General features: G+C 39.9%; 6 protein-coding genes and 1 long non-coding RNA gene across 13 annotated transcripts in view; 3 read left to right on the top strand and 4 right to left on the bottom strand.

Moving 5' to 3' along the window:
* The window catches only part of Pgant2 (polypeptide N-acetylgalactosaminyltransferase 2), a 200193-nt gene extending 119738 nt beyond the window's left edge, over positions 1–80455 (bottom strand). Inside the window, exon 1 of the mRNA XM_069116479.1 lies at positions 80155–80455. Within this exon, the coding sequence (XP_068972580.1) occupies positions 80155–80244 (90 nt within the window). The 5' untranslated portion in view covers positions 80245–80455. The remainder of the gene's footprint in view (positions 1–80154) is intronic.
* Positions 80456–82223: 1768 nt separating this feature from the next.
* Cubn (Cubilin) lies at positions 82224–100380 on the top strand. The gene is made up of 52 exons (XM_069117609.1): positions 82224–82379; positions 82483–82612; positions 82701–82886; positions 82987–83028; positions 83112–83252; positions 83332–83435; positions 83529–83676; positions 83758–84000; positions 84142–84454; positions 84519–84838; positions 84930–85286; positions 85358–85511; positions 85590–85771; positions 85859–86522; positions 86924–87146; positions 87221–87538; positions 87629–87789; positions 87880–88212; positions 88437–88930; positions 89010–89402; positions 89480–89753; positions 90219–90452; positions 91051–91556; positions 91958–92171; positions 92230–92595; positions 92673–92866; positions 92945–93096; positions 93181–93369; positions 93461–93642; positions 93766–93978; positions 94063–94209; positions 94270–94345; positions 94412–94520; positions 94588–94747; positions 94829–95056; positions 95290–95363; positions 95440–95669; positions 95942–96142; positions 96225–96360; positions 96583–96919; positions 96999–97184; positions 97309–97465; positions 97542–97719; positions 97825–98067; positions 98136–98298; positions 98370–98584; positions 98660–98737; positions 98858–98922; positions 99000–99240; positions 99322–99484; positions 99701–99951; positions 100047–100380. Exons 1-52 carry the CDS (start codon positions 82312–82314, stop codon positions 100158–100160), a joined length of 11250 nt encoding a protein of 3749 aa, XP_068973710.1. The 5' UTR covers positions 82224–82311; the 3' UTR covers positions 100161–100380.
* LOC138182076 (DNA ligase 1) lies at positions 100192–101813 on the bottom strand. The gene is made up of 3 exons (XM_069117618.1): positions 101671–101813; positions 101454–101585; positions 100192–101280 (listed from the first exon to the last, which is right to left on the bottom strand). The coding sequence occupies exons 1-3, from the start codon at positions 101673–101675 to the stop codon at positions 100560–100562; spliced, it is 858 nt and encodes a 285-aa protein (XP_068973719.1). The 5' UTR covers positions 101676–101813; the 3' UTR covers positions 100192–100559.
* Positions 101814–102280: 467 nt separating this feature from the next.
* LOC138182077 (uncharacterized) lies at positions 102281–103760 on the top strand. Its single transcript, XR_011173688.1, has 2 exons — positions 102281–102520; positions 103053–103760. It is a non-coding gene; the product is annotated as an uncharacterized LOC138182077 (long non-coding RNA).
* LOC138182073 (sialin) lies at positions 103293–119709 on the bottom strand. 5 transcript variants are annotated; one of them, XM_069117612.1, is made up of 12 exons: positions 119687–119709; positions 112120–112188; positions 111501–111559; positions 111109–111320; positions 109389–109625; positions 109156–109240; positions 106813–107033; positions 106429–106578; positions 106220–106352; positions 105979–106134; positions 105814–105899; positions 103293–105521 (listed from the first exon to the last, which is right to left on the bottom strand). In XM_069117612.1, exons 2-12 carry the CDS (start codon positions 112161–112163, stop codon positions 105297–105299), a joined length of 1608 nt encoding a protein of 535 aa, XP_068973713.1. In that variant the 5' UTR covers positions 112164–112188; positions 119687–119709; the 3' UTR covers positions 103293–105296. The 5 variants fall into 5 exon arrangements, with proteins under 5 accessions (XP_068973713.1, XP_068973711.1, XP_068973712.1 ...); XM_069117610.1 differs by lacking the exon at positions 119687–119709 and adding an exon at positions 118009–118230; XM_069117611.1 differs by lacking the exon at positions 119687–119709 and adding an exon at positions 114824–115324.
* On the top strand, positions 118450–122808 carry LOC138182075 (UBX domain-containing protein 11). 2 transcript variants are annotated; one of them, XM_069117615.1, is made up of 12 exons: positions 118450–118555; positions 119115–119531; positions 119697–119850; positions 119937–120030; positions 120341–120477; positions 120548–120688; positions 120776–120849; positions 120926–121046; positions 121689–121856; positions 121924–122144; positions 122218–122526; positions 122676–122779. In XM_069117615.1, the coding sequence occupies exons 2-11, from the start codon at positions 119455–119457 to the stop codon at positions 122459–122461; spliced, it is 1431 nt and encodes a 476-aa protein (XP_068973716.1). In that variant the 5' UTR covers positions 118450–118555; positions 119115–119454; the 3' UTR covers positions 122462–122526; positions 122676–122779. The 2 variants fall into 2 exon arrangements, with proteins under 2 accessions (XP_068973716.1, XP_068973717.1); XM_069117616.1 differs by lacking the exons at positions 118450–118555; positions 121924–122144; positions 122218–122526 and having other exon boundaries at positions 118946–119531; positions 122676–122808.
* Positions 122809–132097: 9289 nt separating this feature from the next.
* On the bottom strand, positions 132098–284383 carry LOC138181531 (glutamate receptor ionotropic, kainate 2). Of its 2 annotated transcripts, XM_069116379.1 has the most exons (21): positions 283337–284383; positions 275325–275608; positions 205544–205705; positions 196603–196854; positions 191573–191748; positions 186332–186385; positions 181997–182161; positions 179482–179634; positions 156202–156405; positions 155095–155298; positions 153115–153219; positions 152345–152602; positions 150763–150942; positions 149584–149721; positions 145665–145862; positions 143533–143758; positions 142095–142259; positions 137570–137670; positions 136214–136421; positions 132554–132842; positions 132098–132236 (listed from the first exon to the last, which is right to left on the bottom strand). In XM_069116379.1, exons 2-21 carry the CDS (start codon positions 275395–275397, stop codon positions 132230–132232), a joined length of 3318 nt encoding a protein of 1105 aa, XP_068972480.1. In that variant the 5' UTR covers positions 275398–275608; positions 283337–284383; the 3' UTR covers positions 132098–132229. The 2 variants fall into 2 exon arrangements, with proteins under 2 accessions (XP_068972480.1, XP_068972479.1); XM_069116378.1 differs by lacking the exons at positions 149584–149721; positions 150763–150942 and having other exon boundaries at positions 283337–284382.
* Between the last annotated feature and the right edge of the window lie 3975 nt (positions 284384–288358).

The raw sequence follows: 288358 nt of genomic DNA, 5'->3' as shown, positions 1-288358 counted from the left end.
ACTAACTCAGCAAACACTTCAAACTAGTTTAAACTTGGTCTTACCACCTTGGAACAAGGAGAGACTACCATCTGTTAGAAATAGTTAATGGAAGAATCATTGTAATATTTCGAGGCTAATGAAAATTTTACTCTTGCGCCAGTTATTGGAGGAATCATAATCGAAGAATTTTTCACGGACTAATATTTCGGTGCATTTGGCGCCCAACGAGTCGCAACCTCGAAGCTACCGCTAATTAATGCGATTTTCACCGCGCCAGCAACTTCTTCGACCCACTGACATTAATCAGTGCTAAATTGGACGATACCGGGCGATGCCGGGTACAGACGCGCGATAAATAATAATTATAACTTGTCCGGGAGTTTGCTAATTAGTTAGAAAAGCACTTACCGCTGCGAGCCGCGACACACGAAGAACGTCGCGAACGAAGGATGGAATCGTCTGCTTCTCGCAATTATTCGCGTCACGCGTTCGTCTCCGAGTTAAACACTGGTCCTCGCTGTTTCAACCTTCGTTCCGATTCGTCTTTGGTGTCTGTCGCTTGCGCAGTTTCTGTCGCGATTCGAAAATTCAGGGACGTCGTCAAAAATTTCCAAGTTTCAAGCGGATGCATACGAAGAAATTCATAGTGGTTCTCCAATAGTAAGTCTGTGTGTTTCTCAGGTACATATGTATACTTGAAACACTGATATTATTCTTATCGAAATAGTCCGTGTAAGATTTCAAACCAAAACTTTCAAATTCCATATGAAAATGTTTGATAAATCTTTGAACTCAGCCAGATGATTATGATGAGTCTTTAACATACATAAATTAACTTCTATTTTTACATATAACGCTTCAACATATGAATTCTGTAGGATTAGTAGAATCCTCTTTTATCTTCGATTCATCAAATCTAAGTCCAATTCATGGAATCCCATTCATGGAAAGTCATCACCAGTCACTAACTAACCATTCAGTTCTATGCTGTGGACAGCGTGTATTTGTTACGTCGGCCAACTCTCTACCTACACCAGGCCACACACCGCGGGCATGATGGTAGTAGCCAGATGTCTTCTGATCCTTACTACGTACCCTCAATAGTCTCTTAGTACCCTCCATAAATCTCAAGAATTTTCTAGTTAAGGTCCTTCAGATCGAACAAATATTCTTTCACTGAATTGTTTTCTAAGTTTATTGTCCCACCACGGGTTGACACGGGAAAGTTGCCTTTTCTCACGTACGAGGCGCCTCCCACTAGCAACTTTATCTCAAGGGCGGTTAGCATTCTTCCTCACCCACCACCATAGCAAATAACCAATTAACAACGAAGCCTATTTTCCTCACTCTCCTAGCCATAATTGTCATCAACAAATCCGATGATCCCGTGCGCTAGACACACTTATCCTTAGCTTTCCTCCGCCACAACATCGTCACCGAACTTCACTGATTTTCCATTTTTCAAACAGTCAACACGTCCTTTTGACCGGGTTTCCACCCTTAGATCAGTCACTTACTTAACTTATACAATACGCACCAGCGTAACTATCTTCTTTACAAAGTTGTTGGAATAAACTATGATTTATAACTTGTTATATCAGTGTCATATTTAATTATCGGTCATTTCGTAGCGTCGATTATCGTAACGGGAATTTACGAAAGAAAAATAGGAGGACTACGGGTGCCGGGATTCGAACCCGGGGTCCCGAACGTTCGTAATCTAAGGCGCTAACCACTGCGCTACCGTCGTCCGGTAGAAGTTAGTGTCGAGTGGCGGTATTTGTTGTCGAGTGCCACTACAATCGTATACTCAATCTTTGCTTCCTATCCAATACTTTCGTGACTTGCAAATTGCGTAATAAATTTAAAGACAGGCAGATTTATCTATCCAAAGCTTTATATCTTCGTCATGGAAATGAGAAGCAAGATGACGATTAGAAATGCTCAACAGTATAGCAGAATCTTAAAAAGATCAAGCTAGGCAGGAAACAATTACGACAGTCTCGAAGGTATGGATCTGATGTTAATTTCGAGGAGAAGACTGTTTATGCAGTCGGGCACAAAGAAACTAATTCAAAGTGTAACTCCAGTCGGAGGAGCAAAAAGGCTTTTCGTCCTTGAAAAGGATGAGTTAATTTTTTTGAACGAAGCCATCGAATTCTCGTTGCTCGAAAGTGTAGATTTATACATTTAAAGACACGGCGAGTAAAAGAATCGACGAGGGGATCATCGGTCCGGGATTGCAGGTCGTATCTCTCTAGCTTCCTGCGCGGTTGCATTAAGCAATGAAACTATCCAGACACGATGAGGGAAATTTTTTCTTCTTACACCCTGAAACTCGTCGCCGCATCAAAGTCGATTTTCTAGTGGTTACCGAGAGTGGCCTAAGTTTGTAATATCTAACTTCGGAAATTTCTAAGGATCTCGTAAAACGTAGCACGTGGTGAATATGGGGGAGAAAAGTTACACTGGAAAGCAGCTTCCGAATAGAAGTACTTGGTAAAATTTCTCGTATGGATACTGATATAAGATGCCCGAAAGTTTGAGTCGTCTGAGATACAAAATGGTTGACTATAGCGGTAAATTGTCGAGTCAGAGTCGTCCGTGTCAGACTATGAAACTTGGAAATTTTTCGACTACGAAACTTCGAAATTTTACGAAGTTACTATCTATCGACTTTAACGAGTCAACGTTGGTACCATGGGTTACAACACGATTGCCTGTTCTGTAATATTTTACTTCTACTCACATTATATATGTAATATATCTCCATAATTATTATCCTACAAATGTTTAATACCAAACGAATCGAAGTTTCTTTCTTCCCAATAAAATTTAATATTAATTCAATAATCATGCACATCCGTCTCTAATAATTATTTTCAGCAGGTTGTGCAATTAATGGAAGTAGTCGAGCAGGAGATAAATATTAGCATTCAATTCATCGCTGCATCGATCTTCCTCGTCGCGTTATCTCATTCAGAAATCGATAATCGTCTATCGACTAAATTAAGCATTCCATCTCCTCCAAAGATGATTGAAACGCGACGTAGCTAACACGTACACCCTCAATGTGCCGTTTTTACGCACCCTTTTTCTATTAAGACCCTTTCTCTTCTGTTCTTTCGACTGCTTTCCAGCCCGTCATGCCTTCGTCCCCCTATCCATAGTCTGCAGATAGAATTCATTTCATTCTCCATAGTAGCAGCATCTCGAAAGCGATCGAGGATTTCCGCGGGATTATTGGTTCATGAACCACCCTCTTTTCCCCTTCTTTACCTCGATCGGACCAGACGATACCTTTTTATCGGGAAAGTCGCATCCAGCCGATGGTCTGGCTCAGATGGAACCTAATCAGTAGGCATTACGTTGCATCGGCGTCTTAACAATTTTCGATAAGATTTACTTTGACTTTAATGGGGTCACGCTGCACGCTACAATGTCGAACAATGAGAGTATCTTGATGAAACTTATTGGTGGTTTTAATGCTAAATAATTTGGAATTGATCTTATCCTTGTTTTCTTTCTCAATTTGTTCATCTTCTTTTCCTTTGGTGATTTCCTTTAATTATCTTAATCAAAGAAGGGAATATTAGTATACTTCAATAAGTTTCATGAGATGTTGTCGATAACGAATAAACATCAAATCTAAATCGCGTAAAATTTCATATTATATTTCCGAGCTTCTTAAATTTTAACGTTGTAATTTTGTATGTTCCATCTCGTTATTTAAAAATTCTCAAACTTTTTCAAATATTCAAAATTTCTCAACTTTAAACTTTCCAGTATATTATATTCTTGAAACGTCATCGTCGTGTGAATCCAACATTTATCGCCACTTCATCAGTTCTACCGACATTACAGTAAGTAGTAGTTACACTAAGTGCAAACCTCTCATTTATCAGAAGCTTGATCTATTTTGCACGAATAACTACGTTAGGTAACATATAGTATACAAGTAACATAGCGCGCATGAGATTTAGCCGAGAAGATGTTAGGTAGTACAAATGTCCTCGACAATTCATTGTGAATTCGTGACGAAATATCGTCTATAATAATCACACCAGCCACCAGATATGATCTGTCGGTAGATTATAGTGATTTTCATACTTTAACGCGTTCTAACCAGACACGAGTCACGCTGGCCGCGATATCTGTTTGAAAGTGAAATGCGAATCACGACTTTCGCGCGGAAAATGGAACGCGAGACGTTGCTTATGTAAAGTGTGCAATTTCCTCTCATCGTTTCACAGACGAATCAAACATGTCGCAAAAGTTGAGGTAGTTTATTCCAATCGTTAAATAGTGAGACTGACGCAAGATGAAATTTGTCAGATTGCTGACCAAATTACAATCAGCTACTTGAACCTCTTTGATAAATGTGAGACATGAAAATTCTTGTAAATGGATCTTTACAAAGTTAATTGACCATTTCCGTCCCTACCAATTCCTGATTTTTCTCATCATTCAATTCTAATCATGTAATGTAACTGATCAGATCCTTGGTCATGATAAATCAATGAACACTACTATACTATAATCGTATATTTGGAAACAAATAGTTTCTTGGTAAGCTTCAATCCATAACAGTCATTCTGCTATCACATTCCATTTACCTCCACTTTCTCTCTCAAAAGTGGTTCCTCGGTCCAAACCAAACTCGGTCCAAGTGAATCCAAACCAAAAAAAAAAAAAAAAAAAAAAACAATTTTCGATAGCTCGTACACAAAAATGTCGAACTAATTTACAGTCACCGCTACCGTGTTCAACCCTTGCCTTGCACCTTTCAACATCGATATCAGTCGCAAGGCAATAAATTCGCCGCTAAACAAATTCCATTCCGTTTCGTTGGCCGCGAATAGAGACCAATCGTTGGTTAGACCGGTCGAAAGCGCGATGGAATTTTCCAAAGCGGTGAGAAGTGCAGAGAAATCGAAATAAATTCGCGGACAAACAAGACCTCGTCAAAGGGAGGAGTCTTTCGTGGTGACGAGAAATTGCCGAAAAAAGAAAAAAAGAGAAAAAAAAGAGAACGTTCTCGTACGCGAGGGTGACGCGAAAAGAATATATCGACGATCCCCTTTCTCGAAAAGCGAAGCGTACAAAGAGGCCTGTGGAACGCGGAGAGGCTGTATCCAGGCTGGTGAAATTTTCGGGACGCACCAGGCGAAACAAAACCATAGCCCCGTCGGCTGTGCTCCGTTCGCGTTCTCCGCGCGACCGTAACGCGGCACAGAACCCGGTGTAATTGCCTGGCTGGGAACAAAAGGCTGGTCGCGCAGGTGAAAAATATACGACAGAATGGAAAAACTGGCGCGTCTCCAATTCGTGGCTCGATACGGAATTTCCTGCACAACCTCTCTTGTACTCATTTCTCTATGCGCGCCCGTGTAACGAGATGGGTGTTTCTGGTCTCCTCGAGCGACGTGCACCTTTTGCTTTGTGCTATTTTACTTCTCGAGGGCTGCAAATACCCGTGTTGAGGCGACAAGACGTTGATTGGAATTACCTTTGTACACGATTCTTCTTCTCATACATATAAAAGCATCGGTATTGGTGGATTTATGGATCGAAACGTCATTCTCTTAATATTTTTAGAGTCCTAAGACTTTTGGGGTCACAATCACACTGTTACACTTGTCAGTCTTATCGATAATATAGCTACGTTTAATACCGTTTAACGGTATGGGGTGTAAATCATGTCCAAGAGGAAAAGATTTCCAACTTTTCGTTGACATTGCAGTTCTATCAGCGATAGAAGGACACACGGATGCGTCGCCAACAGTGCTACGTATAGCAATGTTAATTGTTCCGTAATCTTCGTAAACTATGATTACAGTAAATACATGTGTTTTGACAAGATACATATCTAAAAATCGAAATGTATATACCCAGGCACATTAGAATTTTTTTTATTCTTTTGATCTCTAATCTTCTATTTGTCGATCGTCACGATGCAAATCGGAAATCAAGGATTATTTAAACTTTCTCTATACGGTTCATTCGGTTCACCTGGAAACCATCTTTGCCTGTGGGCGATAGGGAAATATAGGAGGTGGTGAACCGAACAAAGGGGAAACCAGTACGGTGTGGACGGTGACGTATTATATCTGTCGGTGCAAAAGTCGTGGCAACAAAGCGAGCTGGGAAGCTCGCGTAATTGCCACACGCAACAAAGCCATCGGTGATGGTATTGGCGCGTTTCCAGCATCGATGTTTCCACGGTGTTGCGGTGACAAGACGCCGTGAAGCGTGCGCAGGCGTGCGTAATTACGCGAAGAGAACCGACATTGCGATTGGTCCAGGTCCGCGTTTTGTTTGCACGGCTTTCAACTGTCGTATAGATCCCCGTATTAACTAGCGCGTTGCATACGATCGCTATTAAGCACATAAATAATATCAGCTGCAGGTAAACAGCACGATTGCACCGTCGATGATTAATGAATTACTGCGTGAACCTGTATTCATGGAGTCACTTACTGTTACGTTGATCACCCGGGAAATTTCGTCTGACATAGTTTAATGGGCTCACCTGCAAACAACCAAGTTTAGGTTAATATCGATTGCTGTTTGAGTAGTTTGGAGATGTTTGGTTTAGACATGTTTAGAAAGTGGATTATTATATTTCATAAAATAATGATATATTAATGGACTAAAATATATTGATATAACAAAATATTGGATATTCCTTCAAAATATTGGAAATACCTTCTGTTTCAGGAATGATTGCATGATCTGATGATTCTGACTGAGCTTGACTCTGTACCAACTTACGCATTCTTCACAACTATTTATTTTTGCATAAATACCTTTTCAACCAATTTCTAAGACATTTTTAAGAAAATATTCAGTTGATTCAAATACTCTTTTTCCATATTTCTAATAACCTACACGAAACACTATTTTCTCTTTATTTTTACCTAACCTAAATGCTCTCGCACTCACCTCATACCAATTCTATAATTGACACAATAATTTTATTAAACTTTTTTATTAAATCCTTAAGAATGTTCCAACAAATTTTCATATACAAATTAGTCTTAATTCTTTCCAGTTACAAATATAAACTTTGACTCTCGAATCCCCAAATCTATCAATAAGGACTCTTAACCTCAGAAACAGGTCTAGATTTCTGACGCCAGCTTGTTCATCATAAAACCAAGATTCATCGTCGCGACATCAAGGTAAACCCGCTCAGACTGCAGCGACGCCGAAAGGACAAGGAATCGAAGCGCAGCGACGACGAAGAAGAATGACGACGGCTAAAGCCACGGAGGATAAGACGGTCGAGGGTGGCGTGTAAATTCGGCCGGCGGTGGTGCAGAGTCAGTCCCTCTTCGATTAATCGTCGCCTCCATCTGAACAGAGCCTTCAGGAGCAACGTTCAACCAACAGATCCCCCTTGACGCGTTTTGCGATTGGGACGTCTCCGTCGGATCACACGTTAAACCTACCTAATCCACCCTTTCTTCCCTGGACCGGGGGTGGATATATGTATATACGCGCACTGTCGCGGCTCGCCCCGTAGAGAAATCTCCAGACAGCTCCTTGAAAGCCGGGGAATAGCCAATTCCACAAGCATACCGCGGCTTTATTCAAAAAACTCCGCTCCTGGCGGACTTATTTGTCGATGAGACTCGAGGGATGATTTAACGGGTTGCCGCAGGCTGCTTGGCTGACCGATACACTTGAATTTTTCTTCTTTCTTTTTGTGTCTTTTTATCAGTAAAAGAAGATTTTGAGGGTTCTAGTGTATTAGGAAGATTCTTGCCAGGGAGTAAAAAATTGAAAATAGGAATATCGAGTAGTCCAGTTGGAAGAAATATACTTTAGATTAATAGAAAAGCTGGTACTCTTTTAGTATTATTTTTGCTGCGAAACAGCTGCTATTCGAAACAGCTGAAATCATTCTTGTTTCATTTTGCACTTTTTTGTTTGTGCTAAGAAAAGATTTTGTTACCATAGGGGAAAAGATTAATGAACAACTGCTTGCTCTGGAAAATAGAGCTGCTGGAACTAATCTTCTCGGCTATTAAATTACAAATGTTGATCAGATATAAAACATTCCAGGTTCAGTAGCAGGCGTTTTCACGACCTAGCCTGAATGGCTAACACAAGGAACTTTTATTTAAACGAGTAACCTTGGTCAGAAGTAACGCAGTACTTCTGTCCTTGGTGTAAAAATCCTGGAAAGGAAAGTTTCACCTCCTAAATTCAGTGTCTCTAGGGTGTCATTTAATCGATCCAGGCGATGCATGTCTTGAACATACCCGAGCTCTTTTCGTGCAGTGACAGAAATAAATGTAAAAGTAACTAAATTTCCAGCTCAGAATTAAACGTTACGATTTCCTCCATAGAACGCCATGGTTCGAATTAAACGAATCTCGCTGAGAAATCGACGTTTACCTGTAAAACCGCCAAGCACTCTTAAAATTGTAGAATTTAGATTAAGAAGGGTAGAACTTGTATCACAAATGTGATTTCTTAAACAAATATTAGTCGTATTGCAGCGAAACCAGATTTGGAAGATATTATCGCAAGTGGATTAAATATAAAGTTGAAAATACAAGTGCAAATTGAAGGCAGCTGTAGTCAGTTGTCCCAGACCATCCTGCGCGACTCGGGGAATGCCAGGGAATACGATGGAACAGGGAAAATTCAAGGGTCCGCGTACCTCTCGCAAGAAAATCCGCTGAATTTTACATTCAAACCATGTGCTGAACTTCCGTCACGAAGTTGACTCGGAATATTCCACATTTCTAAAACCTTCTATCCACTTTCCTCCATACACACGATTCCATACGATACGAAACACTTTCTTTATATCTCGAGGAACAAGAAGGATCGACATGCTTTCGCTCGAACAACGTCCTCGAGTCAAACTTCATAAAAAAACTTATTCACCCTCGAAGGAATCGTCCGCGCGTCGAAAGAGGAAGAAGCGTAGTCCAACTGTCAAAAGGGATGGCAAAACTATGGTGAACTTGTCCCAAGAAGACTAATCTTCAGAAAATACCACGTAATCGATGGAGCGACCGGATAAAACGAATCGGAGTATTACCTCCACCCACGCTCTGTTCGTCGCGAGAGCGGAGCGTCGCCTCTTTCTTTCGACACTGCGGAAATCCGTCGTGGCGCGAACTAAACGAAGAGAACGAGAAAGTCTTTGCGTCTCGCAACTCGATCGGTCTAAAGGGAAGAAACACCGGACCGGCTAAGCCTCGGAAAATTGAGTGTGCGCCTCAGAGAGTCGCCGTGCGCCCCTTCAGCCACTTCACCCACAGCGCCATTCCACCCTTCCTCTCTCTCTCTCTCTCTCTCTCTCGCTCTCTCTCTCTCTCTCTCTTACGACCCTCCATAGTCAGAGTTTCCAACGCGAAAAGTCTTCGGAAAGTTTCGTTGCTAGCTGCGCTCAGTTTTCTCTGTTCAGTCGCGCTCGGGTTAAACGCTCTGGAAATGGACAAGTCGACTGCACTCATTGGGTACTAGGTCTGGTGCTGATTAAGAAACCGTTCGGCAACCTGGATGTTTGACTGGGGAACTTAACAGAGCTGCTTCGTCACTTTGTTGCTGGAGCTGCACCAGTATGGGTCTTGAGTTGTAAGGAATTATTGGATAGCTGAGGGTTGAGACGCTATTGGGGTGGTTTGCTTAGGAGTAGGATTTTTGGATTTTCTAGGTTCGATGGGAGATTTGGGGAAAATTGAGAGAGGGTATGAGTCTTTAGCTTTGTCCTTGGAAATACGATACTTATCCCTTGTCTATGTATTCAATGTGAAAGTGATATTAATGAAAAATATAAAAAATTTAGAAGATTTGAAAGTATAAAGTTTGTCTTTTATATATGAATTACCAGTGCATCTGAGAATCTCGAACAAAAGCTTGGGTGAACATGGGAAAAAGATAACGAACAAACGAGTTCGATTTCGATCGTTGTAGCATCATTTAACAGACTATGAAATTCGATTATAGCTTTAATCGCGTTATCGAGGCATGTACCCTTGGTGGCGCTACTACGTAAGAAAATGCGTCCACAGCGAGATATAAACGGCAGGATAAAGGATGCGGGGAATGTTGATGCGTCTCGACGTCGGATACTTCGCTTATTTTAAATTGATGCATGCTAATGTATTCACCACGAGTGCCGCGCTAATTATTCGCTATCTAGCGCGTTCGTGCGACGCTTCTGTGCGTCAGCACGAACGGGGACGGCGAAAAGAGGGAAAAAAGAGACGATGCTTACCTTTTTACCCGCTTTGAACGACTACAATATTTTCTCACGCACCTGTGTCACAGAAACTGTTCTCGAAGAATTTCCATCCAAAATTATTAAAAACAGATATGCAGACACTCGTAGCGATTGCAAATACAGAGGAAATAATAATCCTCCCCTGTCAAGACAAAGCCGTCATTATGGCAATCTCGCGGGGTCTCCACGGTATTTTATCGACGTGGTTCGATGCTGATGATGTAAGTTCACTTTGCACGCGAGCTGGAGCGATGTATCTTCATCAAGCACGCATGTAAATGAAAGGAGCTAAATGGAATTGCAAATGCTGTTAGATAAGGGATGCGTTGTTCTAATTCCACCGTTCTAAGAAACATCGCCCGACGACATCTTGCATTTCTAGATAGATATAGCACGTACGAAATCCGTTTGTTTGTCAAGGTTACCCACCCTACCACAACCGACGACATCTCGAATTCACGTTCAGCAACTCCTGCTCGAAGATGACTCAAACTTCATCAATTGCTCTCGTATCTCTTCTCTATCCTTGCCTCTCCCTCCCACGCTATTCCTCCATTAATTGTCTCCTTCATTTCCCACGAACGCTCTCGTTCGATACCGACGCGATGCCAACGAGATCCATCACTGCGAATCGTTTGATCTTTAGCCGATCAATCTTCCTCGAGGTCTTCCACGAAATGCGCCGACCGTCTGTACAAACATCCATTACAGCTATTTCGCTTGGCAATCCGTGATCCCCGGATAAAAGGTCCTCTCATTGCTCTCAGTCTTCGAAAGGGCTATAACTGCACTCGTCAAATGGGAAAGCCTCTGTACACAAGATCGAGGCGCACGAATAAACTCCTCCTGTACGTCCCAGTTTCTCCCGTAGGAGCAAAACTACTTTCACAAGCGGTCAAGCTTTGAGGTGTTACAGGGTAAGTCTTGTCTTACGGCTGGCGTTGAAACTTCCGATGGTCCTCCAAAGCAGTCCGACCAGGCACCGTTCCGTGTGTCGACTTGTGTTTCGATCCGACAACCAGTCACTTAAGCTTCTTATACGAAATTAGCGCTACTGCATGGGACGTGTGTGCAACCACTCTTCTTCTGTCATTCCTCTTCCATGTTAACTCTCGGTTTTATACTTTTCGAATTTTCGAACATATAACGCCTTTTGTCGGAATATCTCGATGTATCGTGTTGAATAATGGTCCATTAAGAATATAGGCAATTTTTCAGCTAAGTACTACTAAGGGGGCGACGTCGGACGAGGGATAATTAATCATAATATGGTAAAATTACTGTGTATATTTTAGTAAATATGCCTCATTTTTATCCATGTTATGGTTATTTTTCATGCATCTATATATTTAGAAAATCAAGCTAACTTTAAGCGTTCTGTAATCTATATTTTAGCGTTAAATACGTTTCTTCCGTCCATTAATGCACCTTCATCGTTGCAATACAGAATCATAGAAGGGTTTACTTCGAAATATCCAATGATGAGTTTTTGAATAATATAATTTCTATTCGATATACAATTTTACTCGACTATATCCTCAACTTGGATCAAATAAAAGGACATGTTATATAATATCTAGGTTAGATGCTCGAGTCAGCTTCCAGACAATCGAAGTACAAGTCATACGAGGAACAGGGAGCTTAAAGAAAGGAGATTCACATATATCGTAGACAGATCGACCAACTCGACGAACCGACACAAAGGAATCGGTTCTCGGATTTCGATTGGACAATTGAGCAGTGATCGCGCGTAATCCAGTCCAGTATCCCAGCGCAACCTGGGATCGTTTGGCCTTTTTAGAAAGTTAATGGCACGCAAAAGGAACGGGAGATCGTGCAGCATTAAGGTCGCTGCGCGATCGGCCCACTTTCGGACTCGACCGTTCTCCGAGAAGAGAAATCGACGTGCACGTTCCACTGCACACCATACAAACCGCGCGGAATGCTGGACGCGGCAACTTCTGGTCATCTAAACTTAGATTACTTTCGCGCAGCTTACGACACTCCGACTCCTCCGATACGGCCTGAAAAGATCACGCGAGGAAAGATCGTAAAAGCAGATGTTTTCCGTTATAGGAATATTTATTATGATCATTATGGGTTTCTTGAACAATTCTGAGATACATTCTGCGGAAAATTGAAATAGATTCGTTGTCAGGGTTTGTTATTAGTTTCAGGTAAAATGCAAGAGTCCTGGGATTCGATTCCAACGACATCGCAGAGAAAATAGCCAACAAAGTAATTGAGTACGTTCGTGACCATCGGCTTCCGGCTTTGCGAACGTGGTTACCATGATTACCATTTATTCGATCTTGTTGTAAAGAGCATACTTTACTTGTAAGATACTCGTTACACGGTATTTTTGATGCGTGCAGCCAGTGGATAGAACAAGCTTGAAATAAAATCGTTTCCGATAAACAGGTAACTCTGTAGACGCTTTGAAATGTAATCGCGTCGCTTAGCCGAGCTCCGGATTTTTAAATAATTATATCGTCGACCCTCGTCGCATCTAGAGTGCTTCCCAGAACTTCACTCCTTCTCCTTTTCTCTGCCACTCTCTTTTTCGCTCTTCACTCGGATTCATTAATTTAGCTTCTAATTTCCAAACTCTCTTGCCCTTTAACGAAGTCGTGATTTCGCGTCCTAATCCTCCACTTTGCCAACAAGTTTTCGCCTTTTTATCCGCTTGGTTTCACGCGTACAGGTGAGAACGAGGTTTCTTTTTTTCAGGAATGCATCGTGGTTCAGAGTCCGGATCGTATGCATTTCCGAGGTTAAACAAGGAGCAGAAAAACTGTGAGGAGAATTTCAAGCGAGAGAGAGATACAGAGAGTAGTGCACAATTGTTTCGTCAACGTGTTATGTTCCGCGTGCGAAGAAATTCGTGGCGCAACCGAAAACAAAGTCGGAAGTCCCTTGTATGAAATCCGTTGGAATCGCAAGGATTTCCGTACGAAACTCGGGAAAAACTGGAACTAAACGCTTTCAAAGCATCCTGAATGAAGTACAAGTCATCTCTCCGCACCTCATTATTCCAGTCCCGGCTTTTTTCAAAGTATCAAAGGACCCGCATGTCGAAAATTAACGAATGTATTATTCCATAATACTGTCTCTTACCGCACAAATCACGGACACACGGTGGTTGATGAAAGTATTCAAATTCTTACCATAGAAGATTCGTATACATATATTGAACGTGTTGTGTGTTACGCGCGCGTATATGTGAGTGAAATTTCAAACATTTAGAAATTTTATTAACGCTGTCACGAGGCTCGACTGTCATAATTATACTGGTCAAATTTAAAACCAATTTGAAAATGTACATAGAGAAGTTACGAGATACTTGCTGTAAACTTGTATATCCAGTAGAAGATTAGTATACTTATACTAAATATCTATCTAAATATCTGACGAAATTTCAAAGAGTTTCGTATAACACAGATATTCGAATACTTTCTCGCAAATTCCCGTTTCCCACCTACCGGTAGTAAAATCTCGCAATGTTTTCACGCATTTTCAATTTTCAGACACACAGCGACAGAAAATCGTCGCGATCGAGAATAATCGTTGAATTCTGTTAGTTGTCGTGCTGCAGATTCGTAGCACGGACGATCACCGGGGAACCAATCAGCGCTCCTTGGCCTCGCACCTCTTTCGTGAACGGCATTAACGAGAACTTGTCCTCGAAATGGGACCAGTTCCTTTACACGTGAACGCGTTACGCGTAAAGGAAAACCACTCGGAGCTTTTCAACAAGTTCCTTTTGCATTCGTAATGAACAGCATACGAGAAAGTTTAAATCCACTACGTTTCTCCGCCGTTTTTCCTTTTCTACTTAAGGCTACCGTCTTTTCATTTCAGAGACTTTTAAGGCTGCTCAACATTGATACTTCGACGTCAGATCTTTCAATTCGTTCGTGTTTACCAGCGCTTGTCCGATAACTGGTATCAACGTTAAAGGTCAGAACCCTTTCTTCGAGATGCTTCTGTAGGTACGAAGGTGTTTGTACGATTTACGTTTCCTGTAAAGGTTTCGCTTGCAAGTAGGATCATCAGGTACACCAAGTTTCGCAAATACCAGCATGCACTTTCAAAGTCTCCTCTCCTCAAAGGGTATTCGATGGATCAATGATTTGTAATAGTGATACAGATCCCTTCCACGGATGACAGAAGATGTCCAAACTTTGGTTAAACACTCAAAGACGCTAACAAGATAGCGAAATACTATTGAACTGTTCGGAACATTCGTAGCCAAAGTTGAGAAAGAGTTAAGTAGAATTAGACGTTTTGTCATTTATAACTTCAACAGCTTCCTCTTGAGAAGTAATTCGTCTTTTTCGATAATGAATTCCTTCGAAAAGCTTTTACCAATTTTTAGAGAATTTCATTTCTTTCCTGTGTCTTTCGATTGTTTTATTAAAAAAAAAAAAAAAAAAAAAAACACGACAAAATTACATTCCAGTTGAGATTCACAATTTCTCAGTTATATTAGATTCAACATAGCCTTACCGGAATTTATCCAAATAAGAATATTTGTTCGAATGTTTCATTAGTTGAGATACATAGAAATTTATAATACGAATTTTGTAGAGAACACGATGCGAATTCAAAGGGAAAGAATAACCAGAAAACTATTTCACCCAGACGGTCCACTTGAATTTTAATAATATCTAAAGTCGCGTGAAATTGCATCGTGTTAAAGCTTCATGAAACAGATGCAGCCAGAAAGACGAGCAGACTCTATCTTATGACTACGAGTTTACGTGCTTCTTGAGTTACACTGGGCGACCGAAAAGCCGGCTATAAGAGTTGGCATGCAAACGAACGAAACGCGCAAAATTGGCTACGCGACGTATGGAATTTTTATATTGCTAGCGATAAGCGCTTGGCTCTTCTAGAAATTTTCTTCAAATATCGTCACTGTTATTCCATTGTTTAGCAGAGTCTGTGCACGTTCTTGCAATTTTCTCTATTCCACCCATTCGAGATAAATACACCAATCACCGAATATTATTCTCAAATATTTTAACAGCAAACGTGTACCTATACTTCCACATTGCATCTTACATTTTTTAATTCAAATTCAGATTTAAGTTTTTCAATTAAAATTAAAATTTTTTTAATACAAATTCAAATTTTTTAATTCAAGCTCGACTGCTCAAATTTTATTAAGAGACGTTGAAATTTCTTAATGAATATGCAGATTTCGTGATTAACACGTTCCTATCCCATCTTATCATGCTTACGACCATTTATCACCTCGCCAATCTAGCACCTGAAAAGTAGTTATACAACTTATCCTGCCATTACTTGTCTCGTCAATGTTTCAATCCTCCTAGCAAAAACCGATAAATTTATCGAAGAAAAAATTAGAATTTCGTAAACGAGCCGCCGTAAGTCGAATGTCATCCGAAAGCCTGTATTTCATATCACGCGATTATGCTCTCTAATATTACGCTGCATTCTACAGTAAAAATCGCAATATTCTACTAAACATCTGCAATACTCGTTGCAACTATGTTGCTCTGTGTTTAATCGGTCTAGCCGGTCGAAGAATGAAATTCGCATAATTTCTCTTTTGTAGAATTACCCAGAGAATCTCGGAAATCAGCATACAGCGGCTAAAGGGATTAAGGTCTCTCTTGGTCAGACGCTAACTAACACGACACGCGGCTATACAAAATCAGTTTATGATGTAATTCCACGTTGCTGAGGTCATCATAGCCTCGTATCTTTAACTCACACACGGACGAAACCTGCAAATGGTGAATTCACCAAGAAACCATATGCCCGGTCGTTGGAAAATTTCATAACGAGAACTTTTCTATTTGCAACCGGACAATAACCAGCGCCAGTGAAGCGATCATGGCACACCAATTGTCGAACTTGCCTTCCAATGATACCGATTCCACCAGATGTTGCGCAAATTTTTCCTCCCATTCCGTGAGAAGTTTCAACGAGGAACTGTTGAATCCCTTTAGCAGGGACGTGATTCTTAGAAACGTTTCATACGCTGAGAAAACCAAAATAGGTCAAGGATGGCGTTCATTTAGAAGTAGAGAATCTGAATGTCTAGCCCGACCAATAGTCGAATAGCCAAGCTTCGTCGCGATTTCCCATTGAATTTTCGATTTCCATCCTTCGAGCTTGGACAATCTCTGTGGGAAACGGTTAATCGAGTTACCTTGGTGGTTTTCAATTCGCTTTAAAGGCTGACTCGTTTGTATAATCTTGCTCGGGAATTCGACTTCTCCTGCACCGTGGCTCAGGAAGTTTCTTAGGAAATGGACTCTTCAACTTTAAAGAAATCGATGAATTCTAATAAAATTCGATTTGATTCTACCCTATTTGAAAGGGATATCTGACTATCGTAGATTGAATTTCCTCTACAATAGAAGTTACAAGATACCTATTGACTGCACATATATTGATATTAATATGTTAATATCATTTATTTATTATTATCAACTATTTATTAATTAATATCAATTTATTAATTATATAACTGGAACGTGAAATAAAATTACACGTATAAAAGCACGAAGAGAAAAGATCAACTCGCACGAGAGATCGCGCAAGTGATTTTTACACAGTGTAAATAGTGGTCTTAAACATATTATTAGTACTACAAATAGTCTCATCATTAATTAACTGTTTAAATACTTACTCTGATAATTTCTGTGGAATGTATGCCTATAACAAATATTTTGTAATTTCTGTACATATTTCCAGATTTGTTTTAAACTACCAATACGATAAGGATAATCATGTCGGGCTACATTCTTAAATAAATAAATAGAACGACGATACAATAGTACGTTAGTCATAACCACAGATGTTGCGATTATTCTTTAATAATTTCGTGACACGAAGTTATCCAACTCTCTTAAAATAAATTAGAAAAACTTAACGATGAAAAAGTTATCTATTCTACAATTGATGCCGCGTTGTACTCTTTTTTTTTTTATTCGAGACGTCTGGCAGACGACACAACACGAAATTCCAATTAGACCCGACCATTAATCACTAGGCGGTTCTCCGAACCCTTTTCGAAATAATCCCCCAGAAAGCCCAACGTCTACCACCGTCAGAATTCCCCTAGCCTCGTCAGACGTCGCGGGTTCACGATTATCTCGAGATGCAGCGAAATAAGGAGTCCATTAAGCGATAAGTAAGGACAATGACTGTCAGCTACGAGGCGGACGACGACAGGACGTCGTTCCGCGACCTTCCTCCTCCGAGTTACCGAAGACCTCGTCTCCGGACGCGAGCAGAACACGCCATTATCGTTAAATCGCGGCGTTCTCTCGATGCGATAAGTGGTAACCGCAGCTTATGAGTCTCTGCTAAGAAAGATCGTTTCCATGTCGCAGCGGCCGTCGGTTTATCGGCCTAACGATTACCAGACGACACTTAGGCAGTGATAAATCGATATTTCGACCGCTCTCGCAATAGGAAAATGATCAGCTAGCAGGTTGGTCAAAAAAGCGGTTTTATACCAAAACGAAGGGTAAAGTATGGAAAATCCGAAACGTCGAATACGAATGGTTGTGAATTTTATTTAAACAGCGCGATTTGTACAAGGTTCCGATCATTTCTCTTTCCAATCGTGCTCTTGAAGACCTCGCACAATTTTTCTGTGTACTACTATCGTATCCACATTTCCATACGCATTTCTGTTTAATGATTCTTCCATTCGAAAACAATACGTCAACAAGAATTTACTGATCTTCTTCACGCAGTCCTAAAGAACGTATCATACACATTTTATGTACTGCACGATTTACGATACGATCTGACACACTTAAATATTTCAAATATTCTTCAGTGCCACTGTTTCAGAAACATCTGCGTCAAAGAACTACGACATTTTATTTGCCAACAAGTAAAATAAATTAGCTTTGCACACGTCGATCGCTCGAGTGTAACTAATTCCTACACGAGTTGAAACTTCGAGCCTCGAAGAGGGTGAGAGATCCTCGAGCAACTCTGCAAGTCACCTCGAAGCATCGCACCGCCCCGATATGAGCATGTACCAAGACCATCCTTGCATATTTCAACTGGTTAGTCGAATCTGTACAGGCAGCTAAACTTTAACGTGTCCCGTGCGAGCAAACACGCTCCTCGAATTTGGCTGCTGAACATTAAACGAGATGAATGTCAGGCTCTAATGCGATCGCGAGAAATTGGCCGGCAATTAAGTAAGCGGGATTTGGCTGACGTTTCGAGCCGATGATTTACCACAGATGGACTTTTATGTGGTTGTCGGACACGATTGTCCTCCGATGATCGAAACCACGAGCCGGAAGGAGCTCGTGGAGCTTATGAATAGAGCGATCGTCGTCTCCACTGGAAGCATCTATTCTATTCTCGAGATAAATGAAACGCTATTACCAGCTGGGCTTAGATCGTCGGCTGAAACTCGAATTTTGGAATGAAAGGATTATTTCTACGAGGTATTTCCACTATAATGTAATTCTCTATATAACATAAAGGGAAGTTGAAAATACAATGACGAATAAAAGTATTTCAAAGTGTTTCCTGTTTGACATCGTTTATGAATGTATGGCGCGTGTTACGTGAAACATTTTGAAATTTCATTAGCATTGTAACGAGGCACGACTGTCGTGATTACGTTGGTAAAGTTCGAAACAAATCTGAAGATATATGTAGAAATTATAACATATTTGACAGAAATGTATATTTCGCAGAGATCACGAAAGTATTTAAACCAAGTATTTATTCAAGTTTTATCAATATAATCATGGCAAGGGTGTCTCACGTAGTACTAATGAAATTTCAGAATCTTTTATATAATACATACAAATGTTGTATGGCAAGTGTCCAAATACTTTCACAAGCCGCAACCGTATATTAAAAAAGTCAAGTTTTATCGAGTTTCACTGAGTTTCACCACGGATAGAACGTTTCTAGTATGAAAGAAATATTTGTTAGAGTAGAGATCAAATGCACGAGAGAGTGAAACATTCTCGTTCGAAAAGTTTCCGTGACTTCTATCGATTTATCGAAATTTCTCCAGACGGACGACTATATATCGTTAAATACGCCGTTAACATGATCTCTATACAATTTATCAGAAGACCGCCGCTTTATCTTGCATCTGAATTGCGATAAGATATCGCCAACCAGGCACAACTTATTTTTCCTGTCGAGTTGCTACAGCCTGGAAGAAAATAACGAATACGTTCCACCACCCATTTTTCCGTTTCCTCTCTGCGGTCTTCCTTTCTTCCATTCTATCTTGCTTTTTCTCGCGACCCTGTCTCTCGGTGGTTGCCCGTGTCTATTCTCTTGATACTCGACCAAGAGCGTGCCAAAGAAGATTCAAGAGAATCTCGACGGTCTTACCGTTCTCACCTTGCCATTCTCTTCCAGAGCTGCAGGAAACGAGAAAAAGAAAAAGGAATGGGGAAGACAAAAAGAAAAATGTTTCGTGGTCTTTTGAGAAATATAGGCAAACAAAGAGGACCGAGACAAGACCTGCTTCCAAAATAACCAATTTTGATTTTTGTTTAGTATATCGGTTTTATTTATTTACGATAACACTGAATCTAATTTTCATGGTAATATGCTATTTGTATCGTAAAACACTGAAATATTCACAGCGTTTGACTTCGCCGTCTGACCGAGCGCTGGCTTATTCTACTGCGGCGTACGATCACGTGGCGAGCACTGTAGGTTATCTGCTCGTGTTAACTAGTCGAATATTATGTAACATTCGATTATTACGATAATTATTTCCGTATATACTAAGGATGCTCCACAAATGATCAATGATGTTGACACTTCTTGTAAAATAAGTCCACAGTTTCTCAAATCTTTTATACCTTTAACCCTGCTGCTTCGACTCGATCATGTTTTTCGCTCAATACAAAATGTGTTATACTTAACAGTAATATGAAAGAACAGTTTTTAAATTTTGCTCGATTCTTTTTCAAATTAGAAGCTTTTTTAATCATCGAAACGAGAACAAGACGTATAATAAAAATTTGAAGATCGTAACAAAGTCAAATAAGTAACTGAAAAATGTGTTCATTTCCTGTCGTCTAAAAGTCTGTTCCAGTTCCGTTCACGTAAACTTCGTAGACCAACAACCGAATACCACGACTGAGAGTTCATGCTCCGTCCCCGAAAAGTCGTTCCATATTTCAAGAACGCACCGGTGAATGTTAAAAATGGAGTGGAAACTGAGAGAAGAATATCGCGTCGTATCGGGCCGAAGAGCAACGGATGAAAGTTTCGCATAGTTGTTGGCGCGCGAAAGTCACGTACTCGAAGGCGTTTGTTTCGCGGCAACTTCGAATCGTGACAGGTCGGTGAACCGCGATTATAAATCAGTAGCAACTTCCGCGATGTCCGGCCAGACGCTGGAGCGTGCCTGTAGGACGAATATGCAATTCGACACGTGCAACCGGCGACGCACGTACGCAGCAGCCTGCTAACTGTTCTAAACAGCTCTCAAAGTGTGGCGATTCGCACGATCGTGTTATCTAATGGCCTGCTGCGTGAGCTGAACGCTAGATGCACGTCTAAGACGATCTAACCTGAATTGGGATTATTATTTATTCATTCATCTGTGTATTTCTTGCAGACAGAGATGCAATATACAAGAATTTTTTAATCACTTTTGCAACTGTATTTATGTAGTAGTTGATGTAGCTGGTCTTTTCCCAAGACCTTATATATACATCTTTTCTAACAATATGACTAACGATTTTGTGAAATTTCTGTTGGCTGGGTAAACGTTCTCTAGTCTGTGAAACGACACCGTGAGACAGCGAAGTCGTGAAGCTTTTGACATGCTGTACGCCGGAAACAGAGAGACATCGCTCGGAGAGGGATCATATTGCCTCGCTATACAGAGATTATAAACAAAACATGATCGTAGCGAAGGAGGATGTTCATGTGGATATCCGTGAAGTGTCTGTTGTTCATATTCTCTGTTCCTGCTCAACCCCCTATGGTTATATCGTAGAGATCCATACTTTAGAAGCTTCCCAAAGTCATACGCCCAAAACCTTGCTCGAGTAATGCTCTTTAAAATGGTGAAAATAGCATCAAACCCATGCAGCAGTTCTCGGAATTAGCCTGAACATAGAAACGCTCATTGGAAATTCTGCTCTATGGTATGTACAGAAATCGAATTAGAAGGTTAGTTTTGCCGTATCAAAATATAAAAAGAAATTTTCTTTCTTTCGCCAGATTATTAAGCAGAGAGTTTCCCGAGATTACAGAATTCTAAGTTGACCTCTTTCTCCAATTTTTAATATATATATATATATACATACAGTATATATATACGGATGTATACGGTATATACATACGGATTGCATCACTTGAAATTCTAGCTTATTCAATTTTGTGAACATGCAACTGTGACACGACAATTTTCAAACGGCGATTCGTGTCAATTTAATGGGACGTGCTTCGTTTGTTTAGTAGATAAATGTTGTTATTTCGACGACAAATAACACAGATTCAACGTAACCTATTTGCGAAGATATGATCTGTTTCAAATTGATGATGATGGTCGGTGTTGTGCTGTTTGTATGCTATGGTTCTATATTGGCGAGGGTGTGGTTGGAAATTAGTTTGGACTGGTTACTACGAGCTATTGAATTTTGTATGTCTGGGAATATATGATGTACTATTAGCGAATATGAATTTGTGTATCATACCACTACATAACGTATCGAAGATTGAAAAATTCGTTTTAAACATTTTCAAGCTAATCGTGGAATTTCCAAGATTTACAAAAGAATAATTTGCTCTTCGTGTATGGTAGTAGGCAATAGAAGACTCGTAATTCTGAATCAGGATTTCGATATCGACCGAAAAGAAGTGTAAGTCACTGGCCTAGAACATTCGTTCCCTTTTCTCTAAAGCGCCAAGGGACAGAGAGGAACTCGTACTTTATTGCGTCGCAAGACAGTCAGCCCCCAGAGTATACGACAAAGTGTAAACTCGCGTCTATCGTATATATTCTTAAAGGAAGCATGAATTTCAGGCCCTTAATTCACACAGCGAATGCATCTTTTGTCATCTCAAGAATTCCAACGATTCCAACTGTTATATTCCAAAGACAAACGTTACTCGGGAGAAAGAACTTTCGGAGAACCGGTGATCTCAAACTTACAAACACGGGATCGATAAATTACAGGGAACGAGGCATCGAAAATTGTTTAGAATTCGCGACGAAATTGGGCTAAAATGGTGTACAAGCAGGAACATCGAGTGTTTGCTCGTGTGGTATATTTGCATTCGCCTTGAACGGAAAGTCGATATCGCGGAAGTATTCTGCAAGGCGTTCGCGACGAATCTGAGGACTCGTGCAGAAAAAGAGAAGTGAAGATACGCGGAATGAAGGCATGGAGTCGAGTGCGAGTCAATTGGAAACGCTACACCACGCTGCTATATGATCGTCTCTTCCGATGAAGTGCCTCGCGTTTCCTCTCGTCCGTGAAATGCATAGAATATACTTGCACAACGCGCTGCAAGGTGTTCGGTTTCACGAAGTCTAATAAACGTCTTGGTAGAACGCGAACATTCGAGTTAATTAGCAATTTCTGTCTCTTGGTGCCTTCTTAGATGATTTATTCAGAGAATTATTTCAATTTCTTATAACATCGAATACCATTCGTGCCATGGTTCATAACACTAATTCGATAAAAGCAGGTTAAATTTCTAGAAAAGTTTAGTTTTAGTTCTAATTACAGCTTCACTTGCACCGCTCGGAAGTTACATTGATCTGCTCCATTAGTCAGAAGGGAAGAAAGATGATGATGTTACAAATATGATTTATTAAAATCTGCCTTGAAATGAACGATCAATTTATGCCATTTATTTCTGATCGATCGAGCATTTAAGGCGATAAATGTTAATCGTGGCTAGAAATTATCGAATACAAAAATTAATTATCGTATTTCAACAACGTGTCATTTAAGATATTTGTAGCGCGACGATATTTCACGAAAGTAAAACACCTTGAGACTCGAAAATCAATTTCTTGACTGTTCACATTTTCTACGCGAGCGCGCTAACATAATACACACAGCACCTTTGGCACTTAGATTACTGAGGAATTCACACTTTTATTCGAAAACAGCGAGGTTGCAGCAGATTTTTTTAAAAGATTTCTCTAACCGTTTCACATCATCATCAATTTCTTAATAACTTTGTACGAAGGATTTTAAAGGATGTTAAAACTGTCAACTTTATTGAAGAACAACTGAATCGACGAATATCTCCATTTCGATAACGCTCTCTAGGAATCATGTACAGGTAATACACTAAATAAGATATCGTCAAAGAGATTCTAAGAAAATCAAAGCGCGCCACAAATACTTTAATATGATGTCGCAGCAGGGACAAAGTAACACTGACTTACGTAACTAGTAAAAAAATCACAAGGCAAGAGATTGATTTCACGTAAGAAATAAAATATTCTTGATTCGCTGTGTACAGTGTTTCTTTGCGTAGAGTTCACAAAAGATGCAAAATATAAGCAATTTGACACCAGATATAGAATACCGCACAGAATTGGATCAAAAAGATAGCAGCTACAGTAAAGGGACATGACTGAAGACTTTGTCACGAGAATAACAGAATATCCTACAGAAAGAACCAGTAGACGGATCTACTAAATTTGTTGGTACTTTTGTCAGGTACAGTGTATCATTGTACAAGATTACATCATAAAAGTAGCAAATGCAGGAAAGGAATCTAACTCGAGAGTCTGCTATAAGAGGAACAGAATATTCTAAATAATAAACTACTAGAAGCATCTACTGAACTTATCTCCGCTGGTACTCTACTCTACAGAAACATAAAATCTTTACATTGAAATCTATATGAAATACATTGAAACAGAAGCTCAAATTAATGAACTGCCTGGACGCAATATGAGGGTGGCGCAAAGCTTAGCTCAGAAGTTGGAAGAAGTGCAAGAATTTAGACTAAATCTTCGAGTTCGAGGAAAAGGAGAGCGAAAACTTTCGCGAACAGCGTGGCATTGCATCATTCGTAGGCAGTTTGCTTACGAATATTGCATGCGCTGATGCAGTTCCGCGTTGGGAGAAGGAAGCCACGGCACCGTGCCAGAAAATCTGAGAACACGGGCCCGCGCAAGTCGAACTGGCGAAAGTCTGACGGGCAGAAAGCGATGCGATAAATAATTTATCGATCGGTGAACGTCGTACGATACTCCACCATCTCGTTAAATAATTTATCGAGCCGCGGCAAAAATCACTTCGCTTTGGCTGTCTCCTCTGTGCGAACTTCAACCTTTTATGAATATTCGGCCACTGCACTTACAGCATTCGACAATTTATGTCGACGTCTGCAGATATAATTCATTAATCCACTTTCAGATCACGAGATTTACTCGCCTTCGACTATTTAACACTGGCGATAAAGTAATAGGTTTCTTAGTAAAAAGTTTCTTTCGTTTTGTAAGGAAATAATAGATGCGCGACATTTTTCGTTTTATATTATTTTATTGAATTATTCTATTGGAACAAAATGTATCATACATAATTCAATGAAACAATATGAAAGGAAAAGTGTTGTACATCTATTAATTTGTTACAAAACGAAAGAAACTTCCAGGATATCCTAATAGAATGCGAAAGCTTCCTTGTTAGGAATCATTCTCAAAGATTCTCCTACCCTACTGTTACTCTGCACTTTATCATTGCTTATCATTCTACCGATCTTGGTTTACTAAAGTTTAAAAAAAAAATCGTTTCTCGGTGGATCAAAGCGTTCAAATTCAAAGAAAAATTAAATTTGAATGTAGGTAGAGTATTGACACATATCCTTATTCTCCAATGAAACACTTTTTTTATCAGGTGCTACATTTCATTTCTCGCGGTACCAAATTCTTATAATCTTGAAAATATTACCAAATAACAAAAAATTTAATTTATTTCAACGTAATTAATTAATATGTAAATACTACAATAAATATAATGTTTTACCAATGACTTCTCGTATTCGCTGTAATAATTTCTCCGAACGACAATAACCTACGAAAATCGATCGAACTTTTAAAATCCAGCGACCATAAATCTAATGTGAGAGGCGAGCTGCGTCCAGTATCCAATTGGCCCCTGTAAAATTCGCGTACTCATCGGCGCGATCGTTTGCTCGCGATTATTTAGCTATAGCGGGGGAGGGACGGGTGGAGATTCGTTTTTTCATTGTCGAACACTGGGGACGTGAGGATGGGGCGGGGCGAGAGGGTGAGAGCCATCGACGCGTCGTGCCTCGAGAATTTATCGCTAATTAATTTCAATTCGACTGGAATTCCGCGGGACATGGCTTCGAAAACGAGCCGCTACCTCTCGTTAGAAACGATTGCTCGCTCGAGAGTAACGAGGAAAAAGAAGAGGCGGGTGAACACGAGTGAGATAACAAAGGAAGAGAAATGGCGCGAACGGAGTGTGGTGAGAGACAAGGACCAGATTCGAAACGCGGCTCAGGGTCCGGATTTCAAAGCTTGCAAAAACGATTATTAATATTTTATCCGTATAGTCAAATGATCGTGGTGAAAAAATAATTGCGGACAAGCGCCGTGTGTACCGGGTGTTCCATTTAGGCCGACTGTACCGGATGGCTCGTTTATTTCTCGCGCATGGGAAAACGATTTGCCGAAAAATTATGCGCTCGGTTTGGCAATCGTGGAATATTTAACGTCGGTTCAACGATTTTGTTTGTTCGCGGCCATTCGGCTGGGTCAAAGAGGTGTACACAGAGATGAGAGGGGAACAGGATACCGACCTAGGAGAACGGAAAACGGAGGGAGAAAATAAAAAAAAAGGAAGGAAAAAGGGAAAAGTGAGTCGAGTATTTGGGTCAACGTGGGCGATATTTGATAGAGGCGCGTATAATAATTGTCGAGATGAATTAAGCCTCGAATAGAAGAGGCGTCAACATGAAAGAAATTGATTGACGAACAGTTGACGCGCGATTGTGGGCTATCCGCGAAGAGTAACGAGTTTATATTACAGGATTTATCATCAATCAGGTATTGTATGTTCACAGAGAATCAATAAAAAATAAAAAGATGTGCTAACAAAGAAATAGAGACCGAAGTACGTATGATAGGAGTTTCATAGTATTGTTATTTGATTCAAGTATCTATCACAGCTTGTCTGTTATCGTGGCAATTAAGCGATTATTTCATTTTTTGCAGAAATCACTCTTGATAAAGTCTGTATTTTTCGCAAATTTTGTAAGCTACACTACCTACCCGTTTGGCTCTGACAGAAAATTTTACAACCAAACGGCTTATCGAACGTTTGCAGAACGAACTCCGTTCGAATTGTCGGCAGAAAAACGTCGACGGAGTACTAGCCGTTATTGAATTACAGATTTTCACAGTTGCCAATGGCGACTTACGCTTCACGGTCGTGCTTTTTTTCTTGCTTTCTTCGCATTTCGTCCACTACTCGACAACATTGTTGATGTTACACGATAAAACCGTGTGTTCCAACGATCGTTGAGCAGACATCGACGATAAATTTTCATGGGTATTTTGCGAATCCATGCCCGCCACTTTCTGTCATCACCTTCTGTTTGTTCTGCGCTACGGTATTGAGAGAATCGCCATTTTTTTTACTGTAAATTGAACCACCAGTTTTTATGCCATAATCCTTCCACCTTTTTCCAGCTTTTACATTGTTCATCCTTCTTTTCCTCTTACCTTTCATTTCTTCTAAAACGAACCATTCTAAGTCTGATGATAAATTCTTACTTGATCTTATCATCATCTTGACCTCGCTTCCTATTTGATCTTATCATTAATTTTATTCGATTGACGATAAAGAACTATTTTTCCTTCTTAGGTATGAGATATTTATCAATCTAGACAATCTGTATATTTAGAGTAACATACTTGAAAGAGAGCATATGCTTACAAAATTCCGACGTTTACGCGCACCAGTCGCAACACAAAAGGCAACAACATAAACTCTACGTAATAAACCGCGATCTCTCTCCCGAAAACGGCTTCCAGTTCCGCGATTGCGATTTAGGACGTTCAACAGCGTGTCATAAACCGCGCGCAGTCTCTGCTAATAGCAGCGGTCTTCGTCATTATTCTACCGCTGTTCAACAGGATGCGTCGTTCTTCGACACAATTTCAACGAACCATATTTTTTATCGTCTACCGGTTACGGAAGACGAATAAAGAAAACCAGGGAACGTTACTCCGGCTCTCGTGGATCGTTTCTATCTGACGCTTCTCACTCAACGAGGAAGTCTCAACGTTACGAAACGCGAAACAAGAAGCCGCTTGTTAAGTTGACCCATTGAAAGGATTAAACATCATTACCAAGTTCTTCTACATCGTTCGACCACAAAATAAAGGCACAGTAAAAGATCTCTCATAGTGAACATCCGAGCGATAACCCGGCTGGAAAATCTTTTCACCAACTTCCTCAGCGATTAACAATCACTAGCAACCGATCTATTTCCTGCTTCAGCAGCAGACGCTGTTCCATGGACATACGATACTATTCGATTGAGTAATTCTTTCTTGGAACCACCTTGAGATAGCAAAGTTGGAACTGTTGAGAATTTTGGATCTTAATAGCCGAAATAATGGTATAGGAACACTGAATTTACACTTAGAATTCATATTAGAATAGTTATATATTTATTTGACAAGCGATTCCAAAGATATTCATCGATACACACTTGCACGCGTCTCACCACTTTCTTCCATACCCGACTGTTAATCAACTGTACAGTTTACATTCATCTGTTTTCGTGACGCCGCGCACACACTTACTTCCACACACTGATATTCACATACAAATATTACTACTACGCAGCTAACCTAGTCTAGCACATAAAATTATACATATCTCAATAGGAACACATCGTATTTCAGAGTGTTATACTTTTCCATCGCGCATGATATGCTTGTGAAATTCTTTCATCATATTATATATGATGCCTGCCTATAGTCGATTCAACGAGACAGGTCAATAGATACAAACAAGTGCGCGTACTCGATGCATTGACAGAACAGAGCCAGCTCACAGTTTGTTCCGGAAAAACTGTTATTCGACTGGGCTAAAGGCCCTCGGCAGGCCCTTGACAGTCAATAACTGCAGCCGCAGTATCGATCACGTGAATATCGCGCGGTCATTTTATTTATACTTCCTGATTTGTCTTGTTGCAACGGCTATAATTTTCGAGAGGAGTTAGTAGTGATACAAACAACGAAGTTTGCAAATTTGATTTGTAATCGATAATTTTCTCCGATATAATGCATGGTGTCTCAGCTTTTTCGCGCCAAAAATTGTCGGTGTATTCTGTAGGTCAAGATAAGAGAAAGATGTCATTGGACGCGTTAACAAAATTACAACAAAAAGAACGTCATACGAAATGAGCAGCGACAAACGTGCTATGATATAAAGTACAAAGTATGAATAGATCAGGAATATTTACATCTGGTATTAGTCAAGAAGTATCATAATACTTCTACGATTCCAATTTCAACGAGGAATAAACGAGAACATCAAAGAGTAATAAATTCATTTTTTGCTGCTGGCAATTTTGCATTGACACGAATGGTAAACACTTTGAAACGAAGTTGTAGAAGTATGTATTATGACACCTTTTGATTACTATTAAAGTTCATTCAAAGATTCGAGATATCAGCTACAAACAAAATATTCACTTTCTGAGGCACATAAGTGAGACAGTAGATCTAATTATCGGTTCACACTTATTGTCAAACGCTAGTCGTTTGTTTACATCTGGGACGAATTTGTCAGTCTCCTAAATCCGTAGTCAGCTCGCATGGAAAGTGATAGTTATAATAATTAAGAAACACGACTACGCATCTCATTATAAATATTCCTGATCTGTTCATACTTTGTACTTTGGTAACGCACGTTCGTTGCTGCTCATTGCGTATGTCATTTCCTTGTTATAAATCTCTAACGCTTTCAATGAGACATGTTTATACGGTAGTTTTTTTTTATCTTGACCTATAAAATGTTTACCAAGTAATGGTAAGATAATGTTTACCAAGAAAAACTGGATCACCTTGTATATGCTTGTATAGTTACATAAATCAGAAGCTTGCTAAAATGCAATAATGTTGCTAAAGGCTGTAATAATATTAAAAAGTACGTAATTTTTATTCGAATATGTAGGATCTTTATTTATTAATTTATTTCAAATGGATTAAACAGGTGTTAGTTAAACAGGAAACGATGGTTGTTTAACGTGAACTAAACACAATAACGTACTATAATTTAGACAACTAAATAGTTAATTTGCAATTCTCGTCACCACGGTTCCAACGCTCTCTCTCTCTCTCTCTCTGTCTCTCTTTCTCACGCGAACCACACTCTCTCGACAACGCTAGAAACACTATCTCTACAACGCTAGCAACATTATCTCGATAACGCCAGCAACACTATCTCGACAACGCTAGTAACACTATCTCGACAACGCAATTCGCACTCCCTCACTTCTCGATTCACACTCTCTGACTTCTCAACACTGACTGTTGATTCGTCTTTCTCCCTTAGCATCCCTTTGTCATTTCTCTTAGCCCCACTGCGCACGTGTCCCGCAACCGCTCATGGTCAGGGTCACGCAGGCCTTTTCCGCGTAACTATTCGATTGAAGGACCGACGATACATTGTAAGGCCTGTCGGCACTTAGGCTTTCTCGCGACATTGTTTATGATTCGCTCGATATCTCTTAGACCTCTTGTCAACAATACTACAAATATAACTTCAAAATCGCTCAAGTTTCTAATACCTGATGTACGTTTCAGGCAAGCAACGATACACTTAACGCGACTATATCGAGCGGAACTATAACACGGAACTTCCGATAGAGCCGCGGGGTTAATAATTCCCTGAAAAATTCCTAACAATAATTCCATTCTTAACGTTCTTATTAATCGGCTCCCAGCCGCCTTATGCATAAAGATTATATGGACGAAAGCGGCCGGTAGCCTCGTAACTATGCAAAATAATGCGGAATTTAAAATTTTCCCTTCAGATTGCGGCTGGATGACGCGCGCGCCTGTATTTTACAAACCTGCCAGCACGACGGATACCAGGGAACAAAGTAGGGGATCGGGAAGCTCGATTTTTCGCGAAAACGAAAATTTCGATTCCGTCGATTCCTCGCAGCTCGACTCGTACGCATTCCGCTCGTTTGCATATTAAATTTTTCGATAATTCCCCTGGGGAACTTGCCTAGCCGCGAACCGCTCGAGCAATTAACGAGTCTACGCTAATTCTATCGCGTTGGTTCGAATATTCATACGCGTTCCTATGATAACTCCCTTTGAAATTTGCAGAAATATCTGGACAACGGAAATCTAAGTTTCGAGATCGTCTTCTAGAACTGATTGGTTTGTGCAAAGAGTTCCTAGCGTTTCTGATCGATCGATTTATATTATGCAACGAAAAGGAAAAAGCTGCCTAACAAATGCTGGTTTCGATTGAACGTCGAATATAGCAGTTAAAGAAAAAGTCTGACATTATTTAATAAAATATGCATCGCTTTCAGAAGGAAAGGAAAATCATCCTATGAGAATACGATATCTAAAATTTTTCTTAAGTTTTCTTATGAAGTTTTCGAACAATCTAATAATAGTGATTTACTCCAGTACCCGTGAAGTTAGATGTAACATTCACAAAGTGGAGGATTCCGTGGAGAATCAATTGAAAGGCAGGACAGACGAGTGTACACGCAATTCGAAAAGCGGCGGCAGCAACAAGTTGGTGCATTCTACAGGGAAGAATCGCCGTAAAAATACGTCCGCCCGGAACGTTCAATAGCGCCAGGTTAATGGACGAAGGAGACGATGGATGAAGACGCTATTTACTGGTCTGTCAACGGAGAAAACAGGGATTCGTCACGGCGACAATTTCTCCGGTGACTAGACGAATCTGTCTCCACTCGGTCAATAAAACCTGACTCAGCTTAACGAATAAGAAGACTAATAGCCGTCGCAGGCAGAAATGAGTTACTCCGCGAGCCAACCACGTTTATTGAAGATTCCGTCTCCGTGGAAGGTAATTCGTCTTCTTAACGACGACGCCGTTGAACCCGCCCGAGAAAGATTTCCGGAAAACCTAATCGATCCATTCGATCGATCGTACCATTCGCGTCGCCAGGTCTTAATGAAAATCCAACATCCATAAATTAGATGATCGTTTCCGACTTCGGTTCTCGTTACAGTTGGATTTAATTAATGCGCAACCTGTTTCCGATGGCGAGGATTTATCAAGTTTTTCTAGCGGAAAAAGTTCAAACGTTCTCTGATGATGGTGATAGAATTTGTTAGCCGTTGTGGTAGAATTGAGAATGAGGAGAAATCGGTAGATCGCGATTAAGGGTTGCAACAGTTTGCTCATTTTGAGGATAAAGTAATCTTCTGAAAATCGAAACTCTTGGTAAATGTACGATTGGTGGTGAAATCTATTTTGAAAATTTGTTCATATTAAAGATGACTAAGATATCAACAAATAAAAAATAGGAACGAGATAGATGAAACGGCGAAGATAATCAACTGAATTTGTAATTGGATATATTTCAAATAACTTTGAAGTATAAAATATAACACGATACGAAATAAGAAAATTTAAACTGATTTCCAAGATTATCACTCAAGGATTAATTCGAGCATTTGACTTACATGTAATAAAATTTCCAATAAATACAGAAACATACACCTAATCATATTAGATTACGAATATGTTGTATAAATTCCAGTTTACGCGTCATTTCGTGTTGAAATAAACTCGCAGCAAGTTCTTCAGAGTCGCGATGTACATCTATGTTCCGGAACAGGGCCAAGTTAAGTGGATTTTAATTCCCGTGGCGGAAGTAAACGTCAGCTCCAGCTGAGGCGGCGAAATCTCCGGGCAACTTGAACGTCGTCGAAACTTATCAGGACTCGGTAGCTGTTACGGAGAACCGGAAACACGCGAACCTGTTCGCAGTCACCTAATTGCCGAATGCACGCGAACCGGTTAATTTTCGCGACGTTACAACGTGAGATTCGCCGAAACAGTATTTTGGCAATTCTGTTTCGTCATGCGGAACTTGCTTAATTATTAGTAATTTCAACTTTTATCTCCCTCCCGATAATCATCTCGTAACGTGTATCAATAACTAAACAACATTCTTAGAAGAGCGAAAACTCACGGCGTGTGAACAACTAATGTTTGATTTGTTCATCTATTTTAATTTCTGCTTAAAATTTATTTAAAATTTATGTAATATTATGAAAGCATGGCTTGTATTATAATTGTATTATAAATAGATAGTATTACAGTATCGCGTGGCAATAATATTATTAATTAATAAAGTAATATTATTGGAATGAAAAGAATATAAATGTCAGGTTTCAAAGTTCTTTTCGAGTACAAAAGTGTGGAATTGATTGGATAAGCAGAGTGCCTTGAGTAATCCTGAAACACTCGCCCGGTTGCCAGGCGTCTGACCACAACCCGGCCATTCCACTGCGGCCGGTTAAAACTTGCCACGCTATATTTATACAAGAAGTTTGGAAATGCAGATCGATTACAGTGCAAATACTCATCGTTATAAAACAACAATCGATCCTTTGTCCAAACATCGGCTGTTATTCGTTTAGGGAAAACCCGCGAATCTATCAAAAATATTTATTCCTCTCAATTTATACAAGTTTTGACTGTATAATTAAATTTACAATAATTAGTCACATTCACATGAATCGTTCGAAGGCATTTATTTCATCCAACGTATTAAAAGCAATCGAGAGAAATTAACTAAACTTTTATCAGTTTTCGTCACCGAAGAGTCACAAAAATGGTCAAATGATCCAATTTACCCGACGGTGATGCACTTTAAGGAGGAAGTTCATGCGAAAAAGTCGCACGCATTTCCGAGTGGATAGGAAAGTTTATCATTGTCTGACGCAGAGATGCCAGCGGCAACTTTTAATTGGATTGCACACGCTGCTTTGCGCAAAGTATTGATTCACCGTGGTACACGCACTAGAGATCGAGGCAAAATGCATCGGAGTTTGTAACGTGGCGGAAGCTTAAGGATCCGGAACGTAAGCGGTGGTTACGAACTAGCTAATTTGTTGATATGACTCGATAATTTGGAGCTTGTTGTAATTTCCTTCCTCTTGGCTCAGATTCTGTGAGACAACGTAACTGTGTACCACGAGGATCGATCGTTTCTCGAAGAAAATACATTCGTTTAAAATGTTGTGTGAAATTGAGCGAAAAAATTTCAGACATCGGCTAATCAATCGAATTCCGTTCAAATTACCCTTCGATTTCCCTTTCGTGATCACTCGTCGACGCGGTGCGAAATGCAATTTCTCCTTTGAGCCACAACCACGTGAAACGCGTATTTGAAAATTACGTTTCCTCATTTGCATCGAAGAAGCTGAGGGAAAGGCCGAGTTCATACACACGAGCTGCGAGAATTCAACTCAATGGATTCGTTCGCTCCAAGACAACAAGAGTACGAAAGATAAAAGTATGGTCTATGAATTTATTCTCAGATTACAGATTTCCTATGCGGAAAATAGAAAATGTACAAGAGATGTACATAGTCGGTGTATCAGGCTATAACATGTTCTAGGCTGTAACAAAAACGTTGTGCTTTTCACAACAGGTGTAGGGAAACTTGATACATTATGAAAGACGATATTGCTACTATCGTTGAAGTTTCATGAGAAAGTTTGTTAATTATGCGAACCGTTCATTGTCGTGCTTTATATTTACGCCATCTTCTTAGAATCGTATTTGAAAAAACTTTAGTTTAATTAGGAGGAAGATACGATTTCTCGAACGCAAAAAAGAAAAAATGATTCGAACGAAGAAAACGAGAATCCAAATACCGCGATATCAAGGAAACAATATAATTGCGCGAATGCACGACATGCAGCTTGTATCAGTTACGGTTATTACCGTATGGCGTTATTACTTGCTATGCTATAACCACGCCAGTCGTTAAACTGGAGCGGCAACCAGAGGAAGTCGAACTTCTGTGTAACGGATACTTTGTATGTATATTCGTTTCCATCCGGCGGAACGAGCATGTCGCGATTCTACGTAGCCCACGCGTCGAAATATTTGTTAATTCCATGACACACATTCGTCAGAATGGACGTTTTTGCGTGACAAATGTCGACAGAATGTTGCGAACAGGTGGAAACCAACGAGAGGACGAACGAAGAAGGATCGTTTCACGGATTCGAGATCGTTGGATCGAACAGACGCGCGCTTGCCCACGTTAGAACCGTCGAGTCACAGCTTGGCGTTACTTCCACCGTGGAATGTTCGCTATTAGTCACCGGTAAATAAGTAATTTGACCAAAAAACGTTCGATAACCAGAGGTTGCAGCTGTCCGCCATTCCTCTCCGTCGGCTACAGACGGAGCCAGTTTGTTAACCTTCTATGATCTTTATTCTATAAAACATAGTTAGTCGATGATCGAGCGTCGTAGGAAGACTTTCGCGGTCCATTCAGTATAAAAAAATATCCCAAGTACATTATACGCGACTAAAATATGTATTTTTAATCGAACTTTCCGGGTAGAAGATATTCTTAAATTCTTCTAGTTGCAAATGTTCATATACAATTTAAAAAGAGATTATCCGATGAAAGATTCAAAACGAAGATCTACAAGCAAGAAAATATTCTAGATAGATTTATTTAAATTTTCGATCGTAAATTGAATTTCTCTTGCAACAGGACAATATTGTCTAGTTTTTCTCATAAATCGTCGTCGAAATTGAATTATTCAATAAAACCTTTAGAAATGGGAAAATCCACGGGAGAAAAGAAAAAAGATTGCAACGTTAAATTTCAAATTCTAGCAGAACCAGGATTTGCAGTTTTCACAACTATTCGGAAAACAACATTACGAAGCTCGATAATGCGCATAAAATTCAGTGCAAACAAAAACGATATAGGACGATATAGAAGTACCAGCAAGTCTGGCAAATGTGGCACGCCAGCCGGTTCTCTTTATAAACCGCGCATACATAGCGCGTATGCTTCGTCGATGCACATAACGTCGTATATGTGTTCTCTGCATCGGTCAGCCGGACGATGCACGGGCTCTGCCCAGTAAATACCCATTATGGAATAACTCACTCAATATTGCAGTTTACCGAGTGCCTTTACTACGGTCATTCTACGCTCGCCCTCAGAACACGTGTTCGAGCAGCTGCATTAGTTCCTAATGATCCGCGCCATGGTTCTCCATACGACACGACGCCCTGCATTCCCTGTATTTTTCACGTGTTCCATCAATCCTCTTGCTGATACGCAATTCGTGCAAGATTCTGTTGTTGAGAATTGTGGATCTCGATAGCCAAAATAATGGTATAGGAACACTAAATTTACACTTGGAATTAATATTAGAATAATTATATATTTATTTTATGGACGATTTCTAAGATATTCATCGATACACACTTGCACGCGTATACATACTCGACTGTTAACCGACTGAACCGTTTACATTCATCTGTTTTCGAGACGCCACGCACACACATATTTCCATACACTGATACTCACATACAAGTATCTCTACTACGCATCTAATCTAGTCCAGCACATAAAATTATATATATCTCAATATCTGTATTAAAGACGAATTCTGTAATAGAAACCTTCAATTCGAGAAGAAAATGGAAATAATTGCTTGGGAACATTCATCTCTGAATGGCGAGAAGTAAGGTAGATGTTTGAGTTAGAATCAATGAAACGATGAAAGATTGAAGAACAATTTAAGGTGAAATGTTTGAAAAGGAAAAGGTGAGTAAAATATTCCTCTGTAGAACGCAACAAAAGAATTACAGATTTCTTTCGTCCGCTAAATAACGTAACGAATACCTACTTTGCTTTAGACATCTCGTGTATTTTTGCATGTTACGTAGCATTCTGCGCGTACAAATTCCTCATACATGCGTAAATACATTCTCAGATTACGAGTATGTTTCATAATCTCCATTTTGCTATTTCATGTCAAGTCGAAACAATGAAAAAGTTCATGCGGAGCTTATGTAACATATTTTCAAATTTTCGTTTGGTCATAACTTTTTTTTTTTTTTTTTTTGAAGAGTGGATGAACGTGGGCAGCTCGCGGACAATCGAGTCTCACTTAAAAATGGATGAAATAGTCCATGAGCCGTTGATGTATAATTTTTAACATTTTCAGTTGGACGTAACTTTCTTTCGAAAGGAGTACAAACGGAAATTTTGGTCGGACAAATGTGGACAAATGGTAGGCAAACGAATTTTTGTAAAAACTCGCCACACCATGAAAGTGCCATTTCCAGCCAACTAGTAAAGTTAAAAAATCGAAGAAAAGTCCAAGGACAAAACGTTCGAAGGAAAAGATTTCTAAAGTCGGAAGTCGATCTTTCGTCGTTTTGTGCGATTTCAAACGGATACCAAAATCTGATCTCTTTTGTGGATGCAATGGATGTGGATGCAAACGGGACGATCATGTTTTCGGGGATATAGAAGGCGAAACTTCGATCGGCGTCGAAATGGGCAAGTTCGCGCGCCGCGTTGTCGCGGCTCGGCCGAAATAGTGGAGTGTAAAAGCAGTATAAAGTTTTCAAATACATCGGTAACCTCCCCTACATTCGAAAGTTCTCCGATATTTTCTGCCCGATTACGCTTTTGTATGGGACTGGAGAGTCAAGCTCTCTCGGCGGACAAACGCGAGCGCGTTCGAGAGGAATACAGACGACTCGTGAATTTGCCGATACGAGAGCAACGGCAAACTTCAATTTTTACCCCCAGGGATTCCGGCGATATTTTCACTGATTCACAGAAAAATCTACACGTACACGGTCGCGCTTTGATATATTGACCGCGTGCTTGCGCGCGAGAACTTGAAAATAAAAACTTGGACACACGATAGACAAACGATGGACAAACCACTGTTGCGGGAAAGCTGTTTGAAAATTTTAGAACAATATTTGCACTTTTCTTCCGGGTGCTCCTTGAAAGAGAAAATCGAATGACTAGAAAGTAGTTCCGTAACTTCAATAAAGATTTAACACAACATATGTTCTTCATTTAACCCTCTAACAATGTAGTTCGAGAAGAAATTGGAAGATTATAAATTGGAAGTTTGTAACCTGTAACTTGTAACTTGTTCGTTCAACAAAATTATTAGTTGATAAATTATTATACAAGAGGGACGAGAGATCATTATTTTCTAAATCGTTCGTTCTAAATTCTTCGTCATTTTCTAACACCGAAGGATTATTATTTATATAAAAATGGTCACAGAAGATCAACTAAAGAAAAAAAACGACTTTATATAGCAACTGCATTGAATAAAAAGACAAGTAATTATCTTCAATAAACGATATTAGATTTCTATGATATATGAGATCCTACAGTTGCTTTGCCTTTCCTCTCGATTCCATCATAGTTCGCCAGTTCGCACGCAAGATTAATTTTCACCCCTGAAAACAGTAGACGTAACCCAAATAACAGACAAACATCTACCCCAACGTCATCCATTGTCTGCCCACGATATCAACGACTTGGTTCATCATTCATCATGTGCGGCCAATGTTTCACTCGGTTCCTTCCACCCCTTCGTCGTCCCCTCTTTGCATGGGATCGATTATGTCTGGCTGACAGGTGCAATTAGCCGCAACGCGCTGGTTAGGAAGCGTGCGTGCTCGAAGCTGTGTTACCTGGTAAACAGTGGCGCGCACACGCGAACGTTCTAACGCTGATCGCAGAGGAATATCTATAGATGGACGGCAAACAAACACCGATAACGCGATTAAACACTCAACGCATACTGTGCATCGTTGGATCGTCTGGTTGAGACACTTTCTGACTGGCTACCACTTCGACCAACTGTATACACATATTTTCTTTCCAACTTTCTCGTCGTAAAGAAACAAACAAAACCTGGGCTTCGCTGACCTTCGACAATAAAATCGCGACAATAAAATGTTTCGGAAATGCGATTTCGCATAGAAACTTCATACAATCCATAATTGATTTCTAAGAAAGGTTTCTACCTATGCGATAATTTAGAAACGCGCCTAGTATGTGTTGTTGTACTGTTAAATTACATATTGTATTTTCGACCGTTCGCGGGGAGACGCGATCTCGAAAAACGGGAGTCGTAAATTCATGTTACGATTTGAATAAACCCTTATTTCGGTTCAGATAATAAGGGTGGTCGAATGAATATAACGCTGATATTAACAGGTTAATATATATTTTCAACAATCCAACAACTTCAAGTTGTGATACAGTGGTGCGTATGTGGAATGCTAAACTAAGAATGAGTATGATCTGAGACTCGTTTCGTGTTGGTGACTGTGATGATGTATCTTCTGTCGATTGACTGTCTTCGACTTGGCGATTCTGCTGACTTGACTTCTGACTCCTTCTGTTCCTCGAACTGTGTTTTAATTGTTACTGATGAGCTTTGACTGTTATCAAGACTTATGTTGACTAGAGATCAAGTGAAGTTCGGTCTCGTGTTATCACGGAGGAAAGCTCAGTGTGGGTGTGCCTTTTGAACTAAGCACGCGGATTCGTTGTTCACACTTTTCGTTGGAAAGTGAGGGAACGATCCACGATGCCCATTAGTTATAGCCAACGTTAATAAATGAAGATAGGAGGAAGAAGTCTCCTGCCAACGTGGCTGGTAGGTGTCATTGTTTATGGGAAAAATCTGCTTTTCCGTTAGACAAATATCCGCTTTCTCCGTAATTTGTAAGAACGTGCAATAAACCTAAGGACTGTTTTAAGGACCATCTATAAATCGAAAATACTTGCAGGATTAGAGATCAAGTTGAAAAGATTGAAAAGAAGACCGTAACACATATAACTTATCGACTACCAGTGTACTTATAGCGCATAATATCACTCCTTGTAAATTTCTGAACATTTCCAGCAGCGCAATAAAGTAATCAGCATTCGAGTTTCGGATCGGACAGATAAAAATAGAATGATCTTAGTAAATTATAGTTTGCATTGGTAATCAATTACACCCTTCTGAGGAGGAATTCATAATTCTTTAGACCCATCCCATCAGCCAGTAATATTCAAATGACGAACTCCACCGCGGTCCGCTCGCTTGTAATTTACTTTCCGATAATGAATCGATCGAAGGGTGACTGCCAGAGTTGGAAGGGTGCAAATGACGGTTTAACGAGCACCGATTTTCAAACTCCAAAGCGATACAGGCTCTCTCCTTGCCGGGGGAAATTGCAATTCCGAACTTTCCATTACCGGTTCCATCAAGCACATCGCTAACTCCATCTTTGACTACCTCTATACTTCCTATCCCTAAAGAGAAATTCCACAAACTCGTCGACGCGAATTTCTTCCTCGAGGAAAAGATTAAGAAATCGCTTTATCTCACGCAGCCACGAGAACAGAGCAAAACGGGATATCATGTCGACGATAGAAAAAGAGGAAAAGCGTCGACTGTGTCTGGCTGTCCCTGTCGGGGGAACGTTTTACGAGTTAGCCGATCCTGCCCATTTTTCAGCCGCGTTTCTCTCGCGTGTTTCTACAAGCAATCACGTTTAACGCTACTCTAGGGAAGACGATTAGATACGACCGTTACGGTTTCAATTCGTAGCCAGATCGAACCTACCTACCGGCCGACGACCTCTCCAGGGATGCTGGTAATTCTGCAGGAATCAACGACCATTGATTCGTGTTCCTCCGACAACGCGTCTGCAATGAATCTCGTTAGCCAGTCCAGGGTAAGCGTGACCGACAACGCCTTTCCACGGAAACCGTGCCTCGCTGAATCCTCAATGGAATTAACCGCCTAGCGATCTGCCTGAAAACTGCTCACCGTTCGCAACGCTCTAAGATAACGTCCACCTTGTTGCTTTTCGACGAGATTATAGCAGAATTTAGAGGATCAAGATGACAGAGAAAAAAAAATTGAAATTATGATCTATAGTTATTTTCAAAATCTTGTGGCATATAAATACGTTTAAGTGTCTTTTAATTGGAAGATATTTCCAAAAGATATGCGTTGAAATGCCATTTACTGAAACGAAATTTTAGAACGATGTATACTCGATTAGGTGAACTTCTATCGATTGGAATTCACTTATTTGTTATCATTAACTTCTATTATATGAATTTCCCTCGTGTGAATAGTTTGATTCAGCTAAATAGAGTTCTACTGTAATAAATATTATTATGAAAATAATCGTTCAACGGCCAATAACTTCTCACATATACTTTCTATTTCTCCGAAAAAAATGAGGGCAAAATGATTCCATTCTCGAAGAGATTAAAATAGTATATGTTACAACATTCAAAGGACGATAAATTCGGCCTATATTCAGTCGGCAAACCACATGCAATTTGTTTCCTTTTCATGCTTGTATTCGATTTTGGTGACGAACAAATAAATGTTCGTTCTCTAATAAACTATTCACCGGGAGCAACGAATACAGTGAGCATTCAGTATATCTGTGTTGTAACTTCATCAATTTTTCATCAACCAGAACGGGAACGCAGTTTCCAATTTTTCATTTTCACTATAAATTCCTAATGACTAAACATCACTGGGAGGATCACGTTTAAACCTGATGAGTTCCAATCTCTCAGTCGTTCCAAACTATTGAAACATTAATCGAACGTTTAATCTATATCGATTCATCGCTCCTCGATCGAGTTCTCAACGTTGAAAACTTCCCCCAGTTCTGGATATTGAAATAATAAATACTCTCATTGATAAGTTACCGGAGATACGCAAATTTTTCATTCCCCACTTCATTCTGTAATTATAACATATATTTACGTCAAGCAAACCAATCGTTTCGTAACTATGAACGATAATTTATAACCTCTGATAGCGAAAGGGTTAAAGACGTCGTTTGTTTCTCCGTCGTATCTGAATAAGAGATTGGAGCTGCAAAGACATTACTAATTTTTCACGAATTCTAAAATCGAATCAACGTTCAGATGACTTCGTCAATATGGCTTCTGAGCAATTCAAACAATACACGAGCGACGTATCAACGGAGAAGGAAAACTAAACGACGCCTAATCGGAGCACGCTTTTAAAGTTCGACGACTGACGATAAAAATCTTTACATTTCGCCTGGCAGTGGCGCCACTTAGACCGTAAGGTGCACCGATTCTTTTTCTTCCTTCCTTTCTTTCTCGCCCTTCTCCGTGCTCTACCCTTCTGACTCGCCCCTTTAAATGCGCGTTTCCCTCATAATATCATAACGAGGTCTGTGAAGCGGAGGAAGCTCGCTGGACCATCCTCCTCGTCGTCGTCTTTCCTCCTCGCCGAGAGGTCTGCAAAGTTTCTCGACGTTGCTTTCTTTTAAAAGCCTTAACGAGCCCGCGCTGAGTTCCGTGCCCCCTTGCTAACCAGAAACACCGGACTTTATTATTTGCACGCGCGAACGAACTCGTCCGCGTTTACAATTTTGTAGCAAAAGTGTCGGAGAATCTGAATGGGACGCTTTTCGGTGAACAGTCGCGTGTTTGACGATCGAAAACCTTCCACGACAAACGCGACACTGCTATTTATATAGGTATTGTAGTTTAAAAATTTACGGTTGAACGAAACACATTGAAATAATTATGAACCGTCACTGCTTCGTTATGAATTTATTAAAGACTTAATAATATTTTATTGTTTGTGAGCAATTTAAAAATGCACGAAGTACACATGGTATACGAAAATATACAAAATATACGAAATTCTTTATAATATTTAACGGGCGAAAAGATCTCAACTATTTCTTTGCATGTATTCATAATGATATGAATATGCAGAAACATCCTGTCTTTTGATAATTACTGACCGTTTATTATAGATCTGTGAAATTTTCAGTAAACCCACCCTTCATAAATTAACTCGCCTCTCTTCTCCGCCACACCCTTCATTTAATAAATTCCACGACTCTCGAATTTCACTAAAACCATAAGATTCGCCTATACAGCGCAACGCAGAAAGTTTGCGAATGAACTGCAGCATCGAGAGCGCCATTTCACGAGCAGAGAGATCTCGCGTAACATTTCCTTCACAGCTTTCACAGCAAAAAACGTTGGTACTTTAGGAAGCTCTTGGAGAGAAACAGAACAATTGTCCTCGAGCATGGCCCTCGTAGCGGGTGCCGTTTACGCCGGAAGTTAATGTCCAAGTCGAAGGAAGTATGACTCGGTTCCGTCGTAGTTTTCCCGCTAGTAGCTTGGCTGGGCTCGTACGCGCGCCACGGGCTACTCTGCGAGACAGAATAAATAATTGCTCAGCTGGAAGATCAAATAGATCAAGATGACGCACATAGTCGAGTACAGAGCAAAACGAAGAAGCTCGGATGTCACGATGACTGTTAACAAACTTCGCTAAGAGTGTTAACAAGGAACTCCTTAAATCGCGTACATGATTACAGGCAGATCGTGGTCGAAACATAATCGTCGAGAATTAACTTGGAAGAAGATTCTTCGATGTATCGCAGTGGATCATTTACGTTCCTGGATCAAAATAGCTGAAGACAGAAGACAGATTTAAAGTAATGTACAACAACCCTGAAGAGTCTAGTTTATAGAGAAAATAGCGAACGAAGTTTCCGAATCGAAGAACAAATATATTCATCAAAAAAGAATTATGCCACATGGTTGACGAAATACAATTCACTGTAGATATGTGTCCAGAATAGTTGGCGATCTAAGCATAAAACAATCGATTGCAACAGAGATGAACTCACAACGCTTGTATTGATTTTTATTGGACGTTTCTTCTCCTCGCCGTTAAAATTTCTTGTTTGAAATACCTTTCGCAACACACCTCGGAGGCACCTGTTTCGTTTTCCGATTAATTCAACAAGCTCATGAAACTTCAAACTCCATTACGGAACTTGCCGACTTGCCAATTTTAGGATTAATTTAACGATTAATTCCTCATATTCTCCTGACCAAGGGAACTTCTCCCTTCGTTTGCATATTGCAGGTCGGTTCGAGAGCCACTTCCGAACAGCTCGATGCGCCTGTGAATTTACGCCTGCGAGATGCCTGCTCGTATTTAACCGCCGAGGATATCGCAAGACCCGCCAACGTCCTGGCAAACAGCGTTAACGCCCCGTTAACATACAACAGCAGAATTTCACGCAGGCTATCTGGCGCAGCCGGCTTGGACCAGGCGAAACGAAAGTGACAAACGAGGCTATCGAGAGTGGCCGTCGAAATATATTCACCCCTTTGCTGTGTACACACGCAGCCTATGCGAATCTATGCGCGGCTCCGTGTAAATGCATAGTCCTTCGCGTATCTCGACCGACCCGCGACACGGTGAAACGAACACAAGGATAAAGAGAACGTGTGTATTAGCGTATACCTGTGGACTCGCGGAAGTGTAAGTACGGTTGGTCTAACGGATCGTATCGCTTTACAACAGTCCGAAATTATATCAAACGTGCTTAGTTTTCTTCGAAGAAACTGGATTAGTCTTTCGGATGTTGAAGATTCAAAGTAACTCGAAGTGAAATTTTGCCAGTTTGGCTTATAAATTTTCAATCTTTCGTCGTCGTAGCAAATGGCTTTTTATTAGAATAGTGTAGTATCGGGGAAAATCCCAATGGACTGCAGGTAAAAGGACGATAAAAGTGCTGACGGGCCGGGAAAGATGGGAAATCCCGATGGGCCATATACCTGTGGCCCTTTACGACATCGGGTAATTAAAAAGGATGTACTTGACCATGGGCCATCCACATCTGTGGAACACATGTTCCGTGTTAGTCATGTCGAAATCGTGGTATGAAAGGTAGCCGTTAGTCAGCTGCGACTAGTTGCAATAGCGAGGAAGCTGCGAGTAGTTGTAAGTTGCTGAGTCGTTATGAGTTGTTAATTGTAAGTTGTGAGTTGGATTTTGAATTATTAATTTAGTTATCTTAGTTATATCACATTACTGCATTATGTTCACGTTAAATAACCATCGTTTCCTGTTTAAATTATAATAAATAACTCTATAGAGATCACTAACCAGTGATTTCTACAATAGTAAATTCGTGTCATGGATTTCTGTGTTATTCGGAAGCTTTTGGTTTCAGTACCGTTCCCTTTTACTTCGGACACCAATAATCCATTCATTTTAGAATACCCAGGACTCCAGACACCAGACTTTTGAATCGATAAACTTTATGTCTCATTCGACAGATTACGATCTTTGCCTGTATAAGAAAGAGCAAAAGAATCTGTGTCTTAACCAGCAGAAGCCGGTCTCTGAATGTTTGAAAGATGATATTAAATCGGTTGAAGGCATTACAGTATTCAATGAAGCCGAGCGACCTCTTGGCACGTGTATTTCCCACGTACAGGTAAATATGTAAAGTACAGAAACGCTTGGCCCCGGAACGGTTCGCCTATGGTACACATTTTTCTCGGCGGCGCGTGACACGCTTGCAAGATGCCACCCGCCGGAGTTCGCGTCGGATTCACAGCCGATGTATACTTTAATCTTTTATTATGCGCATATTCGATGTATGTTTGCGCCCGGGAACGCTGACTTAAAATCGGTATTCCAAGTTGTTAGCATTTCTCCGGAAGGAACGACGATGTTATATACTTTATGAGCAAATCTATGTTGATCCCTCGTCTCTCCTATATTAATCCACTTTCCCTTACAATATCGAGTCACAACAGGATATGGATTAAGGATCAAATATAACGAAGTAGAATTTTAAGTTTTTAAATTATAATTTTTAATGAAAGATTATAAGACTATGGATTACGTGAAATATTTTAATATTTCGTTTCTATTGTTTGTTTAATATTTTTACACTTCACTTTACTATGAAAACTATTATAAATAATGTTTCTTTAGTCTCTCATTACTCACGATCAGCTACAGAATTACTATTTAACATTTCTGAAAAAAAATCTTGCTTTCATGAATTTAATTACCACAAGTAGCGTAACCAGTCTTAGGTCTCAAAATAAGGTGAATTCTTAAAAATGATGTTGCTAATTGTCATTTAGAATAACACGAAGTTAACCAGTAGGCTTCTGACAGACTCATAAATATTCACGAAGAAAATGATAAAATTCGTAAATCTCAAAACTGATACATCCTATTTACGAAGCCAAATCTATTTTTAATTCGCGTATTAGTATATGGTAAAAGGATTACCGAACGATTCTATTAACCTGTAATCAAATACACCGGAAACCGACTTTCTGCGAAACAGAAATCCCCACGGGGGAATAGATTAGCAGGGCTTCGAGATGGAGTATCCAAGAATCAGCAACAGATCAAGACCGATAGGAAAACGTACAAGTTTCATCCCATTACGAGCAACGAACTCTATATCGGAACTACTCGGAAAACCAATGATTTACGAGGAAGATAGGAATACGTTTTCCTCGATCCAGCAAGATCGATGTCGCGACGGAATCGTTCGTAAAAAAACAGAATCGATCGTATGGTGCAATCTGTGCCAAAGCAGCAAATGGAAGACGAATCTATAAAACTGGATGCTGAGAGAAAATGCAACATCGATGGAGCCATAAAGCTAACGTCAATGTTGCAATTCTCCCAGCGACAAGGAGCTATTTCCTCTTTCTACGTGGTCTCATCAGCGACCGATCGTTGGAAGAGACGGCCACGACCGAAAGAGAATTACTCTTTACTGGGGCAGAGACTATGACAATCTCGTAAAATCAGTTAACAAAACGCTGAGGTTATGTGTAATTGAATGTCGGGCAATTAAAGCGTCGAATGTTTCGCGTTTTTAATTGCAACGTAAAATTCGTTTGCAGAAACCTGGCCATGTGCAAACATTCGTGGATCGATTCGTTCACCTTGTTAGAATTTTTCGTTATAATTGTTTAGCAGTTAAACAATCCGCAACAAGAAGAGACGAGCTTTAACGAATAGAAAGAATGGGGACGAGAAATATTACGATAAATACAATATATGTAAGACAATACTAGTTTACCTTGTAAAGTGACGATTATAGTTAAAGTAAGAACACTATAATTTTCAAATGTGTATGTACTTCTTGTATGTACTACTTCCGATGACTTCTCGAACTGAACTACGCCCATGAGATTTGCAAACTTCCCCTCGTCTTTAATTACTCCAACAGAAATGAAAACGAGACTCAAGGTCTATGTGTAAGAAAATCGATGAATTAGTTCGTTCGCCGTATAACGTAAATGTAAAAACAGAGGCGAATCGCAAATAGCGGAACAGATTCGTGTTGGTTAAGATAATCCTAATCATTTCGTATGCCTGACGATCCGGCGTCATCAATCTCGTGGCAACGTCGTCATTAACGTGCATACACGCATCGGCCAGGGTATCGAATTGGTCGAACAATCGCTCAGCGACACGAACATCGCCGACTGTGTACACAGTCGATTAGCCGGATAGAGTTTGCCGTGAGTGATTAGAGTTAAACACACGTCTTTCATTCACAGTGCTAAAGGCGTTTCGTTTTACTACTATTAGCGCCGGTTTCACGCGCTGTCCCATTGCACTACCATTGTAGGCTACCGACGTGATAGTGGTGGTAACCAGCGGCGCACCTGGAAATGGCTTTATGAATGGACACCAGCGTAAATTTATCCTCGTGACCGGATAGTCACGCGACACTGTGCGACGTTCCGCGCTGTTTTGCCAGCGTATCGTTACGGTCTGATGGGGTACTCCGCCAGAACTAATCGTCCATGGATTTTTCTTTTCTATATTTACGTTTCGTTACATTTGGAATAAAAATATTGTACTGTCGCAGAATAATTTCACGGAGTAGCTGCATTTTGACTGCATATATAGAATCTTTTATAGAATTTTCGGAGACTTTTAAGAACAGGAAGATAATAATTTTTTTCTTAACAAACATAATACGCGCGCATATAGATATTGTTAAGATTACGTGTTTGCGAAAGGTTTCCATATATTCAAAAATGTTCTACTGTATTTTTCCAAATCTTGCTTTCATATTAAAGAAAACCAACCAAGATGTTAATATTAAGTTGTTTGAGAAATTCATAGCGGAATAATATATTCGTTGTTTCTTTCCATAACATTATTCCAGCTACAAGGTAGCTTCACGAGTACTTTATCTAAGAAAGAATCTTCAGATAGATATAATTGATTTCTTTCAAATCCTTATCGTATTCTCTTAAGCATTTCATCTATTTACTTTGCCCCATTTTTCACTAAATATAAGACAGTATGATTGACAAATAAGTTACGAATATTCCGAGCAACCAAATACATGATTACGTGATCCATAAAAATTCTTAACTTTTCCAAGTTCTTGAACAGACGACACTTCGTCTGTTTCCCAAACAATTCTACAAATTTAGACAACAATGCCACGCCGCAAAATGCAAGAAGGTGGACAAACGAATGAGGAATCGTTAATCTGTCGTGTGGTTACAAGCGAGCTGGTTGTGGTCGCGGAACACGAAACTACAAGTCGTCGCGGGGCAAAATCAATCGCGATTATTGGTGGCGCGATAACGAGGCGCGGCCGCAAAACACGCACGCCGCTTTGGGTTATCGCGTGTCCGCTATTACGTTTCCATTTGCGCGCGCGTGCGCGATTCTCGCTTTATGCCGCGCGAAATCATTTTAACGAGCCATTAAAGGGTTAGCGCCCCGTGTTCGCCACTCTTGTTCTACGGTCTTTAATTCTTGTCCAGGTTCGCATGAAAGCCACTGTATCTCGCGTTACAATACGGTAGCAGTCTGTTTTCTTAACGTGAGCGAATGCGAGAAACTATGGCGTAATAAATGGCATAAAAGTAGCGTTACCACGAAACGGAACGGTACACACAAATAAAAACGAAGAAAAATCAGAGAGAAAAAACATGGGACGTATAATATAATAATAAATTTTGTATCAAACTGGAAACGTATTTCAAAGATACGAAGAAATATAAAATGGCTATACAAAATGTTTCTTTAGCAATAATAAAGTATATTCTATGTTTGTTTAGCATTATAAAAGTGGCATGTCCGTTGAGGAAACTTTTGGAGTGTCTCTGATGGCTATGACAGTGGATTTTCTTCTTCTTTTTTATTTTGTCTTTTTTTTTTTTTTTTGTTGCAAGAATGTTTGAAATGCGGAAAATGAAGGAAGGGGTGCAAAACTGTCCCAGGCATGGTCTCTCGACGACGACTACGACAATCCTCGTCACGCAGAGTTTACCACTGATCTCGTTAAAACTTAAAGTCGACTGAAAGTAACCACGAAAGTAAATCCCAAATCGCCATCCGCCACGGGAATGAACGTGATGAATTTTTCGCTGAAACTTCATGGAAATACTTCACTGCGTCCGATTCTCATAGGAATACGAAATTGTTCCACGAATCTATCATGGTTCCAGGTCTATTCTTTAATCAAACAAAGTCTTTCAACAAAGAAAGAAAAGAAAAAAAGAAATATTGACAATGTAATATCCCACTCTGTCTAGAACAACTCGATCAATTTCACAAAGCTAATTTCCCCGACCATCGATCAAACGTAGCCCTCGTTTACGCCTAAAAATTCACGTTCCACGCAGATAAGCAGGGACACGCGATATACATATATAACAGCGAGCATTCTCGTTGACAAAACCAAACACGCGAGCAGAGAGGGTTGACGCGAAGATAACAGAGCACGAACAGACGGACGGACAGACAGGCAGATAGCGGACTCGAAGAAAAATAGCGACACGTCCCCGTAATACGGTCCCTGCGTCGATGTTCAACATGATCAATCGCCCACTTGCGTCGAGTAGAAAACGTGATCCAGGAACAATATTGCGGTGATGTTCCCTCTTTGAGCTAGCAATTTCCACTAGGCCCGACACGTCGTTTCTCATTCTTAACCCCTTCTCGATGCTCATCGTGCAATTCATCGCATCCCCCGTTCTCGTCTACCGTTTCGTCTTACCGTGAAAATGAGATCCTTACGAAAAATTGCCGAGATACTTGTCTGTGACTCGCGAAACAAGGGGACGAAGGAAAGAATTGGGGTAATTTCTGTTGCGTCGAGGAATTTCAACTCTCTGGCTGGCAATCTTTGGAAATTTCGACGTCTAGAAACGATTTCGGGTTATCTAAATGGTTGCAAGAGACATAGAGGTGTAGCAAAGGTTATCCGGATCATTCGAATTATCATAGTTTTAATCACATATCTTCGATACGGTTCTAAATTTCATATAATCGATAGCGTTATTCTGTAATGGCCTACCGAGTGGGAGATATTCGCGAATGACCGTTATTGGGCTAACCGAGATCGAGGACTGATCTTTATGTTTGCCGATGGTTCGACGCCGTTGTTGGAACATAACTCATCCCCTTCATAGAATCGTGCATCTCTGTGCATCCTCCTGTGGGTGTTTCCTTTCCCCAGAGTTGACGATCTGCCACTACTGTCACTCGATAATGCATTCAGCGTCTCGTCAATGGCAGCCAATCTGGCAATGTTCAGTCTCCCTTTCCGTATATCCATGTACATGTACATGAGGGCTTCGACGCGCCTATATAATCATTTATATGCGGACAAGACCAGCAGGAGTCACACCGTGTACGTGAATGGTCTGTTATTAATCATATCAGTCTAGACAGGTTGTAACGTTAAAATGGGGACGAGTACGGCGAACGTCAGTTTCGCGTTGTCGGTCGACCTATCATACCGTTCGAGGAGGGATCGTATTCTTTCTCGTCGTGATACGCCGTCTGTCGATAGCATGATCCTTTGGTTTTCTAAACGATCAAAGAAAATCGATATAACGTAACTTGATTCACGGAGGGAAAATAACATTGAAGCTCGACGTCTAGAGGACTTCTATTGAGCAGAGACGATAACCATCGGGCGAAGTTTCAAGATACAAGCGATAAAGTTCTACGTCGACGTGATGGGACCGCGAAGGAGGAAAACGAGACTCTGCTGTCACCCGATGAAGCTCGAAATTCCCACGAACGCAATTCACTTCAAGAGTTATTCCGAGTAAAAGCACCAAAGTCCATCTTTGTAGGGTGGTTGACCGTGGCGTGACGAGTTTTAAATTTCCCTTGTCGTTTTGCGGTTGGGTATCAGCTGGAGGGTCGTAATGTCGGCAAAAATCCAATATCGCATTCAATAAGCTGCCCTGTTCGAGAGATTCTAACCCGTACCGACACCACCCTCCAAAAGAGAGGTTCTGGGCGAATCCACCAGCATCTCCGACACCCCAGTGTACCACTTGATGACTACCCCACCCCTTAAACTAAGATTTTTTTCTCCTCTTTATTGACTCAGATCAGCTCCATCCCATCGATCGAAGCTCCCATCTATCGTATATCCGGCTCTCTCGACCTGATGGAATTCTCTACTCGGATTATATCGTGTATATATTCCAGAAGAATTTACGAAGAAGGCTTGAACGATGATAAGAGTGGTTGAGGACACTGTGTTCGACGATATATCGATACGATACATTGGATAGTCAGACAGTTTTGTATTTGAAAACGCGTTACGCTCGACAAGATTCATCGGGTAATTTAATTTAATTTTTAGAGGCTTCCATTATTCGCGTAGAATGTCGAAACGATGTTAATGTAAACTCTTCGACCAAACAATCGAATTTAAATCGTAAAAAGCTACATGGCCGATATAATAATGCGATGCTCGTGCAGACCACCCAATAACGTTTCACCGCGAACGATGTTAGCCGGTAATGAAAAATCGAAAACACGGACCGCATAATATTCCCGGGGAAAATTTCCCGGCGATTTCGGGTTCGAGGGGGCCGAATAATTTCGTGTGGCGCCAGGAATTTATTGAAAGCAATTTCCACCGGGACTCCGGGCACGAAAATTGAAAAAAAAGAGAGAACGGAGAAATCCACGCAAAATAAAAGAAAAATAAATAAAAGCGCCAACGCGAAATAACTGCACAATGAATTTACAACGGTTTATCGAACTCCCCGAAGCGACCGAAAGATTAATTCACTGCCGCGCGATAATTCGGCCGTGTGTACCGTTGATGCCAAAAGTATGCAACTATTAGGCAATTTGCACCCGCCATGGTATTCGCCGAACAAATTTACGATCGCGTGGATCAATCGACCGTGAATCAAACGACCCCGTATTTTACCGTTAACCGTTGTCCATGGAGGACACACGGGATGGGAAAATTTAAAGACCTTGTTGGCGATAACGACTGCAACCCTCTCGTCATACGAGTGAAAAGCGAGTATCGCTCGTTGCTTGTCCAACTAGTACCGGAATATTTCTAATGCGGCCGACGCTGGCCATATGTATTGTCCTGTGAAGCAGCAGTGTTTGCGCGTTTGCCGCAAGACAAGTAGTCGAAACTGTGATAAAACTTACGGAAGAAAGGAATGACGAGTTTTGCAGAAGAGCGTTGAAAACTAGGGAATAATTCTTTCTCCGAGAGGCTTTGTTTTCGAGATGTAAGTGGCGAGATGAAATGTACATTTCTCGAGCAGGGCTTGGTTTGCTGTACTATCAGCGTAGAAAATTTATGTGTTTCGCGGTTGTAAAGAGGCTGCCTATCTTAACGTTGGAAAGTTGCATAAAGAGTCTCCTGTTTTCTAGAAAAGAAAATGGATGTTTCGACCGTTCGCGGAGAGACGCGATCGCGAGATAGCACGTCAACGAGAGTCGTAAATTCCCGCTACGATTAAATAATCGACGCTACGAACTGATCAATTTCCTTATTTCTGTTACGACAATAGGGGTGCTTCAAATGAGATTACACTGACTTAACAGGTATAAATTAATGTTTATTCAAACAACTTCTTGACTAGGGAGTTATAATTAAGTTTCGATTGATAGCCAAAGTTACTATGTGTAGTACGCGACGTACGCTTAGACGATGAGGGTTCAAAAAATGCATAAAGACTGACTTTCTGTGAAGATGATGCTACGGAGGAAGCTTGCTGTGGGTGAATCTAATCTACAAGAAAGAGCTTTGTTAAGGACAAGGTTTCGTTGGGAGAGTGAGGGAAAGACTTCGCTGTCAATTGGTTCATTTTCTAGGTTGGTTGGTGAGGAAGGGTGCTAACCACCCCCGAGAGAGAGTTGCTAGTGGGAAGCATCATACGTGAGAAAACTTTCCTGTAGTAAACAATAAACCTTTAGAAAACGATTTAGTAAAGAGATGTTTGTTCGGTCTGAAGGACCTTAGCTAGAAGATTCTTGAGATTTGTGCAGTACGCAGTAAGGATGTACGGACATCTGGTTGCCATCCTGCCCGCGGTGTGTGGCCTGGTCTAGGTAGAGTGTTGCCAGACGTAACAATGGAAAAGGCGAAGAATGCGTTTTGTTCTGACGATCCTATCCTGTGCGTCATCTTCCAACCGGGAACCTTTTAAATTACAAGTCTCGTGACACTGAAGTATCCAGGGACGCAGGAAGCAACAGTTTTCGCAAGAGTGGTTACTAGAAGACAAGTGGAAGGATGCAACGGTATACCTAGCGCGTAATCATTGTATTTTTCGAAAGGAACGGTACTCGAAACTGCGGTTAGATTCGCGTGTTCCGTCACTCATAACTGTATCGTCTAATTCCTGTGATTGACTGCTCGCATGTGAAACGTGTCTTCCTTTCTTTGAGCGTTTGGCGAGCGAAGAAACAAGAAAAGGGGGAAGAAAAAGACCGATAAAAGAAGCGACGTACTGGTTACTCCACGCTCAGTCTGCTCGATGAAATCGATGTGATTCGATTTTCCCGCAGCGCGTGATTCTTCTCGCCTCGCCGGCTACGAATGGAGCTTTGTCGTATTTCACGCGACCTTCTCCCGTCTTCAGCTTCCGATATCAAGGGCATAAAAAACAAAAAAGACGTGGAATAAAGTTTTACGACGTGGCATGAAGGAGCTTTTGTGCTTCGTCTTTGCGTTGAACTCGCTGGAGGTGAGTCAGAACCGCTATTCGATCAATGAAAAATTAGGACTCGCGGAAACTTCCATTTTTTTTCACGATATATGATACAAGGCTTTTCAAGGCAAGAAAGAAGCAAAAGGTACGAATATATTGCCACGTAGAATTGCCTCATGAATAGTTGATAGACCAACGAGAAGCCGTAAGTTCGGTAACGAGCAATCCTGACGACCGGATGAATTCTTAATGACCCAGTATGTTCCAGGCAGCGGCACATATTATTTCGACGCGACTCTCTGAATTATGAAACTCGTTCATAAGCGCAATTACCAAATGGAGGACTCTCAATGAATTAATACTTCGCCACAGGCGACTTCATCAAACGCACATCGGTGTAACAGGTCGCGCGATGTCACTCTTCTATAGAATACACGTAAAATCATCAAATATACAGAAGCAACAAGGATGATAATTCGATGCAGATTTGTTGGTATTCCTGGAACGAGACGTTCGGGCACCTCGTGTAGGTACAAGGATGGACAGGAAAATTTAACGAGCGCAAAGTTCGGCAAACGCTGTTCGGTATCAACCTTAGTATCTTCTCGGTGCTGTTTCCAAGTGATCCTTTCAGCTTCTCGTGCCTCTGTATCGTGCGAATTTTCCCCGGAAGCAATCTCCGGGGCAAAAGCAGGGCAGTAAAAAAGCGAAACGTTTGTATTTTCCGGAGTAGCATACGTGATCCGCCATATAACGGTGCTCGTTTTGTGTCCGCGAGCTACGCGGTAGAATTTCCTGTTGCCTAGCCATTTTTACCAGACGACTCGAGCTGAGCCGATTCGGGCGAGGAACGACACGGTAATGGACAAAATTCAGCTGGCCGGGACGAAATAAGGCGATCACTATGCATTCGACGCCCATACTCCGTGCCTGGCAGCCAGTACCGTAGCTACCAATAAAAGGATCCCCTCTGGAGATTTCTCTTTATTTCGGCATCAGCGATCACTCGATGCTCGCTCGCTCGGAGAATCGTGCCAGGAGGCTGTCGAGTTGCTGCAGATGTCGTGGCTCGCTTCGAAGTCGCGATTTTCTCGAGCCGACTGACGCCCCGACGAAACGAAACGGTTCATCCCGAGCTCCGATATTGACCGCCTCGTACAGCGGCAGCACGTGCTCCCTTCTATACGGGTTTGTCGGGATCTTTTAATCTGGTGAACTGGCGAGCGGGAAACGATGAGCCAGGGAATTGTAATTTTAAACGTGTAGCGAGGAAATTGCTTCGTAGTTAGTATAATTAAAGAACCGATGTAAGGATCGTTGGATTTAATTGAAACACCTTCGAGGGAGATTATCGATCTCCCTTTAATGTGATCTATAGACCTCAGATTATTATCGATGTATTTTCGACCAATCGCGGGGAGACGCGATCGCGAGGAAACGCGTCAACGGGAGCCGTAAATTCCCGTTACGATTATAATAATCGACACCACGAACAGGTCGATCCCCTTATTTCTTTTGGGAAAATAGGGGTGATTGATGTGGTATAACACTGCGTTTAATAGGTTATAAATTCTATGTTTCCAACAACTTAGTACAAGAAAGAGTTATGCCGTTTCATACAATGTCGTAGACGAGTGTTTGACGGATGAAGACCCGATAGAGAGACACTGACTGTTCTGTCGTAGTAGAACAAGCCCTTTCCAGTTGAATGTAGTGATGTAGTAGGAACAGTCCGAGATGTTGATTGATCCGTCAGTGACTTGGCAGTTGTCAACTTGGTGCCGAAGTATTGACTGAACTAATGTCGTAGAAACAGTTGAGTTGACTCTCCTAGTGTCGTAGAAGAAGTGAAGTCCATTCTCGTGTTATTACGGAGGAAAGCTCGGTGTGGGTGTGCCTTTTGAACTAAGAACGCGGGTTCGTTGTTCACACTTTTAGTTAGGAAAGTGAGGGTAACGATGTCCATTTGTTATAGCCAAAGTTAATGAATGAAAGGAGCAGGAAGCCTCCTGCCAACGTGGGTGGTGGGTGTCATTGTTTATGGGAAAACCTGCTTTCCCGTTAGAAAAATATCCACTTTCTCCGTAATTTGTAAGAACGTGCAATAAACCTAAGGACTGATTTAAGAACCATCTATAAACCGAAAATACTTGCAGGATTAGAGATCAAGTTAAAAAGATTCTGTTTATGGTGATTCCTTGGGTTTGTTGAAGATCTGCATAACGGCACGCGGACCCTTGACGGTCAGACAATGAAGGACGTCGTAAGGTACTTTGAAAAATTCGTGTTTCATATTTTTCCGCTACTATTTCGAAACGAAAACGCAGGAATATAAAGCACGAATATCATTTCGATGGAAACGAGCGGTTCAATTTTGAATTGCACGCTGAGTTTCCAACGCAGTCTAGTTCCTATGAGATCCATTCGGAACAGAGCAGCGACAGAAACTCATTAGAAACGATAAGTGGTCGGTTTGGAGTCGTGCGAGATGAATTCTGCGGACAGATATATTCAAGCAGGTATGCACCGGGTCGTTGGTAATCGTTACTCCGTTAATTCAGGTTAGTCGACTGTAAGGGTCAGTCAGCTGCCTGTGAAAACGCATTAAGTTCGAGTCGGCAAATCCATTTTCCGCGCGTCGGTTTCCGCCGCGGCGCGGCGTGGCAAGCCACAACACCGACCAGCGCGAAACTAAACTGACCGAACGGTGTCGGGAAATAAACGTGCTACGCTACATAATGCTGTAAATAATACCACGGGCCGTTGGATTTTACAGACGATCGATTCCTCGATCCTTGCACACGAAACTTTTCGAATCGTGTTAATGATGTTACAATCTTAAAATCAGTTTGTTGTGCAAATTTCGCATAAATGGCGTAAACCAGATAACGATGTTTTCAACATATTGTAGGATCTTTACTACAATTAGTTTATTTACAATAAATGGATTAAACAGATGTAGATTAAACAGTTGTTGTTTAACGTGAACTAATCACAATAACGTATTAGAATTAAGACAACTAGATAGTTAATTTGCAACTCTCGTCACCACGGATCCAATGCTTTCTCTCTCTCTCTCTCTCTTTCTCACGTGGACCAGACTCTCTCGACAACACTAGCAACACTATCTCGACAACGCAATTCACACTCTCTGACTTCTCGACTTACATTCTTCGACTTCTCAACTCACACTCTCTGACTTCTCAACTGACACTGACTCTTAATTCGTCTTTGTCCCTTAGCATCCCTTTGTCTTTTCTCTTAGCTCCACAACGCACGTGTTCCGCAACCGCTCGTAGCCAGGGTCATGCAGGCCTTTTCCGCGAAACTATTCGATTGAAGGACCGACGATACATTGTTGAGCCTGTCGGCACTTCGGCTTTCTCGCGACATTGTTTATAGTTCGCCCGATATCTCTTAGGGCTTTCGTCCACGATACTACGATATGTATGTGCGTAAGCTTGAAAGTGAGATAATATGGCAAACTCTCGTTTCGACGTAGCAAATTTAATACTGTGTTTAAAACACTGCTGTGTATGTGCGAATTGAGCCTAATTATCTACATATATATATTGGCCACCGCGTAATTTTCGCAATTAACGAGTAATTATAATAACGTCCTTCAATTATAACATCCACAAAAGATAGAAATAATTTCAAACAATTATATAACTTGCACAAAATACGTGAAAGTAGGGAAATGTGTAATATAATTTAATATTTATTTGAAATGTACTGACGTTCGAAATAGAAGACTTTATGCAACAATGACCATAAGATATGTATCTCTAATATATCCATTTTGTTTGTTAGCAAAGCGGACATTTATATTTTTCAGGACATATCTTTTTCTCACTGATAAAAGATAGAAACAAATCCGTGGCTCTAATAAAGAATTGAAAAGACGTCACACACGATTCACCAAGAAAACTTAAAATTTAGTACACAAAAAATTAAATAAATTTCCACAAGCCAATCCTACATATTTCTCTAGCAAAATCTTAACATACAACTCTAACAAAACGAAGACGTTAAAACCGTGATTCAGCAGATTCAGCATCGTTCACTAAATATAACAATAAAAATAATAATCGAAAGATCTGTTTAGTCAACGGGGTCCGATCGTAGCGTCCAATTAAAGCAAGAACGAAATTGATCGGGTGTGATTAAACACGGAATGCGAACGCGATACGACGCAGCGGATCCATCATTTTTCAACCGACGAAAGGTAGCCGATGTCCAGCGGAAAAACCGCTTGACATAGCTGTTCCTCCGCGGTGTTTCCGTGCTGCGACAGCGCAACTCGAGCGCACGATAATTATCGTTGGTGAGCAGTTTCGAACGTCCAACAGAATCAATTAACCGGCCGCGGTGCCGGCCATTGCGATCGATCCGCGCGGACAGCGGAAAGATCGATTATATATCGCGTGTCGTGATCGCGTAATTAATGACGCGTAGCTGAACGATTAAAGCTCTCGCGGCCACCCGTGAATTGCGGATTTTCGAAACCTTGCTGAAACCGGTCCTGGTATCAGCTAGCTTATACGAAATTAGAATAATAGATTTTCACTGAAATATAATCGTGTGCATTGGCAACAAGAGCGGAATAAAGTTGAAGGATCACAGAAGAGAATTTTTCACATTGGAAATAGAAAAACAGACGGTCAAAACGATACGGATCTCGGATTGTTTGTTTCTGTAGTTAGTGGAAATATGTAAGAGCTTTTAGCAATATTAGTAGTAATTTTTCGAAAGAGGATCGGATACAAAGATACACTTCAACAATTTTTAAGTGGGAAATGATAAAGATTGACAGAACGGTACATAAGACGGAAACTCGTGCTTCCGTGTGTCCTCGATATTTGCATGCAATTACGACGATACAGTTCTCGAGGTTGGCTTCTTTCCACTCCCCTAACGTGACATTTTACTTTACGGTACCGAGTAACGGTTTAATAAGCTCCGTTCGCGCTTCTTTATGACTGACATAAAGTTTGCGCCAACATACTCTACGTCCGTTTCATAAAATGCACACGTAATTTTCCTGTACATCATACTAGGAATATAATATCGAAAATCTACCTTCTACTTGAAAATCTTGTACCGGTCACGTTTAAGCTTTTGTGCCACTTTCCAAAGATCGTGTAATTTATTGTGAAATTTTGGAAACTTTTCAGCTTTGTATACTGACTTAATCCTTGTACAAGTTGGATTATCGTTCTCGGGAAAATCACATTTAATTATCGCAAAGACATAAGAGTCTTCGCCTTATTGCATTTTGTTTTATGACGATACAGCCAAGTTTCGTATGTCCATGTGATAACTATGATAAAGATAGAATAACAATAGCAGCGTTTCATAATCCTTCTTTGAAACACAACCCAAATGCACCAAACGGCCAAATTTAGCTTCAGAGATCGAAATATTTTCTTCTTCTATCTTAAAACTCGAAATTCAGGTAGTCTTGCTTAACACGTGGAAGATTGAATCATCTTCAAAGCGATATGCAAATTATCCAGCGAGCGCGCAGAGCACACATCAATCCCTCGACTACGATTTCATAGACTCTTTCCTTTGCTTTGGTGTGTATTCGCGAAAGGGAATCGATCAAACGTAGCACCTCGGTTCTTTACGATTCAGTCCAACCTTCTTACCCCCTTGCAACCTTTACTCGAGAACGAAACGACTAGAGTTCAATTTCATGAAATCAAAGAATCTCCAACAAATTCGAGCAGTGTTGGAAAGCATCGAGTACTGCAGCGAACCTATCGGATCCGCATATAGAGGATAGCATTATCTCTACGTAGCAGATACGGATTTTCTCTCGACACCATCATTAATTCTGCCTTGAAAGGTATCTTGAAATACGCTGTATACTTTCAAAGTATCGATGTTGAAATTGAAGATAATTTGGCCAGATCGCGTGTAACATCGATGTTACACAATTTTCAATTTATTTCTAAATACATTACAGTTTATTTATGTTCTCAGTTTGCGTGTTTACATTCTCGATTCGCTTATTAGCAATAACACACGTAACAACTTATTACATACGTTTATTTGTATTCCCATATTTTGCATTTGGTTATTTATAGCAATTTATACCATTGTTTATTTTCATTTTCTGCGCTTTATATCGTGTGCCACAGATATACCATACCGTAATACCGAAAACATTAATAAATTTCTACTTTTCCATTTCACATTGTCATTACAATCAGATTATTCAATAAGATACGCATACAGCAGAGAAATAAAAATAAGACCACTTGTAAATAGACAAGTTAACGCACCACCGATCAAATATCCGATATCTTAAAAGCCTTAGCGGTTCTCTTGTGAAATCTAATCAAGTATGTTCGAGGTACTTTCGTTTATTTCAAGAGCTGCTCCCGAAGCTGTATTTTCAACGAGGCAATCAGGAAGCAGAGAGGATCTCCGAACGGTTCTTCGCGTTCTCGTTTCGCCCGGCCCCGATTGTGCGCGATTGAATTTCACGCGCGTGACCAGGTTACTGGGGCGTTAAATTCCCGCTCGTTCTCGCGATTAAACCAACCAAATCGATCCTAACACCGAATCGTCTAACGAGTACGGCAATCGTTTCTTCTTACGATTCCAGCTCGGGCCACGTTTCCAGTGGATATTTTAAACACAGTGACACAACGTTGGTCTATCGTATCCAGTCCGCATTTCCACGTAAATGCTGCGAGCAAACACGGCCCGAGTAGACTGCGGTTTCTCCGTGTTCGCATTCCTTGTTAACTTTGCTGTTTTCACTCGCACGATTCTATATACGCAACGGCAACTCGATCGATAGCCGTACGTTTAATTAAAGCGGCCGCGGCACTCGCGAATACGACACGTGAAATCTCGGGAAAAAGTGCCGAGCAGCCAATTGCCTCTGAAGCGTGGTGACTTCATCGATCATGCTCTCTGTAATTGCGAGATAAATAGATACCTCTCGACATTTTTCGACGCAACAGTTGAGGTTCGTTCGCTTCAACCATTTATAGCTGTTCAATTTCTGTACATCATAGATGTACTGTGGGATTCATTAGAAAGAAAGGCGCTTCATCTGTTTTATTGTTATTATCCATTCTGTCCATTCTTCATCTGTCCATTGTTATTATTACAAATTACAGAAATTTTTTGTTATTCGTAATATAAACTTGCAAGTGTAGTATCTTGAAGATACGTTGCTTTTGTATCGCGCTGTATTTCTTTTACGTGTTTCCTTTTACTTTCACTACGTTTTATCCGCTATAGTAATATAGGAGCGTTTTAGATTTTAGATGAAGGTCGAACCTATCCAGAATGCTTCGAAAGGCTAAACGAGCAGAACTATTTCAAGTAACGAAAATACACAACGTCTGCTGGAAGTGTGGCATCAACAATAGTAACAACTTCTTTTTGAAGAAGCAAAATTATATTACGCAAGCATAGGTGAAATATATGTGCCGAATTTATGCAAGAGGAATTCTATCGACTTATATGTAATTTAAACTGAAATAGATTTATAGTTCGGCCGGAAACTTTCGGCAGTAATTTATCATAATACACGGCAGTTAAGAACAGTTTCAAGTGGAGAGACAAACGCGTTTAAGTAGAGCTTCCTGCATCCTGAAGCCTCGTGACCCTGAAACAGCTCAGCTAAACGACCCTGAACCGGAACCGAGAATGAAAGTGATTCGGCGTTTCCAACCTTAAGTCGCGTTCCCGTCGACGTTCTCCGTTGCGCAATCGTGCCCGCGAAAGCACGCGAATAGAATATTCATGGACTAGCACGACGAGAGGAGGAACTACGACAGCTACCATGCAACGAGGATAAAGAAATGCGCCGGAGATGCTCGACGTTTCTTAGGTACCTAATCGTACTACGCGCTCCGAAACGTTCCAAGTTTCGCGGATATGAATATTTGAATATTAAAAATTTCGAGAATTTGAAAATTTCAATATTTCACATTGCACAGTTCGAACATTTGAAAATTTAAATATTTAGACATTTGAATATTTAACACATTTGGAACTCTAAATACATAAAAATTTGAGAGTTTGAAAAATTCCAACATCGGAAACATAAAATATGTTAATGTTCCTGAGTACTCGAGTAACCCAAGAAGGTTTCCTTTCCGCTAGTAATCAGACACACAAATCGCGATGTTCCGCGACGAAAGAAAGTGCCACAAGGAAATGTGGAAGCGACGAAAACAGTGGAAATCGCGTATGGTTCGATTGTTCACCGCGTCGGTATCTCACGTAATTGTTTTCACGCGTTCTACGCGGCGAGGAAAGTAAATCGGTATTCGCGTACCTTCGCCGCGACGTGACAACGTTTCACGAGAAACAAAGCGTCGTTAACGGCGGGGGAGTAGAAATCGTGGGAGATATCCATTGCCTTAATTAACTAGGAACTTACGTGACTACCGCCAAAACGCTATCTCGGCTGCGGCGAATGTTAGTACGAGCGTTTTCGAACATTCCGCCTTTTCAGTCTTTCGTTCGACCCGTTTCGCCAAGAAATAAAACGACGATGATACTATTTTCCGAGCACCAGTATTACTTCGTTACAACATTTCATTCGTAGCACTGTGCTAATTGCCACTGGTCTTGGTTCTTGATTACGATGAGTCGGTAACTTCTAAAGAGAGACAGAGAGAAAGAGAGAGGATTCTGAACGTTCGTCAGCTAATGGATTTACATTTACATTTTATCATCGCCGTCGGGAAAGTGACAAGTCGACAAATTTAAGTGTCTCCGAGTTACAAATTCCCAGCATTAAACGGATTACAGTTTTTTCTAAACAAACTTATACTCGTTTTCTTGGAACTCGATGACGCCAACGTTCAAGGTTACAAAAATTCATACTACCTCACCATCTCGGCAAAGCTGAAGAACCCTGCGGCCAAATAGGCGAAAAATTGCGCCACGATCTCGCGATTACTCCTCGCCATTAACGAGCACAGAAAAAGGAGTCACAAGAAATTCTAGGACAAAAACTGAGATCGGTTTGGAGCACCGCGGTTTCTTCCGGCCGGCGCAGTGCCGTTTCTCACGGCAGAAGAAAAGTGAATCGTCGTTGCGTAAAACGGGAGACTATGCGGCTGTTCCAGCGCGTCGCGATGAATTTCACGGCGAATAGAACGGCGTCTGGAGAAAGAGGAAAAGCGATGGCCGCGAAAGAAAAGTGACGCAAGATGAGACTGCGCTAGATCGAAGACGACTCGAGCAACTCACGAGCACTCTGGCTCGCGTTTCCTGTCGGTCGAACGCACCAGGAAATTGCACCGATTCCTTGTTTTGTTAACCATCGACTCGACAATGTCGCCAGATTCTCTTCTACCGAGCGAGAAACGAACTTAGATGCTCGCGAAGAGCGTCTCTGGCTTTTTATGTGTTGACGAGCATTGTGGAAATAGTATGAAAAAGAACATAAAAGATGAAACGAACGAATTAAATGAAGCCTTGAAATGTCAAAAGATTCGGCTTAGGTTTAATCGTATTTAATCGGTCGGGTAAATTAATATAATCGTATCATTTGTAACTGGCACAAAAGCACGCATGCATTTAAATCGTGCAATTCATATAGCTCGACTGCAATGAACAGGATATAGCGAAATAATGGGATTATCGTGTGACCATTGAACACTTATCGCGATGTAGTGTTTGGAAATTTCATAATCAAATTAAACGCGCGATTCCAACTCGTTCTTCCACTAAAATTCGGTTTGATATATTCGATATTCCAGGTTGCTCGTGCCATGTGAAATTACTTTAAATAAGAGGAATGACCAGGAGAAAGATTGGTAAAGATGGAGGATAGAAAGAAACGTGTGGAAATCACTTGTATCACGACGAAACAGTCATGCTGAACAGGCCGAAAATTAATTATAGCCCGGCAGCTGTGTAATGAGTAATTTTGTTCTAATTAAGGCAGACTATTCACGCGATGGATAAACGAGCCGCGGTGTTTAGCTTGCCATGCAAGGAACACGCGCAGAAGAGAAATGGACAATCGGATGTAATTAGTCTTCGATGAGATCTTTTTTCGACGCACCGTGATCCTTGATAGGCATGAATCAACCAATTATTCTTTCAAAATGAATCTCGCTTGTTTAACAATGAGTGCAATTATGAAGCGAACATATTTCGTAGTTTGCTTTTGAGAAGAACGGTCGCAATTGATTACACTTTTTCTCTCTCAGCTTACAGAATACGAAATAATATTTACATGATTGTCGTAAATAAATGTTTTAACGTCGCAATACGGTAATACATTAATTGGTAAATAAAATAAAATTTATGAAATATAAGCAGATACGTGAATATGTAACTTTTAAATCACACGTTGTTATAAAGTATCTGTTCATTTGTATTCATTTTAACGAAGTTCATGGAATGAAATTTTAAATTAATTTGACATCGATAAATTCTCGTTAGTACTCTGAAAAATTAATTGCCCCGAACAAACGACGAATCACAGTAACTGACGCCAATTACACGAACGCAGTTGAATTTCGGAGTGAAATCGAGTTGGCCCCTTGTTCGTTTAATGTTTCAACCTCCGAGGGGTGAAAAGCGAGCCCCTGTAAGCCGAGCGTAAAAAGACAGGCCGCCGGTGGATGCCATGATTTAGAGGACGTAGATGACACTTGTAAAGCGTGCATTGTTCCACCCTTTTTGTAGCCCTGCAGGTTCAGGGCAGCCGCGTGATACCGAGAACGCGTAGGGTGCATCCTATTTTGCAAATACCACGCTAACGATTGGAAATCAGTGAAACAGGGCCACGTACAGCATAGGCGAGTGATTTACCGTATCCTGTTGACGGGGCGATGCATCACCCAGCGGCGGAATATCTAACCGAATGGAACTGAATTTCCTTCGTTTGCGTAACTCGCAACTTGCACTATGTCGGAATTTTTAACGTAACTGTGACCGATCTCCGAAACTCGTTCGTGATACTCCTATTCCTTTTTCAAATTGCTTATTAATATTTCATTTCATAAGGCAAATAAAGAGTAAAATGAAATGATCAAATTAAATGAATTACATGTGGGAATAATATTAATTTCCTGCTGCAAAGATAAATGCTTGTCATAGGAATGTCTGCGGTTAACGGTGGAAAAATTAGCGGAAGCCTACGGTGACCGAACTTCCGAGCTAGCTTTAATTAAACAAAATTCGCCGCGACCAACTTCCAACCATTCGGCGTTCGTTCAAATTTTTAAATCGCCATAAAATTCCTGCTGGTCACCGTCGTAACGCGACTTGGTTTAATACTAGCATGAGATCATGCGCTGTAACGTTAAAAAGTACATGTCACGCCGCGTGTGTGTCATGAAAAAACACCTATGTTCCTGTTGCTCTTTAATTCATTAAAAAATACATTTGAGCAATGATTCGTGTCAGAGTAAAATTTTAACTACAGGAAATAATGGTCAGTCTATTCAGCTGAAATAGAAGAACAATAATTAGATGGGAAATAGAAAAAAATTGTCAAGTATGAACAATGCGACGAATGTTTTCGAACGTGAAAAAAATACGTAGAGAAGGTGGCAAGATAACAATCGTTCAATTTGCGAGATCGAATGTCGGCGTAAGCTGCATCGGGGGCCGGATAAAGGGGCTTTCCGTGGAAATATAGCGACTTTTTTTCGCGACGTAGTCGCACACCATCGACCGTGCACGCAGCCTGCACACACATACGCGACTCGGCTTAACAAAAGGGTAGCGCACGATAAATCTCGCCAGGCTACTGAGGGGGTTAAAAATTAACTCGGTTGATGCCGCAAACCCCCTGTATCCCGGTTATTTATCACGATCTACAGTTTATTGTTCCAAGAGAAATTCTTGGCAAAAGAAAATTCGTCCCTAAGAGTGACACGATTTGATATGGAATACGAATCGCATGCCAAAAACTAGAGAAGAAACCTTCGTTATTTTCCATCGTTACTTTACCTGCGTAAGAAGTTAACGGCGTATTAAACGCATTAAAAATAAATTTTAAATTCATCCGAAAGTTCCTATGATAATGGAAACACGAATAACGGTTAGACCAACGAAGTTTCATAAAATAAAAATGGGAAAAGTTCGTGATTAGAGCTTGAGCCATCCCCGGGTTTTATCGAATATCCCGCGGGAGGGAAGAAGAGCTAAACAAATAGCGGGAAGCAGGTCGGGGTAAATTCGGCTGTTTTGTTTTTCTTCGGGCCTTAGACTGCCGGGAGGAGAGATCCTATTTAATTGTGATTAACGTGCAACCGAGGAGGCTACAGCCGGTGAAATAAAATTAAAACAGATAAATACTGCGCACTGCGGTATTCGCCGCGTTCCCAGAGGTGGTTGCACACACGCCACCCCGTTCTCCCCACTTGAAACCACTCTGCTTACCTCCGAACAACCCCTTCCCACTGTGTATGTGTACGCGTCCCTTTTTAACCCTAGCTCTTCCTCCCTACGTTTCGCCTTTCTGTCGCGCCCGTTCGACTCCATGTACAATGACGAAAACCACTCCTCATATTTTCATGCGACGAAACACGCTCCTCCTCCTCGCTTCTAGTCGTCGTCGTCGTCGTCGGATTCGGAGTCGTAACCGCCAACAACGGTCACGCGAATGCCCAGAAAGCATTTCACCAAACAAAATATTTCCCTACGAGGATACCGCTAATGATACGGGTCCCAAAAAGTAAGGAGACGTGATATTAAATCTTCATAACCAGTCTGTTTTACATTCAAGATATCCTTTCGTTGCCATCTCCGTTATCGTGTTAATCGTGGAACAACAATGATGCACGGAGTCGAAGAAAAGCAATTAATGTTTTTACATCACCCATTTTTGCTCGATTAATGTGAGTGTTTTCTGCTCATTCGTCCCAGTGTCCTCGACAAAGGCTCTTTTATTAAAAACTTCTTGCAACTGCGAGCAAGGATGATCTTCTTATGACGGTTTAAAAACCACCGTGGCATATTGGTTATTTAAGCTCGTTTAAACTATCTGGATATTTCAACGCAACATCAAGCTGCTTACCCGATCAACTCAGAGTCGATCGATAGTTCCGAGTAACCTCGTAATTCCGTATACCTGGCTTCATCGGCCAACGAACGCTTTCACGAAAACATCGACAGCCGGAAAGGAACATCGTGTGCACAGGTCACCGGAGGATCGTTAAAAAATTTTAAGATCTCCCGCTGCCGTCCTAAAAGCCGTTCCAGAAACGGCTGTAACCAGCACGATTCCCCGACGAAGACCCAGTCCTCGAGACTGGAAAAACCTCAAACACGAGCTTGTTTACATTCCCATAAACGCGAAAATAGCGTTTTACGGCAGCCGGTGCACTCTGCTCTTTTGGGCAGAACACGAAGGCACACAATTCCGTGCAATTCTCGCTCGTGTTACTCGGGTCAATTACGTCGAAACCTTACCGCACACAATACCACTCGGCGAAAGCTGTAGGCTGGAACACACCGTGGGACAAATTATGTCAGGTATCGGGTACATTAGGAAGGCATTGTCGTGTGGCCGAACGACGTATCGAGTGTCCGTGTAACTAGTTCATTGTTGGACCCGAGGCTCGAATAAATCTTGACAATTAACCTCGTCGAATCGCTCCCTCTCGAATATCGAACGATTTATGAACAATCTTGAGCTCTCCGCCGTATAATTGCGAAATTAGACAGCAATTCGCGGAATTCAACAAGCATCAATTACAGCGAGGAACTAGCAAGAGGTAAAGTAGGTATTTCGAAACGTCTGGAATATATCCTCCGAGATCGTTTGCGGAAAAGTCGACGCGAATCCGCTTTGGTCGTATACTTCGACGGAATAATCATCTTTTACGGAACCATTTCGTTCCGCTATCATACTCGTATGACGAGTAACAAGCCGGTTAAGGCAGCAGGTAAGAGTTTGTAAAAACCGCTGGCGCGGAATTACAGAAAATTCAGCGCAAATACCTCGCCGGGAGAAAGCTTACGGGCATTTCACGAACCGAAACGAGTCGCATACGACGAGGCGCGTAAACTGAACGGCGCGGCGGCTCGCGCAACGGGAAAAGGGAAGGTTTCACGTCAACCGCGCGCCAGTGAACTCTTCGAAATACAATTTCCAAACTAATGGAACTGCGGTGTTTTCCATCGCTATCCAGTTCGTCGAGCGAAAACGCCGTCCATTGTCTTTCGTCTGAAAACCGAAAACTAGGAACGCCGCGAGGCGGCCGGCATTTGCATTCATTAATTACAGGGCTGAACATTTAAAGCTAGTCAAGTTAGATTTGGCTAGATATCCAGCCGGGTCTCCTCGAACGGTTCTGCTCACAGTCGAGCATAATTATGGATGCGAAAGTCGAAGACTCGAGGTTCGAAACGCACACTCTTGTTCGTAAATATTGAGACACCATACGCTTTCGATTATTATAATTTAAAGCTTAAACTATCAAGGAAACCGTTGATCGGCCAAGATTTTGCATTTGCGCAAGATAACGATGCAAGAATTCGTAAGGATAATTTCTATTAGTTACAACAGTAAGAGGAACATACGAGTAATGTACTAAAGATCATACACGTAAGCATCTACAATTCCCTATAACGTATCAGTAACCCAAATCACATTAAAAGAATTTTGTATGGAATAGATAAAAAAAGAGTGAAAGAAGCTCACCCATGTTACGTAGATAAGAAAAACAAAGAGTTGGATTATATTAGGTTGTCCGAAAAGTTTCTTTCGTTTCATAGGATAATAATAGATGAACAACAATTTCTGTTTTATATTACTTTACTGAATTAGGTATGATCCATTTCATTCTATTTCTATTATTATATTCGTGCATAATACAATAAACTGATATAAAACAAAAAATATTGTGCGTCTATCATTTCCTTATAAAACGAAAGAAACTTTTCGGACGACCTAACACATACACGATACAAACATACTCTATTAACTAACATGTCTTACAAACTGCGATGTGTTTCGTACAGCTATCGGCACAGGAATGCCAATAAAAACGAAAAACTAGCGGCTCTCTGCTACCGCTAATTGTCTCGAATAACTGTAACGTTCGTACAAGTATAATCTCAAAGCTTCTAACAGCCTACAATCTTAAACAGTTTTTTAATCATATTCAGTATGTGTACATATGTACGTACGTATATAGGAGAGGAAAGGAGAATGACGAGGGTCCTCCAATTGGTTCGGTCGAAAGTCTCCCCTCGGGGTTGTCGCAACGTTGACGAGAAACAGGAAAGAAAAAAGATGGGTCGCCGTCTTCCGAGCCTTGGGGGCTCTGATACAGCTCTGTATGGTTGCGCAAGTAACGATTCGCAAAACGAAAGAGCTGATTAACCGAATTACCGAATTCACGCGGATATTAGCGAATAAAGGAAAACGGATGAAAACGCGAAATTATATTTCCTTGGGTGGTGTTCCCTTTTTCCTCGCAGGTTCGTTTGCCGCGCTTCAGAAAAATGTTCGCCACGACCCACGTTAATTATATTTAATTAAACCCTCTTCATGCGTGATCGAACAAGAGCAGCATTTCAGGATCTCTTTTTTCTCTGGTTCTTTTCTTTTTCTTTCTTTTTTTTCATTTTTTTTTCATACAGAGAAAAGAACGATTTCGTTATAGTTGGAGCCGAATTCACGAGAGAACCGTTACACGTCGCCGGACAATTCCACGGGGGCGAATTAACGAGTGCCAGCTGATTCATACGTAGCCACGGAAGAATTAACGCTATTAACGAACGCCGCCAGCAGTCACGGCAGATGGCGAGGCCATGGCTAGAAAAGTACGATTAAACTGCGCGCCGTCGTGCACGCTGCCACCTTAATTAGTCCAGATTTTCCTTGGACTACGAAGAATACCGAAACCGCCCCGACCTTTCCTCTGTCCGACGACCTAATAAAATCCACGGCACGTTCATCCTCTTTCCGCGTAAGACTCTCCACACCGGGAACCAAGTTTTATTTTGCGGATCTGCTGAATTCGTCGAACCAATGAAAAGCGTAGATGAATCTTTGTCGTTGGCAGAACTTGCACACAGGTTAATATTCTCTCGTAGATAGCGAGTGAGAACCGTAGCTTCTATTTAAATCTGTCGTGAGTCACACAGTAGAATCCCTGTAATGACGATAGTAATAATATTCTGGTTAAAACAGCGCATTATTTCTAATGTGAATCAACCCCGTCATAAATCGAGAAGTACGGAAAAGTGATGATGTTACATACGCTATTTTTTAGAATTATCTTGGAATTTATGTAATGAAATTAAAAAATTACCCGAAAGTAGATTTGACGAGGTTAGTTTCTGAGAGGTTCATGTAACGAAATATTGATCAAAAAGGTGATATAAGGATGAGCATTTCTTATCCGTTAAAGAAATTCCACGAAGCTCAAAGGCTTTTCGTCTCATTTTGCACCGTCAGTCCAGGCGGACGAATCTATCAGATGCACTGTAAATGGAACAAAGGTCAAGTACCCCGGTGTTCCGGTTCTTTCTGATGGCCGCGGCGCAGTAAAACACGCGAGACTGATAATTGGCACCGATCTTACAGCCATGCAAATCACACGGGACTGATCCGCCTGGGAAACTGGATCAAACGTCGTGTTCTAGCACTGGTGGAACGCTATCTTATAATCAGAGAACGCTATGACCTCTGCCATGGAATCACAGAGAAACGGAACCGGTACTCATCGAGCGAAAAATAATTTAATTTTCACGAGATGATACATTTCCTGCTGAGGAATAGGAGAAGCTCGTCGAGTATTTTTCTTCGTTTTTATGCGGCGCCTTTGCCTTCCGTTTCCACGCGTAATCCTTTGCGAAAAAACGAGCAGCGAGTATAAAGAGCAAAGGCGCGAAACGGGGATCCGCGAACCCAATTTCCGTAACGTCGTGAGCAAACCCATTAAAAAACAACTCGACGACGGGCTCTATTCATCGGCGACGTTCCTGTCTGCACTGTTATTGAACCTTCGAACGAATCGCCAAAATTTCCGCTTGCGCGGCTTTATATCGCGGTTTATCGTTCCCCGGCGCGAGTTCATGGCGCACTTTGTACGTTTTGTAACTATGAAATTATGAATAAAATCTCGCGGAGAAATAAATGAAATACAGAGTACTCGATGATAACAGGGCATAATAATTTACCAACTATATAATAATATTAGCGAATTGACAAGTTACGAGAGGTTATAGACTTCTCTTTCAATTTTCGTCGAATAGAATAATCAGATTATTAGTAATTTAGGAACTATCATAAAGGCAACTATTATAGGTAGAAGAAAGTAAAACTTCACTAATAATACTTGTTTAAAATTGCGTAAGAGAGCTACAAGTAAGATACAGTCGAAGAAGACAAAGGAAACAACAAGACGTGGTAAGTCTATTTCCAATTTTCTATCATCCGTATAACTAACATGAAATAGTTAAAAAGAGAAATAATCCGATAAATTCGAAAATATAAGACTTTTGAAAATGGCTACGAACAATAAAGTTGTTGTATCGCTCCAAATTTAAGAGGTCGACGTACATCTTTGTGAAAGAACAAGACAAAGACCAAAGCTCCAACAAATCAACGCAGAATTTCTAATTACCAGGAAAACTAATCAGCCATTCGTTTCAGATATCGAGAGGGTTCGCCAATAAACTGACGCGTGATCCCTGAGCCGGAGCATGTTGAAATCGGCCGCGTGCCGGCAGATTCTACGCGGAAAATCCTATTTCGACGGCGCGGCGATTCCCGATGAACGAACGCGAGCAATTTCATCAGGCTCGTGTCTCGGCTGGGTACGCGTATACGTGTCGGCCGTAGCGCGTTAGTCCGACATTGTTCAGGCAGAAATGCACAGCTTCGTGTAAACACACGTGCGATGTATGCACACGCGTCTACAGGCCAGCTATTACTTATTACCAAGCCAGGTCAAGATATTAATCACAGTTATCCTTGGGAAGTCAGCGCTCCGTGTCTGAACGTTTTGCATAAAGCGAAACGAAACACACCGGAACGGATGTTTAAGGAAGGTGAAATGGAAACAGGAATTCGTTCAGCTTTAGAGAATTATGCGCGTTTATCGCGAATGTAGGAGAAAATTGGACTCGGAGAAAGTTTTGCTGGAACACGAATGAAATTATTTTTTTCAGTCGTTCTAATTTCTCATACGAGTCACTGTTTCAAATAAACAGGCGCATGAAAATATTCGAATACTCGTAGAAACTTTTTACGAATATATTACGTATGTCATATGAAACATACAAGTTTTATAGGCGTATAAATTTTCCATGTTAAATGTCCTTGTAAATTGAATAATATTCAACAACGCTTTGTAAATTTTCTTGTTCTTATAAGTAGACTAAATATCATCAATAAAATACGTGAATATTCCAACGATACGGAATGTGATATCTGTTTAACGTCGCGTTTCAACTATTTTAGAGTTCAAAGATGATCGTTGTCGGAGATAAAAAGCATTCATCCTGGACACATTACGCTTCATCTCGCGGTCGTACATATCTCCGGAAGCATTCACCCGGCAGTAGATGTACTTGCGAGCACGCGGAAATTAAAGCGCGTAAAAACGTGTACGAGCGTGGAGAGGTGAAAAAGCGGCTCATGGTTCATTTGCGACGACGAGGAGATGAGTTGACGTGCGACATTACAGTCTCGTAACCGCATTGTAATTCCAACAATTCGCGTCGCGATTGCAACCCGGCTCGCTATATTATTCCGTCTCCGGAAAGATTCTGCTGCTTTTAGGATTGTTATCGTGTAAATTGCGTCCTGCGCACCAGTAAAACCCACGAAAATAACCCACTATGCGTCGAATGTAGTTTGTCAATCGTCAGCAAATTTCCTTGCCAGATAAAAATTCGCTGTTGAAACTTGGAACGCGGACGATCGTGTGGAACAAATAGTTGGATACTGACCGAATATTCTCGCCAGGGTAAAAAGTATTCGTGAGACGCGGCGCTGAACGAAAGGGCAAGTCGAGGACCGATAGAAGCAACGCTAAGTAAAAGCAAGAGGCTGCGCGCTACATGCATATGCAAATTCGCGTGACGTCGAGGATAACCGTCTTGGTTTCCTCCTGGCCGGGGGACCCGGATCGAGACCATAGCCGTCGATTAAATATTTACACGGAACGGTCGACCAAGTACATAAGTACCAGCCCAGAGCGCGATCGAGATTAATTTTGAACGTGTTTGCCAAGACCGAGACAAGCTGGCAAATAAACCGATTAACTGTTTATCGAAACTTAGCTTTTCACGGGGCTAATGCAGCCGGAAGACTATTAACGGTTTGAAAGGGACGAGACCGTTCATATACACGGAAGCTCCAAGTTTCCCCTCAAATAGTGACAAACTGGAGTAACTAATCGATACTGAAACGGCGTTCAAGCAAACTATCATTGGTAACGTTAGATGCGGCTTTGTCATTAATAAGCTACGTTATTAACAAGCGCGACGAAATTAATATTCTCTTTCTTAACGTTTTCTTTAGCAGAACAAAATCTATCCGCGTGGTGCGAACAACTATCGATAAATCGACAGGTGTTTCCGGTAGCGATCCAATCTAGTGACAAACTGGTCATTAGAAAATTCACAGGGCAAATCGATGCCGGATTTACAGCGACCGCTCGTTTCGTAGTGAACGGATGGTAACAATCCGCGCAGAAAGCGAATTTAAACGGGCTCTGTCGCATCGGTTACAAATAATACAGAGACCGACTACGGTTGCGCCGTAGACAAACGCGTTCAGTGGCAATTACACGTAACCAATTATGCGCGCTGCGTTCCAGTTATTTAACACGACTCATGCACACGCCTGGCGAACCCTATTGCGTTTAATTGCATCGCATCTTCGAAACTGTATCGTGTTTGCACCGGCCGCTTTTAGGCGAAACGGATTTATACGCGGATCGAGCGAAACGAATTTCCAGCGAAGTGAAATGTTCGAAACTCTGACTTTACCGTGCAACTTTCAGCTTCTAGAAATTGAATCGAAACTCGACGCTCTTTCACAAATCCCATTGTTACTCGGATTCATAAATAGAGCGGACCGGCAACTGAAAAACAGAAACGAGACGCGTACCAAACAGAGAAACCAATCATTATCTTCTGCTCTATGAAAAGCTTCTCTGAGATTTACGAACCAGCTAATTAATAGACACGATCGGAAACGTGGTTTATTTTCCTCGTTTCTCTTCGCTTTTTTCTCTTCTTTTTTTTTTTTTTTGCCACATAAAACAGACATGAACGTCGTTTCATGGAACATGAATAGCTGACATATTCGACGACGTACATTCCATGACTATACATGCGTGCCACAGACACACGCGTGCGTGGGCGGCTGATCACGGTAGAACAGGGTCACCAAAATGTAGAACTGGTCTTCCAACGATCAACCCTATTTTCCAGATTCTGAGTGCATGCATATACGCTCCCTTTGATGTAATTCGACACCCACAGGCAGAGCGCGCTAAACTGTGTGCGCACAGGCACGCTGATGAATTTGCGTTGCTTTCTAATGGCTTCACCGATTAATGAACAACGGCGAAATGCGTGCTAGCGAGCAGCAAGCGCCAGGTGAGCACGCGTGTTAACGTGTGTGCGACGAATCAGCAAATTGCTTTTCGAAATTTCGAGCTAATGTATATAGCTCGCAAATGGATATTACATAGACGAAACCAAGCTACAATACGATATTTGGAATATTTGGTAAAGAAAGCGGAGTACGATCGATGGAAAGTGTTGGCAAAATTTTGTACCTGTTACATTTTCTTTTCTTCTATTATGTTACATAAGGAGAAGGCTTTTAGACACGAAACAGCTATTTTAATTCTCTTTTTCATTTTTAGTTGGCATAGATATACAGGCTGCTTAACCACAAATCCATTACTGTGCCCCCGCGCGCTTCAACTCTTTTACTATATTTTTTTAAATTAAGCTTTAAATAACTTATATTTGTATAACATTTTTTGCTTGTTTATACCCATAGAGTAAACTGACAGAATCTGTTAAATCCTGGGATATCTTGTATGTGTGACGTGTACTTCATTCGTTCTGTTACTTTACATCCTATGTTTTATACTGCTGTATTTTTGTTTCATCCGACACTATTACCCTTCGCAATACTCTGTTATCGATAAATATAGAGCAAGTCTAGCAGAAGTTTTAAAAATGCGTCTAGACGAGTGGCTAAATTAGAATAGCGGATGTAAGCGCGACTTTTCTGAAGGGAGAAGTGTATTTTTAAAACGAGTGGACAGGATGCTGAGAGTTTTTAAATAGAAAGCAACGTAGAAGCATTGGAGTTTCGAAGTTTCGAAGGAGTATAGCCTGTATTGCATTCGATCGAAAGTACAAGGTTTTTTTTTTAAAAAAAGATTTTTATTACTCCTGATTCTAGAACGAGTGAAAGATTTTAAGACCGAAAGTTTCCTTTGAAAAATCCGCTTTACCGCATATTGCATTCTCGTTGGATAGATAATATTGAAAGCCAATTGCTCGCTTTTGCGTCCAATAAAGGGTATTCTTTAAAAAGAAATACTTACAATCGTCCGATAACATGGGTTAGATGGAATCGATGGACGGAAATTAAAGTCCAGAACGGGCCGATAAAAACGATACACGGCCAACGGAACGGGACAACCGCGTCCATTATTCAACCTTTTTCATGCGCTTTTATATCTGCATAACTCTCTAGTCTCCGTCTTCCTATTGTCCATCTATTAAAACGTTAATAAACGCTGCAAAAGACCTTTTAGAAACGATCAAATTTCGATGAATCATAAACGTACTTAACTTTATAAATCTTACATAAAACAACTGATATGGATTTCAATCTCGATAAAAAGGATCTAACGATAATGCGTATCGTACAAGGAAAATATATTCAAGGAAATAAACGAAAGACGAAATACATACTGTGAGACACGATTTCGTTGCAAAGTTTCGGAGAAAATTCCACACGATTTACGCCAAAGGGAATAAACATCAACGTTTAGCGAGATCCGGTAACGCGAACACATCGTCGGACCATTTGCTAACAACACGTACTTCGCACGCGTTACGTTCTCTACCGTCTCCTACACGTCGTTTTTCATTTTATTCTAATTTTTATCGATGATTTTGTCAAAAGGAAATTACTCAGAAATTTTAACCAACCGTCGATGCCACGTGCACCATCAAAGAATCGGTTGTTTTACGAGACGTTCGACACGTAACGTCGATATCTCGTAAAGAGTTTTGCCATGTCGCCGTCCCTTCGGGTATTTGTCCGAATATCGGTGACTTCTTTTTAACAACTTCACAGCTCGCTACGTAGCGTAATTATAATTCAATGGTTTATCGTAATCGATGAATAAATTAGACGAAAGATCGTGAATATTGAAATTTGGTGATTGTCGAGTTTAATGGCCGAATCGTTCTTTATGGAATTAAAGACGAAGACAAAAGAATGGAATGGAGATTTTTGAAAGGTAACGGAGAAAGGAAAATGGTTTTCGCGGATCCACGAGGCTTGTGTCCCGAATGCTCGATGATGCAATCATCGTAACTCGACAGAGACGCGCGGAAACGTTTCTATCGTGGCTTTCGAGTTTAATGGCCGAATCGTTTCCTGCAGGATCGCGCGATTAGTCCGCTCCATTAGAGCGTCAGCGATTAACGCTGCGCTGCCGACGATAGAAAATCGTGGTCGAACGGTAGGAATCGTTCTTCGCATGGATCCGGATCGACGACGTAGTTTTCCACGCCCGGGGAGAAAAAAAACGCAGTCACGCGGCAGCTTCTTCAGCCTCGTCGTAAAAGTGGATCACCCGCGATTTCGTTACTCGCTTACACATCGTCAATGAAGACCGATCAGATTTTAGCGATTTTACAACAACCGGACTTAATGTCGTTTCTAATAGAAAAATTCAATTATTTCGATTACTACGATTAACAGTGTGTCGATTTAAAGCTCCATAATTCACGCAACTAATAATTCCAACGTCAAATCAAAACGAGCTCGCATTGGCTACGAATTCAAATACGAATTTCACGTTCCAATTTTAATAGTAATATTGCTGCGACCGGATCGATCACATTTTATCGAACCAATGGATCCGTTACATTATTTCGAATAATAATAAGAATCTTACTTTGAAACAAGGATACTGGAATAGCCGGACGTTTAAAATTTTATTCGAACGAATGATCATCTCTCGCCGTTTTAAGGAATGTTTTACCCTTTCAATGGTTAATTACTTCCTATAGATATTCTTGGAAACGAAAGCCGAGTCATTTGTCCTAACGATAACGACTCGTGGAAAAATGTAAAAGCTATCTGTCGAAGGATGAGAAAATTATCTTGCGTTACATGTTTCCGCTAACGACAGTCGTTGTTTCAGAAACAAACTACGTTCGACGAATTGTTCGTGACTGGTGAATCAAAAAACCGTCTCGATAACGGTCACCATAATTTGGAACTTCTCCGAAACTGTCGGGATCGCTTTCACTTTGCTGCCCAACGCGTAACGGATCGCCCATTACGTTCGTTTCTCATTGCTAACGGTAGATTTTTCGATCGTTCGAAATCTGGATCGAGATGACAACGCGACACGACGAATGGATACGAGAAGGTTGAAAAGTGAAATTACGCAGAAAGAGGAAACGAAGAGTCGATACGATACTCGAGAGTGGAGGAGAGTTAATTTTTTATGCATTCCTCCGACGCAATTGTACTTTCCTTTCTTTTTTACCTTTTTCTTCCGTGAAATTGCATGACCTGAATTTCGATCAAGAGGAAGAAAAAAACAAATAGCGTTTATTGAAAAAATAATCGGAAATCTCACGACACAGATGTAGATGAATTTGGATTTATATGGACGATGGTTTAATAACGTGGCGATATTTTATCAGAAGAAAGAACGTTAATACATCTACGGTGCAGTCGCAACGCACCGCATTCCAGGTCGAACGAAACCAGAAAATTACAGGACTATAAATCAGAAAATGTTGCGGTATATGAAATGCCGTTCGTCGATACACGAGACCGTTTTAATATCGCACTGAAAAATATGATTATGATTATTGACCTCCTTCCTTTCATTTTGTTGCGATAATAAAAATGAAAGAGTACAAAATAACCGAGGAATGAATAAGTTTGAAATAAAAGATCAAATAATATTTCTAAATAGTTAAAGCAAAGGTCGTTGAAACACGAATCACGGAAAAATTCGGTGAACATCCGCGTTAATTTCACGAGATATTGGACGCAAATAACTCGGGCACAACAAATTCCAAAATTTTTCATGTACCAAACGCATCCTATTACGAAATATTCGAGTCGATCAAAATTTTCATTCAAATTTGTTCGTAAAAATGAATTTACATCAGCTTCCAACCTATCCGGAGCTATAATTAAAACAGCTATAAAATGTAAAAATTACATTTCTACTAACGTATCTTCCACTTTCTTTCGTTATTACGATTCAAATAATTAATTTTTAAACACCATGACAGACATACGTGGCGTTACGCGAGTCAAAAATAAGTTCGCGCAAGTTTTCTGTGCTTTATTCACCAGTTGCTTGCAAGTTGAATACACTACTACCGGGGACGCGTGCACGTGCCACGCTCGCTGGGTCCATTCACGAGGCCGTAAACACATCAGTCAATCTTTCAAGCCTGGAGTCGCACTAATGCATGCAGGGTAAACGGTCTTTACAAGAGCTAATGCAAATTTTCCGATACCGTCTCGTTGAATTGCGTTCTCGAACATCTATGTGTGTACGTATGATATACAAACATACGTATTCAAAAGCTTTTCTATGAAAATACGAAGGTTTAAAATACAGAAATATGCAGGAAATTTTCCAGCAAACTTCGTTCTATTAATGTGGAAATTAAGAATTTGTAATTACGAAGGGAAAATTTGAAACAGAAATTTATTATGCGCCAAATTTGAAATGCAAAATAAATTTAAACAGTATTAAGGTTTTATAGTGCTAACACGCCTTTAAAATGCACGGAAGAAAAAAATTTGCCACGTTGTTTGACGTATAAAATTCTTTCTATAGCAATGCACGAGCTATAATTTGCCACGTCTCTTTTCAAGTATCGCACCTAATGGTTCGCGGAAATCATCGGCTCGTGAAGCAAGGCTTCGCGATTTATTCACCGCGTAAGATAAATATCTGTTACCAGAGCGGCTGAATAGCATCGAGAATCACTTTCACTCTCTTTTCCGCGACTCGCACGGGTTACTCGCTGCATTGCCTCTAATTAACGTGTTTACGAAAAGGAGTAATAAGAACAGGCTGGGAGCGAGTTACAAAATCGTGGAAAATCGCGGTTTTCGAATGATGAATATGCCTTGATGTAGCAAAGCAATTTAAAGTGCAGTAGACAGAAGTTAATTTTCGTCCCTAAAAGAGAACTTAGAGGAGTTTCAGGATCAAAGGATACTAAACTTTCTGTCATTTGTAATTAATATCACGTTGAGTTTCTTTGATATTATCCTATTACGAGTTTGAGAGATCTTGTTAACAATAGAAATTCATAATAATATGTAATATACATAAAGTAATTACTATGTTCATAACTATTACACTGTAACATCGCTGTACGAAAAAATTAATCGAAAATAAAGAATAAAAGGTTTTTTAAATAAGACTCCGTTTTTAAGAAGATAATTTTAAAAATGTATCAGTACGTGTGTAATCAACTGGGATATTGATATGCTGAATAGCTCGTACTATTAAGAAATTGGAATTGGTAGGTAACAAAATCCAACGTTAATTATACTTAGAACTATAAATATGAATAGAAAGAAAGAAGAAACAAGCTAGAGTACAATTTTACAATAGTACAATTTACGGAACATTCTGTATATACTAAATACATATATGCATACAATATCAAATAAAGTATGTCATGAAACTTAAACATGTGTATATATTTATTTTGTATGTTGATTACATACATAATCACATACAAAATTTGCGAATGTGAATGTTAAATTGCAAAACGGTGTATGTTCGAATCGGCAAGATACTGGAACAGATTATTGGTATTGTTTCTAAAGCCGTACGAACGATTGTATGTTACTAATAAAGGCGTAACAAGCGGCAAAATCCGGCTGCAAACGCCGTCGTTACTTGCCGCGTGTTAACCATTTGATATACTTCGCGTTACATTCCCCGAGAACTCTAATTCCCAACCTCCGCATGACACGTAAACGGGTCACATGATAACCGTTCCAGATTCAAATGCAAGATCGATTCAAATGACACCACGAAAGATAACTTTCGTATTATATCACGAAGAAAATTGAGACAACGTTACGAATGCTCACATCTTCTACATTCAACGTTCCACGTTTCACGGCTCGACGAACACGACGACAAAGCATTTGGACGGAGAATCGTATTTTCGTCGTCGCAGAATCGCTTCCGATTCCATTATTAAAATATCGCGATCCACCGCGCGAAAATAAAAAGATATTATGAAACAGAGTTCAACATCTCATAAATATAGTATATACAGTGGCTACAAAAAGTATTTGTACGTATTGCTGTTTTTCAATGGATCGTTTATCAGTATCCACATTACTTTTTCATAACATTAATTCTATGTAGTCGTATCAGAGTACTACCAAATGATACGAATCTTAATATAACTTTGGGCTTAACATGCATAAATGCTGTAATAAATATAACAGTATACAAACTGAACATATTATTACATACTATTACAAAACTGCATCTTTAAAACATAAATAATAATATACATAGACATAAACATAAACATAAACATTGTTAGGCTGTGAACTATGCGAATTTCTGATACTCGATGTTTGTAAATAACAGAGCCTCCCTCGAGTATGACACGACTTCTTTCCTTGATACATCACAAATCACAGAAATTCGACAAGCGTGTGCTTACAATGAAAGGGGAGCGTGGCTTTCGCGTGGGGCTGCGCTCCGATCGTCGAACGTCGCGCACATGGCGGCCAAGATCACGCAACCGGAATTACGCTCATGACAAAAGACAATTCATTGACATACCTTGGTATCTCGCGACGTGTGGTAGTAATAAACAAAGGCGAACATCCACGCGCATGACAGCAGCAACACAATTTTCACATTTCGCCGCATCTCTGGTTGTGTATCTTGTTCAATCTCGCCCCTCGTCCTCGTCTACGGTCGGTGATCTCGTACCACCTCGTATGTCCACGTTTCACGCGCGGTGTTTCGTTCGGAAAAAACGGACCACGCACACCCGCCGCCGAGTACGCACCGCAACACCGTGGACAAACACCACTAACGCGAACGAACCGGCAGCCGAAGCCATACTGTCCGGCTTCGACGAGAACGGCGGCTATGCGGTCACTGCGAACGCGCCGAAGCTTCCCAATCCCCACGCCAGGCGGCGCCTCAAGCGCAGTTTGTAGGCTATGACGCCCACTGGCCTCCTTAGCGCGAAATTTCGAATCTCACAGTGTGGCCCGCCGAATTCTTATATCGGTTTCATGCTGACCTCTCTATGCAATGCGACGCAACTGCTCACGGATCTTTTCGTATATACTGATTCACGAAAGTATTCCAATATTTATAGATATTTTTCATGAATATATTATGTGTATTATAGGAAATACCTTGAGCAATATTATAGAGCACTGCTACATGATTATATTAATAAAGTATGAAACTAATCTGAAAATATACGTAAAAATTAAGATATTCATTGGAGGATATATATATATGTAGAGATCACAAAAATGTTTAAGCAGTAAATTATCTATTATATTAATAAGTCTTAATATTCAGTGGAAACATATTTAACACTTATGAGTAATTATGCCGTATACTAATTTTTTATGAATATATATGTGTAATAAATATTTTGCAATTTCCATATACATTTCCGGATTAGTTTTAAATTTTATCGCTATAATCATGACAGTTATGTCTCGTTACATGTATTAATATTATACATATAATCACATGCGATATGTACATAAAAGTATTTTATAGTAAATGCTGGAATATTTATATGCGAGTGTATACGCAAATCGTATCGCATAATGAAAGAATTTAACGGTCGTATCTCGGGAAAAGCAAGTTCGCATAAAGGTTTTCTAGACCTTCAACTATAATTCCTTCGTTTATTCTGAAAACTTTTCTATGCATGCTTTGGTTATTTTGATTTCATGGTGAATCATGTAAATGTGAGGAAATACGCAATACGGTCCTTGAGCAACTGCGTTATCAAAGCTTATTTTTGTATATTTTCGGATCGTCTTGCTTAAATCGCGGAAACGTATTTTTACAGATCCAAATTAAAATCTAATCCAAATTTCAAGCACATTGATAGAAGCCAAAAGCAGCCTACTCACCGATCATCGAAATCACTGTGCTCACAGCTTCCTTCTCTTTTCATGTATGTCAAAGAAATGGAAAATTAAACTAGAAGATTGGCACGTGATGGAAAATTATGTTGCATGGTCGATGTTTGATTTTCATATTCCGGTGAACGTGTTACTAAACTTTTAATTGGCACAAATTTGTTGGTGAAATTAAATATCATCATTAATTTTCAATATTATACAAGTTCTTACACCTATACAGCAATCCTCTCATGATGTTTATTAATGCTGTATATTTTTATTAAATAATTGTATAAATAATATTTCATCAATAATTTTACATCCTCTAACAAGGCATTTTTCAAATGAAATCGATTCGTCGAAATAGAGCTTCGGTGATAGACTAAGCTTTAAATTTATTTATTTATGTTTCGATACGTTAAAAAAATATTTAAAAATCCTCTGTACGGTTAAAAACAACATATACGTTTAAATACGTTGCGAGATAAAGAAAGTTTTAAACGGAAGAAACCGAAAAGTGAGTGTCCTAACGACAGTTAAAAGGAACTTATCAAACTTAAATTGGGAAAATAAAATTCTTAAACGAACATTTTTGGTAAAACGAACTATGTTATAAAAAAAAGAAACGAATCGAACAATGAACATGTAACCGATACTGGGTGGATTTCGATAAGTGTACTGAAATACGCCCACTTTTGACCGACGATATCCATCGTTTCTAACCATTCGATGCAGTCTTCGACGAACTTCAAAACGAGAAAGATCACGTGTAGCATCCGGCAAGAGATGCTATAATAAAAATTCGATCGCGTACGCTTCAAACCATCGTAGCGACATGGCTACGAGATCGCAATGGCTGCTGTTGACTTGGTTGGGATTCTGCGCGGCATGGATGGACGAAAGGTCTGGAGAACACAATTTCCGCCAGATCCGATCTTCATCCGAAAGAAAAAAAACTTTCTGCTTGTACCACATTGCATAAAACGTAATTTTTAACGCGTTCCAGGCCTGTGTTGGAGTCTCGGGACGGAAATCTGTTCATTTCCTCTGCGAAGGACAAGAACATCACCCTGAAGATCTTGGGAGATGGCCACTTAAACGTGAACGAAATTAATTTGCTTGAAGTCGCGAACGCTGTATGGAGACACTATTTTCCTCAAGAACTGAACAGTGGTACGGTTGATTTTCTCGTTAATGACGTAATTCGTCTCGTTTTTTTTTTAGGCGGTAAGCGCGACACGTTTAATCGAAAGATGGAGAATGGGATACCTGAGCGAAGTGGAATCGAATTTACAACGATTGATACAGGTTGTGGAGGGTCCCGAGGGTTTGGAGAAAAGAATAGCCATGATGAGAGGATTTGGAGAAGGAAATAGCACGTTGCAGCCTGGAGCTCAATCAGCAAATCGAGTAAGTATCTCTTGAAATAAGATTTTCTTTACGACGAATCATTTTGTTGAACTTAACCGATGTTTAATAATTAACACTTCGTTCAATTGATCACTTGCAGTCTACACCTGGAATGAACTTGAGAATTCATATGATGGCTCGAGTATGTACAAAAGTTCCGACTAAATATTTTGCATGACGTATATTTAGCAGAGAATATTTAAATAACTGTTGAAATATGTCTAGGTAAAGCGAATAGAAGAGAAAGTAAAATCGATAGAATTGAAGCTGAAGACAAACGAATGTAGTAGCAATCCCTGTCTGAATGGTGGTACGTGTCAGGATCTTTACGAAGGATACCAGTGTCATTGTCCATCAAATTGGGAGGTAAATAGTAAAATATTAACGAAGTTAACTATTTCTTCTAAGTTTTTTATATAAATATTTATTTACGTGCACGCCATAGGGTCCAAATTGCGTCGTGGATGTAAATGAGTGCATCCGACTATTAGGAACAGATCTTGGATGCCAAAATGGAGCCACCTGCCATAATCTTCCAGGATCATACAGGTTCTTAAACAGTTTGTTTCTCTCATGAGAAACTGTTACACCAGTATTTTACGATATTCTACGTTTACTAACTTTATTTTATTTATTTTTCAGTTGCGATTGCACAGCAGGATGGTACGGTCTCCATTGCACGAAGAAGTCTTCCATTTGCAAACCAGAAAACTCCAACGAACTATGTGGTCACGGTGTCTGCGTTAGCAAAGAAGGTTCTCCACTTGGTTACACCTGTATTTGCGATCAAGTATATACCACGAAACATCTAATTTCATCTATCGTAATTTCATCGTTTCCTGTATGCAATCGAAATTTTGTATTCTTTCAGGGTTGGCAATCCGAGGGTACTAATCCAGCTTGTATCAAGGACGTGGACGAATGCTCCGAAAACCATAGACCGTGTTCTGTGAATCCTTGGGTTGCTTGTCGAAATGCTCCCGGAACGTTCTTCTGTGATTCTTGTCCTCAAGGATACTCAGGGAATGGTTATTATTGTGCGGATATCGACGAATGTATGATCGACAACGGAGGTTGCAGCACAGCTCCCAGAGTTCAATGTATCAATACCATGGTAATTTAGAAAATTCATGCCAGTACCAGTAATAGTATTTGTCAAATAAAGTATATGTTGAGATATCGTATATATCAATGTACGGCGGGATAAATTGAAGAAATTTTTGAACGAGCTAGAATATACATGAATGTTAAACAGGGTTCAAGAATGTGCGGTCCCTGTCCCAGAGGGTACAGCGGTGACGGTGTCACTTGTGTCTACGTTGGTAGCTGCGCCATCAACAACGGCGGTTGTCATCCGTTAGCCACATGCATCGAGAATCCAGCTCTCACGAGCGCCTACGTGATCTGTCGTTGTCCAGCCGGTATGGTGGGCGATGGACTCGGCCCGAACGGTTGTCAATCGACCGAGATATCTGCTCATTCACCTTGCGCTAATAATCCTTGTGTGCACGGAAAGTGCACTATCCATGGCACCACCTACACTTGCATCTGTAATGCTGGATACACCGGTAAGAATATATTATTGTTAATTGCCATTTAGCCAACGATTAATAATATTTCGAATTATATCAGGGAGCACGTGTGACGTCAGAGATCCATGTGTACCGAATCCCTGTAAAAATAGCGGTGTCTGCGTGATTTCTAACGGCGTGCAAACCTGCGACTGTCCATCGACGTACACTGGCAACAGATGCGAAACGCCACGGCAGACCTGCGGCGGTGTGTCGCGCAATCCCTTGGGACATCTCGAGTTCCCGATCGGTGGAAACGTTTATCAGCACGGACTGAGCTGCGCCTGGGTTCTAGTCACCAACAGTTCGCTCGTGTTGAACGTCACGTTCACCCGTTTCAACCTAGAACATTCGACCGACTGTAAATACGACTTTTTACAGGTATCACGTCGATCGATCTATATTTCCATTTATTTTCGTCATATTCTACTCGTATCGTCGATCAAGCCGTTAATTGGATGACGCGTTTCAGATACACGACGGCAGGAACGCCGGTAGTCAGATGATTGGCAGATTTTGCGGCAACACTTTCCCCCTCAAGAATGGAAATATCGTGTCCTCTCACAACTCTCTGTACTTTTGGTTCCATTCGGATAACAGCATATCTCACGACGGATTCGCGTTTGAATGGAATAGTATCGAGCCCGTTTGCGGAGGCACTTTGACGAATGATTACGGCACGATCAGTTCCCCCGGATCGCCGGGAAGGTATCCGCCGAACAGAGACTGTTACTGGACGATTACCGTTAAATCCTCAAAGAGAATACAGATTCATTTCGGGCAATTGATGCTGGAGGAGCATCCATCCTGCGAAGCCGATTTCCTCGAGGTAAGCGTGATTTGTCGAGTCACTCTCCACGTTCATATAAATATATTCGTATTTCTGTCGATTGTTCACAGATCAGCACTATACATAACGAACAACTGGGGCTTTATTGTAATCACACTCATCCGCCGCCTCTTGTCGTGCCAGCTTCCAAAGCTGTAATTTATTTCCACTCTGACAGTGCTGGACAAGATGCTGGCTTCCAAATTCATTACTCTGCCATCGAAGGTAATTGAAATTTCAAGAATAAATTCGAACTTTTACTTCCTTCAAGTCATCCAAAATTATAAATCGCCATTTTTTCAGGCGTTCCTGGTTGTAACGACGTATATACCACTCCTACCGGTACCGTTAGTAGTCCTACGATCACAAATATTCGAGATATAGAATGCGAATGGAAAATCCAAACGGCTGTTGGTAAACGGATAGAAATTACCTGGCCTAAGTTAGAGCTCTCGGATACCGAATGTCGAATGCAAAAACTCGAGGTATCTTCTCTCCCAATCTTCACTTTCGAATTCTAAAATGAATTTTGTAAGATAGAAATATTTTAACATTATTCATTTTTTTATCAGATTTACGATGGAGACACCAGCGAATCTCCATTGCTCCAACGATACTGTGGTACTATGACTCCGCCCACGATAAAGTCGAGCACGAACGTGTTGCTGATCATCTTCACATCTAAAATGTACTCAGATGGCAGCTTCACCCTCTCCTATAACACAGTATGTGGCAAGCTATTCACCGACGATTCAGCAATTATCGAATCATCCATGACTGCAGACGGGATTGATACCGTTGACTGTGTCTACGAGATCAAGCAACCGCCTAACAAAAGAATCGTACTAAATATGCTCGAGATGAATATTAGTACTCAGCCGAGGATTCCATATAGAATCCTGAGACCGATTAGATTTCATCATTGGAATCACTGGGGAGTTTCCACTCTCAACTTGCCAGAGAGATACAACTGGCGGGATACATACAACTGGCCATTTGAAGACGACACGATGGTTGGAGAAAACAGGCTACCCTCTTGTTTGACAAGTTTTCTCGATGTGTATGACGGCCCCAACGAGAACGCTCCGCGTCTCGCTCATCTTTGTAACGCTGTCGTATCCTCCGACGGTTTAAACTTCTATTCCACACAAAATGTTATGTTGCTCAAGTATCAGTCCAAGACTTGGGTCCATAGTCAAATCCACTTCCGAGCGAATTACACGACGATTACAAACAGTAAGTGTAATATACACTACAGTACAATACAATATACAGTAAGTAAAATATAAGAATACCGAGGAATTAAAGGAATTTTGTGTAGATGATAACTGCATATCTTTGTGCAAATTTATACTTTTACGAAAATCGTTCAACGAATGAATCTAAATTATATAACTAAATACTATAACCGGATCAGTACTTTGAATATTTTACATACTTTCGCGTATTACGTGCATTTTTGCGCCCTCAAATTGCGCCGGAAAATGCGTGAAAATCCGTGATTTAATGGTAGTGCTTCTTTGCGTTTAACAATTTCGAATTGGATATTTTCCAAAATAAACGAATAGCTTCTTTCTTAAATTTCTACTGGATTGCGAGTTATTCGATGAATTCCTAACACATGATTTATTCCAAAGGATGTGGAGGATTATACACAGAACCCAGCGGAACGATTCAGACGACCACCGAATACGGTCACTACCGCAACGGCGAAACATGCATATGGACGATACAGGCCCCGCTAGGTTATGTTGTGCAACTCACCTGGTTGACATTCGATTTAGAAAGACAAATTCGTTGTCAACACGACTATGTCAAGGCATACGAAAATTACATGACCAACAAAGAGGAGATAGGAACGTATGTTTGAATTTTCATATGACGATCGGACGATTTGAAATTGTCAATAACAATGTTGTTCTTCAATTTCATAGCTTTTGTGGCGATACCAAACCGCCGATAATAATGACGCAAAGCAACGAATTGACTTTGGTTTTCCGTTCCGATTCGACGATAACCCGCGAAGGATTTACTGCCACGTATCTCTTCCTCGACGCCAGGAAAAGTTGTGGTGGTCATTTCGTTAAGGTAACGGGCGTTATTCAATCGCCAAATTATCCGAAAAATTATCCAAACAGAAGGGAATGCACGTGGGTGATCGAAGCTCCAAGCAAGCAAAAGGTGATTCTCAATGTGACGCACTTCCATTTGGAAAATCATCCAAATTGCGATTTCGATTATCTAGAAATCAGGTAGACTTTAAACTTTGAATGTTCTAATATATACTCAAATGTCCTGAAAAGAAATTAATATAATAAACGATTTGCTTAACTTCTTATTAGGAACGGTGGCTATGCAACTTCTCCATTGATCGGAAAATTTTGTAAAACCGATGTCCCCGCGGAAATAATTAGTCAGACCAGTCAATTGTACCTGAAATTCGTAGCTGACCAAACGATATCGTTCAGCGGATTCCGTATAGAATGGGACAGCACGACCATAGGTACAAGATGAATTCTTCGAAAGACACAAATTTTAACGACCAACTAAAGAATATTTCTGAGATCGAAGATCGTTTTCTTCGATGTTTCAGGCTGTGGTGGAACTATGAACGGCGTCACCGGCGACATCATATCTCCGAATTATCCGGAACCGTACATGCACCGGGCGGAATGTAAATGGACGATCGCGGTGGCGGCGGGCAGTTTGATACGGTTGCTAATAGTCGATCTGCAACTGGAGGAGCACACGAAGTGTAGATACGACTATATCGAGATATACGAAGGGAACAATCGTCGAAACGGCCAGAGATACTGCCAATATCCTTATCCAAAAATCATTATGTCGAAGAGTAACGTGCTAAACATAGAGTTCCGCTCCGACTTTACGAATTCTGGTCGCGGTTTCCATCTGAAATATGAAACAGGTGAGTCGCTTTCCTCGGCGATTGCGTTAAAATTTGATTGATTGATCCATCTACATCGGTGCTCGACACCTGCCGATATACGTGTATTGTGTATCAAATTGTTTCTTCCTACACGTTGCCAATTTTTTACTTGCATAGGTTTAGTGATAAACTAATGGACCTTAATTATTCATTATGTAATTATTGAATGTATCTATATATAACAAAACGCATTCCTTTTACAGTATGCCAAAACACATTACACGGCTTCTACGGCGTGATAGAATCTCCCAATTTCCCGTACACGTACGAGAAGAATGCGAACTGCAGCTGGACGATTGACGCCCCTATAGGCAACAAGATCAACATCACCTTCTCTCATTTTGACCTCGAAGGGACGAGCTATACCAACTCGTGCGACTATGACTATCTGGAGGTGTACGAAGGTTACGACGGTGGTCCTCATACGCAGCTCGGGAAATTCTGTGATTCCAACGTCCTTCCACCCAAAATTCATTCGTCGGATCACCAAGTACACCTGAAATTCGTCACCGACGGTTTCCTCAATTCCAACGGATTCCGACTGGAATGGGTTGTCGATGGTTGCGGTGGACATCTGACAAGGCCCTTCGACTCGTTCACGTCACCCGGATATCCGTCCGCTTATCCCTCGAATGTCGACTGCGAATGGTTGATCGAGGTCGATTTCTCGCACAGCATCGAACTGACTCTCCACGATGTTGGTATCTTGAGATGAACGTTCTCCGACAGTCAACGACGAATAAAAATCTTTCGCGTATTTAATCTTGTTCTTTTAGATAAACACCGAGAAGCAGATGGGCTGCTACTTCGACAAGGTTCAAATTTTCAGCGGCAAGGATGAGAGCGCACCGAAATTAGTCGAAATCTGCTACTCGCCTAAACCTGTAGTGTACACCAGCTTCGGGAACCAGATGTTCGTCAAGTTCCATTCCGACGTCTCGTATGCGACCCGTGGATTTAATGCCAGTTACAGAAGCGTTCCCATCACCTGTGGTGGCAGATTTACCACCGATACAGGAATCATATTCTCCAAGAATTACCCGAAAAACTATCCGCATAGTCAAAATTGCAAGTGGTTGATACAAGTTGATCAAAATTACATCGTTAATATCACCTTCTTAGACTTCGATATCGAGGACAGTAGGAATTGCACCGACGATTATGTTCAGGTTATACATTAAATATTTGTTTGAAGTTGGAAGAAGTAAATGGAACAAGATATAGAAAATTGTGACTTTTGTAACAGATATACGATGGGCCGACAACGGACTCGCCGTTGTTAGGCACCCACTGCGGAAACGAACTGCCACCCTCTTACGAATCAACCAGCAATGAGATGTTAGTTGTTATGAGAACAGACAGAATATTAGGAGCGAAAGGATTCCAAGCACGGTATCGTAAAGACTGCGGCGCTCGTATCATTGTACGCGATCAAGGGTACGTCGTTCCATACGCAACTTACACCACCGACGCTCTTTCCGATGGAAGCTGTACATGGATATTGGTCGCCGAAGATCTAGGTAAAGTTCCGCCATATTAGACAGTCGTCTCATCATAAACAGTCTTTCTTTTTCCTTAGATAATCTGTTTAGATTTTTAACTAATCTATTTTGAAATGTGCAGAGAAAGAAGATGATAAGTCACGTTTCCCACTTTTTTTTTTTTTTTTACAAGGGAACAGTTTTTAAATACAGTTTTTAATTCAGTTGTCAATTAATCCTGTGTTACCAAAATGTTCTTACCATTTAGTTTTTATGATCTTTCCATAATTTATTGCAAGATATTAAAATATCGATTCTCGATAGGTTTTTACGAAATTTTGTCAGTCTATCAGCTATTTTTGGTTCTAACTGATTCTTTCTATTTTCTGTTACAAAATATTAAAAGGCTACTTTAGCAATTATGAATTATCAGATTTGTTCCCCTGTGACTTTCACGTAATATGTGTTCCAATTATTAATTCTTTTTTCTATTTTTTGAAACAGCCGATCATGTCACTGTGACATTCACGTATTTGGATCTAGACGTGGTAGACTGGACTCATATAGAGGTGTTCGATGGCGAAGGTTTGGATGGGCCATCTCGAGGCCATTGGGATGCTGGTACTGACACTGTACCCTTGCCGATAACCAGTAACGGTAATGCACTTACCGTGCATGTGACCTCAAGCTACGAATTGTTAGCACGCTTTTCCTTCACCTATTCCGTATTAGATTCAGGTAAATGATGCGACCGCTTTTTTTATCGTTTCTCATATCTTCTTGGCAAACTTTTCGATACTGAAAACGATTTATTACGCGACACATTGAATATTTAATGTATACTGCATTCGTAGTAACTAATCTGCGAATTTTTATGCGGTTTTGTATGCACTGTGACGAGACACTGTGACTTATACATTTGATACCAATATAACGTTTGAAACCAATCTGGAAATGCATATGGAAATTACAAGATATTTACTACAAATAAAAAAATACATTTAGTTAAAAAGAAGTTAGTATGCAACATGAATAGTCACGTTAATATTAAGTGTTACAGATAGTTTCACTGAATTTTGCGACTTAATGTAACATATAATTGGTCGTTTAAATTTCATTTTCAAATTTGTTTCAAGCTTTTCCAATATAGATGCTTATGAAATGTCAAAATATTTTGTACGACGCAGATAATATATTCGTTAAATGTGTCCACGAATGCTCGAATACTTTCGTGAGCTTCGATGCTAAACAGATCGATCAATTTCGTCAAATCGATAAATTTGAGTTTCCATTAACTAATTCTATCGAACGTTAAATCTTATTGATCGAACTGCAGCATGCGGCGGAACGTACAAGACGTATAAAGGAGAGATCGCCTCGCCGAACTACCCTGACAGTTACCCCTTAAACGCCGAGTGCATCTGGATCCTGGACAACTCGCCCGGAAATAGACTTCGCCTGAATTTCATCGACTTCGATCTGCAGCAAAGCGACGACTGTAACATGGATTATTTGGAGATACGAGAGGACAGTGGTATCGGGAAGCTGATCAATACTTTCTGCGGAACCAACGCAGAACCAGTCCAAACGTCGAAAAAATTATGGATCAAGTTCAAAAGCGACAACGAGGGCGCAGGGAAGGGGTTCAGAGCTCATTTCCAAGTGATAGGTGGAGACGAACTAAGTGGACCAGTAGGAACAATCACTTCTCCGCTTTATCCGATTCCTTATAAACAGAGCTACACCATGTGGAGAATCACAGTCGAATTTGGGTCGATGATTCGAATCGATATCACGGATATATATATTAACAATTTCGATACTGGCATCAACTCTCTCAAGGTATATATAAAAACATATATATTTCAAATATTTGATAGCAGACGGAAAAGTGTTGCCCGACATCATTCAAACACCTATACGATTCCAAAAGTACCGTTCCTCACAGTCCTTTTATCAGGAACCATCCTTGTCATCCTCAATCCGTCGCTAGTTCTTCTAAGAACAATGTTTCTCCTTTTTAAAGGAATGCAACCGTAGGTCGCTTGCCATTCCTAAACTTTCTTTCTAAGCGATCAAACTCTTGATATGCGATAGCTACAAGATTTCAAGTCACTAGCTATGGCACAACAACCCTTGGCCTCAACAATTTGAAAAATACATCATATCTAACACGTATAATTTTAAACGCGGAGGTTACTAGAGTCTTTGAATCCATAACAACGACTACGTGTTTTGAACAGGTGTACGATGGTTACGATTACAATGCGCCAGTTTTGTTGGAAATTCACAATTTCGATCAAGCTCAGTCCGTCACGTCCACTGGTAATGTAGTCAATATAGAATTTTCGATCGATGTCGGCCTTGTATTTCGACATGGTGGCTGGTTCTCCCTTAATTGGCTTCAAATACCAAGAAACACCGATGATGGCAATACGGAAAATGAAGCTGTTAAACGTAAGTTCGAACATCGTTAATGTTGTTGATTAAAACGTAACACTGTATCTTGTCACAGTGTCAGAGTGCAGTATGGAAGTGGCTCTACAGAACAGCAGTAGATACCATATCACGTCGCCCGGCTGGCCGCACGGCTATGCCGATAATCTTCGTTGCGTATGGCTTTTCACTTCTCCACCTGGAACTCACTTGGTCTTTAGAATATTATACATGGATCTGGAAGAAAGCAACAATTGCGTGGCAGATTTTGTCACGGTTTACAACGGCAATGCCCTGACAGACGAGAGTAACGCGAATCTATTGCAAAAATTATGCCTATCGAATTCTACGTCGATGGCAATAGAGGCGGATAACGTGATGACGGTGAAGTTCGAATCCGATAGCTACTTGAACGAAACGGGCTTCAGCGCATACGTCTACCAAGGTAAAAATATTTTCAAGTATTCTTGCATTCGAGGACATTATTCACGATATAGGGTGTTCATTGTCGATGTAACTCAGCTTGCGGTGGTAAGCTACCTGGACCAAACGGAGTGATCGAGATCAATAATGTTACATCGAGGTTGCAGTCGCATAGTTGGGATATTTCGTGCGAGTGGGTGGTCACAGTGAGGCCTGGGCGAACGATAGAAGTGAACATCGTTGAGATGTCGATAAAAAATCCCAGTTCGACGTGCAGTAATAATTTTCTTATGGTAAATTTGCATTCAATATTAAACGTGTCAATGATAATCTTTTAATTCCTTGAAACACGTGATTAATTATTTTTATAGTTGAAAAATGGTGGAGAGATTGCATCACCTTTACTTGGAGCTGGAAAATACTGCGGTTTCGTAACACCAACCCCTCTCCAAACCACCGGAAATCGCCTATACGTGAAGGCGCACGGTATTCAGCCCAATATCAACTTTAAATTAACCTACAGGTGATTACGGTTATTTTTTTACCCATTAATACGTTCCACACCTGTCAAGTCAAATTTTCTGAAGAAATTTGATGAATTATTCAGCGAAGTGAGCATGAACTGCGGAGGTGAATTCTACCTGACGAGCAAGCAGAAGGAGTGGGAAATTGCCACTCCGAATTACCCGAACATCCCTCCAACATATTCCGAGTGCACGTGGACGGCAATAGCGCCTGGCAGAGAAAGGATATTCATCCATTTCATCGAAAGATTCGATTTGAGTTCCTCCCTAAAGTGAGTCTTGGATGTACCAACAGTGAGCAGCTAACTTGCTATATTAAATCGTTCAAGTTCCGTGAACAATAAGAGAGGAAACGGATTTCAGCTGTGAGAAGGAGTACGTTGAAATCAGGGATGGTGGAACGAGCAACTCCAGACTGTTAGGAAGATACTGTAAAGACACAGCTCCCAGCAGCATGGTCAGTACCGAAAATATGATGTACGTTCACTTTTACACGGACGTCCCCGAGCCCAAGAATGGTTTCAAAGCTGTGCTCTCTATCAAAGGTTAGATGATATGTAATATCGCAGTTTACTTCGTTCTAAATATTTTGCATTCGTGAATCAAAGTTATACATACAAATTCACACCTTTGAAATAATTTTCTAAAGTCTGCTGCTTTTCTTATAGATTTATGCGGTGGGATCATCAGAGGTCTCAATGGCTTTATCTCATCACCGAATTATCCGTTGGGTTACGCCAAAAATCATAATTGCACTTGGCGAATAATCGCTCCAGCAGATCACACATTGAAGTTCACGTTCTTAGATATAAACTTACCTAACCGCCATACTTGCAAGGATTACGTGCAAATCCAGGAAGTGATGCCGGTGAATAAAACGAGTAAGTAGAAACAGACTCACAGGTTAGACCCAACGCGGATGAACCCTTCCTATGATCATCCCCTTTTTTTTTACTTTTTATCAGGTGTCGAAATTGGCAAGTATTGCGGTTTCGTGAAACCCGAAGCCGTCGAAACGGCATCCAACGAAGCGGTAGTGACGTTCATAAGCGATGATATCGAATACGTATCCTACCGGGGTTTCAATCTTAACTTTACCGCTAGTCAAGAAAGTGAGTACCAAATGAGAATCGAAATGGAAATGAAACGACAATAAATAATGTTTATTGCAGTCTGTGGAGGTGAAATCACTGACATGACGGGCACGATCAAGCCGAATGGTTATCCCAATATCGCAACGCGTTCAAAGTACGCAATTGAAAATTTATGTTAAATTAAACCTTCTGTACTTTATCTACTCCTATTCTTTTGCAGATACTGTGACTGGAGAATTAAATTACCGGTAGGATATTATGTAGTTGCTGAATTACAGGACTTGGATATCATGCCCGGAATTCAGTCACGGCTGGGTTACACAGTAACGGTAATTATCACGACCTTACAATTTTTACCATTTTACCATTTCAACCGTTAACTGATCTTTTTTTCAGTTTTACAATGATTTCCGCTTCAAATCCAGGATCAAGACGATACGATCGAATTCAACGGATCGAATGATAATAAGTTCTAGTAATACCATGATGATCGGTTATTATTCGTCACCAGGCTATCGTGGTTTCAAATTGCGGTACCGTGCCGAACCGAATCCTCGTACGTTCGCGAAAGAAATATTCCTTTGATAGATCAAAAGTGCAATCGTCCGATGAACAATATTGTTATCCAAACTTTCAGCCTGCGGTGGAGTGATACAAGAAATCAAAGGTAATCTGTCACCACCAAAATATCGACCCTTCAACGAGTCGTCCTATTTCTGTCTCTGGAACATAGTAGCACCGAACAGTCTAATAAATAGCAGTCATCTTGGAGTGACATTGTCGATAAAGGTGGTTGGCCTAATTGGCGAAATTCGTGGATACGCCTTAACCAAGTGCTTCCGGGACCGGGTCATCTCTTTGAGTGGTAAGATTGTCATTGTCTTTCTATCGCTAGACTATTTTTTAAAATCGAGGAAGATATGAAAGAATTGCTGTTGATTTTTTTGAATTTAAAAGGTTTATTCCAAAAGTTTGTAGAAAAATTTCAAACGTTAAAAGTATCGTTTGCTCGATTAGAAGGAAAGTGAGACATAAATACACGTTATATCACATACATTAAAATTCGACGAATGGTGGAACATATTTTTATTTTCCAAGGTATCGGTATGATTTGCGGCAACTTCTCGGAACCGGTGTATTTGAGAAGTCCCAAACTGATGAACGAGTTGACCGTAAGTCTCAAACGAAGGAAACACGATGGTGTTACATACATTTTGCACATAGCGTATGTCTGTTCGAAATTTGTAGATAGTGAACAGTACTTTCGGAGCACCGATGCGCTTCACCCTCGAGTACGAATGGCAACCTTGCGGTGGCATTCTTAGCGGATTGACGCACGTGATACAGGCGCCTAAAAATATATCCTATCCTATTAATTGCGTCTGGCACGCAAATTATCCAGACAATGGAGAAATGATCAAACTCCACTTCAACAGACTACACTTGGGTGGCTGTGACAAGAATTACATCAGTATCAGGTACTTTGGAAACAAATAACATACTGTAAATCTCTGTAAATCTCTAGAACTAGCGACGGTTGAAATGTGAAATTTGAATCAAAGATATTAGTGCGAGAAACAAAGCTTTGTCCACATACCTATATTTTACAAACAAAAGTCTCCGAAAATCCTCCAAAATACACCATAATAAGTGTCTGTTAAAGAAGAACTGGAGTTATTCTAAAGCATTCCGATACTTCTAGTTTCAAGATTACACGTCTTCCAAATTCTTTAATGTGCTTGTTTCTTAGGAACGGTGGTCCACTCTCGCCAGAGATCGGCAAATTCTGCGGTAACGTGCAACCTAATAACATCACCAGCATATCTAATCAGCTGTGGATCGAATATACAGCAGTGGAGGATCCCAGTGACTTCGAGTTCGTCCTAGAACCAGAGAACGACGGATGTGGAGGCACGCTTCATGGCAACAGTCGCGAAATATCATCCCCTAAGTAAATGAAAACACGATAACGCAAAATGAATCGGAGAAATATCTGATTGAGCGATTCATTCATATTCTTCGTGTATCTACAGGTTCCCGGCGAAATATCCCAACAACGCGGAGTGCATCTGGGAAATAATAGCGGACAACGGCTATCACGTCGGCCTGGTATTCGTTGATCGTTTCAATTTGGAGAGCAGCCCTAACTGCGAGAAGGATTACGTACAGGTGCGTGAGAAATTTGCATGGTAATGAAATTGTGCAATAGGTTTCCGTTTCCATGTTAGCATGAAAAGTAACGATAGTGTGTTATGTTTGGCCTTATTATTATCGTTATCCAGCGTGGCAAGAAATGAAGCAGTTGATAGACACGAAACCAGTAGGGATATGACGTGTTGCAAATTCGAGATAGTCGAAGATTTTATCTTTCGAATATTTTGTCTGATGTAGATGTTCGACTGGGTGACAGACGCAAAGAATAAATCTTCCATAGGAATGTGGAAGGATCTTGGGAAAGTCTGCGGTAGAAACACGCCGTTGACATTCAATTCGACCAGCAATCGTATGAAAGTTATCTTCCATTCGAACGAGGCGATCCAGGGTGACGGATTCCGCGCCGTTTGGCAGGAGAACTGCGGTGGAGTTTTCGAAGCCACCTCTCACCGGAAGATTATCACATCGCCATCGTATCCGAATTTCTATCCGCCAAATTTCTTCTGTAATTATACTATCGTGGCGCCAGAAGAAAGCATAATAATCAGTTTCAAGGAATTCCAGATCGAACACAGTAAGCAGGAATAAATGCTACTAAGAGAACGTGATAGATACCACTGAAATTCATCATTTGATGATTCCGTTAATCATAGGTCGCAAGGACTGTAACCTCGACAATGTGACGATTTCATACGAAGACACGTATGTAATGGAGGAGAATGTTTATTGCGGAGAGAATAAGCCACCCTTAATAAAGGCGACAAACAAAGCAGAGATCATCTTCAGAACCGATAGATTCATTCAACGAAGCGGTTTTCTATTCGAATATCATCTCAATGGTACTCATGGCCACATATCATAAACAATACTGTCAAAAAATTACGAAACTTTCAATTTGTCTTTTAACGATTTCTTTCTTTCTTTTCTTTTTAACGATGTCTTTTTTTCTTTCTATCCCGAAAGACTGTGGCGGTACGATAACAGAGCCTGGAGACATTAAGCTCTTAACACGCGATGGCATATACCTCGGAGGGACGGACTGTGTCTGGAAAATCCAAGCACCCTCAGACAAGAGTGTCGTTCTCCGTTTCGAAAGTTTCGTACTCGAGTCCAGCTACAGGTACCTTATCCGATATTCAAGTTCAAAGGAATTATAGTGACAGTGGTATTTTACGATAACACTATAAATCTTGCAGCTGTTTATACGATGTCGTGACAATCTACGAAGGCCTGGAGGAAAACGAGCAGAATAGACTAGCTAAACTGTGCGGAGATCTGTCGGAACATTTGCCAGTCATAAAGTCTAACTCAAGTTCCATGCGGGTTTTGTTCCACGCGGATTACAGCCGCCACTATGCTGGTTTCACCGCAAAGGTAACTCCTACGTAGTTTATAATTAGAATTTCCAGTCTTTTTAATCGTATTACAAGCCATTTTCTTCTAGAATCGCTTAATTTTCAAATCGTTTCGTTATCTCAGGTACTTTTTGTGAAAAGTGTGGCAGCGGGTTGCGGCGGAGTCATTCATTTGCTTACTCCTCATAGTCAGACATTCAAGACACAGAAAGATTCGACGTACGATAGCCTGGAAGATTGTCACTGGAACGTGATAACATCAGTGGGAAAAGTTATCAAATTTACTATCAACAGCATGGATATCAAGAATAAAACTATCAATAAAAATGCCACTATCGACAATGAATGTACTGGCGATTTTCTTGAGGTAAAATTTTCCCATCTACTTCTAACTTTTGTATTGTTATGTCTTTAACTTCTTGTTACGTCGTTTAGGTTCGCGACGGCGCCGGACCTTTTAGCCAGCTTTTAGGAAAATTCTGTGGCAATCAACCTCCGCTTCCTATATTATCCGGTTCGAACACTCTGTGGATACGATTCGTCAGCGATGGTACGCTCGAAGGAGCTGGCGTCGAGGGCACGTTTGACACATTAGATGGTGAAATCAATTAAATATCGACTAATTAATGGGAAAATGCTCGATGCTTAACGGTTGTTCGATTTTTCCAGCGTTATGTGCCTATGCCGCCCCAATAGCGAACAACTCGAGACTTACACTGACTTCGCCGAATTATCCGAACAATTACGAACCGAATACAAGGTGTCATTGGACAATAAGTTCCGAAGACATATACACCGAAAGACTAAGGATACAATTTTTAGACTTCGATTTGGCTGACTCCCGCCAGTGCGAAGATGACTACGTTGAAATCATAGACGGCAGGGTAAGTTGCTTAACGTATCACTTATCCAGTTCAGAAATATCGTTATCGTATCGTCATGAAACGATGTTCATACAGAATCGAAAGTACATCGAGGAGGGCTACGGCGAGAACTTCGTTTGGAATGGAAACATGCTGACAGAAATTTATGATTCGGTAATGAAACTTATCTCTTAATACCTATAACATTGAAAAATTTTATATGTATATTTGTATACCGTTGTTTCCAAATTATTATTTAATATTGTCAAATTTTTATGGTTTAATAAATTATAGGGCGGTTTTGCGCCATCCACTTCGTACAAATACTGTGGCAACAATTTGCCTCATGATTTCTATAGGTAGGTAACGAGTTGTCAAACAGAATCCAAACGTACAAAACTTGAACATAAAAAGTTAAGTTTTCTTGTCGATACAGTTACAGCACCGAACTGCACGTGACGTTCAAAGGTTCTAGCACTGGTCACAAAGGTTTTAAACTCGAATATAGCAAGTCGACGTGCGATCGGAATTTCACCGCGGAACAAGGTCGAATCGTGCACGAAGGTATCACTGATTGTTGGATCACGATAACAGCACCTAAAAACCGCACAATCTCTTTATATTTTAACCAATTCTCGCTCTACGACCCGGACGAGTGCACCAAGAGCTCCTTACAAGCAAGTGTTCTAATCGCGTTTCTATTTATACATCCTCTGACAAAGATTCTGTTTCTACTTGGTCATGTTGCGTTCACTTAGGTGTTCGATGGTGATTTGACTGGTAAATTGGTAGCGTCGTTGTGCTCTATGGATGTGCCCAGTCCTATTTTCAGTACCGGAAACAAGCTGAGTTTACATTCTCGGTCCGAATGGTCATCTAGCTTTGAGTTCTACGACATCACATATACCACTACGGACGCAGGTGAGAACAGAGTGTGTCCGATATTAATACTGAAAATCGATATTGAGCGAGTTAGGAAATAGATAAAGATTTTATAGGAGGTGGGAAGTATCGTGCGTGGGAAGGGCAAATAGGAATGAAACAAGTGAAAACAGTGGGAAATGGTGTATAATTCTGTGAAAAAACCACGCGCCGTAAAATAATTATTTGTTGTATGCAATAATTAATCACATACAGGTCGTGGCTGCGGTGGTCGTATATTTAATTACGCCGGATCGTTTACGTCACCTATGTACCCCAACGAATATCGCAATAACACGGTGTGTGTCTGGGACATTACCGTACCAAATGGCCTGAAAGCCGCCTTGACTTTCCCAGTATTCGACATCGGCACGAAGAAGAGCTGCTCTTACGATTACAACGTTGTGAAAATCTACGATGTCACATCGACTGGAGAGGAAGTTCTTGCCACTACTTACTGTGGAGGGGTAATTCGATATCAGAATATATGACCAATTGCTGAGTCTATTTGAAGAGCAAGGTGATAATGATGTTTTTATCGAATTCTTATTTGTCTGTGCAGGATGATCCGGCACCGTTCGTGGCCAGCAGCAATCGGGTGATCGTGAAATTTATTTCATCGGTGAACAATATTGGAACCGGTTGGAGAGCGAATTTCGATGGCCGAGAGGATTAAGAGAAGAGACGTTTGAGTGCAAACATCAGAGAACGATTTATAAATATATTCATTCCATCAAAGTGTGTGTATATTTCGCATGTTAACAATGCAGTATATTTATGGTAGCGCGCTTTGAAAAGGTAAACGAATTAAGGCGATTGTCCGACAACTATTATTTGTAAATAACGTAATGTTTGTGCGATGTGGGTAGAGATGAAATAAATCAGATTTCGTACAACGTTTCGTGTTGTTATTGGTCGATAATTCATTATGATATCGTATTGGCTAGAACCAATACCGCCGAGCATTGTTGACTCGTGCGAAATTAATTCAACGATCTTCTCAATATCCTATCGATAAATCACGAATAATATAATATGATATTTTCGAATGTGTTCATGTTTAACTATTCAAACGTCACGCTTCGTTGCATTCATCCGCGCAATTCTCGTTCGTATCGTTGTCCTCCGCTTCTTCAAGTTCAGGCACCGAACAGCTTTTCGTCTTTCCGTTCGCTTCCTCTATCTTCGGATCTTCTTCCACAACTGGCAGAGTTTCCGTATCTAGTTCTTCGTCATTTTGTATCTCTCGCTTCTTCCTGTTCTTTTCGTGTTTGTTCTTCTCAGCTTTCTTTTTGTCTTGTTTCGACACCGACTTCGCTTTAGTCTGCTCTTCTTCCACTTCCAACGGTGCTTCCTCTACTTCCTCCATCTTCGTTTGTTTTTCTTTCTTCTGGACCTTCTTCTTCTTACCTTCCTTCGTCACCTTCTCGGACTTGTCCAGATTTTCACTTTCCACTTTCCGCTTTGACTTCTTTTCATTTTCCAAGTTGTTTTGTTCTTCCACTTTTTTATCTTTCAATTTCTTATCTTTCAACCTCTTGGAATCTTTCTGGTGCACTTCTTGAGACTCACCAGAATATTTAGTTTTCTTCTTAGACTCATACTTCGAATTGGTTCGAGGGTCGGCGTTTTCTTTCCCTTTCAGTTTCTTGTTCTTCGACTTGTGCCCTTTTCCTGATTCCTCATTTTCAACAACGTTTTCAGAGTAGCTCTCCGCGTTCTTTTCCTCCGACGCGCTGTTCTTCCTCTTCCTCGGCTGTAAGTTCTTGCCCTCTCCATCCTTCCATTTTCCTTCCCTAAAATAACGAAAATCAGCATCGTAGCAGAACTTAGTCACGAGGAAATGATGCAGAAGCAACGTCCGTCACCCGTGACCAGATAAAAGCTACCGAGGGCAAAGCGATTATTGCATAACTGACGCCACGACGCATACAATCCGGTGCATCATACTGCGCTTTTTCAAACTCACTTCGAATACGCTACATCCTTCTTTTTCCTTTCGTGGCCTTTTTTCGACTCCACTTCTTTGCCAGGCTTCTTCGCCAACGCATCGGAGACGAGCACCGTGACAATCAACAAAATAGTAAATAGTACCCAGATCCTGAAGAAACGTTCCACGAATTAAAATAATCGCTTTCTAACGTTAACGCGGCCAAACCGCGTGAAAACTAAAATATTCTCCTCACCGCATATCTGCTCCGCGATTGAATCACTCTTGATCCTCTAATGATACGTATCGAGTCTGGAGATCGCGTACGACCGAAATCAAGATTCAGCGCAATACTGACTGCTGTTCGTCGGTCCTCTTATATCTTATACCGTGTCTTCATTCATATCTCGATAAACACGCTTGCCTCACAGCTCGATGATCGGGCAGTTCGTGAATGGCTCTTACGGTATCGGTCTCGATATCAGTGTAAAATCTATCGGCAATACGTGGACGAATAATTGCGATCTAAATTCGTAACGCGGAAAGTTCGAAGTTCGAATATGTAACTCTTCCTCGCTTCAACGTATCGTGCGTTCTTGACCTAGAACAGCCTGTGCCTGAAATAGCAAAACCGACTATTCACATCCTACGCACGAATCTTCTATCCTTGATATCTTCGCGAATTTTCCACATTTTTCTCGTCCTGTTTCCGACATTTCGCTTAACCGCTATCGTTTCACTACCACCACGAAACAAGATATTTAGGTCGGTTCATATCTAATCTTCGGGCTGACGGTCTCTGACGTCAGGGACCACTCAAGGAAGCTCTACATTGTGACAAACAAGCATTCGTGTCGCAGGTAATTTTCAATATTACGCGACTTATACCATTCACGTCTTTTGTTTGGATCCAGTTACTCTTATCGAGTTATAACGACACTGGATCAGAGGTCCAGGATGCAGCTTCTAGACGCAGATTTTCGCTCATCACGCAATTGTTCTTGCGCCTGCTTCCATAGGTGGTAATATAAACAAACTTAGGTGAGATTGATCCAATTGTGATTCCTCCGAGTAGCCAAATTTCACGATTGCGTCGTATTACGATGGTACGATATCTTTGGTAGATTAAACGTGAATTCAGGTGTGGCAATCGGCAATTGATTTTCGTTGAATAAATTCCGCGTTATGTGTATTAAGTACTCTAGGAGCGAGAAACTGAAGAGCTAAAAGCTAATTTAAATATAAATCGGAGAATGTGTTGTTGACTATTTTTAACACGTATATCTATTTTTGAAATTGTGAAAGATCGTGAAGCCATAGGTCTGTGCGTTAATGCGTTTGTTTTATGATTTCTCGTGCATTTTTCGAAGCAACTGAAGACGTTTTTGCTTATTAGAAGACGCAAATACCCATTTTACGAGGATCCATAAATCTCGCCAGTTTTCGTTGATCGGTTTTTAGTAACAAACGAGTTACCGAACTATTTACTTTCTGCAATACGATATCTATTCTCAATGAATACCTCCAACAAATATTGTCGCGATATCTTGAACAGATAAAGGCCTTTTTTTCGTTTTTTCTTGTATTCACCAGGTCGTTTACATTACTCTTATCATTCGATTGCTTTTTTTTTTTTAGTAAAAGGTCCATTTTTTTCGAAGCTATCAACGTCAACATGTATTTGAAGACTTCGGTTTATTATCCGATTTATCTTAGGATCAGAGTGCGATAATTCCATATGACGCAAACGATTGTTAATATTAATTGACTCAACGACAAAAATTATACGGAATGTACGTAAATAGAATTAATATGAAATTTTGAATTGGTAATCCCATGATTCTGAGTCAGCAAGGTTTCACAATTAAGAATGCGGTGTTTACTGAAATTATATGTAATCATATATTTTTGTCATTTATTTTTATATCTGTATCAATAATTCGTGCCATGAATTTCGTGGCGATCGATTGATCTGGTTACAAAATAACATGTGATTTGCTTAAAAAAAGACTCTCATGGTCCATCGATATTATCAAAACTTTTGAAGACCAAAATCATCGAGATTTTATACATGCTGTGTTTCATGCGGACAGTGCGTCGACTCAACTTTAAATTACAAACAATTCTGGAATTACAATTTCCGATCGCGCCAATAGCACACGAGAAACACGAAAACGTATACGTAGGTTATTCACTTCTCAAATAGAAGATAAAGCGGCTGTTTTTCTACGCGTGTAGTTCGTGTTCATTTTGTACACGTATTAATGCGAGGGGCCGCTTTCATTTTAAGTTTCTGCACAATATATAATCTTTAAATTTTTTGCGCAAAGTATGTAATATATATTTTTTAATTACTCGTTCCCTACAGGTTAAGTACTCGTGTTTAACTTAATGTACTTATAAATAAGAAAGAGAAAAGTATGGCTCATCGTAATCTAAACGACGCCAATATAAAAGTAATTAAAATTACAATACTTGCAAAATATCGTCCCTTAATAAGATATACATTACACGAATGGAATCATTAAGTGTCAAGCTAAAAGAGAGCACGACAAATTCTTTCTTTTACATAACATTTTTTCCTTTCTTTGTCCTTGTTTAGATACATATCCATTTTTTAAATGTTGAACTTTTTCAGTGAAATATGACTAGTAAAACGTTAAGTGATATAAAGTGATGAAACTAACATATCGTAGAACGTAAGTACCATTTTGAAATTCATTTAATGAAAGGAAACGAAAACCGTGTACTGATTGCAAGGCATCAATTAGTATAGTGTATATAATTTCTTCTGTCTTCCCTTTTTTCATTTTACGCATTGTACTACATTTATTCCACGGTGTATCTAACGTTCAACATTCGTGACGCTTCTGCGAACACTGCATAAGTACAAATCACAAGAAATCTTTAGAAACAGCTTATTTTCTTTCCTTATATCTAACAGGTTACTAAAATATCACCGGCAAAGTTGTAGAGCGAAATTACTTATCACGATAATTTCTTAATTGCAGTTGAACGATTTTACGGCGGAACAATGTAGAATCCGCTAGAGCATGTGATAATATTCTTTATGATAAAAGAAAATCAAAGTTATGAACTTCACAGTTAAGTCAACATCAAGTCTCAAGTAGAGAGAATTATTTCAACAAGTACGAATGTAAAGAGCAACGGTTTCCAAACAATTAGGCAAGCTCGTATATTATCAAAAAATCTAGTAACATCAGTCTTCTGTTCACAAGAACTTCAATTCAGAGTTGCAAATTGAATTCAATTATTGTTTTATATATAAACATTTTAGTTTGAGACTGACAAATGAATATTACATTTTTGCCAGTTTTGATTTTAGAAACTGTTGCTTGGACGAGATCTATTTCACCCGATAGGTGGGATACGAAGGAAAAATTTGATCACAGAGACGATGCGCAGGAAGAATGATCATTTCTGACCGCGAGAACTGAAGCTGATGTGGATCAACATATCGCTTTTGTGCTTCCACTCTGGCATACAACTTTCCGTAAAGTCAAACGCAAGAAGGAACGAGGAGAACCGAAGCGTTTGCGCATTATTCGACACATTTTCATAAAAATATTCTTTGAAACATTACAACGTATGTTACCCTGAGTGCTATATCATTTCTCTCTCGATACGGACCAACTATCAATTCTATTTACATAGATACAGAGATATTACGAAAAAAATAGACATATTTCCCATATATATATATACATATATATACGTACGTATGTACCTATATATGTATATAATCTTAAATTGCCTCTCATTCAAGAACCAACCAAAAGAGTACATATCTATAGCTGTTCAAAATCTGAAACATAGCTCGTGTGCTTTCTTCCTCTGTTCAACGAGTGAACGCCGATTATGTTACGCTTCCTCAGAAGTATTTGATCGGGATTTGACAATTTTCCCGTTCTTTTCCGGTGATTCGTTTAAAGGTTGAGAATCCTCTTGAATGGATTGTGGATACTTTTGGTCGGGATAGTTCCATGCTTGTATGTCACCCGTACCGAAAATCTGGTATACGATATAAGTGCCACATGCGACGCATGCAGTTACCCCAAACACTTGCCTCCATGCGTCGAGAGTTTGCTGTGAAGAGAATTCTCTGTTATTTTTCCATACGGAGACTAATTGTTGCAGATATTGCGCGAGGAAACTAGGCTTAACCTCTTCATGAGTAGGTGATTTCTTTATAGGTATATGATAAATGTATAGATCGAAAACTTACGAACGAAGAGTTCCTGGATTATTATAAGGCGAAGGAGTTAAGACAATCCAGGAATAGAAAATCTAAATACGATTATTCATCTTACGCGAGGGAAATTTATATGGAAAGAATGAAAGGGAGCGAGACTTGAAATAAAATAAAATGTTCACTTACACTTTTTTCTGTGAGAAGACCAGCCACGATTGGAGATAAAAAACTGGCGGTCATGTGAATTGTCTGTGCAAATGCTAATACTGGACCTGGTACCAGAAAATTATACGATAAAGAGATGTTTTACAGGATATAATTCGTAAGATTGACTTTTAATTTGTGACTTACCAGCAAAATTTGGTGCGATATCGACGATGTTGGCCATCGCCCCTGCGTAAGCAGCAGTGATCAGAGTAACAGCTATGAACCACACCACTAAAACGAGAACAATGTTGCAGCCCAGGTAGCCGATCAACACTAACATTATTCCGGGAATTACTTGCGCTACGGAACAAACAATTCCAGTGTTAATTGATTCGTGGTGAACATGAATTTTTGAAGTTTGAAGTGGTCTTTATTGAATACGTACAAGAGGCGGTAAAAACTTTCCTGACATTCGTCAACGACAAAATCTGTCGCGTCATGAGAACGTCAGCTATATAACAGAAGGCAACAGAGCTGAAGTAGCTACAGATAAACGGTAAACCAGACAGCACTCCATTCTAAAACAAAATAGCAAAATTCATAATAAAAAGATGATATTTAACAAGATGTGAAAAAAGCGTTTTAAACATATACCGCTTGGATGCTGAATCCTAGGACTGTCTTCATGTACATTGGTCCAGATATAATGAAGATGTAATGCACCCATATCCTTCCGAATGTGGTAATCCCAATAGACCATGCTGGCCAGGATCTGAGAATGAAACTCCACGGAACCGGCATGCTCTTCGAATAATAAAAAATTCGTTTAATTAAACAAAAGTTTGAAATCATTAGCATGGAACCTACGTTTAACTTAACGAATTTTGAAAAATGTAAGCTTACAATTAGAGAAAGCTCAGTTTTTCAAAATTAAAAAAACTAATCGCAGGTCCAGTAGAAAAAATAACAGCAAATTTTTAACCAGTAGAGTAGTAGCACAAGGACTCGGATATCGCAGTGGCGAAAACAACCACTTACCTCGCTTGCGTGAACTTGATTTGCTACGCTGCCTTGTATGTATCGTAGCTCCTGCTGAGATATTCTGGGATGCGCAGCTGGCGTATCGAAGGCGAAGAAGTACCAGAAAAGGCACCAGACGGTACCGATGGTGCCGGTCGTATAGAAGACCGCTCTCCATCCAAAATGCGCGATGATGAATCCGCACAGTGGATAGGTTATCCCAATGCCGAAGCTGAACCCTGAATATAGATATCTAGATATTAGGAGTAGCTCACCCCACGACCCGGAAGGAAGCTGAAACATGATGCTTGTCGAATGGCTTCGCCTTGGCTCGTGTACGATTCATGCGTGGCGACGATCGCTCTTCAGCGGTGGCGTATACATATACAGCGTTTCACCCTGTAAAGCGATTCAAGTAGAGACTTAGTATGACGGGATGAGGATGAACGCACGTGACGATGCTGGCTACAGTGGGACAATGAAACTTCTATACCTGAAAATATATCAAGAGCCAAGAGCAAAGTGCTACGAACCTACGCGATATCGCATATACGTATATTATACCGACATTCTTCTCACTGTATATTTTCAATAACATTTCGATTCATTGGAACGATCAATAGTATGTCGAATTGATATGCCAAGGAAGTTCACGTAGATCTATGTTTCTTTTCTTTAAAATAGGAAAGTATACTTGTCCAGTTTTGCAGAATGAAAAGAACCAAATGGTAAAACGAGTGTTGATTTCATTTAACATTTTGCGCACGTATGTACTTCAAAAGTGACACAACTTAAACAAGTTTTTTGGTAAATCGAGAAACTATTTAAAAGATTACAGAAAGCTATTCAATAAACACATAATGTTTGTAGAAAAAAAAGAATCCAAGGAACATTCTTAACTTTTGAAATCTATCTTTGATGGTTTTAATGTTATCGCAGTACTGGATCAATCTGTAGAAAGACTTCCTCCGATTTCAGTGATTTTTAGATACGTTGTAGAAATGGATATTCCGAGAAACTTCTTCCTATACATATAAGTGCTGAACTCTTTTAATTTTTGAGATATTTGCAAAAAAACTGCCGATATCACTACAGTGAATTCTGTCTGTAACTGTGCGTCTGTGACAGCATATTCAAGCGAACCCAGCGCTTATATACACTGGAAGAAGTTGTTCAAAATATCGATTTCCACAACCTATTAAAAGATCATCGAGATTAGGAGGAAAATGAGTCCTTTCACAGTTTCATCCACACCTGAATAACATATTTTGAAATATATATGCTATCGAGTAACAATAAATTTTGCGAAATATTACTCTTTTCATCGTGCAAGATTCGATAGAAACTGGATCGTTCTAATCTCTTGAATTTCTTTCAAGATAATTTTGTTTATCTGAAATCGAGCCTTGATTATTAACATGGTACAGTGTTTCATGGAAAATAATATGATCTTCCGTCCCTCTGCTGATACGTCAACTCGCATATATCAATTGTAATCAAAAAATAATGATTGTATTACGTGCGATCAGCAAAATAAAAGACATTCCACACGGGCGATTTGTGTAATCGACAACAGCAGAGAGATATTGCACGCACCAAGGCTAGGCCGTTAAGACGCGAATGAAAACAAACGGAAAGAAAAAATAAAGAAGACGACATGAAACATCGCTATATGTTATATCATTGCGTTACATAAAAAACATTATCGATCGTTTCCGGGAAAGTTTGAGTGAGAAGGATGATAACTGTATTGCTCGATCGTGAATAGAGGCGTGTACGAGATTCTCCGAGGCGGCAGAACTAGCATAGAATAAAATGGATAACGATGAGAAATATTAGCGTGTACATAAAACATGTTTCCACCGAGCCTGACTGATTCAACCAGCTGGAAGTATACTCGGCCTTTCTCATGCTGTTGAGCGGTTGCTGTTGAGTATACCTCGGTCCGGCGAATGCAACCACGTGGAGCTTAAAAAGCAATCAGACAACAAAATGAAAGAACCGTTTATTTCTCAATAGAAAATTTGACTGACACGCACATAAGCATATCTGTTGGTCCGTGAATTTTAACTGAAAAGAACAAAATCTTTCGTTTATTTCTCTCGTGTTTTTTTTTCTTTTTTTTTCATTTCGAACAGGATAAAATGTGTTTCTCATTCGAACTTCCGCTTCTCGTATTCTGAAAGAAGCGTCAGACCATATTAGTGCATTATCGTTGAAAGCAAAAACAGAAAGAAAGAACGACGAACAGACACGAAATTGAAATTGGATTTATTAGATCCGCGTGATTCCGGCGTCGTGCGTGTTGAAATTTCGCTACAATACACAAGAAGAAAGGTTATTAGCGCCGATGGCACTCACCTTGGAAGGAAGACATGAAACGCGACCGTTCCACTGGAGGAATCCAGTGTCCGACGATGGCGTACATCGCAGGCCACGTGAGTCCCTGTACACACGTAATATACATGTTTCGGACGGTCATAATAACACCGATCATCGATCATCGATCTTTGATCTTCGATCGAATTTCATCTTCATGCAAGATTCTTTATACCTCCATGTATTTCTCTTTTTTATCGTAAAAGGAGACTTACACTAGCAATGCCCTGTATACTACGCAGCGCGATCATAACTCCATAATGAATTTCCGCTGCAGAGGGCATCAGTAAACTACAGATCGCCGTGATCAGCTGCGAACCACCAAAAACTGTCTTCGTGCCAAAGTACTGCGTCAACACGCCACCGACTACTTGTGACAGGATATAACACCAGTAGAATGAGCTACTAATGGCTGACTGTATGGTTGGACTCCAATCAAATTCCCCTTGATCCTGCGTAAAAAGATAATATCTGTTTCTCATTTTATGAATACAGTTTTCAATACTGTTTCTGCAAAAAATTGCATCTGAGATTAGACGTTATATAGGTTGAATATAGTAAGAATGATCGCCTGACATAACTCGTAGCCTATTGGCTTTATCAAGAAATGTTTGAAATAAAATTCATTGTATTCGATGGACCTAATCGGGTGAATATAGTTTGATTTTTCAATATCTTACGTTTTTTGGGATATTAAGGTAACCTGTAATTTTTTAAACGGTACCTTATATTTGTTTTAACCTTAGTCGATCCAGTTGGACATTCTCTACAAGAAACTTTGTAGTCCTATCTATACCGAAAGGTATAGTTTAGCAGATATTTTGATTACAATTTCTCAAATTTAATGTATGGAGGGCGAAGATAATGTTAAAATACGAATACCGCTTCGCGTCTTTCCTTGTCTTTCATACGTTAAATTTGTCAAATTGATGCAATTAATTGAATGCTAAATTAGTGGTTTTCTGGTATAAATAGATTGATACTTTTTTATAGAGAATATCCAGCTGGATCAACTAGTATCCCAAAACATCTAAATCACCATAAATACCAAAAAAATAAAGATCATCTCAATATCTCAAAAAATATATTAGAAAAATATTAGAAAATCTATTCAAACATTTATTCAATGATATATATATATATATATATATATATATATATAAACAATATTTAATTCGTCAGGCCTCTTGAATACATTACGTTCTATTTCGAACAGTTTTTGTATACAGCCAAAATAGGTAATGAATTATTTAAGGCGATCATTCTTACTGACTCATTTTGTAAATGACAGCGTCAACCGGTTGTAATTATCACCGAATTTGATAAACTTTGATAAATTATCACGATTACGTAAGAAGGTACGTACTTCGTGAACAACCTGTCTAATTACATCCGACATATAGTAAGCGTAACATGATATCAGTTTTAATCACCATGTCGATTGCAACTCGAAGGTGGAATTTACCACGACAGTTAAGTTTTGTTTTTAATAAAACTTCGACGCTTTTCGCGAAGAGAATCGACCACGTAATATTACGTGGACAACATTTCTAATCTCTTGGTTAAGATCAATCGTAATCGATGCGATCTACGTAACGCAATCATGCTACGTGCCGTCATTACAGCAAAGCATCTATCGAACTATGGACTTCTTAGAAAAAAAATCAACATTATAATTATATGTATGATGTTTCGAAGATTCGACATGACAAAAATAAACGAAGAACTTTATAAATTTTAATATTGTAAGAGTTCCTTTGTGTGTAACTGTTCTCTTTGAAGGTACATTTCAAGAAACGATGCTCGTTTGTAATAGACGTATACGACCTCGACTTTGCCTCGTTGATTTTGCAATTAAAAAGACATTCGCGTGGCGCCAAGTGGCTCAAGAATCCACACGATAAACGATTTCTCATTTACCCATAATGATACTACCTCAAGTCTGATCGGTGCGCTGTTGTTGGTGAACGGTGTGTTCGGCGTTACGTAACAATACTGGGACGTCACCGTAACATTGGTATCCGATGTCGTGGATGGTGGTTTCACCATCGCCACCATGGCGATGTTGATATCGTTCCTCATCATGAACGAGACCGTGAATCCCGAGAACGACAGCATATAGAGCACCACCCGTGCCGGCACCAGGTCTGGAAACGCGAGCATGCTCTGTGATCCACGTATCATCGCCCTAGCTCGAGCTTTTTAAATGCTCTCTTTCCCCTTTTCTAACGATTCGACATTTTTTTCCACACGAAACTCCTACTGTATTTCACAAAATTTTTTTTTGTTTTTTTTTTTTACGTTTGATAGTTTGAAGAGTCCTTTACCTCTCAGTTTTCGCAGGCTGCAGGGTGATCGTGTCTTATATATGGTATGATCTTCGTATCTGCGTAATAGATACAATTGATATTTTTATATAGAAACGAAGGAATCAATTGAGTTATAGAGAACGAATGAAGGAGACAAAAAAAGAAAAGAAAGAAATGTCTCGACGACGACGGTTATATGTCAAATGGGATCGGAAAAAGAGTAGATTCAGATTGTCGACGACGAGACATCCTAGCGAAGGGAGCTGTTCCTTCATTCGTTTCTTTGTCGAACTTTTTGGATACTCGGAATCGTGTTAAAGAGACGTTTCTGTCCATGCAAAAATACCAGTCCAAGAGAATTGATCAAAGTGAATCGAAGGAGGAAAATATTTTCTCAGTCGGCGTGTCTGACAGGTGGCCGTCCGAATTTACTTATTCTTCGCTCTTAAAATAGACTCGGTGTTCAGACTCGTCCTTTCTCTCTATGCTATTGTTCGTGTGACGTAAAGATACACGACTCGCGGCAAACAATCCAGTTTAATGACAGTGAATATTTAATGATTAACAATTACTCGATGTTACAATCAACCACGAGTTATTCTGTTGCATCGACGAGTAACAAAATTAGCATTCTTACCTTTGTGAATCTTCCATCTTTATGCCGGTTGATAGCTGTTCCATTGAAAAGTATCCGGTCGTGGAACACCTGCGATTCAGAAAGAGAACGTGAAAAAATTAAATCGTTGATATTTGTGAGATTAATTAAAGGTCAATCAAAGGTATCTCCTGATGTCTAAATAAATTAGATCTTAATCAAATTATATTATACGTTAATAGCGCCTGGGCGGTTGTTAGAAAGAATTATGCAGTGGTAGATCACCGGAACGTTAATAAGAATTAATGGGCATCATTACACTACGGCTAAATTAGGCATTATTAGGCAATTATAGGCGCATTTAGGCATTATATTCATTGTATCTACATCGTCATTATCATACCACAATCAGACTGTCTATTAACCCATTAACGTACATAATCGATTCACGTGAAACTGTGCAATCGTTTATCTACGCACTTTTACATCGATCACGATACAATGATATAGCAATTTCTCGTAACGCATCGATCTATAAAGATTTATTACATTTTTATGTAACTTCCTCACGATTATACATTCATCAAGATTCCTTGTCCCATTGGCATAACAATTATACATAATTCGACTGCAATTATACAAACGCTGTACATAGTGGCAGTTACTGGTTCTAATTAACTTCGCGATTATTGCTTCAACGTTCCCTGGCAACAATATGCGTTTATTTTTTTTGTCTCTAGTTATCTTTCTTCCAGATAAAAATAGAGACGACACAAAATGAATATGGAAATGGTATTTTGCAAAACATATGTAAGATGATAAACGAAGCCCGTTTTCGACTTCTTTTTACGTAACGATTAGTTTTCTTGACTAGCTTATGTCACGTGTCCTTATTAGAGAAATGGGATCGATAAGGAATGAAACGTTCAGAATTTAATAGTGTGCTTGTTAGGGCACGATGAAATTCCGACACGAAGCTCATATACGCGGCATCCGACGAACGCTATTCAAGATCCACCGCCCTCGCGAATTATCGAAGGTTGAACCGCTAGACAAGGCAGAAAAGCTTATACATTGGCCAACCGCATTGAAATATTCCTTTCGAGGAAACGTTGCCGCAGTGTTCCTGGGAACGTTTTCTCAAATTGTATTGCGCTTTCTGTAATGACTATGTAACAATCGTGTACATGGCATTCTCGCACTTAGCTTGTTTACGATGAAACGATTTTAATTGAAATCGCATTAAAGGATAATTGAAGACAACTATATGAAATATATTAGTTGACTAACAAGAAGTATATTATTTATATATATATAATAACTAAACTATTATAAATGTATTACTGACTACTATGTTAGCATAATTTCTTTGATAACGATATATCTTTTGATTAATTCACAAGCACAGTGATCTATTATTTGTTCATGACTAGCTCGGCTTGCTAGAAAAGAATGAAAGCAATAACATTTAATGTCGTATATTTTTTGTGCCTTTCTCAGCGATCAGATTCCCGCATGTGATTCATTCCACAAGTGCATTCTCACAGGAAGTATACTCGTACGTAATAAGCTACAGTATTGAAATCGCGACGAGTTTTCATAATATCTTTGTTCCTATACAGAGTGCCTAATAACACATGCTCGAGTGATATAGTCCTGTTATCTGCTTTTGCATGGGTTCTGCTCTTCTATTGATATTACACAATCGAGCATTATTGACAACAATTCTTCGTTACATATTATCATGATGTGTTGTGCTTCACGGTGGGACAATCCACGATATAGCATGCAACTTGGGTATCGAATCAACCTGTATCGCGTGGATCATTTCTGCTTCCTGAGTTACGATTAATTAATGCGAATAGTTCTTTGAATTTCTAGCTGGACTGTTTATCATATTCAATTTACATTCAGGTTATAATTTTAAGAATTGCTTTTATGTGAAATATAGATGTAGATGAAATTAAATATTTGTTTTTTAAAATTATCTACAGCTGTGAATAAGCAATGTCATCAAAATCTTAATCGCGGTTCCTTCTGATATTGTATTATCTTTGTGTCAAAACTGCTGAAACAACATCACTTGACTAGTTGATTTGAAAAATTCATGAGACTGCGGCATTCGAAACAGGATGGTGATGAAGCGAAAAAATTTACAAATTTAATCAAACAAAACTGTTATTCGTAGAAATTGTTTCCCGTTTTCACGACATCTGTCTGCGAAAAATAAAAGAATATTAAAGAAAATCGAACGGAATACGGAATAAACAGATACGTAATCGCGTCCATCGTAATCTAATTCGATTACAGATCCATATTAATATTACAAAGTGTAAATATCTGTACCTGTACGTAAGTATGTCTGTATTTGAGGTAATCTTAGGAATTATTCAATCGATTTGTAATCGTACATTTGTAAAAGTAAATTTCCTCCAAGTAGATACAGGCTATATTTTACTACGATTATTCTTTAGGGAACCAAGCAATGAGCACAAATGCGACGCAAATCGGATTAACACAGCTTTCTATTATAAATTATATCTATCACATATAAAGTAAATTAATTATTACCTAAACAAATAAATTATTTCTACATCGCGATTCTAAATTCACTGTAATTTATTTCTTAATTATTTTTATTATAGAAATAAGAAATAATTATTTCTATTATAAATTACAGTGAATTTTTAATCGCGAAATTGAATTCATATTAGTTCTTCGATGAATCGAGAGACAGGCTACTTACAACGTCGAAACACGTGGCCAATTCAAGTCTTCTTGATCAATGTCCGCTCTTGTCGACAGTATTTACACCGAAACGACAAATTCCGGATCAACTTCCAAAGAAATAATGAGTTCGGTGGCACGAGCACACCTATACTTTCCACAGCAACGTTTATGCTTTTAAATGGTTCACCTCTTACTACAAATGATACGAAGGCGAGCGCAAATAAATCAACATTATCAATTTGCCCACTCTCATTGCTCAAGTAAAATAATCTAACAGATTATTGAACGAATCAAAATGTAATAAGTCTGAAGATTATCCAATTAAAATTTTTGTCGTAGATTCTATTCTTGGCGATGAAATACGCAAATCTACGCAACGATAATAAATACTCAGTACAATAGAATACACGCGAAACAGTAGAGGTTTCGAGTTACAGTTCGAAGAATCAGGTCGAAACAAAACTAAAGAAAGTCTCCGACTAATAAATACGAATCACAATACTCGATGACTGGCGTCAAGAAGCAGAAAAACTAGAGACATCAAGAAGCACAGAAACTAGAGACGTCAAGAAGCACAGAAACTAGAGACGTCAAGGAGCAGAGAAACTAAAGAGACGTCGAAGAGTCGAAGGAATCATCCCGGACGAGAAGAACAGCCGACACTGAAAGGCGACCAGACCACGAGGCATTGACTATCTTCCAGGCCCCACCACCGCTTCGTTTTAATCGACTGTCTGCCGTGTAGGAAGTCCGCAAGGATTGCAAGCTCACCGCGAGCGAGGAAACCTGACAATAACGATGACATTTTATGTTATGATAGCTCGGCTGTTACATAGTGAAATAGCGTTGAGATGCTCCTCCTTGCCCGGATGTCGTATCAACGCGATCAAGTAAACAATGTCCAATACGACAAAGAACAATAGGTGTTAATTGGAGTTCGAAGGTGAACCATGCGATCATTCCAGCTACTTATTACTTTTCATTATGAAACTTGATGAAATTTATCGCCACTCGCGCATCGTGGGGCCGATCTTGTCTCGAGTACTTTTGCGTTTAGAGAATCACTAGACGTACAATAACGCACGATAGAAACCTTCAATGAACTTCCTTTCATTTGGAATACTCGTGAAGTATAAAGAAGGTAGTTAGTATATATGAAACATGAAGAGAGTAGTAACGTGAGTAGAGTAGTAAATCAGTTTGTTTGACATAGAATTGTATCCATGCCTTCGTCGCAGCGACCGTTCCTAATTTTATAAAACGAACACGTGTTTCGCTATCGAACTGGAACAATTTGAAATTGAAAGGCCCGTGTGTGTTGTGGCAATGTGTATGAACTAAACACGCGATTAACAAAGCGAAGAGAATGTGATTTTGATCAAATGTATTTTGCATGCATGAGTCTTCCGGTATGGAAATGTTTGAAAAATAAAAATATTGAAAATGAAGGTACAAGGGTAGAGGCGTAGATCAAGCATTAGGAAACGTTACGATTATGTAATATGCGTATATATATATATATATATATATTTATACTATGACAAAACCTTTTCAAATATTTGATACATAAAACTTATTCTGTTTCCTAATAAGTTATCAATGGTACGATAACATAAGAAAAAGGAGGGAACACGACTTTTGAATTTTTCGAGATATCGACATGATTCCAATGAAAAATGTTGTTCTTTTTCGTCCATATTCGAACGCCACGAGCGGCGTTCGTGAAATCGCAAGGTCGTCACTATGGAGCGGGTCAATTTTCGCCGATCGATTAACTAACCAACTGACTACGTGGAAGGCGTGCTATTCGTTTGCTTTCTGCGTTGGATAGACCATTACGTACAACAGGTGTCATTCGATGTTTCATTTCATATGCGCCATGTCATCAGAAACTTTATGCAGAAATCGATTATAATCGCCAAACGATATACGGTTAATAAGAAATGCACTGTTAGCATTTGATAGATGCTGTAATATATTTATTATCAAACACTACATAGTAAGGGTGTTTGTGTAAATATTCGTTGATGTAACAAAAATATTTATTTTCACTAAGTCTATAGCTGCACGTTTTCCTTAAAACTTCTCTGTTTTCTATTAACATATTTTTGTTTTCCATAATGGATCTGGATCAATAGAAGCTTTAGAAACACAGCGCTTCATAACTAACAAAATTTGTCGCAATAAAAAAACAACTGTAAAATTATCGATGATAAAAAAGCGTGAAGAGGGGAAAAGATAGGATTGTTCCTCAATTTCATCAATTAAATATCTGTTTGAAAACCAAACCCGATTATTGCACGAGGAGGAAGAAATATTTATACGCTAAAGTTTGTTCTCGGTCGCATTAAGCTTAATTATTTCTTAGTTGACCCTATTAAGCTGTATGAGTAAGTCGGGTCGCACAATTCGCTCCATGGAAATTCTTGAACCGGCCGGCGCGGCATCAAATTAGACATGTGACTAGTTCTCGTGACATTATTGACTGACCTCAATTCACCGATTTATCGGTTTCCAGAAAACAACATGTCTATTTGCTTATCTAAGTGACGGAAAGTAAACACGCACACATGCAACGTGGAGCTTGTATTATTGAAACATTACAGGAACACGATCTTCAAATTTTCTTGCCTAGTTAATTTCACACACAGTTATTTCGTTCCTGTAACTGACGTAAGGATTTCATGCTGCAAGAAAAATGAAGGATTAGGAATTATAAATGTATATAAACTGGGATTAAGATTGTGGAACATTCTGTCTAGTTATAAATAAAAACCTATGTTTCAATAACATACATACGTACATAATGAACAATTTATAGGTACTGAAACATTCGAGAATATCGTGTATACAGCAAGACCGGTAATCTCGATAGTCAACGCAGCAGTCATAAGACGATTGACACGTAATTAGTCTGTTACGAAGGTGCCACAGGTTACATCATCCAAGATATCGACGACCATGGAACTAATTTCGTTTCATCTACTAATCGTTTGATATAAATAAAAGTTCTCGAAATATAACTACTGTGTCAATAGTTCGACGGATTCTAACCTCGTCGTATTGACGCTTGCCCGTGATTTCGAGGTTATGTCCGTACGAGAACGGTGTTCTCGGAACGGATGCAGCACGTGGCCGTGGCCTTCGTAGTCAGAAAGGAGAATAGGGGAAAGAAAATAATCGATCGTGATAGTGACTCACCCCGATCAGGTTTACTTCCGGCCAAGAGTTGTTGAGTTCCGCGGTCCTCGTTCTGATTCACATTTTTAACCGAGAGCGGACGTTCCGCCAAGCTTCACGCATTCACCAACATTTCTTTGGTGGCAGAAGAGATCGTGAACACAAGAACTTGGAACTGACATTCGAACGGAACACACGAAACACACGTTCACCTACACAGCATAGAATCACGGCGTACAACGATACGGCGTTTCTGGAAAGCTCGTTGTACCGAGGCGTAATGATCACGTGACGCAGGCGCGAATACGCTCGCGCAGCGATCGATTTGAAACCGTTGCGTCGTCGTCACACGGCGCTGCGTTCCCTTCTTTGCTATTATTGCTCCAAATCGAATCACGAAACGTCCATCATCGATTTTGTGCCCGAATGACGTAGATGCGGAGGTGTTTGAGCGAACAAGGTTGAAAATGAAATTTCATTCTGTCATCTAACGATCGATGACGTAATATTTCTTTCGTGCTTAAATTATGATTGAGTATTAATAACTCAAAGAAAAGGAGGGAAAAAGGTATTGAATTAATAATAATAAGCGATACGAAGCATGACAATTGAAAACAAATTATCCAAATTCTTATCTTATGATTTCCTACCTTGATAGTTCTATACAGTTGCTAGTAGCGAATGTATTAATGTGGAAAAGCGTTAAGGTGAAATGCAACTTAATAACAATTTTTTAAAGTTTGACTTTAAATTTTAGATATAATTAATTAATAGAAATAGTTGATAGATAATAGAAAGTGTAGTTAAGACAGTTAGCACTCCTGATATGATATTGCAAAAATTTATGCTATGTAATGTGGAACAACTGTGAGAATAAATGTTTACTTGTATTGTGCAATCTTTTGTACGCTAATGAATTCACCGAAAAACTAATAGTATTATGATAATGCATTTTTTCTTTGTTCACACAGAAATGAATTAATTATTCATATATTTACGTTAAATAGGCCAAAGCTGTTTGACACGAAGGTCTCGTACTTTCACTGCTTCGAACTATTTCAGATGATTTATCGACTGATCGATTCACCTTGACTAATCGAGAGTTCTGTGTTTTTCCTGTTTTACAGCCTGTATTTTCTAATGGCGGATTCCAGGGATTTTTATTCCACATAAACTATAATCATTACCATTAATTAAAATTCCCCGAACGAGGCCATCCAGCGTACTGAATTTTGCAGTAATAAAATATTCAAAGTGTGTGGTAGATACGCTTCAGCGGTTGACGTTAACTTCACATCGATCGTTCGTTCGATCATAAACTGTCACCAACCGCGAAGTTCACGATCGATCCCTCCCTGCACCTCGTGTACTTTAAATACAACATCCGGAATCGCTTTCGGAAAATTCGATATAAAAATTTCCAATGTGAATGATGACAAACTCGTTCTAAATGTCGTCACATACACGATGAGCCAATCGAACAATTTCGCCCATCCACGAAAAAAACCTGCAAAGTGCTCTCCGACTACTACTTCGCATCACAAGTATTTTCAACATTGTACACTTACGAACATAGTTAAAGAAATATGCTTCATGATATTCCCGTCTTTTATCGAAGAAGAAAAATTCTAACGCGATATAAATATAATTTTAACGAGCAGACAGAAACCTCTAGGTTAAGCCTTTACATTTTCCTTACCTATTTGTAGGCTAAAACGAATTCCCTCGACCGCAACTTACATAGTCGACGACGATGAATGTATAGATCGACTGCAGAGTGCGTCGTTAGAAAACGCAAGTATCCTGGCGTCTAGGGATCGTCAGAAAGATATTAATCATATCAACAGAAGAATCGATAGAACGGTAATTACACAACCATCGATATCCTTCATTCTTCAATGGCATCGTCCAACTTTAATTTCCCTAGCCTATTTTACGCGTCATTTTAGACCTCCAACACAGCATTCAGTGGCAGAAAATTTTGGAATTGTCACGCTAGACCAACGAACATCTACGTACCGGAAAACTCCGTAATTCAAGAAGGTAATTTGTTACAAACAGAGATAATTAAATACACGCGAGGAGAATAAAAACGCTGGTCTCGTTTGGCGTTGACATGTGACTGGTTGCGTGTATCATCGTATTCATTCATCTAATCACGTGCTCTTTGTTGGATTAATTAAAAACTTAATTGGTCGTAGAAATCGGCGATTGCGATCGGAAATTCTATCTTGATCTGCAGACATTCGTTATTGACGCGTCATTGCTAACCTGTTGAAGATAGGAACAAGTTTCTAGCTTCGAGGTCGAATGTTTCTAACTTTTGACTAACCATAGAAACTAATTGTTTCAGAGAGCGAATTCATCGATACATTAACGAAGCAGTTATACAAGGTCGAAAATCAGGTGCAGAAGGTGCAGTCTAACTTAAAGAGAAGCGAAGAGCAAATAAAGTTAAAGGACCAGGAAATTTCCCGATTGAAACGGAAGGTTCTTCGCTGTTTCCTTTATTCGTTGTTGTCGTCCTTTCATTTTCATGACGATTTACGAATTGTTACAGGTCAAGGAGTGGGAGACAAAGAGTAAGAATCAAGAAACACTACGAAAGAAGGAACAGCAGCAGCGGCGCGTGCAAGCCGATCATTCGGAATATCTCTACAGAAGATGTTTAATGCTCGAACAAAGAATTTACGAGATGGAGGTTAATTATATGTGCACGTAAAACGTTTTATTGTCAGAGTTGCATTCTTATTTCTTTCAACGTCATCGTGTTTTCATTCTTGTGCAGAAATTCTTGGCCGATTATGGTTTGGTCTGGGTCGGCAATACGAACGGTTCGAAGCATCCTGAAACGATAGCCAAGTAAATCGAGTATACGTTACTATTTCAAGCGATCGGCACCCGATCGAATTAATGATCAGTTAGCCGTGCCTTTTAGCAACACCATCGAGACTTGTTACGAGCAGATTATCGCGAATATTGACCAACTGAACCTGGCCGCTGGGAAGGGTGAAGTTCACGTGCAGCATAACGAAAGAGGAAACGGGGCCACCTTCAAAGTAAATATTTATTTATGCAGCATTTTCACACAGCAATATTTATCTTGTATAAAATAATTTACGACGAGTTAAACGTGAATTTTCCTTGAATTCTATTTTTTTCCTATCTTGTGTTTTTGAAGTTCCCACAATTTATAAAGTATAAAATAAGAAGATATATATATACACGCACACACACGTATATTCTAGATATTTATATAATTTGCCAGGAATGGTAAGATAGATGAATTCCTATCCTGTTTTATATTACATGTTCTAATAAAACAGGGTTACGTGATCGTTTTTCCCTTTAAACATTCTATGAGACGCTAATAGGCATGTTACATCGATATTTGCACTCGTAACGACGGTATCAATTTTCACCGTCGATTCTTTGGTCCGGATGTACACTATACATATTCTAATGTAACACAGAAAGCTGATGTTAATCGATAGAACCGGTTACCTGTGCGAATAATAATATCGAATATGAGTTACGAGCTCGGCAAATAATTACGGTGCAATTCTGGCTTGCGGCTGTTATGAGTCAGTCGCGATTTCTTAGCGTTTGTTTTTCTGGTTATAATTTAAGAATTAAATACATATAACGTGTATTATCAAGATGAAGTTTAATAATATAATATATCCTTTAATTGTTTAAAGACCGCATCTTGCATGTCATTAAAATTCTACAAAAATGGAATGATAGTTCAAGACGGCCCATTACGATCCTACAACGATCCAACCGCGATATCGTTTCTACGAGATATCTTGGACGGCTATTTCCCTTCTGAGTTGCAAGAAACTTACCCAGAGGGTGTACCATTCAAGGTGAAATTTCAATTTTAATTTCTATTGAGAAAAAAGGAATGCGTTACTTTGAGGAGTATTCTGTTAGGTAGAGGATCAGAGAAATCAAGTATTCTTGAACTCCGATTTTCCTGGCCAAGGTTATCGATTGGGAAAAGAGTTGGCTGATAATACATCGATGTCGTCTAGACCTTCCACTCGTAGATTTACTAATAATCAGAAATCGGCTCGTCGTGGTACCTTTACGAGAGAGAAGGATAGTCTATATAATTTTGATCTTTTTAGGGAACTGACGCCTGCCACAGCTAGGTATAAAGATTCGGTTAAATCTAAATATATAATTTTCTATTGATTTACGATTGAATAGAAAACTCATTGATAGATCCATGAAACCAAAAACTCCCTCAGAAGCTCCTCCTTTAGAGATGTATGTTCTTCGTTCCCAAATTTTGGCATCTCACAACAATATTTGCTCCGACACTCATTTACAGTCGCATATTAACGCGGAGCTCGGTTTGGGCGAAAAGAAATCGACTCGAAGAGAAAAAGTAATTTTTCATAAATCTCTTTCACGAATCAACGAACCTCCTACGTTCATAAGGTTCACTTACAATTTTATTTCGTAAGCGTGACACGTCTAAAAATGGAGACTTCGATACCTCGGCTCGGGAGATCCCTTTAAAATCCAAAGGTATTATGAGATTTCCAAGCTCTGGTAGATGTTATCATAGTTCCACCGATAGAGCGTCCAAATTATCGCCAAAGTAAAGATTAATTGTTAAATCATGTAATAACTTTGATCGATATCAGTCTATTTTTACAACGTTATCTTTCATTTAGTCGATTGGATAACGCGGATGAGATTCTCAGGCAACGATCAAGATCTGCCAGCCTACCAAACTCCCGATTTTCCATTACGTCAAGGTCAGCACCGAAAGTGAACGCCGATACTTCGCAATTTTCGCTTTCTCAAGTGCATCAGCAAAGTACGGCTAGAAAAAATCTACGTGCTCCAAGGTCTGCTGCACCAGTTAGGAAGAATGCAGGAAGGAATGCAGTAAGAATATAATTCTTTTGTAATCGGGTGACTAAAATAGTAAATCTTTCTGATGGCTTTTTAATCCTTTCAGCCTCCTATTCTACATCAGATCAATGAACCGTCTGGAAAACCAGGCGAATTCCGATTGAAAGTCAGGTCTTTGAACGGCGGTACTGTTTATCTGGTACACGTGTCTGCCGACGAACCGATAGCTCGACTTTATCAATTGTTAGATAGAACCATGGCAAGAACTGTCCCTCGAGGATATAAAATTGTTCTCAGCGGGTAAAGATTTGTCCAGCATTTTCATCGTAGAATTTTATTCCCTTCGAGAATTCTTAATTTCAGAATATATATATGTTTATTTATATTTTTATATTCTCAGTTATTCACCGAGAAGATTGGAACATCTAGGGACAACTTTAAGAGAAATCGGCATCACTAGAGACAGCGTTTTGCATTTAGTAAACGATTGAATTTGCAACTTTTATATTTGTATCGTTTAAAAGGAAAAAATATTGTAAAAATATTAAGTTTGTAGAAAATATAATATAGGAAAATCGATTTTTATCGTTGCATGATAAGTAAAGTTGCGAGATCTTAGTTTACAATGGTTGATAAAAGAATCTTACGGCATTTTACCATTGCTGGATATTGATATAATGTGATATAATTCCTATATTCGCCGTAGTAAATCGCAGAGGGCGTAAGAAATACTCTCATTCTTCTCAAGATCGGTATTTCAGAACGTGAAACATGAAGTTTCATACAATGTTATGTCCTGTACTTAGTCAATGTATTATTGTTTGCTTTATCAATATTTATCACCTGAAAACGGTGTCATAAATATACGACTATAAATACAAGGTGATGCACTAGCGTATAGCAATTAATTTCAGAACACTAGTCTTCTCATGTCTTGGAGGATCGTTGATTTATGCTTAGCCTATTGGTCATGTACTTAAGTGTACACGTACCTTCCTGAGATACTAGGTACATACCTTTACAATAATGGAACCTCAGACGCTTATCTTTCATAACGCTACAATGTAAATTTATGATCTTCAGGATGATAATTCACTCTTATCGATCCAGGCTTCTAGAGACGATAGAAAGGATAATGTTTTAGGAATAGATTAGATAATAAATTTTCTAAATTTTAGATTAAGTAAACGGTGAGATTAATGACGCGGAATTTGTAGAAATATTAAGGAGGGAGAGAAAATTCAACGTAGCTTCGCTTCAAAGCTTAATATCAAGACGCTTTTCACAAAGCTACTTTTAGAAATTTAATTGCGAATTCCTCGAGCTTTCGCTGATGGTTGATGTGAATAGGCGAAGCTATACCATGATTCGCAACATAGACTTTTAAAGAAGCTGCCGACTGTTCGTGACGTTGATGTCTCATTACTCGTTTTCAAGATTCGAATCTCTAGAAATATCGATGGTTTCCTGCTCTAGAAACGTTTCGAGCTATGCGTGCCGATAATGGAATATTCAGCGATGCCGTTGCAAACTTTTCCATGCGTTTCGTCGTGCCAGAGAATTTCCACTCGTTACTCAACCACGCAAACTGTGCCTGACGAAAGTTGAATCGTTACAAAAAGTTTGGAAGGCGAAACGTTGCTCTGAGACAACGACGAATTCTCTACTACTTTAGAAGTTGTTCTTTGCGCCCAAAAGATAAGCCTCCAACGTTTCCAGGAAATTCCTATTGCAGCGACCTTTGCACAATTTTTTCAGTGTTAAAATTCTTGCTTTTTAGAATTATTGGCTCATTTATTTCTAGAATGATTGGCGTATTTATTTTTAGAATATCTGGCCTATTTATTTTAGAAATAATTTATTTATTTATTTATTTTATGTGTATCAAAATTCGTAAGGTGTCGTGGATCGTCTTATATCTGAGCATAGACCTGATAATAATGATCGACGAATACTTAACATCGACATGTTCACAATAAGAGGAACTTCCGACCAATGACCCCAGTCGTTTCTCGTATTTTACCAGGCGATAAGGCGGCAGTCTTCCGGAAAGTCACGATTACCAGTTGCGACCAGAGCAGCGGGAAAGAGTTCATCGGCTACCACTTGTCTTCAGCAAAGATTAAAGCTGTAGAAGCGTGCCGTTTCTTCCAAGTACACGTCGATGGTAGCCTACAGACACAGCAGACCAAGAATCACTCCTTAAACGTTCCGCTCATTTCGTACGATTGAGACTTCTTTACTCTCCTCTTTTCTTCTTGGTGACGCCGAAAAAAGGGTGATAGTCTCGTGGGGCAAATGCCAGAGAGATAACGACCCACGTAAAAACTCAGGCCGTTACGTTACGCTCGATTTACTTGACCAACGGCAGGTAGCACGCGTTCAAAGAAACATAGATACATTACATTTCGCAATGGACTCGGTCAGAGATAAGCAGGTTAAGCGAGACCTATCTGCTAAGGTTGGAATGAGGAACGATCGGGATGAAACACGACTCGAAAACCATTGCTTTTCGTTTTGGGTGTTGGTTATCGGTTTGTTTCGAGTTCGTTGCCACGTGAAACGAACCTGCCATTTGATTCTTCTACTCGACAACAGCGTAATTCGATAAAGTGGCAACGAAGTGCAAATAGAATGAAAATAAAGATGCAACTCGACCGTATTTAGATTTTAATTACGCGGAAATTAACGTTACTGGAAGGAACAATTAAATTACTACCAACTCTTATAATTATAAGATTGTTTCAAGTCATGTGACGTTGAAGTTTTTAATCACTTTACCCATTCATTCCCGTTGACATCGTATTCCCCTTTCATTAAGAGACGTCTGATTAAATCGCCGAATAACCGGAATCAATTCGACTTTCTTACTTTTAACGATACAGAAGGCAGAAGGCAGGCATTGCTCTTTCGGTCTTTGTCGTTTTTATCGATAATTCCATCAATCCATGGCCAAACGGTGCTGCTGGAACTGTCACCACAACCCGTGCAGATCCATCACGAGGCCAACGAGAGACTGCGTTTGTCAATCAACATGCAAATCGAAAGTTCCCACGCCACCCTTGGGGAATCTTTAAATTTAATCAGCCGGCATTTTCCTCGCGTATTATCTCCGTCTCGTTTCTGTTCATTACCACAACGTTGCCGAGAATGGTCGAATCCCCAGGGACGAAACTTTTACTCGTCCGGTCTGATTAAACGTCTCGAAAGAAGCTTTCGACGGGAATCCTCGATGAGGATTCCTGTCCGTTCTCTTCGCGCTTAACAAACGAGAAAATGGATTTCACATTCTCGATTCACTAACGGGAATTCAATGGCGTTATGGATATACTTGAACGAAGCGATATAGTAAGATTGGACGTAAAATTGGTCCATGTAAAACTGTAAATTATACTTTGGAAGCTGCGATTTTATGGCTGATCATCGAGCTGTTAACGGCGACAGAAATTCATTGAAAAAAGTTACTGACACAGGTTATTATACCTTTTCGTAATAATCTGACATTCTTGTTTCTTAAAATGTATGGATATCGATGGGTACTTACGTGCCAGTCTAGCGATAATAAATCACTCGTTATAATCTAATCGTAAAGAATGACGGAACACGAAATGGTGTGTTTGAGGAAATTTCGAAATTGACGGGCGAATCGTTCGATTCCCAGGATCTTCCGTCTCGTTATTTCTCATTTTTCTTCTCGCCTCGTCGCTCCTCTTTCGTCCGTTAAACGTTAACGAGTTATATATTAAACCGCCGCTACTCGAAGATGAATTATTAAGAAATAATCGTTCGATACGAACGGCTGTCGTCGTTACGTTAACAAGCATCTGCCTTACGTCCAATTTTTCAACCCTTTTTAGACCAATTCCACTCCCTTCGTTCCATTATTCGCAAATTAGACGCGAAAGATCGATTCGTCGTGCTAAATAACACGTTCCTCCTTGTAATTTACTAACGAGCTACCCAAACGAAAGGACACAGAAGATCGTAGATAAAGATCATGATGTATACTTTGAAGCATCGGGACATTAAACGAGCTTTCAATTTGCTTTATCGTTTCGAAACGTGACAGAGAAGGATTGATGGAAAATGGGGAAATTCTGTCAAAAGGAAGGTTCCTGAAAATCGAGACATTTTGTCTTCTGGTCTTTACGTCGCAACGTGTCGTTAATCAAAAGAACATGCGATTGATTTTGTCTTGTCCTCTATCTGTCTCTATTTATTCTGTCCTACTGAAAACTTACTGCTCCAAAATTCCACCGTAAGATCCATTCAGCGTTTCCTCTTTTATCGTTGATAACAAGACCTCGTGTTCTCCATTCACGACGAAGCAGAACGTTCGACGATTTGTTCGTACTTCCATTAACGATCGAAGAAGCGGCAGGAAAGGATGGAAAGGGGAGAAGATTCATTTTATGGCGTAACGATATCGCAAGAATTAACGAGTACGCGTCGATTGGGAACCGGCTGAGGCTCGATAACCGACGGCGTTTCTTATTCCTTTTCCGGCAGGCCGCTCTTTCGACGATTCTCTCCCTTTTCATCTTTTTGCCCTCCGCAAGGAACGACGAATGGCCCAGATTTTAACGGGCTCCCTTTGACGCGGCGCGGTTAAATGAATGCAATTTTCAATATGGGGCGATGGAAGCCAGCCACTTCGCCGTGACAATTTAGTTCCATGCCTGAGATACTGAAGAAGCGAACAGTCGGAAACGCTATAAATAGAAGAGAGCATATTCGAACAATCTCGGGCCAATTCCATTGGTAGAAATGATATTTCGACGTAGTTGACGGAAGTAAAGCGTTTTTGATGTATCTTGTTATATCATTTAAATATTTTACTTCGTATAAAGGCAGAAAACTAATTCTTGATTAATGATAATGGTTATATAAGTCACATGGAATTGCAAATTAAAGCGTTGATAATCAATGTGCTTGAATAGCAATAAAGAATAATTAATTTTAATGCAGCATTTAGCAAATTGAAATTATTTATGAAACGCACTATTGTCAAACTCAGGCTTCAAATTCAATCCTAAATTGCACTTTGGATTCACTTAATTATAATCGAAATTTACGTGACGCGGAATTAAATAAAGCCGCAAGTGTTGTTTGACCAATAAACGTTTCGACACTGAACGAAACTTTCCCTGGAAACGATTCTCATTAATTTCCATGATTCGATGTACGAGATGGAAACTCGTATTGGGTCAGTGGTGATTGAAGTCAACGAACACGCTATTAAGTGGGAAGACGGTGATATTCGAGAGACATCGATAGGCTGGCTTGATAGTCCCGAGCAGGAAATGAGATTTGCATAATTGACATAGCGGTGGTGGTAAACGAAATTACGCTGGCCAAAGGAACGTAGGATCGATCTGAATATGTATCGAGGAATAAGCGATGATGATTGATGAACTATCGGTTCACTTGTCATTTTGTCCACAATGACATGGCTGTGTCCGTCTGTAAGCCTTCTGTCCTGGTTCCGATGGAATCGATGAATTTGTTAGCAGAGAAACGAAATCGCTGTTCATTGCTCCAGTCGTTTATTATCGTTTTCGTCGAATGCTCGGCTACGAAAGAAAGGAAGGTGTCAAGGGAAAGGTACATACAAGGATTGCGTGTAAAACTTGCGAGTGATAGGTGGAATTCGTCTCACGAGGGTTTGGGACATGGGACCGTTTTAATCGTGGTTTGACTGAGAATGGATGAATTTTGCACGGAGATAGAAAAAGTGATAATATTCAGTAAAACATGTATATAACAACATTTAATTGTCTGTCTTATTTCGGAGAGATATGTTTAAGTTGACGATTCACTGCGTATCACATTCACTCGATCGAGGAGCTGAGAATCGAGAGAGGAGAAACTCTTGCAATCGTTGATCGACGAAATGAAATTTCCTTTTCGAGCTCTCAGAGCCTCCATCGCAAAAAGAAAGTCGATGTATTTCCAATTGCTACGCCAAATGTAGAAATGTCTAGATCGATTAAGTAAATAAAATTTATTTATTGAATAGTGGCACACCAGTGATGACGCGACAAGTACGTAGTTATGAACTGTTGAACACTCTCCCAACCAGCACCTCACGCCTCAATTCATTCCCTCCCGGCAACGTAATATTCGTCGCAATAATATCTCCCTCATCTCCGCAAACGCTTCCGCTCTTCAATTTTATTTCATCGAAATATCGCAATCACGATGATTTCTAGTCAGCCCTCTCTTCGAGAACGAATCGTGCCCGCAATTTATGCGCTTCCGGCGTAGGCAAATCGAAATTCCGATCGCGACCTACGAACGAGCCGAAATGAGAGACACGAGAACAGACAAAGAAGAACGAACGCCGGTTCGATAAACCCACGTGTCTCGACTTTGACGAGGGTGAGTCTCTTAATTAATCGACGCGGACGAAGAATTCATTTATCAGCAGGCTGGGATTAGTGTTCCTCCGAAGGCAATTACGCGAGCATCCCATACCCGAGACTCGATTATTTCGGGAACCATTGAAAATTTCTTGCCGTGTCTTTTCATTCGCTTCCGACAAAGTGAACTCTTCATCAGCGACGTGATAAAGTTTCGGCAAATGTGTTGATTAATAACCACGACTTTCAATTACGCCCCCATTAAAATTATCTATGCAAATGAGAATATACTTATTTTTCGGCAGCGCAATCACAATATTCGTCGCTGTTTTCGTTCGAAAACGTTCGCGAGGAAATTTGTGGTCGCATCGGTCGTCTCATTATCAAATTACGCAACGTCACGCGATCGATAATCTGACGTAACTTAAAAATCATCGTCGCTGCTTGTCATCCATGACATCAGTATAGATTATCCTTTTTTCTGGCACGATTCGCTCCTGTTTCTTATCACATGCGCTCAATCATACACCCTTACATCCCCTTCCCTTTGATATCGTTAATAACGCTTTAATAAAACCATCGAACAACGTTCATTTCTCTTTTTCTTTCAACAAACATAGTTCCTTTTGTATATTCACAGTACGTATGTGTTTGTGTGTATCTATTTGTATGTTTGTGTTTGTTTGTATGTATACGACGCGGTGCGCAACACTAAAAACGCCATCGAATACGCTTCTCGATAACGACGTCAGTTGTTCGAATTTCGTGAAAAAACGGTCACTGTACAACGTATCGTATCGTCTCGATAATAAACTGTCGATCGTGTCAAAATATGACTAGGTCTCTTACGTGGCTACGCACTTACCTATGGCATTACATGTAAACTAAATTTAAGATGCGGGTATGCGCGCGTACACCGTGTACCAACGTGCTCGTGTACGCGTCCATACGTGTGATCTTTTCCTTTATACAATCGTCCGGTAAAAGTATGTTCTATCGTGAATCACCAATCGCTGAACAAATTCGATCATGTACAACCGTGTCTATTATAATACAGAACGCCATCGAATCAACGAACTATTTCTCCAAGCACGCTTGCTTCGTCGACAGGATGCTCTGGTCCGTTTTCTACAATATTCTCCTACGATGCATGTAACAGCGAGGGTCGATCCCTGTATTCGATCTTTCGAGGCTGCCTGGCACGCCGAGAAATTCATTCGCAGAATTTGTTCCTCGTCCTTCCTTCCGTTGTATAAAACGCATGAAAAATTCTATTTCGCGGTGCAGTAGAACTCGCAAAGTTGTTGTTAGTCCATCGTTGGCGACTGTGCTCGCGGACACAACGGCCAGGATGCAAAATCGTAAACGCTCAGGTAACGCTTTGGAAATTTTGTACTACATCCTCCGATTCGTCTCGCTTCTCGCAGGAAACGGCCGAGGCTGCTCTAGTTGTTTTTTTTTCCTTTTTTTTCTAATTGTCTATAAGACGATAAATTTTAATTCATCTTCGTTCTCCCTAGTTATCTCTGATCGTCTTGGTCGTTTGGTCGAAAAGATGACGACAGTACACCCGTCCTAGGCCATTAATCTTCGTTCGTAAACACGTCGTTTATCTAAATCCTGCTCTCTAAACGTTGTGACGTATCCCACGTATATTCTTCGTTCCGTTCTTCTTAAATAGTACTTCATTGTGCATGTTTCGTGTAACATTGCGATCGAGTTCTTCCGAATCGAAAAATCTTCGTTGGTCACGTCGACTCTCAAGAATCGATCTTTCGCGAAGGTGAACGCAAGGATCAGGTTTTAGGCCGTGAATTCGAATAAACACGCGGCCGGATTAAAGCTTCCTCTTTGTTCACGTCGTACTAGATCGTTTGACTATGTTAGGCTAGCTGCTGGCAGTGATCACTATGAGTTTTGGTCCGAGTCTAATCACACGTATCGTGGTCGTTGATCGATAATAACATAGTTCTTTTCCATCACTGGCTGCGTACGAGGCTACTTCTTCAGCGTGCCAAAAGAGAACCCACCGCCCGAGTTCTCGACCTCGTTTCTGGCTCCATTATCGATATGTTTAGCTTGGAAATCGGCCCGAACCCATCGCGTCGGGCAGTCCGGGCAATTGAATCGGCCGTTTAACCACTATTCGAGCCCCCCTTCCCCCAGCCTCGAAAGTCCTCGCCTCGAGTAGCGAACGATTCGCTCACCCGATTGATTGGCGTTGCACACGGTGTTTCATTTGCTATTCAGCTTCGTCAGGTCGATGGAACGCGGTCGTTTGGACGGTGACGCCTTTCGGTCGCCGTGCAATCGATCCTGTTTTATTAACGTCCGCTCGAGGAGCATCCACCTCCGGTATCGAACAATACGGATTATTCGTATCAAACACCTCGTTCTACGATCGATCTCTCATTTGCAATCAGCACGACAATTTCATTCGCTATTTCGAGCGAACTTCGTCCAATGTCCACCGTTCGTTTTTTATCTTTTTGTAAAATGGTCGACGTATCTCTATCGCGTTCCATCTCGATCAACGTCTCTGTTCGTATATTGGTAACATGGTCCTCGACACGATCTCTCGTCCTGGATGATCCATACCGATGGACCGGTTTTTTTTGGCACACGTCGCAACTTGTCCACGTTCGTTCTGTATTTTACTAAACGAATCTACATTGTTGTGTCGTCACGTGGATAGTCGATCGATCGATGATCCAACGTCGCCGATGGCACAAGCCGGGCCGCGTTGTGGTCGACTCAGCCGCCCCGGCGACTACATATGCTATAAGCAGGTCTCCTTTTGGTCGACCACGTTCACTACTACCGAGGCCTGGGTGGGCAGTTCCTTTTGGACGGGCACACCTGTCGGCACCTCCTCGAGTATTGGTCAAAGGGTCGTGGTCCTCGATACAGCCGCCGAGGGCGGAGGCGGTGGCGGTGGCGGCGATATTACCACGTCTGGTTCACCCGCCAGGTCGCAGTCGAATCTCCAGAGAATACTCTCAGGATGGTCACCTCCTGCGCATCAAAGACATTTTTCCCTATATTCTTTTCGTAAGTAGTTCTTTTTCTCTTTCATATTTAAATATGGTCGCTTCACTGTTCTTTTCATTAAACAATTTTTTATCCTAACGTATTATTAATGTTCTGTTTCTTTCGTCGAATATTTCGTCGAAATTTATAGTTCTAGAAGTAAAGATCACGCATGATACATTTCTGTTTCTTGTATGAGGGCAATTTCAAGATCTAATAAAAAAAAAAAAATGATTTTAGTTCTTTTGGGACTCGTGCGGGTACTCGTATCGCGCGTAGGGAATCATCTGGAACCAACTAACCTTGACCCAAGACGATGCTTGAAGAGCCCCGTCTCTGCCTCGGTGGGGGTGGTTGGTGCTTGTGCGTATGACTGTGACTGTGGCTGTGTGAATGTGAGTGGCAGTGTGTGTGACGTGTGTGCGTGGGCGTGGCTTTGCACGGTGGTGGTTGCTGTTGTTGCTGTTGCTGCTGCTGAGGATGAAGATGAGGATGAGGCCTGTGCTAGGTGTTCCCGCCACGGGCCGCTCCCACTTGATCGAAGCTCAATGATTTCTTCATCTCCGTCATCGACAACGCACCACCCTCCTGCTGAGAAAAGAGGAAGCAAAGGGTGTTAGCTATATCGGGGTGGTGATTGGTCGCGGGTAATCCTTTTCGGTCACCCCGAGGCCTCTCTACGTCTCGTAGCTGCGAGCGAGCGAGTTATTAAAAGTTGCCAGGTCTCGTTAAAACTTGTTATAACTTTTTCCAAGCTCCTAAAGGAATTTTCTCCGCCTCGCGTGGGCCTACGTATCGAAATCGTTACGCGTTATGGTCTTGTCCTCGCCTCGTTCCAACGAGTCTCTACTGCAATCGTCTCTAGATTCGTTACCGTGCATGCTCTTTTTCTATTTTTCTCTAGATCGGCTGACGCTTCAATTTTCCCGAGATTTACGGAATCTGCCTCGTATCGATTCGAACGACCAACGTCCAGCTGCGATTTCCCGAAAAAAGAACTTATTTGTGATAAAAATATGTATACGTTTGCGAGGATCGAAATTCAATAAAATATCGGTGAGCAAAGGCGAGAGGGACTTTCCTGAAACTGTAGTCGCATATACGATAGATTCTCTTTCTTCTTTTTCCCCCCGTCCCAGAGAAAAAGCGATGTTGTTGCGGAGCGAGGGAATGAACCGTGTGAAACGCAGACCGCTAGTTTGGTGGAAGCGAGGTCCGCGTTTCCGCGCGGAAGCGTTGTGTTCCGAACGTTTCGGTTGTGTTCGAGAGAGTAAGCCTGCAAATAGAACGGTTTGACACTAAATTTTTCGGTTTGAATTTTTGGACACTATTCCGGTACTTTCGACTTGGAAACACCGATTTTCAATCTCTTCGAAAGTCTAGAAAATTTTTTTATTGGATACACGGTGTAATTAAACTACGCGAATAGCTAAAAAACAACGTAGAACACAATAGATTGACACCAAATTTTTTACTTAAGCTCTTGAAGGTTGTTTTCGAGCTTTCGAACTGAAAGCGGTACTCCTAAAATCTCTTTAGATATTTAGCAAAATTGTTTACTACACATAGAAGTGGAATAGTTCAACTACACGAATAAAGCAGAGTTTCTAAGTACAGAGTACAGTTTCTAATCATTCTTCGTCTAGACAAATCGTACAATGTCTATTGAGAAACATTGATCTACACCCATCCCTCATGAAATGACGGGAAACTCGTTTGTTTCTATCAAAACGAATCAACGGATGAGACGATAGAAAAACAAGATCGTCAGCGAACTTCCGAGAGGTTTAAAGCATTGCAATAAATATTCTTCGTGGATTCTGCCGTATCGATAAGCATCGTGTCGCTGATTAAAGTATCGAAAGTGGAATTCGGAATTCGAGACCGAAGCTTTCCTTTCGTTCTCGCTGAAACCTACAAAACTGGAAATCCGATTGGATCATAGTTTTAAGCCGTGGAATTTTCCAACGAAATTCTACCGAGCCGCTGATCCTGTCTCGTTTAAATTGCAATTAAACTCTAGTCTGAATAGCGGATCTCGAAGTGAAAATCTACCTCGAATTTGATTTCTATCGAGTAAGGGACATTTTACTTCATTTTAAAATCGACATAACGAAACAGGTTACGATTGAACATTGCAAATGTATAATTCATCGTGATCTAATTAAATTCAATAATCACTGTTACACAACTTTTCGAAACTTAAGCCAGGTAGTAGAGAAAATTTCCGTGGAATTTCCGTCCGTGTCCGTGGAATTTATTCGACAGCAGAGATACGAGGGAAACGAGTTTGATAATTTTCGTTTAGTTTGTTATTTTTTCTAACAGAATATTGATGATCGGTGTTCTCTCCGTAGTCGTGGTTACGCACATTTCGAGATATTCCGAGGACCTGCTGGCTGGCTACGTGGAAACGAGCTTGGAAAATGTGACGTAGCTCGGAAAAATCACTTCCGACACGATCAGAAGCACCATTCACGTGAGCTTTCGAGCACGGCGAATGGTTTCGCGTCGGCCACGTTCCTTTCCGATCGCTGTTTAACGAACACTCTATTCTATCGTGTTGAAGAGCCGATATTCGCCGTACTGTAACGGCAAGCAACTTTGCGAAATCAAATTTTACGAGTTACTTAACGCTATGGTATCGTATCGATATCCCAATGGCCCGGAGAATTTTCCTATTAAAACCGAATGTTCCTTCCTGTACCACACAGGGAAAAGATAATTTCGAATAAAGAAATAACGAAAATAGAAATAATTTAGAAAATGGTATTCCTTCCTCTTCCAATTTCAAAACGTTTCGTTATCCTTTCTAGTATCGATATAAAGTACCAAGCGTGGCGCTGTTCTTAGATTCCCTTCACGACTGTTCGTTTGCTCGACTTGGAACAGGCGATTCGACAAATTCGAACATGCACGGTAAAACGATCGATGTCGGCGAGGCAGCGAACAAACGTTGGCTAGAGGCGTTCGACTGTACGACGACGAATTTGAAGTGACGTCGTCGTCGAGTTGGATCGTATTACGATCGTTTAATAGAAATACGAGGCATGCAACCAAGTTTTATACACGCGCCCGTACACAAGGGCGCGTATGTCGAAGCGATTACTGCGAATGTAAGCGTGCGTGACTGAGAGCTCCGCGCCAGTTGTGATTAAACGCGCGGTGCTCGTTTCGCTAGTAGTAGCAAGATACATTGGACCGTGCCAAAATGCAGAACATACAGTATTTACGTATTCACGTACAGAGACGAATAAATAAATAAATTTACTCCATGTACAACAGAACGTATATTCGAATCTAGTATTATCAGAGAGACAGACAGAGATACAAAGAAGAAAAAAAACGCATGAAAACGAGGTACAAAAGATATACGAAAGGATAATCAAGGGACAATTCTCGCGCAAGCACTTCCCAATTTGCAATACTCCCTTCTCGCGTTCGTGGCTTCTCGCGTTTTCTCTCCCGTGCGTTCTTACGTGTTTCGAAGCTTGATGAAAGAAACGCACAGATCTGTTGGTAGGCTCCATGGAGACTGTCCCTATATCACGGTAATCGAATCTTTCGATTGTTAGGTTGGAAAATTGGCGTTGGTATACCAACAAGGTACGTTCCCGAGTCAAATCGTTCGTTGATAATAATTCGCGTGGGTGTCTTCGTTACACGTTATTCTCTTCGAGATTGAATTACCGTGAAAGTGGCACAGCTCCGCGTTCAACCGATGGCTTCTCTTCTCGGCTATGACAGAACCTTTTGTAATTCGACGAATTTAGAATAGAACGGGGCGATATAATACGTTTACGCGTGATACACGTGTACGTATAGAACAAGTAGATATAAAAGAAGTGCTACAGCCAGGTAAACTACCTTTTCAAATAACAATAGAATATGGAAAGAGGGAAAAAGAAAAGCTGGAAGAGAGGCCATCGTCACGAGCCCGTCGTGAGGGACAGGACTTACACCATTTAACCGTGGTATCTCGATGCTCGGAATGTAGGTAGTCTCTTCGTGGCCGGTTGAACAATATCGCGTTCTCCTCCTGGTGGCACGCGGGCTGCAACGGTCGCACGGCACCGCGGCGTCGGAATTGCGCGCCTTCGCGGCTGGCCTCTGCCGCGAGCCGCACCGCACGGCGAACCGCAATTCCGAGGCCATCTCGGCGCACAGGGACTGCCGTGCCGCGGCGTCGAGTCGACGTTTTTTTCGTTTTGCCACCGATGCATGGACAGGGACCGGCAGAACAGGCACAACAATACCAACAAATGATACAGAAAGACGATCGCACCAGACGAGCTCGATACCATGCGATTCCTCTTGCGTACCAGGCCGCTTTTCATCGTGAATTTTTAATGCGAATCATGGTATGCTTGTGATGAGCTTCTTTACAAGTTGTAAATGACGATAGGGTTGAGGAAGAGTCAGAGAAAGTACTTAAGTAACAGCTTCATTAGTGACATTGTGTCACGTAAAGTTAAAATTCTACGGAACTTTGTGTTATATAGGACAAGATATAGAGGTAAATGTGTTTGATGTTTTATACTCTCAACTTTGTCATCGATTAAAACGAAAATCTTTGCGCTTTTATATTTTTTATTGCGCGTTAATATATCTTATACGTATTGAGAAGTGATATTTTTCCAAACAGTTGGGTTTCGTTTCAAACAGCGATATGGTTTCATATCGCATTTCTTATCCTATGTTGATATTCAAAGAGATCCAAATACCACAAAAAGCTTGAAAAAAAACCTTCTTATCGTATGATATAAATAATTCTTTGCGTATCGAATCTCTGGTGAGTTTCGCGTTTCATAATCGTTTATTCTTTGACTGGTTTCACATAGGATACACGACACAGCTTTTGGAAGCGTGTAATGTTTAGCATGCTTCATCTGTTTGCAAATTCATCGAACGGATTGATATGAAAGCTGTTTGATTGGTGTTTAACTCGCTACGTAGAGCAGTATCGCATTTAAATCAAACAAGTAGAACGGGAACGTGCGTGCTCAGACGAGCCGGCTATACCACGTGTAATCAAATAAATGTAACGTGATTCTGTCGTTCTACGGGCAAATCGCTCGATTAAAAACTTGAAAATCAAACGGTAGATTTATACCATCGATATGTCATGCAATTGTTTTTCATCGAAGTTTCGAGATATAGCAGGCGAAAGATACGAAATGCGAAAACGATAAAAAAAAAAGCACACTGATGATGAGACGAGCGGCCTTGCACGCAAAGAAGAGGAAAATACACTCATGCAGCACATACACGCGAAGCACGAAATCGCACGCAAGTATCTCGGTGCTTCGTTCGCTTACCCTGTCCGATTGGGCGTTCTTCTTGGAGTTCCAGCAGAACTCGAGGACTGCGACGAGGATAGCCAGGGCCAACCCGCAAACCAGCACGACAAAGACACCACCTGGAAACGAGGAAAACCGGAAGCTCATTATTTTATCGCCGCAGGCTGTCTCTGCTTCTTTTCTGGTGTTGCCCTGTGCACGTTTCACGGTTAATGTAGCTGCCAACCAACGGACTCAGCCAGTCCCTGGGATCTGTCCTCCTATCTATCACCCTCTGACCTCCCGTTTTCATCCTTCGTCGCCCTTTCCACGCCTGTCTATTTATCTATTTATCTATCCATCTGTCTAGCTTCCCATCTATACGACCCTATCGTTATTTACGCTTACGTCTTTCTTCGCCCCCCCGTGGCCAACTTTTTTGTTAGCCTGTCTGAATCTACTCGTTTTCTTCTTCTCTTTCGTCACTCTCCTTTCGATGTTGCCCTGGAACTCTCACGAGAAGAAAAAGATTCACGTTGTGAAAGAAAGCTTGTGTATCGCGAGCTCATAAACATAGTCTGAAGGATGTACAATTCAGTGGGAGCTTCCCTTGAATTTAGTGAAAAGTTTTTCGTCATGAAAATTACACGACTAGGAAGGGAAAGTATCGTTATATTATCAGATAATTACGAATCCAAAAATATGTAATTTTTCTTATCATTTATTATCGTTTTATTATCATTTTCATGCGAACAGCTTTATTCGCACTTGTATGGTGTAAAGATTACATGACTTTATGGTATTAAAGATTATATGATTTTCTGTTACTATTGTAGCGTTTTTCTAATTGTCGCTGCTGTTCCGAGTATTACCATTTTTTGTATCTTCGAATAGATATATATGTTTCTATTATTTTTACCATTGATAATTGATTATTTAGATAGTTGACTCAGCAGTGTCATATCACGTCATTTTTCACACAGCTATATCTCATTTCTTGTTCAAAGAATTTCGATTATATTTTGCTAGATATAAAGTTGTGAAGTTAGAATAATCCTACAGAGTTTTCGGGATTCTATTGGAATTTATTCTCTATGCCGATCATTTTGTATAGTTCGCGCGGTTGCGCCTCGTCTCGATATTGGATCCAAGGAAGTTTTCTCACCAAAACTTTCGATCCTCTACAAATTACGAAGTCCGTCTGGAGCAGTTCAGCCGTGAAACATCCTTTCGTCAATTTTTATATCACAGTGGAAAGAGCGTATAAAGATACTCGGTAATACCTTTGTGTCTCAAATAAATTAATAAACCGTCTTTACGACTCAATTAGTGTGCTTTATGAAAAATTCCCTCGTCACATCGGATTTCTACTTCGTCTTTATACGAATCCAGGCGTTTTCTCATTCCTCTTTTAACTGGATGAGATCCGCGAAATTCAAATCCATATGTATGCTTTAAACTTTACGTATCTCTGCACGTAGGCCAGTTCTTTACTATGTTTGTTTGCTTTCGAATCGGCTCGCCTAACTTTCTACTTAATCGTTTCACGGGTATTGCTACTTTTACCTTCGTTTCTCAGCGCTATGTGCTACAGTGCACTGTTGCATTGCGGTATTATGTAAAACAATTTCCCATTAAAATTCCTTCGCTTCACCTCATGTTCTCCAGAGATAGTTCAGGAATTAGTGTTAGATTGTCTAGAAAATTCGTTGCGACAGTCAAGAAAGGTTCAAAAATCTACCATCCAACAATTTCACGCGTCTTTTATTAAAAAATTGTACGTTCTTTTCACTGATGAATTCCTATTTTACTCGATAATTATACACAAAATCTTTGATTTTTCTATTTCTCCGGCTGTTATGCCCTTTTCCTAAATAAACCCGCGTTTCGTATTTTTCTCCAAAGTTTACCCAATTTTCTCTGGTTAGTATACAAAATTCACGATACTTTTTCCAATTGATCTAAGTAAATCGGTACAAGCTCAACCACCGTTTCATTTCGCAATACGATAAATACAAAGAATGATGCATCCGCCACATAGAAATAGACGACGGTGTGAAATAGTTTGCTCGATGTCTACGGTGTAACTTCATCTGTATGCTAAGCAGGAACGCGTCCTTTCGTTATCGGTATTATTTGGCCAAGGAACGTAATGGGCTTCAACATATCGGCAGTATTTACATAACTACGCTGACGTTGCGATTTAAAGGACAATTCGCCGGAGATAGCAGAGTCACCCGCGTGGTTGGCGCTTCTATTTTCTAACCAGTTTCTCTTGTCGTCACGATTTCGCGGTAAGTTGAGGAACGACGCTGACGTCTTAACGCCTGGCTATTACGCTACGATTCATGTTTCACGTTGATAACTTCTGTATTCGTCACCGAATCAGGTCGAAAAGTACCTTTCAGCGTAGACGACGCCTTTCACGAAATTGAAACACGATTTCAGGTCGTTTAATGAAGCAATTAGAAGGAACAGGGCACGAACGTTTATCCAATGATTGCGTTTGCTCAGTAATTCTGATTATTTCGAGTAATTTTGGCTACAGCTTAATTATTCTCGGTTCGTTTCAGTGTTGTATTAGCTTTAATATTGATTTTGCGAGAGAAGATATTTGGTAAGGTTAAACATTGCCAGACGAAAATGTGGAATCGCTATGTAATTATTCCGTAGAATACAAAAATTAAAAATTTAGAATTCTCTTATCATAGACGAGTATTATAGTTAAGGATTTATCAAATTAGAGGGGATGTTATTTGAATGTAGATACATGTACAACTCATATGTTACAATACGTAAGAATGTAAAATTTGAAGTTCCTGCAGATGAAGTTCACGGTGAAATTCGAACACTCCTATCGTTCCTTCTCATCCCTTGTTTTACAAATAACCGGCGTGTCTTATAAAATGGTGATTAACAGTGGTGCAACTGAAATTTCACGAGGTGTATGAGAATCGTTTGTCCTTTTTCTTGTCTCGACGAGTACGTTCGCGCTGGTGGCAAAGTGGGTACTTATCTAAGTTGCAGGCCAGTCAGCGACAAGGAGCGAGAGGAGAAAAAGGAGAGAAAGAATGAATGGCAGGAATTCTCCGCTAGTAGGAAAAAAGGAATAGAAGGATACAAAGGACCGGCGAGAGAAAATAAAAAGCGAGGATCTGTTGTGACTTCCATAAAATCCGGAAAGGGTTCCACGGGACATCCAAGAAAAATTCTCCACGAACATCTCGCGAGATTTCTCTGAGCTTGAAAGCATTCCAAGTCTTGTGTTGCACTTCCGCCGTGTCGACACTTTACTCTCTTTGTTGGTGTTTGTTGTGTGAAGTGTTCGCAGCTAATGAACTGATTTTTCGAATCAAAAGAGCGTATATTGATTTTTGCTTTTTCTGTACAAATAGAAATAAATACCTAGAATTTTATATTTCATTCCCTTTCTTATCTCTCGATCGATATCCTTCCTTAAGTTTTGCAAAAGGGTTTTGGCAGTCTGGAAATGGCATGTTACGTAACTGTACTATATTTGATTGAAATCCATCCGTAGTTGATTATGTAACCTGACAGGCTCGCCGAAAGCCCACAAATTAAGTTAGTTACACACTGCACGGGATGCAGAAACGATCGGAACGAACCTAATGATTTCGACGCCATTGTTCCGTACACGTTTCATCGACCTCATTTACGTTGGTAAATTACAGAGTATAATTATAGCAAGTCTAGATCAACGATACTCAGTCATTCAAATTTTCAGGAAAATTCTATAGCACCATCTACCATTATATGTATATTGTACGGCTCAAATTCCCGATATGATCGTTATCGTGATTATTATCGAGAAATATCTTCGCTATTATTATACTTTAATAGAGAGACGTCAAGTAGATTCAGTTTTACTCGTATTATTTTATAATTACGTTTTTATTTCAACGTTTATTATTTGACGTGGACGTTTTATAGGGCTTCCAAATTATTTCGGTGAAACGAATTCATTTGGATCGACTCGTTCCGACATAGACAGCCGTTTTACGCCAGTGACATCGATGGCATTGTTTCGGTATTTCGAATTTAATTAACGGAACATTCGTTATATGAAAATTCTCCACCTCAAACATTTCACACCGTGCCAATTATGTTCTGTATAAAATCGTTTTCTCTATTCGCAGCAGGCATTGTTCGACACCGTTCTTCTCTGTCTATTCTTTCCAATAAAATCTGCAGTAAAAACAAATAACGAAACTTTTTATCATCAAAGGACACTACTATCGACAATTTCGAGTAGAGATTTTAACACTTCACCCGATATTTCAACCTTATCCTCCCTTCTCCAGTCTTCCTAACTAAATTTACATGAAGATAACTAACGAAACTTTTTATCATTAAGAAACATTACCGATGACTTGAAATAATATTATTCCAACTCTTCACACGATACTTGCTATCTCAAAATTGGACAAAGTTATCTCCATACCTTCTTTCCTCTTGGAGATAAATTACAGCTTTCTCACATTCTCGGCCTTCTTTTTAAACGCGGAAAAACATTGTCAAATTTGCTAATTCTCGTTGGGCTCACCGATATTTTCGACTCCCAGCGCGTTTGCTTTGCTCTCCTTGCTCTTCTCGTCCCGGTTGCACACATCTCCGGTATTTTTCCACCATTTATCGTATAGAATCTGGATCACGCCCTTCTCCTGCAGCTCGAGAATCGCCAGAGATATTTTATCCCTCCAGGGCGAGCCTGCATATAAAACGGCTTCGTTAGGCTGGTCAAGGAACCGGTGATCCCGTCTTTGAAACGTCCCGACTTCAGAGAAACGTCTCGAGAAGGTGGAATTGCTCCGACTGGTCCTTCTTAGTTCCCCGAGGCGACTACGAAACGGAACGGAGAGCTACTGGATCTCTTCCCTCCTCTCTTAATTCTTACGAATCGCTCATTCAAAGTCGAAAGACGTACGATAGCTTCCGCTCGCAAGCTTGCGAGAAAACTTGCGAATGTTCGTCACGCGACCGACGATTCGTTATTAAAAACGGACCCAAAAACGAGGCGTCGAAAGAGTGAGTTAAAACGCAGACACGTTATTCCAATTAAGAAATTGCTTAACGACCAGTCTCGTCTGACTATGTAGCAGTTGCGCGTAACTTTCAGCTCGTGTCTGCCCGCTGAGAAACCGAATTACACGGATTTAAAACTCGGACCCAGTGTCGTCTCGGCGTTAATTAAATCTCCTTCGACGGAAGAGCGCGCGAGCGACGAACTTCGCCGAATTTCGCAACGAAAACGCCGGATTTCTTAGTCGTCGTGTTTCTTTCCGTTTCACAGTCATTCAAGCGCGATTTTATACTCGGGCGAGTTACAAATCTTTGAACTTTACGGTGTTTGCCACGGAACGCTGTTCACGCCTTTCTTTCTCACCGCTTGCCACTAAATTCCGGTGCAATTTCTCGCGCTGCAAACCACCGCCGTGCGATATTAACAGCGAACGATATTTACGTGTTTGTTTCGCCGCGTAGCAAGTTTTCTTACGTGGTACACCGCTCGAACGGTACCAAGCCGGCCATTATATCGCGAAAGTGAAGCGTTCGACACGCTTTTGTACGCTTGCCAGGCTCGTTGTTTCGATTCACAATGCATGTGTGTTAATTAAGACCGCAAAACGTTAAACGCGAGAACAAAACGCGGCAAAGTGGTAGCATAATTTTCACGAAGCTAAACACCTTGAAGGATGTTTTATAACGCGAAGAAGCTTGCTTGCATTGCAACCCGAGCGATTACAAAATATTTTCTAAATAAACAATTGTGAATTTATTACTCCACCGGGAAAGAGAATGATATTTTCTGGCACGCTTTATCAAGAATTTTTCAACTTTTTTACACAGAGTGGATATGTTGGGGAAGAGTGAATTTTCCTGCGAGTATAAAAAAACGAAAAAAAAAAAAAAAAAGAAAATGGACATTTCTTTATGATTAGATCGAACCGCAGAAATAGGCTTCGATTGTTTTCCGATATTACCTTTCGGAGTGGCAATCCCGTAACCTTTGCTGTCCAACAGGCCGCCGATTTGCGTGAGGTTGCAATCTCGTTGCACAGCGTAATCGAGCATGGTGGATTCCATCAGGAAAGCGTAGTCACCCTCGAGCACTCTTTTCACTCCGTCCTCGTAGCTTTTCACGAATACCGATGGCGATTTCGTTTCCATGAACTCCCACATCTTTTTGTATATTCCAATCTTCGAGTCCTGTTATTGCAAATATTACAATTATCGTTTGCCTGTTTGCGTGTGCGTTTCTTAAAAATGCATATCATATCGGGACTACAGGTAATTTGGCACACTGTGATCGTATACTAATTTTTTATGAGAGGAGATTCAGTATCGCGACGTGTTTTCTGTTTAATTGTTCCGCAACTGGTTGTTTTCATTCTCATTGTCATTTGAATATTCGTTTCAAACAAGCGTAGAAGGAATTTCATTTTGCCCTATTTCGAATTAATCAAACACGTTTGTGAAGCATAGTATATCCGCGCTGTGTTTTCTGCCATTTAGAAATATAGAGTGTGTCTGTTTTATCTGGAAACACGCAGATACCTCGAAAACTACGAATAATACGAAAAAATGTTCGAAATACATGTTGCACGTTTTCGAACGGTAGATACATATCATGCCGATATTTATTATACTTTGCAATGATCTTGAAAAGCCATATAGAAATCACAGTTATATTTTAAATGGGAAGTATATCTTTTTATTCCATATTCTTGTTATCCATATCGAAATATTTTCGAAACACTACTCGTATTTTTTACATAAACTACTACCGAGATATTAATTCTGCCGGAGGATGGAATAGTATTTAGCATACAGACACACACACACACACACACACATACACACGTAATCGGCTCTTTTTCATAGTATACATAGTATATATACACCCGGTGGTGGTAGGTACATCAGGTAATGCCAATGCCTCCGGCATATCAAATTTAGGATTTAATATCTCGACAGTGGTTTATGCAAAGAATACAAGTATGTGGTGCTTTGAAAATATTTTGACGCAGGCTATAAGGATATAGGATAAAAAACATAATCTGCATAAGACTTTTCAAGGTTTTTGTATCACCCATAGTTCTCGAGATATTTACGTGTTTGCAGATAAAACGGATAGACTGTATACGTATCGGTGTATATTTTTTTCATGAGTATTGGTTACGAAATAACGAAGAGGATACAATGGACGCTACAAAGGATGCTTTTTTCAAATTTCTCCGATCGCGTTCCCAGTTATTCGAAAACGGCGCGTGCCGAGTTTAGTAATAACGTACGTCCTGAGAATAAATCAGTGACCACGGTGGTGCGCAAAGTGCTATTTCAATATCGCGATATTAATATAATTTAGCGGGTACGCGTTGTTGAAATGTCGTTTCGAATTTAATAACGTTAAAAGTCGGCGTTAAAGCTTGGATATTCGACGAATTCGCCGGTATGAAAGCTACCTCCCGTGATAATTAGTCGAATTTGTCTCTCATTATGAACGGTATGTTTATGGTTTTAATATTTCGAACGAATTATGAATATACGCGCGATTCACGTCCAACAAAGTATCCGTAAGACGCGGTTGGAATGCGAATGAAAATTGTGACTCTTGCAGAATGCTAGTTGCTACGTAGACAATGAGCCACGTGACGTTAATTAATATCAATGAATTTATATCTTTGTCTGTGTTGGAGAAAAAGAAGACCAAACGTGAGACTACGTTAATTCTATGATTCTATTGTATATACGAGAAGAAAGAGGACAATTATAAAACAAAATTTCTTCTTGTTCCTAGTTTTTGTTGCAATATAAAAAATTTTTATTTTGCATATCTGGACTTACATTACTTATACTCGGCATTTTTCGAATCTACCACTCAAATTCTACAAAAATTGGCTTGATTTAACTAGTTTGATCCTCGAGTATAGAATTTCATGCAGGTAAGTTTCAACACAACTGTGTTAAACTTTGCTTTAGTTGCTAACAACGTGTTCTAAACTTTTGCGTATCTGCGGAGATGTTCATTAAATCCGTCACTCACAACTTCTCGCATCTATTGATTCCGTATTTAAATTTCCTTTTAAACAATTTGATAATCTTTGATACTTACTCTGAAGAACGTCATCGTACTTCCACCCTCTAAAGTTCCATAGGAAATCTGCGTTTGTTCCGCGAGATCTGCCGCGTTCTCGATCGGCGTGATCATCCTCTCGACAGTGAGGAAGGCAGCCAAGTTCGCCGTGTAAGAGGAGATGATGATTAACGTGAAGAACCACCAGATTCCGCCAACAATTCTCGTGCTGGTTGCCTGATAATGACGATCGATAGGCCTCTTACGTAATGGAAAATTGCACCCCTCTCGCGAGCAATTCCTTCTCGGAAATCGTTCGAGCCGCCTCGAAATTGCAACCCTTTAACTACCGACCAAGTGGAATAGCGAAACAAGAAGTTGTTATTAGCCAATTTCTTTCATTTTTTTTCCAAATCGGATGCGTATAAATTTTTCACAATATCTATTATGAAATTTGTGTCATTCTATGAATTCTTCATATTGTTAAATATTTATTAATCCTTAAGTGAAATCCATATTTTCGTTATTATCACTATATAGTTTTTCAGATTACCCGATAATTTTGTTTATTAAATCATTATGTTTTAATTGTTGTTTTAATTAATTGTTAAAGTGGAAAATGTACGAACGCTGAAGCTTATAAAATTCTCCACTTATATTAAAGACTTTAAGAAGATTCATCAAATATAACGTGATGAAATATTTACGACGAAATATTGTATCGAAATAACTGGCGTTCGTCTGGCAATCGGTTTTCTTGCGAGTGTCGCCTCGATATCGCATCTCCGTGCCCCGGAAGCCCATAAAGAGCCTCGACGATCAATTGAAACCACGTCAGTGGAGCATCGAGGTCGGGAGACGATTTAAGAGCTTCGTGTCTCTGCTACGTTCCACTCGAAGAATGCAATATGCGGTCTCATTTACACCCTTCTGAGCCCACTAATGGCATATTTCGTTCCATTAGCCATAGTACCAAGTGGTTCATGCTAACGATTACCGTGACTCGAAACATTTCTTAATATGTAATTCCTTCTACTTTACGATATGAAAGATGTTATTCAAATTACCATATAAGTAAGTACTATACTTTCTTTATGGTAAGTATACAAATACCTACACGAGCCAGTGTGTGTTTTGCAGCCGCTATAGATCTTTCAAATATCTTCTACAAAGTATAATTTTCCTTGCTTTAATTTTCCTCTAGAAATATTTATAAAGACATTTGGCTGTTAACGCGAGGAAAAGAATGAAAGAAATGGAATAGAAGTGGCTGGTTTCGCTATACCCACCGCAGTAGAAAAGAAATTGCCCGTTTCTTGATATTTATTCATATCGCCAACGGTGTCGAGGCAAATATCTCGCAGACCGAGGATTACGCTGCTCTATTTTCTCTTTCGCCGTGTCACATCGCCGATACGACTTGGAAAATCTCTCGAACGATAAGTTTCCAGCGAGAGGAATTCTCGCGGTACCCGCGCGGCGCGAGCGCCTTCCCGCGCTTTCCCGTTTATTCCAGCATTTTCAATGAAAGGAGGGGATCGCGATCGCGCTTTAGCACTCTCGAATCCGACCTTTTTACGCGGATGTCTGGGATTCATCGAGTTCGCAGCCGCGTAGAATCGCTATTCTCCGCGGACTTCGCAACGACAACCCCGCATGTACACACATGCCACCAGAGCCGGCTAGCACCATATGTCGTACAGGTGTTTCTCGTCTCGTTAGAAACCATTTTCACCTCGCTGGGTATTATGTCTGTGGCCACAGGGAAGATTCAATTCAGTGGAAAAGGGTATATAGTAAACTCTTGGCGCACGAACAATTTCTAACTGTGTGTAATTCGGTACAAATTGGATTCCTTTTTGACTATTTCACATCTGCTTGGAAGATGGTGTTAATCAGAAGGGGTTCTAAAATAAATCTTATGCAGTTAGAGCGCTCTTATTGCTTTGCAACTACTTAGTGGCGGGTTTCGAAATTGCTACCAAGCGTGTAAGATGAATTAACCGCATCGTGGATCATGTAACGTTATTACATCAAGCTCGAGGCAAATTTTCAACTTACGCCCTATAAAGCATTTTAACCCCTGCTGCGAACGTAGCTTCATAAACAGCTATTACATGCAGTTTTTATCGCCGGACGTAGCACTTACGACGGACATGGCGATTATGAAATATGTTGTTGCAAAAATATGTTGTTCTCGAAGTTATCAACTGTCTCATCAAATATTTATGGCTCCATTTATGTAACCTACTAATCTATCAAACTTCGCACATGGACTAGAAAAGATTAAAAGCAAAGATTTCCCATAGTAATCTCGACTACCAGAGAAGTTCGTTGTCGAATTCTACGCGAAACTACTTGCTCCACGTTCGAACTTTTCCCGCGTAAAGAGGACTCACTTTCCCGAATGACGTGCAGAAATTTTCTTAAGCCTGCGAATGAAAACTTTTCAAATCGTAAGAAATCTGCTCTAGCGGTAATTCCGTTGGATTTAGTCGGACTAACAGGAAGAAGGAGAAGCTGTCAGCGGAAACGATACGACGGAAGTGAGGCGAACGAAATGTAAGGTGCTTGGCTGCTATGTGCATGCAGGGGTGACATGCGATCTCTCGATACTCGATCGTTCTGTTTCTATCGAGATTTCCTGTCGTGTTCGTCGGTGCAACTAAAGTATCCACGCTATTTCAATTCGTGCTACTTGAATGAGAAAAGATCTTTCGTCTGCTTAAGATCCTGCGCAATCGATAACAAAAAGAGATATCGCTAGGATGAATAAGACACTTTGCTCTTCTATTCTCAACGTGAAGTTAAAAGGCATACTAGACAAATAGAACGGTGAACATCCTCCAATTTTATCCGCGGATTATGTAAACGAATGTATCTGTTTCCTGATCTCCTTTTGTCTACGTTTAGAGTCACACGATGTACTCATATGGTGCTTGAAACATTTCTGCGCTTTGTACGATGTTTCTCGTTTGTTAAATAGGGAAGCTCGTTAGACTTCGTTCCATTTTATGGCTCGAGTTTGATGGATCATCTTCCTTTGAAACTTTTCGAAAAATGAGACCACTCGCTTTCACGGTCTTGGAAATATAATGAAATATTAGATAAACACGAGATTCGAAATACCCTGTCTTTGTATTATACTCTATGGGGTGTTTTTAATTCAAACATAACATACATTAAGTTCTCCAGGAATTCAGTTTAACAAACGGAATTAGAAACCTAATTTCTCCAAAGGAAGCGCATCAAAAGGGATGAAAACACTTCCACTGAGATTAAAAACAACGAAAACTAGTGTCCTCAGAAACGCGAGAAGAAATTAGAGAAACTGCATTCCCTTCGCCCCTCTCCCCCTACCCTTCAAAACGGACCGAATAAGACGAAACAAAGAAACCAGAAAATAAAGGCTAGAGCGAGGGCAAAGCTGCGTTGTTTCCGTAATTGTTTGGTAAATAAAACCGGGCTTTCCTGTGGCCCGGTCCTAAGCACGCAGTTAAGAGCACGCGGCTTGTGCCTCCACACTTGCTACCTTTATGACAATACTACGAATTTCACGAGGTCGTTTTAAATGCTCACCTTTATGGCGGATAATATCGTTACAAGATACAAGTTACTTTACAGTCTCGTGATATCGTTGTTAGCTCAGCTATGTGTCTCGAGATGTTTTTAGTCGATTTTAAGTCACGAGCTTTTTCATTCATTTTCATTCGTCGGATCTATACTGTATGTATCGCGAGTATGAAACCTATAAAATTTATGAATCGATCCGAGGAATCGTTCTTCCAACGATTCACGCGAGTGTGCCATTTCTTCGTCGAATAACGTTGGTTGTATATGCATACATTCGAGATGAATGGATTCGTAGAAACCAACGAGCTTCCGATTGTGTGTTACGAAGATTTTATTTGTGCAAGTGATTGTTCTCGACTGCCGGACTCTGTGGTGACACGTTTACCTTGGGGTTGAGATCGCTGCCCTGTTGCATAAGCGTGCCGACTGTAAACCAGAAGCTGTTGGCCAGGGTGAACTCGTTGACCGTTCTCGGTAGAGGAATGTCGTCGCTGTCAGGATCCAACGCGCTCACGTGACTACCCTGATGACATCGGGACCCCCGCCAAGTGGTGCGAAATTTCAAGGACAATTACACAAGCTGTCCGTAAGTAGTTAGCGGTTATTCGAGCGATCGAAAGGGTCGTGAGTATCGAATAGGATTGTTCAACAATACGACGTTTCTGATCGTGTAAATATTTTCACCGATTTTACAACTGACTAAGAATCTCTATGGTGGCTTTAGAATAATTTTCAGTATCGTAATAGTGACGCAAAAGAATTTCCACATTGAGATATTGCGAGGACTGCGAATACAACTTGAAATTTAATAGATCAATACGCAATCTAGTTATCATTTCTTCCACAGATTTGATATCCATTACAAAACTCACAAATATTAAATTTTGCAGTTATAGGGCATTGAATTTTAAATTTTGAATTGAAAATTGAATTTTCATTGCGAGAATTGTCAAATTCTTCTGAGATATAAACACTCTAAAGTTACTCTATTGAGCTCTAATTAGGCCAATATTGGATCCACAATTTGAGCATCATATTTCAGCACAGAGTTCTACGTATAGCTGTCAAGCACTGTAATGAATCCATACCTTCTACGTATTATAATTATCATGATATATTATAATTATAATATGATATATTATAATTATAATGATCTTCTAAACTGTCCTCGAATCATTGAAAATTGTAAAATCAATGTCCCTACCAGAAACATATGACGATACGATCTCCTTTATATATATCCTCGCAATACGTCGTTCACTACCTTACTGGTTTTAATTGCATTGCGTTAAATACCAACAACGCATTCATCTATTGATATATTTTCTCAAACTTGCCGTAGATTTAAGAAATTTTTATATCTCATCTTAATTCACAATTGAATTATAACTTATAATGTGTAATGCAATATTATATATTCTGTATGATGATGCTTTTTCTCCGCAAAAAAAGAAAAAAATTGAGATTGAAATTTTAATTCGTCTATTTTTTCACGACACCTTTCTGCGTCGGTTTCACTCGATTCAATTCCGTAGTCGATTAGCACCACTCGACGAGAGCCTACCTGTAGCGGACATTTGCAGCTTGGGCAGGGTGTCGGTTCAATCCATTCGTAAGGCGAGAATCTCGCCACTATCCAAATCGTTAGGGACACCATCACGTAAGCGCCCAGCATGGATAACCAAATCTCCACGGCGAGGGGATTCATGAACGAGAACAGCCTCGACGGCATTCGCCCGGAAACCTGCAGCAATTACACGTATTTCCGGATTACTAATCCCCGATTCTTCTCTCTATATCTCCCTCTACCCACTTATCGCCCAGTAAAGCCCAATCCATTTTCTCATCTGCCGATTTTCCCCTCGTTTCGTGGTCCCCAGGCGAAACCTTTCTACGTCTTTTCCGTGTCGTTTATTCACGATTTTTTCACGCGAAAAACCACTTTTTCGAGGATAACTGTTTCAGCTACGTTCCTCTGTCAGCCTCGTGAATGGCAACGCAAGACGATCCTTTATCTCGCTGAGAAATCGGAGATTCCGTTTTCTATTCTTTGGCCCGTCACTAGCCACGGAATACAATAGCCGGTCTCAGCATACTGCAGAAGTTTAACCGGTAGACGGATTCCTTTATCCTCTCGTTTCCCTTTTTTCTCCGGTCGTTTCACCCATCAGACGAAACTGGAGCGCGAATCATCGTGATTTGGGCTGCGACTCGAGCGAATATGGACCGTAATACGGTTCGTTTCTAGCCCAGCGTTTTCGAATGCCATCGAGAGTCCGCGGAAACCGCCGACAATCGGGTGCTCCCAGACGTGACAGCTTCTGATTTCTGTTATTCGCTCGACGAAAGATCATCGATAAGTATTGGAAGATGGATCCGAAGGACCAGGTGGAACTAAATCGACAGCTGGATTCGCAAAATTGTTTGTGGATTCTGTACAATATTTACGAATTTGTTGATCTTGTATGAATGAAAAAATTGTATTCCTGTTGGGTGTGTCACTTTTCTTGGCCAAGCATCGTCAGGGTAATATAGTGATATAAATAAGAAAAATATATTGCATAAGGTCACTTAGAAAAATTGCGAGAAAAACATGAAATTCGGAGGGGAATGTTAATGGATCCCGAGATTATCGATAGAACATTAATAGCGATAAAATATTAATATATTATTCCAGCATGTTTATTTCGATTTTGTTTTATCTTGATAAACCGATCGTATTAATTCGTTACACATATTAATATTTACTCTGTATCCTTTTCTTTAAAGTTACTTACACATAAAATGATATGAAGCCAAGTGATATGAAATCGAACGACGTTTGAAGGCTAGATATGGTCCGCATCGTATTTTCTACTTTTCTTATAGCTCTCCAATAAGTCTTCAAACGACCTACATTTCTACAATCATAGAACATCCTTTCAAAGCTTTAGAGCGGAATACAACTGAGACACCTTGTGTATGACATTCTTATCTGTTCCTTTCGATTCGACCATCACTCCACAGAAATCCCCTAAGAATCCACAAACTTCGGAGCAGTTATAAAAGGAGCGGGACAAGGGTCTGCGTTTAGTCTGGGGCCCTCGTGACACGAAGTAATTGAACGGCAGAAATAGCCCAGTGACGGAGCATCTCGTTGAATGTACCTTGGGGTTGAGCCCGCTGCCCTGTCTGAGGAACGTGCCAGTGATAAACCAGAAGCTGTTGCTGACGCTAAACTGGTTCTCGACGATGTCGCTCTCTGCCAGACACGGGTGTGGATTGTTCCACTCGTACGGGCTGAATCGAGCCATAACGAAGAGGGTGAAGCTCACCAGCATGTACGCGGCCAGCACGTACAGCCAGATCTCCACGGCCAGCGGGTTCATGAAGGAGAACAACCGCGTTGGCTGGCTGGAGGGCACCTAAATTACGTTACGCTACGATTTTAATTAAAACGGATCCCATGCCACTCTCCCGCCGTACGGCGGGCCTTTTTCTCAGCAACGTTCTACGCTGGCGAATCGATTTCATCGAGAATCTCGTCTCTATCACGACTCAATCCAATGCCGTACGAAGAGTGCAAAAGAGTTTCACGATGATTCGTATCGCTTGGAATCGTATGGAATTGTTCATAGAGAAAATATAATTATGAGCTGCTCAAAAGCCATATCGATCAATTATATGAATTGAAAAGTATGGCAAAGTGGTGATAGAAATACTGTTTTTGTAAATTTTCCCTAGAAACGCCGATCTTGTATATAGTTAGTGAAATTAAGATGCTTACGGGTCGTGGAATTGATCAGTTTGGATTCTGAGTGGCCCGTACGAGATCGAGATTCTCGGAGATTGGTATATGTATACTACATTGCATCGTGAATGGAAGTTACAAGTTAGTTCATCATCATCGAATACACGAACGATAACAGCGACTCACCTTAAACAGAATTCCGATACCGAGATTCATGAACGGCTTGGTGAAATCTATCACGCTCTCCCGAGCGTAATTGATCGTCATAGACGCAACAGCCAGGTCCGCTCTCTGTGGGCAAAAGGGAAATTTCTCGCATGAAAACGGAGAGTTCTCTGTCTAGTTCTGCACGTTTCGTCGAACACGACCCGTCCGAAAGTTCAAATAGAAAATACTCGAAATTGAAATTCATTGAACGATACCTCATCAGTATTGTCTGTGACTACAACTCAAAACGAAGATTCTTATATGCATCACCCTCGGCATAATATTTTTTAGTAGCAGTAAAAAGAAGGAAAGCGCGGGCGTTGTTTGTCGTTCGACGAAAATCATCGACAAAGACTCGTCTGGCAAATGTTCACCTAGGCAAACGTTTGCCTTGCAAAATAGCGAATGCATCTTTTATAAGCAGACCTGAACCTGGTACAGTGAGGTCACTGGCGATGACGTCTTTCCTTCAAGACGGTCTACTTACAGACCTGCCGGTTTCTAGGTTAAGGCGGCAGGCGCTTTCATCGTGTACAGATTGCCCTGCATCTTTTATGAACCGGCAATCTTCGAAATCCACCGTCCATTTGTATCGCAGTTGCGGTTAGACGTACGAAATACGGCCACGAGCCATCCGCAACCTTGGCGCCCCAAGGCGCGACGCTTATCTTCCCACCACAGAAAATACTCAGCTTTTTTTCCCCTTTCATCGTGCATTCTCGCTTTTATATCTTCAACCTTGTACACGAGCATTTCTGTCGCCTTAAGTTACGTCTTTTGTGTGGTACGTCATTCGGTCGATGTCAGACCAAATACAGGATTATACTACTTAGGTCCGAGACCTTCCTAGTTTCGTTTGCTCGCCCGTAGGATGAAATATGGTATTGCTTCGATCGAATCATTTTGTATTAGATATTACCGTTAAGAGGATGGAATTATAGGTAATAGAAATTACAGGGAATTCAACGGCAGTTTAATAGAGCGCATTGCGTTGCAATAGCGAACGACTAACGGCGATGTAATTAATTTCTGTTGGATCTTTAATAATTCAGTATAATATCGTGTGTACGGAGAGCTTTACCGTGGATTAAACTCGACGAATTTTTGCAACGGGGTATTAATATTCCAGGAAAATCCTTGGTCGAACCAATCGATAGTAACGGCCGTGGCTAGATGCCTTTATAAATTATCCGACGGCTGTTAGAGCAGTCGGCTACATGAGATTCTAACTTAATAACCGTGTCCTTTTACAATTCAGATGTCATCTGGTAACATCTGCCCGATGCGATGGTCTCTATGAATTGGAATATCCGATACGTGGCTGCCCGTTAGAAAACGCCAAATTAGATGCTCCTCTCAAGCTCCGAGCATGCATAATGAAAGTCTAGACGGGATGGATTTATTACGACAGCATCGGGCCGCTACTTTGCATATAAAATTGTCCGCAGCTCTTCCTCCCGCGTCTGTTACTTTTTTCTTTCCTTGCTCGCGAAGACATACAATTTCATCGAATCACCTTGGTAACAGAATGCGCGCTTCGAGCAAACATGATAAGATATTTCCTCTTCTGTAATAAACTTTGCATTGACAGTCGAACAATCAGTTTGTATACTGTATATTTTGCGTCTGTCTGAAAGCTTTCTTTTCGCGAGAAACATTAAAAATCTGTGATTTTGAAAGATTTGGTGGTTCTAGGGTTGAATTCAAGCATATATCGAAACCAAAAATTTAAATCTGTAATTTCTAACTTACGTTTTCCAATTTTTTAGAATATTCTTCATATTCTGCTCTTCTGCTCTCTACTGTTGTTTCAGACTAATTTCGCGATTAATCCACCGTAGCATTTTGACAACTTTATATACAGTTTCTGTTTAATATCGATCACGAAACGCATAACGTCAACACAATTCACAGACACGACAGAAATAATGTGTTTTCCGACTGTGAGGAGAAGTTTACCTTTTCCATAAGTTCCCTAACGATGCCGTTCCATTCCTTGGTTTTCGGGTCGTAAACGCCATACATATGATCGGGGACTAGTCGTATGGCATATTGGAACCCGACCTGACCTGCGATCCACTTCAGCAAATCGATGCAGAACCCCTCGAACCTTGCGTTTCCCGTCAGATTCTTGTCTTCCTTTACCATGACGTACGGTTTTTCCTGCGAGAAGATAAGATTCCTTTGATGGATCACCCGCACGCGAGTGTCGTAAGATAAACAGACAAACGAAAGGGAAGAGCGAAATGGAAAAAGGAAAATGGCAGCTACGAAACTTGGCTAGGGGATGGAACTCGGCTTTCTTTTATCCAAGAAGAAGATTCTTATTCAACGATAAGAACCGGCATCGACGGTATGGAACGTATAGCGTTTGGTGTCATTCGGCGTTCTAATTCGAACGATTCGAATGGAAGCTTCTAACTCTACTTTTCTCTCTCCTTTTCTCGTCCTTTTCATCTTGGAAAATGGAGAGGGCGGGACTACGTCGTATCTTCGCGACGATTTCTTTCTGACCATGGAACCGAGTGAAATTAGTTTCTTTCGAGGAAACAGGCTTTTCTGCTCCTGACCAGTAGGAAAGGATATTCGAAAGGTAAATAGCGTATAACGTCGTTATATTTATTATTGAGAGAAACGACGTCTTGAAAATTATTATTCTGTTAAATAATTAATTTAGATGAAAAACAGGTTTGAAGAGTCATGCTAACTTCGTTATTTCTTACCGAGGTAACGCTTAACTGCATATTTAATAACATATAATTACCATTTAAGATCATTGAAGAATTCTTTAAAAAATTGAAAAGAAATATGTAAGGACCAATAATGTTCTTCAAGATTATGTCTCGTTCAGACCACAAAAATTCTATAAAGATAGGACTAAAAGGCTGATGAAACGTGAAAGAAAATAATAGAGGGTGATAGAAATTATATAGTACAATGTAATAAAACTTATTACGAACTTCACGTTTGGTACAAAGTACTATATTGACTCGATGATGTCGTACGGATAGTGTTTCATGAGGAACGTAATGTGGCAGGCGCTTACACGAACATCCTACTAATTACCTCTCTCGTCATAACGACCAGGGTGATATTAGTGGCGGTGGTCTCGTAAAAAGCACCAACGTCGGTCACGTTAACGCCCGATCCGGGTTTCCACTCGCCCACCTTCACCAGCTCCTCCTTCTTCAGTTTCAGCAGGTCGAGTTTGAAGTTATTACGCTTCCCTTCGTTGAACTCGATATGTCCGGTTAGGCCGTGTAAACCTGCCTGCGAACAGAAATGTTCGTAACCCTAAATTCCACGTTGAAATGATTCTTCCATTCGCTTTTCTTCTATAAGTTTACTCAATACCATTGAGAAATTGTATAAGAAAGTACGAAAAACTCCTATACAAAGAAATTTCTATCTTATAATCGAGAATTTTGTACCTCTCAAAATTTTTCTGCAAATTTCTCGCGACCCAGATTTTCCTGAATTGAAACATCATTCTCGTCAGATGAGAATTTCACCAAACATTTCCGCAACAATGGATAGCCAAGCTTGGACTTGTTTCGTGTGGCATAATTAATCGTCGGATCGCGACTCGACCGCTCCAATTCTCCAGCGCATAATCACTCGATAATGAGACAACGTGTCGTTGTTCAATGTTCCAGCAAATTACCAATAGTCTCTCTTCAACGTACCTTCTACTCTCTGCTTTTGCACATGAACGATCATCGTCTACAATGCGGGTACGTGAAAGAACTTTGGAAATCCTCTCCGTTAATTACCACTCGGGAATCGTGGTCTGCTTAATTTACGAGATGTTTTTTTCGTAGAATCGTCAGAATTGCCCGGACCAAATTTCGACCAATTATATCTTCCGACTAGTGTTTTTATTGGGCTGGTGGCTCGAGTTTCACGAAACAGCGTAACCCAATTTCTTCGTCGTTTCGACCAGCTATCGTTTTCGTGGTTCCACGAACTTCGTGGGAGACAATGGGAATTTAATCTCTGTTCTTTTCTGGTTTTTGTCATCACTCGAATCTATTGTAGTTTCATGAATTTTAATTCCTTTCTTTACAGATTATTTTTTTCTTTCAGACGGCGTGGAATTATATAATCACAAGGGGTCGATTCTAAGTCTTCCGTAATATGACGCGCTTGTTTCCCGAATCGTATTGGAAAGTACACCGACCGGAAGTGACCTATACAACGAGCATCGTATATCGCGAACCCATGCCCTGCTACTCATCCAGCAGATTCGTCTGTTAATTGCTTTTGCATCTACGCCCATGCCTGTAAAATCGTGAACCCGTTTTCACGTACCAACTGTCCTGGAAACAGGAACAGGCCGATCTTTCGACTGTTTTCGCCTCGTCGAATGCTTCGGGCAACTTCACTTCGAAGGTACATCGATGACTTGAATAAATCTCGAATAAATTGGTATTATATTTTCTGGTACAAGTATTTCATAACAAAATTGGTATTTTAATATTTTATGTTCCATTTTTTTTTAAGGTATATAAAGCGTGACAGGTAATTCTAAGCTGTGGAAAGTGATTTATGAGAAGGTGTTTCGGAAAATTTATATTTTTGACAGATAAAAATATCACAGCTTCTGTTTTCTCACTTTTCTAATATTACTTAGCAAACAAAATACCTCGTGCGTGATCAATTATATCTAGCTTACGAATATTTATGCAAATTCATATTTCAATTTGCTTCACCATCTAAATATTATACGAGTACTTTGGTTATATAGTGAATATGCATTTATAATATATTCTATACATTTTTGAACATTTGAATTATGCATATATGCATAAACATACGCAGTTTCGTCGGACCATTTGTATCTTTAATTCTTTAGCCAGAGATAAATTTTAACAGGGGGACTTATACTTTCATTGCGGCTCCTCTAAATTTGCTTGCAAATCTTCTGCATCGCGTGCTATATTTTAGCTATCCGCTCTTTTATCCTAGCCTAGCAACGCTTCACTGCAGACAGCAACGAAAACGTGAACAAGAACTTGCAAAGTTATATCATCCTTGTAAATTTCTCTCGAGCTTCGCGAGCTAGGCGAGGTCGAGGTTATAGGCAAACACTTTCGTGTTTGCTCGAGGAAAAATCAGGTGCGTGGAAGAAATACCAAGCAGTGGAAAAGCAATATCGCTATCAAAAATCTTTCGAGACTCGTAAAACTTGATTTTCAACTTTTTTTCGAGGCTGCACAAGAATGTCTTTTTGAGAGCTCGTTGACCACCGGATGTCTGGCCACAGACGTCCGCTTCCCCATTGACGCTCGGAGCGAATATTTGCTCTGTTCTTAGAATCTTTGTGCAGTTTTATATTTATACTTTATGTTTTATTTTTAAGTTTATGAATTTGGAATTTTAATTTCTTCAAGATTTTGTTCAAATTGCGATCTGTAAATGCTTACCTTTAGACTAGTGTCATTGACCAAATCTGTACTTGAATATAACGTCATGGTTGCTATTTTTTGTACTATGTGTTAACGATGAAATGTGTAGTTCAACCTGTAACACAAACGTCACTCTTGCTCGTTTATTTCACAGAGAAACCTCATGTTTCAGATTCGTTTGCAAAGATTTCAAAATATCTCGCTTATCACCGGCTCGGTGTCATCATCCGCTCGGCGTAACTTCGTTCGACCGCAATTTGTTTAGCCAATGAAAAAATTGTAACGTGCCACGGGCCCGGTTATAGTTTGACCACGCGGAACACATATAGAACTAACTAACTCGATAAAAGCCAGTCAGTGTAACGTACTAGATTGTATTAAAAAAGAATCGATAATTTACAAAGGTCTACAAAATAGTGGTGGAAAATGTGTGCATGAGAAAAATATTTTGAAAAAAGTTACCACGCTTCCCAGGATCGCTGCTATTCGACAGAACGAAGCGAATTTTCCCGAAACTTCCTCTCGAAAGTTTGTCGAAGAAAGAGAAACTTTATAATGGAAGAGCAGAAGAAAAGAGAAAAAGTACCTGGCTAATATACAAAAAACTACTATTGTACAGTTTTGTGAATTCTATGGCACACGTTCTCCGGTTCGAGGACCTGCAACCTATTTCTGACGTGATGTCGTTGCGTTTCCGGTTTTCTTTCACTGGCATCTGTCAATACGATTTTCATGCCATTGAAAAGGTACAGACTGATCGAAGGGGTCATTCATCCTGTCGTTCACTTCTAAAAATAGCCGCGTCGTTTTGCATTTCAATTTTAGAATCGTAGATGACGAGAACCCCCGTGTGAACCGATCAACCTGACGAATTCGATTTTCTGTCAGACGTCTCGATTTTCTATTTTTCACACCTGGTGCTCGAAAATTTCCGAATTTGGATTAAACAAAAGTAATTTGGCCCAAATGAAAATATTTCATGAGATTTTTCTTCCGTTTAAAAAGTGTCCCAATCAAATTCGGAGAACGAGGATATTGAGCCGCAAGGCAACAACATTTATCATCGAGTTAACAACGAGCGAAAGTAAATAATATCGAACGATTAAACGTCATTGATGACGTTATTTATCGAGCAGCTATGGGAACAATCAACTTATCCCCTTATGGCGGATTTGGAAGCGCTCGAGTCTCGTTGCACGACACGCCAGTTATTTCTGCGCATTGGCGCACTGAATTTCCTATTCATTTATCAAGGAAACTGTTTAATTTACGCCGAATATGTGTGGCGCAGTTCATTAATCGATATTCAGCCGTATAACGAACGACACCCGCTCTGTGATTTCATCGATGAATCATGTGCCACGTGTGCCACGTTCCTCTTTGTCATGAACTTTCATAACGTGCACCAAACTCCATTTGAATACTTCGTTTTTAATAATTTTAAAACTTAATGAAATAATTTTACTGAAAGAGACGATGAATGTATTTCGACGACAGTTTTCAGCCTTTTTTTCAATGAGATTTGTATGCACCATGAAAAGATAATACACGCAACTTGATTTTATATATTGATTAGCATATTCTCTGCGATTGAATGCCACTGTTTGTACAATTAGTCAGTTTTGTATTAGTTCTCCATTATTACCGAAGTCCATTGAAGCAACCGCATTGTTTATACCGTTGCTATTTTTCGATTGAATAATTGAACAGTTGGAATGGCGAACGATTTAAGTGCCAGGGACGAAGATGTTTGATAGAAACAACAAATGCATTTTTACTAATTTTGAGAGTAACATTATCTATATATACTATGGATTTTCAACGTTTGTCGCTTTTATGAATTTAAAGGGAAAACAAATGTTAAGTTCATAAATATTTTATAAATAAATATTTTTTCGTTTTTTTCAACCATAGATCGGCCGTTACGTATGATAATTGATTTTTTTGAAAGGTAAAATAAATTATTCTAACACATTTTTATCCTATTTCACATAGTATTTATATTCTTTTCTAAAGATCGTATTTTATTTTTTTATTTTTATATATCTGTTTACGACTCCAATTCGTGAATTGGGTCATTTAGAGTCTCGTTTAATTTAACGCGAGAATGCAATAGGTAATTCGAGCAAAATTAAAACGAGCCACGAGAGAATTGTTTGTTGCAAACGTTTCTTTATCAAAACGTCCGAAATGCGTGTTTCCTTTGATTATATTTCCCTTAATAAGCGAACATAAGATCTAATTCTGAGCTCATTCACCAGAAATGTGTGAATCTTTGGATCGTTATGTTGGTTGAACTTGCCGGAAATTTGACGTCGGAACAATATTCACTTAATAAACCTGGCCACGAGCGTTGGTCACGCGAACGTGAGTTGAGATCCTTACGAGGTCTAACACGTGTTACTCGTGTCATGGCAAGAGGACAGTCGTGCAGAACTTGGACGTCGAAGGATGCAGCCAGGAAACAGAATTGTTCGAATGAATCGCGAGAAATGGACTGTAGAAAGATGTGTTGGAGGGAAGGGTATAAAAAGAAATGATTGGAGAACAGTGTCATGGTTGATGAGAAATAGTTTTCCTAGAAGCTTTGTCGAAAGAAAGGTTGATCGAAGGAACAAGGCATCAAACAAGATTAATAAATATTACCAGAAATTTTATATAATGTAGCTTACGTAAGTATTTGAACACTTATCATAAAAAGCCTTTATGCATGTCGTATTTGTAAAATAAAACGTTTTGAAATTTCATTAGTACTGTATAACGAGACACGACTGTTATGATTATATTGGTAATATAATGGATATTTGACTATGTACATATTCATATTTATTACAAACTTTGTTATTAAATGAAATTTATAATTAAATATAGTCAAGTGTGGAGTGTCATAAAATGAAAGAAATAAAATTTCAAAGCGTTTCGAATATTTTCACCAGCAACTGTATACCGTAAACTTTTTTATATTTGAAAACAATTATTTCGTTAAACAAAATGTAATAAACGTCCCTCCCCCTCCCCAGTTAATAGCAATGATTTGTTCTTATCAGTGAACGCGATCGTTAAAAATGATTTGAAAATTTATAAATTACACGAAATCCATCTCTCTCGAACAGAATGTCAAACAAAATTACAGAACATTACACCGTATCAAAATCAATTCTACCGGAAAAAATCTCCGAAATTACCATCGATTCCCTGTCCTTTCATGATCCCATTCTCCTTTTAAAGCACGCGTTCCCGAACGTATTATCCAATTTCTGCATTTCCTAAAATGCCATACGAACGATCGCACAAATATCCGGAAATCCTCCGAGTCCAAGGAGCAGAGGGGAAAAAAGGTAATTTGAGGGCCGAGTTACCCGACGCGACATAGTTCGGATAAGGAAGGAAGAGGAATATATGTATACGATGGACAGGGAACAGAGTAAGAGAGAAACTCGAGTATGGCTACGAGGGAAAGACAGACGGAAGACACAGGGAGACAGGAACGGTCCATTCTCCGTAGCTATTTACTAAATACGCTGTTCAATTATTCATGTGTCAACGTTGCTCCGTCTCTCCGCGCACGTTTGCGGCTTATCATTGGATGCCTACCAATCCGGTTGCTTCCAGCTGCAGGAACACTTCCAGCCATTTGTCGGGATATCTACGATTTCCTCGTATTCTTCAGGCTCGGTGCATTGTTTTTCCCGTGGCTTCCGGTATGACACGACATTTGCATTAGACGGTCATTCCCTGTTGCGTCTAGCTAACTTTGACATTCTGTACGTGATGTAAAAGGTTAGCTGTTGTGATTGTCCGTGAACATGATTTTTAGGAACATTTTCTATTCCGAGGAATTGAGCCTCCAGGGAGAGCAATTTCATGGTAATATCGATATTGTTTTATTTTCCTTGAAAGACCAAAGTTCCAATATTGCTGCAATTATTTATATTTAATATTCCTACAATTTTATTTTAATTTCTTATCGTTGCACTATTGTATTATTGTAGCAACTATTATTAATTCTCAGGTTTCCAATTAGCGTAAACGTTGATAATTAATAGTAATTTTTGAAATTTCTGGTCACAGAGCGTACGCTATTTCTCTTATAATTAATTCAACTCGTACAATGCAACAAAATCTCGTCAACAATAGTATACGATATTTCCCATAAACATAGTGGTCAGTGTTTTATTCAATAACTACTGTTATAACATTTAAGCCATTAATTTGTAATAACATTTACATAATTACTTTATAACATTTAAACTGTCACTTTACAACATTAAAGCCATTAATTCATAACATTTAAAATATTCATTTACGACTTTTGATGTATTAATTCTTCACAGTTAAACTATTTATTCATAACAATTAAATTGATTACTTACAACAATTACGCTATGCATTTATAACAATTCATTATTAATCTTAAACAGTTACTCGATTAATTTTTAACAGTTACACTTTTAACATATAACAATATGCTCCCATTGGTTGAAAATAATTAAGCTCCTAATTTATAACAGTTAAAATATTTGACTGTAATAGTACAATTATTTTTATCTTAAACTGGTATTCAATATAAGTTAACACAGTTCTAAATCAAAAACTAGTACCACAGAAGTGTGACTTTAGTTTTAGCTTGTAAAAATTATTACAATTATAAAAATGGTTATTGTAATTAATTGTTGAAAGCGTCAATTCACAGTTAAAGTTGAAAAATTGTTAAATTTGATCGTGTTATGATGAAAAAATCATTTTCTATGATATCAGCATACCGTTACAGTTCTATTGATCTTCCGAACATTAGGTATATAAGGAATGCACGACCATCGCGCGAACTCATTTGTGTTTGAATTACCGTACCGTGAAGATCGAAGAAGAACATTTACGAATTAGAATATTAATTTACAACGTCTAAGACATTAATTTATTACATTTAAGCTATTAATTCATAACATTTAAGACATTGATTTATAACACTTAAGCTATTAATCTACAACATTTAAACCATTAATGTACAACATTAAGCAATTAATTTATAACATTTAAACTATTAATCTACAACATTTAAACTATTAATTTAAAACATTTGGGCCATTAATTTATAACATTTAAACCATTAATCTACAACATTTAAGCCATTAATTTCTAATATGTAAACTATTAATTTAAAACATTTGGGCCATTAATTTATAACATTTAAACCATTAATCTACAACATTTAAGCCATTAATTTCTAATATTTAAACTATTAATTTAAAACATTTGGGCCATTAATTTATAACATTTAAACCATTAATCTACAACATTTAAACCATTAATCTACAACATTTAAACCATTAATCTACAACATTTAAGACATTAAACTATAACATTTAAGCCATTAATTTATAACATTTAAGCCATTAATTATTACCGTTAAACTATTAATTAGCAACATTTAAACTATTAATTAAAGACATTTAAAGTATTAATTAACGACATTTAGAATATTAATTAGTAACATTTAAACTATTAATTAACTGCATTTAAACTATTATTTTATAATATTTGAGCCATTAATTTATAACATTTAAACTATTAATTTAGAACATTTAAACTAATAATTTGTATAAACTCAATGGCAATGCAATTATAATTATTGAGCGTCTATGGATGGTACGTAATTCTTCGTGTCCACTCGAAGCCAAGGAATCAACATTGTATTCATGGAATTGAAGAAACACGTGCAACTTAATCGAAGGAGCGAGGTCTCATCATCCATTTATGCGTGCTACAATTAGTAAGTCGCGTGGCTTGGTTTCTCCGAAAATAAGTTCAATGTTCCAGTATGATTATGTGGATTCATATGTTATACCTATTGTAATTAATAAATTTCAATACATACTACTTCTTTATTATAAAATAATTTTGCATCTCTGTTTCCAATGCTTAGAAACTCTTTATGTAAATGGGACCCGAAAGTAGTTACCTCCTCGTGGTGGGTCCCGGTAATTGGTATCGTTTTCCAAATAATAATACACCAAGTACTATTTTGAATATTAGTATTATTATTTGAAAACGATATCAAGCTAAAAACTACATGAGTATAGTTTGGTCTTGATCATCCAAAATAGTTTTGGTGATCTAGACTGGACTAATATCCCCCCGCGGGGGCACCGTGGGACATCGTGGGACATCGCAGGACACCGTGGGATGCGAGCGTTTTAGCCTTAATTAATCATAAGATAGATACCTATGTTATGTGCATTGTAAGCTCATTCTGTACAAAGATACTTATCTATCTTGGAACGAAAAATAAAGATCTCGTCTCTCTTGATCCCCTCGCTTACCACACTGAAAAAATTGTTCCCGCGATATATCGGTTCACGGTCGCTCAGTTCTTTCAAACCGTAGCGTGACGTACTCGTTCGCGCGTATTCCGGGTACGTGCGGGTCAACGTGCACTGGACAAATCTTTGGATTCGTAAGTCGCCCCAAGCACACCTCTGTGGTTAGTAACTGCTCGAAAACTGCCCGTCGTTTGCCTCGAATCACGGGAGTTGTCATCGCACTGGTGATACCTGCGATCCGCAATACTGTCCGATTGGTACTTCGATACTCGGACAGAAACCTGCATTTCACGTCCTCCGTAATCCTGTTTAAGTGAAAAACTCGCGGGCGGGGGGACCCCACTGTGCAGTTGGGGTAATGCCTTCGTAATCCTGTTCAGCGGTCCATCCTCGTGAGTGGGCCCCACTGTGCAGTTGAGGCCTCTTGCCTTCGTAATCCTGTTCAGCGGTCCCTCCCCGGGTTCTCACTTCGTCAGTTGGAGTGTGTTAAATTGTAGGCCTGTTTGCTGGGTCACTAGTATCATCGGTCTTTGCCATCGACCGTGATAAGATCCAGACGACTTGACAGGAATCGAGAGAAGGTCAATGCTTGGGCTTTCCGCTGAACCTTAGAGTTATCTGGTACACGGGAGTACGTCGCGTAGGTTTGTTAGTTCTTTCGAGAGATCGTGATCTCGTTTGTTCCGGGCGCGCCGCGGTTTTTCTTTCATCGTCTGATTGTTGGGGCTCCTTTTCCATAGTAGCCTCATTTCTTTTCTTTCGTTCCAAGCTCGACAAATGTGTCTTTGATACGGAATGTTGCCGATAGGGTTGCGAATTATTGTACGATGTTTGTACTAATCGATGTAATCGTTGTATGGGAGATGAATGTTGCGTTGTGTGGGAGATAGATGTTGCGTTGTGTAAGCTTTGTTTTACGTTTGTAAAGATTCGTGTAACTGCTGCGTAGGAGATAGGTGTTTCGCGGTTAGGCTACGAAATGACTATCTCTTTACGCAGGCCCATGGTCAAGTAGAGTCAAAACTCGACATTCTGCCAATAGGTTGAATGTCGAGATCGAATGTGTAGTGTTAAATAACCCATGGGCGGGTCTCGTGCGTAGTCACCTCCTCGTGGTGAGACCTGGTAATTGGCATCTTTTTCCAAAAATTGATCAGTTGATTAATCTTTGGAAAACGATACCAAGCCAAGAACTACGCAGCAGTCCAGTTTGGATCACCAAAAATCCTCTAAAAGAATTTTGGATGATCTAGACTGGACTGCACTATTAATTTATAACATTTCAGCAATTAATTTACAACATTTAAGTCATGAATTTGCAACATCTAAGCCACTAATTCATAACATTTAAGCTATTAATTTTTACATTTAAACCATTAATTCCTAACACTCAAACTATTAATTTATAACACATAAGCTATTCATTTATAACATTTAAGCAAATAATTAACAACGATTAAACTATTAATTTATAACAATTGAAACATTAATTGGCAACATTTAAAACATTAATTTATAAGAATCAAACCATTCCTCGAGGAATCAGTAAGTCTCCCGCTAATAGCCCAATACATCGATAGATTTAACGAAGAAGTACCTAACCGCGATTGCAACCAATTAGATCATATTATTTGCTACATAATTAATAACTGTATCACGTACTGCGATGTAGGCGGTATTGGAGAATATAAGAAATTTTATGTTCCAACTATGACGAGTATATTTACTCGTTTAACGTGAGAGGAACTAAAAAGGTATTTTAAACAAGCATTAAATAAGAATTTTAAGTATCGCAGACAGTGAGTAGGTGTTATTCAAGAAAAAGGAACATTTTATTTTTTAATTAGCACGAGTAAATGAACGAATATCGATAATATAATATAACGCTTAATATGAGTTTCACCTGTCTGATTATTTAAAGCTTAACTTATTTCACAGTAACGTCATCGACTGCCCTTAGGCTCTTTTCCCTTTTTGTTCAAACTAATTGATATTCGAAAACTAGTATCAAGGAGGTGCGAATTTAGTCTTAGTTTGTAGAAACTATTAGAATGATAAAAATGGATATCGTATTAAATCGTTAAAGATGCCAATTTACGATAAAAATTAAGAAATCGTTCAATTTGATTTTGTTACAATGGAAAAACCGTCTCCTGCTATGTCAAAAAATCGTTACCGTTTGATTAACAAACCGACGTCTTGTTAAGTTATATAAGGAGCACGGAAGTCGCGCGCGAGCTCTTTTGTGCCTGAAATTCCGGAGAGTGAACATCGAAGAAGAATATAAATATAAGGTAAGTAAGAAAAAATATCAAACAACAACATTGTAACGAGTAATTTATAACGTCTAAACCATTAATTTACAACACTTAAGCTATTAATTTATAACATTCAAGCCATTAATTTATAACATTTAAGGAATTAATTTATAACGTCTAAACTATTAATTTATAACATTTATGCTATTAATTTATAACATTCAAGCTATTAATTTATAACATTTAAGCTATTAATTTACAACATCTAAGCCACTAATTTACAATATTTGAACTGTTATTTTATACATTTAAGCCATTAATTTATAACATTTAAACTATTAATTTTTAACATTTAAACTATTAATTTATAACATTTAAGCCATTAATTTCTAACATTTAAACTATTAATTTATAACACTTAAGCCATTAATTTGTAACTTTTAACCTGTTATTTTATATATTTAGCCATTAATTTATGACATTTGAACTATTAATTTATATCATCTAAGCCATTAATTTATAAAATTTAAGCTATTAATTTACAACATCTAAGCCATTAGTTTATAACACTCAAACTATAAATTTATAACATTTAAACTACCAATTTCTAACATTTAAACTATTAATTTATAACGTCTTAGCCATTAATTTATAACATTTAAGCAAATAATTAACAACGATTAAACTATTAATTTATAACAATTGAAACATTAATTGGTAACATTTAAAACATTAATTTATAAGAATCAAACCATTCCTCGAGGAATCAGTAAGTCTCCCGCTAATAGCCTAATACATCGATAGATTTAACGAAGAAGTACCTAACCGCGATTGCAACCAATTAGATCATATTATTTGCTACATAATTAATAACTGTATCACGTACTGCGATGTAGGCGGTATTGGAGAATAAAAGAAATTTTATGTTCCAACTATGACGAGTATATTTACTCGTTTAACGTGAGAGGAACTAAAAAGGTATTTTAAACAAGCATTAAATAAGAATTTTAAGTATCGCAGACAGTAAGTAGGTGTTATTCAAGAAAACAGAACATTTTATTTTTTAATTAGCACGAGTAAATGAACGAATATCGATAATATAATATAACGCTTCATATGAATTTTATCTGTCAGATTATTTAATAGCTTAACTTATTTCACAGTAACGTCATCGACTGCCCTTAGGCTCTTTTCCCTTTTTGTTCAAACTAATCGATAGTCGAAAACTAGTATCAAGGAGGTGCGAATATAGTCTTAGTTTGTAGAAACTATTAAAATGATAAAAATGGATATCGTATTAAATCGTAAAAGATGCCAATTTACGATAAAAATTGAGAAATCGTTCAATTTGATTTTGTTACAATGGATAAACCGTCTCCTGCTATGTCAAAAAATCGTTACCGTTTGATAAACAAATCGACGCCTTGTCGTAAGTTATATAAGGAACACGGAAGTCGCGCGCGAGCTCTTTTGTGCCTGAAATTCCGGAGAGTGAACATCGAAGAAGAACATAAATATCAGGTAAGTAAGAAAAAATATCAAACAACAACATTGTAACGAGTAATTTATAACGTCTAAACCATTAATTTACAACACTTAAGCTATTAATTTATAACATTCAAGCCATTAATTTATAACATTTAAGGAATTAATTTATAACGTCTAAACTATTAATTTATAACATTTAAGCTATTAATTTACAACATCTAAGCCACTAATTTACAATATTTGAACTGTTATTTTATACATTTAAGCCATTAATTTATAACATTTAAACTATTAATTTTTAACATTTAAACTATTAATTTATAACATTTAAGCCATTAATTTCTAACATTTAAGCTGTTAATTTACAACATCTAAGCCATTAATTTACAACATTTAAACTGTTATTTTATACATTTAAGCCATTAATTTATAACATTTAAGCTGTTAATTTACAACATCTAAGCCATTAATTTACAACATTTAAACTGTTATTTTATACATTTAAGCCATTAATTTATAACATTTAAACTATTAATTTATATCATCTAAGCCATTAATTTATAACATATAAGCCATTAATCTAAAACAATTACTCCATTAATTCTTAACAGTTATACCAATAATTTATAACCACATTCTCCCATTAATTCAAAGTAATTATGTTCTTAATTTCTAACAGAAGTACCGTTACTCGAAAGTAACTCTACATCCATTGATTTAAATCAATACCATCAATTCGTAGTGAGTGAATTAATGATTTATTTTGTTTTATTTTATTAACGGAATCCATCAAGTCTTTGAAGTGCTATTTTATTTCTATATAGCATTATCTTTTAATTTTAAATACAGTATTTAATCTCTCATTTCATTATTTCGTATAAAACCTGTGGTAACACAGAGTTCAATTTTAAGACATAATTTTCCATTTCTGCTCAAAACCAAGGCGACAACACCATATTCATGGAATCAAGGAAGCAAGTGCAATTTAAAAGAAGGCAACTACATCTTATAATTTGTCCATACGCGCTACAATTGGTACCTCGCATAGTTTCGTTTCTTCGATGATAAGTACAAAATTCAAGTACGATTATGCGGATCCACGTACTACAGCTATTCCAATTAATAAATTTCAATACACGCCACTTCTTTATTATAAAATAATTTTACATCTCTGCTTCCAATGCTTAGAAACTCTTTATGTAAATGGGACCCGAAAGTAGTTACCTCCTCGTGGTGGGTCCCGGTAATTGGTATCGTTTTCCAAATAATAATACACCAAGTACTATTTTGAATATTAGTATTATTATTTGAAAACGATATCAAGCTAAAAACTACATGAGTATAGTCTGGTCTTGATCATCCAAAATAGTTTTGGTGATCTAGACTGGACTAATAACCCCCCGCGGGGGCACCGTGGGACATCGTGGGACATCGCAGGACAACGTGGGATGCGAGCGTTTTAGCCTTAATTAATCATAAGATAGATACCTATGTTATGTGCATTGTAAGCTCATTCTGTACAAAGATACTTATCTATCTTGGAACGAAAAATAAAGATCTCGTCTCTCTTGATCCCCTCGCTCACCACACTGAAAAAATTGTTCCCGCGATATATCGGTTCACGGTCGCTCAGTTCTTTCAAACCGTAACGTGACGTACTCGCTCGCGCGTATTCCGGGTACGTGTTGGTCAACGTGCACTGGACAAATCTTTGGATTCGTAAGTCGCCCCAGGCACACCTCTGTGGTTAGTAACTGCTCGAAAACTGCCCGTTGTTTGCCTCGAATCACGGGAGTTGTCATCGCACTGGTGATACCTGCGATCCGCAATACTGTCCGATTGGTACTTCGGTACTCGGGCAGAGACCTGCATTTCACGTCCTCCGTAATCCTGTTTAAGTGAAAAACTCGCGGGCGGAGGGACCCCACTGTGCAGTTGGGGTAATGCCTTCGTAATCCTGTTCAGCGGTCCATCCTCGTGAGTGGACCCCACTGTGCAGTTGAGGCCTCTTGCCTTCGTAATCCTGTTCAGCGGTCCCTTCCCGGGTACTCACTTGTTTCAGTTGGAGTGTGTTAAATTGCAGGCCTGTTTGCTTGGTCACTAGTATCATCGGTCTTTGCCATCGACCGTGATAAGATCCAGTCGACTTGACAGGTATCGAGTGAAGGTCAATGCTTGGGCTTTCCGCCGAGCCTTAGAGTTATCTGGTGCACGAGAGTACGTCGCGTAGGTTTGTTAGTTCTTTCGAGAGATCGCGATCTCGTTCGTTTCGGGCGCGCCGCGATTTTTTCCTTTATCATCTGATTCATCGGGCATCTTCTTGTTTTCCCATTTTTAAGGGAAACTTATTGAAATCACGTTATATAACTTTTCAATATCTTCAATATCTTATAGCGTCGCAAAAGTAGAACGTTAAACAGTTTAGTACAGCGACTCGTATGTCCCTTCTGCAAGACACGAAATGGTATATACAGTGTCAGTAGCTTCATTTTCTTCTTTTCGTTCCAAGTTAGATAAATGTGTCTTTGATACCGAATGCTGCCAGTAGGGATGCGAATTATTGTATAATATTTGTACTGATCGATGTAACCGTTGTGTGGGAGATAGATGTTGCGTTACGTATGCTTTGTTCTACGTTTGTAAAGATTCATGTAAGCGCTGCGTTGGAGATATGTGTTTCGCAGTTAGACTACGAAACAACTATTTCTTTACGCAGGCCCATGGTCAAGTAGAGTCAAAACTCGACATTCTGCCAGTAGGTTGAATGTGGAGATCGATGTGTAGTGTTAAATAACCCATGGGCGGGTCTCGTGCGTAGTCACCTCCTCGTGGTGAGACCTGGTAATTGGCATCGTTTCTCAAAAATTAATCAGGTGATTAATCTTTGGAAAACGATACCAAGCCAAGAACTACGCAACAGTCCAGTTTGGATCACCAAAAGCCTCTAAAAGAATTTTGGTGATCTAAACTGGACTAATAACCCCCCGCGGGGGCACCGTGGGACATCGTGGGACATCGTGGGACATCGTGGGATGCGAGCGTTTTAGCCTTAATTAATCATAAGATAGATACCTATGTTATGTGCATTGTAAGCTCATTCTGTACAAAGATACTTATCTATCTTGGAACGAAAAATAAAGATCTCGTCTCTCTTGATCCCCTCGCTTACCACACTGAAAAAATTGTTCCCGCGATATATCGGTTCACGGTCGCTCAGTTCTTTCAAACCGTAACGTGACGTACTCGCTCGCGCGTATTCCGGGTACGTGTTGGTCAACGTGCACTGGACAAATCTTTGGATTCGTAAGTCGCCCCAGGCACACCTCTGTGGTTAGTAACTGCTCGAAAACTGCCCGTCGTTTGCCTCGAATCACGGGAGTTGTCATCGCACTGGTGATACCTGCGATCCGCAATACTGTCCGATTGGTACTTCGGTACTCGGGCAGAGACCTGCATTTCACGTCCTCCGTAATCCTGTTTAAGTGAAAAACTCGCGGGCGGAGGGACCCCACTGTGCAGTTGGGGTAATGCCTTCGTAATCCTGTTCAGCGGTCCATCCTCGTGAGTGGACCCCACTGTGCAGTTGAGGCCTCTTGCCTTCGTAATCCTGTTCAGCGGTCCCTTCCCGGGTACTCACTTGTTTCAGTTGGAGTGTGTTAAATTGCAGGCCTGTTTGCTTGGTCACTAGTATCATCGGTCTTTGCCATCGACCGTGATAAGATCCAGTCGACTTGACAGGTATCGAGTGAAGGTCAATGCTTGGGCTTTCCGCCGAGCCTTAGAGTTATCTGGTGCACGAGAGTACGTCGCGTAGGTTTGTTAGTTCTTTCGAGAGATCGCGATCTCGTTCGTTTCGGGCGCGCCGCGATTTTTTCCTTTATCATCTGATTCATCGGGCATCTTCTTGTTTTCCCATTTTTAAGGGAAACTTATTGAAATCACGTTATATAACTTTTCAATATCTTCAATATCTTATAGCGTCGCAAAAGTAGAACGTTAAACAGTTTAGTACAGCGACTCGTATGTCCCTTCTGCAAGACACGAAATGGTATATACAGTGTCAGTAGCTTCATTTTCTTCTTTTCGTTCCAAGTTAGATAAATGTGTCTTTGATACCGAATGCTGCCAGTAGGGATGCGAATTATTGTATAATATTTGTACTGATCGATGTAACCGTTGTGTGGGAGATAGATGTTGCGTTACGTATGCTTTGTTCTACGTTTGTAAAGATTCATGTAAGCGCTGCGTTGGAGATATGTGTTTCGCAGTTAGACTACGAAACAACTATTTCTTTACGCAGGCCCATGGTCAAGTAGAGTCAAAACTCGACATTCTGCCAGTAGGTTGAATGTGGAGATCGATGTGTAGTGTTAAATAACCCATGGGCGGGTCTCGTGCGTAGTCACCTCCTCGTGGTGAGACCTGGTAATTGGCATCGTTTCTCAAAAATTAATCAGGTGATTAATCTTTGGAAAACGATACCAAGCCAAGAACTACGCAACAGTCCAGTTTGGATCACCAAAAGCCTCTAAAAGAATTTTGGTGATCTAAACTGGACTAATAACCCCCCGCGGGGGCACCGTGGGACATCGTGGGACATCGTGGGACATCGTGGGATGCGAGCGTTTTAGCCTTAATTAATCATAAGATAGATACCTATGTTATGTGCATTGTAAGCTCATTCTGTACAAAGATACTTATCTATCTTGGAACGAAAAATAAAGATCTCGTCTCTCTTGATCCCCTCGCTTACCACACTGAAAAAATTGTTCCCGCGATATATCGGTTCACGGTCGCTCAGTTCTTTCAAACCGTAACGTGACGTACTCGCTCGCGCGTATTCCGGGTACGTGTTGGTCAACGTGCACTGGACAAATCTTTGGATTCGTAAGTCGCCCCAGGCACACCTCTGTGGTTAGTAACTGCTCGAAAACTGCCCGTCGTTTGCCTCGAATCACGGGAGTTGTCATCGCACTGGTGATACCTGCGATCCGCAATACTGTCCGATTGGTACTTCGGTACTCGGGCAGAGACCTGCATTTCACGTCCTCCGTAATCCTGTTTAAGTGAAAAACTCGCGGGCGGAGGGACCCCACTGTGCAGTTGGGGTAATGCCTTCGTAATCCTGTTCAGCGGTCCATCCTCGTGAGTGGACCCCACTGTGCAGTTGAGGCCTCTTGCCTTCGTAATCCTGTTCAGCGGTCCCTTCCCGGGTACTCACTTGTTTCAGTTGGAGTGTGTTAAATTGCAGGCCTGTTTGCTTGGTCACTAGTATCATCGGTCTTTGCCATCGACCGTGATAAGATCCAGTCGACTTGACAGGTATCGAGTGAAGGTCAATGCTTGGGCTTTCCGCCGAGCCTTAGAGTTATCTGGTGCACGAGAGTACGTCGCGTAGGTTTGTTAGTTCTTTCGAGAGATCGCGATCTCGTTCGTTTCGGGCGCGCCGCGATTTTTTCCTTTATCATCTGATTCATCGGGCATCTTCTTGTTTTCCCATTTTTAAGGGAAACTTATTGAAATCACGTTATATAACTTTTCAATATCTTCAATATCTTATAGCGTCGCAAAAGTAGAACGTTAAACAGTTTAGTACAGCGACTCGTATGTCCCCTCTGCAAGACACGAAATGGTATATACAGTGTCAGTAGCTTCATTTTCTTCTTTTCGTTCCAAGTTAGATAAATGTGTCTTTGATACCGAATGCTGCCAGTAGGGATGCGAATTATTGTATAATATTTGTACTGATCGATGTAACCGTTGTGTGGGAGATAGATGTTGCGTTACGTATGCTTTGTTCTACGTTTGTAAAGATTCATGTAAGCGCTGCGTTGGAGATATGTGTTTCGCAGTTAGACTACGAAACAACTATTTCTTTACGCAGGCCCATGGTCAAGTAGAGTCAAAACTCGACATTCTGCCAGTAGGTTGAATGTCGAGATCGATGTGTAGTGTTAAATAACCCATGGGCGGGTCTCGTGCGTAGTCACCTCCTCGTGGTGAGACCTGGTAATTGGCATCGTTTCTCAAAAATTAATCAGGTGATTAATCTTTGGAAAGCGGTACCAAGCCAAGAACTACGCAACAGTCCAGTTTGGATCACCAAAAGCCTCTAAGAAAATTTTGGGTGATCCAGACTGGACTGCACCGTGGGACATCGTTGGACACCATTGGACACCGTTGGACATCGTTGGACACCGTGGGACATCGTTTTACACCTTGGGACACCGTGGAATATGTCTTGATTATGTGAAGTCCATCGTGAGCCCATTCTGTACAATGATACTTATTTGACTTGGAACGAAATACAAAGATCTATTCTGCTTCCTATCATTTTTTCCGTTTTTATTCTAATTTATTGTTTTATGTACGGGAGCGTGGCTCCATTGATTTGGCAAACGAAAGAAAACGCCGCAATTTTGAATTTATTCTCTGTTTGATTGCTGTTTCTCTTTGGCTTCTCCCTACTTTTTAAGGGAAATGTAGTTCATTTGTAGAACATTTGCGTGAGAACTGTGGAGTGAGCGTGTTGGTGTGCCTAAGTAGGATTGTATACTTTTTGGTGTCTGTTAATTATAAGTAGGTAGGCCCTGTAGGTAGTTAGCACTTTCTCGCGGTGAGATCCGGGCAATCAGTATTATTTGGTATATAATTACTGATTGTATTACTATACAGCAAAGCAATTAACTGTATAACTGATATAATTATTAATTATATGGCAAGTAATATGAGATAATTGGCTGCAATCCTGACCAGGTGTTCGTATCAATATTCATTCATCTATGTGAGCCTTTTATGACCATTGCATATGCACATTGGCATGTATTTTTTTATTTGTGAATTATGGAGGCAAGGGATTAAAGGAAACATTAATTCTCTCTACTCGGAAATTTCATAGAACGGTCTTCGATATGCTTTTATGGATTTCCATGAACAAGCAGGATTAACGTTTAGTGTGTTATTCCTGTTGTAGAACGTCGAGCGGCGTCGTTTACGTCTGTGAATATCATGGCTTTTTTCTCTACGACTTGTACGAGGTTATTTGCCACCCCATGTGTCGTTCGATTTGAGGATTACTGTACGCCCCGATGCTTAGGCTAACCTCTTTTCGTTCGTGTAAGGAGGATTGCTCGCGTGCAGGAATATTTTGTCCGATTTTAATCGTCATTAACTAAAAAACGAAGGCGAAACGCAATTTTTTTATTCTTGATTTCGGCTTCAAGAATCACCCCTTAAATTTCCTGACACCTGTAGCCGAACACCTGTATATTAGAAGCGCGACAGCTAGTGTTACCTGTACATCAAGTACTTTATTGTCCCGGATCCGGATTAAGCAGTGTACTACCTGTATATCAAATATTACACCGCCGTGTTGTGAACGCTCTAATATCACGTTCGACGCAGAGATTTAATCGAAACAGACAGAATTTTATTTAACGCTTCCCATAGTCATTTGTTTTTCATTGTTGTGCCGCTGGCAAACAAGCAGGGATATATTTTTATCGAACAATTTTTCTGTGATTAACGCATCCGTTGCACTCTTACTGCGAGCGCACCATATCGCGTGAAAAACAATTTTCATTAACTCGATTTCCGCATCGTTTGATCAACGAAACGATATTCCTTTCAATCCGTAGCGGAACCGACTTCTGAAAGCTTTTAGGTTTTCTCCGGATCTCGCTATTCAGGAAATCGCGATTCCTCTCATTCTTGCTCGAATAAAAATTTCGTGGAGGCACCCGTATCGATTGAATTCCCTCGGGTTTCGCGTATTCCTGGACTGTGAAGCGGTAAACATCGTATCCAGTCGGGATCGGTAAACAAGAGACGGATACAGTCCACGGTTTCTTCGTGACGCTTGACTCGAGTGCGAATAAAGGGTGATATTTATTTCCTGATCGCGTTACGTGCTTTTTGCGACACCGTAGAAAGTGCCTGGGTGCTCGAGAGTCATTTTTCTCGCCCGGAAAATGCTCAAGAGAGTTTCCAAACTTCTTTGCACTCCCCTCTTCTGTTCATACCAGACGTACCAGGCGTGACCCAGGACTCGTTTCTTGTTTATACAGCACGATGCAATTAAGGAGAATGGAATTGTTAACGGAACCTGGGCCGAGGCTTGGCTTTTGTCCCTGTGTCCTAAACGGATCGTAAATCATTCTCGTATTCTCTAGTATACTGCTGAACCCGAAAAATATCCCACTCGAATGGCGACGCTGTAGCTTCCAGTCTACATTTATATTCTCTGGCAGTTTTGGCTGCTGCTGCCCGAGTAGTGAAACAAAATCACTTTTCGGCTAGTTCTTAAAATATTTCTATATACACGACAGACCCGAAATCTGATGTCACAGAGCATTTTAATTTCCTACGCTTTCACTGGATACATTTTCATAGTTTTAATATATTTTCATAACTTTAATTATAATTTACTTATAATTCTCAATGAGAATTGATTGTAAAAAGTCTACCAAATAAAAAAAAAAAATAGTTTTAATAGCGAACGTACATACGTGAATTAATGCGTATGTAGCTTGAATATAGTGGATTGTAGCTCATAATAAGTTGAGATATTTGTGGGGATAAGACTTCGAGAATTGTGTAAAAATTTATGTTGGAGTATTAATAAAACGCAAGGACCGATTCGGAAAATGCAAAGAGCGCTTCGGAAAATTCACGCGTAGTCTAGGATGCTTGGTTGCACGTGAAATTTAACAGCTTGTGACAAGAATGGCACGCAGCTGCATACAGTAGCTCACGAAAGTATTCATTTCATATCCATTTACATTAGTATACCTTAAAACAAATCTGTAAATGTACATATGTAGAAGTTGCAAGGTATTGAGTCACAAATTTATTTAAACAGTTAATTATTCATTATACTAATAAGCCTCGGTATTCAGTAGGATTATTTTTAACATTCATTGCGTGTTTTGGAATATCAAAATTTATATAACATATACAGTAGATACATAATGATTTTCTATGATAAGCGTTCAAATACGTTCGTAGGCCATCATACATCTCTTATGAGCACGGTAACTAGCAAGGCTCAAAGGCTTGTAATTATTTCTGGTCGTAATATGTTAAATCAGTAATTTACACGTTTACTCCACATACATGTTTCCTATTTTCTTTGAGAGCAAAATGAACCATGATCAACGGTCTGTCTTGAAATGTCCATAAACAAAATTAAACGCTTTACCGGTGCTGTAAATTTCTCATTAGTTAAACCAGATTTCGAACTAGGAGCTCGCTAACGACTAATTTACGCTTTCGTTCGAAATGAAACGACGTTCGAAATTTAGCGCCGAACTATCGTGAAGGTGATGTTCACGAGATCGATGTCGATGAAAAAAGAACAGGTGGTAAATTTAACGGCTTCAGAAGATTGCTCCGTAAACTATAAATAAGCAAAATCACGAGGTGTCGTTACATAACATGCTCTGTTGGTTGAGTGGACTGCTCGTTAAAGGAGATTCACTCGTAAAGCACCTTGTGATATACGGCGCCAGCCTATAGTTCAAATTTTCGCGATATATACTCGATTCCCTGTGTTCACCCTCCGTTTGACAACCGACTTCCGTCGTGATATACGCCGGATCGGCAATAACGTGGCCGATCGACGAATCGAGCCGGAAGAAAATTATTGCGGCTCCAGGATTCTTCCTACTGTAAACGTACCAATCGTTTTCGGATACTATGCAATGGCTAATGAAAAAAAGTTTCGAGAAGTTTATAAGAGATTATGCTGCACATTATATATCCTTTGTGGCTCCAATAATTGTAGATTACAGTACAACAACATGGTAAATCACATTTTCTATTGCTTATAGAAAAGCAGTTTTAAAATTTAACACGTTTTCAGCCAATCTCGTATTAGCAAAATCATATTTATATTTAATTTTAGAATTAAACACGTGTCTCTTATCCGAATAAAAATATTCAAAATATCTTTGGCCATGATATTACGGTATTGAGAATATTCCATAACTGACAATTTATATCAGCTACTTTTAAAAAATGGCAAATAATAAAAATAACTCCTGTGAAATTAAAAGTGGAGGAATTTCGTAGAAATTTATATAATCGTACGTAGATATCGATGTACACGCATTTCATTAGCCAAATCTGCGTTTAAAACTGGTTGCTTCTCAAACCAGAGATGTGAACGAAGGTAACATTGAATAAGCACGTGAATGAAACGCCAATAAATTGATAGAAACTTTCAGCCTGTCCATTCGTAACAGCTTCCATTTCTGCTTTTAATTTCCGTTTTCAGTCCTGTCGCGTCGCGTCGGTGGAAAATCAAGAAACATTCCATCGCTGAATTTCTCTGCGGGATCGTCAAAACGCGCGTTTCAATCTGTTAATTGATTTTGTTAGCGGAATGGAATTAAGCACGGTACATCTCAAGGGAATGATCGCCAATGATATTGAAATGAAAGTTCAGCGAATAATAATACAAGAATGTAACACTGCTTGGTGTTTTCCTTCAATTACCGCGTGAAAACGCCCCGCGATTTCTCGCAAATAACTTTCCTTGTTCTTACGTACGTAATGGTTCTTACGTACTTTGCATAGGTCAAACTTTACGAGATCATTTTGTAAAATTGATTGGAATTTAATTTTTTATCTTCGCGGTAAGAACTTGTAACGAGTTATTTCCAGAGCTTCTTTAAGAATTTCCTCAGACGACATTGTCATAAAGCTATTTCATAACTTTGTATTATTTTTTACTCTACTATATTTCTTTCATTCGCATTTTCCGTGTTCCATTATTGCTGGTATTTCTTTCTCGAATTGCTCGTGTTGCGCAATGCGGTCTCGCTGGTAAGCGAGCTGACTCGATAATGAAAAATTATAGAACGTACGTACGGCGTTAATGTAGTTGTAAAGGGACAGACCGTCGTCCCAAGGCTCCTCTTTCTCGCACGATAAATTGGCAGGCCTGAGGTCGTGGCTGCGATCCAACGCTGCCAAACCGTGCGCGAAAACCTGCACGCTGTCGTACACTAAAGCTGGTTCTGCCTGAAACATACGTTTCCCCTCTTGTGAAAAGTTGTTTGCATTCATGCATCTCGATTTCCTTGACTTAAGTTACAGTATATCGTTTTTAGATAAAGTTTGTTAGATGAGTTGAAAACTCCGTAAAAGTTCCTCTTAACAGAAGAGGTTTACTTTACTGTGTAAACTCCATTGTCGATTTACAGTGAAGTAGATTTATCGAATAATAAACGCTAAAAGTGGTACACGAGATTTCGACAGAACGATGAAAAGAGTTTAAAGATCTTTTTGAATCACACTTCAAATCTATCGTTCGAAATTTATTGAATCTACGAAATCAAATTGTTCATTGTAAGTGTTTATCGTAGCACAGGAACTTTATTCTCAATGGAGTTAGAAAGTTTGTTAAAATTAGGTAACGATCACACTTTTTTAGTCGAGAAACTTTTGTTTTGTATGCGAAGAACACTCCAAACAAAAAATCCATCCGTGATTGTTAAAGCTCTTACGAGGAAACTAGGCCGTGTTTCGAGCGCAGTCGATCGAGCGGTCTTAATTTCGTTGCAATTTTCGCAACGAGTTTCACTTAATTACTGAAATGCTGACAAAACAGCTAGAAATCGACTTGTCGATAGTTCCGTCTGCTCTTTTCCTTCGTCATTTCTACCAGTTTAATACTTCCTGTGTACAGTATACACAGTCGTGATTTTATGTTACACTTTAATTTTCACTGAGTAGAAAGAAAACAGTGTTTGACTCACTGAACGAAAATTATATATTAACAAGTAACATCAATAAAGACGTAAATTGCAGCGAAACGTTAGCGAATCAACGGAGCATGATGGAACACACATACAGACCAATTTCCATAAATATTGAACTAATTAAATAGATTTACCATATTAATTTCGTGATCGAAAGAGCGTTATTGTATGGAACTTTCAATGCAAACGCATTCGTTTTTCTACCGAGCGCATTTTACGAGCCGATTTCAATAATTTTCTAGACTTTATCCCGCATAAAATCTCAATTTACTCGCATACATGCATATTCCTCATTATACGATGTGTTAACCCGCGATATAGCGTTTCATTCATGGTTAATCAATAATCTGAAGTAGAATAATCTGAAGCGATTAGAAACCATCAGACAGTGCCGTTTTTTCTCTGTTCTATAACTCATTCGAAAATGGCTATCCGTCATCGAAACTGATGCCATTTGAATCTGTAAATCTCCCTCTTTAAAATCGTTTTCGTTTTATTCAAATCGGACGATCCATTTCCGAGATATCGTCGTCCAAATCGCACCGTAATTTTTGATGGCTCGATGTATCTCTCTCTCTCGCACCAAAAACACTGACCTATCTCAAGCGCGCCACGTGCGCGATGGTCAATGCAGGACAATGACACAGCGTGTCTTTTCATTACTACTTCATACTCGATACGTACGCAGTTCCCAGAACTGAAACTAGGTTACGCCACTTTCCTGGAATTTCGCGCAACATCCCCATTCGCTATCTTATCTGGCCGTACACGGTTGCTTCGAAGGTTTATATCTCGGCAACTTGTTGTCGTATCGACTTTAAACAAAGTACGCTTTAAGAGGGACACTTCCCTCTATGTTCCAAGGATACATTTATGGACAAATATTTAGTGCGAAAGGTGTGAAATATTATATTTTATTCGTTGATACGTATCACGTTTGTACAGAAAGAGAGGGGGTTTTTAATGTTTTATTGTATTCTTCGAATTTTCGAAGAAGCTCGTAAAATCTTTGAGAAGCTTTCCCGTAATTCCGCGTAGAATTTTTATTTATGCTTTTTATTTATTATGCTTTGGAATTTTATATCTTGGAAATCAATTATCGTATGAATTTTAAATAAAGCGCGTTTTAAAATGAACGCTCTCTTTTATGCCGTGAGAGTAATTTCGTGGGAAAATTTTTACCGTAGCATTATGTTTTAATAATTGATAGTTGGATCGATATATAAGAAGAAAAAGTAGAATTTTCCTAATCGCAAGATTAAATGGAACACTGATAAAGATCCAGAGTCGATTTCACGCTACTTTTCTTACGCTATATCTACTCTTTCTTTTCTACAAAAATTATTTCTCCGTCTGAAACTGCTTTTAGCCTGCGGGCGCTGTCTCTTGTCCAGTCATGCGCGATATTTTCGCGTTACGCGGTTTAAGCCAAGCATCCCTGCGAAAGAATGCTCAGGCATCGACTCTTATTTCTTAAACTTCGCGCGATTGTATTGTGAGAAACCAGAAAACCGTTTTCCGTTTCGACAGACAAGAAAGCAACGAACAGACGAGTTCTGGGACGATAGATAGCGATTTCCGGTGGCGAGCATACCACAGAGTTACTTGAACTTTCAACCAACCTGTATAACTCCGGTTTTGTTGAGGATCGCGTGGCCAATCGGCTGGAAGCGTTCCATCTGCCGCAGAACTTCGGCAACCTTCGGTTCCTCCAGGTCCACCAAACGAAACGCAGTCATGTTAACACTGTTGTACTTGAAATCCTCCAAATCGAACGTCTCTATGTCCTATAGAATCATATTTTTCCCATCTTAGTCCAAGTGCATGTAGAGTGACTCGCGAAAGTATTCGATCAGTCACCTTATTAATTAAAATTTTTTAATGTTTCCTATAACACACATAATACATTCATAAAGGGTTTCTGCAAGTGTTTGAATACTTTCACGAATTATTATACCTGAAATTAATTATCGAAGGATTAGTTTTCACGCAACTTTCACCGCATTTTTATTATACTTCCAATTCGTTGTTTTTACGGATCAAAGATCAAAGCAAAACCGTCAATAACGCGTTACCCTCGATCGACGCACTTTATTGCGCCAGAATGGAACGTTGTCTGCAGCAGTCACGCCCGCACTAGATAAACTCGCGTAATATACTCTGTTAATAAAACTCTGATATAGTTGCTACTGTATTCTCCAATATTGGACGCGTTCGACCGATTACAATTCCGTTGAAAATCATCCTGTTGCAACCGATCCTTTCTATAACCTGGGAAACCCAGTTTCTTTTAGGAGTACGGTCCAACATCGGGCGAGTTTCCTTTGTCAACGAAAATCTATTGAACTTTTTCCAGCCAGAGGTCCCTTATCCGACCGAATGAAATGGTTTCTGAATTGAAGAAAAACATTATTGCGAACTGCACAATTATTATGGGGTCTACGGAAGCTTAGTTGCTTCTCTTTCAATTCCTGTCGACTGGACCAGTTTTTTCGAGGCGCGAGAGAATCCAGTTGGATATGATCTATAATTATTATTATTATCACAGAGTGATGTGTATCGCTTCGGGTAAATGATTAAGGTAAACAAAGTGAACTGAAAAGGTTAGAAACCTATGTTATGACGAGAAACCCGACAGACAAAGCTACTTTCCGCATCCAACGAACTTCCTTCGACTCCCAACTGTGATCTTCTATGTCGTTTTTACCGATTTTCGTCTTTCTTTTCCTCTTGCAAATACGTTTCTCTTGCTTCAAGTCGTAATATCGTGAACAAGTCTGTCGTCGTAAACCATCAATGTTCCGGGTGAGTGATTTATTCGAGGACTCGTGGTTATGTTTATGTAACGTGTTCCGAAATGGAACACGTTGAAGAATTCCTATTGCGATTCCGTGTCCTGGGAGAATGATAAGAGCGAGAGTCGAACTCCACTTAGGAATTCAGAATCCAGAATGTGTATGCAAATGTTGTTAGCACATCGACGATGGGTTTTGAAGAATTACAGACACGTGACGCGTGTTGAACGTTGATTTGCTTAGTTTAATAGCGTTATGATATACATAGGATGCACGCATAATATATCTAATACGCGGCATGCGCACAATAGTTTCGAGATAGTTTAACGGCAATTAGACAGAACCTGCGTTAAACTTGGATGTCAGAACCTCCGACAGCTGAGTCACACGTGATCAGCAATTACGGTTCCGTTGACATATGATGCGTATTGTCTACTATGTATTAAATTTCACGGATCATTCAGATAGGAAAAATGAAATTGCTTCTTCTTCTGAACTATCAGGAAGACATCTTTTTACAAAATAAATCAATCAAAAAGTAGGATACTAAATTACTTTGAAGAAAATATAGATCAATCAATAGTATCACGGCAATGTTGATGAAAAACAGCAGTACTCAGAGACACAAACAGAATTTAAGTTGACTTAATCTAGAACGTATTAGAATGCAATCATTGCTCGTATACAAGACGCTTAATTCTCAATCAAAACTGAACTAGGATTCAATTAAGATTCATCTCTTTGATTCTACGCTTCAAATACCTACCAGTTTATTCGAGAATTTGCGATATATTCGAAAGACTATTATCTAAGCAATCGTCATTTTGGACTACGATATTAGTAAAATATTTCGTGCGAAGCTACGTGAAAGACTATTTAACGTTAACATCCATTTTGATAAAAATGATTCTACATAGAATACGGCATACTTTACTGACGTCGATGATTTTGAAATACACGCATGTTATTCAAGTTAATATTCTGAGAAATTTTGCAGACTTATTAAAATTAGTAAACAGCGTCATGGTATATGAATATTTCTGAATATTTTATCTTTTGTTCTTTCTTACTTAACTTCCTCGATAAACAAACTTTACCTATTAGCATTTTGCTACACGAGAATATGATTTTTGGATTCTGGTGTCATGCCATCAGAAAGTTTCATTCGACATAATATTAATGGACTCGCAACGTTCCAAATTCGAACGACTGACACAGAGTAGCGTTTCCAATGATCGACAATTATAAAGGTAATACCGAACCACTGTGCGAGGCACGTGCAACATTAACAATGGTCGGCCCGTCACTCGTGTGAAATTCATAGACGACCCTTTGTTACACTGTCCTCGCCTTGCTCGAACGTTCTACGTTTGATCGCGAATAATTATTTCGGTCAACGTTTGCCTGTTAATAAATGTCATAATTATCAGCCAGTTCCATCCTGTCGGATCAACTTGTTAACTAACGAGGACGTTATTTCACCCGTCTGAATACAAGTAAACATCTCTACATCGATACCTATTTTCCTAGGAAACTCGCGAACTCTTGTTAAAGTTTGATAAACATGTCCTACCTTATACAAAAGATAAGTAAACAGGTAACAAGATATAAACAAACCGAGCGTGTAAATAAACAATGTCTAAGAAATACAAGAGTATAAACAAGTAAGCGAAGGTAAAGAAATAAATAAATTGAAAATGTAAGCAACGCAGACTGTTTGAAAAATCAAACAGAAGTGTGTGGAAAGGATTTGTCACATAACATTTTACGCTAATTCTTAGTTATATAATATTGTATATCTTTCAATTTAATCGTGAATTGTTTGAATACTTTCGCTTATCTTCGTCTTCTGATACATTGCCCAATTCTAGCTATGGTAAAAGACAATTAGCAGTAATTCATGATATACGGAAACGCAGCAGATTGTAACGTCTCGATTCCTCATTAAACATTAAACTTCGACACGAACTTGCATATTTTCGGTCATTAATCGCCCTGTGGATGTACGATCCGACCCTTAAAGCGGATTACACACCGATGCTCCGTGTCTTATAGGGAAACTCATTCAAATGCTTGTCGATTCGTACGCGATCGTGGAACATGGTTACACGATTTAATACCCTGTCACGTGTCTCGAATCCTGACAGTTCAATGGTGGTCTAATTAAATATGTAATCTGATATTTATGTAAACGTTCATAAAATGACATATTTTTAAGTCTGCTTTGCTTTATAGATTCGTTGCAAATACGATACTTCCAAATCACAGCCCTCTTTTTTGACTTCTCTTTATATCTGTTTTGACTCATGGAAAATACTGTCAGCGTATGATTTTGAATATTCGTGATACATATTTTTTTTCATAATACTTTTCATTGATTTTAACGAGCAGCGGCGCGCGTTCAAAAATTCCGAACGTTTCCGATGAATGGCATTTCGAAACCAGATGTACCGGGTCACTGTCGAAAATCCTGTAATTTCATTCGAAATTATTCGTGAAAGTGCTCGAAATATCTATCGGCAACGTTTTTCGAGCGCGGCAGTCGGACACAGTCTATGCTCGAATTCCAAGTGAAGCACGGACAAGGACAGGGGAAAACAGGATGCTCTGGAAAAAAAAAAAACACAAATCGAGTGAACTACTGCTGCGTTTTGACACCGAATTGACGTTTAATTTCAGGATTGCTTCGGTTTGCCGTTGAAACTGAAACCTTTCGCTTAAATAAACTCTGCAACGTTTGTCAAGCTTTGAACCAGCTTGATTTAAAGAGAAAAGAAAAATGAAATCATTCGTGTATTTAACGATAAACCCAATTAACGTCTTCGATAACGTTTACTAATTTTTATAAAAATTTATTTTTCCATAAAAACATCGAGGAACGCCAATTAAGCGTTTGCATTAAGATTACTAAAATCGTAATTCAGATCTCGATGATACGTTTATCGGCGCGGCGGTCCACTGGTGGACGTTTCATTGAGAAAAGTCGAGAAATATCGAGAGCAACGAATTTACATGTACTTTAGGCATGTGCATTTCAAAGAAGCTAAAGCAATTTCCGCGAATCCGTATTAAACCGAACTTGGTTAAAAGGATTTGTTTGTAATTTTCATCGCTGCACGTGGACACGCGATATGGAAAATCGATGTAATGTTCAATACTTACGAACGTGGTGAACATGTAGTGGTATCTGTAATCGTTCATTTGCAGTTGGAGAATCTGTAACACCCAGAAAAACGGCAATTAGATACGTGATTAGCACCGATTTCGGGCGCAAACGTTCGCGCTTTTCGAGGATACCGCGTCTTCATTTCGTCCTATCTAATATTTAATATTCGTGAAAACTGTAGAAATAGGGAAAAGATTGTAAAGTACTTTAACATGGAAAGTTCTTGAAAATTTATTTTGGTAAATTCTTGTAGTGAAATGATAAACGTCTGTGATCCCTTCAAAAAGGAATGTTGATAAGATACATTTTACACGAAAATGAAAAATAAAGTTTTCTTGACAGAAGAGTCAAGATTTTCCGACATTTTTTTATGGATTCTATCCTAAAATATTCCTTCCTTTATTAAACCATTTTGGACAATCGCATGAAACGTACCTATAATATTAATCTAATACGTTCAACGAGAAGAAATCTTTTACTCATCAAACCAGTTCTATCTGTTAAATCAACTCCCTGCCTAAAGGCGCGAGGTATTTTATCGTAATGATCCTCAAATTATCTTCTGCCCCTTTTTTCCAACTTTAATCCCACACGTCAACCAAAGTCACGATTTGAAATCAGAAAGCATTCGCAGAAATGGAAACGTGCACGGATTTCCTCGAGGAGGAGAGACAGGAGATTAAGGTGTGCGGAGAAACGGGAAGAAACGAAAGGAAAACAAGCATGATAGAAAGCTGAACGCACAAAGGGAGGAGACAAGGCGAGGAAGATGGGGGAGGAGACGACCGTATGAAAGCTGGGAGGTTTTTTGATTACTCAAGCAACGAAGGGATATCCGCAGGAATCCCTATGGGACGGGGCATGCAAATACCCAGTTTCCTTCGACCACGTTTGAACTAAGATTGCCTCTCGACCGAAGGCAAGGGGATCGGAGGATCGAGCGTGGCATTCGACTTCGTGATCGTTTCTATCGATCGGTTTTCTGTAATAGTGGACCAAAAAAAGTGCAATTAAAAAGAAATTTTATACACATCATTGTAACCTCGGTTTCGCTTAATGAACGCTGAAGATTGAAGTATTGTGTAGCACTTCTGGGTTTTGTTTTTTGCTTTTATTGGTGATAGATACCATATCGAATTTTAATGCTCTTATTTTTTATTTTATTTATACGTAGACACTGTACCCGGTTGATATGGAGAGGTTCATTTAAAAGAATAATCTTTCAGTTTAATGTATCACCGGCGGAAACTCATTCCAACAGGGCAAATGAATTTCTTTTCTCTCACCTTCGATCAACGATCGTTAATACGAATCACGTTTCGATCATTACGATACTCGAACGCGTCGTACGTGATTATCCGTGACTGTCCTACAACCAAGAATATCGTGGCAATTCAATTAACCAGCGACTGCTTTCATCGACGCGTCGTAATTATCTCAGTTCAACGACAAGCCACAATCCACAAGCTATTATAATGACGTCACAAGAATGGAAGGGGGAAAAGGCAAGATAAAATCGCCTATTAATTAACTACGAGAGCAATTTCTTTATCGTCGCTGTCAATCTGTCAGCACTAAACCACTCACAGTAATCCGTTTATTTACGAGTCTCGTAAAAACCAGCCGCGCTAATTTTTGTCGCGTGAATTCGCTGCCGCGTATAAACTTTGTTCATCATTTTCCCGTGGAACACGCGAAAAAAACGTGGAACCTCAGGTCAGAGCCGTTTCGACGCAAAACGGTGTACGATGCCGAGCAATTTCCACCACGCCTATGCTTCCGTGGATTATTTCTCGGCACAGCGCTTCAGCCATGCGGGTTAAAGGTCGAAAATTGTGAAAAACACCGTCTCCTCGACATGGACGACGCGGTATCGCGTCAATGACGACGGGACAAACCTGTCCCTAGAAATATCGCCGCAAATTCTACTGACAGACCATCGTCGAGAACGACGATATTCGTCATTGTTCCAACGAACGTTCCGTCGAACACGCACCGAAATCTCGCGCGTCGTTTCATCGATAGCTCGCAACCGCAGTGATTTCAGTTTACAGGATTTTGGTCTATAGGATTTTGATTACGGAATCGAGAAAAAAATAGTGGCACTGGTTGTTGGATTTGCAAGTTGCTCGTTTCGTTTCCATCGGTACTGGTAAACTGTTTTTTTCTTTTTTTTTATTGAGCATTCGAAACGTTGTGCGAGGTATATTTCAGCCGTATGAATATTTGCAATATTTAAAGACTGCGCGGGAAAAATATGATGAATTCATTTTTGTCAAATTGTTAGCTTTTATGCCACTTATTGTGGATAAAAAAAAAGTATTCCATATTATAGTATGAAACAGACGAAAAAGAAAACAAGTACTTATTTTAGGAAATACCTGTTGTTTCATGACATTTTTAGTTTGTACAATTTTTAGAGTTTTTAGATTTTCATCAGTGGTGCGCGATCTTTGAAATGAAAAGTCCATCTTGTTTTATTGTAATGAATATTTATGACGGTTTCCAGCATACGGGATTTCTTTGTAAGATTTTTTAAAAAGCGCACAATGGCAAGTAACGCTGAAAGAAAAGAGTCCCCCGGCGAGCGAAAGCCAGGGACAAACTCATGAATTCGTTGGAATACCGGGGCCGGTATACTGCAGGACGATGAGTTGCTTGCAGGAGTAATGTCTTTTTAAAGCGACTAAACAGCATTTTATAGAAAGACGGTATAAGTTGCCTTAATATATTCGTTGAAAAATTGAGGATCTTCGCGAAAGCCTTCCGGTGGTCTGGTTGCTGCTGTCGCGATAAAAAATTCCATTAACTCGCTACAACTAAACGTCCTTCCTCTTCCTTTTTTCCTTTTGCTCGAGAAAAATTGAGAAAAAAGAGCGAGAAAAACTTTGGAATAAAAATTGAAAGGTTACCGCAAAACAACGCGTGTTACCAATAGCGTGCAGCGCGGAAATTAAAAACGGAACAGAAATACCAACGTCACCGCGGTAACAAATTTCCAACCAAGCAAATTACCCTTTGCAACGGTTTTCCGCGTGTTCGAATTCTCGCGTCGGTTCGGCATGTTCCAAAAAGTTCGAGGTCAAGCCCGAACGATGGCGATGCATTCGAGGCAATTTCATCTGGCTAACATCCCCTATGCCTCTCTAATTCAACCTGTTTGATCAACGTTACCATTTTTTCGCTAGCTGCAAACAAGAATACAAACATTCAGAGCTTGTTCAGGCCGTACGCCTATCGTTGTTCACGAGATGAACTCGCGAATTATTTTATGGATCGGCGTAGATATTTCTCTATGTCCTTCCACACTGTTATTTCTGTTCGATACAAATCTCGAGTGTTTCAGAGAAATTTCAATATACTGTGCCTGGCCAATACAGTACGTTATTCGTATAATGGTTTTATCGAGAATCTTATTTTACCGAACTCGAGAAAATCAAGCGCCCCATGAGTTTTGCGGATGTTTAACAGCGTCCTGTGTCTGTTCTTTGAACGAATACTTTCAATAGAATTCTCGTAATGCGAATACTAAATTCGTGAATAAAAACGATTAATCATTTGTGTTACTGTTCAGTTCAAAGTTGGCTTCACTAATCGCATTGAAGTTCTCCTATTTTGATTATAATCCACTGAAACGGAAAGCGAAGCGCAATTTACTTCGCGTCCAGAGGAATTGTTTAAATAGTTGATATTTTTGGGGTGGCGGCGTTGTTTCGTAAACGGAGCCAACTCGTATCGTTGAATATCACGCTAGAGTTCGACTGGGTGCTGGGGAATCGCGGTGGCTATCGGTAAATCTAATTGCAATGCTCCTCCGAGCAAATTGCATTTCTCTTCGTCTCTGGTATCTTTTTCGGCTCTGTTATCTTATTATTTCTCGTGAAAATTACGGCCATTGGATGAATAAGAAAATCCCTTGGCAATTGGATAACGATGTAAGTAACGAAACGAATTCGCGTTGCTCGCCTCTTTCGTACCGACATCTGACACTCGCTCTAAATAAATGTCCGGCTTCTTCCGGCTGTAATCAGTTTCGAGATGCAGACGAATTCTAATTACCAGCGAAGGATTTACCTGATTTGCCTTGTGGTTTTCAAATTTTCTCCGTGTCATACTTCTCTGTTATTTCATTTGCGGCTAAATCTGATTGTATTAAATTTCTGATTATAGAATTGTTGTCTGTCTTGATTGAGATGAAGTAGAGAAACATGGAAATATTTATATTTTAATTTAAATAATTGCCAACGTAGTGATTCTTAAAATTGCTTTCCTGTAAAAAAATAGGAAATATTCTATAATCATGTTTTTCCTCCTCGTTATTCTTAATCGATAAATCAGCTACAATTACCCAGTAGTCCTAAACAAGAATTCTAATAACTTCGATCGGCATAATTCATTCAATTGTTTCATAGAACAAGGCAGGACACTAGATTGGTCGGAGAATATTTTTTCCCTGGCCGCGAACGAATTATAAATCGTTTTCCCCTGATGTATCGTCCTCGATAGCATTACGGAGACTTCGGAGATTAAATACCCCGCGAGCAAGTATTATGGGTCTTCGTTCTGTGTCTATCCCGAAGCTATACACATTGTAGTTGCGGTATCGATCGACGAACGTCACTCCCCTTCTACCAGTCGTTCTCTTTTTCCGCTCCTACGAGTAAGGATGTAAGCTTCTATGGGTTCCTAGGTTGCGTACCAGAGATCTGTAGCGAGCTCCTTGATGCAGCACGTAACGGTATAATATTTCGCCTCGTATAGACGCTACTAGTCCCGTGCTACGATAAAGGAACTATCCAGCAGAGCAACTCGACCTTTTAAATCTTCCACCACTTGTTTCGTTGGATCTTTCACGTGAATACCGATCGATTCCGATTCTGATAACTGATACAGGTACTGATGCGAATACTAAAGTGAAAGTATATAATCTTGGAGGATATAATCATATGCAAATCATAATCGAAATGGATACAATAACGATTATAACTTCACGTCTACGACAAGTTTAGAAAATTTAACACGGTATCCTCAAATTAAGTAATTATTAGGCTACGAATGTTCATGTATCTGTGAAAAATTTAAATGTGAATAGATGTTCAATTTAAAAAATGTTTAAAAGAAAGTACTTGTTACAGTATCTAAAGAGTGAAATAAATTTCTATCTGTGCTACATGTTTCATCAAAACCCATATTTACATAAACGACAACAGCTTCGTAATTAAAACATCTTGACTCACCGCTCGAAAAAATTGTTGCATGTGCGCAGGATCCGTGTCGACGATCAACTTGTAGATCTCCTTATGTCTGACTTCTCGAAGAACCTGTCTATAAGAACCAGGTCCTGCCTGGCGAATGTACATTTCGGTCCTCGCCGAAGGCGGTGATTTCACGAGATCCTGTAGCTTAAACAGACCTGCCAAGAAACAGATAGAAGCACGTGTATATTTCACCCATCAATTACATCCTTTTGTTTCACCTTTTACATGGTAAGTGGAGTATCGCGAGAAAAGTGATCCGAATATCACAAGCAAAAGAAAATCGAGATTCGTCGAATCTAACAGATTCGATGGCAAACGTTTCAGTGTGTCGCCAGGGAACACGGTTCGAAATGAAATTCGCGAAAAATTACAGGAGGTCTCGTAGGGGCTGGATAGGAAACTTTATTTAAAATCGGATCTCGGTTTTATTGCCGGTCGGTTTTCATTTCGACTCTCTTCCAGTTTCATCCTTTGCCGTTGTGTCGTCACATTTTTCCGTCCGTATCATCCGCGAAAGTACGAAACGAGCGGCAGTTTTTCGAGCACCGTGACGTAGTTTCGAATGTAAGAATCGATTTGATTAATACTCAGAAAATATAGGTTCGTGACATTTACCAGTTTCAATCGTGGCAGGTACGTTCGTGTATCGACTTGGAAATAAAATTTATCGACCGAATGAACTCCGAAAATTTGATCCTTTCAGCTTTTTCTATTTTATGAATATCGAGAGCTTCCTTCTACAGCAAACAATTCCTCAATGGCTCCGCCGTTATTAAACTAATACCAAACATCGCGCGTTTTGAATAACTCAAAGAGCGAAATTGAATTTATATAAAATACCACGTTTAATTAAATTCGTTTAATCAAAACAGGTATTTCAATAATTTTCATTCGAGGGCAATGAATTTTATTTCGAGAGGAGAAATGAAAGAAAACTCCTTTGAGCAAAATACGAGGTAACCGAAGTGAAAGAATGCCATTTAAGTAATGGGCCCAGGTTTGCTTGAAACGTAAAATTGAAAAATAACAAACCGCTTCTTAGACGCGGTTTTCAATTATCACACCGCCCTGACGTGGTGCAACGCGTTCACGTCGGCCGACCCTTTGTACTCGTGTATACATACTCAGTAACAACGGGTTGGCTGGAGATGAGGGTGGAGGACGAACGTATGGGGGTGAAACTAGTTTGCAGAATGACTCTGTGGTACCGCGACCTTTACGATTTTCGTGGCTGGTAATTTATGACGGTTTTCCACGATATAAAAAGTACATGAAACAGTCAAGAATTTAGAAAGCTTGCATCCTCTTCGTTGCGTTTTCCAAATGTCATTTTAGATATGAGTTTATTTGCTTCGTTCGAGTATTCGATTTGTTGATTACTTAGCTTGTTCACGAAAATTCGTGTTAATGTGAATGAAATTGCTATTTATTTTCAGTATTTTGATATATGTATATCGGAAACTCTCAGATCATTTATTACCAGAAGATGACATTGTATTTTTATTTAAACTATGTATTAAAAATATTTTCCCTTGTCAAACTTTTTTGATGGAGACACGGACACGTATGAATAATACATACAATTTTTTTGACATGAAACGAAATATGAAATATTAAATAAATTTAATAAAATTGTCTATCATCTATCATGCAGATTTCTCGTCTGATAGAAAAATACTCAAATGACAACACTACAGATCATTAAATTATTCAATTCACTAAATTCTAAATCGATTAACCTGCCATTTCCAAAGAACATAAATAAAACTTCTATCGAAACACTCCTTCTATTTGAAACGTAACTTCGTCATCTCAAGGGCCGCCAAAGTCCACCTCATTCATATCAAAGAATCATCGACATCTTCCTTCGTACGTATGTTCGAATGGGTCTGAAAGGAGTTTTTCGAGTGTTCAACCTCGATGAATGTTAAAACGAACCAATGTTGAAAAGAACCATTCATCTCCGTTTCCCATTGCGGTTTAATATTTTCGTGCAGAACCATTGCAGTACTGTTACACGAAAACATGGACACAATGGCGCGCTTTCGATGCGGAGATTCAAGCGTCTATTCATGCGAGCTTAACGCCGTGTCGTGACTCGATTCGCGACAGCCAAAGAGCCGAGTCATCCTGTTCGAAGGCAAAGCATGGCTCGGGTAATTAATCCGTGGAAGAATAATTGGCGGGTCTGGCACAAAGCGCGATGAACGCGACAGAGACGTCTAGCCTGTCCCGATTTACATACACGCGCACATTTGTAACTGTAGGCCTCGCGTTGCCTATATTCTCTGCGTAACAAACAGCGAAACCCAACGGTGAAACGTTAATAAAGGCTTGTTGCTGTAACCATGTCACCTCGTAGAGTTGTTCTGCTCGTTGCATTTAGCAGGTGAGAATTATTAGGGGTCTTGAGCAAAGGAGCTTTGTGGTATAGAAGGCTTTGAACCGCCTTTGCGGGACCCTTGAAGAAGGTTCAAGAAGACTGAGGGTTCTTCCAGAAGTTTATACAGAAGCGACATTGCTATAGCAGATGGAGCTTCTTCTTAGATTACATTTTAATTGGATTTAGAGAAGTCCGAAGATCGAAATCCTTGGGATAATGCAAGAGTTTAAGCAGAGATCATTTTCTTTTGCTTCGCGAAGCACAGCCGGCTCGAGCGAAGAACGTTGATTCACATTTAAACGATCGACCCGCGGGAAAGCTTTGTCGTGCTACGGAAGGCAAAATTCTGCCGCATTTTCGATGAATAGCCGAGCTGAAAAATATATTCCATCAGACAGAATATCGAGGAAATGCTCAGTGACATGCTTCAACGAGAAGAAATTTTCAAACGTCTCTATTCGGAATCGCTGCTGGGAAATTTATGGCTGTCACAGGATGTAAAAAAAGGGACATCCTTCCTAAGGTCTTTTCTTGGTCTTAGCGGGAAACGTTCCGCTTCCTGCAAGCCATTCCGTAAGCGATTACGTCGTCTAATCAGGAGAAGTAATTTCAAAGAATGATCACTCTCCTTTCCTTCGGCCATTGTGTAATTTTTAAAATTGAACGAAGTTTGAATAGTTCACTTAAGATAACAAGACCTTTTTTCCTTGTCCAAATACCAACCGGTTAAAAATGCAATATTGTACTGGTTTTTTTTTCAAACGAAATATAAATGAAAGCGATGTAAACCACCATAAAACATGGTTTTCGTTTTCGGTGAAAAAAACTGAGCTTTGCAATCAATTTTTTCCCGCACTCGATCAATGTTTAACGTTACGTGAAAGTTTTTTGCGAAATTCATTGACTACACGAGATTACTTTCGATGCTACGATATTTTAACCAGCATTTTTTATAAATATTAGAAAACGCTCTGGTTTCCTATAAAACGTGAAAATTTCATAACGATGCAGGAATTTGGAAAAACTATTTTCATAAGTTATTAAAGATTTGAAACACGCTGAAGGAATGGCATAAATTTCAACGAATGTTTGACTATAATTCATTTGCTAAGTTGTTTCGTATTATGTTCTGCCATTCTTGAGCAAAAAGCTCGAAGTGGAAACTTGCGAGCTCGGGAACAAGAGAACGTTGACTTTAGAAGGTGTTAATTAAATGAGAGTAACTTTGGAGCAGCAAGGTGAAGGAGCGCTTTGACCTCGAAAACACAAGGTTAATAAACCTTGGCCTTCGAAAGCACGAGGTCAAGAAGAAGACCAAGGATCAGACAGGTTTAAGTTACACTGGATACGCTTGGACTCTGAAAGCTCTGGGTCAATGATATCTAATTTTCAAATATTAAACAATCCTTCTCCAATCTCAAGATTATATCTTATATATTTAAGTTGAGAAACAAAGCTGGAGGAAAAATATCAAGAGTAGAAGTCCTAGTCTAAGAAGTTTATTCGCGAAATGGAATAATATTGAAACTTCAAATTCTAGCAAGCTGTAACCCCGTAAGCAAAAACTCCGATATCAACGATCGTAGAACTAAAACCTTTGGTCTCTTAAGATCCATTATACATTCAATTGTTCTGGAAATATAATCATTTTTTTATCATTTCTCCAGTAGCTATTTAGTTAATATTTAGATACTCATTGTTGTAACACTGTATCCGATACGAAATATTGAAATTTAATATAAAAATAAATTGATATTTAGAGACTTTCGAATCGAAGAAATCGAAGATTGTTCAGTGACACTTGTAGGAAAAGTAGATGGAAGAAATGTCGACGATAATGACGAATCGTGTGATTTTACACGCGGAATAGGTTGGTTGCGTGTGCGTGCAGGTGACAGGCGTACATTTCAGCGTCGCGTTGGCATCCACTTCCGCCGGCTGACTCCGACGTTCTATTTGCATAGGAACGCATCGCGCCAACCGACGCGACGCGACGCGACGCGACACGTGGAGTTAGCTGTTGAAAAAGAAGATATGAAAAACAAAACAAAACAAAAGGAGAGAAAAAAAAAAGGAACAGCGTAATAACTAGGCTGTATGACACGCTACGGCACGATATCCGCGAAAGCGCTGTTTCGTGACTCCTTGGAGAGCGCTACTCATATGCTTGCAAATCTGCCGGCACCTAGGGTATTTGCTCCATTGTTTCAATGGTATGGTTCTCCTCTTCGTCGTATCTTTTTATTTCCCATCGTCCCACGTAACATAATATGTGTATAACTATGCTTACGAGCAACGCGTTTTGAATAACACGATTTTTGAACGGTAACAAGGATATAAGTGTAAAGTGTATGGTGAATTTCTGGTTTAGGATTGGATGGTTACACAAAAATAGTGTGTACAAACAAATTGGGTACAAGCAAGCTCGAAGCAATAGCCATCCTCAAATGAAACATGGTTATGGCAATCGTCATTTAATTGTTACAAATTTAAATCTTGGACCGAGTAGAACAATTCAAGCGGTAGTCTAAAGTGATACGTAAATTTTTTCAAGGAGAAGGAAAGTTTTTTACTAGGTATCGCATGAGAAGTATAATAAAATAAATATAAAAGATTAGATATTTACCGTAATCTTCTTCGTAAATTATGGCCACCCTGGTCCAGTTTAGAAAGGACATGAGATCTTTGAAGGCTTTGTTCAAATGGTCCTGCGACGGATAGAGATTTATACTAAACTCCTTGAACGTTGGCTCGAAGTCCACTCTTGCCTCCAGATGCGGGACATCGAGAGCTTCACAGATACTCTGGATGTGAGCACCGAGGAGAGGATCAGACGGTCCGAAGATCCCCTGCACCGATCTGGACAGTTGCTTGCACGCTGAAATAGTATACACTAACTTAATTAAATTTACTCAGAAACAATTATTATACGAATGTTTATAATCAATATTTGGTATACCAAAATACGAAGAATTTATTTCCATGAATTTATTTACAAGCACATAGTATAAATAATTAAAAATTTCAAGTCACATCTTGAGACACGATATTTATCTTTTGAATGTTATTTTTTCTTAATTGATATCTTTCTCTACGTTTCATTTATAAAGTTGATCAACATTTGAACGCTCATATGTATCCTACAAATTTTGAAATATTAAAAACAAATCATGTACTCTGCCATCGAAAGCAACAAATATTTCAGAAAATAGAGTCGATCCATTTGGCTTTTGAGTGGCTCATATATAGGTTAACACCTCCATATTACTTCAGTGTTGCGTAAATGGAGTTGAAGAAGAGTTTAGGAGGCAAGCAGGTAAGCGGCAGAGAAAAGTGTTGAAATGGAAATACGGGGAAGAGTGCCAGTGACACACTGATTTCATATTTCCAGGCGAGACACACTCGGGATCTTTACATCACGGAAAGCTGTGCCGCGCTAAAGATTCTGTCCCTTACCGCGTCGTTGCTACACTATTTCCTGGTAATCTCCTCGTAAACTTTCATCGTGGTCGCGGCGCGAATCAGGCGAGAAAGAGATTGACGCGGAACTTTGCCGCTTCCTCTTTTCCTCGTCAGTAAACAAGTTGCGCCACTACTTTCTGTAGTCGCGTTCCCATCGTCTAGAATCAGTTCCACAACGAAACATTTGCATTACGACTTTTCAATGGACATTCATTCCATCATTACCAGCGTCTTTGGTTCGGAACTGCAATCCGGGATGCCGATACACCGGATTACTTGTAACCCTTCGATACATGTCGTAAAAATCTCTTTTACTATATGACAGTCAGTTCCCTAATATAGTATTAATTTAATATAGTATTAATATAGTATATGATGATATATGATGTGTTACCATTACAAAGTTAATAGACAATTGTCGAAACACTGGAAGTTAAACATATAGTTGGAGATAAATATGCAAACTCGATACAATTAATTGCCCAATATATTATTATTTTTACGATACTATATAATCTTTACCTTCAGTATAGGATCATGTGTACGTGTACCATTGCAAAGTTAGTGAAAATTGTCGGAACGATGTAGGTTCGAATGAAACGATCAAATGTCACTGTATCAACTAGCAAATCACAACGTATCAGAATTGTGGATCGGAACAAATTTTTGAAACGTTGAAAGTTTAACGATACCAGTACGAACGAAACGGTCGGATGTCACCGTATCAACTTACGAATCATAACGTGCAATCAAAGGCGTGTATCGGAACAGATATTTTTAACCGAGCCGCTAGTTTTCCGCGACAATACCGTCTCGTGATACTTTTCCATCGACTGCGTACGTATTCGACGCACGGTTCGCGTATTAATCGAGCATTCATGGACCCGATAGAAGCGACGTGACCGTATGATTTACGAGTTCGATGTCTGTACGCGCGTACGAGCATCGTAGAAAATGGACAGGAAATTGATACGTTATCAGACCGACGGCTTCCTGATCCATTATCCGCGATATACCTTCAGAACGGCTGTTCTTTCGTAAAGGATCGTGGCTGGCACGCGTGCAGAGAGCGGCCGACTCCGCGCCACGATGGATGAATTCGATTTCGAAAGTGGGATTCCGGCGTGTCTAAGTATTCTCGTTTGCTACGTGTTCGCTGAATTATTCACATGACTTCGTCTTTTTTTCCATTGCCTTTCGATCGGCTGCCATGTCAGACATCTGACTCATCGTTTCTTCGTTTACGTTGCCGGTTTCACTTAACGCGCGATCGAAAACTCGTTAGGCAATGAAATTCTTGCCACGGAAGGTAATACCTTTCGAGAAAGAAATTTAATTGAATCGATCGCGCTTGGCTACCTGATCGGTGCTGAGTGATATAGGAACGGTAAAACTCGAAATTTAATTTTTCTGAATAGCTTTCTTGTCGTTCTTGAGGATTGCCGTTTAGTTAGAGATTGTATCTGTTCATATAATTTCTCTATCTTTCATTTAATCGAAGAAACTAATTTAAGAAGATTTATTAGCCAGTAAGAAGCGTTTTATTATTCTTCGATAAAGATCGATCTCTTGCTGTCCAGCGACCGTAATTTTTTTTTAATTCGCCGGTATCTGTATCCTCAAGGGTGCAACGAAAATCCTGGATCTCTGCGTCTGACAAACAGAAGACTCAGTTAGTTCTTTGACTGCTCCACCACGAATAATTCGAAATTCCTCGCTCGTCGTCGTCCCTTCTTGATTAAGTAGTATTCTCAACGTTGCTAAATAAGTCTCGCTATTTCGTTACGAAGTCTGCTCTTCCGGTTAACGAACCAACACTGCCCCCCGTTTCAACACGCCAAACGCGGGAATGCTTCGAATGATCAGTTATCAGGCCGCTCACTTCCGCTCTCTAAGCATTCCCAGCAGAGTGCGGTTTTCAGAAAGTCTGGAGAAGGTTTACCTTCACGAATAAAACACCAATAACTAATTTCGTAAAGGTGAAATATTCTCGTGTACAATTTCCTTCAGCTAGATGGTACGTGGTTATTTCATAGCAATTACTTTGAATTCGTGTAAAATTTGTGCAAAATTGTTTGTGATATTATTTACAAAATTGATGTGGCATTTAATATATTATACATTGCGCAATAATCGGATCTGCATTGCAATTGTTATTCAACATCAGATACCCAAGAGAATAGCTCGGTACACAAAATGTACTGTAGTGCCATCAATAAGGCAGACAAAATGGATTAACAGATCAGATAGCAGATTAAACATGAATCTTTATTACACTCAGACCATTAAAATTGCTTCCTTCGAGTTATTAATCGAAAATAATGAACGATAATTTCACACAAAAATACGTCTCACTGCGAAGTAAAATCCCACCGTAGTTTAGTTTTCGTTTAACGATGGAGAAACGGCGTCGCGACGATCGACGATAGTCACCGAGTGCATTGACATCCAGAAATGGCTTCGTCACTAATTTCCGTAGTTCGTTCGTTCGTCGCAGTCACCATTTGTACACGGGGAATACAGGGCCAAAGATTGCGTAACAATGTGGAGTTAACGGTCACGTTGCATGAATTCACCGAGGAAAATCGTGGCTCTAGGAAATGGTAACGAGAGGAAACACGGGATTAAATCTGCGTTAAACATCGCCTTTTCAGTTTTCTTGCCCATCACGAGGATGGGAACTCGTACGTCTACAGATCGACAGGGAAAAATGGAAGGTTAACAAAGTGACCAACCGCATCGGAACCCTCGAATCGCAACATTTTACCATTTCTGCTATGATATATTTTTCTTGTGTTTCTTTCGTGTTTTCTTCTTCTGAATCACGAATACTGATTTAATTGCGACGCGGAAATCTCGTTGAAAGTTCGGACGTAGTAGGAAACGAAATGTTAGCAATCTTGCGTTCCAGTTGACCTGAATTTTCTGCGGAATCACCGGTCCTTCTGTAGAGGCGCGAACAAAGGTATAGAGGTTTTGTCCGGAGCATAGGAATACCGAGACGAAATGGGAGTAAAAGAGTGTCCAACGGGAAAGCAGTAAATTAAAAATACAACGGGTGTTCGCGTGTCATCCGGATTTTAAACGGTCCCATTTAGCTGTCTGCCGAAAAAAAGTTCTCCATCAGCGCTTTCAAGTGCACTTCCCCGTTTTAAACGAATTACATCGGTCGCATCCGTGTCTCCTTTCTCTTGGCTTCTCCGCAAGAGGGGATGATAAAAAATGATCGTCGAGGACCGTTGGATTCGTGACTCGAGTGCTCTATTAAATTATTCTATCCGAAAGTAGTATATTTTTCGCGCGATATCAGCCAAAAAAAATTTTTATCGTGAGGGAACGATTGTCGTAGGTGCTACACGAATTTTGCAGAGAGGCGCGTGTATAAGAAGCTGAACATCTCTGAGAGGGAAGATTTTCCGGCAAATCAGTGAATGCTGCAGATGAACGGGGATCCTAGCCACAAAGAAATGGCTATAACGTAAAGAGAGAGTTTGCCGGTAATAAACGAAAGCTTCCATTAAAATGTTCCGCCTCGAGAGATCAAAGGGATTCGGTGTAAGTTATTCAATGAATTTTGAGAAATTGTTACTTCTCCGGTTCTTTGTGTCTTCCGCTTTCTTGTATGCTAGTTTGAGCATAATCGAATACACTTGAAACGAAGTTGCGAAGACTCTAAATATTGATAAAAGCATCGAAAGAGTTCCTTATTGCGATGAAACTGGTATTATAAGACTTCGTACGGACGGTTCTGCTATTAACTATGATCATTATTACATGGTATTGTAAAAAACCGAATGCCTTTCCCATTGTGCGAAACAAAATCAAAAATTTGTCGAAACTGAATGGGAATATAATACGATTACATGACACATTATTATGTATATGTGTCGCTTATCATAGATTATTACTATAAAAACTACTTCGACGTTCTGATTAATAGTCATTTAATATACATCAAACAAGTTATTATTAGAGTAATAACGGATACAGATATCAATAATTATTGGAATGCTTCAATTACTATCGATTTGGTCAGTGAAAACAAATGGTCGAATTTAAAGTACGTGCTCTGTAAATCTCGCAGACCATCTACCAACCGGAAATATTTTACTTTTCTTTAAAAAGTTAATTTGGGTATTATTGGTAACTTGTTAAATAACATCCATAAATATTGAAATAATTAATATTGCATTTATGGATCTATTCAGGGGAATATTTTTAAAAAATTTATGAAGGAGAGAATATCTAAAGGTTCATTTCTTAATAATATCATGTACAATATTTTCTAAGGAATCAGTTATTACTACAAAACCATAAGTTGACTATGATTTTTGCATAGTACTCTACTGCCTGTCGGCAGGATATGGAAATCTAAACAAAAACTTAATTTTTCTATGAATCTATACTTCGCGATACAAGGAACTTTTCTCGCGGACGATCGACCGAGCTTCGCTGGAAAATCTAATTTTCCTCGCTGGTCGATTCATTTCCCTTTCCGCTCGAATGCGCCACCAATATACGCGTCGCCTATAATCCTAACAGGCAGTTCTCAGAAATTCATCGAGTGCCGTTTCCAAGCTGATTTCCCTCCCTCGCGAATTCAATTTTCGCCATGTTCGCCGGCTTTGTCTTCTCTTTCAGTGGTTCGTGCAGACACGGCTAGTTTCCGGCATGGACGATAATTTTTCTGCCCACATACACGAGCTTCTGAATGATGAATTTCGAAAAAAGGAATCGATAGAACGAGTACCATTTTTTCTTTTTTTGTATTTTTACATCAGGCTTGTTTTGTATTTTAAATCGGGTTGGGATCGTAAAAGGGGTCGAAACTACGACCAGAATTTGACGTATAACGGTGAATAAATCTGATCTGAATTTGTCGCGCGATTGACATAGCTCTGGTCAGGCGGAACGTCGACGCCGCGCCGGTCAATTCGTGAAATCATACTTTTCCTGATCGCATACGAGCATCGGAAGTTAATTGCGAGAAAAATGAAAAGAATGAAAGATGGAAACTGATACGTTTATAGAATTGTAAGACTTGGAAACGCGAATTTTGGGTAACTGAACTTAAAAATTAGGTAATTAGGAAAGTAGAAAGTTAGTAGATTAGAAAGCTAGAAAATTGGAAAGGTAGACAATTATACAATTAGGAAATTAGAAAGTTAAAGTTCTGAATTTGAAAATAAGGAAATTTGAGAATTTAAATAATAGGTGACGTACAGAGGAATTTATCGTGTTTTATGAATATTGTCGCGATATTTTCTCTGCTTTATACTATTCTGCGTCGTAAGATTTCACTGTACGCTTGTACTTTCCATGTGTTTCACTTTGAACAAAACTCCACATCAGAGCACAAATCTGACTTGCGATTTCACAAAATCTCACGAGCGAGTTGCCCCATTCATTCACGGAGAGCGACTCTCAAAATTCCTATCCAAACAAAACGTCGCATTGTCAACACCTGGATCCCGTTCTTCATAAATCTACATCAGCAAATCGGGACATTAGCTTTCATGGGGATTTAAGCCAGTCGGTAGACGACGTTAAGCCCGCGTCGCGAAGGACTTGACAAGACGAAGAGGAAAAAAGTGCGTACCGAGTCGTGGTCCCGTGGCGTCGGGGATTTATTACGAGAAGAAGAGATGCAAACGGAGATGCTAAGGGACTGAGGAAAACGGAGAACGATGGTGTGGCCCTGGGTATCCAGCCAGACTACTGAAAATGGAAAATCTTTTCAGACGAGGCTGGAATACCTTTAAACGAGGAAGCTAACGTGGGTACGAGATGTCAGACTGCAAGGGCTCGTCGCCAGCATATTTATGACGTGAGTGGAATCGTCCTGGTAAAATTGAGATCCTGGAAAGGGTGTCGGCAACCACACGCGGTTGATTGTAAGTAAATGCGGTCTACCAAGTCGTTCCAACGAGTGTATTTTAAGCCGATCCTATTCCATGGACAAGGGTAGATTCTGGGGTTAATTTACTCGGGATTAATGTAGGTAGAGGGTGGGAGAATCGCTGTAGCGGAATTATGATGTGATTGTTTTCAGAGCGCTGTTTGTTTTACGAGTTAACGTTAATTAGGATGCGCCTGCTGTTTGGATTTAGTTCGAAGGAACATTCAAGGAGAAATGTTTCAATCATTTATAAATTAGACTGATTAACTCAATTTTTGAAAATTTCTGAATTTTAGTAGCAAGATGGACGATCGAGATCAGTTTGCTATCAATATGGCTGCTTTGTATTTCGGTTCTTTAATTTCTAACGTTAAGTAGCTACTATGAAAAATCGTGTTGCAAGAGATTACATCCACACTTCGTATTTTAATAAAAGTAATCTGGGTATTATATAGCATTAATGACCACGACCATTCGAGACAATAACGGTATTTTACGTATTTCCACTGTATCTTACAAACCGAGCGATGGGATTTCTTGAACAGAAGAGCATCCTTTCGAAAATACGACTCTCCCCATTGTCCGGCTGTGAAATACGCTCGCATGAAAAGGACGCGATGCGATGGGAAATGAAGTGTCTTTGAGTCTCAATAATCCGAGCTGCGTACTCGACGAAATAGATATTCGGAGCGCATAGAACTTTGTTGCAAATTTATCGATGTCCGTGCAGATTTACGGTTTGCAATTTACGCTCGCCGGCCACCTACGATCGGCCAGCAAGAAACATTGTTATGGTTTCGCGACGGCTCACCCCGACTTGCCTACGGAATTATTTTGCATAAATTTCATCTTATGACTTCGCGCTCACCCCCTCCCTCTATCCTCTCTGTTTTCGTGTTCTGCTCGCTGAAATCAAATCACTGAAATATCGACTTCCAGTTATTGTCGAAAACGAATTAGTCTGTAGCGCGTACATCTGTTTTCTTGTTTACAATTATCCATAATTATTATTCGTAATGACAATAATAATGATAATAAATTGATCAATTCCACTTTCCATGAAATTCTCAATTTCACGAACTAGGCGGATAATTATTAATTAATATCTTTAAAGAAAAATCACATAGTCTCATCTTTTCTGTAAACAATCGAATTTGTTTTTTTTTACAAAGATAATCATAAATTTTAGAAAAAACTATTCGCAATTATCTCTTCTTTTTGCATTTCAACGTATTAAATTAATTACTATTGCAGTAATTAAAGATCGGAAAACAAATTTTGAAATATTTTGGTTTGCCAGAAAAAATATATTAGAAATTAAACTTGGAACAACATTGTTCTACGACGTGAAGTTGGTTGGTAACGCAAGTTTCTACAGAGAAATCTATTCGAAGATTCGAAGGGTCGGCTTGTCCGTATGGGTGGGATTAAGTTAAGAATAGCCACAGATTTCCACAGTCACAGTTACATTTGGTGTTCTACTTCCGCTCTTTACGGTTAATGCGACGAAGTTAATTCTACCATTTCGAAGATCCATGATTTTTCTTTGTGGCGGCAGTGCGCGCTGAATAATCCGTTTGAAAACGAGGATCTCCATCATTTCTGATCAAAAAAGTCGCTCTAAAATTCACACGGTCCACGGGATCGTATGGAAATAAATACGAGCTGTATCTGGCTTACGGCGTCTGCCGATCGATATTATTGTCTCGAGAATGGGGAACGACTATCTCTTTTCCGACTCTACGTTCCAACTTTCACCATGCACGCCGCGGAATACCGATTTCTCGACGAGTGTGAAAAGTTACGAGGCCGATGGAACCGAAGATGGTATCGACGATAGAAATCAGCTTGAAATAGTAGATAGAACGGAAATTTCACAAACGTTCGTCTGACTGTCACACCTTGAACCTTCTGTAGTTTATTAAGCTCTGAAATAGTAAGAGTCGTGCACTCGAGTGCGTCTCCTATTTATCAGATACGAAATCCGTGCCTTATCAGCGCTGTAACGTTTCAGTGTCGAGATGTTTGCCCTAGACGTTTCTAGGTGTTAAATACGTTCCGCTGCGACCGAAACGAGAACTGGTGCAGTGTCAGTGTTAGGATGATGGAGAATGTAGAAGATAAATGCGTAGATTTCTGGTATAATTTTGTGAAGAATGTGAAGGGGAATACGATGGAAATAGTGAGAACGATGCTGCAGATTTACCTTTCTTCGACGTTCGGAAAGAATCGTCCTTAGGAACGTATTGAATGTCGTAGACCAACGTCGTGTTCGCTAACAGAGTTTTGTCCTTGTTGATCTTGTAGATGGCATATTTGAACGCCAGCTCCGAAGGACTGTCCTTTTGATCTTCCGTAAAGATCGCACCTGTAACATTAAGAAAAGTCGAACCATCAATAACTGAGATGCTGGGATTCTTCGAAAACTTGGAAAATAATTTTTTTTGTATAAGTTGTTTGTAGTAATACTTTGTGGTGAAATTACCAGCGGTCTAAATAATAACTTTAGATACTTTGACGAAAGCATATACGTACGCTTCGTCGTTAATCGATCATTTTGTATCCAGCTTAATGAGTTGTTTATAGTAGAGTCATGGAGAATCAATCTTTAATTAAATTCCAGTGATCGAATATGGCAGAGTCACGTAAGAAATTATCGCTGGCAAGAAAATGTTTCGATGTTAGCAACACGTTTAACTCGAAACAGCGTCTCTCTGTTCCGTATATTTCTCCAGCAACCTTTTAATTACATTATATCAATTAGACCCCTGACAAGTTGAACGGACGCAATTACAGACGATCGATTACACCTTCGTAAGAGCGAAACGTTTATAATCGCGTTTGCCCGCGAGCTAACGTCTACTGAAAGCAACGATTGAAAATAAATGTGCGCTTCATTGCTTTACAATTACTTAATTGAGTCGTATAATCCGCGAAACTTTGGGGAGGAACAACAAAAGTTTCTTTTACAAAGAAAGTGAAACATTTCCAATACCGACGACGTACATTTCGCGAGAGGGAAGCCATTAAATTAAAACCACGGAAAATGGCTGCAGGAACTTTGGACGAAGAATTAATCAATGGATTATTCGGAAAGCTGTCGTATCTCTTGAATCCTAAGAATTCCGACAAAGAGCCATGTTGATATTTAATAGATTGCTTTACGTATCGCGTTGTACGAGCATTACAAGCGCCCAAAGTCGTTAACATCGTTTCTGCAATTCTGATATGACTATCATTGATATGATCTTTGTGACTCCTCAGAATCTTCAAATGACTTTGATTGTCAATTTCATTTCGCGATCTCTACGATCCCTTGCGACATTCGAATGACCTTAAGTGTCAGTTTCATGGTCTCAATGACTCCGCGTGACCCTTATTTCGTCCACTATCATTAGTTTTTAAGATGTTAAGTGAAAAAATAACGATTAGGAGCTGTGATCGATATCGAGCCTGGCAGAGTAATCCAGGATATAATTTGATCAGATGGGGGATTTCAAACGAGGCGAAGATATAAACGAGATTCTGTAGCCAAGCGTCATTTTTCTGGTCATAATATTATACGTGCCCGAAACTTTCAACTTTCACAACTTTGGTGATCAATTTTATTTGCCGAGGTTCGTTATATCAATCCTTGCATGCTTCCACACGGATAAAAGATGTAGTTTCGTTCTTCGTCCTTCGTTCTATTTCTTATTTTTATATTTTTTCTGCTTTTTTATTTCATTTTTAAAACTTTACGTGTAGCGTGCGTTAAGGAATTTATTAAGAATGATCCATTTTCGAGCAGTCTGCCAGTCAGACTACTTTAATTCTCTTCTATTTTACTTTGTTACCTTATTTCATCGTTCCATCAATTTTGTACCTTCGGTGAGTCTCGCTCACGTTCCGTATTTCTCTTTCGTTTCAAATAACTAAAGGCACGAAGGACAATTCCTTTGTTAACCGCCCTTAAGCTGAAAGGGCTTGTAGGTATTAATTTACACGGTGAAATTGTAGGCTGAAATGTAATCGACGGTAGACGAATTTATCTACGTCAGTGGCGAAAGTTTCCCTAGCAGAGAACTTCTTTCAAACCAATCGATCTCCATCGCTCTTCCGAAACGACATCAACGATAATTGACCAAGTTGAATTAATTGTTTCTAAACGATCCTTAGACAAGAGTACACCCTCGCCTGTCTAATTATCGCTAGCTGAAAAGATTAATTCGCTTTTCTAGTTTTCAAACTGACGATCCTTCCATCGCGTCGGTGCTTAAAGCATCGCGATTCTAATAAAAATTTATGATATGCATGGAGGATGAATACAGAGTGTCGCATATTCTCGGAAATTTATTTCACAATCTACGAAAGTTCCATCGCCTAATTAAGCTTTCAAAAATATAGCGTCCTCTGAATTATTCATATTTCTTTCATATTGGTTTCGATATAAAAATTACAGTAAATTTATTTTGCGATATTAAAATTTTCTCATAGAAGAAGGATAAAAGGATAGTGGTAGTCTAATCGGATAATGTAAAAAGTTCACGCTGTGGGATTTTTGAAGGAGTTTGTCGGTTTTCATAAAGTTGTTGCTAACGATCGCAACAGCCATTAGGATGATCCATTGTCTCAAAGTACTGTGTATATTTTCCTCCTACGTTCCGCTGGTTGTCGTTCAAAGTTACGTTAAGGAATGCTAGCGGAGACTAGAGGGAAACGTCGAGAAGCCTGGATTCAGTATATTCGGATTCCGATGACTCGATAAACATCCCATAGATAGAAACTCATGCACTTTCCTGTTTGCACGTGCCGTGCAATCTGTGTGCTCTGTATTCTTCGCTTGAAGTCCTGTTCACATTTTACGCACACAAAATTTTCCTAATTTTTTACTATGAGCTACGAGAAACCGATAGTATTCCACTGCAATCTCGATCACGATTATTTTTCCTTTTATACCTATTGGTATAATTTATACATTTATAATTTCATTTCAATTTATAAATTTATATATTTATTATATTTATTTTTAATAGTCAGGAGAATAATTTTAGGAATCTTGTAGCAGTTGTAATCAAATGGAAAAATGGCTGTGATATAAGTAAAAATTCATAAGAGGCGATACGGCTTGATCAGCAAAGTTGCGCTTAGGGGAATCGACGGCTGATCAGTGCGGTCTCTTTCCACTTGCTCGGTGTGAACTTCGCCTCAGCCGCGCTCTCAAGGGGAACGTTGAAGAAGTCGTGTTCGTCGAAGGATTGCATTCGTGTGCTTTCTAAATCGTTCTAGCGGTGTACGCAGTAAGACGTTTCCTTGGAGAACTCTTATTGAAATTGAGTACGTCATCGAATCGACGCCACGGATAGAAATCAACGTTACTGTTTGAAACTTTTTCACCTTGTCGAACGGAGGAAAATATTTCCTTTTCATTTATAAAAAAAAAAAAACGTAATCTTTCGTAAATATAACATTAAGAAAAATTATGATAGACAGGAAGTATGCTTATGTCAAACAATAAGGAAACGCAAAATGCGCCTAAGCTTCCGTTTACCGACTTACAACAGCGTCGATAGTGTTTCAGCTGAACAGGATTCGAGCAAACAAGTTTCTCTGCTTGTCTTGCCAAGAATTCCGTGACTCTAAATTCGGAATATCCACTGATTGTCCCAGGAAGTCGAGGAATTATGTCCATAAGGCAGGATTGTACGTTTTTGCCACCAAATGCAGATGAACTCCAGAAAACGTATAAATCAAGATGTTGGCTTTGTTACGAGATTTTAGGAGGGATTTACACGAATGATAATTTTAACAGAATAGTTATACAGTTCAAGTTGCTCTAAACTACGTTCACAAAATTCCCAACGTCAACGTGGCAATATCTGACGGATTATCGGATTTGTATTGGAACGAGTGCTTCCGTGCACAACACTAGCGCTCCAGACGTACTTGCGTATGAACCCCTCGATTGTAGATAGATAGTGATATCGGAATATAAATATTTCGTGTCGGAATTCCAAAGTGTTTCCTTCCCGTATTGTGTTCGTCCATCGAATAGGCTGGTATTATATTGGCTAACCCGCGATATATGGAACTGATACATTGAGTAACCGCGTTTGTTTGCGCGTCCACGGCCATTTAAATGCGATCCGCGCTCGACCGGACGATTTTGCTCATAATATTTCACTCGGAGCGACATGGCCAACAAATAGGGAAAGAGACGTAGAACAAAAAAAAAAGAAGATAGGGGATATGAAATGAAACCAGTCGTAATTCCCGTATGCGGGTCACTCTTTGTTGAAACGGATTATCAATTCGAATATACGGTAGATACTAATAACAATAGTTTACGTGCATGTATAATTTCAATTTTGATTGCTGTCGAATGTTTTGATGAATAATTTATAGAGATAAAACAAAGACGCGTTGATAACAATGATGGTATTAAATACGTTTATCTTTGCGTTATTATCGACACCTATACTTTTCAAAAAGCAGAATATATTAGTACACATAAAAGTTCCGGCTTTTTTATGGAGACTCCAAAGGCTTTTGAGGTTTTCGCCACAGAGGCGACGCGGTGTAATGTCGTCCAGGGAGAATTTAATTGATGAAATTGCTCTTTCAGAGAATCATAAAGGCCTCTGTTTCAGAAAGTTCGTCAAGATGTCACGGCAGGTGAGAGGAACACGGTAGCCGGTACTTTTTAATTAACCGTAAGCGAACTGACGCTTTTTACTCTGTTTCGCCACGCTGCTTTCTAACGAGTGTGAATAATTAATGAGTTCTTTTGCACGACGCGTTCTCATTCCATGCAAATACAAATTACTCGACGCACGTGTGGTTAACGAAGATTGAACTTCCAAACGTTGCCTAGAGTTATCTATTCCCTCACGCACTTCCTTTACAAAAAAAAAAAAAAAAAAAGAGAGAAAAGAAATTACAATGAAGAGTAGTTTAAATTTTACCAACGAAAGCATAACAGCCCGCCCTGTCTCGCTACAATATTAATGAAGCTTGAAAATTTTTTATATGACATATACCTATGCATAAAATATTTTTGTGATAAGAGTACAAGCACTTTTACGAGCTGCTGTATTTGTAATCTCGAAGGAATAAAGAAGAATCATGGCGTTTACGGTCGACGAAAATCGTGCCAAGCAACGTATTTCTGTGGTGGAAATTCTCAAAGACGTCTAAGGGAATGGCGTAAAGGGAAAGATCGAGAGAAAGAACAGTTTGAGTCAAAAACTTTGATGGGCCTAACGGCTGAGAAACAATGCGTTTCTAGTGGGCTTAACAAGCTTCATAATTATTCGACAAAGCCTCAGCTCGGACGTTTTAAAAATACAAGCCTGTCGTTCTATTTTGAATATGGGTTAAAAATTTGAAAGTCTTGGGGAAAAAGTCATTCACTGGGAGCTTTTATGAGACAACGGCGGAAAAGCAGCCATTGTGCGTTTATCCACAGTTAGGAGGCCTAAGGGTGAAGTTCGATCGTGGAATTCGGTTCTCGCGTTTATCCGTCGTTTCCCGAGAAAATCTCCGATCGAAGTCCGTTCTTCCATCGAGCTTCTTTCTCTTTCTACGGCCATGTAAAATGTATAAGCATTTTCAGCCGATCCATTGAATTTTTCATTGAACATGTTCTCAGAATATCCTTCTAGCCGCGAGCTTCGACTGCGGATGGAAAACGGCTCGTTGAGGCGTAAAGAAGAAGAAAAGAGCAGCAGAAGGAGCGAAGGAAGAGGTAAAAAAGGACGGAGAAGAAATTTCTTCGCGATAATAAAGCTCCTTATTCCTCGTATTATTCAAATTTTCCAGCCCCCCGATCGAAAACTGTGATTTCTCGATAGTATCTTTGGCTTAGAGACAACCGGCCCTCGAACATGTTCGATAGAGAAAATCCTTTATCTCACGCTGAAGAATAAGTCTGGAAATCCTGAACGCGTTAGATTCATAAATGCCTCGCGAGATTCCATTGAATTTCCTATGAAAAAGCGTTCAGCTGTGGGCGATCTCGTTTGGAACAAGAATATCGTCTCGAGGGGAAAGCAGTGAAGAGAGGGAGAGCATAAAGGAAGAAACGAAGAAGTCCGTCTTAATTGTTGTCTGCCAGACAAACCTCTGGTGTGATCGTGACTCTGATGATCATTAGCACCGTGAGAATTTTTCGCGTGACGAAAGCTGCGCTCGTGCTCTTGTTCCCGCGCGAAAATCGCCAGAAGAATGCATGCAGACGCGTCGCCTACAAAAACATTCCAAGGGAATGCCCCGAAGGGACAAAGGGATGCTCCATTTATGTAGATATCTTGACGTTTAGAAACTGATCGCTCTGTGTACGGGAAAGGAAGCCTAAATTGCTTTCGGCGTGAAATATTTCTGGACGCTTGACGTAATTGAATTTTGTTCCTCGTGGCATCCAAAAATTCGCAAATTTTATGGCCAGGAAATACGCTGAGACTTCATCTACTTGTACGTCGTAATTTATTAATATGTAAATTATGTGGTTGCAGCAAAGGATCCTTTTTTTGATCGTCTGATTTTCCAAACGTGCAGTGTGCACAATACAATGACAATGCGTCGTTGTGTTATATAGGAAGACACGTATTCGTTAATTACTCCTTTTATTTTAACGTAAAAAATGACGCGTAGATCTGAACAGAAAGGAAAGACTAACTCCAGTGAAAACTACGCGAATGAAGAGAGTAAACGAAGGCAACGAGCACGTCTACGCAACGAAGAAAATAACTGTCTCATCGTAGGGGCATTTGATCGATCCAGAGGCACGAAAACGGGCACGTTCTATAGGTGGTTCGGTGAAACCGATCGATTTGTCGCATCTTGACCGAGTTTCCGGTGAGAACCACTCAGCCCTGTCCTCCGCGCCGCTCGTAATCTGCCGGAACGACAACTTAAGCATCGAAAATCGAGTTGGATGCGTCGATGGAAGTAATTCTCCGACGAGTTGGTGGTCGACCGCTGGAATTATTGTAGCCGGGATGCAATGCCCAAGGGAAATACCGTTGGTGGCTTCTGGAGGGATCAGTGGCGTAGCCTCATGTAGATGTGAATACGTGAACAGTTTCGTGGGATCATCAACAGCCGCGCTATTATTCCACGGATTAATAATTTATTAGTTTGTGGCGTCGCACGAGATGACGGCAGTTGTGCGAGAGATCGGAGGATATTTACGCGTAGACAGTTCTGACGCATCGCGATTGAACGGTCAACAGGGGAACGTAACCCAATATTGTACTCGATTAGCGATCGATTGCGATCTTTGTCCAGTTAACATTCAACGATCCCCTTGAGAATATCTTTTGTAGATTGTTCAAACATTTTATTTGCAGTCGAGTTGAGCAATTAATGTAACAGTTGGATGCGCGAGCGATGATACATGTTGGATACGAATGGAACGAGCATTCTTATCACAGTTTTAGGTGAAAGTAAAGGGAAAAATCTGGTAGGTTCGAGCGTAACCGAAATGTTATCATCATGATCCGTTGATAAACTATCGTGGGAGGGGATAATTAGCCGAAAGATGAGGTACACCGTCGGCATAATCGTAACCAGCGAGAATCGTAATTACGCGGCTCACCGCGATACCATAGTAACAAGTTGCGAGATTTGCACGAGGAACTTCTTATCGTCGCGCCCTTCCCGCTGTTTAGCGAACTTGGTCGCTTCTTCTAACCAGAAAGTCGGGCCAGGACAATTTAATAGCTCATTAGCAACGCCAAGCCGCAAATTTGTCCGAGATAATATCTTTTAACCAGACGGCTTTGATAATGTATTCCAAATTTTCAAAGAGCGTACAATATTTGTCGTGTACGTAGAAAGTTTATGTGTATTATATCGCAATATTGCACTCTCTTTTATCAACTTCAACGGCCAACGCTCCACATGATAAAGGCAATAAAAAGTTAAAGAGAGAATTCACGCGAAAATTTCAAAGAAGCACGATTTAATAAAGTAGCAGCGAGCAAGTTTTGCATGTCAAAAGTCCGAAAGTGTCTCGAGAGCCAGTAACGAACCATGGCAGAGGCTTTGAATGAAACAAACGAGCGATTCCAAGCCGAGGAACAAACGATACGAATGATATTTCCGAAGAAAAAGTTTCGCGAGGCGCGCGCCACCGACATAATCAAGAGCGGTGAAGTTTCTCGACGCGAACTCGCCACTGAAGAAACGAACCTGCTGAAAGAGAAGAAGTCCGTATAACGGACAATGATAAGTCAGACTCGTAATTAGCGGACTTGCTCTCGAGTTCCACGCCAGTCCTGAGGAAACGGCTAGCTGTTTAAGCTTCTTTCTCCCCTTCTTCGTCCTCTTCTTCTTCCTCTTCTTCATGTACTTGATGGACAGCTAGAAACGCCAATTGGGCTCTCAAAATCTTGTACCAGATTTTTCCATTTATCTATAGACTCGGTAACTATCAACAAGACCAAGAATTTATGAAAAATTACGAAGAATTAATTTTCCGAAACATTACTCGATATTAAAATTAAATGATTTATGCATGGTAAAGTAAATATTGAATATTTTCGTAAATAAATTGCAATGAATTCTTGTTGGTATATTATTATGGCACTTCTCGTTTGGACAAGGGACTCGTCCAATTAAACGAGTTAAAGCCCTAGGGAGGTGGATGACGAATTGCAGCAGACAAGCTGACACATCATTTGGTTCGGCGCGGCTCAGCACCGAAGGTAACTTTGTCTTTGACAAATTAGACTGAATACACCTTCGACAAACTTGACCATTGCGGCTAGGCGGTTAGAGTTCGCGCGAACTTGTCAACTTCAATCTTGTCAAATTCGCTAGACCCTCGATATCGATGAAGCCCAGTCAATGCTCGCCACGTCACCGAACTTCCCTAGCCTTTGACTCATCTTTGAGGTAAACGTTCTAGAAATTGTATTGACGATGAAGCCTACTTTCGTTCCATTTATGTATTTAAAGTTATTTATCCATATTTGTCTTCGTTTTCTACAGTCTTTTTAATCGAATATACGTACCAACAATGTGAAAAGAGTTTACAGCACTCTTCCACGAAAACACACAAAGCTTAGCGTCAACGTCGGTCCGGGTGTTAATTGGAACTAAAATATTTTCCTTCTCGTTGAAGCAGCTTCTCGAACCGTTTCCTTCGATTCGTTCCGACGTCGATGAATTAACGTGGCGTTTTTCTTCCGACTGTCTTGTTTGACAACGCACGAAAGAAGGTGTCCCGAAAGTAAAAGACAAATCTTTCCAAGTATCATCGAACAGACAATTTCGCTAATTGGAACATCGACTCATCGTCGTGTTTAATTGTAGAGCCTCGCTTTTATTTCCAGCCGTGGTTTCCCCCGTCTGTTGCTTAAATATCCTTCACGAATCTTTTGATCATCTTACTAATTTAATCTTATCCTGACTTGGTCACCAAAATAATTCGCAAGAAATTGGCTTTTTTCTTCAAACAAACTACTATTGTTTCTCCGAGTGCGAGCTGGCTTCGCGGAACGATTTCATCGAGGAAGCCGTATTCAAGGAAAAGACTGAAATCTTTCACGATTTAATCGTAGCAAATAGAAATGGAAACAAAGAGGATCGACAGTGGATGAAATCAGTGAAGGAATTTTCAACGAGAGAAGAACGAGCAATTATTCGCGGAAAAAGTTATGCGCTGAAATATGCCAAAAGTTCCACGTCCATCCGTGGATTAATGCATGGCGAAATAATCCATCGACATAAATCATCCAAGTTTCACAAGCCGCAGCGTCCTTATGGAAATACGGCGGCTACGTTAATTCCGCTTATTCGTTAATATCGTGGAATTTTGCGCACCATGCTACGATACATCGATCAAAGGGATACTTACACCCGGAACGAACCAGGGCGATCCTTCTCTTCATTACCCTCCGCTCGGCTCGTTAATCAACAATATAACGTGTCGGTTGAGTAAAAAACACCTCGTTGTGCCAGAGAAAATTCTAGCATACCATGAAGTTTCTTGTTTCGCGGTCGAACGACGTAGAATCAGATAGCGTTTCGTTTATTTCTGGTTTCAATTAGCAACCTGATATGCTGCTGTATTTTGTTAATTAAATATGAAATGATATAAAGGGGAATATACTTGATAATTATTTCGAATTACGGTGGCTCTGTGTAGATACTGGCACTCGTGTTTCGTTTGACTTTTTAAAACAGTCGTCTCCTTCATCTATTGTTCGTACGATACTAGTTATTGACTTTGCATCGGTCAATATGTCATCCGATATGAAATTGATATGTAAAATTGCATAAAATACAAGTCAATCAACCATAAGGGGAGGAATTGTTTGCTTTATTATTGTACACGATGTTATGAAAAAGTTTCTTTCTTTCATTTCGATACAGAATCAATTGATACCATTTTTCCTAATTGACGCGCATAATCAATACAAAATTGATACGATATGAGAAGGACTGTTTTTAGAAGATTTTTGTTAAATTAGATATTTTGTATTTCTGTCAGTGAGCATTACGAATTAACAAAATGTTGATTTATATTTTTACATATTGCATGTCGAGGTCCTTAAATAACAATGTCTAAGAAAAATATTCGTTTTGGAGCAGTCGCGTCGGAAACGGTGGAACGTTTCCGTTCGAAGCTTTTGTAGGAACGTACGATGATGAATACTACCAGTTAGCGGTATTGGTATTGGTGTCGAACTCAGGGAACAATTCCACGTGCACGTGGACTTGCATATCGGTCCGGAAACTGCGAACCACCGCAATATTGGATGCAGCAGTTACGCGAAAAGCCGGTCAGCGGGATCGAGATTTATTCGTAAAATTGAGAATTTGCTCGAACGCGACCGGTTAGTAGCTTATATTTCAACGGTGTTCAGACTTCACGGCAACGAGAGCTTCTTTTTTCCTCTTTTTTCGTCACTCCCATCCGCCAGTTCGCGTTTCCGTGCTCGTTTCGCTCGAGCCGGAAGCGGCTGACAGTTGAACGTTTCCAGTCATGAGACTTGGTTGAATTTTTCTTCCAACATGTAGTTTTTCGATGTGAAACGTTGAAACGGCGGAGCAGAAAATTTATCGTTAAATTTTTTAACGAAATTATTTCATTCTCATAATGTACAATCCGCTATGCAGACGTTTCTAATTATTAAATGGATAGAAAAATACTTTCACTAGATTTCTATTTATATATTTATGCCATTATTTTCTGGATTTCTCTAAATCAAAGTTACACGAAGCGCATCTTAGATATTGCAGACACGCGAAGGTATTTTAATAACAAAAATGAAAAATTCTATAGAGACAGAATGAATAAATTGTTAGATAGTAACAGTGGATCTTATATCGAAGATTAACTAATAGAGGAAAGTTAAGAAAGCTGATTCTTTAAAAGAAAAAGCCAGCAGAATTCTCCCATCAACGCAATGTAATGTCATTCAAGATATATAATTTGTCCAATCAAAAGTTGGCCAATAATGTGTATTGTTCTTGTTCCAATTTGAATTTAAATTTGAAACGATAATCCGAGTTTGTTCGCGTTTCTAAAGAAGTTTCTCGCGACAAAAGCTTTCCTGTACGACTGTATTCGTCGGTATCGAGAAAGCCTCGAGCTTTCTCAACGGTTTCCCGGAGCTGAACCGAAAAGCAATTACGTGGGCGGTTTATACGATACGATGTGCCCGCCCTGGCTGCGGAACGGACGTTGTCATACAGACTCATTCTGTTCTATGCTATTCTGTCTGTAATGTTGCTTTCAGAATGCCATTTTATGATACCGTGTACCACCTACTGTTCTCCTTGATCCGTTTCTACTTCTGTTTACTCTCGCTTAGATCTTATCTTCTCTTCCCTTTCTACTTATTTATTGCCATCCCATTCTAAACGATCATTATGTTTCTATTTTCTTGGATCAGGAACTATACAGAATCGAAGAAAGAAATGTTCTAGAAAGTGTAATTACCATAATAGATACTCTTGAATGGTTTATCGATAAGGTTGAATAAATATTTAGAAAGAATATCATTGTTATCGGTTCGATCGAGCAAAAATTCACTTCGAAATTTATAATACGCGCTATAATAGACGATCGGTAAAATATGTTGGCGAATAAAGCGCATAATTTCAGCCCGTAATTAATTGTCTGAATAGAGAAGAGAAGAGAAGGGAAATGATCAAAGCCTATTGAATATGCCTGTCCATATAATTCCTCCTTAATTGACCCAGAACCAACAACGGAACCAGGATAATCGGTCTAATCGATTGAACAGTGATTAAAAAGATCGTATCACGATATTTCTGCTTTATTATATTTGTAGAAAAATTGGTTAGCAACAACGCTTAATATCTCGATCGTTCGCATTGCGTAAGAAGACTCTTGAACGATTTATTCGCGATATCATCGCGTCGGCAGCCTTTCTTTCAGGGCCGCGAACGAGAAGAAAAAGGCAGTGGGTCCCTGAGGGCGCACCTTAAACGCTGCAGCATCGGGAAACACGATAAACTACGCTTGCGGAGTGTTGCACGCGAGAACGCGCACTTACGCCTCAAAGAGGCTCGATATAGCCGAGGAAATAAGATAAAATCGCGCGCAAAGGCGTGTACGAGGCGCACGAACCGACGCTTTATCGGGCTTCACCCCGTTCTGCTGCTTCTTTGGAATTCATACCTTCAGCCAGAGGGCTTTTTACCCTTCCTTCCGCGTCCGCTACGCTGCCAAACTCGAATATCCGTTTCCTACGCACCCGCCTCTCCGCCTGTCTTTCCGACTGTAACGGTGAAATTTATTGGCCCTCTGCCACTTCCGAGGTATATTTATTATTTATTATTTATTAAATGGATAAATACGTAGACAAGGATTACAAATGTGTCAAAGTCACTGAAAAATGGGCAGACCGCAAGAAAAAGCCAATCAGCCCTGCAGACTTATGGACATAAATCAACGTACAATAGCCCAGGCAATAGACAGCTGGACATAAAAATGTGTGTAGCTCCGAGTGTTTTCTGTTGACTTAAATGTTTTCGAATCTGTCGCGGAGATTGCAATGATAAGGCGATCAAGTAATAAGACAATACTCCAATCGAGGAGAGATTAGAGTAGGATAAAGAATTCTCAAGGCGTTGATATTTTCGAAAGATGTTCTGCTAATAAAATGAGGAGGGCTGAACATGATGCTCTATCGTTGATTTATATTTATATAAAAAAGTAGTGCAATAAAAGTTGTACCTCGGAGTGTTCATTATCGATTCGATACGCGCCTGCACAATAGCGTTCAATGACCGTTACTAAAGTGCGGTGATTTGTAACGTCAAAAACTGAGCGCGAAGGGATATTTCGTTTCCCAGAGAGGTGAACAGAAATTGAATAAGTGGTGTCAGGAAATAGTGAAAAGACACGATTACCAGCTGAATATGTTGAAGCACGCAACAACATTTTACGAACGTCGCTACAATCCATTTACGCGAGGTGAAGGCATGTACAACTGGCTACGAGTTCTACTTTTAAAGCACCCCGACCTGGGTTCTCCTCTTCTTTTACGGCCCTCCCTATAAAGGCAAAGAAGTTCTAGCTTCGACCGTCTCGTCGACGCGACGCTAGGGTATTAAGGCAAGAAAAACCGCGACCGTTGAGGTGTGCCATTATTCTTAACGCTTTGCGATTCAGTCGGCTTCTTGCTAACTTTTCCTTCAGCTTCGAATCTTTACAGTTCTCTCACGAAATTCACCGGTCCGCGTTCTTGACACGGCTAAGAAAAGACTTCGCAGTACCTCGAAGCTAGGCACGTTCAATGAAAGATGACAAGATCGCGCGAGTGGGGTGACAAATAACAAACTATTCTAAAAATTTACAGGATGAAAAGATAAAAGTGAGTTTAAGCAGTTTCCGTTAAGTTTAAGTTAACATGACATTACTACAACCCATAACTAAGCCACTTCACTATCTAATCACACTATTCAGACATTCATAATCCGATAATCTACCCTTTACGTCTTTCATCTAACACAAGAACACGGATCCAAAGAGGTTCGATTTGACATAGTTCATCCATCGATATACCTGTAACACTCTTTGCTTGTTAATAGAATTTTGACAGCCATTTCGCGAGCTCTGAGCGGTATCACACTTTATCCACCGTAACTTTTTACGTTACTGTAAATTACGTTCCGAGGCCGGCGAAGTCCGGCGCAGAGGCCGATGATAAAGTGGCTGGGATCCGTTGCAAACTAACGAAGAAGGAAAGCGAGGATCCTTGTTGGTTTACTGGCACAGGGCCAAGTGACTTAAATCGTGGCGCGAGACACATCGTCCATGGAATCCTACCAAACTGCGCGCCCGTGAACGATCAAGAGCTGCTTCAGGAACATTTTGTTCTATATTTTACGTTTACACGGCCCATTGGTGCTACGAAGCCAAAACTCGAAACAGTTCAAAAAGCGATATCTAATTATAAAATATTAAATAAAAAATGACATGACATGAAACGTGTATAGAGAATAGTTGATGAAACTTTGTGACAGAAGAGAATAAACAATGACCAGAGACCAGATTTACGTACATTTTTCAAACGGCGCATGAAACTGGCGTCGGTGCCAAAGTTTCGGCCCTCGGCGCTTTGAAAAATGTTGTTTGCGTTGGAAATAGCAGCTCGTTAATGCCTTCTGTCGCTCGAAGCTTTTGTAACTCACGGATTTGGATGTTGTTAAGACACGTTTGTCTGGATAAATCAACTCTGTTTGAGTACTTGAACGCTCGAGCTCACAATGATGGTCTTAAAGTCATAGAATTAAAATGAACATTACGACCCCCTGTTACATACCATCTTCACATACAAGAGCTTCTTGAAATTCCTCTGACATCTCCACCGTAGAAAGATCTTTCTAGAAAGCATTTGATCTTACAAATTCCTGTCGTTACGGTTGTTTCTTACGAGACAACGCTCGCTCGTAATTTACTGTTTAAACGGAGGACTAAACCACTGTTCAAGAAATAAGAGAGGACGGAACAGAGTGAGACGATATATTATCGCGAATTGCTGAAAAAGATCATCGTTCGCCCTAAAATATGAATCCGAGTAAATTTCACGTTGAGACAGTTTAGTTGTTCCTTCCTCTTCAAAGACTTTATCTTTGTTTTTATCTACGAGCTGAGTAAGAAAAATCCAAGAGAAACGAGACGTTGCTGATTGCTAATTGGTTGATTGCTCGCTGCAACGAGGGCGACGCAATTCGTTTTCCGCCATTTTTAACGCGACGAAGCTGAATCAGTTGTATCGCCTGAAGAAGCGTACCGACTCGAAGTCGATGATCAGAACGAAATTGGGCAAAAAAGGGTGCCCCTGATGATTGCAATTGCAGCAAACGGCATTCTATCCTGCGCTGTGAGACGAAACTCTCATTTTCGTTGCGGCAAGAGAATTGCTCCGGGAAAACGGTCAAATGCACGTTTCGAGCAAGTCAGATATTAGACTCTGAATGGCGGTACGAGTGCCCTTGTGAACGAAAGAAACACGGAGGAACTTTTTAGCTAACCGTGCCACCGAGCTCACTTCAATTTTGTGAAGGAGCTACCGTCTACGCTGTCAGAATGGTATAAACACACAATTTCTCCGGATATGAAGTACCCACGTGCACGAGTGGCAATTATTTTAAATGGTAAGCTGTAGAGAAGACGGGCCGGAAGAATTCTCGTGACCCTGCTACTTTCATGCTTGACACTATTTATATTCGATTGTTTCGCTATTATAACAGCTTTATGAAATTTAACTAATGGAATGTTTGGATATGATAATCCAATTAAACAGAAGCTATTAATGGCCGGTTTGTTAATTATGCGCGATTATCGTTCACATCGTTTCACAAGCAAAGTGATTGCATTCGACGCTAAAGTAGTTCCTTTTGATTCGCAATTCGAGTATCCCCCGTAATCCGAGCCCTCTTTCTCTCTACATTTTCCTCGCTCTCGTTCCTCGTTTCTGGTTACGAATGCATCGTGGCACGCGCCACCCCGATTACGCCGCTTCCTCTCATGGCTGTAATTTAGAGATTCAATAACGGAACGGCTTTAGGAGCACGGACAACGATTGTTCGCGAATGGTTCCAGAAAATGGCACACGGAAGTGCAACGCGTCGAATAGCATTCCGGGTGAATAATTCACCGGATGCTGCAAGATGTTAACGTTGTTGGCTTAATTGTTGAACGTTGAAACTCTAATTTACAAGAGAAATATTCCATTAAATAAAAATCTTTCTTTAATTACGCTATTCGAAAGAAACGTTTCATGATATGATTTTCGATATAACTGTCATCGCGTTCGACATTATACAGCAGATTGGAAAGAGTTAGGAGGTGAATAGTACACACATGAAAAATGTTAACGATGCGTTGAAAATTGAAATTTTATTTAACAAGAAACGTATCCCATAATAGAATATTATTATAATTTTACTTCATCCTGTAGGAATACGATGACTTCCAATGCATTTTATAGCTCAAAGACGATGCCTCTTGAATTTTACATGGAAGAAACGATACATTCACCGTGAAAATTAACAATATCCAGCTTAGCAATCTCCAAGATAAATATCTAGCCGCTATTATTGCACCACTATCGTGGATGTAATAGCGATTGGCTGAGAATTGCCCAGACGACTCGTACAAAAATCGTATAATCTCGATCCTGAAGAGAGCACGAGCGGCACATCGATTTTATCCAGACTCGAAAACCACGTCGTTGCACAACGCGTACTGCGATACAGTAGTAAGTGCGTCAAGTCAACGATATTAAGAAATTCTTGTCGTGAACACATCATAAAAGCGCAGCAGACGCAAAACTCATCCTTAGGACATTTCTCATTCGATAGACTGGCTTTAACGCGCGCTACTTTCCGCACCATTTCTTGGCAACGACCGCTGCCAAGCGTCTTGGAGACTTAACCGCACGCTGTTCGGCGTCGTCTTCTGTTTCGTTCGTTTGAACGCGGTTCTTTCGACGAGGCGCCACATGCATCGCGATGAAAATCCTTGGCTAGGTTAAGTGGTCGTCCTTCGAATAAAAACGCAAGTGGGACGGCGTATATTTTGGGAAACAAATACAGAAACATTTGGCGATCTTTAAATGGAATACCGTGTCGTTGAACCTATTCTGGATGAAGTAGAATTTATTTCCTTAGGAACTGCAACAAGGGAACAGACATAATAAATTGATATTCTTTGTTTATCCAAAGATGTATCGACATAAAATAGAATTTCTTTTCTCTAAAGCTGTAACTTCAGTTACAGTTACAGCAACTTCAGAATACAAATAACAAATTGATGTTCTTCATTTGTTTAAGAATGTTCCAATTCCTCTACGAGTTGTATTGTAATACAGATCTTATGGCAAACTTCACGAGTTGCAACCTCCTCCTCGATGTCTCATTCAGGAGCGAGCAGGTTTCGAGGGAACTACTCGTAAGTTAAGACGTTGCATTCAGTGAAGGCGCGACGATAGTCAACTGGAGGCGGAAACGCGAATGCTCCACCCGTTTCGTACGTTATCCGCCCATTCCTGTCCCTGCGGTGGCTTTATAACGTCAGAGATACGAGCCACGAGGATCCAAAACTCCGGATAATTCTGGAAATGCTGGTTCGCGTAGTTTTTTTCCCCCCGTTTCCTTTCCTCTTTTATTCCGACAACGACATTTCTGTTCTCTGTTCCTCTGCGTTTTCGTTCTCGCAATTGCATCCCATAGTGCAACGAAATGCCACTAGGGGGAGGAATTTTCCTGTTAAAAGAACCATTTAATGCTTTTCGTAATATTTAATACGTGAGTCGCATCTTTGACCAAAAGACGACGCATATCCTCGAGAACTGCGACATTTCCTCATCTTCCTACACTTTTGACGAGGAGTTTAAAGCACGAATTTGGCACTTGTAATCACGTTGACGAATACAGGTAAAGAAATATGCATTTTTTTGCAAAATAATACAAAGATAATGAAGGTAGAAAATCCTTTGTACCAGTTTTACAAAAAATTATAAGTTCCAAATATAACATGTGTTTCCTCGAATAGCAATGAATAATTTATCCTCACAAACATACACATTTTTTACATCCGTACATTTTTGCATTAAATGGAATTATTTTTATTTTAATATTTTATCTGTTAGATACCATCATCGCAACCGTAATACCGTGTACAAAACGCTTGAAACATTTTTACCGCAATTCAATAATCCTTAAACGTATTTCGTACTTTTACATAGATTAATACATTCAAAAACAATTGAAACCGATTGATATAAAATATAAACTGTCTCTGTATTACGATTCTGCTGACATATTCATCCACGCCGTTATTCGAGATTTACCGGACACGAATTCCGGAATATCGCGTGCGATATAATACTCTCACGGCCAATAGGAGTACCAGCTGCTTTGTTGCATCCCGCAGAAAATAATTCGTATATTCCCTGAAAAAATTAATTTCATTCGGTGGGGAGGGATTGCACAATGGCCAGGAATAACGTAGTTACTGGTTGAAACGCGGTCCCGAACAGAAATTCGACGGCCAAGCCGCATATGGATTTGTCATTCGATTATGCCGGTAATTCGACCAGCTCGCTATTGCAGTTTTGTACAACGCGATCGAGGGACCGCAAAAATATTACACGAAATTATGAATCCAGCGCTCCGACCAACCACGTTTTACTAACGACCTGGTCGCGTTAAAATCACCGATGAATGCGGATTTATTGATTCATCTCGCATGAACTTTCTCGTTCTCTTGGATTCGGGATTTTTATTTACGTCAGGCGATTGTAGAGACTTCAATGGTGAATCCCATTCCAAAGAGTAAGTAGTTATATTCATCTGTACTGCATCGTAAACGGAGAATGTCTATCTTTTCTTCTTTTTTTCTTTTTTTCATTATAAAAATTTAATTACAAATCCAATTATAAGAATTCCATGGTCAAGGGGAAAAAATGCACGATTCGTTGCACGTTAGGAAAATTATGCTCTCTGTGCAATTAAGAACGCTAAATGTTTCAAAGGCGTGGAGATAGGTTTGACGGCGAGTGTTAATAAATATGTCGTGGTCACATGGAATGGCGTGCACCTTGCAGCGCTGTACGAGTCCGTAGGGTCAGACACGAACGAAGCCGGAGAAGCCCCACGCTACACGATTAGTTAAGTCGACGTCCACCTATATAAAGCGTTATACAGGGTGTAGAGTTTCACGTTGGATACAAATATATCACTGAGATATATCTGTTGTTAAAAACCGTGGAACTTCGGTAGAAATTATGAATAACTATAACAACTGTTTAAAACATTTGTATAAAATATTATTGATAAAAGCCGTGATGGAATCAATAAGAAATATACGAACTAAATAAAAATTTGATGAACATGCAGAGAATTAATGTTAATAAATATTTGATAAACAGAATCGTAAAAGATACGAAGCGAAACGTATAAACCAATAGAGTTTTCATCGAAATAAAAGGCACCACGAACGGAATTCTTATATTTTCCAATCGTCGCCATTTCCATCGAATATATTCTAACAAAATTCATGGAGGAATAGACGGTGTTCGCCAGCTATTCTTGACACCTGTGTGAGCATTCGATATTTCTATCAGCCTTATCCAAGCACTGACAACTTATCTTTTTAACTTCAATCGAACCTCTTGTCGTTATAGTGGACTGGAACCGTCGAAGCGATGCAACCTCGCGTAAAATCTATGGATCTCCACTCAAACCGCACTGTTGATGATCCAAGTACCCTTTCGAATGGAGTTTCTCGAGTTACAACACAACGGTGATTTAAAGGGTATAAATTTTCAGGATGTAACCAGGCGACACCCACAAATTCCACACATAACAATGTCAACATTGACGATGTACAGCAGCTACACATCGATAAAGTAATTTTTTATTTTATTTCCCCAGTATATTCAGAGATGGTTGAATCACAGCGTTGTTCGATCTTTTGCAATTGTCGATCGAAGCCCTTCAAATCGACTCTACCACGCGGAAAGTATTGGATTTTATTAAACGACCAACGAAACGGTGCTCGACTTTCCTACGTCGGTCACTGCACATTTTTCGACTGACTTTCCCATGCACTGGTCGGCGAAACTAAAAAAAAAAAAAAAAAAAAAAAAAGAAAATAAAAAATCAATAAAGGAAAAGGAGAAAGACCGAAGCGTCTATAAACTTTTAAGGGCACTTCAGGCTTCCAGAAACTCGTCGCGTGGTTTACTGCGATCGCAAAAGAAGGTTTTGCGCTCATTTCGTATCCGTTGAAACCATTCGCACGAACTCGCAGAAATTTACGATTTTTACTATACAGATCCTCAGTGTTTTCTCTTTCTCTGCGAACCAACGCCCTCGAAGAGTGTTTAATAACGAACCTCCATTTCCGTCGCGGCTCTATTGGTAAGAACACGGGAAAGAACTTATACTTTCTCATCGTTTCAGTCGAAACAAAAGTAAATTTAATTCTTACGAAGAAAAAGCTAGAAAATGTACAGAAAGATTTGAATTTAGGCTGGTTTACGGTTCCACGGTCGTTCTTCTTCCTATAAAACTAAATATATTCGAAACGATTGCGCTGAGTGTCACAGAATTGAAATTCCATGGCAGCGTGAAAAGTGGATTAAATAGGAAATCCTCGTCAGCCGGAGCAACTTAGCTCATTGATGACAAAGATAGACGAGAACAGATGAATTTCGTGGATGGAATACACGAACGTTTACCCCGTAAAATCCAGCAATCATAAGGAATCAAATGCACTGCGCCGGATCGAGATTGCCATTGGAGATGTCAGGCAACGGTGTACGGAGCAAATGCCACGTGTGCGTGGAATAATTCATGAGGTGGAAAACGTTGGTCGACTGTTATCATCGTCATGAACCTCTGAAAGGGATTCTTTGCAGTGGAAAATGCGCGGTATCCAGTCAGACACAGCGAGATGAGACTGATTCTCGTCTAGGCTGTTATTTACCTCGCCCCGAGACACGTGCGGGCTCCTCTGAAAGATACATTCGCCATACAGATCCCTATCTCTGCGGTTATTAATTTTTGCGGAATACAGATGACAGTAACCATTATGACAAGATGTTGTTGGAAGATACTATGGGTTTTTGGAGTAACCGTGACGTGCACGTGAGTTCATAATTATTTATATTACGATGCTTGTTATTTTTATGTAAATGACACGTTATAATTAATCTAATATTCAGGATTATCAAATAATTTTAAATTCATGATACAATATTACTTATGGCAAGTAATATGTTGGCAAGTTATGTTGATTACATGATATAGATGAGATCATATATGGATCTCTTAATCTGAAGTCTAAAGTTACCTTGGCCAACGTATCTAGTCCTACTAAACGTGGATGCACGTAAATTGATCGAAAATCGCCCCAAAGTAAAATGCTATCAAGGACGCCCGATCGAAATTTCTACCCGACCAGAAGGTATCCCAAAGCAGAATCGAACACAGTCGATATCCGTGCTCCGTAGAATCGAGGAAGATAGCGATTGGAACTTAATCCTCCTGCATGCAGAAACTACGTTCCGCTTCTTCGTTCCTCAGTTAACAGAAGCAATTAAAACTTGTCCAATATATTCCATGTAAGTCTCATTTACTTATCCGACGAGTGGAATTCCACGCGTCAATGACTTAAGAGTTTCCCAAGCGAACTTCTTGTCTGGAGTATACTTAACGATTTTACTCTCTAAATCGTATCTACGCTTCTAATGAAAATTTAACTGCAACCTCGTAACAGGTACGACAATGGTCCCCACCTTTCTCTTCTCTTTACTTCAAAGTTACGCTCTCGTAACAATTTCTCGAAACAAGTGCTTAAAGAGAAGTTACGTCTGCCACGTCTGCCACGTCTGCCATGGAAGGATCGCTATTGTATCGAGCACTCGATCCTATTCTCCTTCGAGGAAGACAGGTTGATGTGTTATGTAGGTTCAGTGGAGTGGAAGTATCGGCAGAGGTAATCCAGGTAACTGTCAGCCGTCGTTCGCGAGGCGTTTTCGCACGGATGCAAACAAAGGCACTGCTGCTACTATAGACGCTTTGAGAGCAGGTGCTTGTAAATTTGCGGCTTTGTGAACGCCATCGTCCTCCACTCACAATCAGTGGATCGTAATACCTGAGAGTGGATCGAAACACTTCACGATGCGGGTAGGTCCTGAACTGAACACGTTTGGATAGGTCACGTACCAGTCTGGAAATTTGATTATGCCGCTAAAACTGATTTTGTCTCGTTTCTCATAGCTTCTTCCACGAATCAGGTTTTCGCCGGGAAAGACGGTCGTTTGCCTCTCTAGCCAGCTAGTGTCGTTTGTCTACGTCCCCCTTGGTTCCTCATAATCACTTAGCGTTTCTTGCAGAGACGTTCTGATGTCAGCTATTTATCTGTTTCGTCTAGAATATCGCTAGGTTTGTCCAACCGTACGACGCGTGCGTGTTTTACCTTATCTTTAATCTTTTCCGTTGAAATGGAACAGCTGCTGTTCGAGATTATTAATTTAATTTTTCGAGACTACGATAATGGGATTGTGCACGCGCTTTGGTTTTAGCTATTATCTGGCGAATGATTTCTCGAGGTATACAGCAGCGGCGCGTTGTGCACACGCGATGTACGACGTGTTAGCGAATACTTCACTTGGAAGGCATTGATTCCAACTTTTTGTACGACTCGTTGTTACTCGAGTGAGCTTCACTTCAACCGCTAATTGGGGTAATTGTTCACTGCACGCCTTCTGAAAAAACCTAACATCGATCCGCACGCTCCATCATTTTATGCCGCTATAGAAATGAGAGTTTTACAAAGATCGATAGGACTATTCGAACATTTCGATCCCAAACTTGTTGAAACTACTACTTTCAGAAATTTGGATATCGAATCTTTCTTAAGTTTTCATTTTTATATACAATTATCTTGACAAGATTCCGCATATAACGATAAAATAAAATAGATATTTAGATACGCGGTGTCTCTGATAATTCAAGCCTTTATGTCTACTGACAAATTATACAGCAAAATCAATTTTAGAAAGGGAACGAGGCTTTCCAATGGATACAATATAGTCAAAGGAAACGGGAGAAACTATTTAGCAAAGTTTCGCGATAGAACAGGCACGATACGTGTAACTAGTGGTTAAATGATTTAACCGCGAGGCAGCTTTCGAATGCGAACGCGGTTCGTCGGTTGAATACAATTTGGTTTGTTCGTCAAAGGCGATAAGCCAGTTGCCTTCCCTTTTCAGCGAGGTAATCCGGCGACGTGGCAGTCGACTTCGAGAAACCAAGAACGCAGTTTAAACCGGATCCAACCAGTTGGCAGTTCCCGCGAGCGAATTTTCAACGATGGAAGCAAACAAATCTTAGTAAACCAGGTCGCGGTGCTCTAGAATTTTCCAAATCGAAGCCGCTTGGATTATCCTGGCGAAAAGCTCGTAAAACGTGTCCTAACGAGAAACGAAATCGTGTTATATCATTCGTGAAACTATCAACGTTCACAAAAATTTTTCATTCATTTTATTGTAAAATGGTATAATTCGTATTTTTAGAGCCTCTTGGTATGGGGAGAAAATTGTTCATAAGTTATATGTTATTTATTGTATAGAAATATAAAATTAATATGTTTCTGAAAAAGACTATTGCAGTAATGTATATGTTAATGCGAATCAATACTAAAAATAATTGTTGTTCTCTTAAGATACAAATATCCGAGCGAAACATTTTTAGCAGCCAAAGCGTCTAAGTACGCCAGAATCATTCTACTGCGCTTTTAACACGACTTGCTATCGAAGACAAGAAATATGGAAACTCTTCACAAAGTATTTAATTTTTCGAGGTATTTTCGACATTTGTAAAATGCGTGATGATTCTAATGCAAGATCTATTCTCAGAAACGTTCCTAAACGTTCAAAAGCGCTCAAAACCATATCATGCCACAAACTATGCAGCCAAAACTTCAACATTGACCGCGATAAGAACGTTGTTTATAGAAATATTATCTTCCATTTCTTATCCCAGCTTTTCAAGACACCTGGAAACAGCGCCAATATGCAGAGACCGAGATACGGACAATCCCAAAGAGGTTGACCGCTCGAAAATCGACGATCTTGAAGCTGTAAGCCGCAAGCGGAATCTCGATAAAAATGCCACGTCGCCGATATCAGTCATCGATCCACAATGAATAATGCATGCAACGAGGCACGTGCAAACGACGAAGCAACAAAGAGGCCAGTTTGCGGAGAGTTCGATGCTCAAAGTTGCTTCTTGATCTCAGCGATTCCCCCGGACAGGAAGGTCGGTGGCTCGATGCATAAAATGCACGAGAGCGTGACATCTGACACGTCTTAGGCTGTGTTTGGGCCGCATCAGTTATTTAAGGATCGTTTGCTATGCAGAATCAAAGTTCCACGACCAGTGCGCCTCGAAATACCTTTCGAATTCAGTCTAAGAGTACTCCACGACCAGAAAGAAAGTTTCTCTACTTTGCCACTAGTTGCAACCTCGTCGACTCAACCGCGAGATACGTCTTGCGAAGCTTATTGCTCGCGTGGCGGTTCAGCTTCTTTTTCCTCGACGAAACGAGAGACGCTGAACATATGTTTAGTTGGGAAACTCGATATTAAGAGTGATTTTAACGAGGGAAGCTACACAGTTAAAATTTCTTCATTCTTCGTTCCAGACAGTTGCAAGATGTATTTTTTGTTCGGGCAACTCGAAACTGAAAGCTTGTTTAATTACGAGCCTCTTTATTTCTCTCCTGAAAGATTTGTAAATTCGTGTATATATATACACACAGTCTTTTGTATTTTTCCGTTAGTTTCGTGAAGTCGAGAGATAAATTCTACGAGCATACTCGAGATTCAGTTATGAGAGTGTTCTGCAGTTAGAATTTGATTTCTGGCAGCTGCTTATTTCTTTCCTTTGAGGCTATCGCACAGTTCTCGATGTTTGCCCGTGATCACGAATATTCTAACGGAAAATTTGCTGATATCGGAGTCAAGCGAAGCCGGATTCCACTTTGATGTGGAAGTTGTTTCCAGCTATGGTAAATATTGAGAACCAATCCAATCCGAGGAAATTGATCTCTGCGACGATTACAAGTGGAAATTCATGCAAAATATACATAAATGTACATATAAACCTATCTAACAAATATTATGAGATCTTATGTAATCTATCCGCAGGTGCTTACAATCAAAGCTCCTTTCCGTTTCGTGATAATTATCAATTTATTATTGTAGTATCGTAAATATATATGATTTATTTATTTACAATGAATGTATTGTACAGATGTTGATTAAACTATAATTTAGACAACTTAATAGTTAATTTGCAGCTCTCGTCACCACGGATCCAACGTTCTCTCTCTCACGCGGACCACACTCTATCAGCAACACTATCTCGACAACGCAACTCGTACTCTCAGACTTCTCGATTCACACTCTCTGGCTTCTGCACTGGCACTGTCTGTTCTAGCATCCCTTTGTCTTTTCTTAGGCCCATCACGCACGTGTTCCGCAACCGCTCGTGTACAGAGAGCATTAATTTGTGGTTGTATGCACATTACGTTGAAGGTTCGTCACACCTGCCTTCTCCAATCAAGGATTTTTCCGGAGAACGATGAATCTGCGAGTGCAAGAAAAGCACGCCTTCGATCTTTTAAAATATGAATCATGAATTTTACATCCAGTCAGCGTTACTCGATGATTGTTCGACGTTTCAATTATTCGCGAAATCTATACGCTACGCTAACGTATTTTTATCAAGGATTTTCAACAGCGTAACGATTCCCAAATTGTTTTTAATCGATTTTTGAGATTTGAAAGATTTATAGAAAAAATTGGTGAGGTTTATTAATAGAAAAGAAGCAAAGAGAAAATATGATAGAACATTGTTTAGTTGTTCGTAAAAAATAAATTACACAAGAGTTCTGATTCCAATCGTGTATAGCGTGTCCTGTATAGCGTTAACGCGGTGTAAAAGCTCTCGCGCTCGCGACTTGTTCTAATGGAAGTGACGAGTATCTGCGCGGGCAGACATCTTTCAATTTCTGGAAGAGCTTGAAAGCGGGTTGTGGCCACGATCCAAGATTCGAGCAAGACACCGCCTAACAGTGTGCGCGACTAGTTAAGAGCATTCTTGTTGACGTAGCCGAAGTGCTTGTCTGGGTTCTGCAAACGAGCTCTCTCCGGAATCCTAACTGCACGTCCGTTCTACAGGTTTCGAATTTTGGACACTTGTAGGTCCACGATGAAATCGGACATGGAATCGTGTTAAGTTGAAATCCCCTTCCCCTTCAAGGAAGTTCCTCCGTCGAGCTCGATTAACGCAATTAATCTTGTTAACGAGAAGAAACTTTCTTGCTCGAATATATGTAGTTAACTGTAATTAATTTCAAGAGATAGATCGTCGTTTGCATAAAAGGAAGGAGATTATTCGTTATTCTTGATACACTTAAAGCTTCTTGCTCCGAGAATTTTATCTATGTTGGAAGAATAATTTTGATAGGAACTTTACACATGGCTTTTATGACTGAAATTGTTGTAGGAATACTATATGAAGATCACAAAAACACGATACTTATTTTCGTTGATTTCTTAACTTCGATGCCACATGGACAACTTACTAGATCCACAGATACAAGTTTCCTGAAAACAGGTGATAAATTTAAGAAATTTTATAAACGATCAAGCAAAGAATCATGTTGGAAACGATCAATAGGGCGAAGAATATACATTTGATGATAATTTAAAAATCGCTTATCAAGTATTTCATTTGTCGTGTTCGCTCATAAAATCGATTTTGATATACAATTAATTGACAACCTATCGAATCTTAAAGTTATTTCCTTGTAACAAATAGGAAATACTATCTCACGTGTTCTTCATTCATAGCTTCCACATATTATTACCGGGGGAAATTGTGCCTGTACAGATGAGCAGAAATGGACGATCTCTCCCTCGGTATGTCCGCAACATTGTCCCCGATATTTTGTTAGAACCACGCGTTCGACAAGTCGTGCAAATTAATTAATGGAACGACACAAATTTCGGTAGGGGACAAATTCGAGCGAATGTTCCAAGTATAGAACAAGCCGGCCGCGCATCACCGACAGTTCGCCACTTTGGCTATCTGACCAATTAGCTACATGATCTGCATTCTCTCTCCTCTCTGTTTAGGCTGACGACGCTTAGAGACGTCGAGCGTCTCCTCGACATCTCCGGTCGTCCGTTGTTCCGTTGTCCCTGGAGCGCAATAATGAACTAACTACGGTCACTAAACAACGGCTAATACGGCAAGGACAACGGTTGCTGCCTCTACGTCTACGTAGCTAACGCGCGGCTTAGCGAGTCTGTTCTCTCACTCTCTCTCTCTCTCTCTCTCTCTCTCTCTCTCTCTCTATCTTGTTCGTCCTTGTTCAGTTTGTATAATTACGTAGTTGGTGCGTGTGCGGTTCATTGGTGACGCTGATTGATGCAGTTACGCTTGCGACTATTGTAATCGCGCCTAGTCGCTGCTGATGTATAATTCTTGGAAGCTAACTCCATTGGCTCGCGGGGTTACTCGAAATTATTGATCCTTATGAAATATATTGTAATTCAGGATTAAGTTATTTGGGTCGTTTGGGATTTTAATTGGTGCGAATAGAGCCGGCGAATTTGATTATATCTTGATCTGATGTTACTTTGACCCGTAAGAATATCCATTCAGGTTAATGTAATTATACAGATTGGATACTTCACTCTCGGATATTCCATTAGCGTGGATATATTCAGGGAAGATTGGTATTTATCTGGATATCTGAAGATGCTAATTTGAGTTTACTTAATAATTCAGACTGTAGGATTTTTGGATATTTTAAGAGCACATACGAATTACGTTGTGTCCAAAATTTGTGTATCCTGCAGTTACTGGATATATTCGTCTTAAAGCTTTAATTATTCATGGTTTACGACGATCATCAGAGATGTAATTGACAAGTGAAATTTTCCCATTAAAAATTATTCTCACACCAAGTTGGAATCGATTTCAAGCCACTGAATCAGGGAAGCAAATACGTTTATGCACCGAGTCGTCACGTTCTCGGTACTAATGCTTTTCCTTACACGTATTTATAGCACACGGGTGCGATCGTTTAAGGCTGATACTGGCACAAAGGAGAAATTCATCGGTGAAACAAATTACTTTCCCGTGCAACGTACTGGGGAACTTTCCGCTATTTACTCTTTTTAACGCTTCGTAGGTGGAGGCTTGGCTCTGTCCTTTGTCTGTTGGTGTCCAAGAGCAAGTGTCTTCGAAAGTAAGACAAATACCTTGGCTACACCCGTGTACGTGTTAACTCAGCTCCCACATTGCTCTCGACGTTGCCGTCGTCGCCCGTTACCTTGCAACTTTTCCCTCAACTGCGTCAATTTCTCCTCATGGCAACTTCTTTTCTTCGCAATCTCCTCTCTCTCCCATGTCTTGTTTCTTTCCACTTTTTTCTCTTCGACTCTACTTTCTGCTGTTATCTCAGCTTCCTCTCTCTCTCTCTCTCTCTCTCTCTCTGTCTCTTACATTGTCTTTCGGACTAGTTTGTACCATTGTCGATTAATTATACTCCGGTTATATGTCGTAAACAATTTTCCCGTTTATTTCACGACTTTTCCTTCGTATATAACGGAAACTCATTCGTAGAAGAGAATAAACGGTTCGAATATTAAGAGAGAATAAAGTTACTTTCGCAATATACTTTCTCAAGCAGGAATATTATCCAGCTGCAGACGGTAAGTTTCATTGTTGCGCTTTGACACTTAAACCGTTAAATGTTTTGAATACCGCTTAAGTTTCCCGGTCAGAAGTTCTGAAGCCAGATTTCCCCGCGGTTGCTTTGAGAACTCGTGCATGGAATACGTTTCCTCTTAACGCATAATTCCACCTGCGCAGTGTTCGTAGCGGTTCATCTGATATTCCCAAAGCCAAATTTTACCATTTTCCTGACAGATTCCTGTATTTGTGATTCCGAATGTAATAATATTTTTGAAAAGTTCCTTATCGAATCGAACGTACGATAAAGCAAAGAGCTTCCCACTCCACGTCATAAACAATAAAAGAAGTATTAATATCGGAAATATCGGTGAAATCATCACTGAGAAATTCTCTCCTGAGAAACAATCATAGACCCTTTTACCAACGAGAGAAGAAGCAATTTCATCCATTTATTTCGTCCTCCAGAAATCCTCGATTTCTTCGTCCAGTTTTCTACGCAAGCCTTTTATCTTCAAACTTCATGGAAAACTGGCTTTATACCAAGCAGCGCCACACGGTCTTCGTAACACAACGGTTATCGCCTCGAAATGACGTACGATCGTGGTTCCTGCGTGAACGTGAACCCGTTCCGTGACCACGGACCAGACCAAAAGATCGCCGACCCGCGATAGCACCACTTCGAGATACACGCTAGGTAGCCACTCGTGTTTCACCTTTCTTTGCTGGCTCGGCGAGGGATGAAAAATAGGACAGTAGCTTCCGGACCGTAGAAATTACGGTCAAAGATAGGAAAATGTATGCTACGATCATCGTTAGTCTCGCGAGAATACGTTTATTCTGTTAAATCACCTACCCACCGAACATTTGTAACAAATGCTCGAAAATGTTCGCAAACGTTTGCAGAGAAACATTTGTGAAGTATTCTTGGACAAACAAATGCTTGGAAGCAAAAATCCATGCGGGAGCATTTGTCGTCGAATTTTCTCCGGTGTATCTATTGACACTGCCATGAGCGTTCTCAAGTTTTCGAAAATCATTTACAATTCTTCGATATTCGTACGTACTTAGGTGTTTTAACATTGTGATTATGAAAGGGTGAAACATTAACAAACTTTAAAAGAAGAGAAACAGACAGAAAACAGGGATACTACGAGAACATAATTCGCCGTGAGTGGATGGATGAAAAGTTTTACCTATCAATTCTAGCATCGGCGCGTGAATCAATAGAAAATGGGATAGGTTCCAGGGCGGGGAAGAAAAATCGCGAGAAAAGGCATTCGTCGAAGCGAGCTCGATAAAGCGAAATCGTCCCGTGGAAAGGCGACACGATCGTTGCCAGCGTGTTTGGGAAAAAACGGTCCATTACACCACCGACAACGCGGTCCTCGATCTTTCACGGTCTGCAAGCTCCTCTTTCGATTCATCGATGGTCGAGCGCGACTCGACCTATTGCCATTTCCACCAAACGGTGTTTAGGAGTTTTTAATGCGAACGGAGACGATGTTCACCGCAGGGAACAGTCGACGGTTCGGTCAACCGTTGCGAAACGGATTTCTGCCAGTGACGTTGATCAATGCTTTTCCCAGCCTGATCGTTTAGCGTGTTCCACTTGGAGAGAGGAGTAGATTATGGATGTGCCTGGCAAGACATTCGACGAGCGTCCGAGATGACAGGAATCGCTTACCAAGCAATAATAACCGAGTTTAGACGTCGCATGGTCGGGGTTCAAGTTTTGGACGCGTAGTCGGGCCAAGTGAACTTGCGCCACTGTTACGAAGTCTTGTGCCGGGAAAGTAGATTATAGACATAGTTGGTGCAGGTTGGGATAGATGGGTACTTAAGCTGATTTGAATTGCTTACAGGGCGATAATAACGATTTAGCAAGCGTCTAAGGGAAACCGGAGGAGTCGAGGAAGTTGTTTTCGTTGGAGAAATAGATTGTTGGTGTAGCTGATAAGACGCTAAATGAATGGCTTGATTCGAAAGTGCTAGTTATTTGACCTGCTATAAGAACAGTGTAGTTGATACTTAATTCGAAGATAATTAATTTTGTAAGAAGTTATCAAGCAGATCGTGAGCGTATCTGATGAGACGTCGAATAAATAATTCACTCTGATAGAATTATTTGACTGTCAACAAATTATATTGAAAGGTATATATAATTTAATCAAAGACAAAGACATTTGCATCTTTTAAGCGACCAAGGCCCGAGGCTTTTAAAGACGCGAATTAACGAGATCAGCACTTATTCGCATGGAATAAAACGTATTTCTATAGATTCTCACAGAACGTTACTACTCAGGTACCGATAAATTCGTTGACTTAAATTCGTGGTGAATAGCTGACGAGCCCAGAAAAATTCGACCGAAGAATTCTTCGATCGATCACTTATTTCCACGGCTCGACGTTTATCGATCTGGTAGGGAGGCGTCGGTCGGCTCCGCGATTGTCGCCGGCGTCGAGATTTAATCAGGAGCATCGAATTCTTGGAATGACGTCGCAGTCGAGTCGCACAAGAAGCTGGAAATTAGTTTACGCTGCTCAGCGACGCATCCAGGTAAGAAAATCCGTAGCTGTCTCTTTAAAATTCATCGGAGCGGAATGGAATTCCTCTCGAGGAAGCATTGGAACTACATGGCCTGTTCGCGAATGCCGGATTTGTCAGATTCTCGTTTTGACAGAAGCAGGCAAGAATTTTAAGTAGAATAAGTCGGTGTAACGTCGGCCGAGTCGACTTTTTGAACGCGATTCTCCCACAAGAATATAAGAACGAGACATTTTTAAGTTTCAAAAATGTTCTCCCCCTTTGAAGACTTCTTCTCTCTGAATCTCTTAAGACGTCAACCTTGGTTCTTGGAAGAGCGATACACGTACTTTAATCTCGCGGAACGGAAATCACATTTCAACGGCTACGACCTCGGATTAATTGCATAGCTACGCGGGAGAACGCAAGAAGATGGTTAACCTGTCCACGACAGTTTCTCCCTTTTGTAATTCTATCCGTTTCGAGCGGTCTCGTGTGTTTGAGGAAGACGAAGAAACGTCACGGCGCGCTTCGAGCAGCCCTTTGTTTCGATGTGCGGCCCGGCACGGTGCACAAAGGTGCACACGAATGGCAAGAAAAAAAGGAGCAAGAAGGAGGAAGAGGAAGAAATGGGGGCGGGTGCACATTACGATGATGAAAGGGATTCACGCGAGCTCGGTCGAAACTCCGGGTCCTTTCACGTGCCGTCATTGGAAAGGGAGTCAAGAGACGGCGCGGATTAAACTTACTTCAGAGCCGTGCTTAATATCCGCCTGTATTCTTGCTACCGTTCTCGCGTATATTGTCACCAGCCGACGGATACCAGCTCCGGTATCAGGTATCAGTTGACGCGAATGAAGGAAAATTCGCGAACCACGCCTAATTCTGAGACGCACGGACCCGATAAGGGTACCTCAGCAGAGCCGACATATTGTGATTATTTCACGAATAAAGAACGTCGAGGATTATTGATTCGAACAATGTCTGATTCGGTTGACCTGGTTTATCGAGGATGTTAGCAGGCACGAAGGAAACTGGGCTGAAATGCTTCAAAATCTTTTTATCAGTGAGTAATGATCATGATTAACACTAGAACTACCGATAGTTAACACAAAGCTGTTTCTACCACAACCAGTCAAGGCGATTGGTCTTTGAAAAACGCGTAATGATAGAATATTTTTATATTTTTCGATTTATTACTTTCTTACAGAAGGAATTTCATGTTGTGTAGTACATTTTTCTTGATTCCTAAACGAGGGTTGACACATTTATAAAATGGTACAACCAGTCGTTTTGACTGGTGTGATATTTCCAGTGTTAGTATCTAACGATCGATTCGGAATTTTTCTGATAACTGGTATCGTCATATTGAATGATACGCAGTAAAAATTTTAAAAACGCGTGGGGAGTTGTACGAAACGAGGAAACTGGTTAATTGTGGCTCGATAAATAGATTGCAGGACCCTTTTACACTTCGACAAGTATTTTGACTGGTATTGGTATAAGCAGCTTTGATACAAAATTATTTTCAGTTTGAATACATAAAAAATAAAATAAAATTCATGATATTATTCTTTTAGTTATCGTTGCGAAAGTCATTACATCATTGCGGAAAAAAGATATAACATGAAGTAGGAATTTTAAAATTGGAATTGTAAAACCACTCAATTTGACTGGTGTGGTAGTTCTAGTGTTAAAATCGAGGTTACAATCTTTCGTGTAACTTTATGCGAGGTAGCTTAACAAATAGTAGGAAAGCATTGCCATACTAGAAATTCTGTATAATTCCGCGTAACTCTCTTCCAATATTTTCGTCATCCTGCGTTCTTCAAAGTAACTAGAAGGATATATTTGAGGTATAGGACGTGTAAGGTGCCAAATGAATACTCGGCATTTTATTTAACAGTTTGTTTATTAACTCGACTAGCAGCTTCTTTACAACTCTCAACTCTCAACTCATGCTAAAGACTGCTTACTGACAATTGCTTAATGACAATTGCTCACCGACAACTGAATTGTTAATCCGCTTTCTTCCCTTTTGCCATCTTTCGATATCCTCCCTTCTACGCACGTGTTCGTAAGCGTCCACGATCGTGGTCACGTACGTCTTCTTCCGAGTATTTGACGGAAGGACCAAAGGGATATCGATGGTCCATTAGGCCTGTCGGCACTTACGCTTTATCGCGGCCTTGTACCAGGTATGTAAATATGAAACCGGAATTTTTGTATAGAAAATACACGTTTATTGTATGAAAATGATTAAAAATATTTTATTCAAAGTATTGCCCATCGCTAGCTATACATTTTTCCCATATATCTGGCAATTGGTGGATGCCACGCCAAAAAAACTGTCGCTCCTTTGAGGCAAACCAGTCATCGAGCCATTTTCGTACATTTTCGTAAGAAGTGAAGTGCTGGTCAGAAAGTGCGTGTCCCATCGATGCAAATAAATAGTAATCGGATGGAGCCAAGTCTGGTGAGTAAGCCGCGTGCGAAAGTATTTCCCAACTGAACGCTTCGATCGTTTCCTTGACCAGTTTTGCTGTATGTGATAGTGCATTATCACGAAGCAAAATTGCTTTGTGTTGCCTTTTTTGATATTCTGGTCGTTTTTCACGCAAAGCTTGATTCAAATCGATCATTTGTTGTCGGTAGCGCTCAGTATTAACGGTTTCGCCAGGTTTTAACAGCTCGATGGTCTTTTTCGGTGGTCTTCCACGTTCTTCGTTCCTCGCGTCAAAATTGCCACTTCTGAATTTTTTAAACCACTCAAAGCACTGTGATTTACCAAGAGCATGCTTATCGTAAGCTTCGACAAGCATTCGATGCGATTCTGCAGCAGTTTTCTTCAAATGGTAACAGAAAATCAATGCTGTCCGCAAATCGTAGTTTCCAGGCACAAAATTTGGCATGTTCAACGCTATTACAAACTATGCTGTTGTATGAAACTTGTATTGTTCTGGGTCGAAAATGTTTGTGAGATGTCAACAAAGACTTTTGGCATCAATGACGCAGTTTAGTGATAACTACATTATCAGCTGGGTCATCTATAGGCAAATTCCGGTTTCATACTTACAGGCCTGATATATGTTTCGTCGTTCTTTTATAAATAGTCTTTTATAAACAGCGATGCTGTACTATGTACCGACGAAACCGTTGGAAACAGAGTTCTTCTCTGCGGTATAGTGCCGCTACACATTAGTCGAGATACATCAGAAAGAAAAAAGTCTCTCATTACTGCTTATTAATTTGACAGCAAGTTTGATATTTGATATTTTTCTGTACGATAGTCTCATATATGCCTTTATTAGGATAATCCAATAAAGTTTGCTCTTATTTATTGTTTGAAGTATTTTCATTTTATTTGACGTATATAGGCCTGGTTTTAATAGGAACTCCATTCGGCCTAGTAGTAGTCCACGTCCTCGTGATATCGATTTACGATCGAGATGTCTAATTTCGTAACTTAGGAGAGCACCGATTCGAGAAATATTGGAATGTAGTAGCAGCAGAATAAGACGTTGCTTGATATTCTATCCGAAAAGCGGAAAGTACTCGAGAACTCCATAAAGGTTCGTGACACGGCCACTCGCAATAAGGTCCTCGATACCCCGTGGGATTTGCCTTATCGATTTCGCCGAATCTAATGAAATTTGCGACCGAGTAGAAACTACCGTTTCTAGGTGGCCGCGTTCCATCAATTGAATCGGTCCCCAGAAGACACCGGTTTTCGGTCAACTTCTCAACAGTTCGATAAAATAACGACCGAATCGAGATAATGAAATCTGTATCCGCCCCCTAATAGACGATTCCGCGCGTATGATTCTTTAAATTTCTCAGACATTCAGGTTTATAGGTAGCTCAATCATTTTCGACGAAATTCAATCAGCATTAGAATGCGTTTCGATAGTTAATTTACAATTATAATTTTCGACATATATAGAAAAGATCAATTTAAGAATCTGCGCTCAAAATAATTAAACTTATTGTATAGCGTGAAATGCTAATAATCTTGAACGCGATAACGAAAGAATAAGAAAATACCACGTACTTTAGGTTCAGCCAGAAGAAATATCAGTGACGAGAAGATGATTCGAATAGACCTACGATAGAGGATCAAAGATGTTGAAGACTTTCCAGAAAAGTCGATTTATTATCGTTTCCACGATGACACGGCATTTTTCACAGACGCTTCCAACCAAATCCACCCGCATCCAGCCAACGAACGTCCATTGTACTATTTCCAGGCGGATCGATGAATTCCTGTCGACGAGTTGAATTTATCAGAAGCAACCGAGACGATCATCGATCCTGTCAAACGAATCGAAACTGCGTTACACGCTGCGTTGGACTAATTGTAGAAACCAGTCGTGTCCGCAATAATTCGATTGGCTCGATTGAGCGCCGTTTCTAGCCTGGATTCACGCGACAATTGCACAAAAGCTCTTTCACGTGGTTCTCCAATCGCTCATCACCAAGGAAGACCAAACGACGAATAGGTTCGAGTGTCTCAGCTCGAAGGAACAGAGTTTCTTCGTGTGTGAACGACATCTGGAACCGCTCTTCCTTTGTGCACATTCTCTGAGCAACTTAAAACGTCTCAACTCTTCAGTTTTCACCTCAAGAAACTTGGTTTCACGCTGAGATGCGTCTTCTTCTTTCCTTTGTTGTGCCTCGTGAACTTTTATTTCTTAAAAATTAAAAATAAAAAAAACCAATCGAGCAATAGAAGGCGGGCTGGCTGGGTTGCGAGATTAAAGCTGCATTATTATTGAAGGAGAATGAAAGATTTAAAAGATTGTTTTAGAAAGCGACATTATCCTTAACTGATCTTTGTCATGATAGAATTTATCGAGGTAGACCACTGGGAGATAAAGTTAGAGGAGATGAAGGTTAAGTCCAGGATCGTAAAAAGGTAGTAAATTAAAGATCTGTCTCTGGAGGAACTCTCCTAGGAGTAGCTCCTTAAATAAAGCCAAGGTCAATTTTTACCATTTGTTTTAGACTGTCGACGACTTTTCAGCAAGTTTTGTCTTCCATTTCATTCTTGTGTGAGATTTAACGTCACGAGTGTATTTTAAAACAAAAAAATCTAACCCTCTAATCTAATCCTCATAGCTTCTATCATAAAATTGTCGACGTTTAATCTTTTAGATTACTTATTCTCATATATCCATTTCATTTAATGATATCATGACGTAATTTGTTAAAGTTTTTCATAATTAAAAGTACTAAAATCCCCCGGTAGATTGTGAAAAATGGAAAATGGAATAGAAATTCAGATTTCCCGTAGAAACCACTGGTTCGCAATTAAAAGCTACATTCCGTAACTGAATAATGTTCAAAATAAAAATTCCACGACTTGTCACCTGGAATTTTAAAAAGTTTTTAAATTTAAATTTCTAAGAGATTTTCTTGTGGACAGGGAATTGTGGTACCTGAAAAATCGATTTCGTTCGCGAGAGTTAATCCGCCAGTGGCATTCCTGAAACTCTGAGCGACCGAAATCCGTGCTCGCTGATGTACTTCCGCTGCCACAGGTGTGCAGTTGCCGCAGACTAGCGAATAAATAGTAGCCCATGGCTTCTGCAATACTTCGATCTTCCCTATGACCAACTTTCCTATTTATTATTTAGTGGACGTACCTCGGAACACGCTCTAATTCCTATTACCGGCCGCAGAGAGTGAAGTGGTGAACTAGCGTTCATCAACGAACACGTATTTCCGAATAGGGCTCTAACAGAGCTCAATCCCTGTTAACCTAATTTTCCGAGTAGTTAGATTTAAGTTTCCCCTGTTTCAATTTCAAGCTTGCTGGAAGATGTACGAAGAAGATAATACGCGTTTCTTCGTCAGTTTAAGGAGAACGATCTCTTTTCAAGTTCGTGAATTTAACAACATCGGTGTTGACAATGGTCTGACAGGTTTAACGGAATATTACCGAGGGATCGATAGACATTCTCATTAGTTTCGATATAGAGAGTATTAAACTTAATCGAAACGGTCTCGGAAGAGGGTCGATAATCCCTGTGTCTTAAATAAAAATTCCAAGTATTGATTAATACATTCTCTGAGAGAAAGCAATAATCCTTGTGTCTCGAATACAAATTTCGGGACTTCAATTAAAATAATTGATCAAAGCGTTCTTTTAAATGGACATTCGTAATTCCTACATGAATATTCCAAATATGAATTTTAATGGAAATTCCCTCAAATGAAAAGCAAGAATATCTACGTTTTAGACAAAGTTTCATATACAGATTGAAAGAAAGAGGAATACTGGACATAACATGACCGGTGTAGGAGACAAAGTTCGCAGTAAATCGAAACTGAACCACCGATAGACCACGATGGGCTTGTTCCATGGGATGGTTATCGAAGAACGCGAGGCAATTGATTCGTAGAGGTAATAGGTCGCGTTGCAGGCGTCAGCTGGCTGAAATCTACTGATTCGACCGCAGTCACAGCGCATTAACCGTGAAATATAGACGTGCCGCGATAAGCATGTACGTATTTAGGCCATTAGCCGAGATATTATTTTCATAAATAATGACGCGTGATTAGAACGACGTCGGGCTTAGAAGCTCGTTCGACGTTACTACTACGCATTGATTCAATGATTCAGTCATTATTCGCTCCAGGAACCTCTTAATTAAACACACTCATTTAATCCAGTGCCGTTAAATTTTCGCCGACTTTTCAGATTAACGGACCGACGTCCTTTGCAAGAACTTTTTACCGGCTTTTCACGGAGAATTTTATCGATTGAAACGATTGAAACGATTAAATTATTGCAAAGCATTTTGATACAAGGACTTCAGTTTATCGAAGTTTGAATTAATTTGGAGCATAGCAACTGAAAGCGGGTTATTCAAAAGTTTTGTCAATTGTACAATATTATATAACAGATTAGTTAACATAAAATATATGTTCAATGGAAACATAGATCTTATACCATCATTTAGGATGTAATCTGACGATGTAATATTTAATTATAATGGATTGTACAAGTCATATTTGTTTAAATTAATGGAAGGTTAAAGTAAAGTAAAGTAAAGTAAAGTAAAGTAAGGGAAGAAAAGTCAGTACTTGTTCGTCTTTAACATCAAAGGGATTATGTTTATTAATGAACAAATAATAATGAGAAAAATTATATACATTCAGGAATAATCAACGACATTCGTTTCGCTCGAAGTCTTCGCTAACTTTCTAATAATTTTGCAATCGAGAAATATCGATCGTTCGAGCGATTCTCTGTAATTATAGAATTTCTAGAATCCCCGGAATTCTATAATTTCTCCTTCTACGTGGAAATCACAAAGGACGAAACAGGAAGCTATAGTCTTAAACTGTATTCCCTCGGGAATAAAGAGGAGAGAAATGCAAGAAGCCAGGTGGTTCTTAATGGGTATAGAACGCTTGGTTTCCTGGTGTTCTCGCGAGAACGTCTTCCGCCAAAAAGTAAATTGCGCAACAGTGTGACGAGAAAGATGGAAACGAGCGATTTTTCCACACTAACGGGTCACCGAGGGAAAAAAGTAAACCGTCCACGAAAACATACGTTTGCGGAAACTGCAAGAAATACCGAGGCCCGTGCGGAAAACACGTGGCTGCTGACCACCGTAATACATCAGTGTCATGGACAACAATAATTACACACCGATAAGAAGCAGCTGCGCTGTTCGTAAACTCAGCCTCTCACGGATTGTCTGGTTAAATAGAAAACGAAGGCAGAATTGCCGACCGACGGGTGCAACTCGACAAGTCAGCACACTTTGTTCGAGCTAGCGATTTACTTGCAGTATTTGTTGCGATGTTGCATACAATGTTGGTTGTTCGGTTTGGGGATCCAGAGAGTTACTTGCAAATTATGGAGTGCTATAATTTGCTGATAGTATCGAGGTATGATTGATTTAAGGTAACGAAGGATTAAATTTGATCGTACTAACTGCAATAGAATAAAAGTTAATTAAAAGCGGCGGAAGATTGGTGGTAAAAATTGTAATCCAAAGAGAAACTGAGTAAAAAAAAGTCTTGGTAACTGAGTAAAGAAACTATACGAATACTAATGGAAGAGTAATTCATATTACTTAGTCTATAAAATTACCAAGTAATCAACCGTTAATTCCATTTCGTACTTCTTTCTTTCGCAGAATAACAGTTTATAATTTCTCTTTCTGATAGATCTCGCGCTACATCCGGAAGAGTTTTCTCTGACGCGAATAGTTTTCTCGTGTTATCCGGAGGAAACAGTGCAACTGGATTCAGCGACAAAAATAGGAAATTTCGTTAGAGGAGTAGAAGATTCGGTCAATCAAATTAGGGGGCACGTCAGAACGAATGAACGGTTGGAAATGGCAGTAATTACACGACTGAAAGAACAGAGGAACGAGTCTGTCTCCTCTCGTCAACGGGAAGATGCGTTGCTGTGTCGCGACGGCTTTGTAATCATCGTCACGTCCGATTTTCCTGCTTGTAATTCGACGACAAGTTGTAGCTGTGTGGTTTTGTTCTGGTAGCGGAATGAAAAGCATCGCGAAACAGACGAATAGTCGACGCAACACGCAGTGAGGAAACAACACTCGGACCCTGACTAATCGATTATGCTCGTTCGCTTATTATATACTTTCACCGATTGCGTCACGAGATCGAGGTTGGAAACGAGGAAAGCGTGGGACCTGGCATTAATACGTAATACAAGCAGTTATTACACGGCCGGCTATTCGCGTTGGAACGACGGATACCCGGCACTGTCCTTAGGCAGCACGTACGTTATTTCACGTCATGCGTTCTTGGTCGCATTAAGCGGCCTGCCGTTTAATTGCCTGCGTATTCCTGGCTAATACGTTCTTGCAGCGCTTTGTCTTTGCGTGCTACGAAACATTTCTTTATATTCGAAAGCGGTCGTAACTTTCTTTCCTTTCCTTTTTGTTAAGGCTTCCAGATCACAGGAAGGATTATTTAAAAATTTATAGGGTAAATTTGCGGAATTGTTAAATTAATACTGTTCTTTGTGTTGCGAAAGGAGATGTTGATCAAGGCCGGATCAGATTTTTATGTTGTAGAAATGTTTTGGTGATAAACGAATACAATTCTCTCTATCTCTTCTCATTAATCGTAATTAGTTTCGATACTAAGTATTGAAATATCATTAATTATTTTCCAACGTACATGCAATTTATTCTGAACACAAATTAACATACATATTATAAATCCATTATAAAGATACATTTTCATACAAATTCGTACAACTGTAGCTCTGAACGATCGTAGCCGTTCGGATATTGGAAATTTAACTATCGTTCGTATACCTGAAACGGAGTTGTTAAGTCCATTAACTGACTCAATAACAAAGTATGGATAAGTGGAGTTCTATCGTAAACTACATGACGTAGATAGAAATACTACTAAATGAAAGGTATAAGTATAAAAGCATACTCTACTTCTTTGGCTCTGAGATAAACACTAAATGAAATGAGGCGAAGCAGATTATTTGCGACTAAAATCATTTTGCATACGTAGAAATATCTGAAATATTATGTACAGAATGGTCCACGCAACTGCTTCACTGTTTCATAATTCCATTACCAGTGCAGTTACAGAAAGATATCAAAGGAGAAAGATGAATGATCCAAAGAATATTACATTCGTAGGATCATGTTTTGTTTAGAAGCGTAATGGTGCGTGTACAATCAACGCTTGTAATATCGTTTTTAATGTAAAATTTATTAACGTTAAACTTCTCATTGTCTTCTTAAGACAATGAAAACACAAATGTAAGAGTATTGTGTCACTGTCAGGCCTTTTCTTGTTTTTCATATAATATTCTACAAAATTAAAGTTAAAGTATCTTTTAAATTGAACAGTTCTCGACCGTGTTACATCAATATTCTCTTTCGTAGAATGACGAAAGGAATATATCTAGGTAAAAAAATAATGAAATTGTTGATTGCACATGCACCATTGCACTTCTAAAAAAAAATATAGTCCTACGGATGTAGTACTCCTTGAACCATTCATCTTTCTCCTTTGGCATTTTTCTGTAACTGTACTGCTAACAGAGTTATAAAATGGAACAGCCGCGTGGACCACCCTGTATATCTTCATCAGATAAGAAGCGAAGAAAGCTTTACAATTAAAACGATTCTGCGGTGTACAATTAAACAGTTTTATCTATAGATCTGAGATAAAATGGCACACCCTATGTGTTTTAATCCAATTCGGATTATAACACCGTTGTCGTGAAATCTTTCTCTCTTCGTTGAGCAGTAATCGGCTCAAATCGAGCTAACGAGAATCATGATTTACGCGTCGAGCTTAGTTGTAGTTTTCGCCTCCTCGAGAGTGAACGAGCACGTTCATCTCGCGTATCGACGCGCATTATCTCGCCGCTCGTTCCAGAACAACTTCGCGCCTGTGATAACTGCATTTGTCACATGGCCGAACTCAACTTTCGTTTGAACGATTAGTAATTAATTTATGAGGAACCTCGTGTGCTCAGCCGAAGCGGGATAATCAATTTTCTAGCACACAGAAATTTCACAATATAAACATAGGAAATGAATAATTAATCCGGGAAAAATATAAATAAATCTCGATGAAGAGCAACTAAAAGTTGAAATACGTGACTAATGATGCTAATAAAATGACAGGCTTATAATAATGTTGTGATAAAGTAAAAACAATGAAAGATATATCCAATTTATACTAAGTATATTGATACTTAATTTATTAATATCTATATAGGTATTATGATACTTATAACCAGGAATGTATTTTATCAAGGAAATTATCTCGATTCGTATGCAACCAGTTTTTATCGGCGAATCGTTCAGCAAACGTAACTCAACGTTTAATTAACTTTGAGAAGTATCAGAGACTAACCACCGATGAAACAAAAAGGGGAAACGAACCGTTGATCTATGTTAATTCGTTTCGACCCAGGCTTTGATGTTCTCGTCCCTTTGGTCACATTTTAGGGAGTTTAAGAACCGACACCAGTAGTCGATTAACGTTTCCAATTAAAGTTAATAAACCGGTGTTTCTGCAGCTTAATGAGGTTTGGTTTGCTTTCCGGTTCTTGGGCGACAAAGTTCGCGAGGGGTGAGAATTTCGACGAACGTTTCGACGAACGACGCCAGCACCTTTTCCGTGGCACGTTGGCTAATTTTCATATGTCACGGACCCTCTCGTAATTTCGAGTTGTCTCCGGTTCGCGCGTTACACGCAGTTAGATAAGGTTATGCGTTTTAATTATGGGCTGAATTACAACAGCGAAGTGGATTCTTCGTGTGTCGCGCGCCTCACCCCTGCGCTCTGACTTATGCATTATTTACATAATCCGGCCGAGGGAAAAAAATAGCCTCGCTCGCTACAGAGCCACCGCCGGCTTTATTTTTAATGCAACAAAGTGCCGCTTTGTTATTCGGCGACTCGTGATTTTTCCTTGCGCCGTGTTAAAGCGGAACGTGATCATCGTGAAACTGTCAGCGGGGAGACATATTAATGTTCCTTTGAGATTAAATAATTTAGGATGAAGATGGGGATGTATCTTTTCGAGAGGCAAACGATTAATTTGGATAATGAACTTTCAAAGAAAATTCAACGCTTGGCTTTTGTAGAGCCCAATTAACCAATAATTAATTACCGTTAATTACGCTATCATGCAACATAAGGGGCGTTAGAATGCTTCATCGTGTTGCGAATCATGTTTCAATTCATTCACAGTGTTTGAAGAGAAACTACAATATAAAATTGAAACGATGTAACAAATTATAAACATTATTCTCGTAATTTGAGAAATGTTATAACGATACAGAGACAATTGAGTCGAAAATGAGTCAAAGTTGTTGAGATATGTGTAATTTTCTGTGCTGGACTGGGTCAAATGCGTAGTAGAGATGCTTGTATGTGAGTGTCGGTGTGTGGAGGTAAACTAGTCAGTCGGTTAAGAGTCGGTCAAGAGTCGGGTATGGAAGAAAGTGCTGAAACGCGTGCAAGTATGTATCGATGAATATATAAGGAATCGTCCATGAAATAAATATATTACTATTTTAATATGAATCGTTAGTGTAAATTTAGTGTTCCTATAACATTATTTCGGCTTCAAAGATCCACAATTCTCAACAAAAGTATATAGCAAAATGAATGCAATGTATGCTACGTACGATGTTTCAACTTATTTAGTTGTACAGAATTCATTCTTAAATTATTAAGTGACTAAACACGGAACGTCTCAAGTTTAATCATCCAAAGAACTATTCGAAACATCCGCCGAAATAGAGTAGCACTGCTGCCTGACTAGTGTCGTCCGCTACTACTTGAATCTTCTGACTGCGTAGTCTTAAGCTGACGGCAGTGAGCCCGGTCTTTACGACTACCTTCCACAGTCCTTCGTCGTATGCAAATGAAATATCTGGCGCATTCACCCACGGACCCATTAATGTCCTTCCATTATGACCGGTGGTGAACGAAAATCCCTTTAACAGGCGATCATTAAACATCGTTGCGCCTTTCAGAACGTTTTAATGACCCAGCCGGATAGCCATGGGGATTAATCAAGATTGATTTAGTCGAACAATCCAGGTTATACCGTAGATTTAACCGTAGATTATGCCGCTGGTGAGTATATTCCCAAGGACATGGAACACCGTTCCAGGAGACGTCTCCCTGGGGACTCTACATTTAGTTTCATGACTTCGCGTCTACGTGGTGATTGACTTTCCGTGAAACCCGTGAGATCAATGATAGGATTTGTCGAAAATAGGTTTGTGAGATCTCTAGCGTATTATAATAATATGAATCAGATACACCGGCTCACGATAGTAATTTGAACATTTGCTTTGGGCAACTTCTTGTATCTGTTATGTAAAACATTTTGAAATTAGTTCTGTAATGAGACACTACTGTCATGATTATATTGAGCCTATTAATTAATAATCGAGTTGTGACGAAAATTTGACAATCAAAAAATAAGAAGTTTATTTCATCCATAACGGGTAAAAATTTTTATCCTTTTTATAACTGCGATGTTAGAGAGGAAATATTGTACGCGACAGAATGTACAATATGAATTGTGTGTAGTTGGCGAAAGAAACCGTCGTCGATCAAACCATTGATCACGAACAATCTCTCCTAGGATCTCGCGTTAATTCGCCATCGTGACCTGTAAGACAGGGATTTTCGTGATCCGATTTACGTTATCTATCCTCGAAAATTCATCCACAGAATATCGAGTGACGCTTAAACCATTGATTGACCCTGATTCTCCAATAATTTCCGGCTTCCCATGCCGTTTAATATAGAGTGTCACAAGTTTCTGTAACACAGTTTAATTAATTGTTTCAAGCAACTATCTCCCATTTCATAACTGTATCGAATAACATCATTAACGCTATTGTAGAACAAAATTGGCATTCCCATCGAAATATTTCACCAAATAATGCTGCAAAGACGAAAGGAAAAAGAAAGAGCGATACACATGTAAAAGTATTTTTTAGTTGAAAGTTTCTCGACGTACACTTTCAGAGAAGTGAAACGGGACAAAGAGCAAAGTCCATTGAACGAGCAGAAAGAGAACAACTCAGCGAAACAAAGCAATTGGAACAATTGTAAAGAGGGGTTGAAAGAGAAAAAGGCGGGGAAACAGACCAAAACCACTTTACCAGTGAGCACTGCCAATTTTACGGCGTAAAAATCGTTACGATCGATCAATTGTGTTTCTGTGACGTATAATTTCATGTGGTCAGAATGCAGAGATTCTCTGGCACTGCACTGGCCGATGAAATTAAATCGAAGGCTTGAGAAACTGTCGGAGAATTGTTGGCAAATAACTTTCCTTCAGCGATGTGCGACCAGATCGAATGGATTAGCGGCCGAGTTTAATCAAACCGATTGTAAATCCTGCGAGGCAAGTGTTCTATGAAAATTCATTTGCGTCAGCCCACTAGCATCTGCCTCTATCTAGCGGCCACTAAATTGTTAATTAAATCGAGCAGGCCGAGTTTTATCGTGGCTGGAATTACCCCGGTCGACAACGCTTCGTCCGACGATTTACATTTAATTTCTTGTCGGCTGGGAAGTTTACAAGCTACCGAGCTCAGACAGTTTCGTTGTTTTGTCATTTATATTTAGTAATAGCTGCGATTACGTCGTGTATCTCGTTTACAAAAAAAAAATTCATTCGTTGCAATAACGAACAGAGTCTCGGATTGAAACAAGAGTAAATTTGAATACATGTCTTGTTGTCTTTTAATTTACGTTTAATAATTATTTCGCTTATATCATGTACTTCGTCTATGCAAAAAATACATTTATATTTTAATTCTTACTTGTGAACATATAATCTGGTGCTTAAATGTATTAGTTAAATACCCGAATAACAGTATTGCACAGAAAATCGGGCGAAAAATCCACGCAGACTCTGTACACCAACAGTTCGCATTTCACTGGCGAATGTGAAAGCAGCGGATTTTACAAAAACCTTTTACCATTAGCCCGTGATTCTCATTTTCTCCGAATGAAACTCTGTCTAGTTTTATCACCGATAAACTCGATAATCAAACGAGGGAATCAAGGACAGCCTAACGAACCGAGTAATCATCTATTCGAATTGGGAGACATAAGATGCCCCGATTCAGCGTTCGTGCATAATTAATTGCAGGTTCAACTCCTTCCAGTCAGATTTCAGGTAGAGTGTGTCAGGTTGAAAGGCCGTGCAGGATCTTCTCTTTCACAAAAGGACAGTCAGACAGGGCACTTTTTGTCACCAGTGCTGTTCTCTCGCAGCCTTTTCATCTCGCCGACACTCGGTAATGGAACACTGCCAAATGTAAGAATCCGTACTCTCCTTCGTCGTGTGCGTGAGACAGAATAGCCATTTTAACAACCCTGGAATATTCAGTACCATACCTTGTCTCATTTTCCTCTTTTTTCATCTTTTTCTCATTTTTTTATTTTCTTTTTCATTTTTTTCTCCCCTTTCTTCTTCTTTTTTTCTTTCTTTTTCTCCCCCTTTTTGTTCACAGCGATGTGTGTGACTTGAATGAAGAAATAATTTGTTTCCCCTTGTTCAGTGTTACAGGTTTTCGGACAAGAGGAATGACGAAAAAAGAATAAAATATTTGGAAAAACAATTGTGTATTGACTCAGGAAATATTGTAGCAGAATTTCTCTCATTCGGTTTGTCGTCCGATTAATTTTCGAGTCGCGACGCTGTTTGCGCAGTTTAATTACGCGACGAGGCACCGTTTTATCCTTCCACGTGCGCGTGCAATACGGTTCCTGATTCAAATTTGACAGGTATTCAATTCGCAGTGCGAAGAAGAGGCGTGATATTTTCATGCGCAAAACAGATTTTGAGATTAAGGCGAAATTATTTTTCTCGCGTCACGAACAAAATTGGTTAATAACTCACAGATGAGAACACCGGTATTTTTTTTTTTTTTTTTTATTAATACGCCAATCTATGCTTTTATCGCCGTCAATAATCTGAGGCTGGTATTGAAAAATATTTAAATACACCGGCTTTATATTCGTGAAATTTAAATTCCAGACTAATCGTGAAAAGTTAGTTTCGCGGAAGACTATCTGAACTTGCCGCGTCCGGAATATTAAGATAAAAGTCAGCCAGAAAACTTGTACACAACAGGCAAGATTGGTCTGCATTGAATGCCAACGCTTACTCGCGGCCGATGAAGATTTCCTAACATTTCAGATTCTGTCCCTTCCTCGAATTACTTATTGGCGAGTACGGCAACTTCATTGAAGTTATGAGAAGCAAAGAACCGATGGAACAATTGGACGAGATGGCCTCAGAACGAGAACCACGGAAGTCCATTAGTTGCCAGCTATTTCCGTGGAATAAAATCACCCGAAAGGCAGATATAAGCTTCTTCGTTTTTCCTTTCTTTTACCATCGACTAGCTGATGGAACAGCCAAAGCACTGCTGAAAAACGGAACACGAAAAGGCCGAGGCGAAACTTATGCAAATTCGCAATTTCGTTCGTACGTAATGTTTTCGTCGTCCTTTCGGCGAGGATTAGTTCATTCCCTTTCCATTGCTGGTCGGTCCTCCTTTCTCAAATGCAAATCAGTTGGAGGTATTTTACGAATTTTTATGCACTGAAGTTTGACTATGTTTCGTTAGTTACATCGGTTATACGTCTGCCTTTTATATTCTGGTCGTTTCTACTTGGATATAGGGCTTCGACGCTTTATTGTTGACTGTTACTACTTAACAATGGCTCGCGCAAGACGTTGCGCATTTTCTTCATTTCAGAAACGCTTGTAATAACGTCCTCGTATATCTACGCTTCTGTCAGAGTACAATTTTCAGATGTAGAAATAAAAATTTTTATTCCTTTGTTACAATTTCCTCTGTAAATGGCAAACACTTTTAACTCGACAACATTAAAATTAAAACTGCGCTAGTGCATACTGCACGAAGCCACGATTTTACAGCATCGTAGAGAAATATTTTTAATGTTTCCATATCCCTGTAAAAGTACGATCATCGAAGAACAAAGAAGCTTCAGATGCATCGTCATCGAGGCGCTTTCATCCTCTTCTACGAGCAACACGTATCGATTCTCGCTAATCTTCGTCCCGTTAAAAGCATTCCACAAGGAAATTCTATTTTTTTCACGATAAATCTCGATCCTCTTGCAGTGGAGGATTACTCGCGTTTCCGATCTACGGAAAACACGAAGAGGCAAGATGTACGGATCATGAAACGCGTCGAATGTTTGCATTGTGCGCGAGCTCGTCGGCGTTTCGAGCGTTTTCAATTTTTCTCGAATGCGTGCAACTTTTTTTCTAGAACGATCGTACAGTTTATAGGAGAGGTTGAAACAATTTTACGAGCCGACAGAGAATTGGGGAAAATCGGCCGTGTGAAAAGGCCGCGCGTCCAGTGCTGGCGATAAGGCGTGAATTATGAAGCCACTTGTACGCGAAGCCACCACCAGATAAGGGCGTCATTAACGCGCTCGTTCATTATCGGCTTCTTGTAAATTTCACCGGGTTTCGTGATCTTTTGTCGATGCGTATAGAAAGATTCTAGGGAAGCAGTAACAACTGTAAGTCGCAATTATTTTTATTTATTTGTAAGGAATTGCTGCATCTGGTTAGTGTGTCTTGATAGACACAACCTAGTTGCAACCTTTTTTGTGAAACTAATGAAAGCAGCGACTCAGAATGTATAGAAAGACTGACAGGAAGAATATTCAATACTGAGAATTAGGCTGTAAGGAAGCTGAAAGGATATTTCAATGAAAAAGTGAGAGAATCAACAGTAATGGAATAAATAATGAACAATTGTCAGATAAATAACAATGAATAATATATTTGGAAGAACAGTTAATAAAAGTTTCAATTAAAACGATCGACTTCTTTCTTTTCAAAGAACAATAACGAGAGAGTCATGCTGAAGAGAAGAATCCTGATCAACCTTGTAAAAGCATCGTGTAACAGTTATTTCTGTTGAAGAAGTGGAAAAATTCTCCAACTATTCAGTTAAATGTGTATTGAAAATCGATGCTACGAAAGCATAAACGCTCGCGATTCCATTCCAACGTTTCACGCTGAATAAACTCTCGAATTCGAACGAGGATCCGATAAATCTGAAGTGAGACTCGAAAAATCAAGTTGTTCCTCCGGTTTTCGGCTGTTCTTTCGTCCGAATGGCCACTGTAAATTCACTTGGCACCAAGCAAATCTGCAACCCAAACTGCCCTGCTTTGAGCGGAAAAGATATTAGCGCGTCCTCACGGCTCCCCTATCGCGAAAATATGGTATCTTTATTGCCGTAATAAATACGCTGTTGTTTGCCATTCATCGTGATCATGTTTGCGCTCGTAACGTAAATATCCCTTAATGCGTGCAATTGTACAAATTCCACCGACCACTCTGCCAGGTTCCCCTATTAAAACGCCACTGCATTAACTAAAACAACCCTCGTTGGCCGACACTTTTGCAATATCATCGCCGTTTATCCTTAATACCGTTGATCTTACCCGGCCATAATATCATCCACAGTGTTCACTTCTCTCCTCTTGTCTCGAATCCAAATCGTTCAGGCAGCTTAAACGTGCAGATTCGTTTAATGCTCCACTTTACCAATTGATTATTAAGTCTCTAGGTTTTTACTAATTGGGGAATTAACCCTTTGGAATTGGGGATTTCACAGAGTCGTAGTAGCACAAAGGAGAGTTAGGTAAGCTTCCAACCATGATATTTCTTGCAACCAAAAATTTCTTGCATTATGCATTTTTATTAGATGCATTATTATTAGATTCTTATTAGACCAAGAATGTTTGTGAGAGATTTACAGCTGCGTACACAGAACGTACATCATACGCAAAAATAAAGTCCAAGTTCAAGTTCGATCCGTCAAATATCCAAGTTTCTATTTCTCTAACAATGTTTATACAAAATACGAATTATTAGAATTGGAATTATACTCTGAATAATCTGAATTTCCAGCGGAATTCCGACAGTGTACAAAAATTCTGTAGCCGCAACAATATTTGATTAATGTAACAATAGATCATGATCGATTAAAAAATAATCAGAAAAGAATGGAAGAAACGGTTGAATGAGTTTTCAGACACTCTGCACCCTCGTAAATTTCATCACGTTCGATATTGAGCCTGTTGGAACACGGTTTCTTCGAAGTTCGTCGATAATATTGTCCTGCTCCGAATCCCCTCTCCCTCCCCCCGGCAATTTTCGCCCCTCGCCACAATCGAGGGTGTAAATTTAATAAAGCTCCGTCTTTATCTAAATGACCGTGATCCCTAGCGATATCTTGGCGCGCGCGTTCACCGCCAAATACCACGGCGCGTTTAGGACTTAAGGGGTCGTCTCGTCTCCTTCGTTCGCTCTCTTTATCTCTATCGGCGATTTTCCGAGTTCCAGGCGAGAATTCTTTCCGCTATAATCCGTTCAAAGAAGAATGCAATCCTCCCCCAGTCTCATCCCCCCGCGAACGATCGAACGTCCTACATTCTGTTCTGAATCGCGAACAGTGAAACTTTTCGGTTAACTTCGCTCCTCGTAAGGAAAAGATTGATTGGATTTTCGAGGCGTCCGAATGAAGTTCGCTCGCGAACCAAACGACCAGGGAGTAATAGAAACTTGGATCCGCCTCTGTAATAAATTTAACTTTCCCTATTCGATAAAGCTGTTTGCTTACATAAGAAGAAAAAGAGATAAATTTTGCGCGTGTTAAATCCTCGAGGAATTAAAAATCGTCAACAAAGGGAGAAAATCGAATTTGCCAGAGATTCGGAGTGGGTTTTATCGGCTTCTGTCGAAGCTGCTAGCTCCGAGAGGACCTCTTACCTGCGCCCAAAATAACTTGAACTGGCTTCCAGATCACTCTATCGACCTTCGAACGCTTCTTCCACGATCGTTAAACTCTTAGACACGAAACCCAACTCCTTCACTATTCTGCTTACCGCAGAACAGAGTTCGTCGGATTTTTGCACGAACTTTCTTTGATATTCTTGCTCCATAGTTGCCTTTGGCTGTCAAGGACAGATTTTGTAAGTGCTCTTACTCGTGTGAAACTTTCTGCATCGATCAAATCCATTTTCTGCAGTTCAAGCGTAAGAAAGAATTAAGCAGGTGTATAATACACAGATCAGAATATTCTTTCTCTGAATCACAGCATCTTCGGAGTTACCCCTCTTCTATATATACGAAATATCTGTTCCTAAATTGGTGCCACAGTATGATACGATACAGGTAGCCATGGATCATTCAACAGAAATGACGAAACTTTGCTATTAAATATCTCATTAACCGTATCTTCTGAAACGAGGCAACACGAGTCTAATGCTTTTCTTCATCTATCTATACGTTTCTATACGTATCTATCTTCGTTTTTCCCAACTACTTCCTTATTTTGTGTCAAAACTAAATTCATCCAACTCCTATTATCTCTGCTCGCAATCAATTGTATATGCAATCAGATAAATTGATATTGTTATAAACAGTCGTCTTGAAAGCCTCGTAACATAGATTTCTTTTAGTTACAGCTTGCTGTATAAGAAAACTTCTTACAAAGTACGAAAGGATTCGGAAAAAGAGGCAGCACTTACACGATTAAAGTCTTATCGTCATTGGAATCGATAAGACTCACGAATTACAAGTAAAATAGTCGAAACACAACTAGCTAGCGGACGAAGCAAATGGCTGTTTGAAACGGTTACTCGAAAGATAACCAGCTGACTAATTAGAAGGCTTTCGTGTACACACAGGCAGGTACAAGTGCATTCAAAACACATTCACCGACGCGAATCTTTGCTGCCTTCGTTAGCTTTGGTCGTTTACTTTGCAGCAGCGGAAAAAAAGCGTCATTTGCACGCCTGATGAGAATTCTTAAAAGCGGTTTGTTAAGCACATGTATCAAGACGGAGCACAAATTCCTCGTGTTTCTCACTACGGGTAATTCCTTTCCTCGCGGAGAATCGCGATCCTACTCTACCAGAGCGTTGAAATTGAAGAGATTGAGAAAAACGCCGGAGAATTCCGAGGGTAGTTTCACGCCAGTCAAAAGATCTCCTTTGTACCCTTTCGTAATACACGAATGAACGAATGAAGTTTGGCTGGTTTCATTGAACGAGGCTCAATGCGTTCGCTTGAATGGAACTTGGCGAATTAAAAAATTCGTAGCTCGCGTACGTGATAATGGGATAGAAAGGTGTATGCGTTTGGAAAAGAAAATGGGGAATTGAGAAGGATATAGGGTGTATAGAGTAATTAGCGGTTCAAGTAATTCAACAATGACTTTAAAATCTGAAGTGTCGTGACACGAATGGAACACGAATTACTCGTTAAAAGATGAAAGGGTTTTAGATTAGAAGCAAACTTCGTCCTTTTTAGACAATCGTCGTTGGAATGAAGATGGATAGGACCAGGAACCCCTATTCCGTGGAACGCAACTAGCATAACGCGAACCCGAGAAAGTAATTACGGGACGTCCATAAGACGATGAAGTTCAGAAATTGGACGACTGGTGAAAAGTCGGGAGGAAACCATAGCAGGTAATTCGGAAGGTTGAAGGAACGTCTCAAAGGCGACCAAGATTAATGAACTTCTTACGTCGCGATTAAGCGTGAGAAAAAACTCCGTTTCCTTCTGACTTCGACCGCAGTTCTGGTTCGAGACTCGAAGAGACCTAAACACGTTCTTCCGTCATACTTTTTCTTCCTTGGAGACTCGTTCGAAGGCTATCTATCGCTTTTTCGCTAACCAGGTCTTGTTCCGCGTAATTACTTTAGGTGTTGTGGATGGGAGCGAGAAACGCGCGGAATTTGAATGTGAGAAGAGATGGTTAAACCGAGAGATACAAAGAGAATACGATTGCTCCGAGTCAATAGGATATTTCTTGAAAATGAAAGTATACACAGGAGAAGTTTCTTCTTGAAATTCTAACAGCGAGATAAGTGTACGCGAGGTGGGTTTTCTTTTGCGTGTAAAGAGCTTTTTAAGATTTCCAAGTTCTGATACTGACCTACTTAACTTTCTTTGTATTATTTCTTTATATTCGAATTTATGAAACTAATCAGCGCTGGCTTCCAAACGACTCAATCAATCGAATAACCAGATATAAAATAAAGACGTACGATAAAAGTATTTTACTTTTGTTATTGGAAAATGTCGCAAATACAAGCTTCTTTAAATCATTATATCTATAGATCCCAACCTTTCGTACAGAGCTGACATTTCAGTTTCCCAATTCAATCCTTTCAATTTCCACAAGAGTAATAGTAATATACATAGTCGAGTATAAACAGTCTAAAATTTCGTCGAGGGTCTTTTCTACGTAGATTTCATTATCCCCGGGGATTCCTGCGAGTTGCTTCTCGAAACGCTTAAAGTACTGTTTTCCTTTACGACACGCCGTTTTATTATTCCCTTAACCGCGAACGCCGCACGGTTCCGAGTAAAATATTCAATGCGACGGTTTTGCCTTTTTCCCTGCTCTCGCGGGACATAAAAGCTCGCAACGAAGAGTCAAAGATTCTTGGAGAGTTCGAAAATCTGCTCGTCTACCAACGATCTTCGTCGGTTTATCGTGTCAACAGAAACAGCATTCGGCGACTCGCGATAATGGCGCCGATTTAACATCGATAATGACACGAAAGAGGAGCTAGGAACTTCATAAAAGGAAATGAAAGCCTTTGCTGATCTTTTGGTGGAATAATAATTAGAAAACGGTGGTTTCCACTCCCTGGATGGTAATCGAATACAGAGTTTCAAGTTGACGAATTTAAATCGAAGGATAAGATTATTTGCGACTAGATTATAATGTAAAATTTGAATACCAGAATAGTTTAAAATCACGGTATAAGTTGATGATTGAATTCGTCGGCGAGAACGAGTTAATAACTCGTGAAGATAAATCGAAATCCATCGTGGAATTACTTGGTCGAATTAGTCACCGTTACAGAGATTCCATTTCGTAATGGAGGCGTTCAATTATTCTTCTAGCGCAATAAAAGTGAGGAATAGGAGTTTCCTCCGGGAAATATGCCGGATTTTCTTCGAAGGAAAATCATAGTCAAGAACTGAAACGACTTGATCAAGCTTTCGCACCGTGTACGCGGTAACGAGACCGTAATTTAACGTTTTCACTCCTCGCGACCGGGGAAACTCTCGTATGGACCTTACTTTTTATTTACATTTAATTCCGCGTGTAAATACGTTTATGCATATTTTAACGAGTTTTGCCCGGATATTTACGCTCATAACCGCCGCCGTAATAAATATTTATCGTGGTCATTAGATCATGCATAAACATACGCGGTCGAAGAGGCGTGCTTTGTCAAATACACCGCTTATCACCGCATTTTCCACGACATTTATGCAAATATTTCGCCGCGAATTTGCGTCTGTCCGCTATATATTTCGCAAAATTTTAGTGAAACGCGTCAACCAATATCACTTCGTTCCTCCCTTCTCTGCGTGATTGATATCAGTTTCCACGTGCGACGCGACACACACAATCATAATATGATAATTTTAAACACTTGGGGCGCCAAGCTATTTAAACTTTGAATCATTCACGAGTTGAAACAATGATTTCCACAGAATTCATTTATGAATGCTCGTAAATTCGTCCCCATTATAATAATTCATCGCTTTTAACGAACCCACCACCATAGGAACCTAATTAATTTCTGTTATAGCGTTGCTACGCATTATGTATATGTACATCTATGTATATGCGTATGCATATTTATAAGCCTATAGACCTGTGTTAAAAGCATTGAAATTTAGAATTACGAGAGACTAGCGATCGATATTGTACTGTGAAGTTCTTTTAATGGAGCTACTTTCGATATACTCTGTGTAACTGTTCCTTTAATTCCATTGGCCTCTTAAGTTACGGTTTGCAATCCAGTTAAACGCAAGGCAAACAGAAGCCAAGCTCAAACTAACGAAGGGTGAGCAAGCCCTTCTCTGCTTTCGTTACGACGATCCTCAAACCACGTTACTCGACTCATCCGTCATTTAAATTGCAGCTGGTATCTCTAATTAAAAAGTATCGGGCGCAACTTCGATGAGGTATCGATTACGATGCTTTTAGCAATTTCCAATGGAGAAGCAAATAGCGAGAACTCGACGTGAAAAGCAGAAGAGTCGAAATCTAAACTTGTCCGTGTCAAAGCTCGTTTCGAAACACGATTCGAAGTCGGCTGGAAATAATAACTAGTTCTTCGTTCGTCTTAGCGTTAAAAGTCACGATATATTATTAATCAGAAACTTCTTGTCTTTGCTCTATTATTTTCAATATTTTCCTATTATTCCTCGATAGTTTAAGGCTAATTTAATTTCACTCAGTTTAATTTCACTCCGGATTGATCGCTGATAACGAACCAGAGGATTTCGCGGGAACGCGGATGAGATGTCAACTACCAAGAAGGAATTAATCGCTTGTTAACGAAACACGAATATAGCGATCGCAGATCGTATTAATTTGGTGGAACGAACAGTTTACGTGGTGACAGTCACAACGCTGTATTACATTGTCGCTGCTGCAACACCGCGTTTCCTTCGTCGTTCACTGGTTGTTTTGCATCGCCGCAGGTTGCGAATTGCAACACGCAACTATCGTGACAATGTTTATTTATTTATTTATTTATGTTTGTATGTATGTAGGTATTTCTTTATTTATTTATTCATGTATTTATTTATTTATTTATTTATTTATCTAAATGGGTTTCATCCCTTTTTATTTTTGTACACACACAGGTGGTGACGCCAGGCACATATGAGTATAAAAAAGTATTGTAATATGAAACAAATACAAGTATAACTAGTGGACTGTAGATTAATTAGATACCTAACGCGCCTCGGAAGCTTCGTGTAATTTAGGCTCGAAAATTGATATAGGGTTGATACAGAGTTACGGTCTATTAACTGTAGATTCTGAGAGTAGCATAAGGGAAAATTTGAGCGTGCTCTATAAATGGATTTAGGTATATATAGCTCGATAGTAGAATACAGTTGTTGGTTCAAAAAATCAATACATTTATCAATTATAAGATCGTTTATGACACAATACCAATCGATCACACCAAGGAATGTTGCTACACCAATTTCAGTTTCTCTTGGGAAACTAAAATTCTTTGTAGTTATCTGAGAGAATTATTTAAGAGATTGCTTGGAGCTTCTAAAGATTAGCCAATCTAGTTAAAAATACCTCTTTAAACAAAATCTCTTAAAACTATACTTTATAAAATTCCTTCAGAAATACTTCTTGAAAATACATATTTCGAGACAAAAATATGTGGCATATTGTAATTCGTTACGGTATTTCTATAGCATATTTCTATGCGTAATTTCGAAATTATGAGACCGTGAAATTCGGCTGCAATTACCAGAAATCAAGAGAACAAACACGCAAAGTGAATAATTGACAAACTGCAAATCTGCACGCGCGCTTTGAAACGTAAACGCGGCAAGTAGAAGATACAACAACTCTCGACTTCCGAGTGAACCCGCACAAAGAGCGAAGTTTGTGTCTGACAACGTCGTTTCCGAAGCATGAAGCGGGTCGCTTATCGCGGCGAACGTTCACGCCGGTTCTTACCAGTCGAACGAACCTGCGCCAACTCTATAATTGACTTCTAATCTCGCATAATGACGTCGGTGTATCAGAGACGTGCGAAGACCGCGAGTCCATGACCGACGAAACTTCTTGCGACAAACACGATGAGGATTGCTTTGAAGCGGTGAGAGATAATACAATCGGCGTACGACGATGTTTAGTCGGTTTTGTGATCTCAGGAAGGAAACCGACCTAGAGACGCTAACTCGAGAGGAAGTACAGGGTTAATCGTCTGGAAGGTACGAACATTCCTGAGTGACACGGGAGGAAACTCCGAAGACAATGAGGATTGTCTAGGATAAACTTTGACTATTTCTAGAATTTATGTTTGTTGTTGCAAGTTGCTACGCTAGATGCTTCATTAACTTTCGCGCTACTAACTTTGCTTCGGTCGTCGTTCAAAAACTATATTGGCCTACAGATATGTACTGGGAATAAACTCCACTATACATACTGTTCAGTTATGAAAGAAGACGGTAACTACGAAAGAGTGTAAAACTAATTTTTTTGTATCTTTGATTTAGTTTTATTATTTGTTTAATAAACACAGTTTTTTTTCATGGTTAGGTAGTATGGTCATGTAAACTATATTGCTACATATTCAGTGAACACACGTTCAGTAATTGTTTCATTTACACGTTTTGCGCTTGTATCTATTCTAACACACATTGTGTTCCTACTGTGAAAATAGCTGTGCATGGTGTCATATAGAGATTAGGCAGCATATGGCAGGAATGTGTATCGTGTATGTGATTCAGAAGCAAGAGAATCCTCCGTGAATCCTCAGAGAAACATAGTTTCAGAGAGTTGGAATTTCTTTTATTAAATATACTTTTCATCATTTTATTTCATATTTGACAAACAGGAATCTGCATGCAACCCAGTATCCCTGCAGTACAGTAGATCAAGCAACTCTGTATACGTATAATAATTTTTATAGTAATTTTATTCAGTTGATATTACTGTAGCAAAAAGATTAAAAACGGCGAATTTTTGTTATTAAATATATGTTCTTTTCTTTTCTAGAATCTTGTTTCAAATATTATACGGACTATCGAAAACGAAAATGAATAGTCACATGATAATCCGGTGTCCTTTTGCTACATGTGTTAGGGATTTAACGAAGTCCAGACTGTCTACAGCCCTCTGGATTGCAGAGTGCTACGTAACCACGTGGAACACGGGAAAAGGATTCTCTCGCAGGACGCTCGACCAATCGAACAAATAAAACACGGCGCAGGGTTCGACAGGCTGATCTCATCGCCGAAATGACTACTTGTTCCACACCCCGCCCGACAATATCAGCCTGCTAACCCTGCCCCTTCGGTGGAAATCCCAGCTTCTGTGCTTTTCGATCGCATTGTCGGCGCTATTCGCTCACAATGTAACGCGATATATCTATACGTTGTCGACCCGTATCGTTTACGTTCAAGAAGTGGACACAGGGACCAGCTTGTTGATGGCTTCATCGCGGTTTATTCATGTTCCAAGGATTTTCTCTATTATTATTCGTGATTTTCTCGATATTTTTCTATATTTTCTGAATCTTAATATTGTAACGTACTAAAACAAATATTTGTAATATCATAGCTTAAATTTCTTGAGTTTTTTCCTGATAAAAATATTTTCCTTGTATTTTCACAATCAGTTCACATTTTTATGTTAAAACAAGCTCAGATAATTACGAGTCCAATTTTCCCCGAGATGGATTAAAGCAAACGATGTTCGGTATTAAGAGGAAATCGTTCGGAATTAAAAATTTAATCGAGAATATCTGTCTTTCTCCTATCTCGGTCGTAGACAGGGATGCAAGTTGATCATTACGACGATTTTCATTTTAAATTTGCTGCTTAATTTGACTGACGGCCGTCCCTAATTGCGCGCTAAGTACGTCAATTTTACGAAGAATAATTCACGAAATTCATTTGTTAAGTAGTAAAACCAATCCAATTAAAAGGTTCCCAGACAGAAACTTTCCTAGTGTCAGATCGTCCGCTTTAAAGAAGCATTTCTCAATGAAATTTATCTACCCTTGTTTAGTATCCGGATGTTTACTCCTATGTATCTTCGGTTCTAAATCAGCAAGCGCGAATCAATTTCGACCCTGTTGGAGATTTGCATTGAACACGTAAACAAGGAAGGTTGTAGAACAACAGAAGGATTTACACAGGCATTAATGTGGAATTGAGAAAGGAATTGTGGGCGAGCAATTGCGTTATATTTAATTTAGTTGAAAGCCTATGTTGTGTATGCTGTTTATACACCAATGATTACATTTATATCTATCCAGTATTTCATACATATATACCAAGTGTATTTTCAATTCATAATTCCCATTTTCTATTCCATGATCCTCTTATCCTATTTACGTACTTTTATCTGAAACAGAAGCTTCCTGAAAAAATTGTATTAAAGAATTCTCTGAATGAAAGAGCTAATATTAATTTCCAAAATATTATTGTAAAACTCAAATTACTATCTCATACGTACAAAGTATGCAAAGTATGCATTGGAGCGATTAACTCCACTTCTACGACTATTCTTTGACTTCCGTCAATGTGATAGCCGGAGTTCTAGGCAGGCAGATATGTCTCCCGCAAGAGACATCATTTGTCTCGTAGCAGGATTACGTTCAATCGCATCTGGATAAGCTCGTTGACTCGGATCGCAGCTACTCGCTCCGATATTTTATCTCGTGGGACGTTTTCATCGTTTCTCCTCTTTTTAATAGGTTACGTCGTTCGATCAACTCGACCTCCTACGCATGTACGTGTACGCGTTTATGGGATGAAAAAGGGATCGATTAACCAGGAATCTCGGCGTATAGTCGAGGGAAAATATTGCTCGACGTCGATCGCCAAATATTTGACGATTGGGTGATCCCCTCTGCCTCGGCTGGCTCCTTTTTACAGGAACGCACTACTCACGTATCGATGATAGAATTTCTCCATTAAAGCTTTCCCACTTGGGTGCAGATAGATATCGTGACATCGTACGATCACTTGCTTGTGATTTATGAAAAGACATAGAGTTTGTTGGGAAGATTATGGGATCGTGGTAGCATTTTATGGAATTTTCATCGAGTGTTACGTCGATTTTAGGGGAAACGAAGTTTTATTCTCATAAAAAGATTCTTTGAATCGTAGCAAACTTATATGGTTATGATAGAATTGCACGATACTTTCTTCTTGTAAGATTGAAATTTTATTCTCGTGAAAAACGTCTTAGAAACTGTAGAAAAATGTTTAATAGAACTGTATGAAGCCTTCGCTACCCAAAGGAGGGATACGCAGATTTTTCAAGAAACAAAGTTTCTTTTTTTTGTACAAAATGCTTTAAGAATTCTGAGATTACAAGAGTGTAGTAAAGTCGTATGAAACTTTCAGTAAAAGAATCTACTGATACATTGGGCTTTCACGAAACGAAGTTTTCTTTTTATACATATAGGAATCGTAGAAATTCTAATAGCAGGATGAAAATGGTATCTCGAACGTATCAATACACGATAGAAGAAGTCATGTTCAACCACCCTTTTCAAACCTGGCGAAATATTTCATACCCTTCCGTATAAAAAATTTCTCTTATTGAATTCTTGATGAAATAAGCGGATCGTCGTCGGAATTTCGAGGCGCCAGTTGGGTCTGCGTCTCGAATAAATCGCTTCGCTTTTCCAAGGGGTCATGGCGTTAAAACACGATGCCTGACTATGACCACCGTTAGAGCACGTATCGCGGATATTCCGTCGGGATATAAATTATCGCTATTTGTACAAGAAAAAAGTATAATCTAAACCTCCGTTTTTAGGTTTTTCCAAATATTTCCATATCTTTCCTTGCACAATGTCCAAGCGACGTGTCGAGTTATTTAAAAATTTATTCTACGGATTATAGAAAAAGGATCGTGAATAAGTTTAAGTAAATTTAATTAAACTCACGCTTTGAATAATATCGCGGAACAATTTCGTTTACGCTACCATGATCTAAACGAGCGCTAGGAGATTTCCCTTAGAAATCCCTCTCTTAGAAACGGTCCCTCAGTTTTCAGCATGACGAACTCACTACGTGTGCGCGCACGTCGAAATACAACGCGACGCGACGTCTCGTCTCGTCTCGTCTCGTTCATCTCGTTATGACGAACGTTCACAGAGAAAGGAAATCCCAAAAGAACTCGCACAGTTGTCTGATAATCTCTGTCCTTATTATCTCGCCTAACGAACCAAGGCGAACGATGGAACGCGAGAGTGCCGAAATTCCTTGCGTGGAACGCATAACAGCGCGATCAATTCGAAAAATTCTTCAAACCCCCTGTACTGTACCGTCGCGTCGCGTCGATATGAGAATTCTTCGCCGAGTTCCGAGCACCGTTCTTAGCTACGACTTCGCGCGAGTAATCTAGAGTCGCTCGAAGTGCGATCGTTGCATTGAACGACGCACGATATCGACTCGTTATATCCCAGCCGGCGACGCTGTGCTTCAGATGCGAAAACAGACAGTTTCAACAAGCTGAAGGCAAACAGAAATACAGTTTTATGGGGAGAACAATTTTTGTTATGAAAATAGGAACAAGTTCTGATACTTAAACGAAAAGTAAAGAAACGATATTAATTTTAATGGACATTTTGGATTTTTAGATAACTATATAGCATGTAGAATATCTAATTAAGGCGTAACGAGTCGATTTAATCGAAAATTTTCTTTAACATTTCTTTAAAATCTACAAAAATCTATAGAATTTCTATAAAAAATTATTCAGAAATTGGTTGCTTTTTTACTATCCTGCTAATTCTAAAATATATCAGCGGTGATCGAGAAGAGACACGCATCACAGATTTTCAATCTAATATCACTTAGATGATATTTATTATAGGACGCGTTATCTAACTCGCACATGCTCGGCCAAACAAATTTGTATGTAAATAGCAGTGGTAGCCAACCCGATAAATCGCTACATTGTTTGTAGGTTACACGATATAACATGTATTATTTACCGAGACAAATATATATGAATATTTTTCGACGAAATAAATCGTCGCAACGTTTTTTATATGCGAGTTATACGAATTCTGTTTGTTGATAAACGAACATCCTCCTTGTCGTCCCGTTGAAAGCTCGTATTTTTTTTTTTTCAAATGTTCTCTTCCTGGTGTCCTCTCCCTCTCTTTTTCTATCTCTCTCTTCCATCCCCCTTCTCTCGAGGATCCCTGAATTTATACGCATTTGCTTTGATAATTTCGCCCAGGATCGCTTTTGCTAGGTTGTAAGCGTTGCGCTTATTGTTCAGGCTGTATCAGTTCCGCGGAACATTGCGAACAAAATTGTTTCCTGCGGTGAAATTCCAAGAGGATTAAGAGAAAAGAGAGTGTTTGCGCGCATTAATTGAATATGCCCGCGTAAGCTTTGTTACAATTTATTTAGCGCGTAAGCCTCGTCGCAATTTTGCTTTTGCACGTATGAATGTAATATTCTTAATAAGGCCGGTTCATAAGATTGAACGAAAATTGAGTCAACTACAGATGGGAAGTTTCCTGGTTGTCAAATATTAGTATACATATGGTACTCTTGAAGAAATGGAAAATTAATGTTATTACCGTCGTCGACAAATATAGAGAAAAGAAAGGAGGTTACTATATAAATTAGCTTATAAATATTTAGAAAGTTTCAAAACATTTCACCATGGAAGTGTATTGAATCTGCTTGATCGTGTCATACAAATTTTCCAAATCCAAATTAATTAATTCTGATAGAAATCACTTGCGTTCTAATTACGAAATAAGATGTCCCGCGCAATACTCCAGAATCCCTTATTATCCTTTGAAATCAGTATGAAAACAGAGACTATCCATATATCCAAACAGACCATTCAAGCGTCCTCATGAAACATTGACACAAACGTGCTCGTCGTTTCACGCGTATTCAGCCGAAAAAAAGAAAAAACGGTTTCGACGAGAAAGTCAGGCAAAACCGGAAGAGTACAAGGAGTGTGATGGCAAGAGGAAAAGTGTACTCGTTGATTCGAGGCGAGTTCCGGGCAAACTGGAAGGCGCATCACCATTGAATCAGAAGGCTCTTGAAAAATACGAGGCAGTCGTTTGAAAAACCGCCTCAACATGATTTCTTTCTCTTTCTCTTTCAGGTTGGCGTACGAGTCACGGCGATACTCGGCTCTGTGCGCAATCTGGATCAAGGCCCGTGTCGATGCTTACCTACTAGGAATTCCGATATTGCAACTCAGCGTTTCGCGCGCGAGCTCACCCTGTTCACCCAGCGCGCCCTTCCCTCCCCACCCAGTCCACCATGGTCGGTGTCGCGTTGGGTGCGGACATACGTATGCACGTGAAATCGGCTAGGTGCATGTGTCCTCGATGTATGTGTGCTGCCAGGCGAAAGCGAGTACTCGACTAAAAGCGAACACGCCACGCTGCCGCGCCGAATCTAACACATCGAATGAATACTTCGAAGCAAACACGTACACTGCCTCACCAAAGTATTTGGACACTAACCATACAACGATTTTATGTGTACGTTTTATGTGATTCGTTAAGCATATCGAAATTTCATTAGCAGTGTAACGGGACTCGACTGTCATGATTATATTAAATTATATTATATTATTAAATTAGATCCCATTAAATGTTGAGAGGTTTATTAATATATAATAGACAGTCGATTCAAATACCTTTGTGAGGTGTAATATATATAACTTTGAATTTGTTTGACACTTTATCAATATAATCATGTTAATCAATTGTCGTGATAACAATACAGATGAAATTTCAAAATGTTTCGTGTTACGCACGTGATGTATTCGTAGGAGATGACTACGACTGTTCGAATGCTTTCGTGAGCCTGTGTAACACACGACTGAGAGAACACACGAAGTGGACGTTCTAACGAGTAGAAGTTTGACGGACGAACGGTTCGGAGCGACCGGGAGGGACGTGCAGCGAAGTTCCTGCCATTTGCATGAAAGGTATCGCGTTCGATTAACGGATTCTGGGTTAAAAATTGAATTATTCATGGCACCGTGAGGGGTGGCTGTTTAACTGTCACGAGGCGAGCTGTTGTAAAGCCTTGGATTTACAAGGACTAGGAATGATTTCGGTTAAACGTTATGGAAGTGGTTGGGGCTTACATAGATGAATCGATGGTCGGGCAGAACAGATTGAATTTCATGTTCTTCTGTACATAGTTTCAATAATAGTTAAAGGATTAAATTAATTGGCTGTCCATTCCCGCAACACAAAATCTGGTCGGGTTCTCATTTCCGCCGAAAAACACGAAACCAATCAAACCACCGTCCTACCTTCTCGTTCAGTCAATATGTTCTGTTGGGAAGGGGAGCATTTTCCAATAAAGACAAATAAAATTCCCCGATCGAACTTGCGTTCAACATTCTCCAGCTGGCTAAAATTCATCAGCTAAAAGAAACAACCTCATCGACTGGTCACTTTTCGCAACAAATAACGGGCGTTTCTTTAGTAATTTGTTTCGAAGGTGGGAAAACGAGTGGCTTGGTCGTTGACGATCTCGGAACAACGGAGCGTTCCCTAGACGCTCTTTATATGCGTCGTAAGTCGCAACTCCTATGAACTAAAAGCCAAGGATACTCTGGAGCTTTTGCCTTGTCTTGGCAGCTATCTCTGCTCTAAGTTGACTCGTCGTCGACGCACGAAATAAAGCGTTCAGTTTGATATGGCTCGCGTGGACGCTGAAAGGGGACGCATAAATTTCACGAGGCAACGCAGTCGCGCGATTGCACTCGCAATTACGGCCACTTCGCTGGAACGGAGCGCGTCGGTTCGAACGGGAATTGCAATCTCGCCCGGATGAATTATCTCGTTGGCGAGGCGCGTTCTTTGGAGCCGTGTATGCCAGGCAAGTGACGACGCATTGTCTCGAGCACTCGCCTAGAATGAAGTGGTTTCATGGAACCTGCGAGTGGCTGTTTATCGTGTGCCCGTTTTTTCTCTCTTCCAGTGTCACGTGGACACTGGAGAAGTAAGAGGAATTTTTTGATGATCGCGCTCCACGCTTTTTACACCTTTTATCTAGACTCAAAACGATGTCTTGAATCGTTTTTAATCTCTCGACTATTTCGCTGATATCTATGTAAAAGTCGAGGAGCGATTTAATGGATTTCGCAAGATTTAACTGGTCTCATGGTTTTTGTTTCGCGGTTTTGCTTTTCGCCTTGCGTTTTATACAATACGTTACGGAATTAGACCCGGTCTTCGGGATATTTATAGAGTTATTCGTCGGTCGAGATAAGAATCTCGCGGAACGCGAATAGTCGACCGATCATTTTCCATACCTGAGACTTTTCCCGTGACATTTATCATTATTTCTTTTGTACCGGATCGCTGGTATTCAGGGATTGTCAAGAGAATAAGATATCGTTAAGGCGGAACGCACGAACTGTTGGCTGGAAGTTCCAGTGAAAGGTGTTATTACGAATAATTTCCTCCTCTCGGAAAGCACACGCAACGCGTTTCATAGTCGAACATATGCTACAAAATTGATTTTATCCGACTCTGGAACAGCATCCGAATCTTGTCGATTGTCGATATCTACGTAGCTTTTGTTACGAACTATTCTATTTTTCGTCGTGTCCAAAAGCACGTGTACAACCAGACAAAAGTATACAAACGTGAAACTTAATTTCGATAGAAAATATGCAATCCACCGATCGGCGATTGTGTAAATTCCAAAGTTAAAACAAACTCCAATCAATAATAGAGTAATATCGCGTAGTTTTGGTGTAAACGCTCGAATAAACATGAAAATAAACAATCGGCTTAAACTCCATCTGCTCAATCGAATATCGCCGTTCGATATATTTATTTATTTCTTTTCATTCGACTTTCACGTAACACAATCGCAGAGAAACGGGTCAAATACTCGTAAATAGCAGACAGTTCGATAGCGTCGTCGGGGTATTACGCGATTATCGAGAAGCAGCTAGATTCAAAGGAAGAGAAATCTGAATGAGTAGGATAACGATAGAAGGACGAACTAAATTTCAGAGCCACGAGAAAACTACTTAACCGAATGATAAAATCTAAGTGCCTCGTTCCAAGCAATTTTCGCGAAACTTTAATGGAGACGCCTTGCCGTTCGCACAGATAAAGATGCTTTATCGACTACTCGAGTAATCATCTCGCTCTTTGCATGAATTAACAGATTCGAACCACTTCGATTCTCGATCCTTCGATCGACGATTTTAACATGTTCCGTGTTGCACTGATTTCATGTGATTTGTCATTGGTATGTCATCGATGATGTACGTAGTATATGTGTCATATCTGTTAAATGAATTGTGCTCCTTGATGGTTAGAAAATTACAAAAATATTATCGTAAAAAAAAAGCTTTGATCCATAAAAGATTGCAAGGTACGTTGTAATTGCGTATAGAAGATGATTCTAGAAAGATTTTCATGATTCTGTTTCATTTTATAGTCATTGCACCAAATGAGATGTTCAGTGCAGATCACTACTGGACCTGTTAACCAAAAGCTTCAAAATGTTCGTTCCCATAAAGTCCATACAGTTGCCAAAGTTTAGTCCTTAACCCTAAGAGAATAAGATTACGAACGCTTAAACAACAATTAAGTTCCAACACTTCCGTTGTCCTAAGGCGAACAGTACTTACAATAAACTAAATATTTGAACGCTCAGAAATATACTTAGATTATAAACTTAGGAGAGTCGTGACACGTACTTCGATTCTAAAAAAGATACATCTAATTAAATTGTACCCTTCGACCCAGCCATGCTCCCATAAAGCAGAGCTTCTTGGTTGGAAATACGGCAAGATCGTCATAGAATACCGGCTTCTTCTCTGACACTGAGCAACCACACCTTCGTAGAGCTTCTAAGCACATTATAATTCCCCGTAGTCGGTAGTCGAGTTATAAATCTTTAATACTGTTAGCACCACAGCGATGCGCCTTCGTTCCGGACTTCATTAGGGTTTATTTTACGACGTGGAATATTCAGCAGGAAGGAAGAGATCCACAGGCTTAACGGAGGAGTGCATTTTTCGACCCGCGACCCCCTGCCTCCTCTCGAAAAGACCTTCCGTGAGTGGTCGGAAAGAGAGGATGACGCGTCGCATCTTCGTCGTTAACGATATCGATCCGCGAATCTAATGCCAGCAACTCGACTGATTCGCACGGCCGCGAGGGTAATTAAAGTCGCGGGAGTGCTCGTCGGAAATTCACCAACTTATATTTGCGGAACGTGCCTCGCGAACGTCGTCCGGGGATGGAAGGCGAAAGCTCGCCCCTTTTCGTTCTACGTGACACGGTTCCACAGATCTATGTGACGAAGCTTTTACCCGGCGCTGCGTATTACACAGGATATCATAAAATATGTTTGGGATATTTATAGAGTCAGTTCTGAACATCAAAACGATGAGAAAATGTTGGATACAAAAATGTCGTTTGAGGTTTACTTGGAAATAATGTTATTTTACGCTAGAAATATATAATGGTTGGTATGGATAAATCTGTTCACGAATCTTTCTCACTTGATGTTTTCAAAAAGAAGTCTATTCTCTGATAGACTTTTAAGAGATAATTATTAAACAGAGAATTAGTACATATATTCCATCGTCTCGGTAAATCAGTTGAAAGCAAACTGAAAACGTAAGATCTTTAAATCTTAAGAAATTCACATTCGCTTCGAGCAATGACTGGTCACGTGAAATTTTGATTCTGTGAGTTTTCCTCGAAGAATCAAACGTTTCGAGACATCGACGAAAGTCATGCGATATCGAAGCAAGTATCGCGTGTTGAATCACGATGAGCTATTCACACGATTCGTGTGGAGAATGAGCTTTTTCAGGTACAACACGACAGTGTTCCGCTGTTTCTCATCGAGATCCTGAATAAGATTCGCCTCCAACTTGACGGCTAGAGAGGGAATAGAATTCCCGAAGCTTGTGCACGAATGACAATGTATCAAAAGATCGATGTTGTCTCCGCTGGAAGAAACTGTTTCCCCGAGATCGTACATCAGCGTCGAGCTGATTACTCTAGTCGAATAAGGAGGAAATCCTATTTACTTGCGATACTTCTTAGAGAAAATGTTATTAACTCTTTGCCAAGATAACTACGGCCTAATTGCGTTTAGTTTAAACTTTTATCTTAGTTAAAACTAGTTTATTAGTTTAAAATCGTTGCTACGTCTTTCTTTGTACCATGCATTTTAGGGGAAATGCTTTTTGTTTATTTGTGAGATTAATTATAGGATTAATTACTATACAAAGTTGGCTCAAAAAATAATTTATTAATAAAAATTATAGTTTTCGCTATATTATATCAGAATAGTAAAATCAAACACACAATTTCTATGCACCCAGTACTAATTAATGTCCAGTTTTAATTACTGTTAATATTGGAATTGTATTCTGCAGTACCCAAATCCATAATACTGGATGTTGCAATAGTGACAATAGCTAGTAGTCTTAGCATTGTATAGCATAAATGTACATTAGTTCATAGGTATCTTGTATATCAGGTCTATGTTCATATTACCTTGAAATCTTCCCCTTTGATCAGAAGCTGAGCTATTTCAAATTAATTAATTAATCCCGAAATTTCCCTATTTCGAGTAGCCCACGTAGATACCTGAACACTTATCATAGAAAACTTGCATATAAAATATTACGAAATATTCGTTAACATAAAATTGACATAGGCACGACATATAAAAATTCACTAAATTTTATAAAAAAAAAAGAAGGCTGGTAAAAATATATAATTTGAAAATTGAGTAAAAAGACACAGTCTCGATAAAACGAAAAACGTGATTAATCGTGTTTGTCTTCTCTGGTCTTCGAAAGTATTCGAATACTTTGCTGCACTATTCTGTAGAGTCTCTCTTATCTTAATTTCTTCCAAATTGAATTAATCAAATCAGAATTTCCCTAAAATTCCATCCTTCCTATGATTAGAATACTCCAGCAACCCCATTTCTACATTTCTCCACGCTGGCACCCCCTTAATCACGGTCTGGCCTCTCTCGTCAACATAGTATGGTTCAAATTGCGGCTAAGTTTCCCCGGGGCGGTTCACCGCGTTGAAATTCGTGCAATTACATCGAGAGGAAAGTTTTGGTCGCGTGGCCAGGACGCGACGATGGTCAGGGGTGAGCGTGTGTACCTCTGAGGAGCGACGTTTTCGGATGCACGGTCCTCTCGTCGAAGCTGTGCGCGGAATAGCAAGGAGGGTGGACTGATGAAGTCGCACTATCCCGGTAACAGGTGAGATTCGATCCTCTGTAGTCACCTTGCGGGGTCCTCCCTGATTCTCTCTGTCGCAGAACGTACGCTCGAGAGTGCGGTCACGTAGCGGCCAGCCAGCGAGTTAAATTTTTCAGTGTCCTGTTTCGTAGGAGTTACGTCCTCCATTATGGAAACTTTCCCCTGAGCGGGCAAGCTCTTAGAGATCATGGAAGCGACTTAACCGGTAAGAGGTACTCGGTTTAAAGGATGAATCACATTGTAAGAGAATCGTTTGCTTGCTACCTGACCGCTTCGTATGCGGCAAGCAAATCAGGATCTCTGTTCCTGAAAAAGCTTTTACCTAGCTTTCCACATTGGGTAACTAATCAGTTGAGTGGGTATATTAATTGATAAATGCACGCGGAGCAGGAAGCTAAAGGCAATTCTAGAGATTATAACAAAACGGGCGTGGAAGTCCAGGGGCAAATTTCGGATATAACGTTGTGTGTGGATGTATTATACATATATTTGCGATTGATGAATTTTCTACTCGCGTCGAGATGTATATTTCAAGATTAATTCGTTGGTTAAACAGTCTTCAGAGCGGGTGAAAAGGCATATATGAGTGCATATGTGTATCGAAGCAACACGTAGACCCGCACCCGCAGCACTACTAGGGGCTAAATTAACTCGCGAGGCGGTTAATTAGTCAGGCTGTTAAATTTTGTGTATCAGAGCGAAGATGTGTACCTTCGTCAGCCACCGTGCGAAATTTTCGTGGATCAAAAGTACGGCACAAGAGAAAAGAATCTCGTGCTCGTTAATTAGTCGTAGAAGTAATTAAAACTCGTTTACTTCCAATCCGTCTATCAAAGATTAACTTCGACCCATTCAATAAATGTTCACCGTGGAACATTCTCTCTTTTCTCGTTCCTTCTCTCTTCCTTATTTTTTTCCTTCTCTTTGTTTTCCCTACGTTCGCTCCTAACGAGCAGAACCCACCGTGAAAAAGGTGCCGCGAGATAAATTTAATTACTCACCACAACATTCTTACCCGCGTAACCGTGTCGAATACATAGATAATCGTATAAAATTCGTCCCAATCTCGCGACCAATCATCGCAACACGTATATTGTAAATTATTTCGTTCCTGTCAATTATAGAGGAGCGTAAATCTCGAAAAATCTCTCAGGATTTATATCTAATTAACGCGATACACAAGGATTACGTAAATTTGCATTTATTTAAATTTGCACGAGACGAACATTCGCCAACTAATTTTCAATTTTTTTCGGTAATTTTTAATTTTGTCGATATTGATAACACGTTTAAAAAATGTAGCCATCGATTCGACTTACCGATTCTGATGACCGGCGGCAGTGACATGGCAGTGGTGACCAGGATGACAATGATGGCGAACAAAAGTGCCATTGTGCTCGACGTAAGCTCAACTCGCACCTCACTATGACATCGTTCTTGCGTACTCCGTTTCGGGGCAGAATGCGATACCAGCAGCCGAAAGAACCATATGAATACACGAAAACTAGGATTATTCACGAACACTTTAACACGCAACCGCACATTGTTGGAGCCTCGCCGCGCACATCCATGCAAATCCTCAGAGGACCTTCATTGTCCACACCTGAAACGATACAAGATATTCTATTGAAAATGAAATTCACTTGTTCCAGTTATTTTAAGTTATTTGTTCTAAATTCCTAATAATTGGACTGCGAGTATACATTCAAATTTCTACAGTCTTTCTTAAAAAATTAGGCCCTAGACAGAAACTTGTTTCACCTATTCGATAGACGCAACGAATGCAGTTTGAATATCTTAAATATATTTGCATATTATGCGTATTCAGTGCACCTTTGTACTTTTAAATTTTCCATTTGAAATATCAGCTTACGAATCTATAATTTACCAATAATTTATTTTCTCTGCGTATTATCTACCAATACGAATATTTCCATTAATTCCAACTGTACAAACAGCTGTACTGTCCATGTCATCAATATCAACTTTTTATCGATCTGCTTTTCATTCCGAGATATTAAAGAACGCGAATCCTACATAAAGTGGGCAGAATTTCGGGAAAACGAGGAAGCAATGTCAGACGAGCCGGCGTTCTCATTAGGTAGGTATCGATTATCGAAAAACATCGGTAAGTTTCTTTGGAAGCGTTCAATGGTGGCCGCATCGCCGTGTGTACATATGATCCGTCATTATGCGAAAGGGAGACCAGGTGCACGCAGGGAATCATGTTGGTAGAATCATGCAGGCCAGACCGCTCGGATATCATTGGCTATCCGGTATAATTTCGCGGACATCACGTATGAACTTTACCTCCATCTTCTGCATGTGTACAAGTTTGTCGATGAGACCTAATGCGCGCCATCAGTTTAATAGAAAGCTTCTCAGTGTGTGTAAGCTACAAGCATAAATCACTATATGCATCTTTGAGCAACGACGCGTCAATTGAATTCACGCTCGAAAAAACAACACAACTCGATGCGATACAAAACGTTCCTGAAGCGATATTGTCACTAGCGAGTTCCGTTCGATTTGATTCGTTGGGAAAAGGTCGGTTTTGTTTGAGTGGCGTTTTCGTTGGAAGTGGTCGAGCAATATCTTCTGGTAATTGAACTTTCCAGAAATTCCTCCTCGTCGTTTCTTTTCTCTTTTTTTTTTTTTTTTGTTTGTTTGAAGATATATTTCATGATTCAGCGGATACGTTTTAGCGAAAGAAGGATTATGCAATTCTATCGAAGAATCTAGATTATCGGGGCGGGGGGGGGGGGGGGAGTCGTTATTGAAAGCGACTAGGTACTTCCTTTCTATAACTGAATCTTTGAAATTCTCGCAACACTTATTTTTCTACGTGTATTCGAGAATAATAGAGTACGATGTTTAATAGGATAGTTATACAATGAACAAATCTAATGGGACTTCTTTCCCATTCGGGAATCAGCCATTTGGTGTTTATATTGCAAACGAGCTTCCATCTTCTCGAATTAAATCGCTTAGGCGTTAATCACAATGGAAGCGTATAACGTAAAAAGTTGCGTGGTACACATGCGGCGTAAAAGTCACGTGGACCGTGCATGGTTCATTTGCATGCAGGTCAAGTGAAACGTTAACGCGATTACGCGTGCAATTTGCAAACGTGCGACACGTGTAGGGATAGTTATCGATGAAAATGGCGCGCGAATATCGCGAGAATGTACTCGGTACGTGTCAATTAACAATTATAATTGCGTTCGGTTCGATGTAAAACGAGCAAACCTGTATAATTCGTCTAATGGCCAACGTAAAGGCTTCGTTGAAAGTGTTTTAATGACCATAGGAAAAGTACTCTTGTCCTGACGTAATTGAAAACGCTTCGCCGCCGTTATTAAGGTTAACTGTTGTTATATCTACGGCGAGATAATGGAGGGATTTATCGTTTGTTTAAACTCACGGTCCTCTTGCTGCGTCTTGTTGTTAACAGTGAAATGTAATCTGTGCCAACAGAACGCTTAATTATGCTAACAATAATAGTTATACAGGGTGGTTGGTAACTGGTGGTACAAACGGAAAGGGGGTGATTCACCGCGAAAAAAGAAGTCGAAAATAAAGAATAAAAATTTTTCGTTTGAGGCTTTGTTTTCGAGAAAATCGACTTTGAATTTTCGCTCGGTACGCGTGCACTTTATCATGTCTCGTTATAACGGATCTCACTGTAGATTTAAAAAAAATTTAAAAAAACAAAAGAAATTAAAAAAAGAATTTTTATTCTATATTTTCGACTTTTCGCGTAGAATCACCCCCTTTCCGCTTGTACCACCAGTTACCAACCACCCTGTATATTCAGTCGTTTCCGCAAACACGAACAGCCGCGAGGATACGCGATTTCGACACGATAGAATTCATGAATTAATTCTTTTATATTCCGATATGATAATTAGAAATTAGCTGTTATTCCTGTCGCAAAATAAGTTTATTAATAATAAATAAACGTAATGTAATACATTACGTGTATCCTAACGATATTGATATTCCGAGGCAAAACAGCAACATGATTTGAATTGTTCTCCAGCTCATGTTCTGCTACATTTTTTTGCACATTTTAGAAGGAATTTGTTTTAATTTTAAATTTGTATCTTCGTGATATTTACTTCTAGTTACAATGCTGTGCGAGGATCTTGAACCATTTAAGAAATGGAGATGTTTTGTGCTTTTAAATGAATATAATGATGCTTAACGTTGTTTTAAATTTGTTGTCACTTCTTAGAAAGTTTTCAGTTAAAAAATTAATTTAATCGGAGAATTTATCGAAATATCTATAAACAATTAAGAAAGCAGGAAAAACAACAGACAAATAACACTGTAAAGAATTTCTGAAGATTCATTTCTATATAACAAAGTAGATATAAAGTATAAAGCAAGTAGAAATACTTTCTCAAATACAGTTATCGTTATAAGATCAGTATCGTCTATGGTTTAGAAGTCTTGCGCCTACCTACTGTACATAACGTTTCCACCTCGACATTTTGAGATCACAAAATGAACTTGTCTGCAGAGAGACTTGACACTTTTAGAAGAAATTTCTTCAACGTATCTGTCGAATATTTCGATAAAGTGTCTTGCAGCTGTCATTCGAGATACAATTACATTTCGAACTTTAATATATCACGTCTACACGGTCTCGATCATGGAAACCATCGGACTACGTCACGTAAGATCATCTCTGGATAAAAATCTCGCAGCTGTTCGATTCCTCTGATCAGCGTTGATCGATAGAAACGCACCGAGCGTATAAAAGGGCCTTCATGGCAGAGTACTGAGCTCGGTGTCGTTGCCACATGCAGCTCACGCTTCCGCTATTAGAGTTAACCTAAACGGATTTAAGCTAACCCAATTTAGCGATGGGTAACTTTGCCCCTAGCCGTGTTTGTTTGCCGTTTCTCCACGGCCGGCCTTAAGCGCGCCGCTTGATTACGTGTCTGTCTCCGAATCGCCCTTGTTTTCCTATTCTCCATTCTTCTTTTTCCTTAGAAACGTCAACTCCGCCATTATCTTCCCTCACGGTGATTCCTCTGTCTCTATTCGGCTAGATTTTATCAGCCATCGCGAAACTTCACGTGGTTTACGACTCACTCGCTGACATTTACCCACCGGAGTCATTTCCTTCTTTTTAGCGATTTTTCATGGTGTATCCCAGTGAATATTACCGACGAAATAGCAGAGGCCCGAGGATTACGCTTCGTCGACGATCGACGTAAACGACGAAATCGATCATTTATTGCGGTTTTATTTCTGGTCGCTCGTGAATTCAATCGATCGATAATCCATCACCATTTGTTAGAACACGCGACACCGGTAAATAAAATCGCTCATAGTAATTTAGAAAATTTGATCGGCTCGCTCTGACGAACAGTGATCATCCGAAATATTTGCCGGACCCATTCCTTCCGGATCAGCAAATCACGCAGTAAGATTGCGCCAATTACCATCGGATTTCATCGAGGGGGTTGAAAGTTTGTCAACGTTAACGAAGAAACTCGGCGAGTTCGATCGTTGTCTTACAACTCTCAGTTTCATTCTTGTTATTATCAGTGGATATTGTACGTAAAAAACGTTCCTTTTATTTTCGAAGACTACCGCGTAAAGTATTCTTCGACTGACAGGGAAAAATAACGAGAAAGCAATTGAATTTTTTCAAATCCATGAGAACGTATTGGTTCTACGGTCTTGCCATTTCCGAGGGTTGTAACGTACGATTTCTCGGAAATAAAAATGTATCTTAACAGATATGTGTTGGGCAGCTGCCAGACACCTGTCTACTTAACGTTTCCCCCTCGACATTAATATTTTGTAACCTTCCTGATATACGATTTTCAATACAGCCTTTTAATGCAACTAAAAAATCACGTTTAATGGTTTCCCTTGATAAAAAGAAAAAAAAAAAAAAAAAAAACGCTGAACAGCATCGAGGAGCGTAAAGTTAACTTCCTTTGTGTACGTTTCGAGGAGATGTAGCTAAGGTACTTTTGATTCGAAATGGTGAATGAAGATTAAGAAAAACTTCGATATTCTTTTGTTGCTCGCTTAACGTTTTACTTCCGCATAGAATTAACCTAGCGAAGCAGTGATTCGTAAACGAAGATCGGACAGTAAGCTGTAACGATACATTGTAACGGTTCATCGTCCTTGTGTTTTGCGCTAGGTTGAAAAAAGTGGACATGAAAAAGAGATAAGGCAAGGAAAGGAGGAGCAACGATGAGACGAGGCTTTCGTTATCAAAGGCGTCCGGGCAAAAAAAGGCGGAGGAGATGGTTTAATTAATTTTGTTGCGAAGCAGTTTATTAGCATCATCCGGCTTATGCAATTCTCGCTCGTAAAATAAAGAATCCAGGGAATTACTGACGTAATAAACAGTTTCAGGATATAACATGTGACCTTCTCGCAAGGAAAAGGAAGGTACAAGAAGGTTTAATTAATATTGCTACTGAAAAATTCTTTGTTAGAAACAGAATTTTCTTCTTAATCAACATGCACTTCAATATTCTTTTGCTTTGTAACAAAACTAAAGTTATTCCGACAGAAGAATTCCGAGATCTCCAGGGCGTCATCGACAGATACAAAAGGAGTGAGAAATCGCAAAAGTTATTATGTAAGCGATCCTCGTGATCGGTGAACTTTATCGTCGTCGCTACGAAACTCGACTACACGTTACATGCACTTGCTCGACTCGTTGTATCACCTCGAAAGCTTCCACGGAATTGTATATCCTTTTGTCGATCGTCTCGTTTCTGACACGATCACTTTTCTTCTCTTCTCCGTTTCAGATCTGTTCGGAATTTTAATTATTTTCATATTATGATATTGTTTCGGATTTAGAGGCATGAAAGAGAAAGCGAAGAATGGAGATATGTATATATTGAGAGAGAAATGGAACTTGATGTGCAATGCATAAAATTTATAATGGAATATGGACTGAGCTTTTCGAGTGACGCAGCGTTTCAGTGACATAGATTAATTCCTTGATTATATAGAAAATTATATATAAATATTCGTTAAATAGAACGCTTAATAAGTATATTAATTTCGTCCTTCTTTTGTTATAGGTACGAGTGTATTGTATATATATAGGCTCGTTGAAAAGAACGATTGTATCGTTGCATAATTAAATATTAGAATTTAATTATAATAGAAAATGTACTTTAGCTACAGTAAGCGATTCTTTTCAGGCAACTATAGGCACCACAATCCCTTCACGTGAAACGCAAATGCAATTGTGCTAATTTACAGTACGCACTAAATACAAAGTCAGAAGGGATAATAAAATAGTTCCATTCGATAATTCCATTTCGAGCCGAACCTAGTTAATAGATTCTGGCATTAATTTATTGACAGGCGAGACTATAAATTATCCGCGTACTTTCCGCTGACGATATAGATGTTCATTCCAATTGTAATTGTCATCCGTTTCCTGATTCTTGAAATTCTAACAACGATCGAATACAATTCTTCAGAGGAGACATGGAAATCTTTCAAAAGTGAAGTATATTTCAATTAACTTCTATCGTACATATTTGAAAAGTACATATTTTCCGGAAGAATGTGAAAAACCATATCTGGCAAGGCTGGCGAGCAAAAGTCGCGGCTAGCGAGATACAGATGGAGGAAGTTCTAAAACTGTCGAAACGAAAGCAAAGTTGGAAACGTCGTAGCACGGTTGCACGGTAATTGTCGTTATTCTTCGGGTGTCTCGTCCTCGGCGAAACCCATTTTGCTTGCGTGGAAGCCCGAGAAATTGTCGCGAGAGGGAGAAAGACAGACAGACAGACAGACAGACAGAGAGATAGAGAGAAAGAAAGAGAGAGAAGGAAGGAGAGAGCAAACAAGTTAAAAAGACTACATTCCTATCGTGCGGTTCGAACACGCTCGTTTGTTCATACGAAATGAACATGCCATCACAACGCCATGGAACGCGTGTTCTACGATTTTGTTTTATATTTTTGGAGGGCCATTTTACAAGTCTTTGGTATTTAATTCGATTCACATTCGACACGTGATCCTGTACTCGCGAACAAAATTCCGTAACACAATATCGTAATTCGAGCGGAATTGCGCGAAGAGGGATTGGTTAGCAGAGTGGATGGTTTTCGAATAATTTCGAAACTAATTCTCCGCGAGAGAAAAGGGCCGTGCAACCATCGTGATTCATAATGAATTTTCTGAGAAAAGTAAGGCTAATCTACAGATAGAGACGTTGAACAGTAGCTACGCGCTTAAAGCATTCGTTGGATGTAATTAAATTAGACGAAACGTAGTTAGAGCAATGGTTCCATTCGTACCGTGCCTTTGACCCGAAATCGATTTCGAAACGATTCAACCCTGTTCGTAAATAGTCGCGCAGATTGCTTCGGTGGTAGTGACCAGAAATTTACCAAAGATATATATACGTAGCTTGCGTGTCGAGGTCGCCTAAGTTGAAAGCGGAAGATTCTCGAGCTTCGTCAAAGGCATGAGAAATATCTGCGAATTGCTAAACATCGATCGTGCGTCAATTTATACATATGATTATCTCGTTATAATGTTAACAATAACAGTTATTTTACTAGTGGAAGCCAAGCGTCGAATTTCCAGAGACAGCATGGCACCATCAACCATGAATTATAATTACGATCCAGTTTGTTTTGCAAATCGTGCGCACCGACGAACGCCTATCGACTCGTCGATTGAAAAACGTTCAACGCCGTCAACGTCTAAATCGATACATAAACGACATTCATATTGAAACTTGAGCGAACTCGTTTCGCTAGAAATCGAAGTTTTGCAAACGATCGTGCTTATCGAAAACGTTCGCGGAGGTCTTATTAAACTTTGCCAACGGAAATTGTATCTGCATGAAAACGACGATGAAAATGACGAGTAGAGGAAGGCGATAAGAGAAGGGAAAGAGGGTGGGAGGCTGGTTCATTGACCATTAATCCTAACCGGTCGGAAACCATTGGAAATTCACGCGTATCTCTGCGTTTCAGCCGAAGCTGTACATAAACCACGAACATGGCTAATACCGCTGATCGTCGCGTGAAAAACTATCGATAATCGCGACTGATGGCACTAACGCATAGTTAGTCGTCGATCACACATCGACACCTGGATTACTAGCGGTTCGGAAAAAAATAAAAAGAGTATCGCTTCGAACGTCGAGTAAACAAATTGCCTTTGGTTCAAGGCCAGCGTAGAATCCCTTTTGTTCATAAATTGCCTACGTTCTCCTCATTTCTATCCTTAAGTTCTTGTCGAAACTTTGCAAAAACCACGAAAAACCATCGTGAATATGTTTGTCTGCAAACGGTTATACGCGAGTACTCACATTTCTCCCCTTTGCGCCAGACACCGTCAAATATTCATCTAAGCCAGGTAACGAGTCCTCGCTTCACTCGGCCGTCTACCTTGCTACGGAAGCACCCTGTCGACGCTTTGAACCACTAGACACTCGCGTTTCAACCTTCACTGCACGAGGCTTGTCCTGCGTAGCATGCTTCACGCCGGAATCGAAGCTCCACGATCGGATGTCAGGCCGGAAATCTGATTCGCAACGAACCACAGGGTGAGAAAGAGGGAGGCAAAGTAATTTTATCAGGACGATCTAGTCAATTCTTTCTCGTTAACGCGAGATGGTACCATCGAATCACGTCGATCCAATACGATAGGCCAGTTACACCGGTCGTTATCGTCCTCGTCGTACGTGATCATCGGATATGTTCATCCCGATAATCGTAGCTGAGTATTATCTGCAGCGAATTCTCGTTGTCCTGCGGGTTGTCATAGCGGGTCGGCGGATCGGCACGAAAATTCTCAGATCTCGCAGGACTTTCCTTAACGCTCGTACATTATAACAGTTTCCATCGGAAAGCGATAACGTTCGGTAATCGGTACACGGGCAACCGATGCGCGATATCTTTCAAATATTCGAGATACTTGGAGCTAAATATTATTCACTTGGTGTTTAATCTGTGACGCCTAATCGACGAGCAAACTTCATTGTGCCCTCATGTTCACCATTCATCCTCTGATACATCACATTTTCGTAAAATACATTAAAATACATGAAATAAAATAACCGTTCCGACTTATGCCTTCTATGAGTTTCAGCCTCGAGATTTATTAATTAGAACACGCCTAGAATTCTCCGCCACAGCCACTTCAACCCCTTCGTCGATCTCCCTCCAACTCTCTCCATAAACACTCTTGTAACACTTGGTATATTAATTTTCCTGGTCCCGAAACAAAGCTACGCACACCTTCGTGAATACATCCGATTCTCGAGGGTCGAACAGACACGCGATCGAGAACACCTCCCCGTTTTTAGTACGCGCGGTCCGACGATCGCGAAAGACGCGCGGGCACTGGCTGCGCCAGGACGATCTACCACCCCCGGACGAGTGCGCGGACCGCTATCGGAGGAGGTGGTGGATGGCTTTCGAGGGGTGGCCGTGCGAGAAAGAGGGACGACAGGGTGGATACGCGGCGCGACGTGAAGCGAAAGGGGAGGCTGGCGCGCACGCAACGCACGGAATCTTTAGCCCCTTTGCTTCATGGGCCGAAGATACCCTGACAGGAACAACCTAAGTCGACTGTATTATGTGGGTTACTGGACTCTCTCGCGACGTCGACCCTGACCAAGCTGCGAATTAAACCAACCACGGTTCAAGGTGTTTTAATGTCTGAGACAATGGGGTAACATAGGGGGTAAAGTTGTTTGGGGAAGAAAGCGTTGCTGGATAATGTGGACGAAAACGTAAGTATTGGCGGAGTTGATTTGATAGGTACAAGAGAAAGTACAATGTAAAGAAGCTGCTTTATGCGAAATTGTGACTTAAGAACGATATTTTTATATTAGTTATGTAAGTTTAAGTGTGAGAGATAAATCGTTACATTTTTATAGCTACTTGAGTCTCTATACGTGCTACTGTTGATTGTGTGTGTAATCTACTGTATTTGACTTGAAACGAGTGAGAGTGAAATTAGTGTGAAACAAGTAGATACGACGAAAGTTCACAGTAATTACATTTCTGTTAATAGTCTGTTTTGTATAAATAACTGAATTTCTAAACTTTAAAATATGCTTCTTACCTAGGTTTTTGCAAAATATATTCTCTATTTGTTAAAGAATATTAAGAATAGAGGTTACTATTTTTTCTTTTTCTTCTTTTTTTTTGGTTAAAAGCTTTAACGATTTTGTAAATTATTCTTCCAGGAATCGATCTTGTATCTCCTAGGTACTTATTGCCCACTTACGCCCGATAAATCTTCAAGAGCCTAAGTCCTCCGTTAAAACAGACTACGTTTGATCCTGAACCGTTTGAAGCACAGGATCAAAGCAGAAAAAGGGACTCTCTTAACTATCAAAGGGCATTCGAGGAGTCTTGATATTCAAAGTACCAGGCGGCTTATTGAGCCACGTTTCATCCAAGGTACCTACTCGACTGACTTGACCATATCGTGAATATGTCGACAAACGCAAATCCCGCCAATAAAAACGAATTTCCAGGTCCTTCACTTATTTTGTTTCAAGAGACGATCGAGCGTCGTCAAAGGCTGCAGTACAACTAAGAAAAGGTCCATTTTAATTTGGAAATGAAGGAACCTTAAAATTTTTCTTAATATATTCGAAAAATTATCTTAACACGTGTATTCATAATATCATAAGCATAGGTTAGTAATTAGATGTAATGAACCTATTACCAACACAAAGCAAGGAAGAATGATAGCGATAAAAAAGATAAAAGCGTCTACCACTATAAAAAGGAGAGAAAGCTCGATCACAGAGGTCGCCTGTTCCACCCTTCACGGAAGAATGAGCTAAATAAACTAGCTAAAAGCTCAAAGAATCCACCCTCGTTTTCTTGCAAAAGGCACAACATCTCCACGTAATCTGCACCAATAATTCACAAACAAACGTTGTAGAACTTAAGCTAATTCGCCTCTGTCCTAACGTTTTCTTGCCGAAATTTAAACAGGCGCGCTTGCATTCAAGAAGGAAGACAAGGTGCCTTGACTACGAGCGAGGCGTTTTACAGTTGGGGAAACGGGCAGAATTAATGAAAGACCGAGCGTATAATACAGGGACAGAGTAGTTCGATCGCGCGCAGTCGAGTCATGAAGCCAGGCAAAAGAGACGAGTAGGGCGTCCAGCCAGCAGAGTAAGAACGTAGAAAGCTGGGCAAAGAGAAACGTTGGCTCGTGAATCGAACAGAGACAAGGAACGTCGCCTCCTTCTGACACCCTCTGGAGTACCGAAGATACCATACAGAAAAGCAAAGTCGCTTTATCTGGGTTAGTGGACGTCGACCCTGACCACTTCCTACGCAAAGAGGATTGAAATAAACTCGCATTTATCAAGCGTTTCGCTGTTACGTAACCGTCGCCCGGCTATCGTCATCGGTCACCATGGAGGACTTCCACGAGATCTACATCGGAAGAGAACCGAGAAGGAAGAGGAGGTCTCGTGGACGACTTCATTTTTAGAATGTCAGCTCGTGGACTCGAGAAACATTTCTCTGTGGCTATCGTGAGAGGAAACTTCTCCGGACAACTTTCCCAGCCAGGAGGGAGAAGCAAGTTTCTTCCAGTTTACGTGCCGAAAATCCTGCTGAATTTACCACCGTGGAGGTCTGTCCTTTTTATTTTAAGAATCTGGACTGGATCGAGACGCGAACAGTATTAATTATATTGAGCATGGCGTCGTTTCAGAATACCTTCCATAGGGTGGAAATTATACAACGAAGCTTTGTGCTTCTTTTTTTACGACTCTGTTTCTGACACAACTATCGCTGTGTCTTTTTTCTTCGAATGATAATGAACACGCTTTTTCTTCCTCAGTAGTTGCTTTCCCTTTGAAACTGCGAGGAAGGTTAAAACGTAATCAAGATGAAGCTTTAACGACGGAAAATGTGCGAAAAGTAAACTCCTTCCTTCGTTGTAATTCCGCATTAAGAAGGAGAGACTCTATCGTAACATTTTATTCGATGATTCTGCGATACTCCAGTGATGACAGTTTCTAAATTAGCCTTGCTTCTTCCTGAAAAATGATGCATCGAAGGTAGTCAATCATATAGCGCGCTGCTTTCTCAAGAATTTGTCACTGTACTAGGAAATATGCAAATTACAAGGAAATAAGAATCCAGCAGACCGATTCAGCTAAATGCTAATAATAATAATACTGAACAGAAAATCTGCAAAAAGAACTCTCCTTAGTTAAAATGCCCTATCTACCATTCTATTAATTAAGTTAAATTATTTTACTTAAAAGATGATCTCTGATTCTTCAACAACGTGTCTTGAAAAGTGAAAAATACTATATAGGACATTGTAACTACGAAGAGTAGAATTTCCAACAAATTGAGACTTTTCTCGTGGCAAATATGGTCAAGTCAATCCTTTAAATCCCAGATCAAACAATTCCATCGATAAAATAAAATTTATGAAACGAACTATATCAGATTTTCTCTTGAAACGTCCACTTCCGTTATTAAGTTTCAGAAGCGATTTCTTTAACGTCAAAGCCTCGTGAATTGAACTTCGCTGTGCAAAAGCGAGTTATCGAAAAATCACGGAAAGCTTAGCGCATTACGGTGATCGTGTAAATTCGATCGTTGCGTTCGGATGCGTGATCTTTGAAAAGACAATTGTCCAGGGGATCGAGAACGTCCAGTCACGCACGTTTCTTCGTTCGAAAAATTTCTTCGTTGGATTTTGCACGGTTGTCACGAAGCCCGCGACGTCTTCCTTCTGCGCGAAGACAAACATCTTGGCCGAGGCCCAAGAAAACTGCTGACACATTTCCGCGGATAATGTAACTCAGTTTACATGGAATCGTCGCTAACGGAATGGCAAATTCACGTGCCAACGCTCGAGAGACACCGCGCCGTGAAAACGAGCAGAGCATCGTCGCGTGTCTGCTACTTTATCTCGTCTGGTGCGCGTATCGTTATCGATTTCGCACGTTTATTCTCTTCCAACGGGCAAATATATTTTATCGAGCACGTTATTTCTATGAATTTTTCTATGAATTTTATTTCTTCTCTGCGATAGATAATTTTATTTCAGATGACGAATTTAATGCAAGCAGTTCGATTTCGAACCAGCCGCTACGATTTTCGACGTTCCATGGAGCTTCTCGTGTATGAAAAAGGTAATAATGGTAAATCCCGTGTTTGCCACGTGTCACAATATAATTAAATCGCAGCGGAATAATGAGCCTCGTTTGAATATAAAATAGGATATATATACTTATGTTTGACCGTTATTGTCAGATTGTCCAATAATTTCGCGTTGCTGTGTATTCATACAATTTTATACGATCGAGTTTGCAGTACGAGAATGTATATCA

The sequence above is a fragment of the Bombus flavifrons genome, chromosome 7, assembly GCF_040668555.2.
Source record: "Bombus flavifrons isolate JBK064 chromosome 7, iyBomFlav1_principal, whole genome shotgun sequence".
In the NCBI taxonomy this organism is placed as follows: Eukaryota; Metazoa; Arthropoda; class Insecta; order Hymenoptera; family Apidae; genus Bombus; species Bombus flavifrons.
The sequence above is the reverse complement of the archived record's forward strand: the minus strand, read 5'-3'. Positions and strand labels throughout refer to the sequence as shown.

Coding starts and splice junctions, on each gene's coding strand:
- LOC138182076 (XM_069117618.1), bottom strand. Junction 101,281..101,453: donor AAGGATGTAGCGTATTCGAA/GTGAGTTTGAAA, acceptor TCGTTATTTTAG/GGAAGGAAAATGGAAGGATG.
- LOC138182075 (XM_069117615.1), top strand. CDS start 119,455: ATGAGCCAATCGAACAATTTCGCCCATCCACGAAAAAAACCTGCAAAG. Junction 120,031..120,340: donor AAACTCCGTAATTCAAGAAG/GTAATTTGTTAC, acceptor TAATTGTTTCAG/AGAGCGAATTCATCGATACA. Junction 121,047..121,688: donor GAAACGGGGCCACCTTCAAA/GTAAATATTTAT, acceptor AATTGTTTAAAG/ACCGCATCTTGCATGTCATT.
- Cubn (XM_069117609.1), top strand. CDS start 82,312: ATGGCTACGAGATCGCAATGGCTGCTGTTGACTTGGTTGGGATTCTGC. Junction 82,887..82,986: donor GAGCTCAATCAGCAAATCGA/GTAAGTATCTCT, acceptor GATCACTTGCAG/TCTACACCTGGAATGAACTT. Junction 97,185..97,308: donor ATTCGAATATCATCTCAATG/GTACTCATGGCC, acceptor CTATCCCGAAAG/ACTGTGGCGGTACGATAACA.
- LOC138182073 (XM_069117612.1), bottom strand. CDS start 112,163: ATGGAACAGCTATCAACCGGCATAAAGATGGAAGATTCACAAAG. Junction 111,560..112,119: donor AAGATGGAAGATTCACAAAG/GTAAGAATGCTA, acceptor TCTATTACGCAG/ATACGAAGATCATACCATAT. Junction 107,034..109,155: donor TTTCATGTCTTCCTTCCAAG/GTGAGTGCCATC, acceptor ATCTATATTCAG/GGTTCAGCTTCGGCATTGGG.
- LOC138181531 (XM_069116379.1), bottom strand. CDS start 275,397: ATGGCACTTTTGTTCGCCATCATTGTCATCCTGGTCACCACTGCCATG. Junction 153,220..155,094: donor TTAGGGAACTTATGGAAAAG/GTAAACTTCTCC, acceptor TTTTGCCCACAG/AGAGCGGACCTGGCTGTTGC. Junction 152,603..153,114: donor GTATCGGAATTCTGTTTAAG/GTGAGTCGCTGT, acceptor AACGTAATTTAG/GTGCCCTCCAGCCAGCCAAC.